The sequence below is a fragment of the Balearica regulorum genome, chromosome 5 (genome assembly GCF_011004875.1).
Source record: "Balearica regulorum gibbericeps isolate bBalReg1 chromosome 5, bBalReg1.pri, whole genome shotgun sequence".
Taxonomy (NCBI): Eukaryota; Metazoa; Chordata; class Aves; order Gruiformes; family Gruidae; genus Balearica; species Balearica regulorum.
In genome coordinates this window covers 67350421-67615670 of record NC_046188.1, presented here as the reverse complement: position 1 = coordinate 67615670, position 265250 = coordinate 67350421, and the positions used below count along the sequence as shown (strand labels likewise).

General features: G+C 40.3%; 2 long non-coding RNA genes across 16 annotated transcripts; one reads left to right on the top strand and one right to left on the bottom strand.

The window, feature by feature from the left end:
* Window positions 1-31794: 31794 nt before the first annotated feature.
* LOC142602129 (uncharacterized) lies at window positions 31795-40909 on the top strand. 3 transcript variants are annotated; one of them, XR_012835837.1, is made up of 4 exons: window positions 31795-31962; window positions 32967-33080; window positions 33304-35454; window positions 38414-40909. It is a non-coding gene; the product is annotated as an uncharacterized LOC142602129 (long non-coding RNA). The 3 variants fall into 3 exon arrangements; XR_012835838.1 differs by lacking the exon at window positions 32967-33080 and having other exon boundaries at window positions 35048-35454; XR_012835836.1 differs by having other exon boundaries at window positions 32967-35454.
* A 16964-nt stretch (window positions 40910-57873) lies between these two features.
* LOC142602131 (uncharacterized) lies at window positions 57874-252248 on the bottom strand. 13 transcript variants are annotated; one of them, XR_012835844.1, is made up of 11 exons: window positions 252176-252240; window positions 155944-155999; window positions 98481-98622; window positions 95798-96118; window positions 93146-93254; window positions 83007-83197; window positions 71590-71700; window positions 71017-71199; window positions 64154-64288; window positions 61985-62091; window positions 57874-59239 (listed from the first exon to the last, which is right to left on the bottom strand). It is a non-coding gene; the product is annotated as an uncharacterized LOC142602131 (long non-coding RNA). The 13 variants fall into 13 exon arrangements; XR_012835846.1 differs by lacking the exon at window positions 93146-93254 and having other exon boundaries at window positions 95798-95910; window positions 96036-96118; window positions 252176-252235; XR_012835841.1 differs by lacking the exon at window positions 93146-93254 and having other exon boundaries at window positions 252176-252238.
* Between the last annotated feature and the right edge of the window lie 13002 nt (window positions 252249-265250).

The following is a 265250-nucleotide window of genomic DNA, read 5'->3' as shown; positions in this document are numbered from 1 at the left end:
TACAATCAAATAAACTTACATTGCTTGGGTTTGCTACCACCTTTTGCCTTGTGGGTGCGCACTTTTATGGGTGTGCCAAATGAGTGGATCCAGAGTGCTACCGTTTCGAATCCGGGGCACTTATACGAGATTGGTAAAAATATAATGATGCAGGGTGACAGGCCTTGGGGAATCTGGGCTACTTGTTTCCATAAATCAGTAAAGGAAGTGAAGAACTGAAAACCTTGAAAGATGAGATTGTAGTCTTAGTGAAGTCTTCAGAAATACTTACACTTAATTTGATCTGCTTGTGGCAACTGTTGGTTGTTTTTTGGTTTTTTTACTTACTTGCGGTGCAGCTCAATTTGGTTAAAAATGAGTACAGAATAGCATATCTCTGTGGAAACACATAATCCTCGAGTTACATCTTTGTATACTACTTATTTTATATTTATTGTTTCCTTTTGCTGTGTTTGGAATAGTGCACGTCAGCAGTAGCTGGTTTGTCCCCTCTGCTTAGTTCTTACCTGTCTCGCTCTCCGCAGAGGGACAGCTAGTGACAGAAGAGAATGTAAGGTATGATAATAGCCTTCTATTTAACTCAGTTGAATTTCTTTTGTTGGCTAATTTTCATTTGTGTTTACATAGTTTTCTAAATTGCTCAGATTTACAACCTTAAACTGTGGATACTTCTTGGGGGAAAAAAAAAAAAAAGAGGAATCATCTTTCTGAATGCAAATTACATTTCAGAGGGATTAAAGTATAAAAGTCAAAATAAAACGTGAATGTCAGTTTTGATTAACAGCTACATCAGAGATGCTTTGTTTCCAAAGTATGAAATTTTTTATGGTCTTAACATTACCTTGGCCCAGGAAGAGCCTAGAGTTTGTAGCAGCATCAGTGTCCACTTTTAAAGTAAAGAATTAAAAATGTGATGTCACGCCATTTTAAATTCCCTTTATCTTTTACATTTTCTTGATTCCCAGCTTGGGATGTAAGTGGCTTTATGGAAGTGCTTAACCTGCTGCTGCCTGTCGAGAGGATCCGCAGCCATTCAGAAAACACCGAGGCTCAGTCAGCACGTGTAAAACCTCCATTTGCTTGATCATGGCAAGGAGGTCTTTTTCATGCAGCTAAAAAATTCAGAGGATGCTGTCATGGGATTCCCAAGTCATGATTACATCGGGCTACGAAGACATCTGGATGGACGCAGCGACGTTAGGTGAGGTCATCTGACAGAGACTGTCAACTGGAAAATGGTACGGCACGCAGATCCAAGACTTCGAACACCTGAAGAAAAACCAAGATAGACCTTAATATTTATTTCCAACCCAAAATATGCACAGAGGTCTCTGCCAGGCACAAGCTTGTGTCGCGTGTATGGGTATCATGGCATGAGTGCTAATTGTGCCGTGTCTTGAAACGCGCAGGTGATTTCCCAGAATATTGTGCTGGGAAAGGGAGGATCTGGAAAAGGGGAATGGCTACATCTTTGCTGGAAACACATGATAAAGCTATGCCCTCGCCTTATCTCTGCTCTTTAAAACCTGTGTGTAGTTGGAGCATATTTTGTCCACAACCAAAGTATTTCATCAAATCCCAGCGTTGGCTTTGAATTGAGGCTGGGGCTGGAACTGGTTAAAGAAGCTGAATCTCAACAAAATGTTAGTATAAAAACAGGAAAACTTTCTCAAGAAATACCGAGAATATTTTTTCCTACTTCTGGAGTAATCAAATTATGTAGCACAATGATTCGCATTGATGGAAACGAGGCCAGATTGTGAATGATTTGGAAGCTAATTCAGGACAAGATTTAAACATGTGCCTAAATTTAAATAAGTACACCGGAATTACTCATATGCTTAAAAATTAAATATATGTTTAAATACATTGCTGAACTGGAGCCTAAGGGTACAGTTTTGATGTTAAAGCTAAACTAATCTAGACAGTGCCTGTTGCAGAGAGTGATTAGTCTTCTCCTGGGTTACTTCCCTGAAATGGCCCGCGCTGGACTAAAACAAATGCAGTTTATTGACGATAACTGCTGCTTCCTCAACAACTTTGAAAAGTATTCACTTCTCATAAAAATGTAAGTCAAAGTCCTAGTTAGTACTAAAATTCAATGGAGCTAGACTGAAGTCAGTTTTGGTACTAACGTGAAATCCCTGTTTGATTACGCAAGCTACAGCCTGGTGGAGAAAGAATTAAGGGGAGCGGTTCTCCCGCTGACCAGGATGCATTTATTTCTTTTCCTTATGGGCTCCTCAATCCTCCTCGTGATAACTAAAGGATAAGGGAACAGCAAAGCAAACATGTCACCAAAATCAAGCTGGCCGCAAAGCAAGCGAGAAGAGACAGGGTGTTTTGAGATGCTCGCCCTTCCCCATGGGATGCAGAGGGTGTTGTAGGTGCACCAGCATCGCTGGTGGCCTCTCGGCCTCGCTGAAACCAGCCGCAGAGAGGTTAGGGCTTCACCGCTTCTGTTTGGCCCTCGGTGAAGTTTTTTGCTACAAGCAGGAGGACCGCACTGTCTCCTGGCAAGCTGAGTGATATTTTTTCTGGAATAAAACCGCAGAGATTGAAGGCTGTGCAGAAGACCTGGCACAAAGGCAGGTGACCCCGTGGGAAGGTTAAGGCTTCCTGGACGTACACCAGGAAGTCATGGGCTTGGGGAGATGATGTTTGCAGAGCTGTCAGCATTTTTAAGGGTGGCGACAGGAGATCTCGGTCTCTCAGTGCAAACATTTAAGGGCAGCGGAGGTCTGAGGACCCCAGGTATGCTTCTGGCAAGCTTTCCCTGGTAGGAGGAAGACTGTGGCCCCTGTGGATTTCTGTCGTGGACATTTGTGCTGCAGCTAAGCACTTGGCTGCCTGCCTGTGACGGCTTTGTGATAAGACTCTGTGCAAAGATCTAGCATATTTTTAATCAAATGTTTCCATTAGCTTTAATATATCGTACCCATCAGATTACAGTCACTCAGCAAAAATCCAGCCTTCGACACACAGTCTCATTTATCCTTGTTCCTACCGTGCACCCAGCTCTGCTTTGCTGATGTGGGTTCTGGTTGTACAGTCCTGTTCTGGGGTTTGGGTTGGGGATTTTTTTTTGGTTGGGTTTTTTTTTTTCTTTTCTTTTTTGGAGGGGGGATGCAGTTAGTCTGATTTGAGCAACTAGGCCAAGGAACATCGAGCAGTAAAATAAAGTCTTGATGACATATTTGAACTCTTGTAGACCATGGGTTATCTGATCTGCAAGGTCACTGCTATTCTCTGGGAAAGTTTAAAAGAATCTGCTCCTTTTTCAAGCTTAAAGGGCCCTTCTTGACTATTTTAGGATGCAAATTCAGTTTAAGTATATGCAGTTCTGCGTAGGTGAGTGTTTCAGAGTATTTACTACCTGCATTTTATTTTTTTCTTGTCTTTGGATTTAATTGCTCATCAAAGGCAAACAGAGTAGAATTAGTTTTAATAAACAGAAGAAAAAAGTGAGTCCCATAAGGCTCCTTCTGCCACCAACACTGAATGAAATGCAGAAAGGAAAATAATAATAATGTGGAAATGAGAAACCTAAAAAGAACTTTAAAATTCCTTTTAATAATTTAAGCTGTCATCAGTAGCAGAAATAAGGAATTATATTTCAGACATGACTTACACCGGGCATGTCTTAAAAAGAAAAAGAGAAAGACAAATTGATAGTGCCTGAAGCCACTGTCCTTGGGAGTAAAAAAGTGCTGAATTAGGCCCTGGGAAGCCAAGTATCTTCTCCACCGTTCAGTCTGTAGAAAAAAGAAATGATGGCCCTTGATCGTTAGCAACTCCAACAGATGGGCTTGGGGAAGCAGTCGGAAAACAACATCATGAAAAGTTTTGTCTTTCTGTATTTATGAAAAGTCAAGTTGTGCCTTGCTCAAAACGTTTGAAGCTGTTCTATTGCAAAGATTTGGTATTAATATGATTAGCTTAGCAGTATTCTTCTGCAATACCCATCACAAAGTCCTGTCCGAATGAAATCGAATGCTAAAAACATCGCGTAATAACTTTCACAGACCATTGAGGTTTAAGGCTACAGCGTGGGAGTTTATTACAAAGAGACCCTGAAACGTTGTATGCTCTTACATCAACATATACTTTAAGTTAGAGGTTCCCCCCGCCCCAGACTTTGCTGCAAAGTATGATGCTCTGACTTTATGTTCATCTACAGGCTGGCTTGGCTTTGCGGTGGGGTTGTTGCAATAACGTAAGGAATGCTATAGGAAGGGCTCGAGGAGGCTGTTCTTTTCCTTTCACGGGAATCTGAATATGTAAACTCTTGGCCATTTTATCCCTGCTGACTGTGGCAAACTGTCACCCCTCTGTTTCCCTCCTGCTATAGTAACAGCATTATCTGGCAGGATGAGGTATGACTTTCCCTAGCCGGTGTCTTTCATGCCACTCCGTGTACCGTTGGAAACAAGGATAATTCACACCCTCGCCTCAGGGATTGTAAACGTAATGCCTTTAAGGAACATGTCGTTTATCTACAAAGCAATACACTGCTTGTGCCATAAAAATTTGCCGTCACCTACCAGGAATATGGATTCAGATCCGTTTATTTGACTCTGTAGGTATCGGAGTTTAAGGAAGGATCCTATTGCCTTGCGATTATCTCTTTGGGCTGATTATATCCTGGTATAATTCCCTGGGCTCCCATGAAGCTGTTTCTCACTCCTGTTGGGATAGTGGGGAAAGACTGAGTGCATGTGCTTGATGAAGTTAAAGTGATAGTAAAATGTGAGCTGGAGTCTTTGGCGGGAAAAATCTATCAATCTCCATTGATAAAAAGTTTATGATTAATCACCGGCTTGATTACATTGCCCTTTAATTAAGCTTGTAAGTGCCAAAGAATGGGGACTTTGGCGTGTTTTTTCTTTGTTATCTCCTGGCCATGTCTCTGCTGGTGTGATTTTATAAAAGGTCTTGCATCAATTTCCCGTTACTACAACTGTTCCCAACCCCAAAAGGGAATTAAGGTCATATTCTTCCTTGCTGATGCTTCCACGGTTCAACCATTTCAGTGGAGAGCAAAAATGTAGATGAAAATACGCGTTGGTTTCATTTATATCGCAGAGTTACCATCCTTTACCTCGGATTAACTTCTCAGCTTTCCTTTTTGGGAACGCACACACACATCCATGGGATTTTCCTCCCCCAGAAAACTGCTGATGCTAACCACGGATCTACAGTACAGGCAGCTGTTACCAGCGGCGTACAGTAACCTTCCTCGCACAGGATCCCGCTGCACTTCACAAGCTCGTCAGCTACAGCACCACTGACTGCGACGAGCACCAGGCAGAAAGTTTCAACCAAAGCCACAGGAGCCAATTCCATCTCTCCTGAGGAGTATCCTGGGATGATCAAGGGCCAGAATGAAAAAGGAGAATTTTAGTTCCGAACATAGTATCTGGGAGAAGAAAACATTACAAATCTCAGCGTGGCATCCCTGGAGAAATAAAGGGCGCTGATGCGCTGACGGGCTCGCTGAGGTCGTGGATCTCCTGACACTGAGCCTTTTTAACCCTTTTGCCTTTTTTTAGCATTTCTGAGGCTTTTCACTGGGTCGTGCCTGGGACTTTGGTATTAAGCAGCCCTTTTGATAACTGCGGTGTAGTACTGAAGATCTCCCCCATTCCCACAGCGCCACCAGCACAAGGAGAAACGACCTTGACAAAAACCCCAGCGGGACTCTGCGTGCACAGTTCCTGCGCTGAGAAGTGAAAATTCAAGTGCAATGTGTGGAATTTGCAAGTGCAGCTTCCCTCGTTCCTAGCCCACCCTCTGTGCTATAAAAATATTTTTTGACTAGCGGTTGTTATCCTTACAGCAGAAATGTAACAGCAACAAGGCATTATTTGAAATATCAACAACCAAGGGAAAGGCCAGGGCACGTTGCTTCGGGAGGGTTGTCTTGCAGATCTGCAAGAAACCTCAGCACCTTTTGTCCTGAGGAGGACTTGGTGGCTGGGATCAGATAGGGATGGACACGCAACCAGTGATGAAGGAGGGACCAGATCCTCTCAGGAGAGCGGCTGGCTGCTCTGGGTGCCATCTTCAGTGCCGGACTCCCCCCACGCCGTTTAGCCGATTTGCTTCAGGTTGTTGTCCCCCTCCAGGGACCACACAATGTAGGACTAGAAGTTGAGGCACCTGTTGTTCAAATATCTGAGTACTGTGTTGAATCCAGTCCTTAGTAACTTAGAAGCTACAGTAGTGAGCGCATGAGCGCCTAAACCCACCTAAAAATCCAAGCTTTAGCCAATTTCACAAGTCATTCACTGTCTAGTAAGAGTCAGTCCCAAACCAGAATAGACTGACAGCTTTGATGGTATCAGTCTGAAGATAAGGAGGAGACTTGCCAAGCCAGATGTTGGCTTTCCTTGCATGCCTAGCAGGCAGCCCGTAAGGCATCCATCCTTTCACAAGTCACCATCAGGAAAAGTCACTCTTAAGATTTACCTACTAGAAGGTGCAGGCAGGAGTTGGAAGAAGGTAAGGATCAGGCCACAGGTCTGTTACACCATTTCGAGCTGTTGAGTTCAGCATTTTGTTGCTGGCAGTGACCGCTGCCGGACTGTTTCAGACAGTGCGGTCACATTTTGCGACCTCAGTCCAGTAGACCTGGCTGGAGATGCCGGTCAGACACGGTTCACTTGTGCTCCGATGGGTCTTCTTACTGGGAAAGCCAGATCCTCGGCTCAGGCTGGATCTTCTTTCCTGCTCTTCTGACAAGGGAAGTTAACACAGTTAACATGCTCTTATTCACAAACCTACGTCTTCTTTAGGAACCCTCTGACGGAGCCCAAGCAGCTCGGGGCACTGGCTTCACTCGTGGCGTACTTATCTCATCCTTCTGGCTCAACTGATGAAGAGGGAGATGGAATTGCACACAGGTATGCAATTTTGGACTAGTTTAAATGATATCACATAATAACAGTAATGATAACGATGATAATATTTTATGCTATGGATGAGAAGAATAAACCATTGTCTCAAAATGTACCTGACAAGCAGTACAATGCAGCGTTATGTACTCAAGAGGGAGAACAGAAGTTACTTCACTCACTTTCATCCCATCCTCTGAGTCTTGTCTAGCCTACGGGTTAAATCTGGGAGACAGTATCATCTGCATGAGAAATGTGGTATGAACCATCAGCTCAGGCTGATAGGAACTACAGGCTCCCACACAGCCCATGCCAAAGGATAGTACTATCAGATGGAAAGAGGTTATACACATAGTGTAGTGTATCAGTCTCAGTTAAGTATCTTTGCAATGGTTTCCCACATCCCTTGTTTAAAGTATCATGATTAACCAATAGGCTCTGCGAGAATTTCTCACAATCAGTAGAAATACAAAAAAAACCCCTAAAGGACCACAGTAGAAGGGAAACCTAATGAGGGACACAGTAAGTGTGTGTTCACACCTCTCCTGAAAAATGTCCACAGCTATCCGGGTTCCAAAGTATGGTAAATTCATTGCTAATATTTTTGGTTTGGTCCTTTCCCCATAATATTGTAGTCAGGTTTAGGAAAAGCAGCAGCAATCTTGATTATTGAAGTTCTCTTATATGTATGATGGAACTTTGCAAAGCCACATTTTTTTTTCTCAGCCTGCACAAAATAATCAGTTATCTCCCTCTGATTCTCAGAAAAAGACTTGATCATGAAGTGATTGTAGCGAGATCTTTTACTTGAGTGTGTAAAGACTCATAAAATATGCCAGTTGATAAATGGCTTATCTGGTATGCCAACTTACTTGGTATTAAATTCAAATAGAGGAAGACAGCATGTTTTATGATGCTTTTCACCTCCTTTTTACCATGCATCTTTGCCTATTTACTGGTTTGCAAAGTTCAGCAATTGGTAATGGATTTGCCAACCATGCAAGTTAGAAAGTTTCTCTCTATATTATCAAGATCAATGGTTTCCTCTCCTTCTAATTGCAAAACTCTTTCTTTATTATGAAAATTTCAAATTTCCATAAATAGCTTTCCCAAAGGCTAAGTGAGTGCTAAACAAAACTAAAAACAAAGCGAGAGGAAGTACAATGCGAATAAATTACAAAAATGCAAAGCCTGAATTCTTTCAGGAGGAGAACTTATGAGGTGCTGAGCACCCCTGAGAGCTGCTTGCATTGACAAAGTGCAGCATGGAGGTGCAAAAGCATCCTGCAAGGCCTCTTAAAACAGCCCCTGGCAGCATTCCTTCTTAGGCCAAAGTCCAAAGCTGATTCAACGCAGTATCTTTAGTCATAGAGATGGAGGAAGGAGCAGCTGGCAGATGAAGATGATAGAGAGCAAAAACGTATCTTTGATGAGACCTCTAGTTACTTAAATGCTGTTAAATTAAATATTGTCTTTGCATAATTTATCTCCTGAAAATCCAAAATATTATTCTACGCGTTATGACACAGAGACCTGATGCACGGTACTTAAGCAGTGATGTAATGTTGACAGGCAAACACGGCTATTGTATTCATAAATGTTCGCTTTACAAAGCAAAGAGCATTGTAACAAAATATACTTAATGCTAGCATGATAGACTGCAATGTAATCAGTGTCTTGGATGAATTGAGAACACAAACAAAAATAGATTAGCTAACGACTAAATTGTATTTATCTGGCTTGACAGGACTAGTTTAATAATGAGTCATTTTCTGATCTAATATCGCTGCCTTCCCTACTATTGCGGGTAATTGTTACTGCTGAGAGAAAAAGTTCAAACAACCCAAAGGCTGAAGAGGCGAAGGAGCATTAGCATGTCTAACGCAGGAGCATCAGCATTTGTCTGATCCCCAGGAGATGCAATCCACCAATTAGTCGCATCCTTCCTTGAGCCGGGAACCCCGGGTCTCGGCCACCTGGGGTCATTACAGATCTCAGGGGGCTTTTGTGAAAGCAGAGTTATTTTTTCCAGGCAGGATGGTAGCCGAGGGCCTGACATTTCCTTCACGTAAGCCGTGCTGCCCACGCTCTGCTCACCGCCGCATCCCTCACCTCCAGCATCCCTCACCTCCAGCCACAAGAAGAGCGAAAACCTTGTTCTGCCGACCCCATCGGGCTATTCTGCGGGCGCTGAGAGCCCTGGGACGTAGCCAGAGGTTAGACTCGGCCACCTTTATGAACCCCGTCTTTATCTACCGTGTGCTGCCGGTGGCTCACGTAGCCATCTCCCCAGACCTGCCTCCCAACGAGCTAGCGCAAGTATCGATAGCAGCGTAGCTGGAGCAGCCCAACGCTCAGGACAGGCTAGTAGCCCAAGTATTTGCCCAGGGGCCTGGGTGGTTTTGCTGGCCAAGGTATGCTCCACGCCGCAGCCAGCAATATCCGAGCCGACAAGCTCAGGCACGTCCTCGTCCTCGGGAGCTGCGTTACTTCGGGGACTGTAGCACTGACGTATCTATCTGTTGGTAATCAATGGGGATGAGTAGGAAACTCCATCTCCGAGCATGCTTCTCTAAGGATTAAAAGCGTTCTGCATTTATAATGACAAGTAATTACCTTTTTTGAAAATAGTTGTGGACTTAATTTTAAATAATAAAACTTTGCGCTGAGGTCAGTCAGGTTCCAGGTGGGAACGTGCTGTGGAAGACAAATATTCAAAGCAAGAATGGGCATGAATGTGATTAGACTTGATTCTGATCAAGTTTACATTTGTTTAAAGGCCCAGCCCAAAGCCTGTGAAAGTCATTTGACTGACGGAATAAATCAGCTGAAGTCAATGAATGGGATTACCCTACTGTCAGCCCAGTATGGGTGAGATCAAAACCCAGATCATTATCTTTTTGTGGTTTTCCTTTTTGCATATTGAGAGGCAGTCAGTGTTAAGGGCCATTGATTGTTTTGTAAAACACCCTTTAAGTTCAGTGAGAGCCTGCCTACCTGCGGACTCTTGGCAGGATATGGCCCATAAAGCTACCGGGAGGTTGAAGATTCCTCCTACCCCTGGATGTGCACTGCATCTGCTTGGTTTTGCTGCCAGAGGTAATCGGGCGGTTAACAGCTTTTGCACAGAGAGCCAACTGATTGTGTGCGATGCGAGAGCCTAGCCAGGCATGAAAATATAAAATGAAAGAATAAGTTAAACCGCCACATTCTTTGGGGAGATGCTAATGGGTGACAGTTATCACTTACCACCTTGGTCTCATCAGAATCAATTACTTAATTTTTCTTTTTTCTTTTTTTTTTTTTTTTTGTGTGTGTGTGCGCATGATGCTGCTGCTTTCATGAAAAACAAGTCCGTGGAAATACTGAATACCAGTAAGTCAGAGGAAGCAAAGGATGCAAAACTGCACTTTTCCCATGGCCTGAAAATGACTCCCTCCCTGGCTTAGGGCAGCCACAGGTATGCTGTTAATTTTAAGTCCTCTTGCCAGAAGGCTATAAAATGTCTTTTCATCTTATGTTACATAAGTATCCAACAAATAAGACGACTGTTATTACAAAGGCAACCACACTGAAAAAAAGGTTTCATTTACTCTGAAAACCTGCATTAAAGACTTCTGATGTCTCTGTGTAACTTGTAGGTTGTTGAACACTGTTGGAGAGGAAAATGCATTGAATTCTTTTAAAAAAAGAAAAAGTAAGTTTGGTGCAACACCAGACTGGGATGCTACTAGCAACCACTTGATAAACCTTCAGTTAAACTTTAGGATAATTTACTCTCAAAGATGAGCTGCTATATTGTTTCAGCATACCAGACAGCATTCTGGAAAACAGTGCTAATATTTAGCACTCTCTAAATAAAAATTTTGGTGATCCTTCTGAACGAAACAGAAGAGATCCATATATGTCAGGAGTGGAAGCTGTGAGGTGCTACGTACATCTTAAGATATGAAAACACAACCAAGTCTGAGGATGCTCAGGACTTAAAGTGCTCAGCAGCCACAGGAAGGGTCTTCAAAATCCTTATGCCTCTTATCATCAAAGAAATAATCCTGCTTGGCTTCATTGGGTGCCGAATCGTTGCTTTGCACTTTGACACGATTTTCTCCAGGAAAATAAAATATGGTTTTGTTCCAGTAAGATAAAGACATTGTGACAATGAGATAAGGCTTAGGAGGATGCCTCTGTGAAGGTGATTCAGCATGAGTTCAACATACCTCTTAGCAATTAAGGCATTCTTCCTGAAGTTCTATTATGTACTTCTACATCTTCATCAGGTATATTTAAAATATGTTCTAAGTCAGTTAACTTCCAGGGAGTAAGGCATCCTCACCTGCTCATTTCACAGGGAAAAAAAACCCCAACAACCCAAACAATAGAAATCACCATGTGCCTGTTGACATCCTGCTTGTGAATCAATATTGTCACAAGCAAGAGGCTTAGAAAGAGCAGACCAATCAATGAATATGAACTGACTTACACTAAGCTAAAATTAGGTCCAATATCCTGATTGAAGTTATTGCAATTAACTAAATAAATACACATTCTCAGTTAATTATTTTTGTAATACCATTGTGCCCAGAGGCCAGATGTGAGGCTGAAAGCCACCCATACTAAGCACTGCAAATACATCCAGTTAAGATACAGCCCCGGTCTTGAACAGCTTGCTGTTCATATAGGCAAAAGAAACAAAGGACTAGAGACAGAAATCAGTCTTTTTTATCTCCGTGTCACAGAAACAGGCCCAGAGAAATTGAATTGTCTTGCCCAGCGCTGTATAAGAATTATTTGGCAGGAATGAGAAGCAAGCAGAGAACATCAGTATCTGCTTCATGAGTCTGCCTGCCCTTTCTCTAGCACAAACTCTTTTTTTTTAGCAGAAGACTTCTCATGCACAGGACAGCTCTGGCCTGTTTCTTTACATTACAGTCCTTTTTTGAAGGCAGTACAATACGTACTAGCCAGAGCTTTTGGTTTCTCGTGGCTGTTGATGAGCCTGTGTCCTGTACATCTCACCAGCGTGAAGCACACCGCTACTCTGTATTAACGAATGATGTTTCCCTAGCAGATAATTCAGGGTCTCAAACACACAAAGCCATGAGCATCCACATTTGCATTGACTGCTCTCACTTTGTTTCAGAGCTCATCTACATTCTTCCTCAAATCTAGAGCCAAGCTTTGCCTCCTTTGTGAACATTTGGAAATCAGCTTTGTAGAGAAAACTTTTAAAATCTCATTGCAAGGAGATAAATGTGTCTAGTAAATCCAGAAATAGCCCATTCTTTAAGGTCAAAGCAACCGGCAGTTATAGCCTCATCCCTTGGAAATAAAAAACTTACCTTGCAAATACTTTGGCTGCAATAGCTAAGTTACTGTCGGCACCATTAGCCTTTCCTGATTAGTTTCTTCTGCATTAGGTATTTGCACCTATAGAATATAAACTCATGGAAGCAGAAATTGTGCTGATTGCTGAATCTTTCTATCTGCTGAAAAAAAACCAAAAAACCAGAAGTAGAAATAGACCGTCCAGTGTGTGGTGACTCTACTCTGTTTTTAAAGAGACACCCTGCAGCGGCATCTTCAAACGTTATAGACCTAAACCCAAGATACTTGCTTTGGCCTTTCTCTCTCTATTTTCTGTCAACCTTGGTTCTTTCAAAACCAATGATAAAGTGGTGCTGGCTTTAACTTAATCTAGAATTTCATCTTCCATCTCCAGACAAGCAGCGCAGTGATGTAACTAGTGGATAGTTCTCAAAGTTTCTGTCTCCCTTTCTCTGCAGAAAACAAATCTCAGAAGAAAGCTGAAAATCATGAGGTTTCAAAAGTACCGTTCCTACGTCTTTACCAAACAACCTCAAATTTGTGTTCCAGGCTTTGATAGATTCATTTTGTAGTCAATCAGCTATACTTGCGGGTTTGAGGACGTTTGAAAAATTGGCTCAAAATAAATAGTCTGTTCTTCTTGTAATCTTAACTACGGAGTTACTTCTAATGATGCAGTAATGAAAATTGCTTTTTTCAGCGGTTTTGCTATAAAATATGACTTTATGTGAGTCCTTGAGTCCATCTGGAACTCCAACAAGTCAATGTCTGTGCCATCTTCCCGGTCATAAAATTATTTTCTGCCTCTTTGCCAGACTGAAAGTTCTAGGAAAGGCCTAATTGAGAAATTACAGAACAGTGTATCAAACAATAATTTTTCCCAGATAGCCACATGTCTGAAACAAAATCTTCCTTTAAATAGCATGGATGTATAATTTGAATACATGCTTATTTTTTAGTTCTGGAATATTTATTTACCTGAAACCCTGCAGCTTTAAGAAACATATCGTGAACTGAAGAAAAAGACTAGCAGCATAATAGATGGCCTAGACATCTCCCTTTTTGAAGTCTCCTGGCTGAGAAAGCGCAAAAAAAAAAAAAAAAGACTCCTCTGTGTTTGATGAATGCAAGAACCAGGTTTCCAAGCAGGGAAAGAGCCCTTAGAAACACAAGTGAGGTTTTGATCCCTGGCCCCAGTGTCATCCATCTTGGAAAGCTTTCTGTTTTTATTATTTTAAACAGGTCAGCAACAGTGAGATGGGAAACTGTAGATTTCAAAACACACGTCTCTACAGTGTTTCAGCAAAACATTGCATAATTTCAAATGGAATTTTAATATTGGTCCTGGATCCCTTGCAAATTACCTAGCCTTTTGCCAGTGGGAGCCCCAAGCCTCTGAATCAGCAGCACCTCCTGATTTACAGCAGTAAGCATGCAGCGCAGAGGAGACCAGAGCTCTGGTTCCCAGGAGATCTTTTCGTCTCTCAGACCTGGCTCCCGAGTGCAGGGTTGGGCTTAGGGGAATTCGCTTTGCTGCTCCTCTCTGCTCTTCCCCCAGGTCCCGCTGGAAGCTGGCTCCTGGGTCCCAACACCTCCGCCTCTCCCTGCTCCCTCAGGATATTTGAGGCTCAGACCTGGATCGTGCAGCTGCCCCATGGGTTGCACGTGGCCGCGACGTCCCTGAACCCGGATTGCCACTGTGGAGAAAAGTCCTCAGCAACGAATGAAAAATTTTTTCCATTTTCAGCTCCGTGTCAGATTAATGGAAATTTTGCAACTTGCTCAAACCGTTGCAGTTAGGATTGTGGATTTGCTGGTGTGAACAGGAACACGGTAGCTGTTTTTCTGTTTCCTGCATTAGAACACGGTGAAAATATGATCCGGGCCTTCTGTAATGCTATTTGCTGACACTCTTTCTTTAGGAAAGTAATTCGGGAAGAACAACAAAGAATTCTTCGGCGAACTTCCTTGCAGAAAAGGTTGTGGTTGTCTTGCCAGCTCTCAAAATTAAAACTATGTTCCAGTCAAAAATGCCTATTCAGACTGACATCAAAGAGAAAAATGCGAGCAGGTCAAGGAGTTTAATTTCCATGGCACTTGCATTTGTGATTCACATGTAGGGCGCAGTAATGACTTACATGCCCATTGGCAATAATGTAATAGAAGGCTAGTGTGAATAAAAAGAAAAATGAATCGGAGGTAACAGTAACGGGCCAAATTCTGTATTCGGTTGGATGCGCGGAGCTCATTGAAGTTGGGCAGTGTCACACAGAGCACGATCTGGCGGTCTTTCTCACAGCAGCGTGTCCGTGAATACGGCCCTTACGGAGTGCCCTCACTGGTAGCCTGGGCTGAGGTGTTCAGCAGTGAGCAGCGGTGCTGCTGTTTGGGGATATCGGTCCAAGGTGCTCCCGGGGGGGTGATGCCAGAGGGCTGCTTTTCACTGTCTAGAGATCAGGTCCCTTTAATATATCTCGGGCTGGACCTACACGAGGACTCCTGAAAATCTGGGTCTCAGGGCACATTTCCTGAATCGTTTGAGGTGTGTTCTCATACCAGCTTTTTAACTTCTCAAAACCTCTAGTTAAGGTGAAGGGCTATATCTTGAGGTATGAAAGCAGGAGGTATGTAAACGTTTTAACAGTGTCTGTATATTCTCCTACTACTCCTTATTTGCTTTTCTCATGGGACGATCCAACTAGGCATTACAGACTGTTGATAAATAGATTTTCAGCCCATTTCATTTAACCATTACTGCATTTCCATATCAAAGATTTTACACTTGGCATGCCCAAGCTTATTTTATTTGTAATCTTTTCTCAAATGAGAAGTTTGGAATGTTTTTTCATTATGTGTTTCATCTGCAATGTACTGCCTTCATGTTATTTTTTAAGATGAGATCTTATACGCTACCTCAAGTCATTCTACAACTCATTGGCTCTTATTTATTCTGGCCTCCTAATCTAACACAATTTCTATGTTGAAACTTGTTGCTATTTTTTTTCCAAGGATACACCATATGATGTTAAGCATGTGCTGTATATCAAAGTGCAAATATAAACTAGTTGATAGTCTCTAGTCACACCCTGGATAGGTGTGGCAGTTGGGAATTTTTCACTTTTTGGCTGGAGATCAGAATGTGCTTAACATGGCTCCACATACAGGATCTTGGTCAGGAGAGAACTGGTTGGGGTTTTTTTGGGTTTGGTTGGGGTTGGTTTTTTTTTTTTTTTCATGTATGTTGTTTGAAGGGTTGGGAGCTGAATAGTTGTACTGTTTCCAGAAACGGATTTTTACTTGTTTGGCTATATTTAGAGCTGCAATCAGGAGATTTGAGGGTATGATAATCCACTGCCTTACTGTCTTTCCCTCTTTCTCTCTTTCTCTCTGTCACTTTGTGGATAAGAGGATGGGCGAGCTTAACTCTAATGTCAGCCTAAGGCATGGTGCAGAGCTGCACTACTCCAAGAGAAACTCCAAGGAGGAAGTATGACTCAGAGAGCTACAATTCCTTCCACGGTTCCTCCTTGTTCCAGCCGAGGAAGTAAGTTACTTCGGTATTTGTGCTGCTAGACTAAAGCTTCCTTCTCCTCTTGTGCTTACAAGCCTCAGCTTGCAGAGTAGAAAGAAGAGGGATGAGGGTCTGTGCCAGAAGCAAGGTGTCACTAACCTGGGAAGGGTGTTTTACCGCCTTTGACATCTCGGGTGCCCAAGTGAGACAGGGACCACTCTGTCCCCGTGTGGGTTTTCCGTGTAAACACTCACCTCATAGCCAGCCGCCTACGCTGGCTTGCCAGTCATTTCGCAGAGGTATACACGGCTGCCTATCTCGTCAGGCATCTTTTACGTTCATACCAAGAGCAGCGCGCAAACTATCGGGCAGCTTTATACTGTTTTTTTCTACAGATTGTTACATCATGCTGATTTTCTTGCTTGATTTTCACAGTCTTTCATTCAATAAGATGTAGTCGCTATCAGGTTAATGTACAGCTCACCAGTCGCTTCTGAATTACCTCTCAGACAATCAATTTCCCTCTGACTTTTATTTTCCATAGGAATAATTTGTTATTATACTTCAGAGACTGGCAAAGGATTTTCAGGCAATAATTCTCTTGCCAAAACAATAACACTCATCAGGCTATTCATAGCGAAATGTTCAAGATCAGTATTTCTTCACTGGTAGCGCAACTCCAAGGCCTGAGAACACCAACTGACGTATGATCTATTTGCAAATGATGCACATAACTGTTCACCTGCCTGACATTCTGCTCAGCAGCAACACGCTTTGGGAAAAAAATAGAAAATTCACAGCCTTTTTTTTTTTAAATATGCTTAACAGACAGCAGAGCAGAAATACTGTACTACAATACAGAGGGACCTGCAATTGAGCACTATTTTAAAAGAATTTGCAATATGACAGTAAAATGTTATGTTAACTGAGACAGTGTCAAATGAGAGCACATACTAAATATTTATGTGATGCACTGGCCTGAAAGATAAATGGGTCAGGAAAACAAGAGAGGAATTCATCCATATGCACATCAGCTGGATGATCCAGGTACGAATAAAACCTTGTTGCTATACCCTCTAGGATTACCAGGGAGAGATTTTCAGGAAGTATCTTGCAGTAGAAAAACCAAACCAAACCAAAACCAGGAGTAAGAGTCTCCTTCAGAAAATAGATCTGGCCCTCATATGGCGTTCAGCAGCACAGCTATACACACACATACATGCACTCGCACTTCCTGCCTGAGTTATAGCAGTTTCAAAAATAGCCTGTGAAACAAGATTCAGGCTATTGGACCAACTTCTGCTTTCAGTAAAGTGGACTGAACGTAGAGCTGAACTTATACCTCCATGTGTGATTTTGTGTACCAACACGTATAAGGCTCATCCTTATACCGTGAGCTTTGAACGGCATCAGTACTGATTCATCCGAGTACCTGACAGAGATCTACAGAGAGATATAGAAAGAGAAATGCTATTCATTTCAGCTGATCTTTATTCTTGCACTGGAAATAAGTGATGTAAAGGAAGCATGCAGTTCAAAGATGCAAAAGTTGCTTTTATTTTGCATTGGTTTATTCAGGTATTTTAAATAGGCTTAGTTAAAATAATCAGTTGAGCCTTTTTGACAATTTTGTGAGAAAGCCTTATGTGGATAATTCTTAAATATCATCAGACAGCAGGCTAATTGTGTCTTAAGTGCACATTGTTGCCCCAGGTAGCAGATAACTTCCTGTGTTGAAACCGTGACTTGAGAGCGATATACTTGTAGACAAGGAAATATCATCTTCCAGCCCTCCTGTGCTTTAAAGTAATCTATGAGAACTCTCTTTAGCTGAACGCCTGTGCTTAGCCAAGGTATCAGACACATTCAGGATGTATTAAACTCATACACCTTCTAAATTACTTGATGGTTTTGTGTTCAGATGATAGCTAGCTAATTTAGTTAGATTTCTACGGCTAACAAGAACCGAATATGCTGAACTGCCAGGAACGTTATTTGTATAGGTATGTAATAAATGTGCTTAGCTGTGTTTAATTATACAGATGTGCAACGGACTCAACCACTTTCTGTAGTTACTATCCTGTTCTCAATGCTTAGTAATACAGAACACCGCTTTTGAAATGGGCTAAGACTTTGGAATAGCAAACATTCACGTTTCATGCTTCGGCAGTTCTGAACACATGATGAAAAATATGGCAAAAGAGCCTTTAGCGGATCAAATTATGTACCCTTTCGATTAGAAGTAAGTTCAAAATAATTCCATGCTGTCAAGTCAGAGGGGAACTTACTCTCCCCAGTAAATACTACTTTAACAAAATTGGCTGGATGATTTGCTGTGAACAGTTCAGTGAAAATGTTATCTGTGTTTTGTATACCCTTCCTTTTTCTTTTCTCCAAATTCCTCTTTCTCTTCCTCATCCTCTTTTTAACCTTTCCACCTTCCAATGCTATGCATAGAAAACCTAGGAACCTGAATGAACGCATACATAAGAAACCGATGACAGTTAGCGGTTTGGGCAGGATAAAAACAAGCCGTTGCTGGAAGTGCAGAAGATGGTAAAATACCAATAATCCATATTGATATCTGACGTTACTAGCAGAGGAAGGGTTCGTTCCTTGTATTGTTTCAGTTCCTGAGAGTGGCCCTTGTCTCCTATGTTGTATAATATAGCCTGAATAAAATGCGGCTACGAAAGGCAAAAGGTAACACTGATCCTACTCTAAATAATACTGTGCTCATCACTGCCGTGTCTGAGGGCAAGATATACTATTGCTGCTGCAGTACAAAGTTCATGGAATATCAAGTGTTGATAATCGGTGCTCAGAGTCTGGAAATGTATGTACAAATGGATCAGATCCACAGCTGGCATCTGTCTGGCTCCAGATCTGGTCCAGTAAGTTTCTAAAGAGTAGTTCACGACAGACCATTCTTCCAAAGAAAGTCCCAGGGCACATGACAGAAATGGCCAAGTGGGACAGCACAGTAGAAGAAAGAAATCCTGTGGGTTCATTTCTTTAAAGCATAGAAGTCATTAATCATTTCTATTCCTTTCCATTTGAAACAGCTGCCTGCCTGCATTTGCTAAGTAACTGCTTTCCTAACCACACAGAAACTGAGCTGTGGGCCCCAAAATGCTCGTGCTTCCAGATATTAATAAACAATTTCCCTCTTTCACTCTGTCAATGAGAGCACGTTAACATTCTTAGCATCTGGTTTTGGTAGTGAAACAAAACGCTAACGTTTCCACACTTTATGAATTCCTTCCAAAAATCTTTCTTATCACTTATCTTCTCAACTGAGGTTTCAGAAGTTCAAAAGCTCGACTAGAAAATCTTAGCAGCCTTCTACCTGTCATCTGCGATGCGGGATGTTGCTCTTTATCAAGCTAGAAAATAATCTCCCCCGTCGTGCTTATTTGCTCATCTTCTTGTGAAACTGAGTTACGTTTTCCACGTAAGCTCGTTACTTCAAAAAAGTCCGCTGTCATCTCTACGGGCTATTGCAATTAGTGAAATGCCAGCCAGCAGGTGGAGACGCATGAAAGCAATCTCAATTCATAGACGGGCTGCTTTGACATTTCATTCCCATAGCCCTGGCCAAGCATTCAAGCGGGCCAGAGCCAGAAAATATAGCTATTGGTTTCATGGAAAAGTTCAGAATTAAAATCTTGGATTGCTGACAAACATGTGACGGAGCAGCTTCTACTGTACGGCTGCTCTGCACAAAGCCGCACTAAAGAGCCATCCACTCGGGACCTTTCATGTCTCAGTGAATCGCGAAGGGAGGGAAGCTTGCTGCTGACTCTGGCCTGACCTTGATTCATTCAGTTTGTTCAACAGTTTAGAGCTGCCTGTCAGCGTCAGCTGTGCTGAATGATGCAAGGAGCCACACACGCTCCCGTTGATGCATATTCGGTTTTGGCCTTGCGCTGTGCAAGGATGGGGCTCCGATGGCTCAGCAGCATTCTTCACCCAGATGCATTTCCACCTATTTGCTGTAAAAGTGCAGCCTGAGATGGTCTGAGAACAGCTTTGCTTCCTCTGTTCCTTTCATAACTCCTCCCACCCAGCGTTTCCTCTTTCAGAGTGGAAACATCATTGTAAGAGCTATTTCTGAACTATCCCTGCCAAGATCAGGAAGTGCAGAGGAATACATAAGTCTAAGGAGGGGGAAAGGTAGTTTGTGAGTTATTTTGGGAGTGGGGAAGTTGTTTACATGAGTTTGGGAGAAGACCTGAGGATAAGTCCGTGTTGTCTTCAAACCAGTCGATAAGTTTTTAGCTCTAGTCTCTCTGCTCCCTAGAAACTGCAAGACACTGCGGTACTGGCTCTGCAGAGTAGCTAACGGGCATCGATTGTCTTCAATGGAAATAGGCACGCGATGGGAGCCAGGCCTAAATGCCATGCTGAAATACGGTACGCTCGCAAACTCGTCCCTTATACCAAAAATCATTGCCGAGACTGCGAAAGACAAATTTTAACGGACCACAGTGACAGCATGCATCGGCATGCACATGGAGATATGGAAAGAGGGAAGGAGATGGTGTAATATTAGTAGAGCTTTGAAAATCTACAAAAATCATCTGCAAACATTTTGAGAGATTTCAGTGTTTGAATAGACAATGTGCTGGCTAATTAGATTCATTGTGGAGATACTGGAAAACATGGTGTCTTGTTTCGCAGCTCCAGACCCCTCAACATTTAATAATTTGTGGTGAGTTTGGATGAATTATCGGAGTTTCTTATTCTTTCTTTAAATGAGAAAGGTTCTTAAAACCTTGCAAATTCAATTTCAGTGCTTCTAAAGAAACGTATTTTGCAACTTTTCCATCCTTTTGGATCCTTCTCCTCCCCCTCCACTACCTCACCTCTTGCACTCTTCCCTTTGGAGAGCAGAGTTTAACATGCCATTGAGGAGATAGCCTGCATGCAAAGTCCCTCAAACATAAACACACTTAAAGAACAGATTCATCACAGTGTGTTTCCAAATGTGGAAACCGCATTCCATCTGCACCCTTATCCAGTGGTCATTAGCTTAGATGTTGAATAGACATTCCTTAAAGTGAAGATTATGAAAACATACATACTGCTCAACAGTGATTCATCAGCTTCCAAGCTCTTTCTGCTCAAGAGCAGTTGAGCTCAAAGTGACTCAGTCTGGGGACTTTGAGAATGCTGTGCAGGAATTTGCTACATTGAGCCTGCAAAGCTGTCTTCAGATGACTTCTCTGGTGATTAGGAAGGCCGGTGTTCATTTGACTCAGGTATTTGTGGTCCTTTTAAAAGTTTGTTATATCTTAACTTATAAGTTATGCATAATTCGAAGAGTTTTTTAGACTCTGCCCCTTTTTTCCCACTCAGGATACAGCACTGTAGCATCAATGACTTCTGCACTGTCACCCCAACAGAAGAATCAGAGCCCATGTGAGTGTGCTTGTCAGTGGTTTACAGATGACAACGGTCACACACACTGCTTGACGATAAGCCAAGTTATCACCATTATTCCTTGACCTATTTTTTAGCTCGTAAATGACTGGGTCTAAATTCCCAGCCACAAACGGAAGATATTGTTTATTGATCTATTGTATAGGATTGCCTTGAAGGAGTTAGCTTTTCTCTTAGATGACTCATAGATTATTCTGATGATGGATGTGTCCTCTAGTTTGTTCTGTGAATGTGTGTATCTGTCTCGCTCTCTATGTGCATATGTTTTGTGTGTGCAGATAGAAAGATAGATAAAATGGTTTGCTTTCATGACATACCCTTTAGAGTCTTTATTTTTTTGGAGGATTGTGTTTTAAAGAATGACTATCAGTCAAGCGAAAGTTTCTGAGACAGAGAGAAAAAACCCCTTGGATTACATAGAGACCTACCAAAGATATTTGAAATAAAGAGCAGCTTACTTAGGGCGATGCAGTAAGGCTGCAAAAGGAGAATTGAATTCAAGTGCTGCATTATGTGGACATACTTAGTATGTTCTTGGTGAGATGCTTAATCTACACGGTGATTCAGTTCCCTGATTATACTATAGACACAACACTTGACAGCCTTGTTAGTAAAAAAAAAATAATCTATGAATGAATATGGACTGTGGACTTGATGGTGATGACAGCTTACTCAGAACTTACACAGTTTATCCCTCGCGGCCAGACCTTGCTGTTGGATGTAAGTTTGGATCCTGCCCTAAACAATACTCTGTTGCAGATCTCTTAAAATGTTGGTCTCTCTGATACCTGTTCAAGCTGGAATTAGGTCCTCATTGGGTTGTGACAAAAGACAATGAAATTATACTAAGGACATAATCCCAGTGTACAATTTTAGGGCAAAACACCAAAATAGTTGTCGCAGGACAAAGTAGGTCTCTAATATATGTCTCTAACAGCTATATTTGCACCAAACATGTTAATGAAGTAATAAAATGTTTTTGAAGTATCACTTTGAAAGTTATTTTGGAAGCACCTAACTTGGCTGTACAGGTGCTGTTCAACTGCAGGCTGTGGATCTTTGACATCTACTTCCGCAGAGTATCAAGTAGGTGCTATTTAATGCAAAATAAAGGTTGCTACAAATTTCTTTCAATCTGAAGTGCAGTTTCATGTATTTTCAGATCCCTCTATTCCATCGTTAGTTTTATGGGTCACATGGATGCATCTTGTACCTGTATATTAATGACAACATTTGGTTTATGTTATAAACTTCTCTTCCCACAAGTACGCGGTGGTGTTGTATTGAATGCACATTCCCATAATCATTTCATATGTTTTCAGTCTTAAAAATAAAGTTTATATAATGAAAATACAATATAATTATACACATGGGAGTTCTGGTTTGGAAGAGGTTCAGCTGAATTCTTTGATAAAACAAGCCCCCAACCACAAAAGCTACATACAGTGATTTGACAGTCAAACATATATAATCACTTATGCTAAATTAAAGGCAGTATCATCACGTTAAAAGCAGCACATTGAAATCCCTTATGTCGCTTCTGGCCAACAAGTGACAAATACTGTAAATGTAACCAAATGCATCCTTGAATAAACTTTGAGCAACTTTTTAAAAAGGTGCTTGGGGTGGTGAGTTATATCAGGAAATGGGAGTGTGAAAAATACATTTATATAGGGTTAGTTTATGATGCTAATTGAGCTCTCATTCAGTCAGCAGCTCAGTCCTTTTTTGCTCTGCACCAATATCTAGTACCAAGAAATGGACAATATGAGGGTTGTCAGAGCAAAAAAAAAAAAAAAAAAAAAAATCATCCAGAATTATCTCACTAGGCAGAACTGAGATGTTAATATCTGTGAAGTTAAACACCTCATTCTTTAGGTGGGATTTTCCATGTGCTGTTCCTGCTAACATCTCTTCCCAAAACACATGAACCCTTTTTCACTCCAGCAAAACTGCCTCTTTGTGTAGAAAGTTCATGGGCAAGATCCTCCATGGATACAAAATTTTGTAGCTCCACTGAGAGCAGCAGGATGATGCTGATTTACACCAGATACGGATCTGGTTCACAGCATGTTTCAGGCTGAATTCACAAAGCATGGAGTAATGTGAAACAAGGAAGTGACTTTTGTAAAAAGCATTTTGGAAAGGAAAACCAAAAATGATGGATGTACCACTGGGGCAGAGGGAGTGGAGCCCGCCTCAAAGAAGACCTTGTAGAGCTGCCAACCTTCCCACAAAATGTGCTGCTGCTCTCAGAGGGGAGGGGGAGGTTTCCCCAGGACAAATGCAGCCACACCAAGCACCCTAATAACTGCTTTGTAGATATTTTTATGTACCGTCACATCAAAACCAGACAGAACTTCCAAAACATTTGAATTCGACCCATCACTGATTAATGGAAGGAGGAGAAGGAGAATGGGTGGGAAGAATAGTCATTGTGAACTGCCATAACACTGGGCAGTAAGCCATGCTATTCAACAAATGAGACAATACATTAAAAAATAAAACTTTTCAGGGGCCTTCTATATATATCAAGAGCTTGATTCACAGACCACTAAAGTTAATGGGAATCTTTCCTTTGACTTTAACCAGCTACTGGTCCAGCTATTACAAAAGAAGAGTTAATACAGCTTTGCGCATATTCGGTGTCTCAAGATTAGAAAATTACAAGGTTGAATACAACATCAAGAGTTAGTTACTAGCTGCAACTAATTACTCAGAATACACAGTCCTTTTGCCCACCTGTGTGTACTGCATTTTACTATGGAAACTATTAGCATGAACCAATGGGTGGAGAAAAGATTTAACAAAAGACAGAAAATGTACATGCTTACAAGAAAGAATAGTTAATAATAATTTATGTTCCACCTGACATTTAAAGCTCTGCAAACAGTATTATTTGGGGCAACCCCCCCCCTGATTTTCAAATATTGCATACCTTTTTATAGCTTCTTTCGATTTCTTTCCCTCTGGAAGCAATTAGCTCAATCATACTATAATTCTTACATATTCAGCTATGCAAGTGACCGTATTACCATTCCAGTTAAATATGCAGCAGAGCCACTAGTCCTTTGTGAGGGACGGGATTGTTCATTTCAATAGGAGTTTGGGGTGGGGATAGTAAATCATCCTCTTCCTGATCCAGATGTGCTAATGGAAGAGGTGACCCTCCTCCTTTTACCATTACTTTGTTGGAGGTCCTGCCTCCACCAATCTGCTGACAGACAGAGGAGGCACTATGGGAATTTCCAAATTACATGGGATAAATTAGCTATGCTCAGTTAAATTCTCAATCAGGGAAATGAATTTCTCCTGAGGCCCATAATAAATTTTACCACAGTTAGCTCATCAGGAAAGACTGAACTGTGAGGATATCTAGGACAACTTGCTGCTTTCACAGGTAAAGAAGTGTGGCAGCTCACCTGAGCTGTGCCCTGAAACTCATAAAATAGTAAGCAATGTGGGATCTCTCAAAAAAAAAAATGCAGGAAATGTGACACACATGGGACCATGAGAAATGTAGACATAATTTACCTAGGCTCTGCCATTTAATGCAGGCTAGGATTGAAATAGTCTATCTGGTTTTGCCCACAGCACATTAGGAAGCCCTCACATACAATGCTCTGTCAACAGGTCCGCTGAAGGAGTTGCATTAGAGACGGTTGGCAAACAACCTAGAGGGATCCAGAAGGAAACCTCTATCAATAGCCTTAATGTTAGTCACCAAAGAAATGTAAAACAACTCCTCATTCTCTCTTAAAGGTATTTCCTCCGGGATGTTTTTTTGACCTAACTTTTTGAGCCGTGCAAGACGCGCCACAGTTACTCTGGATCAGATTCCTCCCTTATAACCATCAGAAAGAGTTAGAGGGAAAGTAACTTCTATCGTACAATACCAGGTGAAAGCTGGTGGCATTGCTACATACTCAGAATCTGGGGTGGTTACATCCTCAGACGTATTCAGCAAAGCTCTATCAAGCTTAAAGGGTACATAAAACCCAACAGTTTTCCAAATAAGCTTAACCACGTAGACTGCGCTTCCGTTACACAAAGAGCTTCCCTGATACGGCTGAAATATATCCCACAGGATTTGTTCTCTGCTTTGGGAATTCGAAACTGCATGTATACACCATGTTCTACCAGGTGTGCAGATATACTTGTGTTTTCATTCACTGATCGCTTTTTTCTCCTCATACGTTTGGGACTCATTAATAGAAAATTGATATTTAGTGTCATTAAGGATCAGGACTAAAGACTCTTCTGGAGCAGAACTTTGTCAATGAGACAGTCACGATTCAACTGAAACATATTCAGGTGCTTCTACAGTACAGGAAATGCTTGGATCACTTTTTCCCTTCCTCTTATATGTAAATGCAAGCATATTTAATATCCTGGACACTTCTACTTGGTCATGTTGACAGAAAGGGACAGTGCTGACACTAAGTGATCGCTTGACACTGGGAAGTCAAATGGCAGGAGCAAATTAAGATGGCACAAAAGTTACTGTAGATATTTTTGTTCCTTCAGTGACAACATATGCTGGTAAAGAAAAAAATAATTCTCCTCGTCACGCTTAATGTAAATATCACAAGGATTATGTCTGTTTTCCAACCAAGAAATGTCAGGTTCAACAATTTCACTGCTGAAAACAGAAACAGTTCACCTCTCATTCAATTCTCAACTTACCTTTACCTGAAACATCAGAGATGTGCATGGTGTCACTTTTTACTCTTCATGGCTGGAAAGCCTTTTAATCTGAGTTTTCTAGTTTTTTACAAGGCTTTTTTTCTCACTTTCTTATTGGAGAAGAAATGTTTAATCTGAAAGTTTGGCCTTGTTTGAAGCCAGCGGTAGCTTCTCATCCAAAAGCCAGTGCATAGACGCTCACTGTGTCCAGCTGGCTCTTTTTTCTTTGACTCGGGTAAATATCTCAGCATGTACTGAAGTTTAAATGCAAACTTTTGCCTAACTTGGAGTACTTTCCAAAGCAGAATACTTAATTATTTATGTTAAAAGTATAAAAAAATTAAGGAAAAGCACAGACAATACCTAGGAAAAGTAGATTGCTGGAGAAAGGCAAAACAGCCTGACTTCCTCTTGACTTTTTCTAGGTCAAAAGGAGAAGTTGAGGCACTGGCTTCTGCTTACTTCTTTTTTCTTTCATCTTATTGATAACAGGAATATGAGTCCAGCTCTCCAAGACTTTCTGTCCAAGTTCCTCCCTCTGCTTGCCTCCCTTCCCAAGACCAGTCCCTTTCCTCTCTTTTATCCTTACACAGCAATATTCAGCTTTGCATTTTGAAAAGGCTTGAGCTGACTCTGTGCAGAGGTAATGGCTAGTTGAAGGAAGAGTGAAATGTTCGTTTTTAAAAAGCATTTTGGCATACCAGTAGGTAAAAGGGTTCTAGATAGATTGCAGGAAAAAAAAGGCATTTTCATTCTTCCTGGTTTTTTTGTTAAGTCCCTGAACTAATCGCTTTGAAATTTGTGCACCTGAAGAGTCACCTACATCTCTATTTCAAGGAATTGCCTGAATGGGAATGGTTAACTTCCTTGGGAATATAGTCAACTGAAGTTTCGTGATTGTCTTATATAAGGCCTTATAATTGTAAGTAATGGTCAGGGTTTCCACACAGGAAGAAATCTTCAAGGCATTAGCGAGAATGTGGCTGGATGCCTAGTGACAAAATTAGGACCTTCAAAATCAACACAGTCCCACTGCGGTGGTCCAGCAAGATCTCTGTAACAATCCATGGTCCTCGGAAATACATGGGGCCGTTGTATGTATAATCACTCGTAAAGGTGAGGCGAGCTACTAATTCTGAGTAACCACGCACATGTCCATTGCGTACTCAGCCAAACTGAACTTCCAGTCTTCAGCCTTCTCCATCTGCTCTGTCGATTTCTTTTGACTTATGTTTTTTTTTAAAGGCACCAATTATGCGCAAATCAAATGAGTCTGTTTCTTTAGGTCCATTAATTATTACATTCCATTTACATTTTCTGTTTACTTTTTCCCTTCTCTATGGAAGCTATTGAAGGTCTGATGATTCAGAATGCTCTGGGAACACTATGTGGCTTTCCTTCTTGTTTGCCCATTGTAACGGAGCTCATTTTTCAGTGGAGGTTTCCCATTATTTCCAGGAAAAATGTGGTCAAACCCATGTACTCCCAAACCTTTTGATCTCCTGAATCCTCTTCATATCCCAGATAAAAAAGTCAGTGATTAAGACAGAGTTCCTAAAAGGACACATAGTCAGGCTTCCCTTTGACCAAAATGGTTTCCCAGTGAATCAAACCTTTCTCAGCTCAGGGGGGGCTCAACAATAGACCCTGAAAAGATGGATAGAGCAATTGTCCTGCTTAGTGATCCAAGAAAGGAAAGGGGTCCTTAGTGAAGGGAGACCTACACTAAGTCTGACCTGACACTGCAGGAGTAAGACAATAAAAGGTCAAGGAGACTAACGAGAGGAAAAATGCAGACAATAGGTGCCACAGCTAGCACACAGCTCCTGCCACGCAGACTATGGGGCAGCAACGTTAACTGCCTCAGACATGTGAAGGGGAAGTGAAGCGGAAAGAACTTGAAGTTTCCTTCTTAAGAATTGTGGCCCAGCATCTTCAGGATTTACCCAGGCCTCACAGAGAGGTCAAAGTGATGCAGCTAGACCTGAGGTGAATGAAAAATAAAAATAAAGATTGGGGAGGAGAAAAATACAGATGTGTTTTAGACCGAACAAAAAAGGCAACAACTTGACGGTTGGGACCTGCAGCAAGTTCCCAAGGCATTTTGTGGGAGGAAGCAGAGAAAGCTTGTGCCTAATTCTGTTTAAAAAACCCCAACAACTTGATATGGATGTACATCAAGTCTTGCAATGGGTATATTTTTCTTCTCTATGAACAAAAAAAGATTCTTAGTTTACACTATCTGGGACTCAACTGAATTTCCTTCAAGCTCCCAGCAGTTGTTTCTTTCTGTGTGTGGAAGAACCCTGGTCCTTGTGATCCAGCCGGAGACAAAAGGAGGAATCTCTGTGGCTTCTGCATGCATCGCTGTAGTCAATGGCATCCCCATTATCACTTCTTGGTAGCTGGGCATTGCCCTTGTTAAACGGAACAGCCCCTTCCTACTGAGGTCAGCTAGTACTCTGAGTGCTACTTTTTGCCTGTGTACACCAACGGGCCATTTTTTATGGCAACTACTAAGAGTTAAAAAGCCTCCTCAGAGGACTCAGGAAGAAAATGTCCCGTGGATGTATTTGTCATATTAATAGCCTAACTTTTTTTTTTTCCATTTTAAACCACGTTTTTCATCTTTTCAGTGACCAGATCTTTTGACAGCAGACATCATGAGCACTGAGATTTATGAGTCTCATTTCTGTGATAGGAACTGACAGATGGAATAAGCATTTTCTCATCTGTAAAAGCAAAATAATAGAGCATTTTAAAATTCAGTGGGTTCAGGTAAGACAACGTGCTTTGCTTTGGAACCTTGCACAAAAATAGCATTTTCCTGACACTTCTAGAAATCAGATATAGCTGTAGAGAGAAGGAACTGAGATGGTAGTATTGGTTAGAGGACCGCATGTGGAAAGTAAACAGCGCACCTGGATTTTATTCCCAGGTCAATTGCTGGCTTGCTTTGTGATCCCAGGGAAAGCCCTAGAGCTCCCTCTGCCTCAGCTTCCCTGTCTGGAAATTAAATCCAGCTTTTTAAGGAACTTTTTGGACCTTGGGTTAGAAGTACAGCAGATTATTATTTTCACCTATTTATTTTATTAGATGTATATCAAAGGGTGAGAAAATTTAAGGAGCATGTTAGTTGAGGAACAGCATGAATTTCAGCTGGCATTAGACTACTAATGAAAATTACCATTTAAGAGTAAAGTACTTTTCCTTATTCTGAGATGATGACTGAATCGAAACCAAATTCTTTTAAAAGCCATCTCAATTGGAAACTATTAGGTAATTTCTTTGGAGAGCGAAGGGGGTAGACAATATTCCTCCTACAATTACTGAGTCTTCTACAAATGAAATGATCTCTTTGCATTCCAGTGATGACCCCAGACATTGATGAAAGCTGTCTTTCTCATCTGACCCTTTGTTTTAAGTTTCCACCTGTGTAACTCTGCATTATTACTATTATTATTAACTCTATGGAGCCTGTAGATGAGCACAACCCTTACAGAAAAAATGAAAGATGGACCTCTGTCCTGGTTTCAGCTGGGACAGAGTTAATTTTCTTCCTAGCAGCTGGTATAGTGCTGTGTTTTGGATTTAGTATGGAAATAATGTTGATAACACACTGATGTTTAGTTGTTGCTAAGCAGTGTTTACAATTAAGTCACGGACTTTTCAGCTTCCCAGGCCCTGCCAGCGAGGGGGCGTGAGCCTTCCGCTGGGGTGCACGAGGAGCTGGGAGAGCATAGCCAGGACAGCTGACCCAACCTGGCCAGAGGGATATTCCATCCCATATGACGTCATGCTCAGCATATAAACTGGGGGGGGAATTGGCTGGGGAGGACTGCAGCTTGGGAACTAGCTGGGCATCCATCAGCAGGTGGTGAGCAATTGTGCAGTGCATCACTTTGTATATTCTATTGTTATCATTTTCCTTTTCTGTCCTATTGAACCGTTTTTATCTCAACCCACAAGTTTGGGGGTTTTTTTTCTGCTTCTTTCTCCCATCCCACTGTGGCGGGGAGAGTGAGCAAATGGCTGTGTGGTTGTTTTAGCTGCCTGCTGGATTAAACCACAACAACCTCTCCTTTAAGGAACTAGCAGTTTAAGGAACTTTATTCCCAGAGTTACCTCCATTAGTGCTGGAAGAAATTCTACTGAAGATCAAACAGTAAAGTGACAAATGCTTTTAAAGCCTGTGGAGTTACAAAAGCCCAGCCGGAGAGGGAAATAGGTATTTCTGCTGTGCTGTAGCAGACAATTTGTGGGGAAAAGGAGAAAGGACTGCAGTGCCGAGATTTGCTGAGCATCTGGTTTCGACAAAGCCAATCTGATCTGTAAGCTTCATCAGGGATTCAGGTAAGAGTGAAACACAAACAATTAAGCGCTTGCTCAGAAGGCAGTATCTAAACCATCGTTTGAGACCCAGGCAGACACCTCCCTAGCAGACACCGGGTGTTAGGATTGCTCCCTAGGCACTTTTGTCCAAAGCTGCGTAGTTCTGAACTTACCAGCTATATTTGACAGGAGTCAGCAACCCACATCCCAAGATAGAAGAAGCAGCAGACAACGTGCTTCGGCTCTGGGAACGTATGACTGAATGTCTCTAGCAGCTTATGGACTCGGACGGAGAAGATAATGACCACTAATAGAGATCTAGCCTCAAGCGTTGAGCACAGATCCACATACCTTGTTGTCATGAAGAAAAAAAACCACTTGGGATGTCGCTGCACTAACACTGTAGCGCAGACCTGGAGTTTGTTTCTGAAGTGAATCGCCCTGTTGTTCCCCTTGCTGTGCTCTGCTTCACATCTCAGAGCTCGTTGACTCGATTCCTTTCAGATTCGTCCAAACCATCAGGTCCATTCCAGCTCCAGGAGTGAACCTAGCTTAGATGCAGCCAGTGGGACTCGACTACATCTGGCCCTGAGTAAAATCCCTAAAGCACCGGAAGCATGGATTTTGGGATCTCGGCTCCAACAGTTTTGCTGGACAAATCTGCTCCTTTCCGTGGTGACACGGCTTTAGGACATTTCTCTACAGCTGGTGATTGCAGGGGAACACCACGGATCTGAGCTGAAGATTGACTCTCTCCACCCTGTTGTCTTGCAGATCATTTTCCATCAGGTAGAACTGTTTCATCTGGCATTTCTCAGAATTAGGGCCACAGCCCAAATTTTCTTAACTGCCGCAAATACTACAAATGTGATTCATGCATCTGAACGTAAGGTAGGTGTATGCCTAAGACCAAATGAATCATGTTGTAGAAGTGCCTGGTTTTTTCCACTGACTGTAGCTCAGATGTAATGAAGACCAGCTAAAATGTGGTGGAACTACTCCCATGGCACGTGCCTGTTATCTCAATTTTTCAGGTTATGTCGAATAGGTTTAATAAACACTTCACAAGACCTGGAAGGCAATAGTTATTCTTCTAATCATTCTGCTGGCCAGATTTTTACAATCAGTGTGTTTTTCTATTGCTGTTGGTGATTAAAAAAAATTTAATGTCACACAGGTGCAATTCACATCTAAAAAGAGTAAATCTGGGTTCCTTCTCTGTAGCTGATAAGTACGACTACAAAGCTCCCATCTGATCACTGTAGATTTTTAATTGAGTTTAATTAGGCATTGAAATAATTTCCCAAAGTTTATAGTGTGTTTTTCCTCACTGGAACATTTTAAATCAAGATGATATCTTTTTTTTTTTTTTTTTTTTTCCAAAAGATATGCTCCAATTCCAACAGGGATCGAATTCCAGGGAACTCAGGAGGCCAATGCGCTGCAGCAGCTCACAGCTTTTTCCATCTGGGGACACCCAAACATTTTACATTGGAAGTACAAAGCTCTCCGTAGCAAATTCAACTGTACTATTGGTAGGCTTGCTTCCTCTGCTGCAGTGTGAGTACAGACTCACAGGATGACAACCTACAACATTTAGAGGTATGTGTCAAGGCATATTTTCAAACATTTGCCTGAAGCTCAGCAAAACTTAAACTTAATGCACCAGAGTTTTCTTCGTTCTATGTTCGTTTTTAATTCTGATTTCCAAATCCTCCCAAGGAATATCACATGTGAGATAAAGACCCATCAAATTATTTTGCAGAGGTAAAGAGATACAATCTTTAAAATATTTTCAAAAGCTCCGTTTCATTTCTCATGAGGAAAGATTTTGTTAATCAAAATCGAAATTTGCTACATGGGGCCCAAGATGTAACATTTTATCCCAGCTAGATTTGAGGACAGTGAACATTTTGCTGTATTAAGTCATAAATTTGGGGCAGATACCACAATCAGTCTACTCTAGATCCGTAATGATGTCAGTGTGAGTGCCATATATAGGTCAGCTACAAAAATTAGGTAATTTTTAAAAGGAGGTGTATTCTCTCAGAATATGTAATGATTTCTATGACCCCCACAAGGCCATACCCCAAACATTTAGTGAAGCGATGTGCAAATCTAACTGCATTTTACCCAAAAAGAAGAAAGCAGCCACATCACCAGAATTGACTTTGCAGTTCTGTTCTGGTGTATAAGGAAACAAAGCCGGCATGATTTCCAGTCCCTGAAGGCAGCTATATTAATTGCTTCAATAACTCAATGTTCTCCGCCAGCTTTTGGCCAATATTTGGCATGAATATCACTCTCAGAATTACCCTGATTAATGAAGAATAATTCACGCCGATCAGACAGACCACGAGGTGGTCAGTGCCATGTTAACCAGCTCAGCTCTTCCAACACTGTGGCCCTTTGTAAAAGGACAAGACCGAGCAGGACAGTAAAAATTGCAGTGTAAAGGTTAATTACTCACATGCCTGCTCATGCTCACCGTTACTCTTTGGTTCTCATTCATCTCCCTGCTTGAATTTGTTTGCCGTTGTCTTTGCTCAGTTCTCAATGGCCGCGTTTGCCCCTTTACTCGCTGTTTTATGATTGAGTACGGATCATCTATCATGTTTGTCCCTGTGACTATATATAAATACCATTACCCATAGCTTATACTTCTGTAGCGCCTTCCACTTACTTGTTTCAATGTTTTTCATGTGCACTAACCAACGAGACGTCTCAATAAACCCTCGCAGTAAGGATGGCTCTGTCTGCTTTGCACATAGGTCAGCTACACCGAGATAGGTTACAGTTCATGACTTGCCCAAGGTTACACAGGAAATGTGTGGCAGAGCTCAGAATGGAAACCAGATTTCGCGCTCTCCTGCCTTAACAACAAGGTTATCCTTTCTCTTTGTGATGCTTTTGGGCGGTTCATATGGATCTACGCATATGTTTCAAATGAGCTAAATTTCCATGAACTTACTGTTTTGAACAAAAGTGGATGTACGAATGACAAAGGGCTGAAATATTGAAAAATGGCAAAAGCTGCTTGGAGATTTGCATACCTGGTCACAGTAGTTGTATACATAAATAACTAATTGTTTACATGCATAATCGTAGGAACTGTGCGTGCAATTTTCTGAACATTTAGACCAAAATGCACAGAAGGGTAACTGGAGAAAAGGAGAAGGAAAAAGTTTAATGTAATGCACATGCACAGTGAGCATGGGCTTAAGCCACAAAGGATGCTGTACCTGGGCCTACTTCTGGTGTGTGCAGTTCACAGAACTTGCTGTGCACACAGTCACGCTGACACACTACCCTAAAATGCATTTTCCTTCATTGGCTAAACAGTGATTTTCCTCTCGCGTCACTTCAGAGAATAAGTCGGTATGTTCGTCGCTCTCTTTTGTGTAATTTGTTCATCTTTTCTTTCTAAACCAAACACAATTAGAAAGTCTTGGGATTTTTAAAGACTGTTTTCTTGTAAATTGAACCCCATGACGACTGGCATTTTATTAAATAACAGTGCTAATATACACTGGGCACATTGACACAGGGAAGCACAAAGAAACATCCTCAATGCGAGCATCCCCCGAAGCACTCGGTACAGACCTCAATACGCTGCTCGGCAAAATAAAAAGATATGGAAAACTTGCATTTAGAAATACATAGTCACAGAAAATCAGGACGTCTTGCATCCCAAACCAGAGCTATGGTGCTTTACACTGAGACGATGTGGCCCGTAGCTTTCGAGGTGGGAAAAGACAATGTTTTCATTTGAAACGTGTCTGGAGCAGATAGAAAGACCCTTAAGCCTGAAGGTCCTCAGTGCCGGGTTTATGGGTTTTTGCTTCGTTGAGTCCATTCCTCACTGATTTGATAATGAGAGAAAAGTGTGCTGTTAGCAGCTCCTGAGCACCGCACTGCAAATTTATGAAAATGAAAAATCTTTAACAAGAATTGAAAGGAAATCATTGATTTGTGGCAGGAACTTCAGCTAACCGTAGATTAATTAAAAAACAATACAAAGATGAACATGGGTCGAGAGATGAGAAAAGACTGAATTTTGCCAGGAGCAGGACCGTTACTGGACTCAGGCATGTGGGTGGTGATAATAACACCTGGCCATCTGCATACAGCGCAAAAAAATCTTGTTGGCGAATGCTGAAATGTTACAAGTAAAACAGAACTGGCAAAGTATCAGCTGCCGTTCTGGAGATGCTGTTCAGAATAAAACATAGATGGGTAATTCTATTACATCATCTATATAGGTGTGGTTTTGTCCTATTTATAGAGGTGTGAAGGTAATCAGGCAACGCTGCACCGCCAGCATATTTTAGGAGTTAGATATCTCTTGGCAGAAGGTAAGAAAACAGAGAGGCAAGGCTTTATCTTCAGCCACGGTGGCAGGAGCGACGATGCTGCTCGGAGGAAAGGGCAGCTAACGGTGATCCTCAGCCACCCAGACCACTGCCGACCAGGGCACATCCGTGAGCCAAAATCTGGGACGGTCTGGGCAGAAAAGAAGGGAGGCTGACAATGGAAAGACGATGGAAGGTTTGGAAGAGTGAAAATGAAAAGGAATGCGCTCTCTCCCCCTCCCTTGCCCCTGTTTTTGTCTAGGAGAGCCTTTAATGTGCACACGTGGGCTGCGTCGGCCCTGCCGCAGGGATGGTGAGCGCGGCTGACGCCCCACGGATGTACAGACACTCACGTGCATCCCCCTGCAACAACGGGGAGCAGGCGCAGCACGCGCTATGAGCTGTATCACTTTATTCCTGCTCTCTGCCTCCTTTCTCTAGGGGTATGGATGACCTTCGCGGGGTCAGGTCTGTAATTCCGGTTATCTCCCCTCTGTCAGACCTGCAGGGACAAGCACAGCTGCCACTCCATCGAGGCCCGCTCCCCTCCCTGCGGCAGCAGGAGATGCTCTAGCGAAGAACGGCTGCGAGCTGCCACTGCCATCTCAGCCCCTCTCTGTACCAAACCCTGCCAGGCAGGTCCTCGTGCAAGACCTGCACGCCTGTGCGCCATGGCTTGGTTTGTTCTTTTTTCCACCAAGACTTCTACACCTTACCTGTAATTTGCTATTTATTGTCAGCAATGAAGTGTCTTGCAGACAGGTAGGAAGCCAAAGTCCCAGCCCTGAAGATTTTTCTAACCAAGACCTGAAGTTGTTGGCAGAGCATCTGAGGCTGTTAGGGAGAGCAAAGCAGCTGCCCAGCTTCTGCGTCCCCAACGCGCACGACTTCAAATGGATGCAAGGAGGTACGGATCCTGTGCGCCAGGCAGTGGAAATGCTACCATTTTTTAAACTGTGGGTTCGTTCTCATGCTATAGTGATGGTGGTTTCACTTTGTGGACTAAACATAGGCTTTCTTAATTATCCAATTCGTTTAATTTGTGGAGCGGAGGATTTTATGAAGCTGGATATTGCGGCTGTGTTGGTGAGGCAGTAATAATTCAGAGCCACAGTTATGAAGTGCTATTTAGTACTGGTGGGTTTATACTACTGGTTATTGCGTGCATTTATGTTTTTTATGGTTTTGTAATTATTTATATTGGTAACAGGAAGTTTATGAACACAACTTCATTGTTGTCTTCATATTAAAGAACAATATAGTTTGCAGAACAATTATAGGAGATGTTTTTCTCTATAGGCTACCTTATCATTCAAACATAAACACGTAGGCTGGTTGCAATAGGAAAACAGGGAAATACACTTATTAGCTTAGGTCAAGAGATTTTACCGAGCGGAAATAGAGATGGTGTGTTCGCCTGGCCTTTCGTGCACTTTAACAGTGACTCTACCAGCTAACTTATGTTAGGAGAAAGATGAATTAGCATGGGAGCCCAAAGAGACTATTTTATATTGGACAAGTGGTGGCAGAGCTACTGGAATGTCTCCTTTTTGCTTCACTTCTATTCAGTCCTGTCATGCTCATCGCTCTGGTACCCGAGTACCTCATCTGTCACTACCTGAGCATATAGGGACTTGATTTTTAGATCTGGAACTACCAGTGGCACGTCCTGTCATTCCAGAGAACCCAGTTGATGTCTCTTATCCCATCCCATGAATCTATTTGCTTGTTGGTTTTTTTTTTTTTTTTAATAAATAGTCCAACTTTGGTATTTCTTACAGACTGACAGAAAGGATGAGGCTGGAAGGGACCTCTGGAGGTCTTTTTGTCCAACCTCCCTGCCGAAGCAGGGTCACCTAGAGCAGGTTGCCCAGGTTATGTCCAGACAGGTTGTGAGTATCTCCAAGGATGGAGACTCCACAACCTCTCTGGGCAATCTGTGCCAGTGCTCTGTCATTATCGCTTCTCAAGTAGAAACATGTAATCCTAAATCCCTCTGCAGGTCCAGCAAAAAAATAATTTTTGTTTTTTTCAAATCTTTGCACCCTGTTAACTTATTCCCATGCCAGTTCCAAGGAGTTCCTGGTAGCTACTGGAGAAATACAGACTCTACAGAGAAATGCCAGGATAAACAACTAGAGGCAAAAATCTCCTAAAAGGTGTAGAAGCACAAGTCCTGGTGAAAATTACTGTGATTCATTAACTGCCGTGGAGCGGCACCACACTGGATCCCAAAAGCAGAACATCTTTATCCAGGCAGCACACTGCTGGACCTGAACAGTCCTGCCCTGTGGCTCCACTGCTCCAGTGAGAGGGAACTCATTTCCAGATAGCTCAGGTTTCCCTGCGCCATACCCTGCTGCAGGCATTTCTTTGGTGTCCTTAAATATATTTCCCTTTAGTCATTAGCAATGAGTCTTTTGGAATGCTAAGGAATTGCAGTAACACTTAAATCAGCGTCAGCCTTCAGTGCTCTCCCCACAAGCCCCTGCCCCATTGTATTCTAAAGAGCTAGAACTAGAGTTTGCAGAGAAAAACTTTGGGTTTTTTTGGAGAGTAACATAATGGCAGGGAAATGAGGAAAAAAAAAAAGAAAGGGGAACTTTGTGTGATCAGTTTAACTTAGCTAGCAAAAAAAAATTACTCACTGAAATTTTCTCATCTTGAAATTTTTCTCCTTGAGTGGAGGATCCCAGCAGTGGAAAAAAGGCACTTTTGGAAACAGTGGAGGAAGTTTACACAGATGGTATGAGAGAGCTGGCATTGTGCTTGGAGATGTGGTGGGGCAGAGAAAGAGCTGCCCTAAATAGAAGGGACAAGATGCTGGGTTTAATTTAGAAATGCTATTGACATTTTTGTTACTGGAATGAAGGGACTCACGAATCTGCAAACGAAACAACCCAAACCCTTCACCACAATCATGGAGTGTAGCAAAAGTGCAATGGGTTGGCATTTCCAGGCTTTGATTTTTTTTCTTTGTCTTGCCAGACTCTGGAGTGCTTTGTCACCTCTTTGGTTGCTTAAAGATAGCTTTTAAAGTACAAAATGTCAGCCTGAACTGAGTATTAAAGCTGTAAAGATTTTCAGAAAATTCCAGCCATTCCTTTGGTTTAGCAACCGTAAAGCTCTTGCAACTGTTATCATTTGTGGTGGTCACAAGGAAGTGACATTGTCCAATAAAAAAAACCAAATCACAAGTCAAGTGACTTAGCAAGGACATCATTTAGACGTTGGTTTGACAGCTTTTTTCCTACTCCAGATGAATTGACCAAGTTCAGTTGTTTGTTAGATATGTTTGTGAGGTGTTTGGGTTTTTTTACAGTACAAGAGAAAGTGGTCGCTGATATACCATCCTTCTCCTTCCTTATGGAAATGCGCTCTCTCATAAAACTACTGGAAGAACAGAGAAATATGGTTAGTAACTCCTTGATAAAGCTGGATTAAGATTTTGCTTTATTTATGTTAGCAATAATCATTGTGGTTTAGTGGCATTTGAAACAGCTGGAACCTTCTGTTTCAGCTGATGTTTTGATATGTCATTTTTTCTTCCACTTTGGTCCTGATTTTCTGGTCTATGTGAAACAGGCAAACCATTTATGTATCTCAGAGGAATGCTTTTAATTTAGGAATTTAGAGAATTATCAAAGGTGGTTATTTTAATCTCTGCCACTCATTCAGATGGCTTAGTCACTAAGGGCTAGGTTAGAAAATAGATTTGGGAATCTAAATTAGTACAGAAGTCAAATTCAAGTACTATTTCTTCAAACTAAAACTAAACCCTGAAAACCCTTGCTCAACTAACGCCTAGCTCCAAAGGTACTTCTTATACATCATACGACTTTCTTTTTTTTTTTTTTTCCCCCCAGCTTTAAAGTATCCAAGTTTTGAAATCCTGCACATGCTCAAAGGCACCTGAGGCTTGATAAAGCAGATACCACGTGCGTGACCAAATCACTGCAAGAGCTGTACACCAGGAGTTCCCTTGCTGGAGGAATCCTGTTGGGGAAGGAATCCTCTACACCACTGTCATCTGAATTTACTGCCCAGGGCTGAGTGAATGTCTGCACGTGCAAAACGGAAAAACATGTAGATGGAGCATCTTTAGTTACTGTGAATTTGGGCTGTCTAGAATACCACTGAAAAGCATTGGGAGGGATGCACGGGGTGCAATGGTTGATTAGTTTAACTCTACTGGGTGTGTAACAAACCTGAGCGGTAGATTAGATGTCAAGTTTATTGTACAATGAGATAAGTTCCCAAACTTTTCACACTGCTGCTTATCTCCTGAGAGCACTTGCCCCACTGGGCAGGGCTTCCAGGATAATTTGAGTGTGAAACGGCATAAGCTGTGGCATTGCAAGAACTAGCAACTGTTCATGAGTCAGTCACACTACTTAACTAATCCTCATGCTTTGCTTCCAGGTTGCAGAGCCTGGAAAAGTTGCAGATTTTATAACGGAGGGTCAAATTGTTGAGGTTAAAACCTCTGGAGGTCGCAGGGCAAAATTATTTTTTAATAGGGGCAATCTGAATATACAGAGGAGCTGAGAAACTCTAAAATAGGAATTAAGAGAAAAACATTTATGACCTTAGGTAGTGCTGTGTAAAAAAAACATTGGTCATAGCCTGTGATTTCAAAGTTAAATTATTTGGGAAAAGGGACTTGCAAGTACTAGTAGGAGATGCTATGCATGTTCTATCATCATAAACTTGGAGTCAGGAACAGCTATTTGTACTCACTGTGGATGTCTGCATGTAGCTGTTCACCAGCCTTATTCTGGATGGGTGAACTGCCGTGCAGCTGTCTTTGGAGACTACCGGTTCATTCCTTGTATGACCTACTTCCAGCCTGGTAGAACTTTGCTTTTGTTTGAATTAGGCAAAAAAATATCTGAATGCGAATCCAATTCTGTCTCTTCACAACCGCATCTCTCTGCGTTGCTGCTGCAGTTGGTACGCGGCGTACTGAATAGCGTGCAGTTTTCTAACCTCGGGACCTTGCATAAAGAAGAGAATTTTATGACAAGTACTTTCATGCCACGTCAGAGCATGGGATGAGTTTCACCAACTGGAGCAAGTGGCAACTGTGACATCAAGCTGACTTTCCTTTAGTATCTATCATATTTTGCTTTCATTTTGTTCTGCTTGTCTGTAATACGGTCTTCCCCATGCTTTTGTGGATAAGGTCTGACTCAGATGTACTGTCTGGGAAAAAAAGAGACTGAAATTTCATTGCTATTGCATGTGAAGGATGTGGGACTCTGTGAATCTTACTCCTACAAAAGAAGCAGGAAGCAGGTTGGGATTCAAGAATGTGAAGAGAGGTTTCCATTGAGAAGCTTGGGTTGAAACATGGCTATGGGGTGAGACTACCTCTGTTCCAAAAAAAAAAAAAAAAAAAGAAAAAAGAAATAGGAAGGCCCTAGAAGAAGTAGAAATAAATTACGCTTTACTTGCTTTATCTGTTGTCTGATTATTACATAGGATTTGCATGAAATATTGACGGCACATTTTCAACCTGTACTTGGGATAAATGCCACTGCTAGGTAGTGCCTCTGTTCCTTTCTGTCTGAGAGATCCGAGGGTCAAATGGTGAACATCTTCTCTAAGGACTGAGTCCTTTATGGTACTGTCTTCTGTCAGACCTCCTACTGAATATGCTCAGGAATCCCTGGGAGATTAGAGAGTGGGTGTAAGGAACCACCCTGCCCCTGTCTTCTGTGCCGAATTGCTGGAGGGTGCTTTACAGGAACCTTGCTGAGACGAGATCTTGAGTGAGGGCTAGCTGGAGAGGTTCAGACCTGACCAGGCAGAGATAATATTGGCGTGAAAGGGAAGCAATCAAAAGGAAGTGCAGATAATATCTATCACCACTGATGCCTGTGTCTGTGCAAATAGTTAATAGAGAAGGTTTCAGGAGGTAAGTTCTCTAAGACCAATAAAATTCCTTCTTTTTGTGCACTGCAAATGGTTTCCTTTGTTCAGTTCTTTACATCAGCTCTTGACAGCATCAGTCCTCCACGGGGTGTGTGCATCAGCCCCTTGTTATGCAGGTTTGCATGTCTGGGCTGCCTGAGAGGCTCAGATCTCTCTCTTGACCTGCAGCCCATAGCCCTTAACATCTGGGTTTGGTTCTTCAAGGTGTCACTTTTCTTTTGGATGCAAAGTTTGTAATTACTACCCAAGACTTTGTCACCTTGAGATTTGGCTGCAGTGATGTCCTCTAAGACAGGGCAGAGCTGAACCTTCTGTGGAAGGCATTGGCCAATGCAGATGGAATAATAGATACCTGACAGTCTGCCAGTTCTGGGAGTCGTAGGTCTGATGGTAGTTTATGCCTCTCCAGCCCCAAATGTAGATAATCGCCAGTAGGCTGGATTAAAACTCTAGGAAAAGCCATACCCCACTGTCATTTCATAATGGACATGAGGTTTGACCATACTACAATGTGGGATGTGTGGCAACTTTTGTGCAGAACTAGCTTGGAGGGATTTTTTTGGATTAGACATTGAACATTTTCAGAAAGTGAAGCTAATGAAGAAATGGTCTAACCGAAGCTCACTGAGATCCAGATTTTTCATTCTCAGGGAATGTCTTATGGTTGAGTTTTATTTCCACCCCTAATGAAAGCAATAAAATAATACAGCAAACTATTACAAAGCATGATTATGAATAAAATAATTGTTGGTCAGTCAAGTGATTTGTTTGAATAAAAGCAAAATATTTCATTTAGGTCTCAACTTGAAATAGTATGGAGAATAGGAAAAAAAAATTTGCAATGCAATACTGAAAATGTCATTCTGAAAATGTAGCATTTAATTTTCAGCAAGCTGATTCTTTTAAAAATTCTTCTAAAAAAACATTAGTCAAGATCATCACTCTTACACAGATGTTTTGGCTTCATGAATTGGCAGTTTCTGAGAGTCTAAATGTAACTGAATTGTAAGTAAAATACCCAACAATATGTTAAAATGGTGATCTAATCTCAATGAGTTTCAAGTGTTGCTAAGATCCTATAGTATCCAAAAATATCTGAAACAGTCCTATAGATAAAGGTTTGGTTTGGTTTTTTTTCTTGGTCAGCCCCAGTATTTGTATGGACAAAATTATAATAAGAAAAAGAAAAAAAATCAGAAAAGTTGCACTGATTTTTCTCTTGGTCTAGAACTTCTCTTTACCAGGTGACATTTTTAACTCAAATGGAACAAGCCAGAATACCGGGTTACTTTCAATCATCTGTTGTAGCTCGCTTTTCTTTTCACATGCAAAGTCCAAGGAAACCCCTAAAATATTTTCTGGCCAACTGAAATGGTATCCTAGAAGATCACGCATTTGTCAGTGAGGTAACTACTGTTCTTTGGTCAACTCCAGCTGCAGCTGTTTGCATTTTTAGCCATTGATTTGCATCACAATCTCTGTGTAGCACTGCTCCCTCCTGCTTGACAGTAAGAGAGAAATCAGTGCCTGTCCATTGGTATTAACGGAGACCCAATGACTCCTATGGTAAACTGCTTTTCTTATGGCGGCAATTAAGCTCAACAGTAGCTTTTTGGAATCAATGGAAATTAAATGCAGATAACAGGCATTAATTGAACATTTATTGGAAATAATTTAAATTATGTATAGTTGTGATTTAGTTAATGGAAATTAATGACTACCATTTGGGTATAAGCAGAACTGCTGGAATGTAACGAAAGTCAATACAAGCAGTTACAAATGGTTGAGATAAGGAAGTACTTATTGATATTAGTGATCTTCAATATTTTCCATTGGAACTATAATCTAATACAGACCATATTGCTGTGGACTTCATCCAGAGTACAGGGATAAGAAATTATTAATTGTTAGTAATATTATGGATGTAAAGTGTCACTAATCTGGTACCTTGCTGCACTGGGTATTGAAATAATTAATGCAGTAGATCATTCTTAATTATAGTCTTGTATTTACAGACAAACTGAAACAAGGCTGTTATTGATTAAAAGAGGTGCCATATTGCAGACTTTTCTAACCCTGTAACTATATTGTTCTTGAATTTCCTATAGTGTAGCTTAGAATTTTACATCTGACTTGAATTACTTGAATGTCTTAAAGATCTGTGTTCCAACCAGATGTGAGAAATGGCTTTGGTTTGGAAAGTTTCAAGGAAAGACCACCAAATAATGAGGAAAAAAACAACGCTATTATTTTTTCCCCTACACCTTTGGTGGAAAAAAAAATAAATTAAAAAAAAGTATCCCTATTTATTGGGATCCTGTCAGGAAAATATTCTCTACCTGCAAAGTATCATTACCATTTTCCAGCCCAAGGCTATATACTGGACTTGATAAATCTCTGTAACTGAAAGAATTAAATATTTCTGTACATAGGATTACTATTCACTGTGCTTTATGGATGTTCTGTCACAAAGCCAACACTTTAACTATGCAGAATTTCTGCTAGTTAAGCACCACTGGCTGTACTAACTACAATAATTGGCTTTACTGATGGAATACATATATTCTAGTTAACCATACTAAACCCACAACTTATTTTCCTCTTTTTTTGTCATTAAACTTTTGAATTTTTATTTAACTTTTAGTTATTTTAAAACATATTTATAAATTTAATTCAAGTATTCAGTTTAATGTGAAGATGTTACCTCTTTAAGAGGAAGATTAGATCATGTGCTACTTTTATACCACTTTTTGTTGTCTTTACTTGATGGTAGTACTTTATCTCTCAGAATCGGCTTTGTGTTGCAAAGCTATGTGATAAAGATTAAAGACGTTCTGGTTTTTGAAATATTCTGTGACATGTAAAGAAAATGCTCTATTCCTGTGAAATTCTCATGGGTGAACTGGGGATGACTGCTAGAAATTGACCACAAAAAGAGCATGAAAAAAGCAAAGTGAATTTATCTACAAAGGGTACATAAAGGTTGGAAATTTCTTTGGAAATACTTCTGAAGCTCTGTGGAACATACCACTGAAAAACTGAAAGAATTACCTAGTTTGTTATGCCATATACAATGTTTAATACTGGTATGTATTTCAGGCTAGTGGTAAAAACAAAGGGGCTATAATAAACAGGTTACTATTAGCTCACAAAGATACCATCTGTACTTATCTGTGAGAAGTCCAAGGAGTACAGAGACCATGTTTCAAGTACTGAAAACGACTGGAAAATATAATTGGCATTATTCCTTTTAATTATACTTGGTGATTTGTTCCGGGATTTATAATCCTGACCTTGATATGCTATAAACAGAACCTTAATTTAAAAGGGATTAACGTTGGTTATGTTTGATAACCCACCTTAACATAAAGTGTCTATAAGAAGATGCCAAGTTATGGACCGCCTCTTACCCATTCCCTTTCCCTGCCAATGGCCACTACGCTGCTTCGGAGAACTCCTCCTGCCGCCAAGTGACAACTGAACGTCCTACAGACGAGCTTTCTCAGGGTATAAACGCTGTTTTATTAAGACCATCAAGACTAGCATTATTTGGGATTGACAGATGTGACACACACTAGTTCAATAAGCAATGCTTTATGCATCACTGAGTTTTTTAAGGCAAAGTATCGGTAGAAACCCCCCCTCACCATAGGTGATTCACCCATTCTGAATCCCGTGGTCTCAGGAAAGCAAAGGCTTGCTCACACAGGTTGGCTGGTGAGCTTGAACAAGGGCAGACCACCCAAGGCTCCTCTGCACCCGCTGAGCAGCTCCGGTGGAGGCTGGTTCCAGCCCAGAAGACCTGTTGAGTGGCCAAACTTCAGGCCCAGTGTGGCCTCCCTGGCTCCCAAGCTGGTGCTCAGATCAAGTCAGCTCAGAACAAAAAATCTGGGGTTGCCTGTACATCTGTCTAGTCCCCTGATGTCTGAGGTAGAAACCGTAAGCATCTCCAGTCCCGATAGAAACAAAATGCTCACAATTAAACATTTTTCCTACACACAGCTCTCAAATAACTGAAATGCTCAAGTCCTGGTCCTGTTTGTGGCTCCTGTCTGGCTGGAAATTTGGGGAAAGATGGCCATTTCTTCTGCAAATTCCTTTCCACACACGCACACACACAGGGTTGTGAGGTGCTTACATATTTACGGAGGGGTTTGTTATAGGTTGGGTTAAGCCTTGTTGAAAATGGTAGGTTTAACCACCGCCCTTCTCTTCGGAGCTTCAGGAGACAGTTCAGCACATGTTTCTGCCCAAAACAAAGGCAACCATAAGGTTGCCCAGGAATTTAAAAGATCTGGGTGGGGAGCCTTGTTGCGTTTTGGGCATGGATGTGTGTGGAAAAGAGAGCAGATCGAGCAGCAGAGACGGAGCGCAGAAGCAGACTGGGAGGAGAGGTGGGCAGTCTGCAGGAGCCGTGCTGCACAGCTTTGGGAGGAGCCTGGAGAGAGGGATGTCAGTCCCGAGGTTTGCTGGCAAGACCTTGGGAACACGAACAAGGAATCTTCCTCCCATTACAAGAGTCGGGGTACATGATTCAGTACAGGTTCAAAAGCGGGCAACCGTATGTTCAGTGCCATTCAAAGTTGTACGCAATTGTAGTCATCCCAAGTAACAAAAAAATGTGAATAAAACATACAGGACAGAAGGAGGAATAAAGAAATTTGCTTACCTGTATTCTTGAAATGCGTGACCAAAATACCTTGCCACTACCTTTAACCATTAGAGAATTTTCAAAGACTGGTTATTTACTAGGCCAAAACAGAGTCAACTTAAGGAAGTCTGTACAGGTCTATTTTTATATTTATTGAAAATGAGTCTGAACAAAATTATTTGAAAATTCCCAGGTAATTCAGTCTCTACTTGTAGATTATGAACAGTGAATTTGGTAAATTCCGTATACGGCTGAAACACAGAGTCTGAGACCTTCTTTAGTTAAAAATGGAAGCGAAATGTTTGAACAATCTGATAACAAACACTGAAACAGGCCCTTGACTGCTTGTTTAAGCCACAGTTGTATCAAGACCCTTGGAAGATTTACCTGTGGTAGGACTGCAGATGTGGTTTCTCAGAGATTTTTGGTAGGACTTAAAAAGTCATATAACTGTACTTTATTTCTATATATTTCAACTGGGGCCAGGGTCCTTATCATTGCTGAAACAGGGATTTATAGCACTTTATTCCCTTTAGCATTCATGTAGAAGGTCACGGAGCCCTCGCTCCTAGACTTGCTGATATAAAGATAATCATCTTTAAAGTGAACTTCCGAGGAACCAAGTCCTCCTCCAGCTGGAGGCAATGGAAATGCTATTGCTGACTTCAGTGGTAGTAAATTTCAGTTCTAACATTTTGTATGACACCTCTGTTTGGAACAGATACATTTACTTGAGCATTCTTTACTAATTGCCTGCATATTTCTTTTTTTTTTTTTTTTTGGTGTTCACATTATTGTTAAATGAGACTCATACTGTATTTCTCATTTTTTAACAAAAAACCCCCAACTTGTGGAAAGAAAGGACTCTATGTTGAGAAAAATCTTTTAAATATTGAACTTACTTATCTCCTTTGTCTTCCTTTTTATTATCCATTCATTTAAAAGGAAGGTGTTTATGATGTGAGGCTTGGCAAATAGTTCATAAAATGTAAATTCTATTTTTTTTGTGACGCAGAGAGATGGGGAGAGACAAATCCCATCATTTCAGCAACTATTTTTTTAAATTTTTTTTCACACTAAGTTACAGCTCAGCATGACTTGAAATGACAGAGATACCAACCCCAAGAATCAAGTTTATACTTGAAACGTCAATTAACTCCTCAGAACAACACCGTTAGTGGCACCACTCTTTACTGTTATTGAAATGAATTCAAAGGGGCTGGTTTTTTTCCTCTCAAACCATTCATTATGTTATCACTTTTCCAGTCTCACATCATTTGTTTAAAAGCAATTGTTTCCTTGATTCACAGCTATCCACACATATGTGATATGAAATATTACGTGCCATATTTTATCTCTCCCTGGGTATAAGTCTACAATGTGTTGATGTTGATGTGAGATGAGGATGCTCAGCACTTCACAGAGCCGGGCCCTAAGCGAAAGGCGCGTGTAATGTTTCGACAAGCGAGAGTAACAAATGGACACGGTGAAGGTGGTGATTAAAGTGTTATAAATACACTTTGGGGTTCCGATGTTGCAATCCTAGCCTGCTTCTGGTTTATTTTTGTGACCCATTTCTTCACAGAGTACCTCTGATAGCCTTGCCGTTTATTGTTAATGTTTCCGTACCAATCCTTTACATACTGTTTTTAGGTAATGATTCTTGGCCAAGGGAAGAATTCTGCTTTTAGCTGTGCAGGATAGAGCACTGACCTCAACAGCACTGCGTGTTTGTCCTGACTCCCTTCCTCCTCCCCCAAATTTCAAACTGCGGAGGGCACTCAGCAGACCCCAGGAATGGAGCTCACCTCACTAAACGTGGAGGTAGACAAGCATTTAGCTACACATCAGCTGGTCACTCATGTTCCCCTCATAGCTGATGGGAAGAAACAGACACCTGTAGGCTGTGATTCATCCTACCTATCTTCAACATTTAGGAAAACGTGAATTGAGACCCAGCAGTGCCTCACGTGTGATGACTAGTTCAGATACCGTTGCTTAGGCTGTGCCTATCTACCTTTGCTCAGCTAAATCCCATGCCTTGACACTTCTCTTAAAACAACCTTAAGTCCAAGACAACTCCACCTCAAGCCATTTTTGGGATTTATACAAACCTTTCAAGCCTTTTCCCCGCTTATCTTGAAAGCACTTTGATAAATTGGCACATGACAGGATTTCAAGGACATAACTGAAGTCACCTGATGACAAAGCAATATTGACCACACAGTAAAAACTGTCCCTCTGGCTTTCACTTCCATCAATGTTGTGGTATCAACAGAAAGCTGTGTTCTGCAATTGGGATCTGGTGAGGTGTTTACAATCTTCTGCTTGGACTCATTCATGACAAAAAAGAAAAAACAAAGATTGTTTTGCAGATAAAAAAGTTGTCGTGCTACAAACTGAAACCAAGGAAGTTCTTTTGTTATGCGTTAAGATGTTAAGTGACGTGTTCGGTACTTCTGCATTAAATAGTCTGGGCTTCCTTTAAAAATTAAAATGCAAAATTAGTTTCTCCGCTACTGTCTGACTAAGAGGGCATAGAGCCTCTTACATTGAATCCTGTCCTTTGAATCGCTCTTTTTAAAAACTTGTTTATCCATCATTTTGGTCAGTGTTTTTAGAGGAAATTGCCTCCGAGTTCTGAAAACTGGCTGAGCAAGATGGCACTCAGTAGGGCTGGTGTAATCTAGTCTGCGCTTAATAATACGCTGCTTAGTTTTGTTAACCAGGCTGGCCAAAATCTCAGTGAGGATCCAAATCCAAATTTTGCAAACTCAAACTTTTATCACCAGTGAAATAAATCTCTCATTTTTGGCTACAGAAAAACTAGCTTTGAATCTGAATTTTGTAGTCTGGGTTTCCCTCTACTTCCTGCCTGAGAGCATCGTTACGGCAACTACTTGCACAGAGTTCCTATCTAATTGAAATGCTAGTGGCATGCATATGTGCTAAATGAAGGAATGTAATAAAAAATTTATGAGTTTGTTACACTTTGAAGCAATAAAGTGTTAAAGAGTTAGAGAGAGCTCTTTTTTTTTTTTTCTTCTTTTTTTTTTCTTCCCCACAGGTCCTTCAGGCCAGGAACTGTTTGCAATGCACGGAGCACATTTGGGATCTGACTGCTATTATTATTCCCTTTTGCAGTGTACTATATACATATCTTTTTTGATTTCCATGAATATGACAGAGATCTATGCAGTGAAGCGTGATGCAGTGACATGAAACTCTCTCAGCGATTTTCAAAATATGCAACCCATAAATCATTCACCTCAACCGGGGTCCAAATTTGCATGGAACTGGGGGTCGATAGTCTCAAAAGCTAATTTACCAAAAGTCCAACCAATCCCAGCTGTGTGCGAAGCACAGAACAAAGTTCTCAAGGTAGGTTTCAGATGGCTTCAGGGTTTATAATGGCTGCTTTGCACAGCTGTAATGATGAGTGGGTGAGGAGAGTTAAGAAGGAACAAAGTGTGGGTGGTGGAAATATTCTCTGGGCATGCCATGGCCCGGGGAGGAAGCACAGGGGCCTCCCGGCCTCCGTGATGGGAAAGACGTCAAGGCTCCCTGGACATGGGTCCTAGTTATTTATTTATTTCAGCCCTGACACATTCTCATTAGGAAAGCAAAAAATGTGAAATGGATACCATTCCTTTTTGAAAGCAGGGAGCTGATTGTGGCTGAGAAGCAGAGCTGTCTTATAATCTGCTTCCAAACGTGTGGGTGCCTCTTGGGTTTCCTCAGCTATTTTATGGCCCATTTTCAAAGATTTCTGTAAAATCAGGCCAACAATGTCTGCATCCCCTACCACATCAGTGAAAAATTGGACCGTGTTTCAGAGTCATGTAAATTCCTTCTATAAGAAACATTTATATTTTACAAAGTGTAAATTTAGCAGACCACCTCATGGGGTGAATTCGTCCCTGGTTCGTCTCCCTGGTTACATTACAGTTACCACGAGGATGGGTTTACTAATAGCTTACCATTAGCAAACAGAAAAATGAGCAGCACATATAGCTGAACATTACAAAGGTTTCTTCCAGGATTGCCAGGACGTGTTCAGATAAGTTGATAATTCATTCTTACTCTTCCCGTATTTTCGTGAGAACCTACCTATAGGTAAACCAACCCCGAAGCCTGGTTTATGTTTCTTTATTGTATTATTATATGGCACAATAAATGTAATAAAGCAATCTTCTGACTTCTTGACTTTTCAACTATTCATTATTCCTAGACATGTAAAATATAAACAACGACTTTCATGTCTAAGGTCCTAGTAGTTTAAACACAGTCCATTTCTTTATTGGCAACATGTTTTTGCAGTTAGGACTTGATTGGGCTCAGAAATATTAGAAATGTGTTGACTAACATGCTATTAAAAATATAAGATGCGTCATGTTTAAGTAATGATAGATATTCATGGTCCAGGTTGAATGGTCGTTCATGGTCCACAGCTGCAACCACAGCGGATGCAGCGGTTACAAAGATGCTGTTCTCCAAAGCTACCAATATTGCTTAACAGCTAAGTTGCTCAAAATGATGGGGTAAAACGATGGCTTCACTGAAATCTGTGGCAAACTTCATCAATTTTGTAGGAGCGGAACATTACTTTTCGTACAGAAGAATGTAGTCGTTCAATCTGAGAGAGAAGTAGGTTTTTCAAAGTGTTTTTTGTAGCCAAGTAAAAGTGTCTTAAAGGACAAAAAATGTCTTTAAACGAGGGCAAGAATTAGTGACATCGATAACTGTCATGTTTGAGGTTTTAAGGAAAGCAATGAAAATTCGAAGCCTGCCAGTATTTCATTCTTTTACACTAAAAGCCTCACGCAGCAAGAATCTGTAAGTGACACTCAACCAAGAAAGAGCTTTCTGAACAGCTGATGTGAAGCTTGAAAAGAGGCAACGTAACAAATGTAATGCGGGGGGAAGTGCTTTCATTCCCGTTCAGGAACATCTGGTTTATTGCAACAATAACTACTGTAATTATATCACTGCTGGAAAAGCTGCTCTAGGTTAGGTTAAGTTTGTGGGTTTCTATAATAAACGCTGCTTTGGAGGAGTGGGGGTTTCAGTATTTCAGCCCTGTCAGATCACGCTGAACTGAACTGTGATTTGAGGCAAAAATAACAAAATATGGAAAACATAAAAGCATTGTTTCTAACCATATATTTCTTGAGATATACTCTTGGTTTATTCCTCATTATAGGGAGTGGAGGGCATGCCAAAAAAGCAAATTGTTGGATGACTGACCATATTTCACTGATAAAAACTAAAGAAGTAATTTTTTTTGTCAATTGGAAAAAAGGCCTATTAATACTTCTAGTAATACATATTGCTTTAATAAAGAAACAAGCATCCCGCAAAGGACAGTATTCTCGCTTTACGGACAGGGAAAACTAAGGAACCTACCTTAGGTCAGATAACAGCTTAGTGGTGGAGGGTCTCCTAGTAAGAAATATAGCGGATTTTTCCAGATCAGTGCCTGTGTGATGGGGCTTACTACCCAGGCACTGTATTATTTCACTAGTCATTAAAAATGAAGTGTTTCAACTACAGTACAATGCTTTTCTATCTAATGGAAAGTCTGACTCTACACCAGTCTTTTACTACAGCAGAACCAACTGAATTCTCTCAGTTGCCAAGTGTATTTCCTGAATATTATCCAGCAGCAAGAAACAATTGTCTGTTTTCTTGGCAACAGATACATTTACGGACCATAGCGCCAGCAGTAGTGCTCACAGCAGTGTCACGGCTGCACTTGGATCCGCAATGGATCAATCACAATCCACAAGTTTCTCCTAAACTGCAAAATATAAATGAACCAGTTTGTATTCTACTGTTAGGGCATGCTTAGTCTAGATTCTATGATAAATATTCTGTAAGTCTACACATTTTTAGTGTATTAATAATGTATTAAAAAGAATGGGTAAACATCTTCCTGATAAGGGGAAATAGGAATGACAATCCATGTATATGAGTTCCCATTAAAATGCTTTGTTACTCTAGAAAGGTGTGCAACAGGTCCATCCAAAACTGCTTCAGACCTTTAGGAATTTAAAAATGATTAAGAAAGAGATATTTTATTATTGTAGTTTGCTTCTCTACCTCCATCTCATCATCTGAAGTTGTTTGCCGCTGTGTGTTCAGATTCAAACATTTGTACACAATAGATCAAATAGAATTTGCAATTTATGTGTACGTACCATTTTACCAACTGACCCAGTATTCTTGCATGCTTACACTGGCAAAATATTACCTGAGCAAGAATCAACTTATATTATACATGCAAATGTGGGTTTGTGTGTGCAGAAGACTTCTGTTTTATAAATGTAGGTTTAACACTATTTTTAATTTTATCTCCTGCAGCTAAAATAATTTCTACCAGCTCAGTGCTTGGAATTGAAATGATTCCTTTGCTTCACTACAGATAGAATAAAATAATGCCACAATATCACACTCTATTTTTCCAGGTGTTATTCTATCAGAAAAGGTCAAATTAATGGAATGTTAAACATATCACTTAAATGGCAACTAAACCCCGTTGAAGGCAGACCAGTAAAAATATAATTTTCAAAGCAACATACTAGAGAAAATAACAAAGTTGTTTTAAAATTCCAACAAAAAATAGATTTCTTGTTATTTAGGACTAGCTCTATCTGAATTCTCCAAGACATTATGGGGTTTAGTGCTAATGATCATTAGATTCATTGGTCAGACATACCATTTTTCTTCCATAACATTCTTTCTTTATAGCTTTTATTTTTACATATACACACACACCACTTCTATATATGTATATGCATATATTCATCTATGTCTTTTTTGGGGGGGTGAATCAAGAGTGACCCAATTTCTCCATTTTCATAGAAATCTTTTTTCAAATAAAATCACATGAACCATAAACAGAAAAATATCTCTGACTTAAAAGTTTCATATTTCTCACCTGTCTGTCATCTCAGCACCAGTTTTAGAATTCTGGCAAGTGGACTGCTGAAATTTTTATAAATACATACATATACATGATCATGTAATGGATACTTTTATTTTACATACGCTCCTAGTTTTATTTCATAGTCTTTGACTACACTCATTGCCACAAATGGCTTAATTCTCTTGCGATTTTGTTACAAAAAGGTTAAATCTCAGAATTACAAATGGAAGAACAGATCATCAGCTGATGTCAGTCATCACTCACCCATATCAAGAGGACTACGGAGCAATTTACATGAGCTGATGTATGGAAGAGTTTGTTTTGAAGAGATGTAGAAAATACGAATTTGTTTCTGACGAAACAAATGAGGCGTAACCTTGAAGCTTGCTCTACACTCATGCTAATTGCCAACTCCAACTCTGATCTGGTCCTTCAGACAGGAAAAGTCAAAAGTAAACGGTTTGCGAGCTGCTGGCAACAGAACTGGGCATGCCTTAACCGTGCTAGCTTTAACATACCACCTAGAACTGGGATGAACACTTCACCTTTCTTTTTTTGGATGCTAAAAAAAAAAATCTACATCTCTGCTCTTGCCTGCCGAGGCACTGAATCTTGGAAGACGTTGAACATTGCCTGGATAATGCTAGGTGTCCTCAGATGCCTTTCTTGTCAATGGCTCTAGATACCTTCCAGCACCAGGCACTCATTCAAAGTGAGAAGTTAAGTTATAGCAGACTTCTCTTCAGTTTACGTGATTCCAGGCAGTCTGGCAGTACTAGGATTCAGTCCTGTAAAATGTTGAGCTTTCTCTCCTTTTACTCCAAACTGGGGCTACGCTATTCTGTATAATTCATACCTTGCATGATTCAATATATAGAGTAAAAGAAAAAGGAACTTTAAAAACAAAACAAAACAAAACAAACCCCCAAATCCCCCCAAAATAGTGGACCGAAACATGATTTAAACCCCCCCCCCCCAAAACCAAAACAAAAACCAAGATATAATTTCTAATTCTCTGGCTTTTTCTGGTTTTGCAGTGTTTCTCTAGTACATCTAGACAGCAGAAAAATTTGCTTGTGGCGGGCTGACTTCCTCCCATGGTGCTCATAAGTCATCACCCATTGGTCCAAGCGCCCTTCTCCTCTGCTAAGCTCGTATCAGAATTACTTGCACCAAGGATGGCGCAAGCTCATTTCCAGTCTTGGGCCCCATGCTGGGTTGCAGTGAGAGATATTTACTGGCACTGACTGCTCGTGCCTGCAGCAGAACTAGGCATGGGAAAGGTGGGGCAGCACCTGGAACCCTGTGAGATTCCCGTTTCCTCTGCAGATAGTACTGGAGATGTTCCCCTTGAGCTCTGAGGGCTTATTCAGTTCGGGACTTTTTTAGAATGCTAATATCAAATGGAAAGATCTCTTCTCTGAGAAAAAACAAACAAACAAAAAAATTTTAAGTGAGGCAATGAGGTCTAGCAGACGGAGCAGAGATCTGGGATATTTGCAGTGATATTATGAAGCTTAACAGTTAACAGTTTTCCACCACACATCAGAGAAATATGAATGAGAATTAAAATACACACACACGGAGTAAAAACAGAAAGATAATCCTACTTCCACTTCTACAAAGATCTGAGCACTCTCATATCAAGTCTTTGACCCCTCATTTATCTTTCTGACTTGCTTTGTTGTGATTACAAGAGCTGGTTGTACTTTGGAGACTACATCATTCACAGAAGTGCTGAAGCTATTTTTTGCGTGGATACAGAATATCTTCATATTAAAGAAACCTATGTTTTGTAGGCACTTTCAGAGATACCTATTCTGATATTCAGACTTCATTCATTGGTGATAGTGCAGAAATTCTACCAGAAGCCAGGGAGACAAAGAGACTTGCAACACAATCATGAGAAAAAGTATGTCCTGAAAGTAAATTCTGTAGACATCATTGCATGTGCTCATGAGGAGTGGTTTTTTTCTGACTTTGTTATGCAACTTCAAAATGAAACATCTTCATGAAAGCAACTTTGACAGTGCAATATGTTTTGCATTCAGCACCACTTTCATGCAGTAGTCTGGTCTTCTCACTACCGGTTAGAAATCCGAGATAAACTCAGATCATAAAATTCAGACCATGAAATATGAAACAGTCCAAAACTCCAAGTCAGATAAGGAGTCTGACCATGCAGAGTTAAATGCTGCAAAACACCGTGAGAATTTGTAAAGCATTGATACAAAGGCAGGGGCTGTACATACATTTCACGTCTATGTAAGGAAAGTGGTTTGTAAGGAAAACTCATCTGAAGTTCAGACTGTTCAGATTCATGTTTGTTAAAAATAGGAAGTATTGGGGACTATTAAACATTTAATTTTTACAGATGATCAGCAGAGGGTCACTGAGAACAGATGTTTCTGTAATAATCACACAGTGGAAGAATTCTCAGTGTTCAACGTCCTTCAACTCCACATGTCCTGCGTGGCAAGATCTACACTGGGCATCTAGAATTGCTAAGTAGGCTACAGTGCAGAACATTTAGGAACGCATCTCAGAGCCTGATAGAAAGTTGCTTTCACAGGTAGACATTTAAACTTTCTTCTGTCATAAATGGAGTTACCAGAAAGACAAAAAAATGTTACAAACCCAAATAATCACTTCACAACCCCATTTTCAGACCAATGAATACGTTCTAGGTGCAAGACTTATCCAAAGCTAAGAAGGGAATCTGTCCCCCATCCGTAAGCAGAAATGAAGAATACTTTGCTGATTTCTACTCAGACCATTAGATGAGACCTCCCAGGCCATGGTTACGCAGATGCTCCACTCCAGCAGAAGTCCACAATGCCAACAAAATGTATAGCCCTGTCACCCCTCCCTGCTTCCCCACAAACTCCCTCCACCTGCCTAGTTGCTCATTCTCGTGTTAATTACCATGTGGTGAGAGCAGATCACTGCTTTCCCTGAAAATTATACCGGCAGCAGAGCGATTCGTGTCCATCGCTGGATCAGTGTCCCATCAGGCTCCCTGCAGGACTGTCCGAGAGAGCAGCAGGAATGAGCTCCCGGCGGCCCCTGCATTCAGCAACAGCTTAGCCTGACATCATACCACCCAAGTGCGTGCTTAATTGTGCCCTCATTCATTAGGTGTTTGTTTCACTGTGTTGGGCACATTAAATTTTGCTGTCCAAGATCAACTGATGTTTCAGTGGATTTTTCCCAGCACCTTCTGTTTCATAGCGGTACCCAGCATGACTATCATGATGTGCTAAATTAAAGTTACATCTTTTAGCTGACTATTTTGTTCATGTTTTTCTTCCTTTTTCTTCCACTCCTAGAATTCAGAAATCTCACTCTCGTAGCCTCCAGAGAAAAACCCACAGGGGAGAGCTCATTCTCCCTTCGTCAGAAAACTTAAATGTCCTTTCAGTGCTCTCCCATGGTGCATCGGCCTTTACTCTCTGGCCTGAGCTCTTGAAAGGATGCCGTTCGCCCTGGAAGAGCTTTCCCACATGCTGTATTGTCAGGGGACTGCCTGACCGTGGTCAGTGGTTTCTGTGTGCGGACACGTAGGCGGAAAGGGGCAGAGGGGCCACACTCGAGGAGAGCAGAACAACTGCAGGAGGGAGACCTGGACCAGAACTGGGATTTGTGGGTGAGGAGCTGCTGACCTGCCACTATGTGGGGTCTATGCAGACAAGTATCAATAAAGGCATTAAAAATAGAGAAAGTAGCAGCTTCTCAAATTGCAGCCCTTGGTTTGCAGAAAGAGGTATTCTCTGTCCCAGAGCCATGCATGCAAAGTTTGTCATCTGTCCACATCTGCTGCAGTTGCTTGGCAAGTACGTCGTGACAGGATACCTGACCTGGGAAATGATCTGTGCAAAAACTTCAGCTATTTCTCACCTGCACCATGTTACTAGCACTGCCTTTGTACGCAAGCTGCTGTTGCGGTTTTGAGTCCGTCCCCCTCGCATTGTTTCTCACAAATAAATCTGGGCTGCAGAGATGTTACGGAAAATAATGAGCAGTGCTAAACCTGAAATTCAGACATAGCCTTCCCCATAGGTGAGGTGAGCTTGAATCTATGGTTGGGATCCACCTCTCGTGGGAAGCTGTGAAATTCTGTGCTCCTGCTCCTGACAGTCTGCCCCCCCCAGCAGTCGCACCCAGGGCAGAAAACAATCTCACAGCATCACCCCGCTTGGTAACTGGGATTAGGTTTTTTTTGGAAAGGTTAGCCAGTTAATCTTGCACCCGGCCATCCGTACATTACCTGAACGAGACACCAGACACCACACAAGGCTGCAAGAGTCAAATTTCCATGATCCTTAACTAATTGAAAAATAAAGCAGGCTTGCCGTTTGGGATTTTTTTTTGTTTTGTTCTCTGTGTGTGTGCGCGTGTGTTTGTGTGTTTATGCCAGCTGTATCCAAACGATGGCTGGCAATACTTCCTGATTTTGTAATTGAGATGTATAAATACAGCAAGACTGAGATAATATCTAGTAATGTAATACCTTTCCATCCCTAGGCATTGATGGGAGTTGGTTCTTAACTACCGTACAAGTTCAGACCTAAACAAGAACCCCCGGAGTGCAGTCACGCCGTACCTGCAGCACTAGGTGCTCTGATGGAGCCTGATCTTTCAAGTTGCAGAAGAGCAACCCTTAGGGCTCATCTCCCACCAAGGTCAACAGAGACTAGGAACATGCCGCATCATTTAGAGGTACAAAGCATCTCAGAAGATCCAGTCCCCATGTTGATTCAGGTTCAAATCAAGGCTATTGATATTGTCTTTAAGTCAATACCTTAGACCCTCGGTCAGAAGAGGTTAGATAAGATTAAAGAACTAAGTTTTTTTAATCTACTGAATATAGAAAATGGCCACTTCTGGCTTTTCATTCACACCATCTGTTGCTAGCAGGTTGTATCGGCAGTTTCAGGACAGATTAATAATTGTTCCTGATTTTGGCACACCGAGAGGTTAAAAATAAATCTTTAGCCACAGAGAAGAGTCCCCAGCCATTGATTTCTCTAAGATATTTTGGCAACTTGAAAAGAAAATATATGGTATGAGCCTTCCTAGAATTATTTCTCCCAGCCACATGTGATATAAATAAAACAAACCTCAAGAATCTGGCTTAGAATATGGAATAACATTATGCTACAGTCATTTCTGCTGTGTTTACCACAGCAAATGTTGAATTACAGGCGTCACCATACATAATATTTAAATATTTCAATGATACCCAGAGCTCTCAACACTCTTGTTTCTTTCCCATGTTCACGACAATTTGCCAGCAACATTTTAGAACAGAGCAGTCGTTTTATAGCAACCTCTTTGTGTCAAGAAATGTGTACACACTACACAGCTGTATCTAAGATGTAGCATAACCACCCGCTAGAGCATCCTCATCGTGTTCTGGGGTGCCAAAGGATTAATGTAGTCCCGGGGTGTATGTCTGAAGGCTTCCCTGACCTAGGGGATCTGTGGTTAGGGGAAGTGCTGTCAGGTCCTGTGAGGCTGAATCACTGTCTCAATTCCCAGCGACCGCAACTGTCCGTAGGGGTGTTCCTCCCAGTGAGCCTTGGTGCAGCCCTGCCCAAGCGATGCAGGCTGAGGAAGTAGAAATTTAACAGCTAATACGGCTGTTAAGTTTCTGCTTTGACAATAACCTGTCTACACAAAAGTCCAACCCAAGAAGAGAATGAAAATTGAGGGAGAATCCAGAAGGGAGCCTGCAGAAACATTAAATTATCTGAAGGATAAGAATGAAGATAACCACGAAACTGCTAGATGAAACCAGTGCAAGGATCAAAGATGACCTCTTCAAATGCAGGTACCATGTTTTAATGTACAAATAGCAAACAAAGGACAGACTACAATAAAGAAAAATAGCTATGTAAAATTTATATGAATGTTAAAGAAAAGGTTTCATTACGCATCAGTGACTTTTTCACAGGATCTTGAAGTACACCTAGGAACTGGACCTTTGGACAGGATGTTGATTTTTTTGAACAAGTTCTTTCTACAGTTATTGATTCCTTTCATAAAGTTTTGTCTTTCTGGCTACTATAACCAAACTTTTCCAGAGAGTATCTATCTCGCAAATAAATGTAAAGTGCTGAACACAACTAAAAATCTGGTCATTATAAGGTGCCCAACTGGAAGTTGAGATCTTCTGGTCAGTGAGTTTCTTACAAACTGCAGTTCCCTAGGGGACAGCGGGTAATAATTCTGTATTTTAGAGCATCCACGGGAAGGTGCTGTGGCAGGGAGGAGGGAGAGAGTTTAGTCACAGGACATTGAGACCGATTTAGAGGTGGGGGAAACTCTGACCCAGCCCGAACCCTGGGTGTTCCTGGTCTTGCTGGAGCCTCCCAGCAGTTCTAGCCTTTCCCCAGTGCGGAAAAGTAACTGGGGGAGCTGGACCGTAACAGCAGCTGAGGCCAGCAGAGGAAAGGACTGGGAGTATTGCTGGCAGCGCATTTGGGAGTATTAAATTTCCAGTCGGTGTTGACTGGAAATACATTTTGTAGGGTTTAATGAAGAGCGAGGGAGGAACAAGGCATGAGGGTGGGTGCTAGCAGGGATTAAGCAGCTAGATGAAAGGTCCTTATTTGATGGAAGGGAGGGAGCAGGAATGGGAAGACAGAGTATCTTCTTCTGAGCAAAAAGAGGATTTTTCATGTAGATGTTTCTTGGTCTTTATTTCTTGAGGAGTTTATATAATGCTTCTGAATCTATGGGTTGGTGGGCCCAGATTCCTACAGAAAATCAGATGTGTGCTCAGTCCTGCATCTACATTGAGCTGTTATTTTTGATTTGTGGTCGTTTGACAGTTTCATCTGAGGGTCAAAGAGCCTCCTAAATCCACAGAAATTACTTTCATAATGTTTTGGAGATGTAGGTATTATCACTTACATTTTAATTAACGGCTACCTAACTCGTCCAGAATCACAGCCCAACTCAGGATCAGGGCAAGGAAAGAGTCCAGGAATCCCAACTCGCCATCACCTTGCCGCCACACGACCTTGCGGCTGGGACGGAGTGGACGACGGATGTTTTTTCTCCCTGGAAGCCAGTCAGTAGCAATGTCCACTGACAGCATGCATGATCAGATCGCTCTGTGGTCAAAATAGGAAACATTATTCATTCTTCTTTTGGGACTGCGGCAAATCCCTGCGCAAAAAATACTGTCAGCTAGAAAAAAAAGTATGCTTCAAATAAAGCTAAATGATTTAATTAAATATTTGATTAACCCTCTCCAAAGCCGCTAGCAAAACCATCACAAGCATATGCAAAAGACGGATGTTTGTGGATGGACCTACACAACCTTTTTCACATCCTTTTATATAACATTAGTACAGGCTTAGACAAAAAGTAGTCTTGTTCTTTTCAAGCCAGCATGAAGTACAGCCAGGAAGTATTAGTCATCAGAGATTTTTGGTAGTTGTAGTTTGGAACCCCAACTGGAGTGTTTGCTTTGCATCGTGCTAATAAAAGTTAAAAAAATCTAAATCAAGTATTGGCCACTATCTCAGTCAAATCATATTTCTTTTTAAAGAGGTTTTGACTAAACTATCGCTATTAGAAGAAATTTTCCTTTTTATGCCCTTACAACACAAGACAAATGCAAAACAAACAACCCTTCCCTCTTCCCCAAGGAACTGTAACAACATTTTTTCAGAAACATTTTGCAGGATTTTGTATTAAAATATATTCTGAATTGTGTTTTAATGGGGAAAAAATAAATTATGATTTTTTCTAACCAAAATAGAACAGATGTAAAATCTTTCTCAGAAGGTTTTTACCCTCTAGAATGAAACTGAATATTTTTCATGGGTTAGTCTGAAAAAACATTTTAAAATTTTGTGAAACAATACATGGCTTTCTTCAGTTATTGGCCTTTCACAATGGCACATCCATCCTGTATATTTCTATGTTCTGGTCATTTTGGCAATTGCCAGTTTTGGCCAAATAAACCGTATTTTTACACACAAATAAGATTTGCTCCTACAATCAAGATGATTTCCTGCAAAGCATTTAAGCAGTAAGTACAAATGGTTATGTGTACTTTGAATTCCTGAAATGAATCATGGAAAAACTCTAACATAATAATGTGCTGTTATTAAGTGCTATACAGCTACAGTTGCTATAAAAACGAAGAAGAAATCTGAGGTAGTGAAATAAATCTTCAGCTGGTACAAATTAGCACAGTCCTATTGAACTGAAGAGAGCTACACTGATTTAAATGAACTGAGATGTTGATATGGCCTATAGTTTACACGCTACACTGAATAAACTGTGTCATAGGCTGATGAAGTAACACGATTTGCCCTGAAATCTACGCTCTTAGGGCTCTCTTCAAGAAGGCCTTCTGAAGCATGAGGTACAGTGTGGAAAACAGCATAGAAGGTATGGTGGCTAAAGGGTCCAACAGAGGAGACAGATGTGAATCAGCCACCATGTGCTACAGCAGGTACCGAGGCTCCCAGCTAGATTTTGACTTGAGATGGGGCCGAAGCTGAGCAAGCTGTCCTGCTCTATCCTAGGTCCTCGCTGCTCATTGCCTCCTCCTGGCCATTCTGCCTTCTCTCTCGTTAATATAACTGTTTGCGCAGCTAGATGGTCATCTGGCACCAAAAACCCTGCATAGGGTTAAAACTAATTTGGTAGAAGATCAGGTGGTTTTAACACAGGTCAGCGTCCTGACTCAGTCTGTACCTCTGCTGGAAAACGGTTAGGGGTGGTGTGGTGGCACCTAGGACAGCTTCTCTTGGTGGGAACACCAGGAATACTGACTTAAAGATTTTCCAAAAGTTATACCTGAGGAAGAGGAAATCCCATGTCCTCTGGTCAAATCCTCTTGTTTGTCAATACTCAGGACAAAATGGAATGGAGTGTGCTAGGAGCCTAAGGAAGCATGACTTAAGAGGTATTTATTACTAGCTTTCCCACTCTACTCCTTGCTCCCTAGATTAGCCACTTACCACGTCAGGAAGAAGTGTTTGTGAGGTACAGCCATCCCATCTGGGCCTTGGTACACAGGAATAATAATGTGGCCAGTGCCCAGCAAAACTGTGATTAAAGTTAACTTTTGGACAACAGTGGTGCAGGACTGGGTCCCCTGTACTGCTCAGGACCTCCTGCTCATTCACCTGGCAGCTCTCACCTCTGAGTGCCACATCCGCACGGGTGTTCCAAGCAGCTCACAGGATTTGCTCTTCCTGGCCCTAAATGACTCCGCTGAAACAGATCCCTGATGATTGCTACGCAGCACATGGTGTTGGCTAACAAAATACTGGCTCAACTTCTCCCAGCGGGGTGGATTTTTTCAGTGTGGGATCTCCTCCCATTACTGGCAAGCAAACCAGTGATGTGTTACCTCAAAGGCGAATCTGCCTTAACCATCACAAAGTAACACCAACCCATGAGAAGCGAGACTTCAGAGGAGGTCAATTTAATTCAGGTCATAACAGGTATACTATTCCCAGCTCTGCAAGCTTCTGTTTCAAGTGTTAATTTGCTTAAAGGGTAAAATTTTTTTAATCATAAATGCACCCTTTTCAGGCACGTTGCCTCTATTTTGTTCAGGATTTTGAGGAATTTCACAAAAGTGCTTTTACATCATTGCACCCGGACACAATGTTAACCATTGTGAGTTAAAGCATGTTCTTTACATTTGCGTAAGTGTGTATCTTTCCTTTCTATTAGCCAATGTTTTCCTTTTTTCAATTATGAATATTTCAAATCATGCACATTCTTCTGGGGAATGATAAAGCCATCTGTATTTTGGGAAAAACAATGCTGCTTCTAAGTGATACCAGAGCAGGGTGGTTGTGTGTTACCTATTCATAAATTATGATCAAGACTATGTCAGAAAGTGGTACAAAGCAGAGGACACATGAGAGGTATGACACTTACAACACTGTTTCTGACTTCATGTTAGGTCAGCTCCCCTGCATGTGGTATCTGGACAGCTTCGGTTAGACACCAGTATGTTCCAGGAAATTGATAACTATCCTTATGGACTTCAATTGAGGAAGTGTGATAGCAATGATCAAGATTAAAAAAAATAATGAGATAATAGTTATTTATATGATTGACATTCTGCTTCAGTGTTTTCACACAAAGACCTCTCTCTCTGCCTGACACGCAGGCGCTGCATTCCCAACGCATTCTTGCAGCCTACACCACATCGCCGAACAATAGCCAGCCTTCTTTCATTTTCCTGCCTAGTTTCTGTGAACAGCACTCTGTTGACAACCGAGTCTGTTCTCACTCCTGAAGAATTCAAAAAATTGAACGATATAAGGCCAGCCTGTGACTTTCAGGAGGCATCCTAAAGCATCCTATTTTTAAAATTGTGGTTTGGTGCTTCTTTTCCTGTTTTGTTTCTGTTTCAAAGGAAACCTACAAAAATGCAGTTACCCTGCAAACCCGTCCTCAGAGCAGAGAGCTGCTCTGAATGCGGCACCACTAGTAGCACTAAAATGCAAATACGTGGATGACTTTCTCTCTTTGACCATTCCAGAACAGCCTTTCCCCTCTGAACTTTAATGTTAACGGCGAGTGCCAAACTGACAATCCCTGTGCAATTGAAATCTTTTGCACTAGAAAAATAGGTGTGTGGACATTGGTTAGCTTTCCCTGCCAACCAGTCCCAAGCCTAAAATGGGCAGGCCACATGTAGGATTAAGAAAGTCCAGCCTTCTTAACACTCATCCCAACTCCCTCGCTTGTTCCCAAAGAATAAGGAGTTTTGATCAGATGACTTCATAAATATGAGCAATGTGCATAAAAGACCCAGATCTCTCGCTCCTCTGTCACACATGAGCAAAGCACTCTCACCAAGAGAGCATAGTGCTTAGTCTTGTGGCTGGCAGCGAACCAAACCAAAAGAGAAGAGACAGGAAATCACTGTGATGAACCTGCTAGCACGATATGGCTGTCTTTGCTCGATAATACGCGTCTTTATAAACCATAAAAGGAGAAGAGAGGAGAGAAGAACTTGCTGTATGACACCGTGCCACCTTTTTGTGGTACTATGTTTCCTTTGCACTACCAGGCTAACATAAGAGACTAGAAAACGAGCAAAATCTCTCCCTATCTATTCAACTGTGATAGTTTTCCAGTTTGGGAAACAATATGGACACATTTGAGTGTATTTTCACAGTAATATTTCTGTTGTCGGTATCCTTGATTTTGAGCATGTGTGCGTGTGCACACATGCTATTTCCACCTATTCAAGAAGTCTGATGAACTTGAAGCACCCTGTCTCAACATCACTTAGACAAAATTTCAGCATTGTCTGCATCTTACTTCAGGATCTTACGTATAAGGATGCCTCAAGCAAAGCCCACTCTTAATTTAGGCCAAATTTGTTCTTGGCTTCTGACTTCTCTGGGTGGATCTGGCACAGTCAAGGCCAAAATGGAACATCAATGAACGAGTGTGCTGGCGTCACTGAAAAATGAAAACAATTGGAAAATGACAATCAAAGGAAGGTGAAAGATCTAGTCCCAGGGCTTCCTGTTTCAGCTGAGAGTTTATTCAGATGGCCTCCAGATAATCTAAGCCAGATAGAGGGCACACTGACTTATTATGATGTTTATTTTCTAGGCTTTGTTAGCTGTCAAATGCAAGAGCAGTCTATCCTAGATACATTTATGCCCTACCATTTCCACATGTCTTCAGATTTAGGCTTTGATTTATGGTGCTGCCATGAAAGCAATATGGAATTGAGAAAGGGTCTAAGAAGTATAAATGAATGAGAAAAAGCAAGAAATTTCTGTTCTCTGACATCTTTCATGATGTAATTACATAGGGTATTATTTCTATAGCGATTAAATATACTTAGTATAAATATTTCCTGTACAGTACTGTAAAGGAACCATAGTGTGCAGAAAAATCAGTCCCAAACCATGCTAAGTCTTTCCTGCAAGAAATGGTTAGCTAGTTCAGGTACTAGCTACTTAGAAATAGGTAATTCGGCTGTGAAAACAATACTTAATACTTAACACAAGGACAAGGACAAACTAGCGTAAATGGGAACCACAAGTCAAAGTCAAGTCATTTAACCAAGTTAAATACCTGGTTAGCTTATCTTCACTGCCAGTGAGCCTATGGTATCTTCACAATGCGAGTCAAAATCTGTTATCACCACTGGAGGAAAATACAGGCTCCAGCATTGGAATTCAAGGTGGTATCAAGAGGACCGATACTAGCCTAGGCAAAGAAAGAAAGAGGACAAGGCTTAGACCAATAGCAGCATTGATTAACAGGAAATGCACATTGGAGAGTCGACAGAATGTTTTGCCTGGTTTATTCCACTGTATGGAAAATCGTGTTCGTGGTTTTCCAGGCAGAAATTGTTTGCATTTATCTCTGCTGTAGCCCTGCTGAAACCAGGGACTTGCACTAAGAATTTCTAGCTCTAAACCCAAGTTTCTTAAGCTGCACACAGGAAAAGTTTGTTAAGTGTAGCACTCATGGAACTACTAAGGCAAATGCATCTCTTTTGCATCCTCAAAGAAGTTAATGAATTTGGTAAGTGCTAAAATTTGAACTAGTCAGCAAATACTAGTATATGCTTGAAGTCTGTTTCTATCTTATCCACACACACCATATGCCAAGGAAGATCATATGCCAACATGTAAGAGTATTTTCAAAATATACTTATTAAAACATTATTTTGAAATTTATCTTTTCTGTTCATTGTTGTTGCACTGACTTAGGTGTTTTACCCTAGGTTTTACATTTAGTGCTTCTAAACGTGTCAAGTACTATAGCAATCATATTTGTCAAGTGCTACATCCACTTCCCTTCTTTTATGATACAGTTTATATTCTGCAAGCTTGTAAGCCACAGAACCCTGAAATTCACCTTGCATAATACAAACTCACTAAAAGTCACTAAAATAATTTCCTCAAGGCTAGTTATGAATAGCAATTTTAATAATGTTTGTTCATGTATTTAACTTTAAATGGTGCTTAAGATCAGAACCTGAACTGTACATTTAACTGAACTGAGAGCAAGAATGATGCACCAGCCCGATCAGAGACCGAACAGCATCAAAGCTGTTACACATACCCAAAATGTTGCGTAACATTGCTATACATGTTGTGTGGCTGTACATGAAGAATGTAAATTAACAGAAGCACTAAGCTCTCCTGGTGTTTTTGTTTTGGTTTATTTTTTTGTAATTGCTGGCTAACTTCAAATCATATGTGATCTACTGTCTAATTCCTGTCTTTCTCAAAGCATGCAACATAGAAAATAGCCAAGGAAAGTTCTTAATGACCTATCAGACACAAAATGTATCTACTATGCAATATTGATCAAAATTAATTCTGTGTGGATCTACTTTCTAGGCACAAGTGATTCTGAGAGCCCCAACGGTGTGTTGGGCACCCCAAAGCAAAGCACACAGGTACGGGGGGATGGCGAAGAACCGGCACCTGAAGGCAGTGAGTGACCCCCTGCAGAAGGCATGGACAGCTGGGCACAGAGGGGTCCTGGCTGGGCAATCCTTCAGGCTGGGACCAGAGATTGGCGTCCCCATGGGAAACACTCCTCCCTACCTGTTGGCAGGGCAGTCGTTTGTGGGCTGTGCTTGGTGGCCATCATCTGTGCTTAAATGTCTTGGCCAAAACTGAAGTCTACTCATCTGGCGTAGGCCGTCAGAAACCACAGTGAGTATACAACACATTACACTTCCTTAGAATGAGAATATATACCAAAAAGGTGAAGAGAAACTTGTGACATTGCGATGTAGGACAGCTGTCCTCCTCTCCTGAATTGAAAGCCTGATGATAAACGCGGCGAGGGGCTCTGGCCCCTCAGGATGGTGCTACCACCGCCTGAGCTGCAGAGGTGTTCCTCCACACCCTGAGCCTAGTAGCTGGCAAATGAAAAGCATTTGAGCAAGCTTAATCTGCAATAATTATATATTACAAATGTATTTATTCTGTTTAGGAAGAAACTCCTTTAAGGCTCCAGATGAGACATTTCTCACATATATTGTTGAGCTTTTCCTGAGGCCTTAATGAATTGCTGTAAATTACAGACTTAGATATTGATTAGCCTCATTCAGTTGAAATCTAGGCTTAGCAATCTATACTTGTCTATAGTTTATTTGTGATACTATTCCTAATAAAGAGCTGCAATTAATCCACATCAAGAAAAATCAATTAATACAGATTTGTATCACAAAGAAAGAAATCCTCCTCATATCTGCCCACTAATCCTGAAGCTTAGGTCCTTCTTTGCTACCAAGGCGAACAGATAAAAAATATTGATTTCACCCTATTTTTACAACTTATAGTGATACCATAATAGCACATAGAACAGACGGGGCTTATCAATTAAAACTATTTTTATCTATAATGATAGATGAGGTCACACAACGCCTTTGTTCTCTGCTTTATTAATAATTATTAATATGATGGACTAGTAGTTCTGTAATAAGACTAATCACTCCATGCACACCGCTCAAGGAGTCTGACTTCACTTCTGGCACGATTACGAATGTTGCACCCTATGAATTACAGTACAGTAATGGTTCTAGAAGCAAAATTGCAGTTAGTTGCAGCTGCACAGGAAAGGAGGACTATCCTGTATAATTTTAGTCTAATGGCATAACGTGAAGAAATACAAGATGTTATCCAAGCTAACATCTTTCTAATTTTATCCAGTTCTATCTTCCATTTTAACCAAGCTAATATCTAACCTAATTTATTAGAAATAAATTCTATTCTCGTCTTATCAGACTCTTCTTGCAGGAAGCATCACATAAACACCATGAATTAGATTTTGCAATTTTAGGAGCCAAACTTTATCCTTGCTACACAAAGAAGACGACAATGTGTCATTGTCCTTTCACAATTCCTACTGTAAACAGTTTATGTGATTTATTCTTTTGCATGCTAGATAATTACATATTTTATACCAGTGTATCATCAGTATGTTGTTATGCTGACTGCCCCATAATAGAAATTGTGTATTTTCCCACTGCAGTGAAATGCTATTCTTAACATACATTGGCCTCAACCAGCTAAAAATATCAGAGTTCTGTTGCCTGTGGGAAAGTTTTGCTGAAGTTATTTCTATTAAAAGTTTAATATTGGTCTCTTCCATTTTTCATACTGTATGTGCCATTCACATTTAACGCTGACTTCTCTGATACGCAATTACTTCCAAGTACTTAAGTGTCACATATGGCACATATTAGGCAAATAATGCCCTAATTCACTCTAATGCTAACAGCAATATGAATGATTAGGAATGAGATTAGTACTAAAGAATACCATTTTAAAATAAATTGTGATGACATAGCAACAGCTATACGACGGATTAAAGAGTATGGATTATTGCAGGTTATGGTTCAAGATATCAAATGATACGGCTCTGTGTTTGTTCTTGCCAAGGACACTAGGCAATTAGAGGCCCAAACAGCCAACCGTAATTCTTATACTGAATCCTGGGGTTTGTTGTGGGTTGTTTTAACTCCTAGGGGTTTTTGACAGACAGTAGGTTCTGAAAATTATTAAGGATCAACTTGCAGTGAGCTGCCTACATCCACAGGAAGTTTTTTGACAGCTATTTAATTTACCTGGCAACCTAATGCCAATCTGATAGTGCAGATAAAAAGGAAAAGCTCTAATTTTATAAACATTCTGTTCTGAACCCAAATTCATGTAATCAGTGAAGACGCCACAAAATTAATGATAATATTTATTTTCTCTCCTGTTGCTCCTATAAATTTATCTCCCTGTAATAGTATTTTTTGCTTTTCTTTCTCTTTTCTCCAGAAGATAACAGAAGCCTTTTTAGAAACCTAAATTCATGCAATTAAAACAAAAAAACATCCATGTTATATAGGTCTCTACCTGCAGTCTGATCCCTATTTTTCTGACGTCTCTGTAAAATACTTTTATATTTCAGCAGCTTATAAATCAATACTGTTTCATTCAAGGAAGTGAGCAAGGAGTTGAGAAACATTAATTATTCCCTGTTTAGATTATCAGATTTTGGGAAGGACCAAAGAATAAAGATACCATCAGCTTTTGGCTCACTTATCTCCCTTTTAACACAAAGGAGAAAAATATTTTAGCTCCTGAAGGTCTGACCAAGTGTTAATACCTTCAGCTTCACTGAAGTTTGCAATGCAGGAATATCAGTGATCTACATATCGTGATTGTTAGCATGAATAAGTCATGGTGCAGTTGAGAAAAAATAAAAGAGCAATTACAGGGTTTTCTCTTGGTAGCTGCCTGCACTGGTACATAAAGACCAGTCCCAGTATCAGTCTCAGCTTCGATATTCCACACAAGCTCAAGCATGGCATCCTCTGGATGCAACAGCCTTTCGATTCTTCATTACAAATGGTGATCTCTGGGGCTCAAGGAGGTTTTGCTAATTATCTCCAGTAAGAAACTTGCTATCAGGATCCCTCATCTACTGTATCAAAACCTCTCACGTGCTGTTGCCAGAATAAGGACAGTTACTTAAAAATTAGAAGCTATTGAGATAATAACGTAATATGGCGTGTCCATGTAAAAAATACTGCTTGCTAATCAGTTCTCTACGAGCCATCAAGTGCTTCACAGACAATTAGTTTTCGCAGTACCTGGGTTTTTAATCAAATAATAGATACGTTAGTGTTGCATCAAAACCCGGAACAAAAGAAATGAGCACCCAGCATCTGTTCCACCATGATACAGATTGCCACATTGGTTCTCATTACTGAGCTTGTAGTGGTTTAGGTCAAAGATGTTATGTTTAATTTTTTAGGCTCACGCAGGAGATATTGCATTTGGCTCATCCACGACAAAATTTACAAAGGAGACTTCAGCTCAAGTTACAGCCTGTCATGGGGTGTGCAGTGGAGGCGCGGCGAAAGCCCTCAGTTAGGATCTTGGCTTCGCGGTGCAAGGCATAAAGAAATACGTGTTTAATGTACATATTTAACAATACATGTTAGGACATATGAAGTTCAGCATACTGAGTACAAAGCCACTTCATGTAGTCAGGTTTCGAGCACAGAAAGTTAGACATAAAGGCGTATACATTTATCCCATAGTTCTACTCCCAATATAACATAAAGACTCTTACTCATACTAGAGTGTATATTTTAGAACATCTGTACTTTGATTTCAAAATTTGCAGCTATATAGAACCCACCTTGATCTTCACTATGTTTTTCTAGAGAAATGCAGAAGCAATACACCTTTTACGTCCCTGTTTGACAGCTTCCTTTTCAGAGATGGTATCTGCTGCTTAGTGTTTCTGGAAGCTCACGCTCAGCTGCTATCTATGGCATCCACGAGCACTCCAGAAAACCACTGAGCCCCTTTAAAATTCCTGGGTACAGATATACGGATATTTTGATCTTAACTCTGATTTCAGTAGTTTGTATTTAATAAGGTCCTGTTGGAACTTATTAAAGTTACTGTTGGAAAGGAAAATATTTAATGATCCCTATACTCATTACATGATACGGATTTTTCCAAAATAAAGCCAGTTCTATCCCTTTTACCTTTTTGTTCTAGTATCTTAAGATAGTCAAAAAAGTTTGTATTGTTCAGATTTTCTTCTTAATATATTAAAAAACGGAGCCTGGTGGATACAGATCTGCCTGCTCTCCTTATGTTTCCCTTCTTCTTCTTCTGCAATTTTAAGCTTCTCAGTCACATGTATTGCTAGAAGCTTCCTCTTCTTCACATATTAAATATATATAAATGTAATAGTTCTTTTCCCCTCTCCACTAACCAAGAACCTGTTGATATTTTTAACTGCAGTGAATGTCTGTATTAATTGCGGCTTTTCTGAATACTCAGTAAAACAACTTCACTGGGGTTACTTCCATGCTTAAAGTTAGCATTAAGACGTCTCCTTGAATTGGGGTGTATCTGTTTTCAATGAAAGAGAAAAAAAAGAAGTAACAAAATTGGTTTTCTTAATCTGGAAATCTGAATTAACTAATATGGAATAAAGCCAGCTTTTAGCACAACTTCCTCGCAGTTTGTTCCCTCTTTTCTCTTCTGTTTCTGTTTGATCTTTGGATTTATTTTCACCTCTTACTCCGTTATTTTAAATCTATCATGCATGTATGTCATCCATGTCCTTGTGACGGCCCTCTCCCAGATAATACGCTATGTGGTGTTTAATATACATGTGCACATACACACATACATATACATGCTTGTTTCTTCACTTGTGTATAATGAATGCTTATAATATTTTTCCAGCTGTTTCTGTGAGTTCAATATGCTTAAATGTAATGAATATCCTATTCATTAAACAACAATCATAACGGAACATGAGCACATTTAATACATGTGCATTAAAAAAATATTTTCCTTTAAAGGTGAACTGCAAAGGGAATTGAGGCAGGGAAATAAATCCTTCCCCATTTTTTATTTAGCACATGCAAGTATTGCCTGTAAAATTCCACTCTCTCCCCCTTCCCTCATCTCTATCTTCCTGACATTTTGAAAGCCTGTCTGCCAGCAAAAAGCTTTGCCGGTTTGGACATTTCTTACGGACAGAAACTAGAGCTATTGCAAATGACTGCACCAACCCACGTGTGTCCCCCAGATGCTGATGAGGGTCTGGGTGCCTGTAGGAGACGGATTGTACATTGACGTATCAAAATCAATCTAAACTAATTCAGTTGTGCTGGCAAGAATTTTGTGTATACAAAAAGCTGGAGATACAGAACAACAACGCGTATATTAAAAAAAAAAAATCAAGCTGTGAACTCTTTCAGGCTTTCACTGTAAATCACCAAGAAGCGATGAAAAGCATAAATGCAATAAAAATAATCATTTGCAGGTCACCGCTAAACGATGTGACAAATGCACACAGTGACATCGTAACACTGCGAACCAGAGAAGACTCCCATTCTCCCTCATCAGTCATTTCCTTTCTCTTTTTGTTCCCATGCACTGTACCTCTTTTACACTTTTCCTTCTTCCTATTAACTTTTCCATCTTGTCTGCTTCCTTCACCTCTCAGCCTTCTCCAGGAGCATGCTGCTATCTTTATAATCCCGCCAGGCCTCCTCGGGGAGTAAAAGCACAACAAACTTTCCCTAATAAGATTCTGGCACTTCCTCTTGAAGCTTCTTACGGAACCTGGATGTGAACAAGCATGTGAAAATGAGGAATAATGGGAATAAACCGCAACTCACATCTCTGGAACTTCAGAGGGACCTTGGACTGAGTGCTGAGGGCAAAGCAGGATCCTAGCCAGGTCTGATCACAGCACGAGCAGAGTAAATTCAGTGTCAGGACTCTGAAATCCAGCAGAGCAGGAGGAGTTTCTGAAGGCTGCCATCGAGTGCTGGGAGCCGTGCAGGACTGAGCATCAGAGCAATCCGTGATAGCGTTCATTCAGACAAATTCTGCTGCCGATACATGATTCATCACATTGCAATGCACGAAGCCAGTGAGAATCGAAAGGTATTAGAGAGGACAGCAAAATTCATTTCCAGCTAAACCACTCGGCTGCTTTGTAGTGCTTACATCTTTCTTCCTCTTTACCTTCTCTCTGAAGCTTTTGCATCAAAGCAGAAACCATTTGACGCCTGCTTAACACAATCTGATCCCCGTTTTGGCTAGGTTCTGTAGGCACTTCTGTAGTACAAATAAATCACCAACAATGACATCTCACTGGTGAACTCCAAAACATCTTCGAGAACATTCTACAAACACGCTGGCATTTCATATACGTTGCAGGCAAACATACATACGTATATATATGGAACACGCACATGTGTATCTATATATTTACGCACACACGCACATATATATATAAATCTGTGCCTGTGTGTGTGTGCACATGTATGTGTACATTTCTGGGTCTACACAGGAAGTATACCAAAATTCGAGCAAAAAATTAATAAAGTTTTAATTATGCTATTTTTTTAGTAACTGGGTATGATTCTTCACTTATGTTAAAAATGTCTTTTGTCTCAAAAATTTCGATGGTAATTCAGAAGGGTGCTAATGGATGGAGCTGTACACCACTCTATTATAAAAGACTTGAGTTAAAGGTGTTACTGACAGTTAAACTAAATCTAAAATGCTGCTGTTTAGCCAAGTTCAGACAACAGGCTACAAGCCCACGTAAGCAATGAACGTGCACAATCTGCAAGTCTGTGCATCCCGCCTGCTGGCTACGGTGCATGCCGTATCCATCAAAACTAACGCAGACAAACCGAAGTCTAAGGGGCCAATCTGCTTTTTGTTACGTTAGTGAGAACTTCAGTGATGTGCCGTGAGTGTTGGGAAAGGATGCCCTTCTGTACGTACCAGAAGGGCTGCAAAAAGGTGGGGTCATGGAGCAGAAACTTGCTATCTCAAATCTGGAAATCCCGCCAACCCAACATGGCAAGCCAGCTATGACAGAACTGTGTTCCTGGTGGGGTCAGGGGGACATGGGCCATATGTTTGAGTGCATAAAACTGTAATTCAGCAATGGAAATCACATATTTCAGTGCGAGCAGGTATTTTCTCCTCTCGTCAATGTAAATGGAATCAGGTCCTGAAAGAATGTGAACTTGGCTCTATAGCCTGGAAAAGGGTAATTTCTCAGATTTGTTTTTGCTTATTTTCTAATCTCTGATCCGCTTTGCTTCTATCACACACATTTTCTACAGTGAGAATCAGTCATTCTGTCTTCACGCTGTCTCCACCACAGCTTCAGGACATGCCTGTTGCTCCTACTTTCTTCTCTCGTGGCCTTTGCCCCTTTCAGCTCACAGTTCCCATACTCCCATCCAAAAACAGGGACTGCCTGGCTCTGGGGAACACCATGTCCCTCTGTTTCCTGACTGCACACCTGTCCTGTATGGTTAGATGTGAGATCCACCCCACAGCACTTGTCTGCTTCCACTACCATAAGAAGCGTAGTTATTAATCACATTATTACATGCACTTCTACAAAAATGATGGAAAAATGGTCACCGCAACAGAAGAGCTTGATGGCAAGCCTGCTACTAGAGTAGGCACCTACAGTGTCCACTAAGATTGAGTTTAAGCCAGATTCAGAAGAAAGCATGCCACTTATTCACCAACAGTGCCTCCCATACACACTATAAAAGCCCTCTGTGAAGTACTCAGCACATGACATCTGATGAGATCACAGCATGGGGCATGCTTGGCTGTAGGCATTGCAAAGGCTTCGGCATCCCTCTGTCAACAGTTTGGCTTGCTATTTTTGGTAAAAGAGACCTTGTGAACTAAATCCTGACTGACATTGCTGGCCCTGTTCAAGGCCAGCCAGGATAACCACCGCAGTGCACGGCCATACGTGCTGAAGACACGCTTGCTGGTGTGGTCCTGGCATTAGGTCAGACAGGAGGACAAATAACCTTCTTGTCATAGGGACCATGATGAATGGCAGATTTAGTACCGCAAAAAGGCTCAGAAGTATCAGCCTCTTGTCACCTGCCTTTGCCAAACTGATTGTAGGAGACAGGAGGTCTTTGCTTTCTTCCGTACCTAATTTCCAGGATTTAGTGGAAGAATGGAAGTCTTTGCATCATACCGCTTAGGGGCAAACTCGCAAATGAATGCTTTCCAGCCGTAATGCATGGGGCCGCGTGGGTACCTGTAGGAGGCAGAGGGGGTTTTGCACACTTACCGTGTAATGGTACGCGGAGTCATTTAGGCAATTTATGGCATCGCACCTTAGCAACCTCAGCTGATGCCACACCGGTAACATGCATGCCAATATATACTAATATTTGTCACTTGATTGGTATGGAGCTGTTGAGTAATTCACGGTGGATAATTTACTCACAGGAATTTAGCTTCATTTGCTGCTCTCAGACATCGCACACACCCCTTGACAACACAAACGAGCAAGGAACATTTCACCGCCGGAATTTTCAGATAAACTGATACAACAGACACAACAGACCTCTTTCCTAACTCCGCGTAACAGACACCAACTTTTTTGTATTTTGTTTTGGCTTCAATACTTATGAAACATTACTGTTGCATCCAGGGAATAGACTTAACCCAGGTAAGAGAAGAGAGAAGTTCTTGGCACAGATCAATAGCTACTGTACTTGGCACTGATTAGATTAACACCAGGACCCACTTTGGAGAGGGCAGTGTAATCTTTATGGCCGTCAATTACCGCTGACAAAGCTCATATCTTCCAGTTAACGGCAGCTGTGCTGGTGATTTCTTTTATCCATGACACTATGCATTTAAAGGAATAGACTAAATGGCCTTTTGCCTTTTCTTTAAGACATCTAGTCCCTACTAGCAATGGGTAACGTTTTCAAAAGAGCCTAGAGCCCATTTTCCAGAATGATTTAGTCCCAGACTTCCACATAAGCTTATTCATCCTGCCCCTCGCGTTGTGGTTACACACACGTTTCTCCAGGACACAGAGTCAGCGTCAGCAGGCAGTGCCCACTCCGGCTCGCTGCTGCCTGCTCCCATGTTCCTGCCACCCCTCTGTGCAGAACAGAGGGCAGGGTAGGGACTGCCGCAAACGGCCCAGCATGACCTACTGGAGCCCAAATTGCCACAGAAAAAAATGTTTGTGGAACCACAGCCTCAAGCACTTCTCAGCTGGGTAAATTAATGTTTGTGGTGCTCCAACCTACCACAGCTAGACTGCTACCAATACCGGAGCTCTAGAGATAACCCAGGTAGCTTCCCACCTCACCCTGACAGGTGTCCAGGAGCTTCAGATGCTTCTGATAAGTTTTACGCTATAGCTGCTGGTTTCAGTTTGCCTCATCCAATGGTAAAAATAGCGCTGTTTACTCTTCAAGAAGCTAAGTCCCACCGATTGTTATGTTTCAATGAAGCAAGCAACCATGAAAGCACCTGGAGAAGAACAGCCTTGGGCTAACAAATCCTGATCCCTCAAGGCCTACTGCTTTGCCGACTGCAAACACACTATCTGACGACTATAAATCACAAACTTCTTATGTAATGGCCATGCCATTTCATGGACAAAGATGCATTTCACAGAGTATGGTTTTAATAAACAGGCAGCCTTTCAGTGGCTAGACTGGAATAAGCCAGTGATCTCAGTCCAGTTCCTGCTGGAAAGGTAGTCACAGCACAAAAACCACCGGCACAAACGGGCAGATCATTACCGGGCTGCAGTAGGAAGCCGAATGGCTTTCTCGCCCTGGCAATTTACGGCAAGAGTGGCATTGCCTCCAGCGGGCTGGGGCGAGCCAGGCGCTGCAAGGGACTCTGCACTGACCAGGCAGAACCTGGCCCGTGACTGCGCCGAGAACTCAGCTACGAGGGGCTGCCTTGCTGGAACCCTCACTCTGAATACGTGCACGATTAACTGTGGACCTTTAATTAATTCATCTAAATGCTACCATGCAGTAAACAGAGGGATACATAGGGCTGACTGAGGTATGACCCAAACTCACATGTGCAAAGCATGCACTTCTGAAATGCAATGGGAAATATTCATTATTCTTGGATAGAGCTCCCTTTTAGTTCAGCAGTTACAGCAGCTGTTGTCATTTACTGCATTAGCAAGCACTATTTCTGTGAATTTATATCATCGTGTCCTGGAGTTCTTTGCCAGCAATATGCTTAACCCTCTGCTGCAAAATAATCCCATATATATTGGCCACATATTTGAGATATTATGATTAGACTTTTTTAGAGGGTGTTAGGAATTATTTTTATAAATGTAGCATGTGTGTATGCACAAGGTTTTTTTACAATCAACCTTAAAAAGGAAAGAAATATATTTTCATTTTTTTAATTTATATTTTGACATGGTTCCCCCTGGTGTCTAATGGGCATCAAGCTAATACAGCCACGCTGGTTCTGTGAAATATTTAGGAAATAAACAAATACAAAGAAATAATGTAATTTAGTGTATTTTTCTGAATTATGGTTTTACGTATTTCCCACAGCCTACCAATTCTGTCATTATAATGGAATAGGTGTACCAACGCTGAGGATGTCTGATGATATCTGCACTGACGGGTCTATGCCTTGAAGCAGCAGAGGCATTAGCAAGCAATCTTACTGCACTGTGCACTTCCAAGCCATGCAATAACCTTGTCTTTCCTATAACATCACCTCCAACACATATTAGAAAATACATCGAGGAAATCCCAGATCAAAACATCTTCAAATTTTAGTTGTCATGATGATACAAAAGGTTGACTTTTCTTTTTTTCTACACCTTTCAGACCCCAAAGGCTTCAGTCTGCAGAGAAAACGTCGTATAGTCCAGCAGAAACACATCTGCAGATTCATGCACAGACAAATCTGTTCTGGAAAATTAATTCTAAAAATCCATTTCATGGAGAAGTATGAATCTTACCAATAATAATCACAAAATTGTAGAATCTAGTGCAGTGAAATAAAATGGTATGTGTGACTGCAGTTTGAATGGGGAAAAAATAAATTTGGGAACAGCGTGTTTCTAAATATTTTTGATATCTTTTGCTGATATGCAACTCGTGTACAGGATACATTAGACATTCCCTTGTGGATCCCATTCACTGAGGATATAAATCTGCCACCGTAGACCAGCTCCAGAGTTTGTCCCTTAAGTCAAGCTGTAGAGGCTGGTGTACGCTGCTAGAAATCGATGTGTTTTAGCCAAAAACTCTCAAAAATACCTGTGTCATGAGAGTATTGTTACTATTCCTAACAAAGCTCTTGCCATATTTGCAGAAGATACAGTGGACTACGTTAGACTACATTAGACCAGCTTTCACCATAGAGGGTTTGAAAACTTACATTTCCCCTACCACCGAAATCCAAAGACCTCTGGGATGGGGTTACTACAGCTCCACACTCCAGCGTTTGAACGTGAAGATGCGGGTAGGTGCTTTACCCAGTGAGCAGATTGTACCTTCCTTCCAGTTTTTTTAATCTTTCTGTTATGGGACAGTATTCTGGCTTGTTTCTTCCTGCTCCTTCTCTCCCTCATACCTTTTTAAAGAGCCATTTATTTGTCAAATGAAAAGGAAGAGCTCAAAGGACAACGACATCTGCTCAGATTTCCTGTGCGCCAACACTGATTCAACACCAATACACTTTCCCAAAGGGCTGGCAGAGAGTCTTACCCCAGCAAGGGAAATTCAGCAGCTGCAGGGATCTCTATTTCTGATCAGCCTGCATTTTCTTTTTCCAGATCTGCATAGCTGAACCCGGATAAAGATGTGAATGTTCCTCAGAACTCAGTCTCCACTCAAATCAGCAATTCAGGACTGGCGTAGTGTCTCAGCAAACTCGAGTTGATTTGTTGATTCTCCTGTGCTCAGAAGACTGCTGTCTGGCACCACCAGTGAGACTGAGATTTCTGACTACAATAACTAGCAGAACCTTTCCATACCTCGGTGTGCCAGGAAAACAGGGATACTCCTTGCAACAGTTGCTCCCTGAGGGTGGAGGAAATGAGGAAGAAGGAGACGCGGAGGGAATTACAGCTACCTTGCGCTACTGAATTGACGCATGGGCTGGTGTCATCATCTGGCAGAGCCTTGCTCTAGAAGAATGCTGCAGCCACATCTCTTGCAGCTCAGTGGCAGGGCTGTAAAGGATACAGCAACGCACAGAGGGAGGAACGAGTGGAGTAGCACTAACTGAGGGGCCAGACTCTGCAAAGACATGCTGTACTTACACTGACTTCTTTACAGGACACGTAGGTCCCTGCCAGACAGGAGCTCCCAGTCAGAGCAAATTGTAATAAATTCTAGACAGTGATACGGAAGTCTGATCCTGCGGGACATCAAATTCAGGGAAAGCCGTGGGTGCTGCGATTAGACTTCTAGATAAACAAATTCTAAGGGATGTTCCTGCCCAGCACTTAACTTTTTCAGTGAGTTACAGCATTGAGTCTTTTGGAAAAGGGTCTTAATTCATTCTTATTTGGCATGGCAAGAGCCTCTGTCTACAAACTGCCTTGATATTTTTACATTATCTGCTATTAAAATCAAAGCAGTGTGTTGCGTCACACTTAAGTGCTACCTGCAAGGAATAATCTGTCACTAAGGCAAAAAGATAGTAATCGCTAAATGAATTAATTGGGGTTACAGATACTCTCCAGTCCCTTCATTATTTAAGTAGAAAAAGGTGTTTTGAAAATACAGCAGAGTTTCAGCAGAGTCTTGGCAATAACTGATGGTTTTCAGTGCAAGCCGTGTGATACGCCTCAGCAGCGTCTGACCTGAATGCTGCTTTACTGCATATTCCCCTTCCTGGAGTCATTTCTGCTTATTTAAAGGCCCCCACCATTCCCTTTACTTACATTGCATTTGTGAGCATGGGGGAGCACAAACTGTTTTCGTTTGCTTATCTAAAAGCACCATCAATTTATGTAAAGGCCACACCTTCAACACCGTGAATCTACCCGCCATCTATACATTCTATCCCAAATTGAAAGTTATGCATATTCTTGCTAACCTAGTTTTGTGTGTGTGTGTGTGTGGTGGTGTTTTTTTTTTTTTAACAATAGGCCTAAATCCATATTAATGATCCAAAAAGTGACCAGGCCTCAGCACCTTTTGTCCTCTATACATTAACTATCCAATAATCAACAGTAGCTGTCCTGTACTCTGGTGTCTTTGGCCTAATTCAGAAGGACAGATATTTATCATCACCCTTGAATTGGGTGACCCATTCTGACAGGTCGACATCCTTATTTATGTAACAATGTCATAGACAGTAAGTGCTAATGAGTGGAGTGACACAGAGGTCTGTTAGATGGAAAGGCAGAGGAAAGCTGAAAAGGGCATGAGGGGTTAATGGGACTTTTCTGTTCCAGCCTCCTGGGATGTGTAATTATGTTCTAATAAGAAATGAATGTATTGATTAGTGTGCAATTGTGTCCGTGTGCACACGTATAGTGCCGCATGCATATAGGCAGTAATTGTGTGCGCCTCTGTTTTCTTCAGTATGTGTTTTTAACGTGAAGTATCTTTGTTCTTTGGCCAAAAACAAGCAGCACGCTCCCACAGTCCTCTTCTTGTCCTCACTGTAGCAAACTCCTTGTGAATTCAACTGGAGTTTATCTGAGTAAAGGCTGAATTTAACTTCAGTAAACACCAAATAAGGGCTTCAGGATTAGGCCCTCACAAACAAATGACTTCCTATTTGCATTGTTTGGCATAAACACCCACCATCACTTAAAAGAGCAGTAAAAGCAGCCAATACATTGCAAGCAGTAAGTGTCATCTGCTTCGGAGACCTTCTGCCAGCCAAAGTAGGCCATGTTCATCCCTAACGTAAGTCTGCTTCTAGCAGTCTGCTTACAGTAGGGAGGAATTTGGCCCAGCATTCTTTCTCATCAAGTAAAATATGTTCTCTGACAGGTCAAGGAAAGCATCCTTCACATGCTCACAAAGGGCCGATTCTCTACCGCATCTCCTAAGTGTGTGTGATCTGAACTTGAGGGTGAATTCCCTTGATGGGAAAGACATAACAACAGAGAAAAGCAGAGGGGGGAAAGGAAAACATGTCTGAAAATTAGAGCTGCCCATGGGTCAGGAGAGGAAGGAATGCAGCTGATAGCAGTACTCTCGCCTGTAGCTTCTTACTGGTGCCTATATGGGAAAGCAACAGAACTGTGGCTTTTCATACCTTATACACATTGTACAAATTCCAGTTATAAGCATAGCCTTGAATGTCCTGTGGACTTGTATGTGATGTTTCAGTAAGGAAGGAATAAACAGAGCTAGCCTGGCAGTAGGAATAGGCTTTTGGGGCCATAAACTCCGTCCCTTGTTCCTGGGATAACGAAGGCCATAGCACCAGTGTGCACAAGCCTTTGACAAATGAGTACCTGCAGTTGCACGCTGAAGAAATAAATTACTTTGTAGTGACTCCCTCTGGAAAGAAGCAGCATTATTAGGCTCTAATGGGATTTCCTTCTATCCCACTCTTGACTAGAACCTTTGTGAGGCAAAGAAGGGGAGGGGGGAAGGAAAACCAAAGGATTCTTAAGTCTGAGGAGGGCCCACTTTACCCAACCGTAACTTTTGTGAATCGTGGCCAGGATCCCAGACGTGATACTCAGGAAAGGCTGTATTACAGAGATGTAAAAAGGACTTACTAGGCAAGATTTCCAAACACTTCAGAAATGTTTAAGCTATCTAATATAAGAACACACTGTAGGATCAGTGTCACAAAAGAAGAATCTCTTGAAAATGGATTCTCATTAATCTGGGTTTTTTTCTAAAAAATGGAAGACAGCCGGTATTAAAAAAGAGCACTTGTAACATGGAGATCAATGGAGTCCTGAAGTCTGACCATTAGTGAGGGAAAATGATTAAAACCATTTCTTTGCCATTGCCGTTCTACTGCAAATTTTTCTGAGGAGCACCGAGGAGGTATTTTTAAGTGTTTCAATGTATAACATATCTTAGGGAACATATTTATAAAAGAGAATGTATTTATATTCCCTAAAAAAGAGGCTTAAAATCCAAGTTAGATCTAATTCTTAAGGTGCACCTTCTAAAAATTTGGTGAAGGAACAGCCTAACAAAATCATGGCATTTTCTTCCAAATAATGGATGATGCCAAAGCAAGTTCAGTATCCAGCCTGAATAACAGAAATACCCTCTGAAGGAAGAAGCGTTCCTAGTACCGTAGTTCAAATCCAGGTCTGAACGGCGGATGCAGGGGAGTTAATTTTTCAGCGACTGCTGGCCCTTTGACTCCTAACAGTTCACATTTGAACTGTTCACAGTTCAATGAAATGGGTTCACATTTGAACACTCACACAAAACTGATTTCCCTATTATATTGATGGGAACTTTGTAACGCAATGAATCATCTTCAGCTGGCTGATTTATTTCACAGGGCAACTTGAGGCAGCAAACTTGGAGCAAGGTAGCCCAATCTAAGCAGAAATATCCTTCCCTGTCCCATTTATTAGTGTCAGCATCAGCATAAGCTTTTCTCCTTAATGGACCGATCTTTCATTCAGGCCATAGAGGATCCTGAGAAAGTTTTCCTCGTTTCTTTATATTTTGCCAAACTTCTAAGTGAGCTCCTAAAAACTTATTGAAAGAGCATTACTCAGTCTGACACATTCCATTTATTTCAATATGGTGACAAAGAGGGAAGATCTAGTTAAAAATATTGCAATAGCCTTATGGGATACTTATGGGTTTTTTAAATGTAATACATCACAATAGAATACTTTGTTTTTGTAGAAGGGCATTCTGTATTCGCCAAAAAAGCTGCTGACTTAATCATTAGTTATGATGAGAAGAGATTTAGTGCTCTCTTTCTTTACACTGTCACTGAGAACAATGTCTATGAAAAAGCCTATGCTTCCCATTATAAATCACTATAAGCTCCATGAAAATTTCTCCTCTACCCTGGGGTTTAAGTGAGCAGATACTCGGTGAGGCAGGCTCCCAATAGTAGCACTTTATGCCTAGCTCTACAAGTTTATGAAATGCTATGGTTCACTCTGAGTCCAGGCGCTACCACTGCATGCAGTTTCCATTGTTCAGCAATTTATGAGTGGCTAGTCTTTGATAAAAAATGAAATACCTATCGGTTTCCCCCTCTTCCTTTGCAGACTGTATATACTTTTAAAATGCTTTAAAATTGTAACATAATATCACTTTTAGCATTAAAACTATATATCGCTGTTTATCATTAGACTGCCTTTTAGAAACACAGGGTACTCTCTACTCCTTCATCCTCTACTGTTCACGAGAAACCATTTCAGATCCTGTTTAGGGTAAACAAGGATTCAGAAATAAAGCCACTCAAAAAAGAAAAGGTTTCTAGATGCTTCCCTTCACTGAATAAAGAACATTCAAACACATCATCTTAAGACAAATTCAATCTTAAATGATTTGGGGAGGAGTTCTGAGATGTATAAGCACCTCTCAAAATAATTTGTATAAGAAATACAGATTTAGAGACCTAGAATTAAGCATCCAGGTTTGAAAGTCTTTAACCTTCTTCCCCACCTTCCCTCCTCCTCCATATCATAGTCACATACACTGGCTGGATTTTATTGTATAATTTTGTAAAGAAAAAAAAAAGACCGAGCATTCCACTCATCTGCCAGCATTTTTTTTTTGTTTGTTGGCCCAAGCTGACAGCTTTTTTTGTGTTTCCTAGTTTATCAGAAGTCTATTAAAATGTTTTGAAGAAACATTTTTTCCTAGATTTTAGTGCCCTCTAATATTTAAATTCATTCTTCTGAGTTTGTTTGGTTTTTATTGCTTTTTCCATTTCTTGACAATAATATTCTCATTCCAAGAGGCGGAGAAGTTGCTTGTTTCATCACAAACTGTCTCAATTTCCTCTTTTACTGGGTTTAAGTCTGTGAGCCCTGTACAAAATTCATATCACTGGGTTCAATTTTGAAAGGGAGGACTTTGATTCAAAGTTCTCAGCCACCCACACTGGACCTGAAAGGCCACTAGAAATAGCCCTTGTCTGCTTTGTTTCTCAGGAACCAGAATAGACACATTCCCTCTGGTCTGCCCTGAGATATGGATTTGGCTCAATAAGCAAATGTCAGCTGCAGAAGCAGCTGGCTGCAGAGCAGTTTTCATGAAAACTGGGAGCCTATGTCCTCTGAAAAGATACAACATTATTTCATTAATTTATTGTTATAATTTTTAATTTGTTCTGAATGAGCTTTCTGATGGCTAAAAATGACAGTCTAAGGTCAGATTCTCACTGGTCTTTGATTTCACTTTGATTATTGACATTATTACTGTGAATAAAATTAATTATAAATTTGTACCGAAACATCATATCTATGTAAGCTAGATAGCTGCTAGACCTTTGTACTAAAAAGTAACAGATAAAAGCACATACGTTATTGGTCCTTGGCTATAATCACAGCTCCCAAAGCCACGTGCTGGCATCAGGAGTTTGATTTTCACATAAAAGCGAGACATGCCTTTGCTCGCTCTCACAGGTAAATAATGCCTGAAGATGTCACCTACCTTAATGGTTTTATGAACGTCTGAGTTTTCAACCTGGGTCAGTCCTCTTAATAGGCTGAAATCCTGCCGGGGAAGAGAGGCAGTGTGGTGGTTCCCGAAGTCAGCGTTCCCAGGAGGGGTCCCCGCAGGAGTCACCAGCATGGCCTCCCTCCCACTGCTGTGGGGCTGATCTCTCCCAGACAGACCTCACCCTGCCCAACGATATAGAGCAGCTGATTGAAACACAATGTTTTCCAAAGAGAGGTCAACACAGAAGATATAGCTTTTGTGTGGATAACTTCAGCATTTACATATAAAGCAGAGGTGAGGCCCAAGTGCAACTCCATCACCAGTTGCCAAAGCCTCAGACTATCTCAAGCCATTTAGACTCTAAAGAGCCTGGACCAAAACCAAAACTCTTTACACTTCTTGAAACTACCAAATCCTCCACTAATCAAAATAATTAGCATCCACAATCTCCATCCTCACCAATCCTGCAGTGCCCACACACAACTTACTCAGCCATGAATCTACTTCCCGGGCCTTTGTAGATCTGTGTTCCCGATTCCCCCTTCCCTTGCTATGTCAAATTTTTGCTTTCTGATATTCCATTGAGATTAAAAAACCTGTGGTGAAATCAAAGCTAAAATTACAAGTAATAAAACACATGAAAATGTAACAATTGTTGCAGTCATCCCCTCGACTGATCTATCTGGTGTCACTGGCTTCCTGTGGGTATCTGGTGGTTTCTGCCATCCAGTCTTACGCTAATCCAGTCCTCTCCAAAAACACCTTGTGCGTTGGCTTTGAGTCCCTCAGCTTCTTAAGACAATACGAGGCCAGTCTATTCCCCCTTCGACTCAGTCGCTATCCAGGGGTCTACCCAAACTGACCACCCTGGCTTTGCGCTAATCCTTCCTGGGGGAGGCAGAGTCAGAAGAACAGATGGCTCTCTCAAAGGATCCTTGTCCTTTCTGCAGGTTTCCTTACTCTAAACTAGAGATGAAAAAGCGAAGCAAATGTGACCCTTGCAATTGAGATCCTTTACTTGTACAAGCAGTCTTATTAAAGTTGAACGGGAACATACATCACAATAATTAAAGTGGGCATGAGTTGGCTTTGAATTGCAGGAACTCTGGGTGACCACATTTCACTTTCCCTGTCATTGACTAAGATAGAATTTCCTCCTTCTCATCAAATGGCAACTCTTATATTTATGGATTACATCTATGCCTTGGAAGGAGGTAGAGTTACTGATAAAGTTTTCCTGAAAAAAAAACATGCTGCATTTTGTTACAGCTTCACAGATGACTGCAGTTGATCACATCTGTTTTCCAGCAGACATCAGTGTATCCAATTAGAAAGATCACAGAATATTTTAGAGGTCTTGAGATCATTTGGTCAGCCAAAAGATTTGGGCTTTGAAAAAGAACAAGAAGACAAATATGGTATGTGCTATTTTTCATGACAGCCATGGTAAAATATTCTCTTAAAACTAGTTACACAAATGTAATCCTTAGCATTAAATATATATACATGTAAAAAATAAGAGTTTGGGTTTTTTTACTATTATCTTAAAAATTGTAGTGACTGAATGAGTTACAGTTCTGGCTATATCCACTGAAATACTAGGCAAGGTTGGGCTGTTCGTGGTCACAAAATATTTCAAAGACAAAACATAATTAAACTCTGCTTTTCCTTGAAAGAATGCATGAAATCTTTAGTAAACAACATCCATTACTTAAAAGGATGGACATGTTATCGAAATGTAACTCTTAGTTTTGATAAGTCTTTTTAATTTTCACCTTCATCTCTGATACAGCAAATGCATCACATCATAGAAGAATCTTCAAAATAAAATTTGTTTTTTGATCTTTGCATTTCCAAAATAAAAATCCATTTTAATGCTTTCATTCTAGAATGTTAATGACAGCAAGGAAAACAGAATTCCTAGAAAAATACAGAGGACACGATATCGAATAAGTTATCAGTTCCTAGTTTCCAAGTCTGAAAATGTCTTTGAAGTATCTCTTGCATTAATTTCTTGGTTTTCCACTAACGCTTATGTTTATGATGTCCTCCTGGTACTCTGTAATTACCTTCACAGGATCTGATAGTTGAAACTATGGGGCCTCCAAGCCATACATATAGACTGGTTGGTTGAGTAGATTTAGTTGTTATTGGTTTTTTGTGGTTTGGGGAAAAAAGCAAAAAAAAAGCAAGAGAAAACAATTGAGAATTAAGGACAAAAAAAGCTGAACAGAAAGCCAGAAGAAACAACAGAAAAAAAATATCTTGAGAAAAGCAAAGTGAATGACCTGTTGAGCGAAGTGCTACCTGTGAGAAAGCCTTTGAACTACAAGCCAAAATATTCTCCCTTGTTGCTTGATGCCTTCAAGAAAATAAAACTTTGCATATCTAAGTAAACAAACAGGACTACAGGAAAAATTGCATTTGCCTCTTCATTGAAAAAATGGCAAAACCTGTAATTCTATGGCTAATCAAATTTAAAAGTGAGAGTTAGTCAATCTTGCATGTCTTTCAGATGAACCTTGAACACTGAGAACTTCTTTCTTCTCAGTGCCACATTAGCAACAGTAGAGACATTCAACATTACAGACTCCACGCAAATGTTTCTGAAAAGCTAGCATCCTCTCCTGAGCTTTAAAACTTTCTGGACTTTAAGACTTCCCTCATGGCTAAGATTCATCCTCCAGTAAGCATTTCAGCTTAGAGTGAGACCCCTTCAACTGATCACTTGACTAGCCATTATCTGAGAAAACAGTTCCTGTTGCAAAATGCTGGCATTCTAGGACAGGTGATAACTGGAGAGGATCACAGATACCTTTAAATGACTTAAGCACTGCGATGGAGCATCCCTCTTGCAGGAGTTGAACCCCCACTTCGGTTCTGCCAACCCAATGCCCTAACAAACAAACGAGTTACATTAGCTGTGAGTTGTGCTGCAGCTTTCCTTCTAAAGGGCTTCACCTTCCACTAGTGGTGTTGGGACAGAGCTGTTAAGCCCCTCAGGACGAAAGGAGTTCTGCAAGACCTTGTTATATGTTAAACATAAATAGGTATATTGTAGCCTTGCCTGCAGTCTATTTTACTTGTGCAAGTATGTTTTTTGTTAAACACATAAAACACAGAGTGGGTTTTAATGGTTGATCAGATCCTGTTAAAGCAAATTGCATGCTTAAATACAAAGGATGAAAGGATCTCTATTATTCTACAAATTTCTAGCAGCACTGCACCTTAAAAGGAATTTTATAGCAAATTTGTAGCTTTGCAACCAGCTCATGAACCAGGGGCATAAAAAGGACATGTGTTCCAAGAGCAAATGCATTCCATATTTCAGAACTAATAAGTTCTTGCTTGAACCCCGATCCCATCATTGCAGAGAAAGGATTTTGCATCCATGGGAAGAAGGACTTTGCCGTCTTCAGCAGAATATCATTTCATTAAGGTTGCTAACCTGGTCTATGTTACAGCCAATAAAATAATATCTGAAAGCCCCAATGCCCTCCTTGACTTACACTTTAATTGCAATCCACACAAACATTCAAGAATAAAGATCTACGTAAATGGATCAGGCTCATCAGAGGTGAAAAGATTAAAATACCCTAAGAGCAAAGGCTAGCAATAAGGTTTACAAAGGAAGTACCATATAGCTGCAGGCGATGGTGCCTTTCAGTACACATTCTGTTTATGCAAGGGAATCTTGCCATAAGACTGTGAATGAGCCACAGAACATCCTCTGCAAATTCGGTAAGGCAGTAAGTGTTGTAGAGCGGTGTCATGGGTCGTCTGCGCCATCTGAGCACATAGTAAACCTCTAAGTCTTTAACTCTTCTCTGTTCTCATTTATGTAAATCCTTACATAAACTCATCTCTGAGGTATTTGAGCTCTTTCAGTCGTGTACCAAGCAGTGATGCACTGAGACCTGCTACAGCTCTTCCTCTGCAGCACATGAAATGTGAAAGGATGGGCCTTGACAGTCAAGCAGAGTGTGGCGAACCCTGTGAGCGCTCCCCAGAGAATTTCATGTCTGAGTCATGCCCTCAAAAATGTTGTCATAGATCTGCTATAAAGTATAGATCTGCTTTATCTATCTAGGAAAATCCTGTTGTGCCAGAAGAGTAAAGCTATTGAGGGGTTTTTTTGTGACAGGGCATTGGCCTGGCTTTGCTAAGTGCTGAGGGAATGGCATGAAGGTTCATTTTTCTTCATCTACAGGCAGCAACCCATAAAGCTTTACGTTCATATGTAGCTGGTACATTTCAACTGGCATAGAAAAATCAAATTGTGGAAGAAAAATATTCCAAAATACATCACAATCCCAAATGACTTGAATGAAATAAACCAGAACTTTGACCACAAACTTCATATGAAGTAAAAATGAATCCTGCACGATTAGCCAAAAATTATAGAAAACATTCTAGTTCATTCTTTCCCACTTTTCCACTGCATCCAAATTTCAGTTAGTGTAAAAAGAAGGCAATTTCTATTTGCAAGCTATAGAGATTTCCTGGGCTCAAAACCAGAGTGTGTCTTTAAGCACTTTATCCAATTCATGCCTCCAAAATCCCATCACAAGTGGCAACCTACATTATTCCTTTATTTTCAGCATAGCGGATGTGTAAATAAAGTCTGGCTTGATTTTCTTACTCACGTGTCCAAATGCTTCTGTTGTAGAAAACTCCAGGTTTTCAGTGGCGTAAAATCTTATTGTGAGAAGAGAATTGTCTCACATTTGGAAGCTAGGGGGCTTGCTGCTTTTTCTATTCCTTCCTGCCATCTGCAAGATCTCATATGGGGTAAAAATGGGAAATTACTTGAGCAAATCTCCAGCTTTCCTCAGTTTTCTTTAAATAACGTCCTCAGCTTTCTGCCTCATGATTTACATAATAAGGAGACTGTGTTGTGTTATTACATCAGTTTCATTTCTTCAGGGAAAAAGGCTCCAGATGTATTTGACTAAGTCATTAGTGCAAACATCCCATTTTTGTAACATCCCTAGATCAACTGTAAAGACACACTGTTGATTTTGGCTACAGGCTTAGGAGTGGACAGACACTGCCACTTGATCTAAGCAGCTGCCTCTTCATTACTCTCTCCAACTTCATTGTCATGGAGAGAAGTACAAACCCCTAATGGATCCATAACATGAGCGCCAATTCATAAAACCTGGCAGATGACTCATCTGATAAAAATCACCATTGTAAAGCTATTCAAGGAGTAGGGGAAAAAAAAAAAAAAAGATTTAGCTTTCCTTAGAGAGATTACTTTCTTTTGTTAGGGTGTTTTTCTTCAGTCGTATGGGAATGAAATTATAAACAGAGTGCTGGATTCTGACACCTCAACTCCGGTGGGACAGTACTCTCAGTAGGTCTATTGGAAGCTCTGGCAATGCTTGTAGAGTAAGGTACTACTCAAGGTGGGGAAGGTTACAAAAGCCCTTCCTGTCCAAGTCAAAAGCATCAGTGAAGTGTAAAAATGAATATATGGATGCCTAGTTTTAGAAGTCAAAATGTTCTTAATTTTACTACAGTGTTTGCTGTTTGATCCAACTCATAGCAAAAACTTGACTACACTAAATTATCACCTACTACTACACCCAGCAGAAGGAAGCTTTTTTCATTGCAGATAAAGCATCATTGTTCATTTGCTTCTGTACCCTCGTACTGATCATTAGAAATGGAAGAAGTTAATTAAAATATGTAGTTTTAAATTGTTAGCAAATTGTTTCAAATGGCACAATAATGCATGTGGCAAAAATGTGTAAATGAGTTCTCTGAAATACTTGAACTGCCACAAAGCTGTTGCAAAGTAGAAGAATATACACGGTTAAGTAGATGAACAGCTTCTAAAAGGAAATAACCTAAATGTCTCACTTATGAATAGATGGCTTAAGAATGGGTGAGTAATTCTTGCAGATGCTGACGTGTTTGTTGTTACATTTGTGCCACAGCCTCTATCTATGACTGGAGTTATAAATTGGATACAGACTGTCATGTTCCCATACAATAAATGCTCTATTTTTCATTTAGAAACTCAGCAAAGACACCTAGTATGATACAGAGATATGCAATTATTACAATGTACAAGTATGGTAATGGGCAAGCAAAAGATATATTATTTTAATATTTGACACGTGCTCTCCTGCAGAATTAGACCTTGTTAAACAGTAAAAAATTGCACTTACTGCTGTCTACTGGATTGTCATAACTGTTCAGATCCCTGTTGCTGTGCAGGAGATGTGGTATTTGCACTTAATTGCATCATTTGAAAGCCTTAGAAGAGGGTATTCTAATGATTAAATCAATGTAAACCAGGTTTCAGAGCCAAAATAATCAAAAGTCTGACCAAGGCAAATGTTCTCAATAAACTGAGCTTGCCAAACACAAGTGCTAATTAACACCTGATTCTAATTTGGTGATTGTGAAAGTGTGGCAATGGAGCCCTATGATTTTGCAAGTGGAAATAACATTGCTTCTCTTCATTGGTAGATCTCATGAATTGCCCTCGTGGCCAAAATTCCTCCTTTTGATCTGCTCTGGGGACAATCCATCAATGTGGTGGCAGCTATACTCAGGTTGTACAATACTTCTCTGTCTAAGGATATTTACTGTTCCTTGGTGTTTTCCCAGCTGTAATGATTCTGAATGAAATTTTCTCTTCCTTGATGTTGGTGTTAATTGAAAATTTTCAAAATATTAAAGTTTAAGATATCACACTGACTACAAATGGCAAACCCAAGTGGTCACGTTCGCCGTTTGTATTTCCTGTTATGATTGTTTCAGATTTTAGAGGGACAAAGAAGACTACTGTCTCTCTCAGACAGTTTTTATACATGCGCCTGAAAGCTCAGGACCTCCTATGTACCATATCGAGTCTTTCATTCAGCAAGGTGCTTATAACAAAAGCAGACATATTTGCACGTGATTAATTCTTGCAGTCATTGGGTGTTTGATCAGTCACCTGAATAATTACGGTTTTTGCCTTGTGTTGCAAAGGAGAAGTTCTTTACCCTCTTCATAGTGGGTGAGGGCACACAACAGACCCAGCCAAAAAATGACACTAGATGGTATCTTTGTTGACAGACCCAATAGCCAACGAAATGACCAAGACTGACTTTGCAAACAGAAAAGGACTGGAAGGACTACTCTCTTTGCTGAGGTAAGCAATGAGTGTTTCCAGCACACGCAGTGAGTCTCTCCTGTGGACAACTTCAGACCTTGGGACCGTTAATCTAGTGTCATCTCTCAAAATAATCTTTTTTTTTTTTTTTTTAAAGTGCGCATTCATTGATACTCTCACATTTCTTTGCACAAAGGATTGATTCAGCGGCACCTTTCCACCTCGAAACAAAAGTGGCACAGTACAAAGTAAAGTTGCTGCTACCTTAGACCTAAAAGCTGTAACACGTCTCACTTATGACATGCCTAAAATAACATGCACTTGATCGTCACGTGCAACATACAGAAGTAATTACCAAGGCTTATGATATATGAAAGCATCTTCAAAAACAAAGCTACATAAATTTAACTTCTGGCTGGCTGTTGGAGAATTTGGTTATAAAATCAACACCTTGTGTATGTGATCTACACAACAGTTACATTATACCATCTACTGATTTTTTTTTAACAGTTTACTTAGTCTCTCACTTAAAAAAAAAAAAAAGCCAAATTTCTAAGTGCAGGGTCTGCGGAAATATTTGCAAAGACTCGTAAGTATTTTATTACCTCTTGCAGTGTAAATGTAGTTGACTGTGTGTTTAAAGCAACTGCAGTTTGTTCTTAATAAGAGTGAATTTGCACTATAAATGGCATCCCCTCTTTAGAAACAATACTTCCTTTATCTACTTGTCTTCAAAAGCGCCTAACAGGGAAACCTAACTTATCTGTTTCATCTTAAAACTGGAGCTGCCTGTCAAGCTTTGACAATCTTCAGATTCTTTTGGAAATAGGAAGCAACCCATTGTGTTCAAATTTGCTCTTAGTGACAGCTGATCCCACAGGAGCATCTAGTTAGAAAATAATTGATAGCACTTGAAACAGAAAAGATTGCAAATCAGGTATGACAAGTTTGCGTTCGATGGCAGTCCTAAAACTAATTGTCCAGTTAAGAAATCAGCTTCAAAAGAGGAAAAAAACTTAAGGGGAAGGAAATGAGAAGTTTGTTTATTGCACATACACTTTCATTCTGACAATATTTTTCTTTTAAAAGGCAGGTCTGGAATAAGCAGTACATTAAAGGGATGGGCCCAAAGCAAAACCTCTAAACCGAATACTCCGAACTTTATGACTCAAGCCCATCTGTAGTTTGTTATAAACAAGTCATAAGGCATAAATGAAAAAATCTGGATGCGGAAGGACAGAGGCTCGATCCTGCTACTATTGAAGTTAACAGAAAATCTCTTGCTGACTACAGAGGACTTTGGATCAGGCATTAAAATTCCAAAGTAATACTGGCAAAGCTTCAATCATGCGAGTGTGTGTGTGCGCGCGCTTGTGCATATATACACACACACACACACAAAAACCCCAATAGTAGGAATTTTTAACCCTGATTCTTATATCAGACTATACCACCGGATGTCAAAAATGAAGATAACATGGGAGGAAGTTTATTTTGATGAGGAAATCCCTAAATGCTGTTGAAAATATGCTTGGAATGGTTAATTAGTATGTAGGAGCTTTGGAGGAAATGATATCTTGCAGCTTGACCATCATCTTTTTGCCAGGTTTCCCTTCGATTTATCTCTTATCTGCAGGAAACTGTCTCACAGCTTCTGAATCTGCTGTTGGCTAAAAAGAGAAAAAGGACAATGACTCATTGTTGGGCAACAGGACAAGTTCTGTTTGGATTCTAAATTTCCACATTAATGCTAGTTAATGTCATATCTAATGTACTTCAGCCTGTCCAGGAGATATCCAGGGTGGGCTCTGGAACTAACCAAAAGTGAAAGTTCCTTCACCAAAATAACAAACAGTAAATTAAAAGAAGATATAATACCCGAGAGATGAAAACACTGAGTAATGCAAAAAGTATCTGCTGTATTTTCTATGACTAAGGCATCAAAAAGGCCTTATTAATAAGTGAAAGTATCGTAAACGGGTAAGGAACTGGCGACGGGATGCTGCAACCGAACCCACCGAAGTTATTGCTGGCCGGAGAACATTAAGCACGTCGATTGCTGTGGCATGTCGGAGGGACTGTTTTCACACACAATCAAGCGCTGCAGGATTCCTTACTCTGCAGCTTGTGTTGAGGGCTGGCAAGGAAGATCTGGTTAGCTACACGCGGTGGGAGAGGTCGCTGTATCTAGCAACCGCAAACAGGAGCAGGGTCTGGGGACACACGCGGGCGTAACTTTTGAGCGTCCCGGCCGCTGCGCTGGAAGTTAGGCACGTATGTAAACGCCGAGCTTAAGGAAGTGCTGGGGGAGGGATGAGATGCATCAGACGATCGCTGTGCCAACACTAATGAGTACATCAATGGAAGGATTAAGAAAGGATGGGGACATGTTGCTCCCATTCCCTCTCCTACGACGATTGCTCCAGTGCTCAGAGGTGTGGCTTGATTTGGGTAAGAACTGAAAATTCAGCGGCTTCTCCAAATATTACATAAAAGGAAAGAATGACACAAAAACACGATCTAACCGTGTAAATATTTTTTCCAGTCTCACAGACCAAATCCCAAGCATGTCATGCGTCTTACATTTTTTTATTCCCCAGCTCTCTTTCCCCAATGCTGAGCTAACATCTGAAATAAGAGTACACAATCAGTATGTTAATAATCAAGGAGTCTGCTCGCTGCATTATACAGACATCAGAGGAATTTCTTCCACTGTCTGATGAATATTATAAACAGGCCCGTTTGTATTAACAGAGCCTTATGTAGCAAATCCAAAAGTGACAAACCAAACAGTTTTAAGCGGTTACATTCCATCTCCAAATGTCCCGAGTATCAAACATTACTAGAAACCTGCATCCTGGCTGCATGTGAGGGAAACAAAGAGGCCCACAGTCGGTTGGACTAGACGCTTGGTGTTGAAGCAGATGACTATGACAAGGGTTTTTAACTGCCAAAGTGACACTGCAAACGCAATCTGGTATTGCAGCTGGAGAGCCAGAAATATTGTATCAGTTACCGAGAGGGAAGGCATTTGTTCTTGAGAGCGACACTTCAGGAAGGGTTTACATCTGAGTCATCATCTTTGACAGCGTGTGTGTCCATCGGCAAGCTGAACAGCAGAGCTTCTGCAAAACATTTCAGGGAGGTTTTAGGATCTGCAGATCACTGTGGACCTGATTCGCCACCCTGTGAAGCCGAAGGAAAGGTCCCTTTCTGTGGGCTGAGGTCTGATCCCTAGGTGGTAATTCTCGTACTTAGAAACGGTATTAAAAATTCCAAGCACGTGGCCAAACTGACTGAATTATCACCCGAAACCTAACATTTTAGGCAAACTGAATGACTAGGCACAGCTCCCTCCCCATCCTGCTTACAGTTCATAGTACACAAAAGCAGCAAGGGGCGGGGGGAATAGCAGGTAAGGAAAGACGAGAATCGTATGATCGCTCCTAAGACTAATGGGTTTTTATTGTGTACGTTGCGATGGTTTCTGTGAGCTGCTCCTGCATCAGCTGGCTGCGAGACTGCCAGTTTTAACTTTTTTTTTTTTTTTTTTTCTGAGCTCTTTTCCCTTTCCACCACCTCAGTCCCTTGGGAGACTGGGAGTCCTCCTGGAGCACAGGCACGCAGGCTGAAGTGAGAGGGGGACAGCCTCCTGGCTCCACCTGTACGCGTGCAGGTCGTGAGGCTGCAATCCTGAAGCACGGTGGGCTCTCAGGTCAGACTGGTGCATTTTAGAAGAGAGACGGCTACATGCTGGCAGCTTGCTTAATTTCGTGTTGGATAACTGGATGGAAATGCAGGTTCAGACTATTTTGAGCCGACCGTGAAGGACCGTCTTCTCTGTGACCGCCATCTGCCACGAGGCTTGTGCACCTTGGGAGTAGGGAGGGCTGAACCAGAAATGCTGGGAGACGAGTTTTATTCACCAAAGGTCGCTGATGCTTATTTGCTGTTTATTTCAACCAAGTCACTTGGGTTTCCAAAGTGGGCCTGGAAACTGCGAAGGAACAGTGTTTCTCATGAGATTTCCTGTTGGTGCTGCATCCAGTAGCACCGGAAATATCACAAGAATAGCTTTTCTTGTGGTATTTTATTACTTCTGCTTCTGCTCCTGGCCGGAACTGGGAAGTACAGGGGTGCATGGAAATGAAATATAGTGGTCAGAGGAGAGTCTGCCAAACATTTGGAAACGACAACAGCAAGAAAGGTCATTGACTTAAGTCTCAGGAACTGCTTCCGATCTGCTCTTATTTTATTCAGACACATTTACGTGATGCTGCTTTTAGAAGTCATTCACTCAAGGCAGGCATCGGTATGCATTCAAACAGCGAGCGTCTGTGGTTTAGCTGGGAGTACTGCTGGTAAGTTCCTATAGAGAAGTGACTTCTGTTTCCTAAAATGTTTAACTGACATAATCCATCATCAGAATAGGCCCAAGCAAAAATCCCCACCCTGCTACATCTCACAGTTGCACTGCCTTTATTTAATATTACAGCAGCATGATTAGCCATATCAGACAATATACAAATCTGCACGTACACTTTCCTTGGTCAAAACCCATCCACACACCACAAAGAGCATCTATTTCTCTGAATTTATTTCCTGCTCAGAGTTGTTTGACAAATGCTTTGTGCAGACAAATTCTGTCTAGCAATTGTTGGTAAATACACATTGCAAATACTTCTTCAGCTGTCTCAGATGGGTTTTGGTGGCAGTAATGATCAAGCAGCGTAAGCAGCTGCTAGCAATTCTCCCCCAGCCATGTCTGCCCTGGAGGCACGGTAATGCAGCTCAGGGGCTTGATCCAGATGGAAGGGGACTGGCTCAGGCAGCAGCGGACACCTAGGAGCAGTTAGGAGGAAGGGGACAGCCAAGGACAGCTCAAGCCAGCAAAAGCTGTTCAGCAATTCACACCCTTGGCATTGCAATCAAAACTACCTAAACCACATGGGACTGTTTCCATTTCCTGTTTGGTTGATGTAATCTTTAGAAGTTACTCCTGTTTCTTTCTGAAGTGAATTCTCCTTCACTGCAAAACTAATTTTGTTCCATTATTAAATGAGTATTGGCTGCTAATCAACACTTTGCCTTCCTGAACAAGCTCAGTTTGCAAACAAACCAAATTAAAAGCAGAATGAACACAGATGAAGAGAAATTCAACTTAAAAGCCAGGACAAGATTCCCTGAGTTTGTTTCCCTTGTTATCTGACTGTCATCCTCAGAGCACTTTGCTCAGTTTAGATTAGAAATGTGATATTTTCCTACAGATTTGCCAATGTCATAAGGAATAATCATGGGTACTTTCAATTCCTTTTGTTGCAAGAGACAGAGGACGCTTGCCTCACTTGTGCGTAATTGCATTGAAGTTGAGGGGACTATTTCATAATGATAAAGACAAGATAGATTTGGCCCAAGAAGGCTGCTTTTCTTCTTCTGGTGTTTTGGAGAGCTAAAGGCACATACTGATAGAAGAAAAAAAACTGTAACAGTTGGTTCCATATACTCTGTAATAAAATGGGACCAAATTCTGCATTGACAACCTGTACAAGCATGAGAGCAAAAATTTCTTTTCCAGTTACAAAATCAGTTTCGTTCCTCACTCCCTCACAACTACACAGATATTCTGAACCATGGTTCACAGTTCAAAGTAATTATTGTTGTAACATACCTTGGTTATCATCAAGGACTTTGTTGTTGCGCTCTTCAGATGGTGTGGCTCCACTCCCACATGTCTGCTCTTGTGCTCTCACCGGAGTCGCCCAGCACGGGTTTCGCTCCCTGCTTCGTGCCACGAAAGGAGACAGTTTGAAGCCACCTTCAGTGGTTTCCCTTCCCACCTCCCCAGGCCGTGTGGTATTGCACAGGCAGTCAGGTCACCAGTCTACTCCTCTCTTGCTTCTTCCTACCTGCAAGTTGATCCTGGCACGGCGTCCCACAGTTTTGCTGTTGAGCTCAGCCGGGGAGACACATCAAATCTAATCACCTCCTGCTACAGGGAAAGGGGGGAAATGAGAGGCAAATTCAGGTAGATCCTGGCATCGCAGAAAGGTGAGCAAAAGGAACTGCCAGAAGCCAGGCAGGAGTAGAACTTGTGACAAAAGCTTTACGTTCTCTGTTTTCTTACAAAAAAGAAAAAGGAAAAAAAAATACAAAGAAAGAGCATCCTTCATCACTCAGAGAGGTCAAATCCCTTTTGTTTCACATTCTGTACTGTTTGGAGTTGACACTATTGGGTGATATTTGGGTCATATCCAGTGGCTACCCATGCATTTATTGCATACCTATACTTATCACTGTATTGAAAGCTGGGACTATAATTCTGTGGTAAAAGAGAATTGCATGGTATGCTCTGTTGTTGTAGAGTTGCATAATATATACATAATTTGTATGAGCATACAATAAAACTTAGGGATCCTTTAGAAGTAAACTGAAAGAGATTCTTAAACATCAGCAAATGAAATCTGGTGAAGGTCTAAAGGATTATTATAGACTGACACAAACAAGTCTTCTCTTTTCGGTGTACTTTCACATACATTTTAACTTGATATTGACCTAAAAATGTTATAAAGATGCACATCTAAATCTTCAACATCAGTAGCAACCTTCATCTGGGGCACAGGAATGACTCCCCATCATTATCCCAGAACATCTTGATGGCCTTGCCTTTACTCTTTGTGCTTCTTTCTTGTTCAAGTAAAACTCTAAGGGTCTGCAAGGAGAATTTTGAAGTCAGTGGCAGTTTTGACTGAAAAAAGACAAAAATCCCCTTTACCTGGCATTTTCCACAACAGAGTGAAAGTCTGAAAATTCATAACTGGGTTACATGCATGCAGTGCACTTTTATTTCACAACACTACATAAAATGACAATACTGGCTAAGGAATGGGTGGACCAGATGAATATAGCCATCCCTTTCCACGATATTCCTGAAAAAGCCTGAAACAGCGACTGTTTTTCACGTTGCTTCACAACCCTGAAGTGTTAATAGTACACTCACAACAGCAAGTTTTCAATGTGCCTTAGTAACTATTGTGGCCGGAGAGTAAAAAGTTTGAACAGCTGCAGATTCCATGTCCAATCTCTAGCTACGTTTTTGACAGACCTCTTAGGCTTGCATAATAAATACAGAAAAGCTTAAGCAAAGACACTGAATATCATTATCAACATTATTACGCGAGCAGATTGCAAACCACTCAGCATCCTAAAAAGTGTCATTCGACTAAGACATTTTCCTGCCATTTTTTTCTTGTTCTTGTTCTTTAGAGAGCACCAGCAATCCTGAGGGTACGTACAGGCCTGAAAACCGTGGTTGTAGTCAGATCTCGAATTGTGCAAAAGTGACATGGAACAGCTCTAAATTCATCCGCTACCGGCACTTAAATAAAGCTTTTGCTTTATTGAGAGTCTTTTGCTGACTTGGCTCCATTTAGAAATCAAAGGGTGATTTCTTCCAAGTGGCAGTCCTAGAAATGTTAGTATAATTGAATTAAAAATTAAAAATAGGTGCAAGCTGCAAAGCTCAGATTTGTCAACAGATTGAAAACTTCAGTGAAATCAAAGATGTTGACCGAAAGGTTCGGATGCAGCCAGAAATGGGGGCGAGGGGGGGACTGGTTTGCCCAATTCACGAAAAGAGGTAAATCATAATGTGTGAGTCTGGATTCACTTATGTATTTCCCTGGCATTTGGGAATGTTTGGGTCTGAGGTTCTGTGTTGAAATTTCAGCTACCTATTATTATAATTTTAGTATCTTTGTTTTAATTCTTTCCTAACACTTCAGTGGAACACAGGCTTTCCAATAACTCAGTGCTCTCTACTTGACTTTTCAAAGTAGCAACCGTAAATTAGAAGATAAAGAACTAGAAACGGTGTGAGGGTCAGCCCATGATAAACATTTTGCAGTCAGTCCGAGCTGGTTGAGGTCCTCGCCCTCTGAGCTGTGGTCGTCACAGCTAAAGCACAGCACAGAATTTGGATTTGATTCCTGATAGCCTCGTAAAAGTCTTTCGTATCAATTACATTTTATATGAGTGAAAGATGAAAAATAACACCCTTATTTCCCAGGAGAGTTTCAAAGATAAATTAATCAATGTTTACAAATCATTTGGATTTTAGATTGGATGGAAGGGGGGAGAAAATGGAAGAAACGCTCAGATGGGCCAGGAAAAACAGCCAATTCTCATCATTCCCAGTTCAGCGAACTACATAAGCACGTGCGTAACTTTGAGAATGGGCTTAAATCTACCCCAGTAAACAAAAGCAGTAGCCCACAGAGTTAATGATGTGCTTTGGTGCTTTTCTAAATAGGGAAAATTAACAGGTACAACTGAAAAATGCAGAGTATACGTACAGACTTAGCACGGCAAACAGTCTGCAGCTTCAGTGCTCCATCAGTCTCCAAGCCTGGCAGAGCCTTGTCTTTACTGCGTTGAGTCACTTTTCAAATACTGGCTATACACAGAGGACGGTCACAGGCAGCAACATTCAGGTACCTGAAAGCAGAAGAATTTGTCTCATTATGTTTGAAAGGCAACTTTTAAAAGTCCTCAGGGGCAGATCAAGAGAGTGGTGGAAAAAGCCGTATCATTAGGGAGCCCGAGTCATAACCCTGGATACAGGACTGGGGGGCAGGGGGATTTGGACTCTAGCTGAACTTTGCAACTCCTGCTTAGCCATATGAAATGAAATTGAACTGGAACATGTCCTCAATCAGTAGTTATTTTATCAGCACATCAAATGGGCACAGGCTCGATGCTGTCCCAGCTCCGTTCTGCAAGAGCTCTTGCAGTTTTTTAAGGAGCATTCTTTTAATATACTTAAAAGAAAGCAACCCATAGCCTGCACCATTATCGGTACCGTGCATCTCAGGATCTAACACCTTTTGGAGTTGGTTATCAGCTGCAGTGAAAGCAACATTTTATAAGCTTCTATTCTTGTGCCATATTTGTAAAAGCTGAAATGCTATCACCAGAACAAATGCTTCTTTCATTGGCTTTCTGGAAATGTAAAGTTCATTCAAAGCCTAGAAAATTAAATTGCGTTCATCTGGGAGACGGCATGTAGACAAAATCTGCTTCAAAAGTCAGAAGGCCCCTGAGTCAGAGGAAACTTCAATTAATTTGTCAGAGAACTGAAAACAGATGATTTCAATCAGCACCAAAAAATGACTTCATGGCAGGCGCGCGCTGGAAAAGGCAAGAGTTTGATTTCCAGCACACAAACAAGCGGCTCCGCAGGATTACTCTGCTCCGTAGCAGTGGTTCCGCGGCATCATACGGAGAGAGTCTCTCCGGTGCCGGCCGCCACGGTGATGGGCGCAGGGAGGCCTCGGCCTCAGCCTCAGCCTCAGCCTCAGCCTCAGCCTCAGCCTCAGCCTCAGCCTCAGCCTCAGCCCAACCGCCGGCGGTCCCCGCGCGCTCCCTTGCTGCCTCTCATGAATGGCCGGGCTGCCGCCGCGCCGCCCCATTGGCTGCGCCGCCCGCGGGACCCGCCAATCAGCGGCGCGGGCGCTCCGGGGGCGGTGCCGCCGTGCCGGCGCGGTGCGGTGAGGTGAGGTGAGGTGAGGTGCGGGGGCTGTCCCGTCCCGTCCCGTCCCGTCCCCTTCCCCGTCCCCGTCCCGTCCTTCCCTGCAGCTCGTCCCTCGCGGCTTTCCGCACCCCAGGCGGTGCGAGTGCGGCTCTGCGATGCGGGGAGGAGGGCTGCCCTGGCTGCTGCTCGGCTGCTGGAGGGGGGACGGCGGGGACGGGGCGGCACATGCCGGGGGAAAGTGCGGTTGTCGGGAAATAAAAGACCATGGCTGTCGCCGAACCCTTGTTTTATGCACCCCGCAGCCACGAATACCTCCCCCGGGAGCCCTGCCCGCAGGTCGCTGCTGAGCGGGAGCTGCAGCGATCCCCCCTCCCTCCCTCCATCTTGTTCGCGGTACGGAAATACACGTGTCGTGATTGAAAACGCCGGGTCAGACCCTCCCAGTTTATTTGTGTCTGTCCTTCAGGTAAAAAATAAACCAAATCCTTGCCCGCGGTCTTCAGAGACCTTACGGATGTTTTGCTATTAGGCGGGATGTAGTTTCTGTTATTCTAGACAAATTCAAACTCAACTAATCTCATTTTCTTGCCTAAACTCCCCTGCATTTGCAGCTGGGTATCCTGATTTCTCATTTGCCTTACGTTGTCGTGTGATTTATAGCGTGTCGATATTTAGCAAGCTCATCCATTTCTGAGAGCGCTGCGTCGCGACTGTGGAGAAAGAAATACTTAAAACTCACCCTTGCTTTTTTATTGCGGAGCTGTATTTGAAAAACAAAAGGAGATCTTATATAAATAATAACCACGTTTTACTGTGGTGGTTGTTTTCCTATTTTATCTGAATCCTTAATTTCAAAATTATTTAAAAACCCTAATTAATTGTGTTTATTATTGCCACTTGGTCATGCAAAAAAAGTGGCAGAATAGAAGTCAGCAAGGAATACATATTTTTAATGGTAAGATATTTAATATGGGTTTATAACCCCACACAAGAGCCACATTAAAACAAGAAGAAAACAGACATTTAAGTTTCTCAGATTTTTTTCTCAAACTGCATTAGCTCCCCAGCACTTCCCCACCAGTTATTAATGTTTCTCCAGTGTCGACGCTGAGAAGTCAGAGTGGTGGTACGCTACGCCGGGGAGAGAGGGGCTTCCTCAGTAATACACCCTCCTTCCGCAGACAGGGCGAGATTTGTCCCGGTGTTACCGTACAAACCACACAGACACACTGGTGGCAAAAAAAACCCCCAAACCCACACGTGGGTAAAGCCAAAAAGCCAGTGGCTCCATCACTGCAGGATTTGGATTGTAAGGACTTGGAATACGAAGTCCTTTTTTGATGTTTGTCCTGAGATGACCACTCTTATGAATAGAAATAAGGGACAACCACATGAAAAAGAGGGAATAGCACTTTAAGGGATTCCAGGAAAACACCTGTTGCCTTATCATGTGTTTTTCTCACAAATATACTTTGTTACTTCCCTCAAACAGATAATTAAATGAAGATGAACTTAATTATTTAAAGTGATAGTTACTATAATTTGAAATAACTGAAATACATTTTTGTTTTCTAAATCAATTCATAAAGCTTTCCCCAGGTTCTACTGAAATTCTCAGATTTTGAAACAGCCTGAACAGAATCAATATTTAGCAGGTTTCTGCAACATATCCAAGTCTGTTTATAGAAGAAAAGGATTTCTCTGCTTTACTTATTACTTGAATGGGCATAACATTCCCCACAAGTTTTACTCACAAAAAAGGACTTAACGTAAAACATTAGAACATTTCCTAGTACAGGGCTGCTGAAGTGTATACTCACATACACCTACACCTCCTCCCTGAGGATACAGTAGTTCTCATACAAATAATCCATACCCAACTTTTTATTAGGTTCAGCTTTTCAATATTGATTACCATTTCCTGAAATGCAAACCTTTTTTTTTTTCTACCCTAGAAAAAGTGGGTGATTCAGATTAAATAATTTGATGCAGTTATACTGAGTAAAACTAACCACACAGTGGTACGCAAAACAATTTTCAATTGTTTATAATAAACTCTTAGAAATCATTTACTATTTCCAGAATTAAAGGTATAATTAACAAGAGAGCAATTTGCCATTTCAACTTAGTCCTTAAGTGTTTTCTCAACCGCAAGAGGAGCTAATATACCACTTTGTCTTTCAAAGGTGTGTGTCACTTTAGCTCTGGCAGTATCTCAGAGAAGAATCTGATGTCATAATAGGTGCTCTATCTGATGAATAATATTAGGGCACACTTTTGTTACGCCGCAAAGTATTTTCTGTATTTTTCCATTTTTTTCACAAGAAAAAAACCAAAAAGCATTGTTTTTAGACTCTATGCTAGCATTATATCTTCACATATTGTCTTTGTGGGCTCTCTTACATGTGACAATCCGCTACAAGCAATGGAGAAACTTTCTCTGCACGGAGTATAGCAAGCTGTATGACAAGCATTGTTGGCTTTTCTGGTCCCTGTTCGTTATCTGGTGCTCACTGGACCTTGCCGATATCACACTGATAACCAAACGCAGTTGCGCAAGGGGTAGCCCAGACAAAACCCACCCAGGTCAATGAAGCACCGGTGGCTTCTTGCTGGTGGCAAGTGGTTGAAGACCAGGTATCCAGTTGAGAGACTGAAAATAGGATATGAAAATACGTCAGCTCTCAGGTAAGGTGGGAAAACCTTTTCCACAGAGAGGACCGAAGCTGTATAATGTGCACATCTGCAGTTCTTACATGTAATAGTCAGATACCCAGTCAAAAATAAACCTGCAATGAGTCCTTAGCCCGATAAGCTGCTTGGGGCAATGGCTATTGCTCAGGCAGAGGCAGCCCACTGCCAGCAGCACTTTCCCCAGCATTTTGCTCTGCAGGACCAAACCCAACTCCCCCGGTTTCTCATACCGGCTCTCTGCTTCAGCTCGGTCCACCTGTGGTCCAGTGTCTCCACTAAAATTTGATTTGCCTTTGATACTGAGGAATCTTGAACCAGCTTACAAATGGATGACATCAGTTCCAGCCCTTGTACACAAAACCGACCTGTCCCCCAGCATCTGGACTGGTGCTCTAATCACTAAGTCTCTGAAAAAACAGAGTTTCTCATACACAGCAATTTTTATCCTCATCTATTTAACTTCAATTTAGCACTAACTAAGCGTCGACAGAAGACAGATAAAATAGATGTTATAAACTGCCAGAAAAACTCTATCCAACTCCTACTGAAGCGAACAGAAAAGTGATTGATGACTTCAGAGGATAATGAACAAGCCGTAAGTATGGAAGCTGGCCAAGTGAGCTACGCATACTTCATCCTAACATAAAATAAAAAGTACGTTCACAATGGACAAGCTGCTCCATACCTAGCCGCTGTCCTCCTTCTCCACAAGCTACCATCTTGGAGTCAACGCCTGCCCAGTGAGTGGCCGGACCATTGCTCTAATTCTTTTTGGTTGCTGAAACGTGCAGGCGCTCCACAGGCTCAGGAGGCACTGGGATTTCCAGGATTCCCCAAAGGGAATGAAAGATCTGCTGCTCCTTCTGCTGTGACTGGCTCCCATTTATTCCTTCAGGAAGGTCTGGCAGCTCTGTGGCATCTGCTCCCTCTTTGGGCACCCAGTGTTTACTGTCTCCATCTGATCAGGATGTGCTTATGCAATCACACAGGACACAATCTGATGTAAAATTAATTTCTCTGGTTTCTCATTACCTGAAAAGACCTAACCTAGTACAAGTACTTACAAAGGGGTGAACACAAACAATATTATGAAATAATCTCTCAAGAAGTAGAGAAAAATGCAACAAAAGCAGAAAAAAAGAAAGCGCCTTTAAAAAGTATATAAAAGAGGGCACTGTCACTCTTTTCTCAAAGGGAGCGACAATGTTCTCACTGGTTTCAGTGGAAGCAGGATGATCTCTGCTCTTGAAAAGTTTTGTTTGCTGCCAGAGTATGTCAGCATGTTCATGAATAAGGAAGCACCCTGTTGCACATGGTTTTGCTGTAAAAGCAAGACTTGATTTATACTCGATAATAATTTCCAAGTTCACACTCTAATGGCAGAATTTAAACTATACAACTGTCTGAATCCGAGCAGATAATCCCACTATTCAAGTCTTAGTTATTTCTATAAAATTATATTTGTACTATTTATGGAATGTGCAGATACAGGGGAAATGTATTTATAGCTGTTTTGACTAGTCCTACTGTACGCTTAGAGAAGAAACCGTGGAATTTGGGGTTTGGCATTTTTGACACCAGGCAAATTAGAGGGGCCCTAATTATCTCGACTGCCATTTGCTACTCTGTGGTTATCAGGTCAGTCAGGCATCTTTGGTTGGAAGTGGCAGACGATGCTCAGCGTCATGTCCTCTTCAGCTAATTATCTGTAAAGTGCTGTGGCCAGCTTCTCTCCCTTGACTGCAGGAAATAGTGACTCCAGTCACACGTTGGAAAAGCTGTCTGACATCTTTCATTTAGAAGAAACTTTGTATTGAATTTACTACTTCTGTTTAAGTCAAATCTTTCCCCTACACTTGGCGTGAGAAAAGATTTGTAGCTTTTGTCATGAAGAAATAAGATAGCTAAATTCTTTCACTCTGCCTATAAATTAAACTTCTGCTTTTCCATCACCTTGGAAATTAGCTTCTCTAAGTATTTTGGTATTAAGTAATTATATCAGCCATACATTCTCCAGTTTCTTTTTATTTTATTCAGTAAGACATAGAGTATTTAGTATTTGTTAAAGTTCCAAGAACACAGCGTAGCCCGTGGGTTTGATGAAGATGGTTTACAAGTGTGGAGTCCTGGATCCTCCAGTGGGCACGAGGAAGCTATTTCCTTCTTTAACCACCCTTTCTCTGTGAAAAAGATGCAGTCGGCTCCCGCTACGCAGGGTTTTGAGACCTGAACGACGTACCCGGGCTGTGGCTTGACATTACAGTAAATCTGGGGTTAGAGGTGCTACTACCAGATCAAAAATGCTACAGATCATTCTCATGGTCTCGGTTGTTCAAGAATCTGTCGAGAGGTTAATTTTTCACTGGCAGGATTCCCACTAGATCAGGTACTGTCCATCCGTACCATTTAACTTAGTCCTCCATCAAGTATTGCCTGGCATAATGTTAGCATAAACTGCATAGCGTGGTGTCTAGCAAAGTTAATAGAAATGTAATTCAGTGCTCAGGCCTGATACAAATCAAATTTATACAGCTGGGTGATTTGATAGCTCACGCATCCACTATTTATGATAATGTGATCATGCCTTACAATTATAATTAGTACATTTTATCTGTAATTACACATCCTGCACTAATAATTTATTACACTAGTTTCTTTCCCTGGCCACTGAATATTCTTGAGAATATTGGATCTTCCTCAAATTTACTCACTGGACAAAATTATGGAACAAAATATTTAACCATTACATTTTATCTGTGGACCAAATAATAGAATTCTCTACTTGTTGGAAGAGATGTGAATTGGCAGGTAAGTCACAGGGTACTTTTAATGTTCTGCAGTCTGGCCGTTTGAATGGAGAACTTTAAAATGCATTTTCTGCTGCCGCTTATGTCCATGTGCTGAAATCATATACAGGTACGTCAAAAAAGGGCTATGAGCACGGTCCGTGAAAAAAACTGACCCAATAGTCGTGGGGTTTATTTCGCTTTAAGAATTAGCGTCATTCAGCAAAGCACGTTGGCGCATGGGAACGTCTCAAACATTCCTGACTGCGGAGATGCTGTACCGCAATCTTCAGATAGCCTTTCCCTTCACCACCCCACCCCGGTGATGAGTGGAGTCAGAGGAGGCTGCTGGACCACTCCGGGTGCCCGCTCCTGCTGAAAGGGCGCGGGTTGTCCCCCCACCCCAGCAGCTGCATGGACAGATCTGCATGCCCCCGTCGCTGACGTTAGTGCTCATCTGATTCCTCTGGGAGCTGATTCAGCTCATTCAGACAATCCAGGAAAAAAAGAAAAAGAAGTTTAGGGTTTTGCTGGCATAGGGAGCTGAATCAGGTTGCTAAGGGGTCCCATAGCATCAGCCCCAGCGTAAGGCAGCGTTCTGCTCGGGAAGGGGAGGGTATGGATTTGCCTCATTTGCTGACACCAAACTGTTCAATTGCTTCAGCCATGTTACATGACTCAGTCCAAAGATCAGGCACTGACACAAAAAAAAGGACCATTTTTAAAATAAATGTATAGTTACGCTCATTTTCTCAGCATATCCTTCCCAACATTTGTAACACTACTGCAGTATTGTGGAGCCTATGTCCTTTATTGGAGGGAAGACAGAATATTTTCTCCAGTAATTCAGAATGCTTCAGTTCTGAGCAGGAAGAAAAAATATCATCATAAACCAACACTGTACTCAGTAATTAACCACTCTTGTTTTATCATCGTTATTTATTTGTGTATACTGGTAGCACTTAAGAGAATCCAATCAAGAATCAGACCTCCATTGTGCAACACATTAAACGAACGCATAATAAACAGCCAGTCCCCTCCATCAGTGACTTTATACACTTGGGGTTTTAGAAAACCTTCAAATTGGAATATTTTTGATGAATCTAGACATTCCAAAATGAAGCATCTAAAGTAATAAGTAAAGGAGGTTGTATTGGAAAATGTCATGATTGCATTTAAATAAATTGGCCTAGTTAGATTAAATGAATAGCTTTTAAAGAAGTAATTCTTTCTTCATTCTGTGCAGAGGTTCCATCACAGACCACCAGTATTCAAAGTAAAGAGCTTGTGAGAAACAGCTGGATTGAGTGAAAAATCGAGAAACAGTCTGATATGCAGTCAAGCCCATTTAATTACGCCTGCTAATTATATTTCCCATGATAATTATATACAGTATTTAAATGCAGCATGCTATTTCCTGTTCAGAGTGATTAAAAACACCCCCGTGATTGGTGAAAAGATCTGGGTAAAGCATACGACATTTCAGATGTTGGTGATAAGCCGGGCTCCCTTGCAGACAGGAAAGGAACCTCAGCTAGAGCAGCCCGGGATCTGAGAGGCAGCCGTGGGCAGATTAACCGCATGACACCTTCAGGGTACAGCAGTGCCTGCTCCTCACCTGAGAAAAGACTCCCAGATAAATCCCTTAAACTATCTGCTATATCTGCGCTTGTGGGTCAAATTATTTAAATCTGGGTTCTTCAAGTTCAGCATCTCGCTCCTTATTAGCACATCTAAAGAAGACTTGCAGAACACCCAAGACTCCAAAGGAACAGAAGCCAGAAATCCCGATCCTTCGCCCTTTCATTACTGTGCTGGTGATTATTATTTACAATTACGACAGTGCCCGGATCCTCGCAGGTATTATGCTCTGTACCTACATCAGAGAAGAAGGAAGCTGAAGAGGAAAAGGAAAAGCAGGCAGCAGGGGAATACAGTTTGGGGAAAGCCATGCTGCTCTGGGAATAGATCATGCCCCACAAGAGCGATCTGCAGAGACACGAGGCCTCTCTGCGACCTGCTCTCGCTCCGTGTCTTACTCCTTAGGTGCATCCAGGAGTTTGCAGGACTAACGTGCCTGGCCTCAGGGCAAGCTGCCTGATAGAGTGGGAAGGGAATCCCTGCATTTCATCATGTGGATGCTGCTTACAGGAGAGAATAGGACTGCCCAAGTCCCAGCCCTCCCCCAGGACAGGCAGTGCCGCAAAAAGTCCTTTGAATGAATTTCTCCCTTTTGGTTTGCCCAATTCACACACTCTGGTTTTTTTACTAGACATGAAATATTTGTCATTGTTAAAAAGGCATGGCATTTAGTTTATAAGCATGTTCTCCTGGACAATCCCAAAAGGGAAGTATTGCTTCTTGAAATGTTGCAAAGGAAAATGCTTCCAGGAGTTGGCCTTTGAACTAAGTTTCTGCTTCATTTAACCGCTGAATTTGACAGCAGTAGAGCTCCTAATTTCTTTATGGAATGAAACGCTTTCACTTCTGATCAACACAGGCTAAATGTATTTGCAACACTGCAGGGTACTGCATGGAAGAGTTATTAATATTACATTAGATCTAAATAAGCTGAATACAATATGGATTTCTGGGGATAACTACGGATCATGTTCTAATTAGGCAGAATACAATGGGAATATTGAACAACTGTTGTTACTGTGGATGCAGCTATAGCCTCAACAATCAGAATAGAAATATCAACCCCTCAAGAATGTTTCTTACTGGAATCTGCATCTAAAATTAGTGAGGACAATCTCAAGTCAGACTTTGAGCCATCTCAGTCGATTGGGCGTTTTAAACAGGAATAATCAGGTAGCGGTAGTATTTCGATTATCCAAAACTCAGCTTATTGCTGGTAGAGATGGAATCTGAACACGTATTAATGGCTTCATTTTGTCAATAATAGAAAACAGAGTCTATAAGATAAGACAGCACAGGAAGATGGGAACTTCTGTATGTGGAAGCAATACAGTAATTTATCAGCGCAAGATATTTAGCAAACATTGACTGAAAGTGAATGGGGAGTAATTTTTGACAATTTCTCTGACTATTTTGGCCATTCCTGCAATTTTAAGTACTCTTGATAAGCCAGCACAATAAGAGGCAGCTAATTTGTTATGCCATCATAACTCCTGTATGAAGGCAGTGTTTACTAATCCTGAATAATTCCAGATTTACACCACTCTGACTGAGACCGGTGTCTGGCCCAGAAACATTATACAAGGCAAGTATTTACGTCTGGGAGCACATAAGTACCAGAAACACCAGAACCTTTGATTTTTTTTTTAAAAAACCTATCATTCAAACTGATTAAGACATGTGTCTTAATTTACTGGTTTGAGGTTTTCCAGTTGCATTCCCTAACTCTCTCTCTCTTATGTATTACTCCTTCCTGCCTCCCTCACTCCTCCTGAGTGAGAAAATATGCCTTTTAGGCCTTTCAAAACAGTTTAAACTCAGAACTAAAGCTCCATTCCCATCTCAATCCCATGAACCAAGCTGCTTGCACTGTTTCAGCAGTTAATTAACAATGAATGCCTGCCTTTGGAGACTGGGTGAAACAGGGTGGGGATAAAAGATGAAGAAGGCTGAGGACAGACATAACAAGAATGGGGAGGGAGCAAAGTGGGTGGCTTATCAAATTCCACAAATACCAGAGGTGGAGAGGTGTTGATTTGTTGCTGGGAAAACCCTGTTTGTTTATGGAGTTTAATCACCTGTTTTATGTTTGTTGTTCGAAACATATGGGAGACAATGGGATTGTTTGCCTGCAGTGTACTGAAATACAGTACAGTGAGAGTTGTACACACAGGAATTTTAAGTCACTGGTATGTGTAAATTGGAATAGCTCAGATCATTAACAGCTAGCCTTCTGGTCAGGCTGTGTGAAGGAGGCAATGAAGAATGAGGCCAAGGTTGACAGGCAAAAGAAATTCGTTTGTGACCCACAAAATAAATATAATTCTCTGAGGTGAGGTGAAGAATTTTGAAAACAATGTGTCCCACATTGCCCTAATATCTGTCAGCAAGGCACTGGCTGTCACATAGTTTGGGCTTCTTTTTGTACTATGTCTCTTTTTTTCTGGATTTTAAAGAGGCAGCTGGACTGGGTGGGCAGGAGCATCACTATACAAGAAACACCGATTCAAAACCTTCAAAGTTTCTGAACAACTCCGCTGCGGGGGCTGCTCGTAGCAGATGACATTTTTGCATCCTTTACGCCCTCCCCAGAGAGCACGATTCACATGTCCCATATATGAGCTGTGCTGCTGCAAAAGGACTCTCCTACCTTTCATCTTTTATCACTCTGGTCCTAGCCTCCTGTTTGTCCTTTTGGTTCACCTCACTGCTATCTGATTTTTTAACTTGGTGACATTTTCTCTTCTAGCACTGGAATTCACACCTCCATGCCCCTTCTGGTTTCTGTACTCTCTTCTCTCTCCTTGAAATTGCTTATCTTAAGGACTCCTATCTGAATACAGAGATTCTGTGAAAAAGCCTCTCCCAGACAAAAGTTATAGCACGCTTCCATGGCTTACCTCGTGAATAATCTAGCTATACATGTAAACTCATCATCTAGCTATAAATGTAAGCTCAACAAGTTTAAGCAGTGTTGCGTGCTTTCTCTTGCAGCCCCATTCCTTTTTCTCACCAGTATGCCACCCATCACAGAGATCTGAAAATTCAGCAGTATCTTCAAGCATCTCTCAAATCTTATAATACCTTATCCCTCCACCCTCCATCCCTATGAGCTCTGTCAAGATGTCAGCTTCTTCTACTAGTTGTTCAGGGATGTTCATCCCTCACCAATGAGCCAAACTTCCAAACAAGCTCTTTCGTCTTTATGTTTTCTGCATAAATATCCCTAAAGCCACTCAGTTCTCTTTCCTCCACCCTTTCTAAGAAACAGTGCTCACAAATAACCTCGCAAAAAAGAAACTGTAACTTTACCACATGCTGATTCCTTGAAACAGCTTTTTTGTTTATATATAAACACTTCTCAGCTTGAGCTTAGCTTGTAACCTCTTTGGGACAGGGATCATCTATATGTACAGCTGCTAACACAGATAATTCCTGTTCCATGTGTAGATGGAAACATGTCAATATAAAACCCAGCAAATATATAAAAATTACAAGATTTTTCTAAGAATCTCATTCACAGTGGAAAGGGAACTATTGACCCTCGGCATTGCCATTAAAAAACATACCATGCTGGTCCACATTCACTGAAAGGTTCTTAAATGAAGGGAAACCCAGCATCCATTCATTTTTTAAAATATTAATTTTGTAAGCCAATCCCCTTATTCTACACAGTCTGATTCATGAGTTTTGAAAGTTTGGGATTGGCCGTACTGTATCAATTCAAATGAAAACAGAGCACTTCCCTTCTATGGGACAAGGTCTTAAAAAGTTCACACCATTCAAAGTTTGTTTCCAATTCCTATTGCAAATAAATGTTTATTATTTTGTTAGAAGAGGAGGAAAACAACATCAGCATCACTTAAATGATGTGGCTCAAATTGTTGACACGTTTTGGTAATAGCAATAGTTTTTGTAAAGTTGGAGTGATTAATGATGGAGGCTAAAGGCAGGCCACTGAATTCTCTGTGTGTGTGTGTGTGTGTCCTTGTTGGCAGGGTCAGAAGCATGATACATAATAGTGGTTTTTATGAACCTAGATTTTAAACTCGAGCCTTGGATTTAAGCACAGTAAATTTGTGAGCGTTTTTTTTTTTTTTTGAAACTGGAATCCAGATCAGGATTCAAACTTTGCAAATTTCCTATCTTTTTTTATGCATGACATTAAAATCAGAGCCTTGAACACCTACTTGACTTTGTGGCATGCGGCATAAAACTAATGTGAGGGGTTTCTGGCCTATGTACGTGGCAGAAATAGGGTTCTTCACCAGACAAAAGGTTCCACATGAAATGGAGATTGTGATCTTGCACAGTCTCTGACCCAGGCAGCAGGGCAAAGTCACCACTCCTTGAAGACGGCTGTCTGTCTGTATTCTGGCTGCATGCGGATGATAAAGTTGGTGGTTAGTGTTCGTATAACATCTTCTCGATTTAAAACCAGTGTGATGCTCAGGGTCATGGACTTCTCAACTCTGGTCTATAAACAGGCTCCTGGTAAATTTTCAAAGGCATATAAATGATGTAGGAACCTAAATTCTATTTTCCAAAGGGATTTATACATATATTAGGAATGTATGAACTTAGCACACTTAGGCAATAAATCCAATTGATTTCAGGAAAGTTCCTAGGTAGCTTTGATATTTTGAAAATGCAGCCCTTTGTCTTATGGGCTGAACTTTTTCTCATTTCCCTCACTATTACAAAGAAATGAATCTTGATTATCTGCCATGATCTAAAACATGTGCTAGAATTCAAACAGCAAAAATAGAACAGTGACAGTCACAGCTGACGTATAACTTGCTTTTTCCCCTCACTGAAACGGTATTTCTGTATTTTTTTCCGTGAGTACAAAAGAAGCCGAGTACACCTAGAGAATTAATTTGTCTGCTGAAGTTTCCTATGGGGCAGGCATGATGCAAGTTGAGCTGGGACCATGTCATCTTTGCTTTCATGTGTCGCTGCTTCTCTGACACTGACACCTAAAGCGCTGCAAGAGAAGACCATGCTCTAGGTTCTCCAACCCTATGCTGTTTTCACTGAGTCCCTCCATGAAGCTCAGCCACTGTGTTGTAACAACGTCTTGAAGTTATTTATACCACTTCTTGGCAATTCAGTTCAACCCTTTTTTTGCTGAAACTGTTAAGACCAGCATCAGCTGGCTCTGAATGTGAAGTGGCTTCCCTGAATCAAAGTTTCACTTTATGTACACCAACATAAAGTTGTTGGAGTCATTGGTGACACAAGAGCATGACCGTCCTCCACAGGAGAAACAATCTCCTCCTGACAGCAGTAAACTTCTGCTTCAGATACTGCTCACCATCAGACTGAGCTGGATTTGTCATAGGCACCCCGAGATAAAAATCCCGGTGGGATTCCAAGGCCAGTGTTTCCAAACATTTGGAAAAGGTGGCCCCTTTTTGAAACATCTGTTTTCATGCAGCCCCCTGAGTCAGCGTTCGTGGCCCACAGAGGAGGAGGAGAGTGAGACTCAGCTGTAATTTTGGCTTTAGAGATAAATGCTCGCTCCCCTTCTCTGGAGGAACTGAGCTGCTGCCAGCAATTAAGGCACTGAAAAGCAATCCGTCGTTCCCTAGAGAGCGTAACCTCTTGCCACCAGTAATTAAAGCTCCTCTCGTGGCTGCGGTTTTGCTGGTACAGCCCTCCAGCCGCACTGCCAGAATGGCGTGTTCCCGCTCCCCATCCCTTGCGCCGATGTTGCAACACACCGCTCCCCCTGCTACACCAGTACGGCTATGGATGCATCTGTGCAATGAACTGGAGCAGGGAATAAGTCCAGCTTAAAAATAGCCTGGCAGAGAAACACTTAGTTTTTTGTGTGTCTTTCTCCAAATTGGATCAAATTCCTGATCCGTTTCACAGCAGAGCCGCAAACCAATACGCCAGGAGAACTGAGGGGCCCGTGCACTGCAGGAGGGAAGATGAAACAAGCGGTAGGGAAAGGCTGGAAAGGGAATACCAGAAGCCAGAAATGGTGCTGAAGTCTTAATCTCGTGAAACCACAGCCTCACTCTTCCAGCCAGGAAAAAGTCAGCAGCTGCTGACCAGCACTGTTTTTTCTAACACTTCAGAGCCCCCTTTGAACTCTTTTGTGGCCCTGGGGGGATTGTAGCCCACAGTTAGGGAAACTCTGCCCTAGGCTGGCCATTCGGTCTTAATGCACTGGGACCAATTTTCTGAGGAACAGAAATTTCCCTAACTGTTGGCACACAGAAGCTATCTGCTGGGGAACATGCCTCTTTCCACCTGGCATGGTGAGAAATCCCGAGAATTCTGGTGGAGAAAATTTTAAGAGGTCAAATATAGCTCTGGTTAGAAAATCATCTTCCCCCACAACATGTGTTGACAACAAGAGCTCAAAAATATTTTCTTTGAAAGATATATAGCAAAAATTGCTTTTCAAACACATTGTAATGGTAAAATATTGCACTGATAACAATAAATTATTTCTTAAGAGAACTTTCAATTTTAAAAGTGTTGCCCAGCCATATTTAAAACGCCACTGAAAATGAGAGGTCTTGTTTTGAATTGTTTGCCTGTACTGTACAAAAACCTTCCTGAGATTCATAGGGAAATGGAATGATTTGTGAGTCATAAGGAAAACATGAGTTACTTCTTTTTATTTTAGAGTATAAATGCAAAGATCTGTGTATGAACAAGGAGCTAAACAAATGTTTGGGTTGTTAGTAGCATATATTTCATTCACTTTGAAACCTGAATACTGCTTTTCTGAAGGAAAACAGACTGCTGCAGGACGGAGTCTCAGATTATCGATAGGAATATTCATACACATCTAGTTGCTGGAGCAAAGAGGCAGGCAAAAATGAATGCCAGATTCTTGGAAAGACTTGCATATTTTACAGAAGAAATTAAAGCCATGCTGTTTAAAAAACATTGTTTAATAATATTCTTTCTTTCAGCCACCCTATGTTCTTTTAGTTCTTTTGTTATTCAGTGTTCGTATTCAGGACAGATATTTAAGTGTGTGCATAATACTAAGCAAATGTTTCAGTGCCATTGGCTTTAAAGTTTAAAGTTCTAAAGTTAAGAGCATATTTTAGTGGTTTCCTGAACAGGATTTAAATTTTTTTTTTTTTTTTATTTTTTTTTCCTTGAGCCATGACCTTTAGCTAGAAGCTTTTTGAGACTTTGTGTTATGATAGCACTGATCTTGATTTAGACCTATACTCTGTAAAACAAAGAGTGGGTTCATATTATTCAAATGTTGTCCCCTCCAGTACATGTCATTCCTCCGTACAAGTCGATGAAAAAAAGTCAACTTTTCTAAATTAATTTCACATATTTTCTAAAGCAACATCATTAGCAATTTGTTCTCATAGCTTTTCTGCTTCTCTGGGCATTCAATTTCTTAAAATGAGTTTTTTATTTCATTTCTCCCCATTAACATTTAAGAATATATTTAAACTCCGATTGGATGGCATTGCATCCCATTTAAAGTGACCAGAATTCATCTGGGCTGTACTCAGTGTTAAAATAACAAGGCTTCCACCCCAAAAGAGAAACTCAGGTTTGGCCAGTTCTACCATACATTATTTTAGGCAATGTCTAAAACGTACTAGTTTATAAAGAAAAGGCCCAGCATCTCTCCAAGGACTCCAGCAGGCACTCCAGTCTTCCAGTGGTCCGTGAACCACAGCCTGGAAAACAGAGCCAAGGGACAGGAGAGTGGTATGGTTTATCTGACTCCGTTGATCTGCTCCAATTGAGGGGGGAAATGTACCATTAGTTAGATTAGATTAATGTGGCTCTTATAGTTAAATTACTAAGCAAATTTCCTTTTATGTCTGCTTTCTTTTCCCTTTTGTCATTTCCTTTTTTTTCCTTTCCTTCTCCTTTCAAGCTCTCTTTCTGTGAGAAAAGATGTGAGATCTCCTAGCAAGAAGAGAGAACACATTAAATACCTCATTATCTCCGAGGTCTCTGTTGATTTAGACTTCTAGCAAGAGAAATGGAGTTCAGTTCATCTCTGACTGAACTGACACTGCAGATAACCCCAGCACATCCATCTCAAATTGTCAGCTCAAGACAAATTACCTTCTCTCCAGGATACTCTCTTTCACTGATTACCTACTACTCAAATTAAATGCCATCTGACTTCTGAGAGTCTTTTGTTTGTCAGATTCCACTGGATTATGCAAAAATGAGGGGGGGAGAATCTGGTGTGTTTGAAGTCTTGAGAACAGAGTGCACAGGCCCTGCTTCCTCATCCAGCTTTGGTGGAAGAGCTCGGGCTTTTCCTAATCTGTTTGCCACCCCACAGTATAGTAAACTTTACTGTCAATAAGAAAGATAAAACCTAAAAGCCTTCTGAATAATGCCCTAAAGCAAGAAGATACTGTGAAATCCTGGTGTTTGGTGACAAATATTTCACACATCTAAATCTAAGACCAAGTTTGGAATAAAAGCCCTGGGTTTAGTTCATTTAAATCTTTCTCTTAATTCCTTTAGTTTAATGTGTGAGAGAGAAAAAAACTGTCAGGAAATACTTCAAAGGTGGAACTAGTAATTGAAATCATGTTTACCTAAAATTTTCTCTCCAAGACTTTTGGACTTTTTACTTCATTAAACTGTAATTGTTTGGCCCAAAATTTTCTGTGTTTTCACCTCAGGCTGTTTTATGTGTTTTTTTTGTTGAAACTTTCCCATTTTCCAAAACAAGATAAGAGGGAAAAAAAAAACCCATTTAGATGTTTTGCAAAGAAGCACTTTCAAGAAACCCATACTTGAGAGAAAGGATTTAAATTATAGTAGATCAAGGGCTGCCTTTTGCCTTACTGTTGAGAGTTTGCCCAGAATTGGCTGACTTACAAACTGTTGAGAGGTTAGAGTCTGCCCCGTGCTCTGACAACGCAACAAGAAATACGTGGGTGAAAGCTTTGGATATTCAGCAGGTCCTGAGCATTTCACGTGCACTGTCCTGCCACAGGTTGTAGGGCCTCCAGAGCCTCCGACCTGACACGTAGGGAATAAAAAGCCTTTGGCCTGATCCAGGGGTTGCTCAGGAGCTTCCATGCAGTTGTTGCTGATGGCAGCTGGGGGCTGCTGTGGTGTTGGGCACTGGGAACAGGAGCAGAGAAATGACACGGTCTGCATTTGCTCGGCAGCCCCCCGGGCAGAGGACTGCCAGGTGGATGGGTGAGCTCTCCTGAGCAAAGCACCTCAGAGCTCCGTCCTCAATGTGCAGAGAGATACTGGATGACTTTACATTAAAGCTGTATTACGAAGCCGAGCAGTTCGGAAGTGTAGAACCTCTCAAGCGAGGCACGCACAGTTAGCAGGCAACCTTGGAAGTAATTAAGTCTCATGGTGAGGCAGCACCACAACTAAAAGTGCCATCCCAAGTGTGTTTATTTCCATCTGCAGGAAGAGAAGACCACTATATGAAACTGGTATTGCAAGGTGTGGTGGTTTATATTACAAAAGCCTGGAGACACACAGGCGTTTGGGGAAATACTATGCCTGAGTGATACAATAGATGTAATGGGCTGAACTGAGGCTGCAACACTTCCTTGATTCTGAGATTGTGCGACATTTGTGCATTAGTCTGTACAGGCAAGCTCTTCTATGGTATTTTTGTGTTCACTATATGTTCAGAGGATTTCTGTTACAGCCTGCATAGTTTAGCAACAATGACAGTGCAGGTTTACGCTCATTTTCATATACATGTATATAAAGATGAAATTCATATCCATGTTTGAAAATATGTTAGAGCTGAGATCATTCTTTGCACATATCAGGATGAACTTCAATACCAATGCAATACTTTGCCGCGATTTCCTAGTTGCAGCAAGGGTCTACCCTGCTCTCAGCAGAAACTTTGGCTTTTACAGATATACCAACTTTAGTGCTGGGCAGGTCAGCAAGGGTATAGATTGCAAGGGTATGGGTGGGTCAGATTGCGTCCTACAATGTCTACCTGAATTCACAGCTAAATATCCACTCAATCAACTGCGGCTGAAATGTTGCAACTATTTTAAAGCTACAGTAATGTCTTAGACTACCAACATTTAGATTCCATGAAATATTATTTACTAACACTGTTTTATGGGTAGCCTACTGATATCAATATCCAACCAGGCTATTCCAGTGAAGCCAGTGTGAGTTTTACCAAATTAAGGAGTTAAATTTACGTCCTGTGATCTAAATTCTTTATTTTTGGGAAAGAACAGGTTTTGAAATTATGTTAAATTGCATATGCCATTTCTATATGAAGAAGCTCATCATAAGACAATCCCCAGTTTAGCAAATACTATCTGCTTGTAGAGATAACTTAAAGTTCTTAACTTTGATTGACTGAAGGTGAAAATTAACCTTTTTCATTCTGAAATTACTACAGAAAAGCAGAGATACGCTAATCTGTACTAATTGCTAATAAACTGCCTATAGAAGCACCACATTCATGCAGTTAACCCCCCCCCCTTTTTTTTTTTGTATGCGTAAATGTTTTCCTTAAATGTTGCTTTGAAGATTTCCACTTTGTTAGAGAATGAAAGCTCCTGGTGGTAACATCTCTGGAGATGGGACAGTGATTAATAGTCACACCTTGTCCATGCCAAACTGATAGAGCTTCAGACAAGTGGGGAGAAGAAGAATGGCTCTGCAGAGGGCACGGAGGATTTTATTTCACATAAATACAGCAGCAACACTGACAAGCACACCCATCATCCTACTCTAACTTCAGCGTGTTTCTCCCATACTCCCGCAGCATACCCCAACACACTTGTATTCTTCCTCTGGTTTCATGAATTCCTTTCTGCTTAGTGGCACAGCTTGGACAGGATGGACAGAGAGCATCCTCACCCAAAACAGCGTATTGCTCATTGGCCAGAGAGCTCTCCTGGGAGGTAGGACATGAGCCTTGAGTCCCCTGAGGCAGAGGAAGAAACTGAACCCTGACCTTCTCTATACAGAGATCAATGGTCATGGGCCCCCTGGATGTCCCATGTCATGGATTTCCCAGGGCTGTTGTGGCTCTGGTTGTCCAGCCTGCTGCTAACCCAGTCCTCCCAAACAGTCCCTTTGCCTTCGCATTCAGTCTCACACTCCTGGTTCCCTTCTGGCCAGTGAGAGCTGACATTCCTTGTGTCCCTTCTGACTTTCTGCATGCTAGAGAATAAAACGCAGTAACAAGCCTCCTTGGTGTCCTGCTTGTGTACTCGTACCGGCGGGAAAAGGAGGGAGGAAACAGGCATTTTTCTTAAAATTGCCTTGCTTTAAGTGCTTTGTCCTTCCAGAGACCAAATCACCTCCTTCCCATCTTGGTCATCTTTGCTGTTGGAAATGTCATTTTCACGTCAAAGAGAGGATCACCTTCATTGAATGTTTCTCCTGTGAGCAGTGGTACACTGAAATGGAAAACCACCAGAAGCTGGCATCCTATGCTGATAATGTTGTTCACCATTTAACGAGTGCATGGGTCATGGCCCATCATTAACTTAAAATGGTTTCCCAGTCCATAGTTTAGTGTCTCCGTTGCTTATAAGTAGAGTTTGGGGCTCCCACTGCAACTCCCTCCTGAAACCCCCTGAAGCACTGCCTGTGGTATAGCAGGGAGGCTCCTCTGTGGCTGAATTTTTAAAGGTAGCAATGGCCACCACTCCTTCTTTAGGGACTTTGACATGTTGGGTGTTACAATGCACGTGAGATATTGCTGCTGCTGGGACCAAAGGTGGGCAAACTCCTCTTTTCTGAGTTTTTGTGACACACGAGCTCTTTCTAGCTTTGAGTTGCTCAGTACTGCTAGGAGTGATGTAGTTGTGCTGTGAGAAGGAGAATTTTAGGTCAGTGGGGATTTTTAAATAAAAACTGGTAGTGTCCATAGAACATGGGCTCTTTTGTGGTTAGGGTGGGCTAAGCTGGGATCCTTATGATCATAGTAGGTGCCCAAATTTCACTCTGGGGCTCCCAAAACCTTTTCTGGATCTCACCCACAATCTCCTACATCTCCCAATACAGAAAATAATGCCTCTTTTCCTTCATTTCTTGCCTGCCTGATTTATTTAGTTTGCAGGATCTTTGGGGCAGAGATTAACTCAGGGGGGTATTAATGTATACAGTGTACAGGTCTGCAAACCATAGAGATATTTTTGTTTCCTTGGGTTTTCTAAATGTGAGTAATTCATAGAGTAACTCATGTGATAGAACTCTTCCAGACTCAGTGAGGTGATTTCGGCAAAGACTTCTTGTGGACCCAGACGAGTTTGTTCAGGAGGCAGAGTTTGTAGCTGCTACAAGGAAGGGATTGCCATGACAAAGGAAGTGATAAGAGGAAAGAAAAAGCATAAAGGGCTTTCTAAGCCAGACGCCGTTGGAAAGAATTTTCTGAGAATCCAGATATATAATTGGGAAGAATTTGGGAAGAATTTAGTGAGAATAACCACCCAAAGACATTCCATTGCATGGACCTTTCAGAACTAGATAGCGATCAAGCATTCTGCAGAGAACAATCCTGCACTGGCATGAATATGCCTAGATGACCTCAGAAGCCTTTTGCTTCTTTAATTGCAATGACTCTGTAACAATAAAAAAGACAACAATGTTGTGCATGATAAAAGGAGCATTTGCAACTAAAAAGAGTATTTCCACATTAAGAAACTGGTTGGTTATCCAGCCACAGTAAATATTTAAAACTGCACCACGGTGAGAAAGAGCAGTAACAAAAAAAAAAGAAGGAAAGAGAATTGTAAGTAAGGTTTCTAAGGCAAAATTTTCAACTGTGTGTAAGCTTGCTAGTATGAAAAGACAAGGATAGAATCATTATGTCCATTAACATTACCAGGCACTAATGAACTGTTTTGCAAACTTGGTACTGAAATTCATGCCTAGTCATCAGAATGAGAGAAAATGCTTGAAATTATTTTAATTGCCTTTAAATCCAGTGGCTTTTAGTTCGGTGAGTCTCTGATAGGCTCTATTTACTAGAAGTGTTTAGAACCTTGGGCCCAAGTTCTAAACACCAGCCAGGTATTTCCATTTCTAGCAGGAAAAAAAAGTTAGTATTATTGAGCAGCCCTGAACTGTACAGTGAAAGCACTTTTTTTTCCCCCCCAAAAAAAAGTTTTACTGTATTTACATAAAATAAAAAATTATGAATCTAAGTGTGAGCAAGATGTATGCTAAGCAGCTCCCAGCACTGCAGGAAATGCAGATTTATTCTGTACTCTACTGTAGTTAGCCCACTGATCTGTATTTCCACATGTAGTGAATGTTGCAGAGTAAGTTCCCATGCAGATTTTCCTCATATGGCTTCAGGAGTTCTTCAGTTCATTACTATTCACTGTGCAATTGTAACTGCAAAATCAGTTTGCGTTTTCTGTAAAAAAATGTGCCTGCGTAAACCAAAGGAGACCCTTGTGTTTCCCCTAAATCTGCCTATTGCATTTAGCATCTAATTTCAAAAGCTGTGGAGATACACTCCTGACTTTTTAAAAATGCCACAGGAAAGGGTTTTTCTCCTCCTTTCTGAATCTTTCTGAAAACTCTGTGTTTGCTCTGTGCATGTGTCTGGTCATTTCTTTGACATATGAAGACCAGGTCTATGAACTTAAGCAGCTTATGCAGCTGCTTGAAGTTAAGCATAAGGCTATGAATATTTATGCTGAAATACTATTTCACATTATAATCTAATCAAAGTCCCCCAAACTCAGTAGCAGGCAACTGCTTGTATTCCAGTTCTGCTGAAAATATTAGCAGGTTGTGATTTGGGAGAAAACAAAGTTTTGAAAAAGCACATTTTCTTTCAGCCGCCTTTGTTAGATGAAACAGTTTTCATAGAATCCTAGAATGGTTTGGTTTGGAAGGGACTTCACAGCCCATCTAGTTCCAACTGTCCATGGGCAGGGACACCCTCCACTAGCCCAGGTTGCCCAAAGCCCCATCCAACCTGGCCTTGAACACTGCCAGGGAGCCAAGGGCATCCACAGCTTCTCTGGGCAACCTGTGCCAGGGCCTCACCACCCTCACAGGGAAAAATTTCTTTCTAATATCTAATCTAAATCTACCCTCCTTCAGCTTAATATCCAGCCATATCTCATAAAGACAGACAAATTCCTAAGTTCAGGATTTCTTTAGCTCCAAATATATAATTTGGAGCAGCATAGTGAGGGAAAGCCTCAACAGCGCCTATGGCAGAGTTTGTTCCTGTCCTGAGTGAAGATAAAGTCAGTAAGGATGAACATCGCTTATTCATACACTTCCATAACATTCCTTGCTTCTTTTCAGTTTGCTGAGCACTTTGTAGAAGAATAATCACCCAGATCCCACCCTTTCTTTCCTCTGCACTCACAGATATCACACCCATTTTCGTATTATTGCTCTCTTTATACTTCTCTAGTTGTGTAGATGGTTCAGCAATGCTTTTAGATTTACCTGAAGACTGCTCACCTGCTGCCAAGCAGAAGGCATTATTTTGGCAGTTTGTGTGATATCTCACTTTTCCTCGATTTAGTGTTCTACAAAGGGCCAATGTGGGGAATCCAGCAAACATTTCTTAAGTGAAAAATATTCAGCCACCATGTTTGCCACCTTAAGTAGCCACCAGATAAATGGTGTCATCATATTCTAATAAGATACCACAACATTTCTACATAACACAGCAGTTATAAAGTTATTAAATAATGCCTCACATTAGCAGCTACCAGGACAAATCCTAGTTTTCTGTTTGTAACCAGTGCACACAATAAATTTAAATAATAACTCTGATTTTGATTTGGTCATGGATGCCACACAAGTAGAGAATAGCCTTTTCCCTAGCTATTTATCTGAAAGTATTTTTGCAACAAAGAAGTATCTTATCTAAGATTATGCACAAGGTGTAAGAAAAAATGAGGCAGCAGCAGCCTCTGGTCCTGCACTCCTTGTCTGTCTGTTATTCTCACTGAAATCCATTGGAAAGACCTGGCAATCTGACAAAGGTCAGAAAGGTAATCATTTGTCTAACATTTGGGGGAGAGTTTGTTTGTTTGCTTTTGTAACTATAACTGGCCTCAGGAATGTTCTCTCTTGAAAATATTCTGGGTTTTGGTTTGTTTACGTCCTTGAAAAGTTGGCCCAAAACATTTTATTTCAATGAGAAATACCAGGTTTGCAGACGTTTAGTAATCCAAGATTTAGAAAAAATTAATTATGGTTATGTCAGGCAAGAAGGCAATAATGGCAGAGGTGTGGCAGAGGTGGGTTGGTCACCTATTCAAAAATCTGGGATATCAAAGTACTCCAGGAAAAAAATCCATGCTGCAAATAAGCTCAGGGAACACTTTGCCCATGGTCAGCAGATGAAGTAAAGGGACTGCTTGAAGCTGAACTTAGAATGTCCACTAACATGACAATGTGGTAGCTGTCACTTGACAGTGACAGAAGATCATCTCTGATTGCCTCACTTCGTTTGAAACAAGTCACATTCAAGGAAAAAAAACCCCAAAAACAAACCTCAAAGGAAACGTAAGATAGAACAACCTCCTTTAGGTCAGTCTGACATTGCTGTCCTACTTGCAAGAAAACATTCCCAGCGAGGAATGGACTTTCTAGTCATATGAGGGTTCATAGTCAAAATAAACACGGAGAAGAAACCGAGGATAATGGACAACCGTGAGTACTCTTGTCTGTTCTACAGAAAGTTTTTCATTTTTGTCCAATCATTTTGTACACAAAAAGATGTATAAAAAAGACTCTTGGCATTACCTTTGCTAATGCATCCAGGATCTTTGACAGAACACAAACACAAATTTAGAAGGCAGTTTTATTAGCTGTCTTCAAAGGTTAGCATTATCCTTAGCCAGATGTGAAAGGTTTGAGGAGATTGTTCTCAAGACCACAGAATGATTTATCACAGTAAGAGGGAAAAGATTTTAGTTAACATCATATTTTAAAACAGTACTTTGCTTTTATCAGCACTCACATACTGTAAAATGTAAAAGGAACCCGGCATCTCAGGGGCTAGAATGACTTAAAAGCAGGTGCTGGCCTCGGCTAACAATATAAGTGGAAATTAGACTGGGGGAGTACATGTGAAAGGGACAAACACTCCATCCCTTAATACTGTAGCCTGGAAGAAAAGAAGTCATTGACATTCCAGAGAAGGCCGAGTTAATCAGTAACACACCTGATTAGTGTCTCACAACTTCACTCCACAACAAAGCTCCTTTCTCCCACTATTCACATCCCTCAGCCCGTGCGGTCAGATGGAGAGGTGCTGCCTGTTGGCCCTCGGCATTCCTCTACAGCGCAGGGGACCATCGCTGCAAAAATGCGGATGGCAAAACCTGAAGTTCCGGGACTGAGATTTAATACGGAAATTGCTGATCCTGGTACAGCAGCTTGTTGTGTCTACATGGATACATCTCATTATCAGAGATGAAGGGTCATTGAAATCACCTTCTTTTTATGCAAATTAAATGTTGCCTCCGGCTCCCTTGCAAATTGTGAGTATGTTCCCCCCGTTTGGCAAAGTTCAAATAGTTGCTCCCGTGTGTCACCTGAGTCCACCTCAGCCTCAGCAAGTCAGTCAAGTCAGAAGACTTTCTTGTGGCTCAAGAAAATGGCAATTTACCCTTCTCTCCGGAAAAGGTTCTAATTGTTATTTCCCCCCACACGCAGTTTTTCTCTACCACCCCCTACCTCACAAACTCTCACCGAAAACTGCATGAAAGTGTTAACAAAACTATTGAAATACGTTATGACTTCAGATCGCTCAGCAGGAACAACCCATAGATCTGAAAGGAATTTCCTTTTTCCTGAGGGCTCCTGGAGCTTATATATGCCTGTGAGAAGAGGAATGAAAACTTTTCTCTCCCACATCCCAAGCGATGATGAATGTTTTATTTGTGCACAAAGAGGGCTGCTTCGAAGAAACAAATGTATGAAGCAATTCTGAAATTACCTCATAGCACCAACGTTCCCTGAAAAGAGGTGAAAACGGAGCTACAATTTCAGTGCTTGCTTCCAGTTTGCGAAAGAGCGGACCAGATACGTGCAATTGTTGCAAAGTGCTTGCAGATCCAAAGATGACAGACCTTCAGTTTTAGCTATTTTTGGCCGGCTCCGTAACCTTTTTGCCTTTCCCAGGTACTTCCCAGCACCTTGTAGGTATTAGGCTAGGAAAGCAAAAAAGAGTTTAAAGGACAACAATTTAATCCTTTCCAGCGCATGTATCTGACTCATTAAAGCATTCTCCTGGAGCGGTGTAATGATACATCAAATGGAATCCATTTCAAGGTAAAATGAGTGCTGCTGATGGCTAACACACTGCTCCCAAGGCCTGGCTTAGGCCCCAGTCCTAGTGCAGCCTAGCACTGAAGTAGATTAAATATCAACTCGGGTCACGTTCTCATGGCCCAGGCACAAGTGCCAACATTCTTCCAATTATTCAAGGCCAAAGAAAGAGCAACCTGCCTGACAGAGCTGTGACACAGCTTGATTAGATTTAGCTTAGAAGCCTGCCGAAAAGGATACTGTGGTATTTAACTCAGATGGAGAAAGGAATGGCATCTCTGTTTAAATGAACCGAGGAGGGGGAGAGGGGGGAAAAAAAAAAAGAAAAAAAAAGGCAGAATACATTTCTGTAATGAGGGAGAGCATGTTTTAAATTTAAAATGATTGTTTCTCCGTAATGCAGCCAGCGTGTTCCACATGTATAAACCGGTTTAATTCAAAAAGGTGGCTTCAGACATCCTTTATTTAAATAATAAAGACTTTTTCAGTCTGCGCAGAATCTTTCAGACCAAATAATTTTATCTTCCAGTTAGATTAAATCACCTTGGGTAAAAAAGGCAGAAGCTGGCAAACAAGACAGAAAAGCACGGACAGAAACAGGCTGAGTAAACACTGGCATTTCAAACAGAAATTGTAAGAGGACTTTGGGTGGGAGAACACACAACTCCAAAGATCAAATTATCAAAGTGATTTGGCTGTGACTTTAAAGTCTAGGGAAAAAGGCAACACGTGTTCTGTGATTCAGCCCTGAGTTTCGCATCTAATCTGACTGACAGCAATGCCAGGAGCGTAGTAAGTCAGCCCTCGTACTGTGCTGCTGATTTCGCACTGACCGGCAGCCAGAAGAATGCTGCTGCTCCATCTCCTGACATTCCTCAGGGGCCTGCTGCCCAAGCATTAGGCAAAGCTCAAAAGACTCTTTATTAGGGCAAATTCACACATTTTTGCATTGAAAATTAACCTTCTAATTTTTTAAAAAAGTGGACGGAAAATGGACATAAAAATCACACAAGCCAATTTCTTTTTAAATGAAAAGATACCTTTCATTTTTTAGCAAGACATTACGTTTGCCCACCACACTCCTCTGTGTCTGTCGGGGAGAATTTGGGAAACATTTTTCACCCTGGTTATTTTGTGAGGCATTACTGGATTCCAGTATAGGATTACTGTGTTCATTCTTGAGATTTGTGCAGGGTATGACTATTTTTAGGTGCCTATTGCTGTTGGAGAAGCAGAGTGTAGACAATTCAATAAAAATATCAAGGGACTGCTCATAATCACTTGCACATATTCTTTTTCAGAGGTACCGGCTGAGAAGGCAATAACTCATACACTCAGTAGACTACATGAAGTTTTACATGACTTCAGTATTTAGGACTCTCTACCCACCTAATTTGCACCATCAGATATGTTGGTATAGTTGGCTTATGCCATACAGGAAGAGAATAGATAAAATATATTCCTGTAAGACTGTAATTTAATAGCAATCATACAAATATCATTACTCTGGTTAAATAAAAAAAGGAAAAAAAAAATTGGATCCTATTGAGATCCAAAATTATTACACCAAGGTATAAACTACATGGACACCAGATGGAAAAGGAAATATAGTAATGTGTATATACATGTAGTGACCTAAACCCCAGTCTCTAGATTCTGACATCTACATTCCAGAACGCTGCTCAGTCAATTAAATGATGGCATGAGAAAAGTGTATGTGCAAAAAAAAATTAATGACATTTTCAGTCAAATACTTTTTTAATCATATATGAATCTTCACAGCCAAAAGGATTAAATTTTTATGTTGAATATTCTTTCAAATATCGGGTTTTGTTTGAAAATTTAAATTATTTATCTCACAGTTTTTCAAGACAAAACACTTCATATTTTCATTTTGTATGAAAGTTTCACTTGGATCTGCAGTTATATTTAATTTTAAAAAAGGCAAATGAAATCTCCCAAATGAGATGTCTCATTCAGGGTGAAATGCATTTCCTCTCCTGTTTCTTGCTTGTAAGCTGGTTTCACTGCCCCTCACCCCCATTCCTTCCTCTCCCTCTTTCCTCACTTTTGCTTCTTAGAGAAAATATATTTACACAGCTGTACTCATAAAGCATATATAATTAGATTTTACTAGCATTATCCTGGCACAAAAATTCTATTAAAAGTAACTTTTTAGTTATTGGGTTTTTCTAAACAGGTTTTTAACCACCAGCAAAGGGGCAGAAATCATACCACGTCCCTGTGTAATAAATGTCAACGTACTCTCTTCCTAAGTTCCTAAACAGTTTTATCTATTCGGGTACATAGTTTATCACCCTGTAACAACCCTATCCCCACATCAGATTATGGTGTGGGCTGTTTGATAGTGCATTGGACTATATCTTTCTATGCCTAAAGGCTCCTATGTGCTTTCCAAAAATATTCTGAATTTCTTTGCTTACTACTCTATCTCTTTTTGTCATCACACTATTCCCCTCCACCCAGGTTTTACCTGGCTCAGTTGGTTTTCATCATTTCATTTTTGTGCTGAAAGCTAATAAAGGTTTTCCTTTTGACATAACATGATCAAGACAGTTCAAAATAGATGGCCTTGGACCTGGAATCAGAGCCACTGCAAATAATCCATTTAAAACCAAATCCTAGAGCGACCTTTTTTCTTCTTTTGTCTGGAAATGGGAAAGTTCATTCTCAGCATTCAGTATCAGTCACTTCATTTTGAGAGGGTTACTGTGACCCACATAGTTTTTAATCTCCTCTTTGCCTTTTCAGGCTTTTAAGCAGAAGCTAATTTTGGCCTTCTGACTACAGGATTTTTTTTACGTGAGAGCTATGTGGATGGGGACACTAACTAAGCGTCCACTTGGGAGAAGTAAACACCTTGCACTTCAAGTGCAGCTCTTTGCACTGTCGGCCACAGAAAGCAGATGGGCACCCATTTGTAAAAGCAAAGTTTGTTTTCATGGTGGAGGGTCTCTGTGTCCTATGAAGCTGGCTGTGAAGGGAGCAGCCCCACTGATACAATCCATTTTCTCAACTTCACTCAAGCAGAAGAGCCCATAAGTCTTGACATTCTGCCCCTGGCAAAATAAAATGCCCTCCCTGCCCTTGCCTTGTCCCAAGGCCACTGGACTAATTTTTAACAAAAGAAACGTTTCTAAAATGAATGGGTCAAAGAAAGAGCATCCTATTCCTCCCATCTCCTAGTACTGCTAGCACATGGCACCCAAAGGAAATAAATCCAAATAAAACTTTATGCCATGTGATGAAGTTGCAATAATTATCAATTGCCTTAAAAATACCAATTCATCTCCACAAGTAGAGTTTTATCTATTTATGTAAAAATGAGTTAGTGTAAAAATGAACTACAACGCCTGCAAACACAAATGATCCACTTTTTGACCAAATGGAATCATTCATCTGAAAATGGGTTACATAATCAAGGCCCTCATTTTCCATGTGGTATAATAATACATATTTTTCAACTTGTCAAACAAACTGGAAAAACCACAGTGAAATCTTGGCCATCCTAGGTGTAGTATCAGGTCTACAATCAATCAGATACTGTGTGTAGTCCTGAAATAAAAGTGCTGTTATTTCTTGTCCACTCCTGCTCCTGGCAATGGCAGTTGTATAAACAATTATTTCAGATAGATTTATTTTAATTTACTATGTTGTAACACTTAGACTGCTAAGCTATAGAGCAGTGTAATAACTCTGCCCTTAGATATGGAAGTAAGTTCCGTAATGTTTTCCTTACGCAATGATCACACAGATCACAAAGTCCATTAGAAGCCATTTTGGACCAGGCAGTTCCCAATTCTGAGTACTACTTATTATATCAAATACGGATGTGCTTTTTAAAGTGCCTACGTGATTTAGAAGCCTGAAACTCACTAATCTGCAGTTAAGCTTTTGTTTCCAAGTTATTTAGGCATTTTGAAAATTTCCTCTTGTTAATAGAAGACATGACAGGTGGCAAAACATTGCCGAGGTGGAGATACTGAATTTCCACTGGCATAAGTTGCTGCTCTCTTCAGTGTAGCCACACTGATATACTCATAACTATATCTATATAAAATTCAGCTGAGCAGCTACACAAAATAATCAAAGCCGTTTAAACAGTCTGAAGATGGCAAAGAAGAGTTTTGCTTTCAGTTTTGAGAATCTGGATTCACTGTTGTAAATCTTGAGCACAGATATGTAACAGTTTCAAAGCATCCAGGTCTGACAGAAGTCTTGGCATCTAAACCCTCAGGTTTCTTCCCAGTCCCTGAAGGTCTACCCAATTGCATAGGAAAGATGAGGCACTTCAGACGGAATTGGTTAGGATGGATATAAACCTACATCTCACTGATGTACAGTGTAACTCAGGCTTCAGAGAATCTATTCATAGTCTTCAGAAGGAAAAAAATGGACTTGAAGTTCTGATTTGGGTGCAATTTTAGCAGAAACCTTCATATCTAATTGTAAACCCAAACTTTCCCAAACGTCATGATTACAGACTATTACTGGTTTGGACCCTTTCCTAGTTCTGCTAATTTATTGAGGTGCCTAGGGAAACAAGAATCAGCAAAAAGGAAGATTAGACAAGGCAATTGACACACCTACTGGCAAGTAGTTGAAATACTTGTAAAATAATAACAGAAATGTCAGAAATCAAAACCGCCTGCAGCAGAACCTCAGCTGATAGAAACTGTAAGAGTTCTGCCAGTATGAGCTGTGACCAGTTTGGGATCCAGCCTCCTAGCTCCCATTTGACCCCAAACTGATCATTACCCTAGAGGAATGGCCACAACTAAGTCTGGAGCTTTTTGTTTACCCACGGCATGTCCATTTCATTCCCATCTATTAGAAGCCCAAGACGAGTCTCTTCAAGCTGGCTTTAAACTGAAAAAACTTTGGGGAACAAAATCCAGGAGAAGGAAGAATACTGAGCTATTGAAACTCTAGGGGTGGAAGCTTGCCAACGTGAATGCAGTATAGCGACAGTCTTAGGAAAGATATTGTGGCATGGTTTGTTTCTGGGAAGGGGCAGTGGTCACTATGTCAGCCGATGACAGTCCTTTGAATTCTGACATTTGCCACAATACAGAAGAAAACAGAGTGGAATGTTTACAATAGAGAAAACGTTTAAAAGAAACCTCAGACCAAGATGCCGACTGGTTTAATAGCTTTGCTGCAGATACGCAGGCAAATGACTTGAAGAGCATATATGCTCCGCTGCTGTGTTTCTCCTGCTTACAATTACTGGGAGCTGTCCCAGTGATTGTGGGCTGGGTTTTAGAATTTTAACTTTAGAAAAATCTGTGCCATAAAATTCACAGGGAGATGGCTGTGATGGAGTTGAAAGTAACAGAGCTAATTTAACACTATTTGCTTTGGAGTCACACCACTCTTCCAAAATCAAGGTCTTAAAATGAAGCGTGTGCATGAGTGGTGTCTTGAAGTAGGCTAACTTAACTGCAAAAGTGCTTTCTTCAGGTCTACTTCTTATCTAATCATACACAGAATTAAAATAACGATACAAATTAGTCTTTGACTTTACAACAGGAAGACAGTATATAAGTAATAATAAACAAATAAGGTCCAGATCATGAGGATCTTACCTTTCTGATGAAAATTCATCATCAGATCTATAAAGTCAACACAACTACAGCTGCTCATAGCCACTCTCCAAGGGACAAGAAGTTGGCAGTCTGGCCTGACACTATCCTAGTGACAGAATTAGTGTTATATAAACATAGGCCATACTGTCATACCCTCGCTTATCATTTGGTAATGTTTTAACCTGTGAGGGTCCTAATAACTTCAATGCTATGGAATAAAGTCCTACTGAGTGAATATAAGGGGATCTGAATCTAATCCAGTGCTGAGAATTTCATGAAAAAGTGGCTTTGTTGACAGGAATTTCCCCACTCGCACCCCCTCCTCTCATTTTTCAACCAATTGCTTGCTGTGGTTCAGGGAAGCGTATCCAGGAAAGATTATATTGTGCACTTAGGAACTGAGGTCAGTGGGAGCTAGCACCTGAGCTAGGGCTCTCCTCCATCGGGACCTTGTCCACATTTCTGTTTCTCAGTGCAGAATTTTAGGTCATGGTGTGCCACAGGAGTAGCTCCATGCTACCCACGCTGCCTTCACAGTCCTCCATGGTTTCAAAAGCACATTGCTTTGGAAACTGCAGGCCTCCTTGCTATCAGAAACACGATGCTTAGCGTGTGATCCCACATAACTATGCTGCCACAGCAAAGCAGGTCCCCGCAGCCATGACACCTCAGTGGCCCTCAGATACGTCAGTACCTCGCTGAAGTTATGTCCTTACTGAAGACCCTGCTGTAAACAGCATCACTGAAATGGTCTGAGTTAAGCACGTTCCTTTCCTCTTTTCTTCCAGGTTCTTTTTATTGTTGATCAAGCCATATTATTGTATCAAGAAACACTTTAGGTCAATGTGGCCCAGCATTGCCACCTGAAAGAAGCCCTTCTGTTCTTCCCCACCTGCTCATTCCTACTCCTGAGCAGCATTTCTTCATTGTGGCACAAGCAAGTTCACAGCCTCAAGGTACAACAGATTAGGAAAATGATCTGGCTGAAAACAAACCTGGCAGGAATTAAAAAAAAAAAAAAAAAAGTAAAAATTTGTCCATTTTCAGCCAAATTGGTTCTCCAGATTAGTTCACTGTGTAGCAAATGAACCAGTCATGCTCAGCCAGCATAAGAGACAAAGTGCTACAGGGTGGGAACAGTGGACCTGGCCCAGGGGACAGGAAAGGACGGCTCCTTCGGTAGCAGCTGCCCTGGCATGTACTTGTGTTTGCTGAACTGGAGCCTCTGTGATCCAGCCTACAACGTGTCCTCACAACCAGGGAGGTGAGAGGGCTTTGGAGTCAGGGCTAGGGCTTCTTTAGATAGCTCCACAGTCAAGAGTAAAATTTGTGAAACGGCTTTCAAAACCATACAAGCTCTCTCCGAAGTAACATCTTTTTGATGAGATGAAAATCAAAATTCTTATTGTTTGTTGGTTGTAGTAATGAAAACTTTTTCTCCTTCTGCAGAGCTACTAGCTGTACCCCCAGGGCATTGCCTATGTTCCAAGGACCGAGATTCCCCAGTACACAATACAAGTAATCTCTGCTGGTGATGATGATGGAAGAAGAGAGTATAAATCAGATGAGTAAACTCTGCCAACCTAAACCAGCTTTGTAGTTTTCAGATACAACATTCTTTGGCATAAATTGTGTTTAGCCACACTTCTCTTCTTTAAAAACAACTGCCGCCTTCTCCAGAGTTGCCTGCATTTCTCTGTGGCTGGTGGAGTGTCAAAGTTCCCTTCCAATCTTTACAGTTCACTCTCTTTCCCTTTGCAATCTCTCACTAACCATTTCTTGTACCTACACTCCAACATTGCAGTGTATTTGCTGCCTGGCTTTCTCATACATATTTCAGAGCTGGTAAGCAACAGTGGAATTCCCTAGGAGGGGGTTGATCTGGAGAAATGCCGAGAGCCATAGCAATAAAATAAAAATAACAACAAAACCCAACAGGGTATTATAGATGTTCAACACTATTCAGAATCAGATACGTAACCTATGAATTGTGGCAAGTTTTGCAGTCGCCTGTGCACTCTAAAGCAACCCTGCAAAAACTCTATGTAATGCAATAAAACGGTTATTCTTATTAGCTGATGTAACAGCGTAGGGATCTCTGCCAAGAACTATGGACCTTACATGTGGTCCTTTGATAAATATCTTTGTGTGTGCTTGGTTTTAACAAAAGCATTACCATCTGTTTACCTTGCACTAATACACATCACATTTTTGCACAAATCCTAGCTTGTATTGCATAAGCCTAAGCTAGGCACTGTATCCATCAGAATGGGTGACAAAGGTTTAAATCAAGCAGGCCGTGTTTCAGCACGTTATTCATAAAACTAGGTCATGGGATAAATGTACTGTTGGAACACAGCTTTATACTAATTTTCCCAGTAAGATGCATCATAAATATTAACTGTCTTGAACACATATACACAGGCTCATGGCCTTGGCTCCAGGCCCTTCACATGGAAGCTGGAGAATGAGCCCTGACTTAAGGTAGTGAGAATGTGAGGAACTCTGAATTATCATCAATAACAGATTCTTTGCTGCCTCAAGTTTTTTCAGCCAAACAGTAACACAGCACTGCACGTGGGAGCCTAGCACCACGGAGCCTGGTCCTGCAACGCCTCACTGATAGGAGCAGTGTTTAATAAGGCTGTGGGGGACTAAGGGTTGTTTGCCTGCCTGTGCTGCCCCTTCGGAAACTGTGATCAGAGTGCTCTTTTCAAGCAAGCTTTTAAACTCATACAAACTTGTGCATCTTTAGTATCTTCAGTGCAGCTCTACTAATAACGTGGGCTCGGGAACACGCAGCCTCCCCTCCTCCCCCAAACACTCACTCACACACACACTCACACACTCTTCATTGTAGTATTATCTTCCAACGCAGTTTTCAGCTCGGTCGTGATATCTGAAGCAGGTATGTCTGCACACAGTACATCTCATACGCTGCAGGAACTTCCAGAAACAATAGTGTAGTAATATCTAATTATTTACAGCGTCAAGCACAAAGGAGATTAAGATTATTTGTGATCACGGGTATGCATCCTTCTTTCCATTCTCATGGTATTTCCTGCCTGAGTGAAAGGAGGAAGAACCAGAAATCCACTGAGAATGTCTGTCTCTAAATTTTTTCAGTCTCAAGAAGTATAGCCAATAATAACAGTATTCAGAGTGCTTTTCCCCGATAATTTTCAATGTGCCTCACAAAGAGGGATAAGAATAATGATCCTTATTTTATAGACTATAACACAACCAACAAAAGAGCCAAGAATGGAACCCAGATAGCTTGCCCTTTCCTCTGGGCTTTGCTATTGTTTAAGGATTAGGACCCACATTCAGGATAACACCTCAACCACATGCCTGACTTCAAGCATTTGCTTAAGTCTCATTGATTTAAGCACATGCTTAAAATTAGGCATATTCTTAAATATGTTCCCTAACCCGGGCTTAAATAACCATCCAGTCTTGTGGGTGCATATTCAGATAAGACCAGATTTTCTTTAAACTCAGGAAGAGGAGGAAGAACAGACTGGGTGCAGCTGTTTTGCCCTTAAGTCATCCTGGTAGAGGTTCCCATATTGCAATTAAAAACTACATAGTGTTCATAGTTATTGCCAACAAAGTAAGTAAAGTTAATGGAATCTCACCAGAAGGAAAAAATGATGATGCCAAATGTCACCCAAATTGACTGAACTTTCAAAATCACCAGCATTTCCCAATGTTGCTTTCCCAGATTTCCCTGTGAGAATTACGAAACCTTGCAGCCGAAACTAGAGCGGCAGCAAAAGAAATCTCAGCACACAGACAACTCCCACCTGCTAATGCTTCTGTGAATCAGAGAAACCTCTTGCTTACTTGAACAATGATTTATTGCTATTATCCTCACAGTAACAATGTTTACCTGCTCTTAAGGATATTAACAAATTCTTTACCTACACTTAAAAATGCTCCTCTTCTTTTGCCTGATTTTGCTCTGAACTTTTCTTACTTTTTATTGATCTAACAGCCAGACACGTCTACATCTATCTTGATGAAGTACTTAGAGACCGTTATTGATGGGTGAAACTCATGAAATTTGATGTCTGAATTTGAAACTTTCAAACTATTTAACAAAGAAAAATCTCTCCCTCCATTTAGTGCCCTGGAATTTTTAGTCTGGGGCATCCTACTTTTAGAAAGCGATAACTCCAATCAAGCCAATGCTTTATACGCTGCTCAGCTGGAAGGAAAAGAATACTTTGCAATGAACACATTTCAAATGTGTGCACAAGCCTTTGTTGGGGGACATATTCCAAATTCCCATTGAGATTACAGAGTGAAACTTGGGGCAAGGTAATTTGCCATCACACTGACTTCCTTACTGTTAGCCACCTTATTCTGTTTATTTGTTTCCACTTGCCATGGAGAAAGAAAGGAATATAGGGATCTATTTTCTCAGCTTAGTAGCCCAAATCTACTGGAGTCGCAATTTAATACATCCAAAATGAGACAAATTTGGGGCCAAATTAATGAAATACAGCCCTCTGAGTAAGCTGATGATATCTGATGGCATTGTGCAGATATTGCATACAATCTATGTCTATACATGATATGATATATAACTATTAATATCTAGTCAGAGACAGTAATAATCAACAAACATAAGAAAACAGTCAAACCTAAATTAGACAAAGACCCTATCACGTTGGGACCATATAAGCAAAAATTAGGAGACCCTCCATCCTCAGGAAACTTCTGACTCTCCTCTACCAATTCCATTCCATTTTCTGACTTACGTGCGAGGTTATTGTGGTCTTTTAGCACTTTCTCTGGGCTTTTTATATTCCACATACTGAGCTCTCTAAAGATCACCACTGAGGTTCAAACACTGTTACTGGAGAAAAAAACATTTGCAACAATGAGACCAAGCCAAGCTTATTTTGAAAAGTTCACTTGGCTCTTAACTGACCACAAAAGTAATCAAGGGCTAAATCATCTGTCTCATTTGGGAGACCTACACATGGTGTAAAGGGAAAGAAATTTAATTCAGCAGCTGTAGAACAACTAGTAAGTTAGCGTGCTGCATTAAAGCGAGATGAAGTATTTCAAACCTGATTCTTTTGCTTGGTGAAATCATCCCTTTTAGCTAATATGTATGAACTGATTATGATGACAATTTTTACAGATATTGCCACTGTGAATAAAGAAAATATCTGCTCAAAACCACCTTTATTGCAAGAACGCAATCAACAAGTTTGATGTAATGTGACAATTTTATAGTAATGCCTGTGATGTTTTGGCTCCATAAGATGAAGCTGATCCTTTTTTTCCACTCTTGTTTGCACATGGACACACATAGTGTGAAGTGAGATACAATGAAAGACTATAGAGGGCACCTGAAGGAGCACCAAGTCATTTCCTTCTACTGTTAGGTGAGAAAAATTCTAATTCTCAAGACCTTTTTGCAGAGACTTCCGATCAGCCAGTACATATCCCTGTGCCTCTTTTTAAGCTCTTGAATAGTGCAGCTGAAACCAAAGGAAATCTTTATGATTTGGAAGTTAGATGTACATTTAAGACTTTTGCTGCCTTTGCAAAGAAGTGCTATTGAAAAATGTTTTGTCAATAGTAAACTCAGAACAGGATAGTCCTACTGAGGAAGTGGGCAGGAATATATTAGCGCATGGTGAGAACTGACAGAAAGTTTTTAGCCATACCTACAGCTTGAGAAATTCCCATCCCCGTAATAGAGCCATGCTGACTTCTACCAATTAAAGATCTGGCCCTTTATTTTCTTTTTGATATATTTTCCCCTAACACATATACAATACTTTCCCAAAGGTAAAAGCAGCTTCAAAGCATTTTTAGAGGAACATTAAAGAAAAGGAAGTTGTAACACTGACTGCCATTATTTTATCTTGGACTTTACTGCAATTAAAAAGAATATAAAATGTTGTTGCTACCCTGGACACATACTTTTAGATTTTTAGCCCTGGAAAAACACAGACTCTGACTCCTTGTGTCAGAGTAAGGGCCTCCGCACATTGTCCCTGCATTACGCTTTTTGATCCTGTTAAAAAATGTTACCCTGTGCAGCTCCATGCATCAAAGGAACGCTTGTACACACTGGGATCTGTTTCAGCCCTTAGGCAATGAGACCAAAAGACCCTTCTCATAAATTCTAATTCAAAAGTTTTTAGTTATCAAGAGGAAGTTTCCAATTGCTCTCTCACATGTGGGAAAATATGTAAGCTACTGAGAGGACCTTTTGTCTGCGACTTTAATGGGGGCAATTTGCAAGGGGGAGTGCAAAGGTTCTAATATGCAGTGTGCACAGACAGTAAGCAGGCACATACTTGGTATTTAATGAAGTTCCATGAATCATTAGCCATACAATAACCATAGGGTTCTATAAATCACCTGCAAAAGATTTTTAGGCCAATAAGTTGAGCAGCACAGTGGCAGAGCGGAGCACCTCAAGGAGACCGGGAAGCAGGAGGAGGAAGGAAAAGAAAAAGATAAAAAGGGGGCACACGAGGTAGTATCTCTTAGCTGGCCTGCCAATCCAAAATTAAATCCTGTTGTTTTAACTTGTTGGCTTTACAGGAAAACAAGGCAATAAAATGAAACTTGTCCTAATAAAAACCACTAGGATTTGCAAGAGGCAAATGTAGCTGGAAGATCACATGTATTTTAGACATCTGAAATGGAAAGTATGTGTGAGGGAACACTCAATTTTCTTTCTTTTCTTTCTTTTTTAATTTTTTTTTTTTCTTTTACTTTGTTAATTCACCCTGCTGACAAAATGGCCCTTCTGGAATTCCTTTCCTTTAAAAACATTAAACCATATCTGTACACCTAAGCAGAAGCTTGATTCTTTGCAATTAGCAAAAATGCAAATGTTATTTGCAAGACAGACTCTCATGAGAGGTTTTTTTATGCTGCAGTACATTCTAGTAAAATATAGCCCTGTACCTAACCTGAAAACACTGAATTTTTGCTGTAAATATGCAGGAAACAAACTTCCTACTGTGTTTTTAAAAGGCAGAATTGCCACGATCCTCTGCTGAAACCAAGATTCATTTTAGCTGGTGAGGAGGCCAGAGAGCAGATTCTCTCGGTTGCTGAAGTCCCTGCTGAAACATGCTAAAGCAGAGCAGTGGCATCTCACTCCTCCTCTCATACTCACGTACATGTGCCATGCATTCAGACAAGCAAGAAAAAAAATAGCATATTTGGGGCTGGTACTGTCTCTTGTTCACTTCCCAAATCCCCTCGCCCAGTTAACAGGCAAAATTAAAAATGAGAGACAACGCTCAACTCCCACATTTTGTCTGTGCTTTCCCTCTCACTCCTATTTGGAGATTGTTTGTAAAATGCAAACGGCAGCAACCAGTTCCCAAGGTGGCATCCTGCCTGACTTGCCTGCAGCGTGCTGGTGGGTGAGATAAAAGGAGGTGGCAGCGCACCGTTAATGCCTTTACCTTTAAATACCACCACTGCAAGCTAGTTTATTCGATAGTTTCCAGCTAGTCCTCATGATCATTTGTCCACATCACAATAAAACCACCACACAGCATGCTTGCCTGTCTCTGCCCAAGAGAGGCCCCGGTACTAAAACAGCAGGGAGGTTGCAGGTAAAGAATCCAAATAAATTAGCGGAGCAGTATGTCTCGAGCGCTTGCCTGCCTGCGCTGTGCCAGGATCTAGACTTTGATTTAGTTTTCCATCCAATCCATCATGTCAGGTACTGGGCTAGGGGTAGAGGGGAGAAAGATGGGCAGGGAACTTGGAAAGGAAACTGCGTGTAGGAAAGCTAAAAGAGAGATGCTGCCATAACCATCGCAAGACATACTACAAGACATAAAAGAGCCTTTTATTGTGACTGTTCTCCATCCTGAAAGTGATACGGCTAACAATAAAACAACAAACTCACCGGTGTGATTCCTAAGCTGAAAGCAATTTAAGAAGCTTGGTTTGAAAGAATAATTACTGAATTTTAAGTCACACGAGATATTCCAAGTTACAATGTAAAAATAGCATAACAACTCCCACAACACTTTTTTATGATACAGCTGCAAAGAACTGATGGCTAAGCAACTCAAAGCTTTTACAAATTTGATAAAATTTTAAATAGTTCATCAACACAATTGCTACATTTCCCTTTTTAAAGTTTATTGGCTGAAAATGATGCCCATTGAGTAAAGAAAGCTCTCTTCTCGGGCAGCTTTTAAAGTTGATATTCAAAGCTGAACTTTAACCTGAGGGAAATAACTATTTCATTGACTCTGGGCCAGTGGGGAGGGAAGGAAGGAGTGAAAGGAGGGGGAATATTTGAGAGAAATAACATCATGCAAACTCAAACTTCAGTATTTTCACATGAATTTAGATGGAAAATATTCAGCAGTTTTACCCAGTCCTAGTTCTGCCCATAATTCAATCAGTCTTGTCTTGTGATAATCCCTTCTCCTTTCACTGAAAGAAGAGACACTTAATCACTTAGTGCAGATAGATTGCTAGGAGGTTTAATTAAAGCAACTTATTTTAAGTGATCTTAAACAAGAGGTAAATGTATTTATTGTTCTAACATTTGGAGTGGTACAGGATAGAGTGGAGGAATAACAATCTCTCTTGGTACTTGGTATCGGATTGCTGCTTTTATGAGCCATACGGTAGTGATTAGGAAGCTTAGTACCTAAAAGTTTGCATACAGCACTGAAGTACACGGTTAGGATTTTTTTTTTCCATGTTTCTAAGATTCTGCTCCCCACCATCAATGCAGAAGACAGCTGTTAAGTTGCGTGTGATAATGTTTACGACCAAAGTCATTAGTACTGCAATGTCACTTCTTTGGAGGAAGCTTCCACTTCCTACTCTTGTAGAGGAAGGTGTGTGCACGTCTGTGTGTGGGCAAGCCGATGCATGTGTGCTCATCAATGTCTTTCTAGACTGATGGCCCAAAATAATACCCACACATCCAAACACTTCCTGTTGCCAAGGGAATTCTGATCCATCTCCAAATGTTGCAACTGATCTGAATTTGAAATTCAATAACAAGCTAAGATAAATGTCTAGATCAGAACCCGCTCGCTGTTCCACATTTGCAAACATTTGCATTCAGATCTAGACCTGAACATGTAAACCCTGCCCAATCCTGATTTCAGCCTTTGGCATTTCTTGCACTGAATTATGCAAACACATGCACAAAACCAACCTGGATTTTCAGTTGTTATTCACGAGTTCATTCACAAGAAAGTATAGAATAAAACAGGTCATTCTTCTGTTAAACCACAGAAAGGCAGAACTCACAAGTCCAACTAGCAGCGGTGTCAAGAAATAAGATGATCCCCATTACACTCAAAGTTACTTATATATAAGAGGATTTTTTTCCAGATGAGATTTCCAGGCTAAGAAATCATGCTTACTTAACTTAAGTCCATTTATTGCAAGTATTTCAGTACAATGCCTTGGATGTTTAAGGGGTTTATTTGTGTTGGGGAATGAAGGAAGGAATATATACAGCTTTCTCCTTGGGAGAACTTCAGCTGAGATGGTTGGATGAGATCTAGGTCTCAAAACAGCCCCTTGAAGAATTCCCCCTGATTTCACCAGGACTAGGATTTCACCTTGTTCACTCATCTGGATGCCTCAGTTATTGCCAGTTTTGCTGTGATAATCCTTGCAGATGAATGGAGGAACTCCAATTTGTAGCATGTAATAATACAGCAACACAGTGGCTGAAACTAGATTCAGTGTCTGAGTCAGTTAAGCCTGAATTTAAACACTTAAAGACTGTGTATTTTGAGTGTGGGCCAAGTCTTGTTCATGCTGAAATTACATGACACAAGCCGTGCTAAGATGCCAGCTGCAGCTACGCGCTAGAATGCCGTGTAGCGTGAAGAAAGCCCGGACTTGTACTAGTCCTTAGCCCAAGCTCAGTCCCACGCCTGCTTGGGGACATCAGTCCTCGTGGCAGTATCCTGCGGTCAGCACTGGGCAACCGAGTCAGCAACGCGGCCGTGATGCCACGCGGGGCAGGGTCAGTCGGACATGTAAGGCCATGCTGATCCCACTGCCAGGGTGTCTGCAGGCGCTTGAGTGAGGAGCCCCAGCCCCGCTCACCAGGATGCCTGTCTCCAGGCCTTTCTCTGACCAACTACCTTTTCTTTCAGAGCTGCATCACAGCTACGTGTGGGATCTGCAAGCCAGCAGCATGTCAGCCTCTGTATTCACAAACGGCCATGGAAGGAAATGCAGCCCACCCTTTCAACAGCAGCGGGAGCCTGCGGCACATACCTCTGCCCAGATGGCAATCTTGTGCCATCCCAAGGAGGCCTGAGTGGGAACACCGACTTTAAACAATCTCCTGAAACAGTTATTGCCATTTTTGCATTATTCTGAGATAAAAGGGGCACTTTGGACCTGGAAAGTTAAAGGTTTGTATTAAAAATGGACTGTCTGCCTTGAAAATTATGGAGCTTGACAGATGGAGGATGAAAGACTGCAACAGAAGAAAAACATAGGCCACCACCCTTGACACTGCTGACCACCCCGTTGCTGACAGCTTCTTCCCACAGCCTCGCTCTCTAAAGCGCTTCCCACTTTAAGGAAATGTATCAGAACACAGGAGTTTATCTGCCCTGACCTCTACCCCCAAACTGAACCCTCTTTCATGTTAATTCTCTTCACAAAACCCACCACATGTAAGGTCCCTGCAGTGCTTTGGCTTACTTGGTTCTCATTATTTGGTGGTGGTGGTGGCAGCGGTTGTTGCTGTTATATTATAACAGATGAAGTACCGATCAAGAAATTCTTGAAGCACATTAAATATGAGGATCAGTTCGCTGCTTTCGATGGGTTTAATGTGGAGAGCAGGCCACATGCTGGTATTAGAGAAGTTTTTGAGAAATAAGAACAGATGAGAATTTTATTTCTAAATGTTTCAAATCACAAAAGAACAAACTTCTGTGATAGGAAGACTGACAGGATTCCTCTGCTAGGACCATATTCTTGGGTCACCCATTTAGGAGGTACCTTTCCACACTTACAGCTTAACAGTTCAGAAGCGACATATTTCAGGGCCCAATCTGGCACAAATAGTGCAAATCAGAATCTGTCTATTTATAATTCAGCTTAGGTTCCCCAAAACAAGGCAGGCATTAGGGAAATGAGCTAAAGTGAGGGAAATACTATATTCACACAGACAGTAATATCTGGAGTCATTTTTTCCAGCAGACCACAAGGGCTCTAATGCTGAACTATTTTAGCCTGTTTCCATTCTTTTGTTGAGCAAAATAATGTTCCGAACAACACCCCAAAACTTTACAAGGGAACTTAAGAAGGTCACTGCAGTGTAATTTTAAATTCATCTAGCAGTTCTCCTGACAATATAAGTGAAGTCGCAGCACAGCTGAAGAAAATTCATCCTTAAATATGAATGAATGCTTACAAGACTTTGTTTTTTTTCTTTTTCCCCAGAGTTGAATGCCTACAGATGATTCTCCTCTGTTGCTGACGATTAGAAGATACACACAAATCTGCAAGTGGGGGGAGGGACCCTCACACTGAACAGGAAGAACTGAAATAATAATTAAGATACCAGATTGTAACACAGGAAAGGAGAATGTAATTCCCTGCTTTGCCCTAGTTTTCTGTGTGACCTAGAGCTACTCCTCAAAGGGACCGGGAGCAGTAGCTGGCACCGTGGGAAGAAGCCACAAGCAGGGCAACCTGCACAGCGCCTGGGCTGAATTAAGCATCTCAGTGTTGTTGAAATAGCTGGGAGGCCACTGGCTAATGTGATGTGCTGGACAGGGAAGCATTTTAAATTCAACTTTTTGGTAGGGAGGGGTCTAGAAATCCCAATCCAAGCTGCACTGAACAGATGTCAGATCAGGATGTTTGCCCAAAACCCTCTCCCAAATATATACAGCTACGTTTCTTCCTATCAAAAACCAAAACAAACAAAGCATAAAGCAAGCAATAACAGAAAACAGAGCAGAGTTTACTCTCACAGTCCAGATAGATGATATGGCTGAGCTAATCTAAAGCATCCCCGCTGCCAAAAGGGGACAATTATTCTCCCTTTTCTCCTTCCTCCTTGCTTCAGTCCCTCCCCTCTGCTGCTTGTGTCAGCTCTAGAGCTCATCTGACTGGACAGTGAGAGACTCAATTCACTAACCCAGTGAAAACCTGACCCATCAAAATACAGTTTTCCGCAAGATTAGTGAGTTAAATTGCCTCAGCATGTGGTCAGATGAAAGCAGAACCTCCATGAGACAGGGGCTAGGATCAGGGCTGGAGAAGGAGGGATCAGGGTTGGAGAGGGTAGTCTGTGCCTCCGATACAGATTTTACTCCCACCTTTAACTCGAGTTTGTTCAAACCCAGGCATATGTATCGGATATACTGAAGTAAGGCTCCTAACCTTCTATTTTTACTGCCTTTTGCTTGATCTCCAGTGCAAACACATCACTGTCACTCTCCAACTACCCCATCCCTACCAAGGGAGAAGTTGCCACGTTGCACATGGGAACATTAGTGATTACAGCTGCAGCAGACAGTAAAAAATGGGCATGAGTGGAAGAGTTAGCGACCACTGACACTGTGAGCTCAGAGCCCATTCCCATCTCCTGACGCAATGTGGTGATATATATTTTCGCAGGACCTGATGGAGAGGCCGAGAGCTCGCCATTCCCATCACAGATATGTCCAAGCTGATGTTCAAAATCACATCTTCTCCCCTTCTAAATAAATGCCATCACCACAAGGCTACATACGCACAACTGTTATTTGAAATACATCTCCTGCTTCCCAGGTTAAAAATCAACTCAATGGGCTGTGGGCTGAAGGCAGAGGTTTATTCATAGAAATGTAGGCCTCTAGGGAGCTTAAGTCAGGCTGCAGCTGAATAGGGATTTTGAGAATCTACATTTCCAGCTTGCGTTTAGACACCTGGGCCGCCCGCCCTGTCAAACTACCACTTTGTTATACCACATAACGGAAATCTGACTCCTTCTGTTTCTCAAAGTAATTATTGTCATTGTGATTTTACACTGTAAAAGAACACAGCGCTTAAGGAATGGTGGTCTACACATGCAAAAGGGTGTTTTTTCTTTAAAGAAGCTGTATAAAAATTTATCGCTGTTCAGCACAACATGTCATTTGGACACAGGACCACCAGGGTGATGGGGCTGTTTTTCTTCTCCATTCATCCATTTTTAAATCCATCACTTACTATAAAATGAACAGATGCTATTAACACTTCAGTGGATTTGTGCGGAAACTGTGATTCATTCTTAGCAGCAAGTTAATATAAACACATGAAATTGCCTTCAACCTGCTTTCCAAGCCCTAAGAGGACTCACAGAGTAAAAAAGATATTTTTGCAGAAGATTCTTCTGGTTGCATACCCATAATAATTGTCTAATTTAAACATGGATGCCAGTTGCTTGTAACTGAATACCTGATGTGCCTTTTGCTATGGGATAAGGGACTATAAACATTGGACTGAGTCATGATGGTATTTACAGTGGTATAGATGTGAAGTAATTACACCGGGTAGGAATGAAGATGGAATCCTTCATTAACTGAAGCCTGGAGGAGGTAGGTATTTTTGTACCTATATGCAGAGAAATAAACTGAAGCATAAGCTTAGCCTAAGTTAGTGAAAGAGTGACAAAAATGACAAGAAAACTTTTGAATCGCAAAGAAAAGACAATTTTACAGCCAGCAATTTGTAAACTTTAAATACCATAGGAAACAAAAAAAACCCCAAAGTAGAAGCCAGTATTCAGATAGGCACTGGAAGAAGCTCATCTTTTTCTAAACCATTTCAACTTTTGTAATCATTCTAATGTCTAATTTATGCTCTCTAAGGTGTACTTAGAGGAGACAGGTGGCTTTGCTTTTGGTCAAAGTCTGGGACACCCTGCCAAGCTTGTTTAATCCCAGCTCTGCAAAGTTTTCTGTATGGCCTTTGTCAAGTTGTGTTATCAGTCAGATCCCTACTGGTGAAAACGAGCCTAATAACATCATTTACTCTCTCTGTTGCACCGTTTAGATTATTCATGTATTTTCAGGGTAAGAAAACATCTACCACATGGCAGTAAGCACCAAAGAGCCCTCCCTTTACCTGTGGGCTCTAGGCTTTTCTACAATATAGATAACTGTGACTTAGAATAATTGTTTTGGGGAGATTCTAACCGTTCTGCCACAGCATCTGATCAGAAGTAGAGACAACTGGTAATTACTGTGTCAAAAATGCAGATGAATGAAAAGCCATTTTATTGGTGTATATATTCAACAAGATATTGTTTGAAGATGTCTGTCTTAGAGCTCTGCTGTAGGCTGTGGCCAAAACCAAAAGAAAAAGATTCTAAAATAGCTGATAGCCTGGTGGCTGAGGCATTCAGCTGTAATGCTGGAAAACAACAAGGGAAGATTTGAGTCTGGATCACCCATCCCCTAAGTAGCTGGTCCATCCAGCACCAGATCATTTTTCAGCATTTTGTTGCCTTTTGCAACAAAACATATTGGTTTTGTCCTGCTAAAGAACTGAATACTTTTTGAAGCTTTAAACTTTGGCAGGATCGAAAAAACACCTCCTCTCATCTCTTAATTACAACTACAACTCCCTAATGCAGTCCAAGTCTAAAATCCCTTGTGTTTGTGCCTGGCCACTGGAGATATCACAGGTATGAAAAAATTTCATGCAATTATGCTATTCAGGGCACTTCCCAGACTTTTGCTCTTTTCTCTTAATTGTCAGGTTCTGTTCAAATACATGAAGTCTGTAGCTCTTTCCTTTGTGTGAATAGCTTTCTCAATCCCCATACAACTTAATATTCTGTTGCCCTATTAAGCTAGCCATGCAGAAAACGGTTTCTAGCCAAATAATAGGAATAGCAAACGTATGAACTCTATACCTCAATGAGGTGTTAACTTCAAAGCCTTGTTATTTGGGAGTTGGGGCCATTTAAATGCTGACATTATTAGACAAGGAAGTCTAAGAAACAAGCACTCAGTGGGAGTCAAAGATCTTTTTAAAAAGCATTTTCTTTATGCTCATCACACCCCAATTCATTTAGGATGGGCTCCTGTTCTATGCCTACACGTTTCCTAATTAAGACTTCTTTCCTTGCCACAATGTTTAGGTTAGAAGGAATCTGAGGCTCTCCATGTACCCCCTTCATGATTGGCATATTTTTTTCTTTCCCCTCTCCCATCTCCTTGGTTGTAATTACATTATGGTGGCTTATCTCTCCATCAAAGGATGGGTAAGTGGTCCCTTTTTAAAACTGCTCTGAGCAGCTGTTGGACAGTCAGGGAACACTGAGGCCTGACCAGAGCTACACTCTCCCCAAAGGGCTTATCTATATTGTGCCGCATTGAATGCAATGTGAATCGGTGTAGACAAGAACAAATAGCATTCAGCACATGTCAGCTAAGTGCAGTTTTAGCCTGGCCTCATCAGTGTTTAATCATGATTAGCTGACATGCACAGTTTATTGCGGTCTTCACCAGCCAACATATTGTGACCAGTATTACGTCAATTACTTAGTTACCCAAAATTGCATTCAGACATGATTAAATCCTGCCATTTGTATAACTTTGTAGAGACCCAGCAGCACAAATTTGCCTCTTTGCGACCTAGGCAGCAAAGGGTCACATCTAGATTTGAACTTGATTCTTGTCACAGAATGATGCAAAGTCTCCAGACTATCTACTCACACGGCGACAGCAAGGCACGACTGTTACACGTGTAGGTATCTCAGACTAGCTGTAAACTAGGTTTGAGTGCTGAAAGCAATGAGGTCAGAGTACCACAGGCTTCAGCTGTCAAATAGGCAAATATTTGCTCATGGTTTCAGGTAGGTAATATCATTTGTAGCTTACCCAAAGCCCAAGGTGTTGCAGCTTTCCTGCTACCAAAAGCCGTGTTAGCTAAAGCAGTGCATATTGCAATGACACATCTGACTGCAGCTTAGGTACAGCCTAGGAAAGAAGGTGCTAATTGAGGCACTGCTGTGAACTGTCTCAGACCTGCTGGGAGAAAAAGTGGTATTTATATTCTAAGTAGTATGAAATAATACTCTTTTATTCCTTAAATTCTTGCATCACAAACATTTAAATAAGGTCCGCACAGATGCACAGAATGAGCCCTATATTCGCAGCAGTAGTTCCACCCAGACTCTTTAACAGGTCTCGTTGGAGCTGCCCATTCATGTGTATGAGCTCGGCTTCGTATTTTCCCCATTCAAGTACAATTCCAGCTTCAGTTCCAAAAGTAATATACTCTTGGCTAAACACTCTGCTGATACTAATGTACTCAAAACCTTTCTGTGTACTCAGCATCTTTCTATAACTGAATATCCACATCCAACTCATCAATGGTACCCTTTTTCTTTTACTTCTTTTAATTCTTTCTAGAAATCATGTGTATATATGGCGCCAGGTGAATGACAGAAATCATAAGACATGTATCTATCTGGCCCAAATCACTTGCAGGGATTTCACAGAGGCAACCGCGGTAAGCAGTTGCTAGCTTTTCAGCTGGAATCAGAAACCCCATTCTATTTCTGCACTCTATAACAACATAGCTAATGTATGTATTATGAATTTGAGAAAGAAAATGTCCTATGGGCCCTTCTGTATCTGCTGAGCTTGCATGTTATGGGGTCGATGGAAGATCACCTCTTCTAATCGTGCCCGCTCCTCCTAATGCAAAGACATGTGGTTTGGGAACAAAAGGCATTATTCAGCGCCTGGAAGCAGAACACTAGCATCTATGTTTTATAGACTATTTGAAGCTTGAGATTTTTAGGGGTCAGCAGCCTCCCCAACCTTTGTGTTCACTTTGCCGGCACCCCTTGGGCAGGACAGCTACAACAGGAACGGTCTTTTTGAAACCTGGGGATCCTTGGGCTCCCAGAACTGGCAGTTACTGTGTGCAGGAAAATTCTAAGTCATGTACATTTGAGACCACATCTGGTGTGAAATATATTTACTGTAAGCACCCCAGCCACACTGAGGCAATGTTTAAAAGCTACAATATTTTCAACCAAAACACCATGAATCAGTCATCTGCTCTTTACATTTTTTCCTTCCTAACACAGCAGATTGCTAAAATATTAATGCATACATTTTCTTTCATAATCTTCCTCCTGAATCTGAGGAGCAGGAAAGCGTAATATGCAAACCCAGAAATATTTGTTGTATTTGGATGTCTGACTATACCTCCCAGTTGTGGTATCACTGGATGATTCCAGGCAAAGAGAAGCAAGCTTCTCACCAAAGTTAAAATCTGGCACCAATTCTCCTTTTGCTTATTTTGGTATAAAGCAGGAATTTCTCCTCTCTAGTCAGTGGAGTTGTACCACAGCGGTAAATTAGAGGAGAGGCAACTCTTCTGTGTGTAATAAACAGCACTGAGAAAAGAGAACCCTGCAGGAGGTGAATATGAATTGGGTAATTTGAGAAAAATAAAATAGCCTACAGGAATAAATTGAAGCTGTTTTGTTAAAAATAAATAAGACCAAACTGTCCTTATTTGGTCTAGGACTTTCAGGTCTAAAGCCTGCTGAATTCAACAAAGAAACTCCTACCAAACTTTTGAATTGCTGGGTAAGAAGCCTAAAGAGCCTTTCCCGCTAATGTGCCGAGCAACTTCATCCTCCTCTGTCGTTGCCTTTCCCCTGCCCAGCACTGGGCAGGATCCCCACAACCTGTGTCTGGATAAGGTGCCACTTGCATCAATCGTTTTGAAAAGTAGACATTAGGAAAAGAGCCACAAGACAAACTGAAAAATACAAAATCACAAAACAGCGTTATCATCTTAAGAAAAAGAAGGTTAGGGGAGAACGAATATGGGAAACAGAAAATGCTCTAGGCAGGTCATCAACACAGTAGTCATAGGGATACCTGGAATTTGAAGTGAAACAACTCTAGACTGAAGAGGCGAGCCTGCATTTCCATTGTTAATTATTAGGCCCTGTCTCCTCCTCACATCAGTATCGACTGCTGCCATATTATATTATAAGGGGTCTCAGCCTGTCGCCTTTAGATCAGGGTGATGCTCATGTTACTATTGTAGATATAGGTCAATGTATCAAGTGTTTTAGCAGAAATGTTAAAATCAGGATAGTATATTTTTCCTAAATATCTACATTATTTCTGACCGGAGTTAATCCAAGGAAGTTCTGTAGCCTGCACTATATAGTGGATAACGAAGATGATCATGAAATATCATCACATGAAAGATTTCTGAATTTATAAATGCTGATTTGATTATTCCCATATTACAGACGGGTCACAAAGGGAGTGCTTTTGTTCCATTGACGGCCATAAATGGAGCCTCCAAGAAAGCAATATTTAAGCACACTGCTCTTGAAACACCGCTAATGCTTTATCATTAGCTCATACTTCCTCCCAAAAGATGTGGTTATTTAAATAGTCAGTTAGGGTTTGTCTGCATTCATTTTAGCTCTGCTTTTAAATACGTCTGCCTCTGCGGTCAGAGCGTACAACCCCTCCAGTACCATGATGAACACATCTACACCAATATACTGGTTATTTACCGAAGAACTTATTTTAATAAGAGGTACATTTTCAGTGTTACAGTTGCTTCCAAACTAAGAACCATACTAGCCCGCTCTCTGATTGCAGAGCTAACTGGAAGAGTCAAATCGGTACAAACAATTAACGACAGCCTGAGCCTTATTTCTACAAGACTGTCTCATCCTGGTTTTAACTGATTTTTCCTCTTGCTGAGTCCTATCCCCAACAGTGCCTCCTGTCGTTAAGGGTTGCACTGAACTGCACTATCAGCAAATTTCCAAGGCTTACAAAGAAAAAGAGAACATGAATTAGCTGAAATAAAAGACCTTGGCCAGATTGCTTTGTTGGATAAAGCACCTTTGTTGTAAGTATGTGGGAAAGGAGAGTCCAACCACAGCTCATCCAGATTCCTTAGACACACACGCCCAGTGATATGTATTTTGTGAATATTTTCCACATTTATATCTGCTAACCAAAGTAACCAGTTTTTACTTGTTTAATTACTGCTGAAGAAAGAGGAACTGTCAGTGCTTTAAGAGTTATGCCAAAGCACAGGGTGGGTTCTCTCTGATTCATATGCTGCATGGCTACAGAAACCAAGACCCAGCATCAGGAATGCCAAGCAGTTAAAAAAGAAGCAAAAGCAGCAGTCCAGCTCTACAACATATTTTTAATCTCTCTTGTTAAATTAATGTTATTCCTAACTTTCCCAGCAATTTAGCAGTGTATCAGCCATTTTATCAAAACACAAGAAAACAGGAAGACCTTTGGGGGGGGATAAAAGTATGGGACCTAACAGACCGTGTTATGTTGATGAAGTTTTATTCCTCTTATTTTCTAAATACAGTAAATGAATGAAAGTGAACCCAGCACTGAGTGTCTCTCTTTAGCTTCATTGATACACGACCACAGGAAGTAGATTAAATAAATACATATGATTGTTTTCAAAATGGAAAAAAAAAATCAAATCCCTTGTACTTTGCACACGGAAAGGCATGAAGATGACCCATAAGCCTTTCTTAAAATCACCACCACCCCTGAAAAAAAAAAATCCCTAAACCCTCACAGTCCAGAAATTTATTAAGAATCTTGGCAGAATCTGGTCCTTCCATTCCCACTGAAACAAGCTGATGGAAGAGTAAGGTGAGGGTGCCAGCTGCATCCTCTATATGTCCAGAAACTGATCCTAAATCTCGCAGGAAGAGTGGGAGATGACATACAATAAGAAAGAAAACTTGGGGTGTTATTCCATGGATATTTGAGTGGATTAGTACCAGAGAGGAAAATATGCTCTAATAAAGCTCTATAACGTTATTACCATAATGACATCTGCACCTGGCTCTGTACATACATCTCATTATAAGGAGATACACAGAAAAGCAGACACTTCTAGATGCACGTGAATGCAGCGTTTAGCCTTTAGCTGAATTTGCACGGTGATCCTGAACTCTTCCAGAGGCCTGAAATTTCTGCCCATATGTATTGTTCCTATGCTTGTTATCTCTGTCTATTATTAGACTATGCCATTTAATCTCTTTGCTCAGTTTTTCCATCTGCAAAATGGAGAGAGTAACATTTACCTTTCTTGCAGAAAAGTTTTGGGACCAGAGAGGTGAGAGTGTTGCCTCTCACCATGGTCTGGGTGGGAAAAATACTAGGCAAATACATAAAAAAAGGTCAAGATTTCGATGTAGGATGATCACTACTTCATGCGCTCTGGAATGAAGGACTGACTGGTGGACAGGAAAAGATAGACACTTCTCCTGGGACCTATAAAAAGTACCTGTCTAAACCGAGAGATTTCACATCTAGAACCACACATTTGATACCCCTTTATAAGCTCTCCAGCAATTTACTTGTCACAGTATTCAAGACAAGCAAATTAACATAATTACAACCATCTCACACTTGGGAAAACTGGGACACAGCAAAGAAGCGGCTCATTGTCACCACTAGCCTTACAGTTCAGACCTTTCTAATTGGTAAATCACTCGTCAGAAAACACTGACTCAAGCTATAGTTTCTTAGCATAGGATTCAACCCAGCACTCTGAGATTAGCCAAGGGTCCCTGCGGTTATTCTGAGGTAAATCAGGAATGGTTTAATTTGAGTGAAATTACGCTGCTGAAATGGTGTTAAAGAGAGAAGGGTTTAGTTCTACAAATCTTGTACCCTGCAAGCTCAAGTAGACAGTCTAGACAGTGTATTTTATGCTGTGCTGACATGTATATAGAGTAATAGTTGAAGCAAGAAGCTTCATATCCATGGTTTGAGGAGGAACAAGAAGGATAGTGTTCAGGTATGTTTGTTATGTCCTCAGACCGTATTGGTGGTGCCAGTACGAGTTTTCCGGGGCCAGGTTCTAAACGCAGTTGCGCCCTTGTGAATTCGAAGTGACTCCCCTGAAGTCAATTATCCCAGGCTTTGCCTTTACCCGTACAATTAGAGCCGAAATGATGTTGCCACAGTTATGTTCACAGCTAGTAAGTGCGTTCAGCACAATATGATTATTACTATTTCTATGGTAATTGTGGCTTTTGGGGGCTGCATTACTTACCGTTCAGAAAACAAGTAATGCGTATTGATAAACTCACAGTCGAGGAGCTGGGGAACACACAGCAACAAGTGAAGGCACAGAGAAGCCTGTATTAGACAAGCAGAACAAGTTTTGAAAGTGACTTTTGCTTAATAACAGCTCCTACCCGGTAGAAAAACTGCACTGTCAGTGGGGAGGAAAGATTAGGTAACTTTCATCACCAGAAAGGTCATCTGAGAGAAAATTGCTGTCTAGGGGACTGCTGAAGAGAATCCAGTTCTTTTTCTGCCCTGAGCGTATCAGGTTTTGAAGGTTTTGTGCAAGGCTTGAAACAATTTCCACTGCTAAATGTAAACAAGGCTTTCAGATAGTCCTGTGATGTCGGGATGTAAAGACCAAATGAGATCCGTTTACACAAGCAAAATGAATATTTAAATAAAAAGCAGCCACCATCAAAAATGTTTTAAAAATGCTGTTTTGGTTAATGCAACATACTGTATTTCTGCCAACAAAGGCAGTTTCTGATCAGGACATGCCGTGTTTTCCTCTGGAGATTTTGCAGGCATGGTGGTCTTCCATGAGGGACGGGAAAGGGCTTAGTTAACATTACACATCGTTCATATATGCAGGCTGGTAAATGTAAGGCATTACAGCTGTGCAGTTTGTCACCAAAAACTAAGCTGAAAGGAGTCTAAATACAGGAGACTGACAAGAATATGACCTAGTCACTCTCAACACCTTTTATTCTCCCCCTTCATAATAAAGCAACTTCACTTGTATTTATGCAGCCAGAACTACTCGGCCTTTAGAGATGGTGGTCAGACGGTAAAGACAAGGAAAAAGGCACAGTACAAAAACCACCAAAGTAAGAGATTTATCATTTTCCCATAGACTACAAAAGCAGACTGCAGCCCCATTATGCAACATCGTGTTTATTTTGATAGGAAAAAGCTTTGGCAATGGAAAGACAGTACTTTGTACCACAAAGAACAAAATCCATTTTGGAGGCAGGAGTTGCTCTGTAGACCTCAGCTTCCCCTTTCTTTACAGATGCCTGTTGAAATCACCTATATGTAAAGGAGGGGAGTAGTTGGCAAATCAAGTTGACTTCGGTGGGACAACATATTGCTTCTATTTAAGAAAGCATCCTCGATTAGTGCATGTTTAAATCCAGTGAGACCTGAGCACATGCTTAAAGTTAAACATATGCTGAAATCTTTTCCTGAAACAGATACACGTGAGGAAGCACTTATCACTTGGAATATGGTATTCATTCTCTGGTTCATCCCCTCTTTTCCTCCTAGAATTTCTGGAGTTTGAAATGCAAAGAATCCATCTAAGTTAATAGGAAGGTGTTTATGTAATTATATGTATATAACAGCTACAAAGAACCCATTTTCATTCATAAACACAATATACACCTTCTAGGTTAAACAATTTACTAAGACCACTTGTTTTTATATGGACTGATCTTTAAAAAAATCTACAAGTTGGAAATGGTGTGCCTCTCTTTGAGAGGTGAAGCAAAGTGAGCCATAATATCTCACAGATACTAATTCCAAGAAAATAGCTATTACATCTGTAATCCATATTATTAACATTATTATTAATAGCAGTGTTTTCCATCCTGTGTAAAGCAAGCATTTGGAACAGGGCATGGATATGAGACTATAATACCATTAGGATCACTCCCCTTTACTTCTGTGATTAAGGCTAAAAGGACTCAGGAAACCTGTTTATCAGATTTCTTAAATTCTAAAGGTTTTAGCTGTAAAAATTCAGCTCATGCAAGAAGGAATCATTTCGGAAAAGATGCCATCATTTTTATTCATCTCAGCCAGAGCTTATTCTGAAAGAAACTCCACTGAAATAAATGGGATTGTTCGCAATGTCAAGTCTATTCAGTATACATGCAAGTGGAAGAATGTTGCACACAATTTTGAAGCATTTTCCTACTCACTTATTCCCAGGTCACAATATAGTCAATATGGCCACTTCAATTTTCAAGCGGTGGCAGGATCACAAGTTGCAGTGCTGCTTCAAAAGCACATGCCTTTACAACTCCAGCTAAGACGGGATCTCTAGCAAGTGAGATCAGCGTATGACTGAGCACCTCTAAGAGCACGGTTGGACACACTGTTCAGACCGGGGCTAATTCCAGTTAACAGTTTGTGACCCTTCACATTCTTTCAGCGATTGTGTCACAATCCCTCTTCCCTTCCAGTTCCTCAGATTTGCCACATCTTTTGGCAGAATTTCCTTCCAGCTGGGGGGGTTAAGGGAATGAATGAAAAGAAGTGGCTGGGGAGAGGAACAGTAATCTGAATCAGCAGCAGCTGAGGCAGCACGTCTGACCACACACTGAACCTGAGCAGCAGTGCTGAGGTCAGACATCAGCTGGTAAGCTTGTGTAACTACCTGTCTGTGATCCAGCTGAGGGCATTCTCAAACAAAGCTACTTTTCCCATCCGTTACTGTGGTCAGTGTCAATGAGGCATAGGAATATGCAGCCCCATCACAAACTAGGATGATTCCATTTAAGGCTGAGGCACCCCTGCAATGTATAGTCACAAATATAGAGAGAGAATAATGATTTATAGTTTGTATGCAAACCCTAGGATCATCAATAGGGTTATAAAAACAAATATTCAGCAATTATTTTCCTCACTGTGAACCCTAATTCAGTCCCTTTGTGACAGCCTTTGAGACAGGATCAAATCTCATTATTTTCTAGCCCCAGCCCCATTCGCCCCATCTCCATGAAGCTACGTACCAGCCTTGTGTCACAACGACATCCATAACCCACGCTTAGCCCTTTGCACCTCAGGCCTGCTCTTTCTAATAAGTGACCTCATTACTCCGCCAGGCATATATGCTGCATGTGGGACAGAAAAGCCCAAAATCTTGTCACTGCACAAGAGTAATCTGCTTTTAGAACTTGACTTTATTAGGCATATATTTGTACCAGATAGCCTACTTGACACCACTAATCAAGAAAATCTTTCTTGAATTTCTTTCATTTAAAATACCAGAATTGCTAGGGATTGTACGAAGTAATTAATCCCCAAAGTATAAAAATTCAACAAATCAAAAGTCTATGATACAAAAACCTTTGCTGATACTAGCTTTGGAAGATTAGAGAACCACAGCTACAACTGCTCACCTATAACACAAAGACACTCAAAAAGAACATGTTCATTAAAATTTCCTGGAGGAAACTTCCTAAACTGCTACAGAAAATGCCAAGATTTTGGGATACTCACCCAAAACATAAGATAGAGAATATGAAGAGTGATTGCAGTATGGAATTGCTCTATATCACTTTCAAACAGCAGGGGAGTGCAGTACTTTCTCTCAGACTCAACAGATGTAAACACAGCCTTTAAAGACATCACAGAAATTTAATTTGCTGGTGTAGTAAAGGTTGTAGTCTCCTTGCAGTCCCCATCTTTCTTTTCTTCTCATTCAGACACTTCAAACTCAGGGTAAAAGACAGGGTAAACTCAAAGTATAAAAAGGTATCAAAGTGTTAGGCAGTAAAAAACACTTGTGGGAAAAAATTATGGTTGGAAAATATTGGAATTCTACAAGCCTAACTAACCAGCTGTTTGTGGTAACTGAGGAGGCACTCACAGGAACTGGAAAGTCACGCTTAACAAAAGGTACTACAAAAAGGCTGAGAGATGCATAGAAAACTAAAATTTCCGTCCTGTTTTTGAGAACTGCAGAATTTGACTTTGAGAATGAAAATGCAGGGACTGCCCTAAGCACCTTCATGCGGAATCAGGAGGCCCTGATTCTGCAAAGACTGATGCACATGCTTAACATGAAGCATTGAATAGCCCATTGATTTCAAATTCCTTGCAGGAATAAAACTAAGGATACAACATCATTTATCTCAGGAGTGAGCAAAGCCAACAAAAAATGCATTGCAATTTTCTTCCTACTTATGTCCTTATTTTTATCATGATACTTAATAAACCATTAGCTTTTGAGGTATATGCATCTCATTTCCATATTTCATAAGCCATAGATATTTATCATACAGTATTTAGCTGATTTTTCCATAGTGCTATTTCAGAAACCTAAACTTGAAACATAGTTGCTGCAATAAAATTTTCCCCTCTGGACAGCATATTTAAAAGAACAAAAGAATAAAGAAGTCTGATTCTCAAATTTGCTGAGACTGCTGTCATTACTAAATGAATCAACTAATTGCATGCTGAAAAACATTCTTATAAGGAAGATACCCAAATGCTAACAGCTCCCTGCTCTTTAACTGGAATGGGTAACGTTAACTTTCTGCTACACTAACTGATCTGAAATAGCAATGTAAATTGATAATACCAATCCAAAGTGATCTGATTTTGTTCCCTATTTTTTTTTTTCCTAAAGGGTGAATTTTTTTTCCTGTTTTTTTCCTGACTCATGAAAGACACCAGACAGTGATGTGGATGATGTGGTGAAAGCTCTGAAAGAAAAAAAAATCTACTTAAGTCAAGGAGTAGGGGAAGTGGTCACTCCGCGAGGTCATTTTCCTGTGAGACTCTGTGACAGCTGGAGAAAATTAACCAAAATATCTGCATTCCAGAGAGGTATAAAAAGAAGAAAGAAAGGGAGGGGTCAAATGTCTTGTGGAAACCTGTAGGAACGGCAATGGCATTTTCTATATGGGCTCACTCAATCTGGTTTCCTGACAAAATTCTACAAAAATAGGAGGAGATTTTTAAAGTCTCAGAGGGTTGGGCAGGCAGCCAGGTCCCTTAAAAGTCAGCAGGACATTCATTAAATTTGAACAGATTAGCTGTATTGGATCTTTTCTCTGATGCTGGCACAGGGACCACACAGAAATCCTATTCCTATTATTACCATTTAAAGCTTTAGAGATCAATCACACTTCCAGAGTGGAAGAACTAGGAAGACAGCAATAATACCAAGGTAATCAGATGGATTCTTTGGTTTTCGTGTTTATGATTTTCAAAAAAAATGGCCAGTGAAAAACACATTTGCTTCTACATTAGTTCTGAATCCCTGACATTGTTTTTGTTTTGCAATAAAATAAAACCAAAATTTTTCAAACATTTTCAAAATTACTTTGTATTCTGTTTAAAAACCCCACAGGTTTTCATGTCAGGTGACTCTGGTCGGAACCAAACCTGAACTTTAAATCCAAATCCATCAAAATTAGTGTATTTTTGTGAAATATTTTGACTCTGCTAAAGCTGAACATTAATTGAAACCATACCTTTGTGCTTCAGAACGTTTCCATCCCTGTGGATCTTCTGGTCATTTCAGACTACTCTGCAGAAGAAAAACCAGAAAACAAAGTCTCTTTGAGATGAAGCAGCTTGCTGTTGTAATTTCAAGCAATGGCAGGAGAAATCAATTCATGCATAAGGGATTCTGAGTAACAAAACTCTGCCCATGTCTATCTGCAGATCCATGCTCATGAACTCCTTCTGTGTGAATAAGACAGACAGAAGGATGCAGGCAGAACTTGGTAGATGACTCCTATAAGTAGAAGCAGGGATGCACATTAAAAGGAGTCAAAAGAAGCATTAAGATTTTTTTTTCAGACTCCCAGCCGTGACAGTTGAGATAAAGATTTTTAAAAGCATAGCTGTCATTTGGGCAACTAAATGAGAGCCAGATTTTACAGACCAGTCTATATCCATGACCTCCCAGTGGAAGATACAGTCAGATTTCCCTTTGAAAATCCATCTACCTCTTTAGCTTTATTGGGAAGCTGAGCCTTTTCAGAAGTCGTGTGCTAAAATGATGAGCCTTTCTAAAAATGCCGAAAAAAACACAGAAAGACAGACAAATGCTACAAGCAATTTAAGACATCGCAATCCTGTGCCAGACTATCTACAAGTGGAGAAGCAACTATTTCATATCTGCAACAAGGCTATGTATTGTGCTATAATCTGGACATTCCCTGTTCACAAGATATTTCACGTTCATTACATTAAGGATGAAGTAGCATAGCTTTAAATTAGCAAAAGCAGCATCCTTGGAGAATGTAGCATAAGGATTTCATGTGGTCTTCAAAACCTAACTCAACAACACTATATCCTTTCCATTGCAAAGTACCACAGTGTCTTTTCCTCATAGCTTGACCATTTTGTCTAAAGTCTTTGTCCACAGTTATCACAATGTCACTACTCTTCATTTAACCTAATTTTCTCAGGCAGTTTATCTATTTTGTGGAGCGAAAAGAAAACAGTATCTAATTAAGGAAGACAGTTGTTTTTTTTTTTCCTAAAAATTTATTTTGACTTGCCCATTCTCTCCTTTCCTTTTTCCTTCAGATGATAAATAACTGTAAAGGAAGGAAGAGACCTCCAAACAGATTAAAAATAAAAGGATGTGGAAATTTTCATTGCTACCTCATTTGATGCTAACCCCATGCTGTATTGCTTTGGAATCTGATATAGATATTAACCAGGTAGCTCAAGAAAACTTCAACTATTTAGAGAACAGATGATGGTTTAAAATAAGCATAACATGGTCCACCTGAACCCAAAGTTAACCAGTTCAAAACTCAGTTGACTATAGAGCATATTGCATTAACTTCCTTTTTAAAGGAATTATTTCATTCTTACACTTCTTTTTTAATTTCTAAATGGACCAGAAGCAGAAGTTTGAAATGTCATGTGAAGCCTTGTTCTCATAAGATTGCTGCTTGAGTTTTACCTCAGTGAGATTCAGAGAACCTCAGATAATCTATTTAGCTTGTTATCAGAACCAAAATGCTGAACTTCTTTTGAGAATTACTCATACTCCTATCTTTACCAGACACCTTTTTTTTTATTGATTAGTGCCTCTAGGCCATTATAAAACCTCTCCCCACAATGGGCATTTTTCAACCTGGTCATGACTGTTCCTGCCAGGAGAGTGCCAAGTTTGCCAGAGCAGCTTTCCTGGGTACTCTAACCACTTGTTGCTCTTCATAAGGAAGGAAAAGAAAAACAATTCATGAGAAGCTTACTAGTACTTGCCATATTTCTCTCTCAGTATTTTTACTGTGGTTAATTTGATTAATTTTTAAAAGGCAAATATTGAAATATGTCTATTGACATCCTATTATCTGTGGTTGTTTATATATGGAGGACAAATCCTCTCCTCCACCCAAAGCCAAAACAAACAGGTCTTGTACAGGCAAGTCCCAAATTGGTCGAGAGAGTTGGATTTCTCGCCACAGACTGCAGAGCCACTTGATGCCTATTACTGCACTCGAGGTATGCTCTTTTGTAAAGATGCTATGTTCCATATAAAATCTTCAGATGCAGTCAGTAGCTTTCAGCCTTGATTGAAGCAGTGTCAGCTTAACAACATTTTAATTTTACAATCTTTATTAATAAGAGGAGAAAGACATGACAATGTTATAGGAAGATATTTATTTGGCCTGTTTATCTACCTTGACTTTGAGACTGCTAATCATGAAAGCACTCTGACTTCTTAAATATAATTCAAGGAGCTATTTTCAAATTAACCAATTTTAATTAGTGTAATGTATGCAAAAATCCTTCATACCTTTTTAGTAAGGTGTGCAGTATCTTCACATCAAATATTTGCAAGTACAAAATTATGTGAGATTATTAAAAAAAAATAAATCACAGAACAATTCATTAACCAATCTCCTTATTCTTCACTGAATTTCACACTGTTTGAAAATATACTAAGTCTTTCTTAAACAAAAATAATTTGTAGAGAATCAGCTTTCAATATATATACCAAAAATGGTAATACAGTGTTCTGCTCAGGAAAAAAAAAAAAAAAAAAAGGCCTTTATGATTCAAATGTGTACGTTAATAACCAAATATATTAGTCTGAGAACATGTATTTGATAGAAGCATGGAGACTAATGTTGAACCTGTATGAATCAGTGAACTATACTGTCTGCAGCATAGTTGAAAACTGAAACAAACATTTAATTAAAAGCTACCAGTGTTTATCATACTGGGTGATGTTCTGGTATTTGCTTTCAGGTAAGAGCTTTCGTCATTATAAACTTGTTTCTTCTGCATTATCATTTAAAGAAGGGATAAAAATCCTTTGAATTATTTTCTGCTACTAGGAAGGTAAGTAGGTTGTAACTATTTTTGTTCCATGGATCAATCTCCGTTGCTTTGCGTACAAAGTAGACTTAAAATGTTACCATTAGCAATTTACACCCACTTGCTGGCCGTAAATGACTTTCAAGGTTCAAGGCAGTGGATTGTAAAACTGCTGACTTCACTGCTGGAGCACTAAAGAAGAGAAGAAACTGGATGAGACAGAGCAAGTCCTAAATGCCTTCCATAATTAACAAACATGGCAAGACAAGTTATGAAAAACAAAGGAAGACTGGACAGATTTATGCTTGAAGTCTGGTACTTTTGAAAGTCTGTCCAACTACAAAAGTTTCTTTTGATCTACATTAATTGAAAGCACTTAAAATTCAATCACACATTTATGGCCACATGTTTAAAACTGACTCCTAATCTTGCATCTGTAGCCCACTGGTCAGACTGGAATGCCTTCCTTCTGCATCCAGCTTGCAAAGGATACAAGTCTAACGACAGTCATCTTTAGTTCCAGCTGTAGAGTTTTATATTTGTGGTATCAGAAGTCCCTAAATTCAATCCTAAGTAGTATCCACAATGATAGTCGTCACGTGTCTCTGGCAGTTCATGACAACAACCACTTGTGGAAATGGTAAGCCATCTGCAGATAAAGACACTTGTCCTGGTTTGGTTTCTTAGGGCAATAAGAGAACAGAATTCAACTCAGTGTGACACATTGCTTTGTGAGCTGATCTGAGATGGAGAGAGCAGCATCTCTGCCTTTTAGCGAGGAGGTAGGAGAGTAATGGAAAGGAGTATCGCAGTTCGAAGTGGCAATTGGTCAGCAAAGTCAAACCACCATGCATGTGGCTGCAAAGGGATACAGTAAGCCTCTGTTTTGTCCAGGTGTGGGAAAGAAGAAGAAGGAGGAAATCAAGGAGCCACATTTAGACCCAAGGTTGCTCTTAGATTAAAACCTGCAATGTAAACCTTATATACTACTGGACAACAGGACACAGGAGCTAGCGAGTCAGAGAACTGCTTGCCTAGATCCATTAATCTGCACCAACAGTGATCACAGGAGCAACATTCAAGCTCAGCTTTGAATCTTTTTCCAACTCAAGCCACTTGTGTATATTATATTCAAGATTCATGGACCCCCTACTCTTTTAGTTCCACCCCCTCAAACACCCAAAGGTAAAAAAATTCTGCTGGAATATTTCATTACATTATGTATGGTGAAGAGCTCTGTTAAAGGGCCTGCGTTATTGTACTGTCTTGACTAATAGTTTATGTAACATGCATAAGGAAGACCAGATATTTGCGCCCATTATATTTAAGAATTTTTTTTGCCCAAGGACAACTTGTAAAACCCATTAACATGAATTGTGTCTGAGCTGATGAGGAAAAAAAGAAAACACTGAATCCAGACCTTCAATATTTTATTGGTGTTTCTGAATTTTTACTAGCTGTACTTGCTTCCATAAAATCAATTTAATAAGGGGAGCAATGTTTTGGTAATGCATCAAAAGCAGTTCTTCTCTTCAAAGGGCATCTTTTTCACTCAATCTCTTCTCTAAAGACAGTGACATTAGTTTTGTAAATTAATAAACAGGCCAGCATCTGAGGACTGCATGAAGCCTCCATCACCCCTTATTGTGCTTTCTCTTCTGACCCCACTTTCCAGTGCAGGGCCCTCATCTCGACAACAATGCCCTGAAAGCCTGTGTGGCACTCTGGGATCACACTTGAAAAGGCCTTTGGCTGAGGCTGGCTTTCAAGAAGGGGGGACAATTGGCAAGAGGCCTGTGGCTATTCATGCAGAACAGGCAGTGAAAAATGCCTGAAGTCAGTTTCAGGGGTGGGCAATGCCCAAAAAAGAAAGCCCACATAACATGAATGGCTGCTGCTAGGAGACTAAAACCAAAGGCATGCTACTAGCAGGCCTCCATGTGCCGACATCAATGGGTTCATCCTATCCCTATTAGGGGCCTAAAATGATGGAGAAACATGAGAAGGGACTATAAGCAGGAAAGGAAAATAATACCAAAGTACACAACGGTCAATGCTTATATTGTTATACTAAACACTCAGGAGAAGGAAATAATATTTTCTATGTTTAGTACCTTTTCTGTTAACAATAGTTGCATTGGTTACAAATTCTAATAAGCAAAGTAATTATGGTACATTTTCTTGGGGGAGGAAAGCTATGCATTTTGATAATTAGTTATTTCTCATGCACATAATTAAGCATGATTATAAAAACATATTGGAAAAGCCAAGCCTGAGTTAGAATTGCTCTAGACCTAGTAGTGCTGGATCAGCTCCAGTCCCCTGGATATGCATGCACAAGTCCAGTTCGGTTCCAAATCCAGCAGTACTGGTCAGAGGGAAACAGGAGGTCTACGTGTTTTTTAAAGGAAACCACTATAGCATTTCAGCGGCATACAAATGACCCAAACCTCAGCTGCTCAGGGTTAGTAAGCCTGAGGGGTGCTGTCTGCAGTGTAGATCCTCTGCGGTAAAAGGCCTCCAGGTCCAAAAATTTAACTGCGAAGAATTTACCTCACTTTAAAGTCACCAGATAGCCCTGTTTTTTTTCTTTCTTTTATAAAATACAGCTAAAGAAATCATATCATCCTACTAATATTTCACATTGGAAAGTCCTAGCATGGACTCATGGGCTCTTTTGAAAGAAAGAAGAGTGTCGTTACCCTCATACCTAATTTCAGTAACATTCTGAAAATGACACACCAGTTTTTTAGAAACAACCCATCTTCTTTAAAATCCTTTCCACTTTAGGACAGATGTTGGCTCTTGACTAGCAAAAACCTTGAAAAATACGAATTACAATGTCTAGTCATGTTTGGACTTATTTCTAGGCATGATCTCAGCTCTTAAAAAATGATCATATTATTTATTTTATGAGTAATAATGTCTGACTAAAAAAGGTATAAAATACAATATGATACTATAATCAAGTGATTTATTTCAAGCAGTGATGTTTATTATTCAGTGTGGAAGTTCAAGAAATCTCCCCTTCTTGCCTTTTCAGCTATCTAGTCCCAAAGTCTGAATTTCCAATAATTTCTGAGTTTGGTAACAACTTTTTTCCTTTCTGCACTCAGAGCTAACTTGGTACCTCTACTGAAAGGAAAGAAAGACCCTCATTACTTCTGTACTCAGCTCTACACAAGGTGTAGGAAGAGAGTAGCAGCTACTTGCCAAAAGTGGCCAGAGAGGGGAGAGCAGTGGGAGGCACTCTCAGATCTCCCTCTCATTTAGTTGCTGGTTAGGGAACGTAACTGGGTAAGTGGTGAATCTGATGCTCCGCTGAAGACAATGAAGTAATTTGCTGTCCTCCAGTGGGAGTCAGGAAAGGAACTGTGAATGCTGCAGAAACCAAGCTGCTAGGATCTACTGATACCTCAGGGAAGACTTTAAAGTAACAATTCAATGCTATGTTTGTCCATTTCCATTAAAAATTTGTAAATATATGATGGAGTAAAGCTTACCCCCATGTGTGATCTTAACACCTGCATGTGTTTCTCTTGTATCTAAAATTGCTCCTGTAAATGACTAGTTCTAGCAGAAAATCTGTACTTGTTCTGTATCTCCTAGTTTATTGATGAGTAAGAATTGCAAACACGAAAGCAGTTAGGCAAAGTCTCAAGAACACTGAAATATTTTTGGTTTTATAAATTAAATAAGCAGATAGGGGTAAGGCTAAATGCAGCTAGATTACTGCTCTGCCGAAGAAACTGTATGTCTTGTGTGGTGGTGATTCCTGTAGCCTCTCAATGTTGAATATTTGGGACTTGATACTTAATTCATTCAGAGGAAGGGAAGCAAGTAGAGATTTTTATGGTATGTGGGCATGTCTGACCCTCCAAATCAAGAAATTGAAAACCCTGTCATAGGTTTCCCACATCTTGTCTCAAGGCCATTGCTTCTCTTCCTCTCCACGGCTAAACAAATAATTTCCCCTCCATCAAAATGATGCATCCTTGCGGCAGCCAGAACAGTTGTAAAGCATAGAGTTGTATTTGAGAAATTTAAGTTTTCTTTTGAATGTGAAGCATCATGTGAAGTAAAAGAAGAGTCAAAACCTATGATATGCAGCCTTGCCTCCATGACTGAACAGTAAATTATCTAAATTTCTAAACATCAAAATTAACAACAGAAAACATATTTGAATGTTTCAGGATTTTTCAATGGATTTTTAACATAATCTCTGTCAATCAAAGGAGGACCTTTCTGGCTTTGGGAGTTGTGAAAACAGCCTTCCAAAACCTGAAGAAATATATCTTGTTTAAATCTGTGAGATCTGAAAGGAGAGGGGTGGGTGGTCTTAGCCCTTCAGAAGGTCTCTGATCCTCTGACCTATTAGACCATTAGTTCACCTAACCCAGCCAATAGCTATTCAAGTCTAAGAGTCCAAAGAAAGGTGGTAATAAAAATAAATTACTAAACAAAAGGAATAGAATGAAGCAGTTCAAGGTTTTTCTCCTCCTGTGAAATCCAAAAAGTGTATAGGCTATTCCATTCTGTCTATTCAGCCAAGATACCTACTTGATCTTGCCAAGAAAAAGTAAGATTAAACTGCCATGGGTACCGAATAGATACCCAACTACAGGAACATGGTATGTTACTGACGTTTAAAGTATGTGCTGTGTGTACACTCTTAACCCAGCTGCTCATTTGTTTGACGTTTAGCCACTGTTTTCTGCTTAGGCCAAGGGATTTTGCATACTGAAGCCGCAATTCCTAACTAATAATCATTTAACTGCAAATACCAAGTTGGGAGGGAGTGGAAGTCACACATGGATCCCCTGGCTGGTCTACAGGGGCTGCTCTTGTACGCGTCTCCCAGCTTCAACTTCCCGCAGAACAAATTGTAGCTCTCAGACTTTTGGCCAAGGGTCCGTAAGGCAGAGTCTCATATAACTTGCTGTTTCCTTGCCATTGAAAACATTGAAGAAAAGCAATACATCGCACTGGGTCTAACTTATCATCAAGTTTGGCCCCCTCTGATTTTTTCTTTTTTTTATTCAAAAAAGCGTTCTCTAAACATCTCATAACAGCAACCAGAGCCAGACAGCATGTGGAAAATGAGATTATCCTCCTAATACACAAACCATTAGACAGCACTTGCCCTCTATTTGAAAACCAGAAATAAGATGATTTTTCAGTCAAATAGCAAACATCCACAGTGAAATCTTTACTGGGGTTTTGAGGCTAGGGAAGACTCCCAAGTCTGATTAGAAAACATAGCTACTAAGGAAGAAATATCATGGCTGAGGCATTGGACTGGAGGCTCTGCCCATGTTTTTCAGACCCCCTTCCTGCTCTTGGGTAGTTCACTTAATCTCTCTGCTAATCCCCCAGGTTGCTCTGTGCAGAATGGATGTAATAATTTTCTTGTCTGTCTGTCTTTGCCTTTTAAGCACTCAGTGGGGGAGTATGTCTTAATATGTGTTTGTAAAGCACATTGCACAAAAAGACTTTCAGAAACTACTAAAATGCAAAGCCTAAGTATTGCATATTCTCACAAACATTCCTTTTCCTCCCTTTCAACCCCACTCATTTCCTTATTTTGAACAGTTTGTTTGCATTTTGCCAATTACCAGATAAAAGTCGAATCTCTCTGGTGGTTGGTGTGAGCAATTGAGTTTATGCTAGTGGTGTCCACTGAATAAGCAGCCTTCTGCAGTAGCTCCACACAGGTTGCACAACAGATGTGGACGTGTATATGCCACCAGTTCAACCACAGAAAAGATGCCGTAGAAATACCTAGCTATAGTGTTGGCCCTAGTGATGCTAGCAATGGACTGTGTTTCACCTAACATGTCATTAAGAACCCATCTAAATTGCCTGCATCTTTATTTTATAACCACAGCTGCACAGTAGCTTTAGTTAGAAGATGGATACCTGAAATGCCAACCTCTAGCTATTTTCTACTCCCCTTTGGATTCAAACACCACAGCATGTTTCTCTGAGTGTAACCACAGTACTCGCCACATTTCCTCGGTTGTTTGTTCATTTCTTGGAGAGTCTCATTGCTATCTTTCTTTCTTTCTTTCTTTCTTTCTTTTTTTTTTTAAAAAAAAACAAAAACCACAACTTCTGGCTACGGGCCTGGGAAAAAAAACACTGAGCTAAGCTTCATGCCAAGACAAAATATTACAAAAAAGAAGCTGAGAGTTGTCTGCCCACTGAATCTATTCCAGTGGTCCTTTTCAAAATTAAATGTGCTGAATTGATGTCAGTGGAAGTGTTACCTCAGAAATGAAGGTAGGACTGGGCTTACCTCGTCAATAATCTTACTCTTGGCTGAATAAAATCGGTGCTGTGAAGACTGAGAATTGAAATTAGTGGAAGAAATGTTATCGCCTTGGTAAGAAATAGTGATAAGAGTGTACACAAAACCAGGTATATTTGAAAAGGGATTTGATAGATGGCCATATAGAAAGGTTCTGAATACAGTGGCAGCACAGTTTAGTAGTGGTTTAAACCAGAATTGAGGTACAGCATTATTGCTAAGCACCAGTATCAGTGTTTCCCAAACTAGATATTCTTAACTGTTCCCTTGTCCAGGGCTGATTCTCTTCACTGATGTCTGAAGATAACTAAGCACATCCCTAAATTTAGGCATATAAGTGGAGCAAAAATATCAATTGGACTGTTCACAAGAAAATATTCTTAAATAACATCCTGCATCCTGAGTTTTGGAGAGGAGAAGTAGGTCCTAAGCCCGAAGATGAGGTTAGTCCTTTCTCTTTACCTCCCAACATACAAGAAGGGATTCCCTGCCCACCCTTCCCCTGGACAAGTGCCACTCACTACGCTGGCAAGAAGAGACACAAACACCTGTGTGCCAGATCCATCCAGCTCTGCTCCAACCTCTTCCCGGTTTGATTTCATATAACTGCTCGTGACAGCAGTGGAAAAGTACACAGGGGATTCCACAAGAGAAGAAAGCTTCTGGAAAAAAAAATCATACTGTTTGTCTTGTTTGCTGCTGTTCATTTTTTTCCCACTTCCCCTTGTGTAATTTTAAGGGCTGATAAAACTGCTGGTTTTCTATCTGCAGAAAGTAGCTGTGATATCACAGTAACAGGTTTTTATTAGCTGAGCTGAAATTTGGTAAGGAGGAATTCATATCTCCTTTCTCTAAAGAGAAAACTCTCATTCACCTACTTTTATAGGACTTTCATTGTGTCTTATAAAAAATCTACTTAAGATCTACCCTGTAACAGGAAAAACTGTTACCCCAATGTAACACATTCAAAATCTAAAATCAGCTTTTTTTTCCCTCTGGATGTAATAGTGTCTGCCTTATTTTCTGTCTTTTTCCAGACTCAAGCCATCTAAAGCTGATCACCAAACCTTGCTAGAGATCAGCTTAGTGAGTGTTTCAGATCTATGAACCATTACTTGTATTTTTAACATTTTAATATATCAAAATATTTCAAATTTTATATAACCCATATATTACTCACAATTCCTTTCATTTATGGCCATTTTTTCTTTTATCCCTGAAGAGTAAAAACATCAACTACTCAAAATCAAAAAAATCCAAATGTTAAGGTCATAACACAATAATTTGCCCTGGCTGTATTTGAGATTTTCATTGTCCTGTCATGGAAAGCTCAAGTGGGGAAGGTGGGAGGTTGGAGGGTGATACTGGTACTTGTCCCACAGGTATATGCAACCAACTTAGTACCCAACCTTTACTTTTTAAAATGGTGTTGTGTTATTTTTTGTAGAAAGCAGATAACACACTAGAAATAATTGCCTTACATGAACGCCTATGTCTCTCTCCAGCTTCCAAAGCAACTTAACTGAAGCAACTTGTTCTAGACAGCACCCTCAAAGGACATTTGCATTTGTATCAAAACACTTCTCTCTAGAAGACATGGAGATGTGATCACTGAGGCAACACATCAGTTAAGATGCAGAAAACCAGATTTAGTTGAAAAGAAAAAAGACAAGTGGAAATAAGAGATTTAGAAAAGGAGGTTAATAATCTTGGAAAGGTAAGAAAGCATCTGCATTTCCAGTTAACATCATTCTTAGGAAGTAAGAATTACAGGACATGGTTAATTTTTTTCCTTTTCTACTTTAATTGAAGGTAGGATAAGCTGAACATGTCCGCGTTTGGCCAGGAACTTGGTAGGCACTCCCCCTCTGACCTCGCCATAAACTTCATTTGCCTGTACCACAGCTGGGGCAAACGTTGCACTGATGTAATACTTCATGTCAGTCAATTTATATTAGTGGCTTTACAGAGGACATTCCTCATCATTGCCTGTAATCATTGATTTCTATTGGAAAAAATAACAATGCGTTGAAATGTATTTCTACAAGTCTGCAAAGGTACAATGCATTTTTGTAGGATTTCCATGCTGGTATTTAGGAAACAGCAAATAGGTTACCGTGATCTTGACAATCCACCCAGAATTTAGTCCATCTCAGTTGATCTCAGCTTTCCCCTTACTGTAAACTGGCTGAATCCAGAAGCAGGGCACAGGGCAAGGCAAGGCAGATGCTGACAAGCGAGCAAAGGCCAAGCTAGCACAGGAGTACACCCAGGCTAACCACAATATAGACAGAGACGCTCTGCTGGGCAGTGGCAAGCCATATACAGCCACATTCTCAGGCTCTGGAAAGCAAAACAAACGTAGTCCAAATGCTGTGGAACAAACTTGGGCCCATAAAGTCCAGACTGAATGAAACAGAGCTCAGTGCAAACATAGTCCAATGGCAGTGGAAAGCAAACCCGGGCAAATAAACTCCAGTCTCTGTGAAACAGAGCACAGATAGACACACTCCAAGCACAAGTAGAAAAGCAAACAGAGACAAATATAGTCTAAACTTAATGAAGCAGATAAATGAAACAGTATCTGTCTCACTCTCCAAGCAAAATCTTAGCAACTTAGTCCAAAACCACCAAGCTGGAGCAACCATGGTTCTCTGACAGGCAAGCTACAGTGTTACCTTCCCTTCTCATATCCTTCACATCGTCCACTCACATTCAGGGCGGTTGACTTACTCTTCACTCTTCAATGATCCACAGTAACTGCTCTGGATCAAAATCTTTCATCTTTTGCATTCCTTCAGCAAAATGTAAAGACTTTGGGTGTTTCAAGGCAACATTAAAACTGACCAAGGAGACCTTAAATATATATAGACACAGTTTCTTTTTGCAGATGTGTAATGTTGCTTCAGAGGGAAAGAAGTAGAGACAACAGAGAGTAGATAACAATCGACATACATATAAAAAGCAACAAAGAGCGGAGAAAAAGAGAACTTAAAAGTATCAGAGACATTTCTATACCTGAGAGGTGTGTAACTAATATGAAGATAATTTCTGAAGTATTTAAGAATCTGAGAAAGCCTCCAATGGTTAAAGCTTTTTGAAGATGACACTGTTAGTGATGAAGAAGATAATACTGTTAGTCAAGCAGGTGAGATAAACATTCAGTAAATATTCCTATCCCATATTGGAATAAACAAGGATAAAGTACTTTTTTCACTTGAGGATGATAAAGTACTTCTCAGTCTGTTAGTAACTGTAGAGGATGGTAAAGATCATCAAGTGCTGGTAAGTACTTTAAACCTGGCAGTAGATAGATTTGGCCCCAAATAGGCCTAAAGACCTGTCTGAAGAGAATCTCTGGCACATTTTTAATGTATCTTGGAAGAGCAGGAAGATTCCCAGGAAATACAAGAGTGCTATATTCAAAACACCAGGCAGGATGACACAGGCAGCACCAGGTCAGTAAGGATGACTTCAGTCTTGGGTAAAATAATGAATCAACTGATGCAGGAGTCAACTAAGAATGAAATAAAGAGAGGAAAAAGAATTCATGCCATTCAATGTATTTAACAGGAAGTAGGTCGTATCAGACAAACCTGATTTCATTGTCAATGGAGTTTACTAGTAATTCTGGAGATGTAATATACAGTACAACACCGTGTTTAAAAGCAGTGTTACACAGTGTCAGTAAAGCACATGTTAAAGGCATTAAGAATGGGCTGAGTACTACTTTTTTTTAATCCATCAATGGGGAATCACAATTGACCTCATGGCATTTTAGGGGTTCCCCCATGGCCAAAACTTTTCAGTGTTTTTATCAATGTGTTGAAATAATTTTTAACATTTGTTAAAACCAAAACAATACAAATCAAACCTAGCCACCTTGTATCTCCAACAAAGGCTAGCAGAATAAGTGAAGGTAAGAACAGAACATTTGGACTGAAAAATCTGGAGCAGGGGTAAGTGTGGCCCATTTGACCAAATAAAATGTTACATCTTTATGAAAAAATAATAGACAGAGGTAAAAACTGGTGACCTATAACGTGGAGAGCAGTGCCGCTGAGAAGGAGTTAGAACTTCAAGGTGCAGGTAACTCCACCGGCAAGACTGAAATGCTGAGGCAGAAAGGATTAATGTACTCTCAGAGTACATTAAAAGGAAAAGTTGAATGGCTGTAATCCTTGGTAGATGATGGGAAACACTGCAAAGACAGCGTCATTAACTTGCTGAGGGGACAACTCAGCTGTCCATAGAAGGTCCCTGAACTCTTACTGGTTACACCTGGCATGAGCATCCACAGCATACAGTGGGCTGCTACCTGCTGTCACTCAACTGCTGCCTCCCAAAGCAGGCTGGGAGGGAAACCCTGGGAAGGGAAAGAGGATAAGTGGCTGGGGACCTGAGCCCCTACTTGTGTCCCTCTCCGAGCCAGCCCTCCTTATGAATCAGAGCCATTTGTATAACATCTAGATAGGTCTTGTATGCTACCTTGCTCTGTAGCCCTTGCATGATGGATAGAAGTACATCGTGCCAGTAAAAACATCAATCATTTTACATGAAACTCAATTACCAGCTTCATCTACCAGGTTATTATGTTTTCAGGAGTTTCCTCCAATGCTCACTTTGCCAGTTTCCACCAGATTCAGAATAACTTAGTTGCTCTAAAATAGCAGAGTAAATGCAATCTATCCTAAGGGATCTATTCTACCTTTCACCTACTAGAGAAAAAGAAATGCAAAGCCAAAGTAACTAAAAACTGTCAATGTTCTCCAAAATAATAATAATTTAAAAAAACAACAGTTTTTAATGCTTTTCTATTCTTTTCTATGTTAGCTAGATATAGTTTTCCTTATTCCAGAAGGTGTTTGTATAGAAACTTAAAAGTAAATATATTTTGTATTTGTGCTTTACTTTACAACATAAGTTTTATTACTTGCAGTCCCTGAGTGCGGTTCCCTGCCACCCCTTTCATTTTCTTTGCAAGTACCATGTGCTCTGTAGCAGAGCGAGGTTCATGTTTTGTACTCACATTGCATGGCAAACTGAAAAAAAAATTGCTGTTGTCTCTACTGACTTAAAGTTGTAATTATAATGCAAGTCAGACATTGCTTGATAATGTATGATAAACCAGGTCCTCAGCTGATAGAAATTAGGACAGCTCCACTGTTGAGCTATACCAATTATATGCATTGAAGGATGAACTCATCAATGGAAATTAAAAGGCAGTGGTGCTTGTTTTAATACTAATATTAATATTAGTAATCAACTAGCTTTGATTTTCTCTTAAAATAATCATTAGCTAGCATATTATTTTGTTTCATCTAATTGAGAAAATACAGTAGAAAAAAGAATCTGGTAGCTAGTAGCAGACTTACTAACACAGGTATAAAACACAAGGGTTTTTTGACTGGGTATCTTTACATTCACTGAGCTAATCTTCCCCTTTCATTTCCCCACATAGATGCAGGCTGGTTGAATGGTCTAGATAATGGGAAATACATTTCATAATCACTCATAACAACTAGGAAAAATACATTTCTTTTTTGTATAATCTGAAAGCCTGAATTTTATTGAAAATAGGGAAAAATTACTACCTTCCTCCTGATGGCAAAGGGGTATCTTAGACACTAATCTTTATAGTAATAGATACATCCGTGCAATGATGCATCAGTGAATTTGCTAGGTATGTTCCTGCCTATGCATTCAAGTATCACATACAAACAATAATTAACTGATACCCTTCCCTGACTACTGAGGCATATATTGCTCCCAGCCTTATATTCTCAGAAAATAAAATGAAAGAAAAAAAATAATCTTGTGGCTTATCTATGCTCACTTGTCTCACAACCTTTTGTGTTTGATCTTTGGTTTATATTTATGAACAATAATTATTTTACGGAAATGCTTGGAGTTTCATCAGAAACTTAGAGGAGAACAACTGGAGGGGTTATGTGGTACAGTAATACAGACAGTTCCCAAACTTGCCACCCCAGCAACAACTAAACCACCATAAGATGGGCATAGGCATAATTCCTAGAGAAGCCCATTCAGCAAAGCCTCTAAGCAATCTCAGTGCTCCAACGTCCAGCAGGTGTGGAAATGAAGGGTGGCTGCATGCTGTCCGAGGTGCTTTGCCCTTACAACCCAGTGAATAGTGACACAGAAAGCAAAAGGAAAACATGTTCACTGCCCCCCCCCCCCATCCAAGGTTGCCTTTTTTTATAGAAACAGATCTCAGGGCTCAAACTTACCAAGTATGAGGTCAGAAATTCACAAAAGCGGGTAAAAGATGAGCTCTTTCACAACATTTTCTACCATGGGAGCTACCTACCAAGCTTTGTATGTCAGGAAGAAAGGGATAAGCTCTTGACTTTCCTATTGAGACTATTTCATGAGGCCAAAAAATGGAGACAGACTCTCCTGTCCAGGAATAGGACATTGTCTAAGAGAAGAGAGGCCTATCGTCTGCTTATGTTCAGTGACTTCTCATCCAACAACTGTTCATTATAAACTGTGGGAACAGTCACCAGCGCAGGAATGCAGGAACTAGAACCCTGGTCCTCTCCACAGCTGCCAATCGAGGACTCCAATTAGTCGTTAGTACGCTTTCGCTCAGCCTCCCTAGTCCAGCAAATTCATAAGGCTTTTCTACAAAGTAGAATGGCTTCAACAGGAGGGATAAAACCTGTTCCCTGCTCCAAGTATGGTTTAGTGGTTAGGGGATCCTCAGGGCACTTGGGCCATATGGGCCTGAAACCTAGCCAAGAGAACAGGGAATGGGCTATTCGTATTCTGGGGTTGTGAATACTGCATAAAAGGGTTTGGCAGTACTTTCTTGGCTATACTTTAAAAGAAAGGAATGATCTCCATGATAGTTTCCAAGAAAATGACATAAGTACCTTATTCCAGGAAAGGTTTCAGGGAAATACCTCGCTGCAGCTCACAGGCACTTAAGCCCAGGAGAAGGAGCTATAGAATTGAAATAATTTCCTACTGACCAGCAAAGGAGTCTCTCTGCTCAGGGCATGCACTACCACGAGGCCCAGTCTGAGGCACTTCATTTTCCTCATTAATTTTATAAGCAGCAGAGATGCCTAATTCAGGGTTCTGGATTACACACTTAAAACCAGATTCATAAAAGCTGCAATAGAATAAAATAAACCAGCAAGTGCCAAAATCTGAAAGACCTGGCTCTGGGGAGGAAGACATCCAGTCATAAAAGGACCAAACAGTGGACTATATTCAGTGGCACATTGCCCACAAGAAATAACACCAGCACAAATGTAATTGAACGCACAACCTGAGATGAGCAAAGGATGCTGGATTGTTGGAGAGCTCAGAAACGCGATGCACGTATGTGCGTACACACAGGCAGAAGTGTCAAAGCAAGTCTGTGCTCTGTTCCCATGGGGCATATTATCACCATATGGGAGATGATTGATATTTATTTGTCTAGCTTATGCACACACACCAGTGTTGCATTTTAGATGAAGTCTCTCAAGTTAAATAGTAAAAGGAACAATAAGACAACCTGCTGACAACTTCAGCTCAGACTAAAAGAAACAGCCAGGAATCTCACAGCTTAGAAGTAACTCAAACCAGTTATTCACCCATACATTTTCACTTCAGTGATAAAATGACGTGTTTCTCTGTTTATATGCTACTAAAGTTCATAGAGATGTGGACCATATTTTCATTATGTAGATTTAAAATACATCAGGCAAATAGAAAACTCCCATACATTATCTGGAAAAAAGAAGGGTCAAACTGGGCCCCTATTTTGACCCTCATGGTTTTTGTTCCACTTAAACCAAATGAGTTTGGCCCACAAAATTTTGCAGCAGCTGTGAGGTTCTGCAGTTAGTTTATATAAGCTTTACTGAGTTTATGCTTGGAGAGTGCTGAGTGGTTAGGGGGATAGTACACACTAAACCCTTGCCTCTTTTGGGAAAAAGTGTATTAAGCTGTCATTTTTGTGTGCATAAATAGGAAATGTTGAATCAACTTCTGACTTTCTAGACATCTCATTTGTTTTTCAGCTGCATTTTTTTTTTTTTTTTTTTTTTTGAGGTTTGATAATTTACTCAGTAACTTTGAACATTTGCAGGAAGAAAGCCACTGAAATGCCATTCTGCCCATTTACTTGGGAGCACTGTTGATGGAAGGTACAGATGGCATGCATATGTAAGGAAACTGGGAGATACAAAGTTTTGCAGGAACCTACTCCTCTGCTTACTGAAAGCAAGTAAAATGTTACTCATCAGAACTTGGACTGGAATTATTATATAAAATGATGTCTCCTGCCTATTAACTTCTACTTCCAAAAATCACAAAGCAAGATATGTTAATATTGTGTTTTCTAATGTCCTGCTAATATTTATTTTCACAGCTGTCCTAAAACCCATCTCAATCCCAAATTCCAAATGTTGACCAGGAAGGTTCACATACTGGAAAGTACCTTGACTACACTAAGAAATCCTAGTCCATCACCATTAGTAAATACCACTCTTAGACAACAAATTACACTCGGTCAGCTAATGGTGGGATAGCGTCTCTGTTGCCTACCACACCGTGTAGTCTTTTAATGTACCACAAATATCTACTGAAATCCCACAATCAAAATCAGACACATAATTCTGTGCATCTTCCTTGTGTGGTGCAGATGACTAAGCGGGACATGAGGCAATACAGAGCTGCATTGGTGGGCAAAATGCTCAATTTTGCACTGGTGTAACTCCAGCTTTTTCCACAGAGTTGCACTTGAATAATATAGTCATGAAACAGATCTGATATATCTACCATACTTTGGATCTATGATTACAGCTTCAAGTAAAGAGATGTTTCAATTATGTATGTCAGCATATGAAACCACTTTTTTTTTTTTCTCATGGGTGGCAATGATTTCATTCTTGAAGGTTACTCTGCTATGCACCTATCAAAATGAATATATTACATTTAAATATTAGCAGTGACTCATGGACCACTAACAACTACAGAATCCCAGATGATGAAAAGTTGGAAATAGGTATTTTTACAGATCCTTTTTGTGGTTGGTATCTTTAATAATGCCAAATGATTTACCAGCGTCTCTTAAGAGTAAAGCAGTAAAGATTCCCATCTGTTAGAGGGCTGATCCAGCTTGTTCTCAACTTTTTTGAGTCAGTTTATTATCATATGTGAGCAGTTCTCAGTTTGGTTGTTATTTTTTTTTTCCTCTCCCTTTCTGTTTTGGGGAGATAGCATAAAAAGAATAAGTCATGAACTGGAATGGTAACTAAGGGCTTGTTGGGTTTTTTTTACGTAGGAATAGATCTTTCAAAAATGGTTAGGATTTGCACAAAGCAAAGTCTAGAGACATTTTCTTCTTTTTCTAGTTTAGAATTTTTTTCCTAAAATTTTAACAGCCTGGAAAAACTGGGAAAATATGAAAGTTCTATGTAGAAGATTTAATCTGAATCAGAATCTAGCCTTTATTGTCCGGTCACCCACCTTCCACATTTGTTTTCACGAGACCATACAATTTTAGTTTTCCAGCAAATACAAGCAGTGACTGTATCAAAACACAACCAGATGGCTCTTTTTGTGGCACGACTGATCCCAAACAGGGCTTCGTTGGAGCCTTGGATGAGAGGACGCATAAGGAGATTCCAGTTTCTGCCCCCCTGACAGCATCTCCCAGGCACTGCATTGGCCTGGGCATGCTTCCCACCACCATCACCAGGTTACTGCTTCCTGAGACAATCTGCACCAGCAGTTTAACCCAACGTTACCAGTCTGCAAAGCTGGCAAATGTTTTTACAGGAGCGGATTCAGGGCAGAAAGCAGGTAAAGGAGTATGAAGAGGTGAGAGAGTTAGGTAGGGAAGGCAGATGGGAGGATATGGAAGAATTTTACGTGGTTCATACAGGGTTACAGGGTTCCCAGCAGTGAGAAGAAATGGGAGATGAGACTGGGCAATGGATTTTTGCACCAAGAAAATAATCTACACACAGCAAGTTTATTACATTCTTCCGTAACAGTTTGGAACAATACATCTGAGGAATATCTGAATAACCACATAAGCTTTTCTTAAAACCCTTCAACCTGTTCATTCCTCCATTCCTTGTCTCTCTGAAGTTTTCATTAGCTGCATCTTTTCTTTCTTATTTGCCATTTCCAAGTTATATTAAAATACATTCAAACTAATGTCCCGGTCTGTTCAGCGGGTGACTATTCAACTGCAGCAAGCAAAGATTTCTCTCCTTAAGACCAAACACTTAAAAACAAGGCAGGTACATGGATCTCTCAGTCCTGGCTTTGGTTCACACCACAGCAGCCAGCTGTTTCAACTGACAGAGAATCAAGCCATCATCTCCCAAACCACAAACATACTACATCTTATTCAGAGTGAAATAAGAGACGTGTTTCCTTTTGACAGTTTGGGGAACAGGTGGGGAAAATTATAGGGTCATTCTGAGCATTTTCTTTTGGGCTAATTATTACACAGTGTCTATGCTCTTGCAGCTTTTGTGAACATTATCAACAGACCTAACACTTTCTTTTATTAACCACGAAGAACAGAGGCTTTATGTGGAAAACAGAAGCCTTGAATTTCATTGCATGGAGGAGTGTGCTATTTTAGTATTAATTTCACATTTTACCCACTTTCCATTTACGTTGGTCCTGGGGAACTTTGGAGATGAAAGCCTGAAAAGCACTGCAGAATCTATGCATTGGAGAATGTCATGGCCTGGTCTTAATGCATGTAGGCAGCAAACTGCACCCTGCTGACACAAGAATCTCCACATGTAAGTGGCATGAATATCTGTCTTGTGTCTGAGTTTTGCTTTCTTTTTGTAAAAAAAAAAAAAATAAATACAAATTCAAAAACCTACAGCTAGAATAAAACACCAGAAACCACTAATCTTCCTCGATACAGGCCAGTTGATACAGGGTGAGAATCTAGCCAACAGAATTATTCACTTCATCTAGTATTTGTTCGTTATTAAAATGATGCTCTCTGTCTTACTGCTGCTACTCTGGTTTTTGTTCATTCTATTCTCATCAAAATCTCATTATGTATTTCCATGAGAAAATACAACACGTGCGAGTATGCAGATGCGCCCAAGTGTAAAACACCACTTCTGCACTCAAAACAACCTTAATTTCAAAATTTGAAATTCTTTCTATGGCCCTGATTTTGCTCATCTTCCTGATATGCAGTCCATGTTCTTTTTCCTGTCTGGTCCAAATCTCAGTCCTCATCCTTAACTGCTCGGTGTATTTCTAACTCCAAACTTGCAAGCTGATGAGCAGAAAAACCCACTCAGTGCCTTACAGAAGGTGTGCTTGGTAGGCTGCCAGGTCGGTTCTTTACGCTGTAAAGACCTTGGGGTTGGGGCCATATCTCCGTTTATGTTTGCGAATAATCAAACACATGTACAGCACTCTGGGTCTGATCCTGTATATCATAACGTCAGTGATGTGGGACCAGATGCTATATGAACAAATGGGAATCTGTTGCATTCATATAGTGCCTTTTTTCCAAGGAACTCAAAGCACTTTACAATCTTTAAGCCTCACCACATGCCTGTGGGGTACAGCAGGGTAAGTAGGCCTGTAGCATTCTTTATAGAGCCAAGTACATTTATTCAAATGTAGCTGAATAATAATAATGCAACCATGACCTTCCATGACACTTACGTTCCTCAGGAACAATGAAACTGTCAGCCACAAGGGTGAGACTCATGAGTCTGGGTGACAAAACTTTTTCGGCAGCTGGCCCACGACTGTAGAACTCACTTCCGTAATAGATTAGGATGACCACGAACTTCACCGCCTCCAATGCAAAATGCAAAACTTACTTCTTCAATTTAGTTTTCCCACCCTATCAACAAATAAGCAAAACAACCTTGATGGAAAACAAGAACCCTTCTATAGGGTTTTGTGAGTCATGCTACAGATTCTAACAGACAATTACTGCTCCGCTACAGGATCTGTTTAGCATGCTTCAAAAAAACCTTGTTTCAAGGATTTCATTCTTAAATAGCTTCTGGAGATTTTTAATTAATTTAAATGGAGCGTGATTGTATTCTTAAATTTGCTTTTACAGAATTACTTTTGCAGGGTGAAGTGGTGGTGAAGAAAGGAATTAACCTCAATTTCTTCAAAATATGTTTTTCTATACCTTTATGAACCCATGTATACTGAAAAGTAATATACTTGTTTCCAATCCAATAATGAAAGTGGAGGAGACATTTAACAAAGACCACTCCCTTCAGGAGCATGAAAACAAATTAAAACCAACCTGCAGGAAATATTTGGAAGCTAAGACACCAGACTCCTTCTCTGGGAGTGGTATGAAATTTGGAAATTGGGGGGTCAGAGGAACAATTAACTACGAAAAAAATCTGTGCAATATTGATTAACATTGGCACTTCAGATAATGGTCTCATAACATATATTGGAATGGCATGTCACCACATGAGTGCTTCAAACCAGCCATTTCTCAGAGGCGGATGCTAAAATAAAAATTGCATTTAGTGTACCAATCACTGTGTAATGCGTAACGCTGCCTTGCTTTCCAACTGGTTTACTGTCTTCCAGAGACAACTTAGAGTATTAAACTGAGCAGAAACAACTACTATTCCTCACACAAATCTCTTTGTCATCCACTCTGGTTTTGCTAAGATGCCATTTTCCCCCCTTGTTTCCCAGTCTCCTTACTCTTTAGCAAGCACTCCTCCATCCCCTTACGTTCCCCCTGTGCATATAGTAAGGCTGGAGTTGCCACAGTCTCCTTAATGTCTAATCCTTTAACACTGGGAGAGCATTGTATTGCAGCCCTAATGCAAGGATGAATTCTGGAATGTGGAGCCTGGAGAGAGGCTTATAGAATAAGAAAGAAAGAAAAAGGGAAGAGGAAAAAGGAATTGAGAAGAGAAAGAAGTCAAAACCACACATGGGACAGAAGGAAAAAAAGGGGATTAGGTGACAATATCCGACTGCACTGAAGGGTCAGGAGAATTAAGCTTCAGAGCAGCTTGCTCAATGTGTGCTGGGATAAAAAGACTCTGATATGAATGGAGGTGGTTCAAGTGCAGGCACATTGTGGAATGCAATAGGAGTCTGCTAGGGAACATTTAAGAGAGTTGTGCACCACTTTCATGTAGCAAATAATATATATTGTTTGCTGGGCAAAGATCTGAGCCTCCCTGTCACTTTTACAAGGTTGTTACAGAGGAACTAGAAATACAAGAATGGAATGAAATGGAATAGCATTACACTAAATGAAATAATAAATCAAATAAACAATCTGAGCATGTGCTTCTAAGATTTATTATTGCATATGATGTTTATATTGAATATAAACTTAAAGCAACAGATCCCTATCCAAAGAAAATCAGCATACTTGACATCAATGGAGTTAGATCCGTTTTTAACAAATACTTCAGAGCCTGATTTTTAATACCTAGTTGCACTGCATGTGCAACTGAGTGCTTAATCTTTTCATCGGGCCAGCTTTATGCACAGTTATTGATCTTTCTAAGCCATGTAGGTGCTGTATCTTGAAGGACACTGAGTCATTATGATTTTCATATATAATGAGAGTACTTCTACACAACTGAATTGTTTAACTGAAAAATTACAGATACTTTAACTTCCCATGTAGTTTATTTTCAATTTCCTATTTATTTATTCCCTTATTGCAGATAAAAAACTTAGAGGCAGCCTAAAAATGACAGCATGGTTACTTTATAAACAACAGGTCTCTGCATCTTCTTGCATCACAGGCACTGGAAGTTAAAATAGCTGGAATCTGAGAAAATGCCCTCTGTCCATCTGACACGCTTTTTGCCCCAACATGGCTTCCTAATGTAAGATGAAATAACAGCCTCATCTCAATCTGGCATGACTATCCATCTATGAAGCAGAGAGAAAACTGAGAAACATGAGAGATGGAAGAAACAAGTCATGAATAATAAAAGAAAGTGATTCTTAACTATGTAAAGAGAATTCATTCAAGTCAACCATCTGGCACAGGGCACATCCTGCAGAGAGAGCAGCCATGGAAAAATGACAAAGTCAGTTCAGTTAATATTTCCCAAGAAGACACCACAGGAGACAAAGCCAGAGTAGAGCGCCTCAACCAAGTGACTGATACTAAAAACAATTTGATATTAGTGTGAAACACACCAGTCCCTACCACCTGCTTCAGACAGATGCAAAGAACTCAGGTACTTCAGAGAGAACAAAAATGCTTTCTGCTCACTTGTAATACTCTTGCTTTTCTTTCGCTGCAGAGAGGATTGGGGAATCTCGCACAAGTAAATCTGAAGGTGGCTGTGTATGTGACTTCTATGTGTTTTGTTTTGTTTCTAAAATAGAAGGGAGAACATAACTCATACCAAAACAAAACAAAACCTAACCCAAAACCACACCACCCCTACAGAAAAAAAACCGAAAAAGTTGCTTGGATTGGAGTGAGTAGGACACGTTTCCTTCCTCCTCCCCAGTGGTAACACCTATGACCTGACCCAAGACTTGACCTGGAAGCTGAGAAAAGAAGGAAAAAGACAAGTTTTTCAGGGTTCATGACAGCATCTTTAGAAAGATGTATGCCTGTGCGTAGGCATTATGGAAGTACAGTGTCATTTCTTCCCTCGAGACACAGATGTGAAAGTGTTGTCGATGTATATTTTCAACTATTACATTCCTCTGACACAGAACAGAAAAAATATTTCCAGTGAATTCAATGGCAACAATTTTATTGACTTCAGTGGAACTGGAATTTTACTCCAAGGTTCTAAATACATCACAAGAGTTCACAGTCATATCAGCAATTCCTCCCCCATCATCCATATCCTTAAAAATACATGTATTTCCTTTATTTCCTGCATCCTCTTTGAGTTAGCTGTGTTTGCTGTTTGTCCCATTATAGTACAAGCCAGCTGACAGCTAGGCTCCAGAGCCTTGAAATCAAAACAACAGCAACACATTATGTAGTCTGCTGTCTGCAGGGTACGTCTGACTAAGCTGAGAGTGATGTAGGAGCTGAAGAATCCGCTGCCTCGTGCAAGTGGGCAGCGTGGCTGGGCATGGTCCCTGCCCTGCTACGTAATGTGCTCTCCCGATCTCTCTCTGTGTATGTACACAGACACAAACTATCCTGCCCAAACAGAGCCAAAACATTCATCTCACATAATACAAAAATCTGCAAGAAAAACAAAGGTATCATTTTGCTTTTTTTTTCTTCCTTCAAAAACCTCTCCCAAACAGAGCTAGCTTAGAGCTAGCTTTTTGCATCACACACGCTCCTGCCCACATCCCTTATCCCACCTTCTTTTCCTCCTCAAACACACATACTCTATTAATAATAAAAAGTAGAGGGGGGGGAGGAAGAAAAAGATCTTCTTTTAAAAAAAAACGCTAAAAATAAAGGGCAGGATTGATCATCCTCATTCAGAGTCACACTATAGGTAGAAGAAGGTGGGAGGGAAGAACAGAAATGGCTTTCTTTTCTGCCCTGACACCTTTGGGCTTCCTGTATTAGAGTAGCACAAAACTGTAGTCTTTACAGCTCAGACGATAGAGGAACTGTTCCACCAAACCTCCTGAATGCTACTTCCTCAGAAGAGCCAAGCTGGTCAGGAGGGTTGAACCAAGACACGAGGAGACCACGAAGAGATGTAAGCAGTGAAAAGCAGTCTCTACAAATGCAGGACCTCTAAGCAGCAGTGTCTCTTCTCACCGGTCACCTGCTAACATGGTGCAGCCTTTTTCCATCCCTTATTTCTGGTCTGTGTCTAGAACAAACAATCAAAACTTAAATAACATTTGTCTGACTTGCTTTTGAGCTTAACCCTAATGAAACCTGTAAGAGTTCAAATAAAGTTTGGGTAGAATTTTGCTCTCATTTTCAGTAAATCACAATGCCAGCTGGAGCCAAATGTAGCAAAATACATGAGGAGAAGACTAATTTTATGTTGCTGTTACTTGAAGGAAGATACTCTTGGAATCTCAACAAGAAGCTCATTATTAGCTACCTGAGCCCATTCTGCAAGTGAGAGACTGCCTGGTAGTCCAAGAAGATTTGACAATATTTAGACTGTTGTGTTCATGTCTAAGCCATGGTAAATCATGTAGTCTAGTCAGAGCACTTTTAAAAACCCTTTCACTGTAAAAGTTTTCCCTCCGTAAATAAGACATAATGTAAATTGCAATCATTTTAAACTCTTTTGAGAGTGGGTTTGCATGATTTTGCCCCACATAAATCACAACCCATGCCTAGGAACCAAGCTCATGTTTCTTATAAAAAAACCCATGGGAAAAAAGAAGGGAACAGCTGATCAAAAATTTTGCCTTCTGTCAGGCAGAGGTAGGCAGTAATTATTTTTGGTGAAGAACCATTGGTTGCTTTTGGCTACAGTGCTCAGTGGATGCTTGCCCTCACATTTTTCAGAAGCGGTTATCTTTAATTCAGGCCTCTTAAACATAGCTAGCAAGAGAGAAAGCAATGCGGTGCTCAGTCGGTTTGTGGTGCAACTACCGGCAAGTTGATTACGCTTATTTCCTTTTCAGTGGTACGTATCTCTTCCTGTGAAAAGTCTTTTTTTTTTTTCCATATTGCCCTTGAGCACATGAAAGCAACGTGCACATTCAGTACCCCCAGATCAAATGAAGACTATTACTTAAGAGAAAGTATCATGCTGAGTGTTAAGCCTTACTTTGAAAATGAGTGCTTGGTCCAGAGGTCCAAAAAAAATATTATCTATTTTCTAAAAAACTCAGAGGTTGAAATATAGGGCAGAGCCCTGCATACTATTTTCTCTGTTCCTGTGTATCCCACAGGTAATGCAGCCACTGGCAATGGTACCTGTGAGAATCGCAGGCCGGTGCTCACTCCTCAAACAGCCCTTGCTCAAGTGAATGCCTGGAATCAGACCAACTATTGTTTCCTTCACATTCAGCACCACTGCTGAAGCATGAAGGAAACTCCCACCCTCGTCCTCCCCTCCTCACCCTCCTTCCCCTCCCCCTCCACCCACACACAGAGATGTGAGAAAGGAAGCAGATCAAATGAAAGCAGTGAGAAATTATGTTTCTTCATTTCGCTTTGCACTGCCATCTATCTCCCACCGCAGCACCGGCAAAGAACAAGGCAAGGGCTTCCTGGTTTATAACTGATGGTCATCTGCCACAGGCTTGTATCTCTACAGATTTTTCCACCTTTGAGCATCCAACAGTTACAGAAAAGAAAGATGAAAGTCCCGGTTCGTACATAATCTTGTGAATACCCCCCATCAAGGGCAGGATTGTGCCCTACCTCCTTCAGTGTACAGCACATTTTCAAAAGGCATTGCTGGACTTAATCTTCCAAAACTCTGATCACAAATGAATCTCAAGGTCAAGAGTGCTTTGGTAGCCACAAAGTCTACCAAATGTGGAGTGTGGAGGGAAGAGTAGTATTCACAATTAATTGATATCAAATTCCCAAAGTGCCTAGTATCTTAAGGATATGTAACATCTAAAACAATACTGTTTTTTGGGAAATGCTAGTCCAATAAGTAGTTTCTTAGAATAACATCGGTTTGCAAAGCATCCATCACTTAATTGTAGTGTATCGCTCACGTGACAATTGTGCTTCTATTTGAACAATTAAAATAAGAGTGATTTAGAAGTAGAATCCTAATCAATGTGCTCCATAGTGTCATGCAGCCAGCTTTGGAAGATAGCATATATCATTCATTTCTCAGGCCTAGTTTTTTCATAAGCTTCATAATTCCCTCACCAAAACTGCTTTGTAGTAGAGGTATAAATAAGACAACGCAGAAAGTTGTGTTATATGGCAGAAACTGGAAAAGTCAATGTCTTTTAAACAAAAGGACCAATCAACAAGTGTTTTGGCTCCAAATGAAACTCAGTAAAAGATTGGTGTTCTCTACGGAACCTAATGGGAGGCTGTAAGTGAAGACAGAGTCAGGCTCTCCTCAGAGGTGCCCATGGTTCAGATGAGAGGCAGTGGGCGCAAGCTGCAACATGAGAATTTCAGACAAGATAAAAGAAAACAACTTTTTACCAGAAGAGTGGTCAGACACTGGAGCAGGAGCCCAGAGAAGCAGCAACTCTCCACCTTTGGAGAGATTAAAAACTCAAGAAGCCTCTGAGCGTCTTGCTCTTATTGGACTTGCTCTGAGCAGGAGGTGGGATTAGATGACCAGAGGTGCCTTCCCGCTGACATCCTCTGCATTCTCAGATTCTGTTACTGAAGGCTTACACTGGGCATTGGTTGATTGACTGCACATGAAATTTTGAAAATAGTGAAGAAAAGTTAATGAATTAATAATAAATCTAGTTTGTTATATACAATAAATAATAATGAATGTGTAATAAAATACTGTGGAATTTGCAAATTACTAGTTTGCTTTTAACTGCTGAACATAATCGTATTACTGATAGGCTTATTACCCCTGCTACTCAGGTTTTGCATGTTCCTAGCATCTACTGAGATACCTATTCATAAAGTTCACTGTGAAGGTTTTAGTCATTTTTATCTTTGTAACAGAACAAAGTTTGTTTGAGGTTTGTTGATTTTTTTTTTCCTACAGCATAACCCAAAATGAACCTTAGATCAAAGTCACTCTATTCTACTCTGAATACTATGCTCTTCACTACAGTGTCTGAGATCCTTCCAGTAATACATTACACAATGTGATTAACAACTGTCACGTGTTGTTTGTTTCTCATCGTCTCCCCAGGGATAAACTCAGTCTAAGTGTTTCACTGGTGGGAGTTTTTGTTTGGTTTTGTTTTGAAATATGTGAGAATGATCTGGCAAATGAATATTGCCAGGTCATTTTCATTAAGTACAAAATCAATCCTGAACACTCTTCCATGTTACTGTTTCACAGGAAGATACAAAGATAAGATACATGCTATTTTAATACAAAATTTAAGGAAAAATTGACACGACGAGGTTTATCTAGCAGCTCACAAAGAAATTAAATCTATGATCCAATATGCCCAGAGGTATCGATACCACGATGTGCTGAGGATCTTTTGACCGGTACTACGTATCCTCACCTCTCATTGGCACAGGAGGTATCAAGGCCTTTGCAAAGCAAAACAGTAATTCAGAGGATTTGGCTTACAGAGAGAACAGGTAATATACTAGGGTGAAGTCAACAGATGGACTTGGTTGGAAGATCTCCCCATGAATAGAAGATCTGCCTTCATTCCCAAAGAAAAGGTAACCACCAGAAAACTTCATCATGAGCAAAACCTGCTAAATGTGCTCACTTTCCCAAAGAGCACCATCCCATAATGACAAGGAACACTTATTTTCTCTGTACGAGAGATATGTGACAGATGTGGTAAAAATAACGCGATGGCTTCTGCTCACGGACAATTAAAGTCGGTACGAGTCAGATATGCTCATTAAATCAGGAAGGAATCTTGGCAGAATAAACAAAACCACCAATACAGGCATTTTTTTGCACAGTGTTAATGTATATTTTTCTCAATCTTGGCATATACCCCTTGTCGTCTCTCCACCATCTTCTCTGTGTAGCCCCAAGGGCCATTAATCCAGCTTTGAAAACAATGTTTTCTTTCACAACCCAAACAACCGCCTCAACATGTCTAAATAAGTAGTGCTTTTATTTTTTAAAAAAAGAAAAATATAATATTCCACACTAGTCTAAATCATTCATTCACACTAAGTTAATTATTTACATGGAGTTTATCATGTATAAATCCCCAAAATCCAGAACTACAAGAGAGTGGGAGCTCTCCTTATTGCACAGATGAGAGAAACAGGAGCTAATGTTAAAGGATTTTGCTTCAAATCAGTTAGTGCAACAAGTCCTAATAGAAAGTATCTGGGGCTTGCATATCTGAATGAATGTCTCGGGTACCTCTCTGATGTGACCGAAAGGAAAACTGCACACTATAGTGTGACACAGAAATACCAGAAGTAGCCCAGCCAATTCCAGTAAAAGGTAGGAAGAAAACTAATCACAGTAATCTGAAGAGGTGCTCTGCTCCAGCAACACAAATTTGACTCGTGAAATTTGTGGTGCATTTATAGATTTGTGCAGAGCAACTGAGCTTTGAGACTCCGGCCTGGTACTGCAAGGCAGAAAAAGTAAGTCAGGGCAGAGACAGTGTTAGGCTCAAGATCTGAGTTATGTCCAACTTTTTGAGTCATATTGCCTAATGCAAATCTGTGAAATAAAATTAATAGGCCTGGTTGAAGCTTTATGTCTTTGGATGAAACCCAGTTTCAAATGTAGACAATAAGATTTTAAATTCATATTTAACAAAATTGTCGACTTACATTTCTTATGGTTTTTACAACAACTAAAATGCTGACAAACTCTGGGTTTGGAAAGTAAATGTACCTCATTTTTACCCCATACTATCATCTCAGCATTAAAGACATACATCCTCCTCTCTTCACCTCACCTGACTCCCACAGTGCTTGGAAATGACAGAAAAAGATTCTGAAGTACGAAAACTGACTCCCTGATGTACAGCTTCAGATGAGAACTAAATTATGCAAATTGCTGATAGAAAGATAAAGAACCTACCACCACAACGTAAACTCATCCTGTCATCCATACAAAGATAAATTTAGAAATACCTAAAGTCCCATGAGTAGCTGCCCCAATGAGCCTGTATTTGTCGTAACAAGATGAAAACAGTTTGAAATAAACTCAGATTTTGTTTTTAGAATTGTATCAAAACTATTTTTTGCAAGATGAGTAAGAAACCAGGTAATGATTTCATTCATTATTTGTGCTTCATACTACAAACTTAGCTCAAACTTAAGTAGATCTGGTTCCAAGTAATTTTTTTCCAGTTTTCAATTTTTTTTAAAAAATGTTGTTTACATAACTGAATTCTTAATTTTTCTACAGTTCTCTGCATAGATGACAATTTGTGTTTATACCCTAACAAAAATATTTGATGCTCTATTTGATGCTCTGTCAAAGTAGATCAATCTTCACTCTCTCTTTAGATATTAATGATGCCATCAATAAAAGATCTCATCATAAACATATGTTCTGCACAAAATGGTATGCACAATGGTATGACCCTTAAGGATGCAGGGCATGTCATTTTGAATTTATTTAATCTCTGGGAGCCCGCTAAAGAGCTAATTTTTGTGTCTTGGGAGTCTCAAGCAAAACAAAATCATGGTGCCCCATACAGAGCCAGAAACAGAAGAGCTTGCACCTGCAAGAGCCCCTTCTTTACATTGTTGTTTGATGGGGCTGCTGGTTTCAGCATTTCCTCCCCACTACACTGGCCCTGAAGTGACAATTCTCTCTTTGGGACACAAGCCGAGGAAGAGCTCGGTCAGTCTCTTGTGCTGCTGACAGCTTCAAGGTTGCATTCTCCCTTCGTGCTCCCAAGCCTGAGAGACTGTTCCATATACACCACTTGCTGAACTTGGTAGCAGAGATTGTATTTAATAAATCACTTAAAACTCACCAGACTGTTGCAAAAGCATTTTTCAATGCTGATCACAGGGAACAGAAGAGTTTAGTTTTCTATAGATTCTTTTATACTTAAAGGAACCCTGAAGTGCTTTAGCATGCACTGATTCATATCCTGGAATGAGCAGTGACTGAGAAGGTAAGCTGACCGGTCAGCAGAAATGCAGCAGTGGTCAAGGACTTTCTTTTGACATGAGCTGCCTACATGTGGAAGTGTTGGCAAAAGATGTCCCAAAGAGGTAAAAATCTAAGCAGAAATGCAGACAGAAAAAAACGTTTCCATGAAAACAAAGAGAAGAAATGCCAGTTTGGACAAGAAACAAACGCCCCCAGCCTCAAGGATTTGTTTGTTTGTTTGTTTATTTTTCATTTTGGTCTAGAAAAATTCATTCTTTGGTTTCTAAGTTTTCAAGATGAAGCTGTGTAGATTTCACAGCATTTTCTACGACAAATGTCAGTTAGTCAAAAACCCCTATTCTCTACTCAGAATCAATTCTGACCACCCTTTGTGTGATATTATGAAATAGAAAGGAAGATCGGGGCTCCTGGTGGATATTTGCATTCCAGGTGAAGCAGTATGAAAATACAAAAGGTAATGAGTGGGAAGAATCACTTTTATGATAAGCCAAGAGGGAAGAGTAACTCTAAGTCATGCAGGGCCTCAAAAGTAAAAGACTAGGTTGAAGGTAGAGCCTCTGAAGGGGCTCAGAGACAGAGGCTGTGGGCAGACTGGTGAGTTAAGCATGTGATATTAGAGTAAGAATTATGCATACTATTAAGGGAACTAAGAAATTCAGTACTCAAAGGCTAAAAAGAGAGTGCAGTAGTCAGAACATGAGCAGATAATAGTTTTCCTTTCAAAAGAGCTCTGTACAGAGAGGAAAGAAGCAGTATTTTAGGCATATTGTTTAATATCATCCTTAAATTCACTTTTTCCATAATCAAAAGCAGGAAAACAGAAGCATTTTATTGAGGGAGAACAGGAATCACACTTGAAAATGCAAGAGGTATTGAATGTTGAATGTACTGATGAGAGCATAATCAGAGCATTCTTTTGCAATTAATTTCTGATGAGAGACCAGCGTATGAAAAATATATCTGATATGTATCCCCAAAGGAGACCGACAAAATGATTCCTCGAGGCTCTTCCTTTCTATAGAAACCCAGTGTGAAACTATAAGGACTTTTAAGCATGCATTTTAAAAGAAATTTCCCATAGTTTCAGTAGCTTAGTAGTAACTGCGGTAAACTGAGGTTCAGAAGTGTGGTGCACCTTTCTAATCTTCACCCAGCACACCAGCAGGGAGGTGGACTAGACCACAGGCACTCTGACTCCCAGCTGTGATCACTAGTTATCAGCAATTTACAGACCAAACCTATTCACCTTGACGAGGGCTTTCCATACCACAAGATCTGGTTTTTAGGATCTGGCTCACAGAGTCCAGCTAGAGGGGGCTTAATTGCATAAGCATTTGCAAACACTGCTATTACGCAGTGAAACATCATGACAGCTATAAATAGTACGGAGAGAAATGCAAGATACAGAAGCTGAAAACTGTTGTCTCACAGGCTTCCACATACCTTCTCCTGGATATAGAATTTAAGAACCAAAACAGTTCAGGGTCAAATGTTTCAGGTTGACCTCTATAGCAGTGCCCCTTTTGAACACTTTTCCTTCTGCCTGCTACAAAGGTTAAAGAGTAGGAAATGCCCATTATTGTTTGACCTTGTGTCACAGAGACATTTTAAGGCCCAAATGTGTAGTTATTTTTAGTTCATGCTATTATTTTGAAGCCAGGCACAAGCGAACAAAATCAGCAAACTTCACAAAGAGAGACAATGTAAAATGGTGTCCAGCATTATCTTCCCTTTCAGCTTGACAGGAGTATTTGTCTTGATACTAAGAGTTAGTCCTGTGCTTCCTCAAGGAATGTTGAATAACTTCCGCTCACGTTACACAAGCGCCTGTCCGTATATCACTTTCCTGTGTGGCCACTTGGCTGCAATGCATACAAAGGCTTTGTAATCCTCAGTTCTATTATTGTTTCCTAAGGATGCATCCTGCTTGAAAAACAGCAAAGGAAGGGAAACAGTATCTAGCATTATTTCCTAATTAAACTGTTTGCATCATTCAAAGTCTATGATGAGTTCCTTCCTTTTCTCTCCTTCCCTTCTTGTTTACTAAAACTGGGAGATACAAAAAGATAGCAGGAGAGAGACACAGTGAACCAGATCCTAATCTCTAGCACAAAAGGTAGTGGAGCTTTTCCAGATTTTTACCAGCATCCTGAGGATCAAATTCTCGTCAACTTGTTACTGTAACCTTGCTGAGGACAATATTCTGTGCAGACATGTAAGCTTCACTAAAATAATTTAACTTCTGGAGTTTTATAACTGGAGATATGGGAAACCTATTTATAGCGGTTGGGACAGTTTGGAACAAGGCTCAGCTCTGGATCCAAGCTTTCCTATACTCAAAATTGTTTGTTTGCATTCATGTCTGGTGTTTACAGAGATGGGACTGAGCCATGAGGCTCACATCCAGATCCCAATTCAGAACTGACCTTCCCCAGAGTCTGGGTACGTTTGATCCAATGTCTAGATGTGGGCCCACCTCCAATAAATAGGTCAGCCTTGATGAACAATGGTCCCTCTTGGCTTTATAATCTCTGCATCTGAGCATATGGGATTTCATATCTGCCAAACACTCAACGAACATTAACTGCTGAATACTGACACCAACCTTGAATGGTCAGTTTTAAATGTAAGGACTACCACTCCCCACTTCAAAAATAGCAGCACCGAGAAGCAGAGACATGAGACAATACTCTGAGGTTGCGGACCAAACTCAGCAGCACTAGAAGGAAGCCTGGGACTCCTGGCTTTGCATCCTGGGCTCTGACCGCTGGACTAGGCTACCTCTCCAAAGAGAAACTAATGCAAAACCAAGTAACTATGCAAAATAAAACCCTTCCAGATGACTTCAGGTAAGTCTTCTTGAGAGTTAAAACTGGAACGAATTTGGTATATCAACTATTTACAAAGGCAATTCTCCAAAAACTCAAGCCTTTGACCTAGACTACTGCCAGGAATTAGGCCTTGCTTACAAGTTATGTTGATGCATATTTTATTTATCAATATTATTTGCTCAGTGAATGTATTAAGGTAAAGCCAGAGAGAATTATTCCAAGTAAATACAAAAAAGTAAGTTTGGGAGATACAGGGCAGGAAGACTGCTTCCACAGGCAGAAGTGCCCCAACAGGAGCTCTGTTAATAACATACCAGCATGCAACAGTGAAATTCTCTGTACAGTCAGTTCAGATACCAAAAGCTGCCTAGGCGTTGCACTGGAGCTGACATTCCTCCCTGCAAACATGATGTCACTAATGCAAGTAGCCTTTCAAACCAGAAACGTGCTACAGGTTGGAGGTGTTCAAATCTAGCCAGACTGACCGTAGCTTGGAGGACTTGCAGCCACCTCTCCAGGGGCCTCTGTCTCCCTTCAGCCAGAACAGTTGTCTTGGCTTTGGTGGAGTTGCTCCTGATTCACATTCACCCAACTGAGTGCAGGATCAGGCTTTTGTATTTGCAAGCATCGTTCATAACCCACAGCTAAAAGGTGATTGCCTGAAGCATGGGCCAGAATACTGAGTGTGTCTCTATGGAGAGAGAGGATTTTTCCTGAAATACTTCAATCTTACTCCTACAGTTAGCCAGACTTCCAGCTGCAAATTTTCCTTTTCATGTGTACCTGCTGACTTACAGTTTTTACAACAATGAAATGAAGATCTCTTTTGGAGAAATTTACCATTCTATGAAGCACAAGTAGTTCATCCTTGTATTTTTACATTCATAAGCACTGCTGACTGGGGAAAATTTGTCACTCTTTCAACAGAGCCAAAACCACATATTGTGCAATTGCTAGTTTTATTAAGCTATGCTTCAGACACCTACCAATGTGTAGGTTGGGACAGAACCTGGAATTTCTGTAGCCTCAGTGTACACAAGTTGTTATCTGGGGGGTAGAAGCTTTCTGGGATGAAACATGCCATCATATGACATCATAAACTGTAAAATATAATGGGCTGTGTTGCAAAGATGAACAATGATGACCTGATTCCATGATTCTCACAATGGAGAATCACTGGAGCATGGAAAAATATGTATGTTTTTCCATGTTTTAAGGATTCCCTGACAGCCTAGGAGTTTACAGCTGTCGCTAAGGCTACTGTGCAAAAGCTGTGAACAAGTCAGAAACCATGGCAAGAATTACTTTCATTCTTCAACAAAAATGTCAGTTGTTTTGAAAGTGACAATCAGCCTAAGCTGATGAGTAACTGGTACTCCAAACCTTGCAACAGTTCTCAGCAAGAAGCAGCTTAGAGCTCACAACACCCTGCACAGTGTGTAAAGTCAATACTCAAAAGAGATTAGTTTTTCCATGATCCCAAGGCCTGTGGAAGGCAGCAAACCAGCTCTAACTCCGTTACCAAACATATAGAAGTTAGGAAGAGCACTTCAGCATGAAAGTAAGAACTCTCTCCAAATGGTATTAAAATCACTGGAAAGGGCACCACTGATTTCTGTGGGTTTTTTGGGTGACATCTCAAGATAATTCAGGCTGCCGTGTAATGACTGGAAGAGTTTGAGATACCTACATTCCTTCTAATAAGCATTCCTCTAGCTGTGATCTAGGAGCATGGGTGCACTAGAAGACATTGAAAGCCAGCTTACAAAATTACTATCTGTATACGTATATAGCTAGAGAGATACACATACATACACGATCCCACTAGATGGCTAATATAAGAAGTTACAAAGGGATATCCAAGGCTTTTTTTTTAAATTTTGTTGCAGAAGCAAACTATTATGTTAACGCTGTATATGGAAATAAATTTCGCCCCCCCCCCCCCCCCCGAAAAGTTTAGGTGGCTCTTCAGTTTAAAAAAAGGTCAAGTTGCTCTGCTGCAATATATACAAGTGAGAGGCAAACATTAGCATTGTTCCTGCATTCATCCGAATGAACATTTCAAAGGATCACCTATAAACCATTCCTTCTGCTCCACTGAATGTTGTTGAAAAAAACACGTGCAGAGGTTGTGTCCATAAAGGAAGCTAAAATGGATATAAAAGAAAGAAATTAGATATGGAAAGAAGTCATTTAAGGAAGATGAGCCCAACCAGCGTGCCAATGGAAAGACATAGATGAACAAGTAGAAATGAATAATCACAAACTCTCTTCCATTATGAAAAAATATTTGATTACTGTTGTTTCTGTGGGGAAGAGTTTCCAGCAGACAGAAGTATAAATCTGCTTTCCCTGCCATCTGAGACAGTAAAGCAGGGAAAGGGCAGTACTGGAGCATGAGCAATAACTGCTGCAGCTGCAAGAAGTTATAAAATAATCTCCCCATCTAATAGTCCCAATCCTAGCAACAATTTCCTCCTTTTTTTTTTCTTTTCTAGTTGTCTTTACCACTTGCTGATTGTTGGCAAAGTTAGTAGACATTTACAAAAAATGAAGAAAAAAACCCCACACAACAAAAACCAAAAACACACTCATTCCAAAGTCTTCAGACTAATTTAGAGCCTGATCTAAAGCCCACTGAAGTCAATGGAAGGACTCCCTGGAGAGAGGATGAGAGAGAGAACAAACCACACGTGACAGATGTTAGTCATGTTGCTTAACTCACTACTGGGAAGCACTCCGATACTCCAGCAGAAAAGAGGGTATGAGAAGTGATCTGCACTAGGAAGCAGTACAACAGAAAAGGTTCTCATCTCCCAAAGCTTTGATGGGAGGCTAAAGGGAGAGTAGACAAAAAAACAAACAAAAAAAACCCCACCAGTGGTGGACTCTTGTAAAAAATGAGATACTGATTATTTCACAGCTGAAGAATTGATCAGTGTGAAAATATGCAAGCTGGCTCAATCTAAAAACTGTGTTGGAGGTTTTTGAAAAAAGTAAGTCTGTTTATTGTAGTTAGTAGCAGTAAGCTTTCCACAGACTTGGTAAAAGGCCAGTGGTGTGGAAGATCTGTCATTCAGGAGCAATGTATCAATGAGATGCAAAACAAAGATCATGCTGAAGGTCCAGAGCTATTTTTGGCAAAGAAAAACTTGTTAAGAGCAAAATAATAATTCACCTAATTACATTCTGCATTTTAAGCGTCACATGCCAACTAAGGCCACTATATTACCACAGAGACAAATGCATTTCAGCAGTAGTTCACTACGCTTGCTTGTCAGATCAGTGCTGAAAAATATTTGAAAAACATGAATGTCCGTGTTTCCCAAAGATTAAAACTGAATTGTCTATTTCATTGCTGAAAGAGTAGCACCACTACAATACTCCATTATCATTAAATTAGTACAAGATCAGAAAACTGATACAGCATTATGGACACTGAAAACAATGGGGGAAAAGTAAATAGTCTGAGCAACGCCACTTAAAATCTACAAAAGTATATCTAGAAAGCTATCTTAAGCAGTCTCTCCTCAAATGACATACATTGTGCTGCCATTGAAAAGTATCTAAAAATGAGCTGGCAACGAAAAGAAAACTTTGCTTACCTGAAGAAGAGGCGAGCCACGCGGATTAACAGAGAGGAAACACAGGGATCAGCAAGAAATCCCAGGAAGAGCCCTGCCTGAGGTGAGCTGGTGTGTAGTGATAACCAGCTACTGGTTGCACAAATGACAACTGAAAAAACTCATCCTGACCTTGCAGACCACAAAGCAAAGCCCTCTCAGCCAGGTTAATCAGCTCAGTCCTTGCCCTATACTGGCATGGTCACACTGAGTCTGTCTAGCTCCACTCTGCCCTAGCTCAGGCATTGCTGAACAACTTCACGCTGTTCAGTGAGTAAAGGTGTCCTTACTGACACAGAAGTGCACAGCCAGACATCTAGGTTAAAGCCTCAGGTGTCTCTTACTGTCTCCGTTACTTTATTCTGGTGCATTAAACAAAAACATCATGAGACGCCGAAACGGTGGTTATAGCTGTTTCAGACATGCACTTTACCTGCACTTGAGAGCATACTCAGGTCAGATCCTATACTCAGCATCCTACGGATCTAATGTACGAGTGCTCTAGTGCATTATTTTCTAGTTGGATTAATTCTCTGTGACAAGGATTTATTAACTTAGTGTGCTGAGGATTTACTAACTCGGTTTGAAGGAATGCCTCTGGCATCGGCAGAGGTAAGGACACCACAGCTCCCGGCTTCATGCCCACACGTAAGGAACCTTCATCTCCAGCCCACCCTACCTATGGCATTCACCCACCTAACTGGCCGATCCTCACCAGCTACGAGGTGGTCACAGCTTGTGCAGAGACACCTACTCACTGCTCAGCTCAGTGCCTCCACACTGCCAGTTACTGGAGTTATCTGCTACAGGCAGGAACCGATTTGTGCCACAGGGTGTCTGCACAAAGGCACAGAATGACTTCCAGTAACTGTGTGGAAATACTTACCCCGTAGCTTTATAAGCAACTTCACATAGGAATGGAGAGGCTGCCTTCATCTACCATCTGGAAACGGTTTGTGTACCACCAATGGTATGCATATCACAGTTTGGGAACCCCTGTTTTATACCAAGAGTCTTACTAAGGGTTTCTCTGGCTGTCATACAGCTGCTGTAAAGGCTCTTCACCCTGCTTTGTACCAAGAGATGATGAAGACCCTTCAGAGCAGCTGTATAACTGTCTGCAAAACTTCGTATCTCATGAGTAACAATTTAAACCTGCCTTAAACTCCATTGGCTTGAAGGCTGATCTAGCTGATTTATATCTGAGTAAGAGAAAAGACAAACAGATTCCCAGCCTTGCTGAGTCTCTTCTCATCTCACTAAAGCAAGGAAAATAATTTCCACCGAGGCATACTGGAGAAGAAATCCCTTAGCAGTTACAAAGGAGAGCTGACTGTTGTCGTTACACCCCAACACCTGTAACAATCTTTAATTCTACTCCTGTTACTTTAAGACAAAAACATGGGGTTTTTTTAACCACAATTATAGTGCATAAAATTTAAAACTAATAAACCAAGTGCATTTAATTTTTAATAACATTAACAAAACAGGCCATTTATATCAGTTTCTCCGTAGTGTGTCCGTTTATAGCCCACTCTCAAATATTACATAAAGCAAATGTTGAGCCTATAATTTATAGCAAATTAATTCCTTTTGATGTTACCTTTTGAATTACTAGGACGGGTAAGAGGTACTTGAGGACCAGTATTTAAACTGAAAGGAGAGCTACAGGAAACAGTTGATTCATACAGGAAACCGTATGTCAAGCGAGCCGTGAGGCACAGCAGGGTACATACGCGTTGTTGTCACGACTGCATGCCCTGGGTGCAGCGTGAAACACCCGGCTCAGGGCAGAGTGTCCTCAGCCACCCAAAGGCTGTCATCATGGAGTTAACAGTGCTTGGCCTGGAGTGGTCCCTCTGACAAATATTTGTTTGCAAGTGGGCATTTGGAAGGAAAAACACAATAAAAACAAAAAGTCCTTATTCTTGCATTCAATTTTTATTTAATATTTCCTCTCATTTGGGATTTAGGATTTATTTGCCCCTACTAAATTATTTTAATGGGGTTTATTTCATATGTAAGTATTTCTAGCTATTTTAGAGGAAGCTAAAAAAGGGATGGATTAAGGGAGAGCACTGGGGCCTCCCAAGGTATGCAAAGTCATAAAATAAAATAAAGGTGATTAACAAACTTACATTTGAAGAATGTGCAGGGTGGGTTTCTTAGAAAAAAGTAACCAATATGCACTTTGCTACGTAGGAAATGGATGGGCATTTTCATTCGGTGGACCTGAGCTTTCAGACCTTGCTCATATGCACCATCCCTGCTAAACTGCTCCAGGAATGGGGCAATTAAACTCGTGATCCCTCATTCTGACTTCCCACCACTGCCTTCAGCTTCACCTATCCGACCATCCTCTTTCTTATTCACTAGTGTCAAAGAATCACACGCAAAGGTGTGAAGAACAGGAGGAAAAAAACCCTCTTGTCAATCAGACAAAAAGATGTAGTCGTTTACTACCTTTCATCTTGGTGATAAGGAAAAACATACATACATACATACATAGGTGTAGCTGTCTTTCAGAAGCAAAGGAAGGAGCCTTACAGTTCATTAATTATGGATCTACAGCTATAAGGATCTTAGCAGAAGGATATCACTTAGGTTATATTAAAATGAGCTGGAGATCAGCCTCAGCCACAGAAGCTTTAGAAAGATTTTTTTAAAAAAATCTATATATTTAGCGAAGTGTCAGGAAAGAAACCACGTGGCTTGTGAATAGAAATGCAGGGCTCATGACTGTAAATATAAACACTATTTTTGAACATCTGCATTTATTATTAGACAGTCTGCTTGTTTACATGTATCAGGTGGAGAAACTAAAGAGTGTATTTTTAGTGTTATCAGGTTTTAAACTTGAGTACTTTGGGATTTAGGAGATTTTTATTAATCTGTTTAGCTACTGGTTTTTGCTAGTGTGCGTGAGGGTGTCGCACACAATTTTTAAACAAATTCAGACTAGCTAAGGTAATCATATTTTTAATGTATTATACTTACTATTTTGCAACTATTTATGATGTACATCATCCCAGTTTTCAGCTGAAGATTTAAATTCCTTGTTTGCCTGTATTTCAAAACTATGAAGTTATGTTTCACAGGACAAAAGTCATCCATGGTATTCAGTTTTATATGAAGGCTAATGAAGTTAAAAAAAAAATAAATCTATTCCTTTCAATGGATTTCTCATCCTGTTTTTTAAATCTGACAGAAGATTTTTGGAGTCCTTGATTTTCTGTTCCTTTATCTCCCTCTTTTGCAGTCTTCAGAAGGTCACTTTAATGTTCGTTGCCATTAATCTGTCTCAGGCAGATGTACAAGGACTGCCTGTTTTAAAGGGTTTTACTCACTGGTAAAAAGGTACTCAATGACGGATTTAAGTACAAAAAGTGACAGTGTAAATGTAACACTAAGAAAAGCAAAAGAGTTGCTAACATTAAGTGTTTGATGTGCCAGAACATTACCTTTTCAAGGCAACTTGAATTTTATCAAGTCCATACAGTTATAACTTTATGTATTCACATATATACTTTCATAAAAGTTAATGGTGAGTGAACTGGCATGAATAAAGTATGTAACAACCCAAGAAAAGTCCACCAAATCCAACCACAAGCAAAGGCTTTTTTTTTTTTTTTTTTTTTTTTAAAAAGTTCATGAAAGTTTGGTATTTTTCATTGTATCCTGTTTGTTCTGGGTTCCCTCTAGAAGGAGCAGTGCCAAGATACTATGAGAAAGGCTGTTCTTGTTCTATTTGCAGCCCAGCTAGAAGCAGGAAGTACTATAAATCTCGCAAGAAAGTCTGTTCTGCCAGCAGGGCTGATTCTGAAGTTAACCCAAGTTGTGTCATAGCCTTCAACAAGGATCCAGTCAGGCTGAATCATCGCATTTATAGAAACCAAAGAGCTTCAGAACGGTTTGAATAAGGATCAGGAAAGTATCTGAGCACTGATCATAGGTCCCCAAATCAGATTCAGCAAGCAGCGTGCAGAACAGGGACGTGTTCAGTACTAGCGACACTGAAATCCAGTTCCTGAGCAGTCTGAAGGAAGGAGTCAGAGGCAAAGCACTAGGGACTTCAGAGGGTAATCACAGAAGTTGAGTACAACTTCTCAGGTCCGAGTCCTGTTTAGTGGAAAATGTATTTAGGATAGAATTTTGGATAGGTTTTGTTTCTTTGCTAGATTTAAAAAAAAAAAAAAATCTGTCCTGCTGTAGAGATCAATTATACTATATGCAAGATTGCTAATCTGCATTAATCCAAGATTTGAAATTTGGAGAGTTATATAGATTGTTCCACACTATGTAGCTCATTTCCTACGTGTTTGCCCACCAAGGATTAAATTAAAAAGCAATCAGGCCCTTAGTGACAGAAGAAAGTTTTGTTTCCAGAAACGTATGCTCATTTTTGACAATCAAGCCTGCTTCTCATGAATCTGTTCTTATTACACATACTAACTGTGGTCTATTTGACTTCCTATGTGAATGCATATGCTTGGAAGTATATTCTCAGTCAATGCAATGAAAATTTGCAATATGTTAACACAGGAGGAACAGTTCAAGTATCATTTACACACTTTTGAATTCAGATTAAGTGAAAGAAAATCAATGCAGAAAATCAATGCAGCTTTTGGCTGAAAATGAACATGAGGTCACACTGGCAGGGCCTCAGGGTAGAAAAAAGATGTAAATTGTTTCTCTGCCCTTGAAAGCATCATCAAAACCCTATTAAGGAAAAACTCCAGTAATCTCTCAACGATTACACACACACACCCCCCTGAAACAGAAAATTATCATCCCTGCCACCTCTACCAACAAATAACAACAGAAAAAGAGAAAAATAATCGTATAGCAAATGAGTCCCTGGTTGGATGTCATCCTAAATTGTAAGAGATTCAGGTTCAAGTAGCTACTATACCATTTTCTTCTTGACCCTCCCTCCCTCCCTGAAATATAAAACTCAGTAGTATTCTGGAAAAAGGAAAGCCTTTCTTTATTCACCTATCAGAAATTGCATTCTTATGTTGCAAAATTTCTCCTGAATAAGCGTTGGAATTGGTACATTCCCACAGCTCTACTGAAGAGTACTGGGTTTAGCTTCATTGCATCACAGGATTTCTAGTCAGCTCTAATCACAAGGAATTTTGATGTATATAATCTAGACCCTTCTAAACTACCCAGAGGTAAAACAATGAAACATCTCAGACCATAAAGATTTCCCTATATTCACTGTGGCAAATACTTTTCTAGAAAGCTGAGCACCATACACACCTCTCAGGCTATGTGTATTGATAAACTAAATAGGACCAGAGCACAGGAGCAAGCCTGGTCCTGTGGTTGGCCACACCATTGTTAGCCTACACGCAAACATGGTTTTGGCTCTTGCCAACTTCTGTTCTCCCAGATTTGCTCAAGCACGATCCGAGAGATAGCAAAGGTCACCAATTGTTTCCACCAGGCAGTGTGGCCAAGGTATCTCAGATTTTTGGGAGGGGAGAAGGGTGAGTTTAGCTATACAGATGAGTCATGCCATGTTCTTTATCTCCAGGCTAAAGAATCATGCATGGCTCATTTTGTAAGATTACAGACATAATCATGACAGTTTGAATTGAGAAGAAAACTGCATGCTTTCACTATGTCTCCATGATTCTCCTGTGTCTTCTTTTGAACGTGTTCGTGGGACTTCTGGGATGACTCTGGCAGATCCCACTTTAAAGAGCACTAGAAGTAGCCCATTTGCTTATGGAAAAAATGAATCACCAAGAGTTCTAATGTAAATCTAGTTCAGGCAGTGAGACAAGGGGATATTTCCAGAATTTTGACCTTCACTTTTGGATGCAGAAGCAATACATTGTATTGCCCTAACATTTTATATCCAAGACTCCAAAGGACTTTTAAACACTGGAGCCAGAGAACACCTCTGTAACATGGTTTGGCCCATGTCATTATTCCCATTCTACAGAGAGGAAAATTGGGTCACGACTGGTGAAAAACTTTTCCAAGGCTTTTCAGCACGTAAGTGGCATTGCTGAAAACAGGATGAATGAGTCACAAATCTTAGACTCCTGTTAAACCATGTAATAAAAAGATTTGGATTTTTGGACTTGAATTTTGTACTACGGTAGGTTGATGCCACAGACATGCTAAATTTACCTGAGCTAGGGGTGGCTGGGACTGGCACGTCCACATAACACCCCGTAGTACTGGACCGGAGAACTAACTCTGCTCTGATGACAATACAGCTGCAACAGCACACCTGGGTCATAAACTCTACCTCTCAACGCTGGACAGCAGGGGGCTGAAAAGTTAGATACTTCAGCACACAAGGTCACCAGGCCAAAGTCTTTTTATGGATTTAGCCCTCAAAACAGGATTTAATAGCATGCAGTAAATAAGGCCTTGGGCCACACATGGAACAATGAAGATAAAACAAACTACTGAATAGCTGCTCATTAAGAGTGCTCTGAACATCCTGTGCACAGAGGTAGAGAGCTCTACGGAAAAAATAGTATGTGATCAGATAATTAAAAAATGAATCATAATGAATTACACAGGCAACCTTAATTAGGGCATTTCCTAACTTTTCCATGCCTTTCTCTGTGACTTCAAAATGTTCTTTCAATGTCATTTTTGTGTGCATGATATAGAGCTCTGCTCAGTTACGCACTAAAGGCCATAACAATATTTGTGTTGCAAAGTCACATTAGGTTTCCCTTAAAGGTCTTTTCTCTACAAGTCATTTGGTTCTTTTCTCATCTACACCAGCTTTCTATGGATAAGACCCTACAATCTTTAAAAAGAATTGCTTTGATCACTCAAGAGCAAGAACAGATTCAAGCCCTGCGTCTTTAAGAACTGTCAGAAGGAAAAGACCGAACAGCAGAAATACTAGTTGTACAACTCAGCTCTTACAGCTACATCAGCTTATAACCATACCGGATTCCAGCGCATCCGTGGGAAAGTATTTATTTTACCTGTAGGTATAATTGTAAGCAATAAAAACAGTTCAAACCTTGCCAGAAAGGGTGTGAATTTCTAAAAAGAAGGAAAAACTCTGAATTCCAATACCTGAGCAAACAAGTTAGTATAAAAGAAAAAAAAGCAAATGAAACAGCGTTGCCAAAACAATGAGGTTATGATTTGCCAACAGCTGGATTGCACTTTCACTTATAAATGCTGCAAAAAAGACTCTGACTTCTGAGCACGTTTTCTTTTGAATCCAATAATTTTTTTTGTTGCTGTTGAGTGCAAAGGATATGCAGAGCAGGGGAAAAAAAGTAGTAGCGGAAGCTTTAAAAACCAAAATAACCCCCCCCCCCATCTCTTTTCTCTTCGAAGCCATTTCACCAGTTTGGCAATAAAGAAAAAGCATGTCTTGCCAGCTTAAAATATATTTTCTTCCTGAAACCAGCTGCAGAGAAGAGGTAGGAAAAGAGAATGAAGCTCCCCAAAAAACACACACGCACAGCTGAAAACATACTCTACCATCTTTTGGTTTATCTTGCCAACTAAAAGCTACAGTTTGTTGTCTGAGACCAGGGACACAAGTGTTGGAAGTGATGCTTGTCCTACAGCCAGCTTGTGACAATTGAGTTTGATTGCAATCTTATTCTGTATCATCCCTAGGTTGTCATGTCATGTAAAGCTTCACTGGTGCATCACAAGATGAATAAGGAATTTGACTTATTTGGCTCATCACTTGAATTTGTATGAATACATTTTTAACAAAATCTAGCCAGACAAAGGTTTCCATTGGCAAGCTCTTGCATTTCCTCGTGCACCACAAAACTAGCCTTCCTGACAACTCTCATTTCCAGCCCCGAGTGAAACCAGAACATGTATGAAAAGCACACTAGGTGGGGGAACAAAGTTAATCAACTTCAGAAGCCCTTCCAGAAGCCTGTTTTATAGGATGGCTTAGGACAGGTGTTATTTCAACTAAGCCCCAGCATCATGGCTTGATAGGGAATTAGAATACCTAAAAAGGCTACTAATTTCCACCTGCCAAATGTTCAGCCTTCAACCTTGCACTGATACGTTGTTGATCACCTCTGTACTCACCTCTGCCTTCCTTTAGCTTCTCAGCTGTGCTGAAGTTTTCACATGGAGTTGGCTTCTGCTTCTTAATCTGCTAAATCTCTTCTATCCTTCGATAGTTTGCAGCTATTTCTCAGCTCTACTTGGAGGGCTTTTTAGACAATCTTGGAAATCCTAGAGATACTGGCTCTCTCCTATTGAGTCTCTGTATTGTTGTATATGCACCTGCTTCTTTCTGCTGTGCACCTAGACAAATGCAAGGTTTCTCTTTTATGCCAGTTAGCCCCTTAAATATGAAGGCAGAAAATTGTGCCATTTTAGCCCAGAAGGTCTGGCAATGGTGGAACTCATAATGGCAGCAACAATAATGTCTGGCCAAAACGCTCCTTTCATTAGATTTGGCAGAGCTGGCCATATTTGAAAGGTATCATACAGCAGCCTCTCTATAAAATTCATCATATAAGAAAAAAACAGCTGAACTTTAAAAATGAGATGCATTTGTACTTGGCAACACTGGTTTGGTGATTGTTTTCTGATGGCAAAGACTAAACAATATGGCTGCAGCAGTGCAAAGGAGACAACTGAAACTGAAGGCCAAAACAAAAAACCTATAGACAACTCCACAATAAAGACAATTTCCATGCAAACCGCAACCGTTGAATTTCAGGCCTTTCAGCTGTCTATCTGCGTAAAAGCTTTTTATTCAGCAAACAATTTACTTTGTAACAAACCTAGGCCTGGAAAATTTCTGCCCAAAACATGCTTCTTTCACAGAATCAGAAATTAGCTGATGACTTAATAGCAACACTTACTATTAAGCATTAGAATAAGGAAGTATTTTATGTACTTGCCTTGCACTCTACCAAAGACAGGGATGTGAGACTTGCACTGTTCTTGTATCACACATATCATGGATCAAAAGTTTGCCCGTAAGATTCCCAAATGGTGGTGTTCTCTGGCCTTTATGAAAGGCTAAAAAGCTCCAGAAGAACTAACAACCAAACTAGTGGTTAGTATTTGTGGTAAAAATAACTAAATGAAATTTAGCTTGGAAGCCGAGGCTTATACATTCAGAGAAAGATAGTTTAAGAGAGATGTTTAGGGATGAGTAGCAAAGCAATGTATGAATAACAGCCAATACAGAAAGTCCACAGTTCTTTTCAGCATATTTGGGAACTTAGTGCCACAGAAATAACAGATGGAAACAAAGGAAGGTGCAGTCATTTTCACGATAATACTTTGAGGGGTGCAAAAAAGACTGATGCCCTCTGAAGTTTTGTTTCAAAAGTCCTGTTCCAATAACTCCAAAACCCACTGTATTAATTCTCCAGATACCACTAGCAAGGTGACGTGGAAGAAATCTGGAAATATCAGCACTAAATTTGGGACCTGGAAGACTGACCAAGTAAGAAAAAAACATCAAGGTCTCAGATACCGAGGGTTAAAATATCTTGGCAAAACCTTAACTATAGCAGATAGGTACATAAGAGCCGCAGAATGGCCATCTGGTTCAGCATCCTGTCTTCAACAATGGCCATAAGCAGACCTCATGTGTAAGTTAAGAACAAGGGCAAACATATACATTACTTTGACTACTTTCCCAGTCTGTAATTATTTTAAGCTCAAATATTTCCTGAGGTTGGTGTGGCCATTTAGTAACCTTCAACAGAGCTGTCCCTTCCAGGTATTTGCCCTGTCTCTCCTTAAAACCGTGCAGACATTTTTTTGCATCCAAAGAATCTGTAGGCAGGAAGTCTACTTTTCTTTGTTTTGAACATGAGTCCTGCTAACTTCATTTGACAGCCCCATAGTTCTTGTACTGTAAGAGATGGCAATCAGTATCTACCTGCCCATGCCACTCTTAATTTGTAATCTTCTATCAGATCCCACCTTGCTCATTTATTTTCTGAACTGAAGAATACCAGACAGTTCAGTCGCTACTTGCTCAGACCTTTGGTCATTCTTGCTGCCCTTTTCTAGGTCTTTTGTGGTATTTGGTTTTGTTTCTTTTTGGTTCAAGTCAGTTTTTGTGTTTCTGCCTAGTCTTACCACCACAACAGACAAAAACACCTAAAGTTTGAAATTTCCACTTACCTTCCTCACCCCTTGACTACAATTTTACTTTTTGCTTGGCAGTTCTTCAATTCAGGTGTTATGGTCTGATGAATTTACCAACTGCAAGCACAAAGAACAACTCAGTAACCAGAGTTAAGTCTGTGAAAGACTTTTTATGCACTTGAAAGTGTCTCCCTAAAGAGCCCATATTCTTATAAGTTTTCTGCAGAATGGTTGCCTATAGTTATTTTTCTGATCTTTACGTACATTTACATTACAGTGCAGCAACAATTGGCACATATGAACAGCAGATTGTCTGTGGTTTTGATTAGTGTGGCAGCAACATATCCTTTGTTTTTCAATCCTGGGCTAAATGAAACATCTTCCACAGAGACAAATCTCCACAATGATTAATCATGAAGCTTCCCATATGGATACTGATATCCCACATGCTTTAAATGAGGCTGGGTGGGAAAATCTCTGCTTCACTCATCTCTCAACCCAGCAAACTGCTGGAAGGTACCCACAGGTTCATTCCCCTACAGCTAGAACCTCACTGCAGAATTGTTTGAGACCAGTTTAACCACAGAAACCTTTGCTGGTATAGTACTGGTGTCATACCAATACTGGTATAGTTTAGCGGTGTCATTGTTTAATTTAGTTTTTCCATATGGACAAAAGCCCTAAATGCTGTTATACTCAGAGAGAACTATTTTTACTGAAGTAGCTTATTTCGCTGATGGATCTGATGTAAGTCGTACCATTTAAAAGTGTTTTTCAATATATTCTGGTATTGGCTGAGATGATAGAGTTAATTTTCTTTCTAGTAGCTGGTATAGTGCTATGGTTTGGATTCAGTATGAGAATAATGCTGATAACACACTGTTGTTGCTAGGTGGTTGAAGTGTCTACACTAAGTCAAGGACTTTTCAGCTTCTCACGCCCTGCCAGGTGCACAAGAAGCTGGGAGAGCACAGCCTGGACAGCTGACCCAGACACAGTACTATACCAGCTACTAGAAAGAAAGTTAACTCTATCTCAGCCAAAACCAGGACACAATAGTATAAACCGCACTTTCATTCTAAGAGCTCAGTGTGTGACAGCAAGCTTCGGCTGTGCTGCACACAAACCCTTTTAGCATTCTGTGGAGTACTGCCGTGGGGAACCTTCCTGTGATACAACTGAACCAGACTTGGGTTGATACTTTGCATGAATAGTTTCACCACATACTCCAGAGGAGTAATCTGAAGCACCGTCAAACTGTTCCATCATGCAATATATTGAGCACAATACACTGGCCAAAATCAGCTCTAAAATAAATAGCCACAACTTGATTGACGTAATAGAGGTCTATTTGTTTATACTGTTACTGGCTTGGCCCTCTCCACTTATTTAACTTCAACTCAGAAAAAGTGCATTAAGAGTCCAATGCCCGTTTTCCAAATGGAAATAGAGCAACTTCTTCCTATCTACACACATGATTAAAACACCAGAAGTGTAGCACAGTATTTCTCTGTTTATAACTGAACATCAGTCCAAGATATAGATTTAGATATTTTAGATTTTTTTTAATAGTTTTGACTTAATTTTTCCTTCTCCCACACATTTTTACTCTCCCGCTTGATCAAAATCAATTATTGATGAGATGATTGCTTAATCAGTCAGTGACTCTCACAACATTTCTCTCATTTTCTGACCTGCAATGGTTTTAATGTTGTTCCACAGCTGGGCCTCTGCTGTCACAGCATATGATAAACCCACGAGGCTTTTGAGCTTCAGCAGGCAGAGGAATATGAGCTAGATTCCTAGATACTTTGTACGCCTTACTGAAGTCCCTTGGAATAAAGTTGGCTCCTGAATGGCTGCTTATGCTATTCATATTGCTCATTTGGGAAGAGTGTCAATGAAGCAAGGTCTAACTATCTGTTGGACAACTAGATGCAAATATTGGTAAAAAGGAATCCATATCTTAATCTCCCTCCAGGGTTAGGGATAATTAGCTTATATAATTATGGTGTTGACCCTTGCTGGGATATTTCAGTTGTGACTCCCTTAACCCAAAAATTTCATCACCTTCTGGTGATTCAGTACTTACAAGGTGCCAAAAACACTAACAAACAAGAAACCTAAGAGATAATCTTTTCCTTTTTCTGTAGGTTTCCTGTCACAGTGTGCTCATCATACAAAGAGCTCAAAGGGCTAGCTAGAAAAATACATAAGGCTGTTTCAATAAGGAACTTTGAAGGATCAGCTCTTGCAGTGATTCATCTATGAAGATGACAAAAGGCTCCTAGCAGCACAAAACAGCATCACTGGAGAACACTGGGGGGGGCACATTAAGACTAGCTGTAACGAACTTCTCAGTATTGATCACCTGCACCTGGATAACTGGGATCAAACTTCTTAAGGTGAGTGTTCAGATGAACACCAACGCTTTTTGAGTGAAGGTTTTTGCAAACAGAAACAGATAAGGAAGAAGGGGACAAATTTTTTAGCAGGGCCTGTTGCAATAGGACAAAGGTTAATGATTTTAAGCTAAAAAAGGGTGGATTTAGACAAGATACAAGGAAGAAGTTTTTTACAATGAGGGTGTGGAAACACTGGAAAAGATTGCCCAGAGAAGTTGTGAATGCCCCATCCCTGGAAACATTCAAGGTCAGGTTGGACGGGGCTATGAGCAACCTGATCTAGTTTAAGATGTCCCTGCTCATTGCAGGGGGTTGGACTAGATGATCTTTAAAAGTCCCTTCCAACCCAAACCATTCTATTATTCTATGATTTTTATTGTGATTTCTGTATATTGAATTTTCATTTGCAAATAAAAATACAGCAAGTATAAAACTGCCATCTTAAATTTTGTGGCATTGATGAAGACATTCAATTTGCACTTTACTAGCACTTGTAAACATTAGATTCTTCTACTTATTTTTTTAAGGGTAACAAGGTTCCTACCTAGTTTGTGGGCTAGATATTAAATTACATGAGTATAATTCAAGAGTCACTCAACTGACCTCACTGGAATGTTTCTCAATTCGTTATGTTAACTGAGAGGATGAGCGAAACATAATATACGTTATTCAGAGGTTTCACAAGGTTCCTGAACCAAAGAATCAGGCAAATCTTCACCAGGTTAGGTCTAAGGAGAGCCAAGTAGATTGCATTTCTTTATACAGTTTTCTTCACACCATTCCATGTATTGGTCTTGAACTAATGGTACTTTACTATGAATAAATATGCAAAGCAGGACCAATTGAATTAAATCCAAAACCCTAAGACACAAAGCTATTTTGCTGTAAGCCAGTACATTACAGCTGCTGAGGCCTGAGCTAGAAGACAGCTATACTTGCCTGGTTCACTAGAAGACCCTGGCGTGGGCTCCATTATAAACCAATATAAGATTAAAGAAAAAGGAAAACAAGCCTTAACATGAATCCATCTGAAAGCAAACTTATCAGTGCTGTGGAGACAGTGATTTACGCTAACATTCAATTTTAGGGACTAAAATATCCCATCTGAGCAACAAACAAAAAATTAATCTATTGTTAACAATTTTCTCCATTATTTAAAACAGAAGCATTCACATAATTCAAAAGCATATCAAACATGCTATTTTTTTTAATCACTGCAAACAGCAAAAACAGGACTTTAAACCATACTTAAACCACAGCGGGGGTTTTACCACTGCTCATTGAAAACAACAGCCCAACCCACATAGTAAAATTCTAACATATCTGTGATTTGTTTTGCATTTAACTGAAGCTTCAAGCAGAAATGGCTCGGAAAAATGATGCCAGCAAATAACATTTAAATCTTCTGTCTTACACAACATGGAAGTCTGCCCGCATCAGTGACTTGACTTTAGATTAATCACTTTCCTTTGGTCCACGTTTGAACTCCCCTCTCATCTCACCCCCATAGTGGATTTCAGCTCTGCCCAGCAATTTCTCTCTAGCTGTGGCAAGGAGCAGCTTCTGGCAGAGAAAGGTCCAGCTAAGACATGACACAAAGTCACCACGAAGTATTTCAAAGTGAACACTGCTTTCATCTGAAAAGGAAACCACGCCTTCTATCTTAATTATTTTGCCATGGTTCTTGCTACTGCTTAAAGACTGCCAGAAAAAATAAGAAGTCTTATAAATTATTAAGCAAACAGATTTTCTGTATTACTACATTCATTGAGTTGTCTGAAGAGTCTCAAGAAAGGCTACCTTCTCATTTCTGGACTTTCTGGAGTAAGAGTGGAAAGCATATTTTGCCAGAGGAGTTAACATCTTGAAACTGAAACTTAATAAGCACTGAAGGAAAATTCCTAGCACAGTAATCAATTAGAACCTCAGCTGCAATTGGTATCAGATTGTCTGGCACTGAATTTTTTGCCAGGGCATTGGAAAAAAAAATTGTCAACTATGGCATTACTACTGCTCCTTTTGCTACGCAAATCCTGATTCACATGTATTGTGAAAGTATGAGCTACCTAACCAGAGTTAGGGTAAAGTACTGAAAGACACTCACAGATCAGAAGAGAGCACTGCGATCCTTCATCCTGATGTCCTATATAAGGAAAGCTATAGAGTTTAACACACTAATTTTTGCAGTGGAAAGAATTGTTTTTCCCTCCTATCTGGGCAAATATTATGAGGCCTTGTGTTGATAATAACAATAATCATATTATTATTTATTAATGCTACTGATTATCTAATTGAAGGCAGCTTTGTATGTCTGCACCAACCAAAAAACCAGTAAGTTTTATTTTCTTTCAAAACAACAACTTAACCCTCATGTCACTGGAGTATTGGGGCCTTAGGACAGATATGTAATTACTGGTTGCACCACACCGAGATCAGGGCAGTGAATTTGGCAGCCATTGAGGAGCTATCAGTTTCCATGCCACCAGCACAGACAAGACCACCAAGGAAGTGTAGATAAACATGGTAGGAGGCTGAGAACTGTGCTGAAAACTAGGACCGAGCTTTGCATCTAACTGTTCCAAATAAGATGTTGTTTAGGTATAACAAGACAGAGTTATACACAGAAAATACACATTGCAATGGTTGCAGACAGCATCTGAACACCTTCTTCTACTGGAAGATACCAATATTCATTAAATGCAAAGAGATATTCCATAGATTATAACAAATAAACCATGATACAAATTTAGACATAACACTAACTTCAGACCTCACTGTGGGGTATATGGCTTTACGTAACCTTGTACTTTCAGTTGCTTACTTTTTGGTTTCCTCTTTTGTTAGAACCATCATTGTCTGCAACGTGTACTATAAAATATGGTCCAGCCAAATTTTGGGTGGGAGAAGAGTTCTTTTCCATTTCCTGTCCTTCCTTCCAAGTTTCTCTCTGCCATCCCTGTGTTTACCCTGATGTCCTCTGTGTTTCTTCCTGACTGGTTAGCCTCCGTTATGGATAGAATGTTATGATAACCTTTTGTATTTAATACAATCAAAAATGGACTTAGCCAAAAATCCCACCAATATTTGTAATGATATTAAATATACTCCAAGTCTCAACAGCACAAATTGAAAAGGATGGACAGATAGTGCAGGCAAGCAACTGAGAAAACCACATGCCTTGTCAAACAAGCTCAGTCTATCTGGTAGAATGACACTAGCCTGCTAACAATTAGCCTAAATACACAGCTTAATCTACTGCAAGTCTTGTGACAGAAAAAAAAAAAAAAAAGGCCTGACCTTTGAGCTTTGTAGCAGTCACAAATAATAAGGATGAGCTACAGAATAACTTCATTTTGTCCGGATAATTACATACGGTCCTCTTCACAGCAAGTCCTACCTTATTCTAGAAAGGAAAATTGAAGTCTGGTAGCTGTAATGTAAAGGAAAACTGAACGCCACTCACCAGCAGTGTCAGACACCACTTTGCTGGAAAAACAAAACCAGTATCCATCACATCATTCTGAATGCCACTGGCTCTTCCCTTCAGTATACTGCTAATATCAGAGGAAAGAGAGACCAAAGAAAGCAAAGCTGTTAATGTCTTGGAGATAATTTCTAAAGTGTTTATAAGTTTTTAATTATCTGAATCTAAGGTCTTGTCTTGCCAAGAGGTGATTCCAAGAAGAGAGGGTTTATTATAGAAGAAGGATGTCCACACATGGAATTTTCTTTCTGTTGTTTAAACTCACTCTACTAAAAGTAATTTGCAAGAATAGCAAGGTCCCTTAACACACAGTATTTTCCTAAACAAAAAATAATCACCCATAACCACTGGCTTTGCTTCTGAATTCCTGGAAGATATTTTCTTGTTGCCCCCCAGCAACTAAAACTAGACTTCCCACCTAGTGCCACCTTTTGTACACTGGCAAAAGGTAATGTTGAGAGGAATACTGAAGGCTAATGGCCCACACATGACTGAAATCAGGGAAATCACGTATCACTTAAGAGGTTGTATCTTTGGTGGAAATCTCTAAAGGTGGCAACGTCTTTGTGAGACCACTCTTACAGCATGTAGTCTCTGTAGAGTCTTCACTACTTTGGTCTTCAGAGTCTATAGATTAACAAATTGCTCAGATGGGCAGCACAAATTAAACACTGTTAAAAACATGTATGGTATGGGAGAAGGACAAATAGAAGAGACCACTATCCCAGGGAGTCGCTGGTTGAGAGAAAACAAAGAGCAGTGCTAAGAACTAGAACCACTAAATTAACGTGACAATTCAGTTAAACCTAAGAAATATGAATATGTCATCCTGGGAAAGATATAATGCACAAACAGGAGGCCATCGGCCTCAGGGAACCTGACAATTCCCACCACTCGAACATTTGCTATTAGCAAAGCCTCTGGAAGTAGTTGGACAGAGAATGCTACCTATCCCGTGGCAAGGAGCTAGCCCACCACTGTCTCTCATTGTCACTGATGTGTTCAAAGGCAAATGGACATACTCTTCCACCAAATCTTGGTTCTCACACACCATACTTTTATTTTTCCATTAGAATTGTCTTTAAAAATAATAACAGGAATAGTGGGAACAAACACCAACAAATGTAAGGTAGGGAAAGGATTTACTGCTCGTGGCATTCATTCTTTCACTAATAAACCATAACTGCAACTTCAGTTACTCTTAATAGCAAAATTAGGTTCTTACCTGTTACTTTTTGCCATTCACATGACCTTTAGTCATTGGAACTGGAATTGACTTGTGTGGGTGTAGTTTGGTATGAGAATTGAAGGCGCTCATAATTCTCAAACACACCTACATTGATGTAAGAGCTGCTTAGTGTTTCAATGGAAAAAAGAAAAGATAAGTAAATCTTGATAATGTAAATAGCATTCAAGCTTTAGAGATCATTTCCTGAATAAGCAGAGTAAACTAGGTCGGGGGAGTGGGAGAGAAGACTTAAAACAGATTTGCTATCAGGATTTCAGAAAGCAATTGAAAAATATGCACACATTGACAAAATTTGTTATTTAATATGAACTGGGGATGCTGTCATGATAGACATATAGATCAACTCATCTGTCCTGTCGTGACCTGTGACAGTGCTTGGAGCTGATCATGGAAACTGTCAAATTCTTGTTTTTTGTTTCAATACCTGATGTAACCTGGATTATGGTATGATATTCTTTTTCTGAACATTCTCACAAGCCTCACTATCTCTGCTCACCCTCAAAACTACAAGGTTTTGCATTCATCATCAGATAGTGGTGCAATTTTTTTAAGCTTTCCTTGTGAGGCTTGTTCATTATCGCAAGCTGAGAGCACGCACTTAGACTCCTGATGAGGAACTAGCCTCCCAGGCAAATTTGAGTTAGCACACAAGCTCTGGAGCATTTCTTCATCCATATAATTTCCCCATTATGAGGAACAGTTTAATATGTGCCTTTAAACTAGGTTCAGAACAGCTTTTTTTTCTGGTGTATGTGTGTGTACATTTGTTAAATCTAAAGTCACAAAGATAATGCTATGGCAGGGGGCTCCCCTGATGCCTGTTGCGATGAAAGGAATCCTACTAGGTTTTCCACATGTAACACTGGGAAAAACTTTTCCATGTAAGATTTGTCTCTGCAGTGAAATCTGAAGGATGTGAAAAGGGGGAAAAAAAGGAAAAAAGGAAAAAAAAAAAGGGAAGGGTCAGTCCAAAATCAGCTTGATCAAAATTACTTTTTCTTCCCGTTCCTGCTATTGAATTGAATTCCCACCCTACCCACATACAAACTTAAAACTGTTTAAAACCAAAAATAACACTTTTTTACTCTTTCCTCAAGTGCCTGTGTGTGATAAAAGATTTTGGAGATGAGAGACGATCACATGGATCCTCAGATGAACTGTTATTCATTCAGCAGTTGGGAGACACAGATTCAGGTCCCTCCTTGGTGTGAGGGTTTGAACCCACACTTCCCACCTGAATGCCCTGAGTTACGTGAGCTACTTTCACATATCTAGGACAGAGTAAACCACAATACCACTGAGACGTTCAAACTCCTGATCTGAATTTGGGAAAATACACCATCCTCTCACTAACCATTCCCTCTCTCTCGGCACTTCTACAGTCCGTCCATCCTGGAATAAGAGGTGAGTAACTTTCCTAACCAGAAGCAATCAAACAGGCAGGCATCTGAATTAACTCTTTCTTCTACGTGTTTTCTGCTGAGCGCTTTACTAATGAACGTGTGCAGGAGCCAAATGCTCCAGTAACTGGCACCAGGCAAGTCAATCCAATGTTGTTAGCAAAGGATCAGAGCAGGAATCAAATTATGATTCAGAATACGGGCATATGAGTAAATTCACCTGAGGGTGTGAATCTATTTATGTGTTGGCTTCTCCGTAGCAAATTAATGGTGTGTCTGGACCCACAGAGTCGCGGTTGTGGATGTCCTTCCACATCACTGTGGTGCCTGGGAGTAGTGCCCATTTGGCCTCTTCATTGCTTCAGTCAACCCAAGCGCTGGCTCAGAGGCAAGACTCACAGGGAGAGATTAGAGAATCACAGCCTCCTCCTTAATGAGATTTCAATTCCCCACTGCAATGACTTCTTTTAATCCTGCTAGTCCTCCAACCTTTCAGAGTCCCCAGAACAAAACAGGCCAGGTCAGTCTAAAGAAAACAAATAATAACTTAGACATCCAAACAACTTGGGCATCTAAATTTCATTTTCAAAATCCACTTGGACTGCAACTGAAGTGAACAGTCTGAAAAAAGAACTTTTCAGTTTGAAAAGGCAACTGTTTTTGCCAGCAGGGAGGAGCATACAATTTACCTAATACTACCTCACGTTGATGCTGATCTTCCTGTATTTCCTTTACAGTCAATGGAGAGAGGCAGCCTTTTCCCAAGATCAATTCAGAGCACCTTGGTGAAGTGGTTGAAAGACAACTTCTCATCCATAGTTTTGAAAACTACTACTATTTTAAAACCCAAACCTCAAAAATGCTCACTAAATCATCCCAACTTCCCTCATGCATGAGCAAAATACCCCTTTTTAGTTACACTTTACTTATCTTCTTTAATCCTTGCTCATCGTCTTTAAGACTTTGACATCCAGTAACAAACGTGTGAAGCAAAACATTTAAGGCTTTGTATTTGGCCTATATAAAGAGTTCAATTTTCCTCAACTTTAAGGAGGAATCTGTCATAGTAATGCATATAAGAGAAAAATACTATTTATCAGCAACAATTAGATATTTCTGGAATGTAGTCATATTTTTCCATATTAGTGTTCATTCCAAGGTGCAATATATTTTCTATAGAGAGGATGAGACCCTATATAATCTTTTTGAGTTGAGAAATGCGTTTACAAATCAGTATGTTGGCTACGCTTCCTACTACTGACATGAGATTTGGAAAAAGTAATCTTAGTAGCAGAATAAATGCACAGCAGTTTATTCCCAGAGATGTGGGTTTAAATTCTCACTCAATAACAAGGGAAAATACATGCGATAGCCTCCACCCTAGTCAGCACAAGTTATTTATCATCACCAACTGATCAAAAATTTAGTGCAGCAGCCAGCACTCATCTGGCAGGAAAAGCCTAAGTCTAGAGTAACTGGAGACTCTTCTGTCAGCAAGAGAAGCACGTACATTGCCTGCCTGTTATACTAGTATGGTTTATTTTTCCGAGCATCAATATCATTGATGATATTGACAAAACTAAACATATAAATGAAATTGTTAAAAGTTGAAATTATTAAAATAGAGCTGCCTGGAAACTAGGAAGGTGGAGTTTGTTATTTTTCCACTACAGAAAACGATAACACATTTTTCCTCAGAAAGAAAAGTTGACATTTCAGACGCTGTGGAGATATTCCTGCTGTGCATTACGCTGTCTCCCTTGGACAGGGCTCTGGGACAGGACTTCATCCTCCTTCACACATTACCATCTCCATGCCTGACGAGGGGAGATGCTGCAGGAATCCAAGGACCACTGTGTGTCTTTAGAAATGACACCTCCTGGGGAGTCTCACCCATAAGGGAGTAATGAGACAAGACACAGCAGGACTTTAAACTCTTTTATAGCACTACAGTGGTTAAATGCATGATGTCCAATACTTGAATTTTTAGAATTCTGTTTTTCAACAAAATTATAAATGCATTTCCGTTTGAAAGAATTCCTTTTTCCAAAGCCTGACAAAAGAAACAGGTCCAACAAAAAAAAAATTAAAAAAAATTCAATTTGATTTAATTGTTTACACTTCCCGCATCATCTCACAGAACTGAAAAGTACCCGCAACTCTCCTTGTCAGTTCCATTTCAACCCTGTCACTGATGCTGCAAAATCAGATCCTAAGAAGAAATACTTTTAAAAATCAATGACTAAATGCTTTCATGAGATTTTTCCCCAGTCTTATCTTAAAAGGGTAATGTGTGACTGGCAATGCTACGAAAAGAATTCTTGTTATTGTCCTCAGGCTAGGCACTCTTCTGGCAGCTACTAAATAAATTTAGCCAAACCATCAGCTTCAGTAACTATAAGCAAATAGGCATCATCTTTACTGAAAAAATAGTGTTGCTCTGCAAGTTTATCAATGAGCAGACATTTTCAGTCGACTTACTATTTCTGACTGTCCAGGCTTCAGAGAAGTGAAAGGGAGTTTATAGGCACACAAAGCAGGAAAAAAAAACAAACAATCCAACTTCATCTGCTGCTGACTGTTTTCTTGTCAAATGTATATAGCCAAAGAGCTTTAGAAAAGCTGGAAATTACTGTTTTCACCTTCTTTGCTTGGATAGCTATCAAACATTTTTTATTTTTAGCATCAAAGTAGCTGAAAGGGCATTGTTAGAAAGAATGGGCTCTCTCTCCTGGCTCATGCAATAAACTTTAGGGAGGGGGCTTAACTTCAGAGACTGTTCTGAAAAAATGTTTTTTCATTCCAAATCCAGCAAACTTAAAGTGTTTATTCTGTTCCTCAAAGCTTGTGGTCTTATTTAATTGTACAATATGTTTTTTATATATATGATTCACTTCCTGTGGATGTAATCAGAGGAGGATAGTGATAGTATCTTCTAAGAACATAACGATCACTCTGGGTCAGACCAAAGCTATAAGTAGCCCCATATCCTGTCCCCAGAAGCTGTCACTGGACGATGCTTAGCCAAAGAGTATAAAAACCAGGGCATGTAGAAAGTGATGTTTTTGCCCCCTGTTTTCCTCTCAGTTTCTGGAAATTGAGGACTTCCTGAATCAGATGCTACGCTGGATTACTGTGCTCAATAGCTATCTTATGCCATTGTATTGCTGATAAGCAAGGCTGTGATTGCTGCTTACTTGGTGTTCTGTGAGGCTTCTTTGGTCCTGCCCTCCTTACCACCTCTCTAGCTTGTTACTTGAATCATGCATTGACATCTGATGCAATAAAAATCATATTTCAGAGATATTGATCTTCGAAAAGCAGATCAACAGCGTGATTGTTATACATTTATTTGCAGAAACCCATTACAAGTGATTTATTCTCTTAAGCACTAGCTAGAAATTACATACGCACACACTTCTCGAGGCACTGAATCAGGAAACAAGTGATCTTGTCTAAGACCTCAAAATTAGGAACAAACCCCTCACTCTTCAGTCTCTACATGTGTGCTTTACAGACCCTGCAGAATTTTGTGCCCAAATAAAATTTTTGCACCTGGCACCAAGGAAGTATGATGACTCAGGCTACTGTACCCTGAAGTCACTGAGTAAGGCAACCATCTATTTCTCATAGCCCCAGCACAGCCAGCGCCTCTGGACATAGCCTCATTTGTAACCCGTTGGGAAAGTCCTCTGCCTTCTTTTACAACTGGACTTTGCTGAAGCATCCCCCATGATCAGCTTTTGTGCTTCTGTAAAAGCATCAACTGGAAGTTCCTACTGTCACACACACGTGTTTTACACTTCTCTGCCTTCTCACAACCAGCCTCATAAAATAGAGAATAATCCAGCTTTGGGCTAGTTTTGCAAACTTCAAACAAAAGACAATCTTGGAAGCAGAAGTCTCAATAACACTTAACATTTATATTATTAATCTTCAGATGGTACAAACATTAATTAATCTCAGTGGGTGAAATTCAGCCCCAATAAATCTCCGATGACTTTTGTGGATATTTGCCAGAGAGAAATTTAGCCTATGATTTATTTTTTTTTTTCTCCTCTCTCCCTTTGGCAATCCTGCTCACTCCTACGCTTGGAGCATTTTGTATTTCCCACTCTGTCAGTGGCATACCTTTTGGCAGAAGCAAATTTCTTGATGTGCCTGATGGCTGTATTGAGCCAAATGCTGCCCTCCGTAGCAGCCATGTAGCCCCAGTGATTTCCTGAGTATAACCACTGGCACATATTTGGCCCACTGTGAACCAAAGGGAAGAATGAACCTACTGGGAAAACAAGAATAAACCTCTTCCAGCTTGCTCAGGTCTACCTTAAAGTTTAGAAACTTCTGCAATTCCTAATCTACATTTCTCTGGAAGTGAAATACAAACAACAATTTTGCCTCATTTCTTCCATTTCAGCAACTCACTCTTTTTAAATGTCACAGACAGAATCAATGTCACTCATATAAGAAATTTTAAAGTAAAACTTAGAAAATGCTTTCTTTTAATGCTCAAATCTGCAGCAAATATAAACCATTGTAAATGAAACCTAATTTGCTAACATGCAGTGCTAATTTGATTACTCTAGATAAAGGTCTTAGTGGGACCAATTGGCACTTGCTGCAGTGTGAAACTAGAAGGATAATTTGCTAAGAGAAAAGTGCGAGGTCTCTTTGGCACCCTGAAATGTGTTCAGTTGGTTTTGTGCTTTTGCATTTGAGTGAGTACTCCAGCACAAATTGGGCACAATTAGCAGCACATTTAAAAAAATACAGCTCAGTTCTGGTGCTAATTTGTCCTTGCAATAACACCAATTTCCCCTGTATTTACACTCAGTAAGCGTACAGAGGCTAACACAGAGGAAAGCTTTGGACAATTCTCATTTGTATAGCACAGAGCAAATAATTCTTTGTGCCCCATGTGAAATGAGTCGAATATCTCAGCCCACTTTCCAGAGAACATGTGTCTACATCACAAAATCTGCCACCACAAGTTGGCACTAATTGGCAGTCTCAGCAAAGTGGCAAAGGAATGAATGGCCCCTGGATACCGAACTAACATTTTTCCCCTACAGGTGGTCTTTTCAAGTCGGAATTGAGACGTACATTGTTTAGGCAAGGTGAAGTTTGTACTGCTGGTACATGTTTTGTTGATTCATAGAGGATTTCAGTGTACAGCGAGCGTTTTCATGAGCATTACATTCACACTATTAAAAAAATAAACAAAACCCTTAAATTGTATTAAAAAACAACAAAACAAATTCCAGCTGTCCCTATTTTTCCCCCACTTTGCTTCCTCAAAATCTTTATTATGTTCAAAGGCACAACCAAATCTTTTCAGTTCTCTTCAGCATATATTGATGAAACAGCTCCCTTAGATCTGATACCAAACCAAAAGATTAGGATGCCAGCTGCTTTTATCAGGGACCTGACTCTACAGACTTTATTCACATATAGCCCCGTTTGTGCCGTTTTCTAGGCCTTGTTCAAAAAAACAGTGATATCAGTGGGAAGTCCCCAAAACTCCAGTGAGCTTTAGAGAGACTCCTTTAGGGTGTGTGTGTGGGGGGGTGGGGGTTAAGGAGTTCAATCTGCATAGTACTGTCACAGGAAAAAAAAAAAAATATCACAGATGCTTTGATTATGGAGTATAATTACATTTAGTATCCAATTTCTTTTCCCTGTAAAGACACTCTTCAGAATGACTGAAAATTAAATCCGGATAAAGCAAAAATAAGTTATATATGTTTTTCCTTTTTTAACAATGGCAATCACCTAAGGAAACAAGCTTCCAAAGGAAATACAGAAATCTCCGTATATTGACATCTTCAGCTCAAGATAAGATGCTTGTGCAGAAGATGTGATTCAGTTATCCTCAAGGACTGGCTAAAATGTTATGGTATTTGTTATATGAGCTCAAACTACATGATCTAGTTTAATTATCTATCCTATAATTACGTTACGCATTTTTAAAGATGTTGTCAAAAATTACCACATTGTGTACTGTAAGATGAGTTGATCGATTTTTTTTGTCATATCCCTTTCTGAAACTTCCAACTACTGCTTGCTTGATTGTATTTTCTGGCAGGAACTTCTCCCCCTTTTCAGAGGTTTGTAAATGTGAAAAAATACTGAACAGCGGAGTGGTATGCATAGTAAATTCTAGAATGGAAGCAGCACTTACTCTTCAAGGGAAGAGAGGATTCATTCTCTTCTGATTCAGCCACTGGCCCTCTTGACATGACAGGTAACAAGCACAAATCAGTGAGTGTGGGTTTCAGCTAGTGCAAATGTGTTTGTCAGGAACTGGACTGAAATCACATCTCTCATTTCACACAGGCTGGCACACAGCAGATGGACACAGTTTTTCAGTGCTAACAACTCAGCCATCGGTAGGTATAAGCCCAAACTCTTATCTTGCACTGATGGAAAAGAGAAACAGAATGTTTCTTCTGTTCCTATGGGAAGGGATCTTTTCCACTAGTCATAAGCACATAAAGCCCCCTGAGTTCTGCCAGTCCTCCCCCATTCATTCAAACTGAGGAGTCAGGATTAACGATCTCTAAATTATAGCAGATAAAATCCTGCACCGTGCTGGCTCTGAAGCAAGCCACCTTCTGAACTATGACTCTCAAGTGTCACATCTTGATCTCTGCTTGCAGTGTATCCACTCAAAGAGTTGAATATACCAGCCTGTTTGCTGATATATCCTTCAGACTAGCTTAAAACCAGATACCAAAGAAGTTGTTATCATGCTTTCATGAATAATCACCATCTAATGAACAACAAGATATTTCTGGTCTTCTCTTGAAGAATAGCTTTTCAGATTATCCAAAAAGAATTCTAAGCTGCCTGGCCTTTTTGTAGGATGTAAAAGGGAACTTCTTTATACAGTTCTTGTATTTTCCATTTATCTTAGAGGGATGCAATTTGACATCATCACAAATTGTCCCAGAAAAACTTTGACCTGTAATTCTCTCATATAGTTTCACTCAAGTTTTGTCTCCAAGCTAGGTAGAGAGATTGGAAGAAAACAATACTTGGCTGCTAGCAAGTACAACACATACCGTAAGAAACCTGCTTTGTGGCCCTGACAATCTTTGTTCTGCGCACGCCAGGTCAGCTTGTTAAACCAAGTCACTATTGCACCATCCAGAGCTTGATGGCACGGTCCCCCTGAGATCTGCTGTTAATGGTTAAAGTCCTGTACCATCAGTCACTGAGCCTCATCTTGTGGGTATGAGCACAACTGAAGGAAAACTGATACCAGTAGGACAGGTGAAGAGATCCAGCAAGATCAGGATTGATCTTGCTGTAAGGACTATGGCCAGACCATCAGTAACTATGGCTTTCACTGTGAACGGAGTTTAAAGCCAAAATATCATTCTCTCACCTATTAATGAACCAAAACAATACTCTGTCCTTTGACGTGTCCCACAATGTACATGACAGATTCCCTGTTCCCAGAACTTTACTCCTTTTTCTTCCACTTTGTCTCTATCCCCTAGGTACAGAAATGGACGAATCTCCTCCAGAAAGAGCGTAGTTATCCTGATGAAACAACACAACATTTGGCACACTCACCTTTTGCACCATGCTTTGAAGAAGTACAGTGACAGACTGCAAGTGCTAAGTGTTTCTGTTATTATTGCTCTTGGGCCAAATTCCCAAGGCCTCCTGTTTGGCAATTAATTTAGCTATTGAGACTCTAACCCCTGGTTGTCCTCAGGCTGCTATCAAAGGAACATTAAAAGGAGAAACCAAAACAAATACCACCTTGGAGGGAGAACAGACTCTAAGAATGGAGTGGGAGATTCAACTAACTGAAGCTGAGGAGGTCCGGCTTTGTGGCATTGCAGGGCTGTTTCAGCTGCTACCATGCACTGACTTCTCCTACCTGTCAAATTAATTTCCCTCCTTTTTGATGTTTAATTCCAAAGAGCTACGCAGAACAGCCACTGAATGAATGTTATGTTTTGTAACAAGTCAGTCCGGTCTGTGCTCTTCCCCTAGGCCCTACCTGTCTTTTAAACAAGCCAGATATTAGACATGGTAGCAGGCTCTGTTGACTGATGCGAATGTTGAAATTAGAGCTTTGCTTACTGCTACCACTTATATTTGTTTTACACTATTTGGAAAAGATTCACTAAATACATTTGAATAGCAGGTCAGGCTAGTTGGCAGTATTTCTGTCCTGCGGAAAGGTCTGGCTAAATAAGAAACTCACAGTAGGGATAGAGTTGGCTGGCGTGGGCAACTGAGTTGCTTTTGCTGCTTCCACTTATTTTATCCCAAACTATCTAGAAACAAGTTCAGCCTCTGGAGTTTTATTTTTTACAGCATGCCAGGAAGGTTGTTTACAGTTTGCTGATAATCATAGAAATTTCTTATTTAAAACAAAATTAAAATAAACCAGCACAAAGCTAAAGTAAAATGCTGGATTTTAAGATGACAGATGATACCTGCTATCATAGATGTGACTGACTTCCATTAGAAAGAAAAAAAAATGTCAGTAAGAGCTGAAAAACAAGACTGCAGAATCCTGCCTCATTTCACGTCAAATCCCTAGGTGTTGGGTATAGTGAAGATATATTACCATAAATCAAAGCTAATACCACTAGCCAGATGGTTCAAATTTGTATACTAAGTGTTAGGCACTAACAGAACACAACAGTCTGTTGTCTTTTCACAGGAGGTTTCTCAGTTTTGAGCAGCTAATTAGTCTAAAACTAATGAGGCCCAACCTGAACATTTTTCCACACAAAAATGTATGTATGCAGAAACAGGCCAAAATCCCTCTCTGACTTAGAGCGGCGATGGCACTGAAAACAGGTAGGAGGAAATTGTATGAGGGAACGGTACGGACAAGAGCACACACAGACAACTAACACAGGCAGGTGAAGAGAAAAAAGAAAAAAAGAAAAAAGAAAAAAGAAAAAAAAACAAAAAAAAAGAAAAAAGAAAAAACAAAAAAAAGAAAAAAGAAAAAAGAAAAAAGAAAAAAGAAAAAAGAAAAAAGAAAAAAGAAAAAAGAAGAAAAAAGAAAAAAGAAAAAAGAAAAAAGAAAAAAAGAAAAAAAAGAAAAAAAGAAAAAAAGAAAAAAGAAAAAAGAAAACAAAAGAAACCCAAATCTTTGGAGAAGAGAAACTGTCTATCTTCAAAGTTTACTTGGGAAGCTGCTGCACGGAGGGTCAGCTTGTCACAAACTTAGTCCAGATAGTTGGCATAAATATTTTCCAGGTGGCATACTTTACATGATGGTTACAGTTAACTGAGTCTCCTGTTATGGCAGTCCTTCAGAAACTTAGAGACAGGGACACCTAATTTGTGGATCCCAAACGAGCTTAAATAGCAAATCACTCTGCCCTGCTAAGGAGCTGACAATTTTGCTCGGGAGCAGCATTCTCTGGGAACTTTGCTGGGAAAAACGCTGACACCCAACCCATTAGGCAGCAGACTTTCTGGACCGTGCTGATGACTGATACTAAATTCCACTTCCTTCAGGCACCCAAGACTTTTTTTTGCAGATTGGGGCCTCAGCTTTTTAATGGGCCACAAGCCAAAAAGGTTCTGTAAAATGCAGAATTATTTTTTGGTTCCTTTTTCCTCCAGAGAGCAAGCTGCATACACTCAGACATGCTAGGCACTTTGGCAATGCTGAGATCCGGGGCACTGCAATAGTGTTTAATCCCATTACTAATGCTTATTTTAGAATCTGCTTGTCCTTAAAGACATGATAGTGATCTTAATTATTGTCTCCAACATGTATTTGCCTGAAATAATTATTATACTTCATTCCTATAGAGACAATGAGATAAAACTCTAATTTTGTTTTATTGGCCCTTCTATCCATCAAGAAATGAGTTTCTTGTGAGAGCTTTGAAGTAGTCCCCTTCACGGATTAAACCCCTTGAAAGTACAAGAGCAGAAGGGCGGGGTGTGGGGGAATTGAAATAATTTACATCCCAGCAGACATGTAATGGGAATCAACAATGCAACTAGACCTACACGATGGTTGAGAGGAAAACGTTGAGACATGCTATTCAGCATGAAAAAACTCTGTTTAGCTGCAGCTTTTAGCTCAGGAGACAGCCAAGGGCTGCACTAAGTCAGAGGAAATAAGTAGCAAAAAGGAGCTTCCCTAATCATATTTAAAAAAAAAAAAAAAAAAAAAAAAAAGCACTTTACTGGGTAAAAGAACATCAGATGCTTAACTGTCATTTGGCTGGCTGCCAGGTCAGCTCAGGCTCACAGCATCAGTGTCAATATTATAGAATGTGGAGGAATAGATAGCACAAACTCCATCTAAGCAGCAGCTAGAGTTGATGTTAGATTTATGCAAGACATTCCCTCCAAATGTCCCCAAAATATGAAAAGCATTATGCTCTGAATTTTATTACAAACAAAATATCAGCCACTCTTCCTCAAGACAGAGCTGTAAACTTGACCACTGAGGCTAGTTTACGCATTTACCTCCAAATGAATACAGGTAGTTTTTTAAATTTCAAACAAGATAGAAAAGAAAACCTATCTATTAAAGGGAAAACTTTGAGCACAAGAATCATACAAGCTGAAATCACAATAGCAAGGCTCAGTATATAGTTGTATGCAAGGATGTATCCCACGCAATCCTTGGAGCTGTCTCCCGGGATGGAAGGAACAGTTTGGGCTAGTCTTGTAACATCTTCTAGAAAGCTAGTGCTTTCCCATGGAAAGCAATGGTATCTCAAGTTTTTAGGAACTTGATTGTAACGGGTGCTCAGCATCCTGCCCTGGAGCCGACAGAACAATTACACATGCTCTGAACTTTATGAGCAATTCAATTGATCTAAAATTTAATCATGTCAAACTCTTGCGTCTGGCTGGAACCAAGAGTGCTGAGGCCCCTGTGAATTGGAAGCTATATGGTTAGGATACTTTTAAATATAGATTAACACATCTTCAAAAAAAGGAAGATAAGAAAAGCACATAAAAAACCTGCCCAAAACTTAAGAACGTTCAGAACACAGGTTTTCCAGTGCTGGGTCATCTGTAGCACATGTGGCATAGAAAGCAACCCTTTCTATCCACCTGCCCATCCTGTATGTAGCTATAAAACACTTATTTTCTTTTCTGTATGCTGCATGTTTAAATTTCTGAGTGTCTAATATCCACACAAACAGCTGTCATTTTTTTTTTCTGGGCACAGAGGTAGAGACACAAAGACTGTGCATTACCTCTGCCCCCCCACACACATAGACTTTTGCTCTTTCTGCCTTCTGGCCTTAATGATTCTAAAATAAAGAGATCTCTGTCTGACAGCAAGTGGCTGCTCTTTTTAGTGAGCCTTCCCACTGTACTGCAGTCTCGATACTACTGACTGTGCTGTAAGAAAAGTATATTCACTTCTTCCAAATGCATCCTAGAAAGCCCAAACAGTGGGAAACCTCCTATTTGGTATCATGCCAAAGCAAGCTTGAAGAGAAAAATGGCAGAGTACACACAATGGTACAGATGGTGTTGGTCAGAAAAATACTATATATGATTAGATTATCATGAGAAATGCAATGCAAATGGTAATCACATGTATGTCACCAGTGCTAAATATAAATGTGTTGGAGGCCTCCCATATGGAGAAAATCCAGCTGATATTGATAAGGTTTTGTGCTTCAGTTGTTGATTGAAAGGTTTCGGTCCAGCTTAAAGGTATGTGCTGAGACTTTCACTGTATTTTTTGTAAGAAAATGCTCATATCCTCCATAAAAGTCATCTTAATCATGCAGACAGCAGAAAGCTCAGGGTTCTACACCCCACAATTTTTACAGCTACTCTTTCTATATGATGTCTCACTGGCTCCAGGAATGTTGTGCAGTAATTTTCTAAGCTTGCATTTTGCATATCCTAAACTTGCAAACACCAGCCTGGTGCAAGAGGAACATATGGTCCTATGAAACTAACCAGTTCTTAAAAAACAAAACCTATGCTGATAGTAACTTCCTCTTTGCTGATTAATATTCTTTAAAATTCTCAGCACTGTTTAATCATGTGATAAAAAGTACCATTTCTGTTGCTGTGTGAAGACTAAAAGGCAAACTTGGCTTACAGCTCTGCGGCATTGATGGGAGCCGATGGCTTTTATAATATCAATGCATAAGAAATCACATCATTCCATTTAGAAAAAAAGAATCAGCAACGTTGTTCAGGTGATACAATCCACAGGGGCCAGCCACACCAGCTGCCTGCCAGGGTTCTGCCAGGCAACCACCATGGGTTGTGACTTCCTATAGAAGCAATTGTGTCATTTTGTTAGGAAGGAACAAGGCATGCAAAATCACATGCTATATAACGTGGTTTCAGAAGAAGTGGCAGTATTGTAAAATTAATCAAACGATAGGAAGAAGAATTACGTCAGTCAAATTTCAAATCCCTCTGTGTTTACTGTTGGCAGGAGGCTTGCAAATACAAGACTTCTGCCCTTAGTAACACTCAGTGGCTTCAAATTTTACAAAAAAAGGGATCCTATCATTACATCAGAACCAGGGTATAAAACTTAGAAGCAGACATGGGGCCAGAGCTGGTATCTTCCCTCCCTCAAATGATTGTCCTCACCGTTAATTTATGAAGCAAGGGCTCTGACAGATGTCAGCTATAAAAATAAGCTTAGCTCCAGAGTTTGGAGACACTACTCCCCTCTACTGTTGGCTCTCCACCTGTGCCATGTTCCCACCCTCCAGGCAGAGCCAGGAGAACCTCCACTGGCACTTCAGCCGCTGCCGTTCATAGCTTTGTACCTTTGCCAAAACTGTTGCTAAAGGGGGCAGGTGCAGATGCACATCTGGTCTGCTGTCCTGGATAGGGAGAATGAACCTCTGCCATCATTTAGGTGTAATGGAAGGTGGGAAAAACCTTAAACATCCCAGTAGAATTAACACAGGACTTTCTTGGTACAGGCAATGGCTCTTTTGTGTGCTAATTTTCACACATCTCACAGGAGGTGAAACGACTTTCTTACAGCCAGACATTCAAATAACAAATGTAAAAGTTGGTCATCCCCCCATTCATTACCAGGAAAATATCTGTGCTGATATGAATAATGTCTGGTGTTGCAGTACTGGGTTTACAGTAGTTTAGGCCCAGCTAAGCAAATTTGAATAGAAACTGTTGCAATCTGCTCACATTATACTAAGTTTGAAACTTAGGAAACCCCCAGCTAAGTTAAAGGCATTGTCAATGATTTCCCTCATAGCCCATCTGGTACAGCCTGGGGAAATCCTATATCGTACCCATAGAAATAGTTAAGGAGTAAACAGAAATGTTTGAGTGCTTTCTTCCCTCCCCCATCCCACGGGAGCAGAAAAGGGAGTGGAAGTTCAGCGGACACTTTTATTTCTGTGCTGTTACATAATTGCATCGTGCCTTTGCAGAGTTCCTCCCGCTTTCAGCATGATCAAACCCATTTGTAGGCTGGGAAACTGAGACAGGGAGAAGGTATGTGACTTGCTCACGGCTACGCAGCAAACCAATGGTGGAGGTGGGAGGAGAACTTACAGGTCCCGACAGAGCCGCTGCTGAACCCCTACAAGGCTCCACATTCCTGCCATTCTTTGCACATACTTTTTAAAACCTGAAATGTTGCTGCATCACAGGCTGACCGTCCGACTCACTATACCACCTGCTTCCTAACGATCGCTTCGCCGTCCAGGGTGCACAAACAGACACTGTAGCTATTTCTTGCCTTTGTTTCAAGATGATTTAAGATTTCTGGAAACCATGCCCATCACGCCCAGCATATTCACTGACCAGTGATTTTTCTTTTTGGTCGTCTTCCCTAACCACAGGTCTCATTTAAGCGTCATCGACTGAGTCTCCTATTCTTTTAAAATTCTGCAGTAGATTCCATTTACTAATACTAACAGGAAATCCCATGAATCTGCCTCATGCCCTTTCACTGACTTCACAAATCCAATTGATACAGATAGAGCCAATTTCTGAAACTGCAGCTGTCCACACTTACAAAGCTCTGACTGTTAGATAAGAAAGTGCCAGCTGGAACAAGAAGTTTCTCCTACTACTAGATGCCACACTCTTAGCCAAGCGGGCAGCTGTCAGCTTGGGTGGCGGCAAAGCTGCATAAATGGGAAACCCTTAGATCCAGTCCCTTATGCTCACCCTGAAGCGATTGAAAAGTCCCAGAACAGGAAAAGTGAGCAAAGCCCAGTCCCAGAAGAATGCAATTGCACTTGCCTCTGAGTTTCCAACTCCCTTTCCATACCGTTGGGTCCCTTACAGATCACAGGAGATGGAGTGGGAGGAAGGCGCAGTACTTGGGCCAACCCGCTGTGCTGACCCCTCTCTTGATCAGAGAAGAGCCACGGTCTCAGCATTTCTGAAAGAGAAGCTAAAGGCCTTTTCCAGTCTGAGCAGTGTTTGGCACTTCACAAAGCTAACACATGGTTTTATGATGATTTTCACTGCTGGTTTTAAATCTTGCATGAGTTTTAATATGCATATGATTACAGATCCCAAGATGTTTCAATAGACAGATGCTAGGCACTAAGCTGGGAGAGGAGGGAATGGGCACAGTGGTTGACTCCACCACCCTGCACCCAGCTGCGTTGGGGGCATCCTCTCCCACTGCGTGGGGTTGGCAGAAAACAGCATGCCCAGGCCCAGCCTCCCCACATCAGGAGACAGTGAAGGAAAACCGAGCCAGAGTCTGGCTCTGCCTCCGCCTTCCTGAAGGGTCTCCTGAGCCAGGGCTATTGAGGCATCACCCCCGCCTTGAGGCTGCATATACTGTCAGAATATAACTGGATATGCAGTTGCACCTGATACTAATAGCACTGCGTGCTATACCTGGAAAGTGGATTTCAGAGAAGTGAAACAGGCATTCACTTTCAGCAGAGGTGAGCCTGATCCTCTGTCCTTCACAACTACTCCATGATGTGCCATCAAGACTTTCCACAGGCCATGGCTATTGGCCACCTGGCTGAGTATCGGTAAAACAATTTAACAATCCTTTGTGGATCCCTATTTCACCTAGCCTTGGTCCAGCACGTGAATAAGCATAGTAAGTATGGAAAAAACCCCATGTCATTGATGATACTCAACAGATTCCATCACTGGCTTCCTAATGGATTCCTGTCTTAAAACCAATGGCACCACATGGCTCACTGCTCTTCGCTGGGGGAAAGAAGCAGGACCTGCCTGGTTTGAGGCACCACAGCGAGGTGAAGCACAGAGGTCCTATTTCCCTGGACTGCCAGTGCCACTCAGCTTTTTGGGAACCCCTTTGGCAAATAGGATAAACATGACAGTGAAAGAGGCTTTCCAGCTCTTTAAATGAGCTCTCTGTAAAGCCACTGAAAAAACTCCAGAAGTTAATTTCTGTGGAAGTCCCTCCTTCCATTTGAGATAGTTATTTATTGATTTATTTGTGAGGTTATTGAATCTCACTTGATTCAAAAGACATAAGAAATACTGACAAATATTTGACAAGACTGTACATCTTCAGTGAACCTTTAAAAGTTACAAACAACTTTTTATTTCTCCTCTAAAGTAAATTGCCTCCTGGAAAATGTTTATATGGCCATCCATTCAGTTTTGCAGTTTTCCTATTTCTGAATCCTTCGTCTACTTCTCTGGAGATCTCATTGCCAGTCTCTCTCCTCTCATTCCCACGTCGATCACAGAGAGATTTTTTAAAAGGGTTTGTAAGTTTTACCCTTTGCCTACAGACTTTGAGATTTTTAATCTTTTTAACCTTCCTCCTATAAAAGGGCTTTTTCAAAAGCATCTTTTCTACTTGGCAAATAGTATCAGTTGAATACTTTCACAAAAATTAACAGAAATTCTTCAGTGCCTTAGGATAAGTTGGGAAGAACATCAAACCTGTAGCCTTTAAAAACTTTGAATTATCCATGGGAAGCTCTGGTACCGGTATGAAAATAAGTGATTTGATCTAATACAATAGATAGACAGACAGATATCATTAGGTTTCAGAGATCTTAAGTCACTAAGAAGAATGGGCAGCCCATACATATCATTCTACAGCCAAGAATTCATAAAAGCACCAAAAAATCCAGAAATTAAAAAAGAAATAAAATATATGAATAGCTCTCCATTTAAGCAAAGAAAATTTACTTAAAAAAATATTAAATACTTCATAAACACATTTATGTAGATACTTTGGCACCCGTAATTGTATATTCCTTTTGCTCTTTATCCTCACACTCTCCTCTACTATGATTTCCTGAATGGGAAAAGGATCTTCAGAGAAAAGCCAACAGAAAAACAAACAAACAAACAAATAAATAAATAGAAATTTAAGTCCAGTAAATACAATACAGTGCTTTTTTTAATGGAAATTTTATATATGGATCCATGCAAGTTACGTGTATGGAAAGTAGACTGTGGCTTTGTGGGCTTCTTATTATAAATATCCCTGACATAAAAATTACTATTCTAGAAGGCTTTGTGGAAGGACTGGAAAAAAGCTCCTCATATGCAGACCTATGTAAACTGTTTAATAACTAGGGAGAGAGAATTTGGATAGAAGCTGTCTTCCCCACCCCCCTACCCTTTGCAGACTTCTGTCTCGTTTTGTAAAACTGATTTGCTATGTTGTTTCAGAGGGGGCAGCTGAGCAATCCGTTTCACTGCCTCTCTTTCCCATGGAACAAATCCCCCCATCCCTCCTGCTGCATCCTGACAGAGATTGCAGGCCTTTCTTCGCTGAATTCTTTCAATAATGCTGTAATTGCAACATTAGGAGAAACAATTAGGACTAAAGGGAGCTGCTTCTGTATGCCAGATCTGCTTAATAACTTAATTAAATAAACAGAAATAAAATTATAATGTAAATATTTCCTTTCTTTAATTCCTAGACATCCTGAGAGAGAGAATGTTGCTGAAATGATATAAAATTATTGAAAATCTTTTCGGTTCCTCCACACTTAAAAACCATTTCACTGTCTTCCCACGCCTACCCACTTGTAATATTCCACTTTTAAGATTTCAGAACCATCTATCAGACAGAGAAAAATGCATCCTTGGAAATGAATACCCCAGATAGTCAAAAGTGTTTATAATTGAAAAGGAACCATGAGGAGTAAATTGCTCTGTAATTTATAACTGTAGATTTCCTTCCTCAAATTATTTTCATTCAGCAGTTTTCTCTGAGAACTATTGCAGTTTCAAATGTTTTTGAAAAAATGCAAGAGATACTTAGATCATATTGTCTTTTGGCACGTACACAGCCACTCAGAGACGATGACCCTACCTTATGGCTTTACATTGAATATACTCTAATGGCTTCAACACATTTACTCATGATTTACATCAGTCCAGCTGAGACCAGGCTTCAACTTCTCATCAAAAGATTATTCCCCCTCTCTTTTCACTGGGGAATTGTCTTTGACTTCACCACAACAAAATTCTGAAAACAACCTGTTACTCCTAGTTATTCAGAAAGAATAATAAAAATCTAATCAGTGATAGTGATAGAATCCTGAAAACAACAGTGATACCAACTGAGGTCAAGCATTATGAAAAATCTCTCTAAACTGTTAGGAGTAACAATAAACAATTTCTTTCAAATTAGGAATAAAGCTCCTACTGCTAGCTGGATATGACTCCCAATAACAGCGATTTTAAGCTTTGTTCTTTATTTGTCAGAACTGCTAAAATTAAAAGCCAGAGCGTAAATGTACAAACTCACCTAATGCTGACTCCTGACTAACAGAAGCTTGAGTTCCTTGGGGACTCTTCATGCAGAAGCCTTCAAGAGCTCCTGAACCTAAGACACTCAAAAGTTTGCAAGCAACCAAAGAAACAACATGTTACAGTTGCAATAATTATGGCCAAAACAGATTTTCTGGCAATGTCTTCCTTCATTTCACAGTCTAGAGCCATGTTTTCCATTTGACAGTCTCTATCCCACTCTTTTTCAAACGTGCGTATGACTTAACTTTATATGCCACAAAATGTGCAGTAATTTTCTGTCTGGTGTGTCCTACCATTGGCCTAGATCCATATTTGGCCTAGTGACCTCCTACATCAACTCAACACGCACGCTATAATACGCGGTGCCAACAAACGGTTATATCATTAAATATGTTTCTCGGCTGCAGAATGCAAGACGCAGGTGCGTATTGTGTGCTTAGGAAGAAGCACAGAAGATGACTTCATGCCATGCTTTGGAAGGAGGATGTACAAGAGTTCAGGCAGCTAGCACTGAGAGAGGGAAGGATGAGCTATGCTCCGTGAAAGGAAGGAAGATCATAGGTTACTGCTGAAATGGCCTATTTGATAAAGCTGCAGCAACAACCTTCCTCTAGCAGCAGTTTGTACAAACAAGAAGGAAGGGAGAGAGCTCTCAGCTGGCAAACGCTCCAACGATAGCTCGCCCTCACTGCTTCCATAAGAAACTAAGCTTTGTCCCTTGGTCACACAACCTGTCAGCTTTCACAGAGCAAAACCCCTTTATTTTAGGATCAGTTCACAGAATGCCCTTGTTTATCTTTACTATTGTTGTTATCACATAGTGCCCAAACGTGCCATTCAGAGTCTCAACGCTCATATGCCGACGGCTGTACAAACACACGAGGAGTCATGACCTGTGCAGCAAGAAATTTGCCTTCTTCCTTCTACTGTGTTTCCATGCGGAGGCAGCTCAGGCCCAGCTGAAGTCCAGAGGGCTCTACACAGAGCTGAGCTGCAGGTTCGCGGGTTGATTAGAGATTACAGACACACCGAAAGGGGGTAAGGAAGAAAAGAAACAAACCTGATTAAACCCAGTGTTGATACAGATGAGTAGTATGCTTAACTTTATGGCTGCAAATTGGTTTAAGATCAAAAAAAAAAAAAAAAAAATCATAGAAAACATGCTTATTCACAATTCCCTGTTCCTTTAACATTCATCTCCTTGTCTTCAGAAAAAGGGACCCTGGGCTTACTGCCATTGTTGCTTGCATCTTTCCTCTCTTCAGACCTATTCTTGTTTCTACTTAATGCTCTTAATTCCTTAAAAATAAAAGTTTATATTTATCTATATAGTTATACACACATATTCCGCTCAATTTCCTCAGGATATGACTCTTCCATGCTGCATAAACTTCCTTCCCTGGACTTCTCTAGCTCTATCATTCTTTTTGCTACTGTCCAGGGTGCAGCTGTCAGGGGCAGGAAGCCCCAGACTCTCCTGCTCACACACAGATTGATCAAGGTCAGGAAAAGGGTAGCCAGTACCTGCTGCCTCCTACCCTCACAAACCTTTCACATCACAACAAATGAGTCCCCAAACAGCCTGGTGAGCTTTCAAATGCAGAAACCAATGACACAGTCAGTGTAGTAAGGTAAAACCCACCTCTGGCAAGGACATCAGGTTATGGCTCTCCCAGAGATGGCAGAAGGCTGAGTAATGGGCAGGGGAAACTCAGGTGACAACCCCTAACACATAAAAACCATGGTGGGTAATCATGGTGATGAGGTTTCTTATATAAGACGGTTTCAAGGGATAAAATAGATATGCCTGAATATTGCAGTTGCTATGTTATTTCAAATAATTAATTAAAAATGATATTAGATAAGAAGAATACTATAAATACAAGCTGTTCAGTAGTCCTAATTTCCAAATACTTGCAGATACATACTGAGATTAGAAACTGGATTATTTTTTTTTCCCTTAATCAATTTTGCTTTAACTTGGAATGGAAGACTAGAGAATGAATATAAAACATGCCATAGAAAACTTAAGGTGAAATTATGTGAGTTCTCACTCATTCTGTCAACATATTATGCAGAGGAAAAAAAAAATAATTTCATGGTTGTTGGTGTTTTTCTTCAAGTTTTTAAAGGTTCAGTTTTGGAGCCCTCTCAGAATAAGATTAGGAGAAACCGATGCTGAAATGCTAACTGAAAGAAGAAAATTTTATGAACAAATTTGGAGAAAAAGGATAACATAGCTATGACTGCAGAGAGACTGAGGCACGGAGAGCTGCATGAAATTCAAAAGAATCATCTTAAATCTAAGTGCTCATCAAAATGTCTCACATAAATGAATCATCATGGTTTCTGAAGTGTGAAAAATTGCCATTCACTAGAACTGAGTTTGAACTGTGAAAAGGTGAACTGGAACTGAAATGAACTTTCCCACGCTAAAGAAAATGCTTACATCCTGCCTGGCTAGTTTTAGAGAAAGAAATCAGATACAACGTTTGGATGTAGAACCAAAATTCATCAGAGTCAGGGGGTCTCTAATCCAAGGCCTTCGTTGAAACCTGTTTCTGTACATGCACATTTATACTCACATCAGAAAACAACATCAATAAGCATCACCAAAGACAGATTCTGCAAGGTGTTTTCAACACCCCATCAATTTCAGATGCAATCAATAGACATTAGAAACTTAGCACCTTGCAGGATTTGACCCACCTTGAGCAAACACCACTGAGAAAATAAAGAACCAAAGCTGTCATTTCTATCAAACTATAATTAGCTGTATTTCCTTTTGTAATCCCCAAACCCTAAGCAGCATGCAATCTTGTCATTGGAGCAATAGGATAATTATTATAGCACAAAACTGTTAAAAGTAAAAGTGTCCTCCATTTCCCTTTGATGTTGAAAGAATAATTAATTCAAAGACATGCAAAAATTAGTGGAATTTAAAATACCAAACAACTGTAGTCTAGTCTTGTCAGATACAGTGTCTCTTTTATAAGACGTTTCCTAGCTTGCCCAGCTTTTCAGATCTACTCTCCAGGGTAGTTAGATTATCCTTGTGTACAGCAGAATAATTAAACCACACCAATTAAAATGAATGTGACTTAAAGGGCTCTTTTCTGCAGCTTTGCTCTCTATCAAATGGCTCACTCCAAGACATGCAGAACATAAAAGCAACATTAAATTTAAAAAAAAAAAAAAAAAAAAAAAAGGAGGGAGAGGACTTCAAGATGAGAACATATCTTAAAGATCATTCCACTGCCAAAACCCTTCTGAATAGGACAAATATGTGTTTTTCCTTTGGACATAAGGTCAGACATACAATTATGAGACTGTTGCTCTATAATTAGCAGAAGTCTCCAGCAAACTAACCTACTCTTCAAGACTACCTCAGCCCACTGAACTAGTCCCTCTTCAGCAGTACCACAATTGGTCAACACTGGACATTTGATTGCCCAGTGGCTGCACCAGACTTTTGTGGATACCTAACTCACAAATGCTAGTGCAATTTTGAATTTGTAGCAAGTGTGTGATTGGCATTAGTAGAATGAAACCCCTTAAACACAACCCATTCTTTCCTAGCACATTCCACATTCACCAAGTAATAATATTGCAAATATTCTATTTCCATTGGGACATTTTTGTAATTTAAGTTACAACTCCAGTGCTTGTCTTCTGACAATAATTTAGTCCTGTTAATTATGCCTTGGATCCTAATTTGCTGTTATGATAAACTATTTCTTACCCTGTGTGTCTGTCTATAACTGCAACCTTTCAATGACAAGTGCTGAAAGGACAAGCAAGGTCTGGATGAGCTACCTCAGTCTCTGTTTAGCAGTGCGGCACGAAGCCCAGCTCAGGCTAACCCCTCCATATATTCCTACTTCTCAGGAAAGATTTTCAGCTTCTGTTGTGTTCCACATGCTCAGTAACTGTAGCTTGGACTTGCCTCCTTTATCTCCTTATGCACCTCTCATCAGTGTAACAGTTGCCTTGAGCTCACAGAAATTCCACAATTTAGCCTAGATTTGATCTCAGTTTCAGAAGGCAGGGTTGGAGAGCTTCAGTGAATTGTGGGTTTGGCACACAAAAACTGCTAGACAAGTATTTTTGACTCCTGTTACTCAAAGACCAAGTTGTTCTTTGATGCTGATGGCTTTCCTGGGCACTTTTTATTATTATGTACAAGGCTGATATTTTATTCCTTCTTTCTGTCTCTTTTTTTTTTTTTCTTATAAACCTACATTTCTTAAACATTAATAACATGCTAGTTTGTTTTCAAAACTGCATAGTCCTTGTTATAAATACCCCCAAATTCTCTATTACATTGGAATTTTGATGCAATTATTAGTGTATGAGTGCTTACATAATTGTCACTTTGTAGTATATAAGTCTTGTAATCGCTTACTGAACCTTATTTCTCCACCATTCCAAAAATATCTAATGTTGTCATCATTTACAACAGACTGCTCCAAAAGCCCTGAACTTTTATGTTAATGTTTTTTCTTTAATTCCCATTTGAAGTGCCATTCAACCTCTACCACATACCTTTAAAGATGCATCAGAGCTACAGATTCTGTTCTAGGATTACAAAAACTAAATCACCCTCTAATTCTGTGAGTTAAGAGTAATAAAGATATGAATTAGATCAGGATCTCTACCATTCATTTTTTGCCAGATACGTATTCACGTCTGATCCAGACAGCTTTCGATCTTACAAATTCATTATCTAAGCAAAACAGGTACGATTTATTTTCCTAAAATAAAGCATTGAATCACAGTCAGGCTTCAGAGTGCCACCTTTAGTTACGGAAGGTACTAGTGCACCCTCAGTATGACTGCAGAGTGCACGGACCACACGTACATTGTATAGAAGTTACGTCTGCCTGGCTCTGTCTTAATCCGTATCACATTAGGGCATTACATCCTCCTTTCCAGTACTCAGTGGAAACGCACAGCTTCCCTCATTCTTGTTAAGCTCTCATACATTATAGATTACCAAAGCATGGAATTTCCAAAGCGGCAATAGATTTTCAGTTTTGTTTTCCATTGATAAATCCCTGATCAACTGATCAGATAATTAGTTCTCTATGAAGGGATGACGTGCTTCATATGTATAGGACATTGGATAAAAATACCCCCTGCTCAGATGGCATACAAGGTCTCGGAACTGTTTAGTGCTTATTCAGGAAATTTGTCCCAACAAAACAGGCATTGGTTCTGGGATCATGCTTTTAGCTGGCCGTGTTATTTCTTCTCATAACATAGACACACTGCTATGTTTTATGCTCGGTTTTATGGGTTCTAGTCTGTCTTTCAAGCCAGAAGTATTTCTAGACTCTGTCAGAATTTTCTTATGTAATCTTGGGTAAATCTCTTGACATTTTCTCTGTCCAGGTGTACAGGTAAGTTAGCACTCAGCCAATTTGTCCACTCAGAGGTGAGGTGAAACTTAAAGAACTTCTATCTATTGAGTATTCTGAGGTCTGTTGACGGAGAGGATCATGCTTGGTATTGGAAACACTGTCATACTTGAACTACGGTAGATTTTAATTTTGGCAAATGCAGAATTAAAGGGTGGGGGCAGGGTTGGAGGAGAGGGGAAGCTGTCCCTTAACAGTTTCCTTTCTTTACAGTTTAGGCCTACAGGTGACATGGTTGCACTTAAAAATTTGCTTATTGACCAAAGTCATCCAAGAGCCATTACCTACAGTGGAGGCTTGTCATTTGAGACCAGCAGTTGCTATTGATTCTGAGGATCATCTGATTCCCTCTAAGAGGCTCCTCCACTATTTCATAATTAAATTTTCCAGGCCTCACTAAATTAGACAGCATGACTAGAATGAAGGTAATACACAGCATATGTATTGTGAAAGCATAAAACAACAGCAGAGTTCCCTTTAATAGATAGCCATGAATAAAGGACATTAATCATATTAAACATTAATTTGCTTTTACAACATTTTTGTTAGAGGAACTTTCATGTTCCTGTCTCTTTGGTTAACGCATATCTGACTACTTTATTCATCTGATATTCATTATGGTTAGCAATCATTCTTACTATATTTATGGTCACTCAGGCTTCATCTACAGTTGCACACTAAACAGTACCAGGACTCCTTCCCTGGCCTTTACGTCATCTAGCACAGTTTGGCCACTCCCAATGCCTGCAACGCGGACCGCTTGGCCCTCAGTACCAGCTGGTTTACTCTGTAGATCTGCTCCTGTCACGTTGCCCTACATGCTAACGTAGACATAGAGCCTTCATTTGCAGGTCTCTCGCCTTAAAGCCTGTGTACCGGTATCACCCCAGTGAGAGCACCACAGCTGCACGGATAAGCAGATCAGACAGAGCTGGAAGTCATTTAGTCATTTCAAGGAACCAAAGGACCACTCTGGATGAAGCCTGTAGTGCCCTCTAGTTTGGCTCACTCTTCAGAACAGACTAGGTTCAATTCCTCTGTCGCTACAACTGGTTCCACACTAGACTAAAATGTTAATGCTTCTCTTCAGTATAATTTCTGATTGTAAATGAATGAGTTCCACTGTTATCAGAGACAACAGTTGCCCCAGCAAAAAACTCTGCATTTGGCTGATTATAACTTCCTCCAGCATTTGGTCTTGCAAAGTAAAAAAGACAACTTGCAATCAGTCATTTATAAATAACCTCAGGACTGTAGCCTATCAATACACATAATCAATGCATATAGTGTTACCTATTATATTGTATATAATGGCCAGTCTTTTGCAGAGGGAGACGAGGGGGAGTTGCAAGTATGCTTGACACTTCCAAGTTTATATGTCTTAAATTGACTTTAGATTTCTTTGGTTTCTATAGTACATATTTTCAGAATTTTTGGATCTGATTCAGCTTGTTCTGCTGAACAAAACAGTTTCACTGCTCTAAGACCGGAGGAACACAGTGGTGAATCAGGCCCTTTATTTGACTCCAATGGCTTACTATCAGGCCTACTGCAAACTACCTATTGAAAGCATGACAGCAAGCACTATGCTCTATAGTAAGCATTTGGAGTATCATGCTCTAAGTATAGGCCATATGAAGAGGTCTTTTGTTCAGGAAAGCAAACTGTACACTGTTTAGTAAGCCACACTCCAAATATAGTATCGATAAAGCACGGCTAAAATCAACTATTGCCTCAACAGGCATTCACAGATGTTGTCTGAATTAAGCACGCTTCAATCTTTGGGCTACAATGCATCCACTCAGTTCTTTCACAGACAGTTCATGCAGAAATAGAGTAGGCTGGGACAGGGTATCGGGCAACGCACAACGCACAAGAACTTGAGGCTCCAAGTGGGGAAGAAAAAAAATTAGAAAAAACCAAAATAAAAATAAACCATATGGAATCCACACTCAGATGCCTTTAAAACAACCACAAACATTCTTGCTGCCTCAAGCTGCAAATGTCGTGAAACAATTACTGGGCTGGGGGACTTCAAAGGTTCACTGAGAGCAGCAGTTTTATTTTTCAATCAAACACAGGAATAGGGCTTTTTTTCCCTCCCTCTCTCGCTCTCTCCCTTTTTTTTCTGAATGAAACAGCACCCAGGCTTCCTGATTTCAAAAACCCTGTTCCGCTTCGCTTGACCACTCCATAACCTTAAGAGAAGCTCAAAAACTTTGAAATGAAACTGTGAGTCATACGGAACGAAAGAGACATTCTTATATTTCATTAAGGTTGAAAACTGCTGCATTCCTTGTTTGTAAAATTTACATGAATGAGCTTTAAGAGCTTGCAGCTGAATGCTGGGTAAAGCTTGAACTTCCATAAACTCTTATTTACTTAATCATTGATTCTAGAAGGTGACTGGCTGTTATTTGCAGGGGTTCACAGATTCATAACGCACCATGCACAGAAACAACTGGACTACATCTTGCCACTGGCTAGCCTATTTATATTTTCTTCCTTTTTTACTTGGTTTGTTGGTTGTTTGGGTTTTCTTTTTTTTTTTTACTTTTTGGGAGATCTGTGCACTTTTATTTCATGCTTTCATTTCAAAAAGGCAACGGTTTAACCTCAGCTTCCTTGCAAGAGCTTCTGGCAAAGGCTGCAGCGGCGCTCACCTAGAGTGTTGGCTCACTGGTGGAAGTAGCTGTGCTTAACACCATGTTTTCTGATGGCTGAAAACATGGGGCTTGTTTGGCAAAACAGACGTACGCTCAGCAGCCCAAATGCTGCAGTAGGGAGCACACCTCCCTGCAACCAGGAGAATCCAGGCTGCTCCAGCAAGCTGGATCCCAAAGGGTTAAGTTGGCACTGACCCCTTTGTACAGAGTCATGCACACAAAAATCATGCAGAAATAACATGCTGCCCCCTTTGAAGAGAACTGAGTCAGATTGTTAAAAATGAAACTGACTCATTGTAGAAACAGTGGTCACTGGAATGGCATCTCCACAACTGCTGCGGTAAGAGAGGAAGCTGCCTGACCGCAACTGCCTTTGTGCTTATTCTAGCTGTTTAAGTTCTAAAAACCACAAAACCCCATTTGAAATTCCACTGTATAGCAAGGTTTGTGTAATGAGGTTACAATTCATAATAGGATCATTGAAAACTGAAACAAGCAGCATTAATATGTGGACTGCCTGCAACGAGCTAGCAGCAGCGTGATGATGTCATTTTTAATTAAAAGTCTGTCCCTGTTTGATACACTAAAAAAGAGTGCAAATCAGGGAATATGCGCTGATCCCATCCATAGGGGAAGACTGTCAAGCAGCATAGTGGTATCACAGAGCACCCTGCGAGCCATATGGCATGGCTTTAATGGAACTAATTCCCACGTACTCTGCTTGTGTCACGCGTATCAGGATTCTGCTCCCACACTGAAAAGACATTAGTCAGAAACAGGGGGAGGGGAGGCTCAGTGACACCCAGCATCGTGTCCTTTATCATGTGGCATACCGTAAATGCGACTGCCGCAGTGCCGAGATCAAGCGGAAATAGGCTGCAGGTTCATGCAAGAGGACAGATCCTTCATTAGTGTAAGTCAGCGTAACTCCTTTGACTACACCAATTTACAGCAAAGCAAGTCTAAGCCTTTTAACAGATGTGACTAACCAGCCCTGTGAAATGTGAATTCAAAATGGCTGGTATTTTAGAGCTATTTACTCATCCAGTATTGCATTTTCACCCCAGACTGAGTGACATGGAAAACAAGATATCCTCATGCACAAAAAGGTTACCTTTTAAGATCAGATGCTGCCTAGTACTCAGCACTGTTGACTCCCTTTCAGCCTTGTGCTTTCCTTAAGGCAATTAAGACCGACTCTGGACTTCAGCGCAAAGAGGATACATTCTAGTGAGTGTCAGTAGCTGCTGAACACATTCTGCGCAAAGATTGGGCACCAAGGCCCCAGTCAGCTAGTCCTTAGCTCTCTGAAATGCCTTTTTGACTAGAGAGAGATTTGTCTTACTCAGCTAGAGAAGAGTTGTAACATGTTAGTAGTAACGAAGCATGTCACAACTTGGGTGAAACAGTAGAAGAAGAAATATGACCAGGAAAAAGTTTATGCTTTAATTAACTGCCATTTCCATGTCCTACAAGTGTTTCAGAGTTAACTTTGCCATTTATTAAGAATTTTATTTTTTGATTTTTCCATCTGCATTACTACTTTTGGGTCCAAGTCACGAAGACTATCACTTGAATAATCCTTATGCCAAGCTGGCCTGCAGACCTGCATTAAGCCAATAAGATTTATGTTTCCTTTACAGCGTTTCAGTGTAAAGTTTGATGTAAAGGTATATGTGGATCTTGGAAATCGTTAAGAGTTGATCATGATCAAAAAACAAACTTGGGAGTCATTAGCATAAGATTTTGACGTTAGGTCTTAGCTTTATAGAATCCTGCCATCGCTTAGGATATACATTGCCATTAATATCAGGGATATTTAGCTGGGAACTTCATTTGGAGTAGTAGTTTTATTTCACACAATACTTTAAGCCCCCCTGTGAGTTCTTCGCAAAATAAAAGAATGGAGAAGTCTATATGCCGTCCCAGGTATCTGCAGGCCTGCAAAAGTCTGCCTTGCTTCTGTTAAAATCTAGAAAGATTTGCAAAGGTTTCAGCTTTAGCCTAACCAGGAAATGTTCGGGTGTTTCAGTGCTAAGCACTTGGAACAATTCCACTCTCCAAGCACCATCCTACAGGATTCCTTCTTGCTAGACAGAAACAAACAGGATGCATCTCTCACCGAGGCAGCTACTCTTCTGAAATCCCGTGTGTGGGTGTATGTGGCTGCAAGCACACACACACACGTAGGAAAGGGAGAGTGCATGTATAACCAACTTTCAAAGTCAGTGGGAGGGAAGGATTACCATAGCATTGGACCCCACATGTTTAATTTTCACAGAGACTTAGAATGAAATGTGCTACATTAAACCTAAGATAGTAATGATCAAATTCTTATTGACCCCAATCACTTTAAGCCTATTGAATGCTGTACTCCATATATAGGGTTTAAATTACACTTAGGGAATGTTTCTTGATGATACTGAATGCAATGTGTTTTTTGAAGAAATAGTATTTCCTTCTTGGACGACAATGAGCAAGTCCAAGGTCAGACAACTCAAGCGTGGTAGAACAGGTTGCAGTGTAAAGGGCTCATAGGGTCACACAGAATTTTGCTATTCAACTCAAGAAACTTGGTTATTTGTCAGGGATTACAAAAAGACCCTATCTTCTTATGCTAGTATTTGACATAATTCCATATATACATTACCGTGAAGCCAAAATTTATCAGCTAAAAAACCCCAAAATTCTATCTAACCTATAAAAGACAGCTCATTAGTCCTACAAACTTCATCCACTGAATTACAGCCAGGTAAACAATAAAGAAAAGCTTTCTAATTTGTTCTCTTGTATGGAAAAATATTGGTTGGAAAATTAAATCTAAAGCTGTTTTTGGAGAATGTTAATCTATAACTAAAACACTGAAGATCCTAAACATCAGTATAAATTTTCCCACCCCTGTTCAATCTTGCCTTACCTTGGAGGCATATTAAGAAATGAAACTGCCAGGATGTTTCTGCACGATACCCTTTTTGTGTGTTTCACAGCTAGAAAGTGAAAGGCTCAGCAGGTTAAATACCAGCAGAGTAAAGTATTTTATTCAGATATCAGTTGCAAAGATCGGGGGAGGAGGGGGAACGCAGTGAGGCCTTTCAGCCTACAGTGCCATGGGAGAAGAAAAACGAGACAGCAGAAGTGTGTGGTAACACAAAAAGAATGTTATCTCAGCGGAGGGGAAAATACTTTCAAATGCATAATTGCAAACACATACCCTCAGCAGCTAACCCAGAGCCCTCTCAGACTGCAAAGCTAAGAGTTTGGAAAGTGGCCAAAGTATCAGTTTTATTTGAGAGATCAAAGTGATGGAAGAGAGAGAAAGAATAGCATCAAATATGATTGATAAAAAGTATTGCTTTCTTTGATTGGTTTCTGCTCCCCCTCCCTTTTCCACCTCATTCTTCTCCCAAGTTCACTAAGAAGAATGTCAGATCTGTGGTACATCTAGCAACACATGCTTGCATGTGAGATGTGCCTATAGGAAAACACCTGCTTACTACACATACCTGCTTAAACTCATTATGGACACAAGATTCCTACTCAGTGCAGGTAACTGCTGTTAGCTATAATCCAATTATTTGTAACACTTCACAGCTTGCACATACAGGTATTGTTTCACGTTATGACATTTGGTTGCCTTGCACAATCTTCTTCATGCTGCTGAGCATCTACATGATTACCCCTGTGGATTTACAGGGACTCTGACCCGTGCAAGTTGGTGCTTTCATTATTTCTGGTTCATAATTATCCTATAGACTCTTTATTGTGCACACCATCTTTCTACAAAGATACTGAGGAAGATAAAAGGTTTATGATGGTAACACAGTTGAGTTTATGGTTCCTTTCACACAGTTAAGAGTATGTTACCTTAAGCACAGACAACCAGGACGAAGACCTTAGAACTGAAGGGCACTTTCAAATATGATGAATTCAAACCATTGCTAAGTGCTCACAGAAATCATAGCTGATGGGCAGGCATAAGGCTATGCTTAGGCCCATGTACTTAACAATGTTATACAGGCCAGGACCTGCGAATGATGTACATAGTCACTCTGTGCGTGCATACGTGTTGCAAAATCAGTTCTTTGCATCAGGACTTTGCAGGCTGTGGAGATGACATTTACTAGAACCACTTACATGAGCAAGAGTTTATTACAGAATAAAAGACAGATCACGCCACAGGAATTTGCAGAAAGAAGCCTGTGGAGATTACTAGTAAAAGTAATAAAATGGGAGCAAAAAAAATTGAAAGCGGTATTGGTTCCAAGGCACTACTAAGAAAAAGAGAAATTTTACAGAGAAGGCACATGGCAGCTGCGAGCCATGACAGGCACTAGAAGGACAGTGCAAAAAGGAGAGGGAGACCACACCAAAAAGCAAAGCAAAGAAACAGGCCTGAGAAGATTTGAAAGGTAACTAGAAATGACCATAGATCTAGATATGGTAGGTCTTTCTGTGATAAAGATGGGAAAAAAAAAAAAAATAATCACAATAATTCAAGAGGGACACACAGACATGATGATGAAATTGGCCATTAAAGCAGACGAAGAAGATACAAGAGACGAGGTAAGATATGACCAGGTAATAAATATTTTAGCAACAGGGAGAGAGGGGTGGGTTTTTTTAAGGAAGGAAAAATGATCCACAATAATGGATTTGAGCAACTCCCTTATGGATTTGATAAACTCAGTCTTAACAAGATGTGGTTGTGAGCCTGGTTCATTAATCATTCAGCCATCTAGCTAATCCTGCATCCAATATCTCAAAGTCTGCAATAATCAGATGCTATTTTGGCAAGCGTGAACTGCTGGGCAAACAGCACATCAGGGGTGCATGATGAATACATCACGCTATATAACTCTGCAAGGAAAACAGGAGATGGAGGCTTAAGGACATGTAGGATGATTAGAGTCACAAGATTAACCTGTAATTTGGAACTGGAAAATGCTAGAAGGAGGATTAAGAATAGGACATGGACAAGAGGGTAGGGAAACTCTAAGGATGGGGTAATGTATGTGTGGTTAGAAAAGATGCAGAAGCCTGAGATAAAAGAGAAGGAGCAGGCAGATCATGAAGGAGAAGGACAAGAGAAAGTTTAAAAATAGCTCCAGTAAACAACTTGTGTCATTGTTGCAGCTTCTAATTTTTATTTTTTAAAAAAAACCCCTCATATTACCATGGCAGGGCCAAATCAGGTGTGCTGTGAAAGGAGGAGGATGTACAACAGTTCAGATCACACTGAGTATTACTAATTTGACAGATGACTAAACTCTTCCCTCCTCCTGCTGCCCACTTCACTAAACTCTCAACCAGTTCTCTCCCCCGCATCCATCCACCTGTATTGGTGGGTACACAAGTGTCTCCCAAGATGAAAGGACACAGAAAAACTTGTAGGTAAGTGTGATGGAGCCATCACTTTCGGGATGAATCCAGCCAACGTCACTGTTTTCTCTCTTGGTCCCTGTGGTGTTTAAACAGCATCTTTTCATTTCCAAGCACTAATTAGCCCCCACAACACTCCATGAGATAACTTAGCAATTAGTATTCTCTCCATTTAACATGGAAGAAGATTGAGACTAATAGATTGAACTATTTAACTACACTGCAGGGAGGGGTAATTCCCAAAGCAGGAATTTAGACAAGATGAGTTCTTAGCAGTGTTCTTTGATCATAGTAATCAATAGTATTGCTGTTCCTACCCAAGTACCTCAAGGCAAGACAAGTAACACTCATAACATTTTTGGGCTGCACCAGTTCTTAACCATAGGGTGTAAAATGAATGAATCTGAACAAATTATTGACACAACTGAAAACTGTAGAACTCTCAGGGCTTTTGTCAGTAGCCCATTACTGTCTTTTCTGAAAAGCAGGCTCAAACTGCAAAAACTATGAAGTTCATTTAAAATGAATAGAACAAAGAAATAAATAGGCAGTGGACAAGGAGGACAATAGCAGATATGAGGAAACAAGCAAGGAGCATACCGAAATCCAGCAAGCAAGACCAAGTTATTTCAGAAACTGACATTAAATGGACAAAAAGCATAGGGAACTAACGTGAGAGGAACCATGAAATGAAGAGCAAACCAAGGCTGTGAGCTGCGAGGAAATCCAAACTAATAAAGAACGGAGCACACGCACGCTTAACAGCTCCAAGGCCATGTGACAGCAGCACACCACATATGCTTAGCTCCCTTGAGCATTAGTTAACCCACTGGTTTCAAAGTCTAGCAACTGCAGTTACTGGGCAATAACACAGTAATGCCTGCAAAGCATGTGGTACTCGCCACCACATAGTTTCAGCCTAACAAGCAAGTGCTGTATCTGAGAAGGTATGTAGAGAAGTCAGAGCAGCAAGAAGTATATAACTACAGCTATACTACAACCACCTTCGGGATTTAACTGTCTGTGCTGTCCAACAGGTTTTGATCAAAGGAATGATGCCTAGCATCTCCACAGAGCTTTGCCTATAATCACTAACTGGTTTTCACATACCCTTCTTGCTCCGTAAGTATGGTGAAAGAGGCAAATTTCCCTGCAAATATGAAAGAAGGTTGCAATCAGAACCTGGAATATTATAGTCCCCTGTCCAAGTCAGCCTCGCTAACTTGTAAGCATTCATTTTTCACCTGTGCAGCCTGTGGCATTCTTTTAGCTTCCATGGCAAGAAATGAATTAACAGCATTTTAAATCCACCTTGCATTGCTCACATCAATAGCCTTCACATACACCTCCAAAATGGTAGCAAAGGTATAACAAAAAGCTTTTGGTTGAGAACAAGTATTTGGTAAATCTTCCACTTCTCCTGTCTGTGCAAGAAACCTAGGCAGCAGAACACGGAGTACTGTTTTGGCAGAAAGTGTTACCTTTTTTGGGTTCTCTTTGGGACTTGTTATAAAGAAACAGTGACTGGTGGGTAGCATGTTGCTGAAAACAGGTAAATCTTTATGTAGGACCTCAGAGGCCTGAGACCCAAATAAGAGATGTTATGGTTGAATTAAACATAAATTTTCAGTTTGCTTTTAAAAAAGGAATGACTCATTATTTTGCCTCGCAGTTACTCTAGTGGCAAAGCAATGGGCTCTCTAATATAAAAAAAAAAAAAAAAAAGGAATGGCACATGTAATATGATGATGATTCAGCAGAGGCTGGTGGTGTGGGCTGTCAGCTAAATATCCTGTGAGATACTTTGTTGACTAAACCTAAAATTATTATCGTAGGAAGATAAATGGTACTCATGCTGTTTCTGGGAGATTTTTTCTGTCTCTTATTTAGATGATATGCACATGATCACAGGTTGGTAACTGTCCGTGAAACACATGCTGGTGAACTCAGAGATTTATCATTTTCTCTGAGAGGAAAAAAAGTCACCCATTAGTTTTATAAATATAACCAGGAAGCAGCTTTGTGCACTTAAAAGTAATCAGCAACAGTCTCTGCACCTCAGAGATTAATTCTGGATGACGTTTCAGGCACATAAGGTCCCGTAAAGTTGATCCCATCCTAAAGAACACAAGATCATTTACTCCTTGAACAATAGGCAGGGAGATTGAAACACAAACCTTACTGCATTTTGAAAATGGCTTGAATGGCTGGGACTAAACAGCAGAGGCTGTAGCAGCCCTACAATTCAGGATGTGCACTGTCTAGGCTTCTTTTTTAGACCTGAAAATAAATTGTTATTAGAACTAGTTTTAGAAGCTTACTAAATAACTAATTATCCAAAGCACTCCCATTTTTTTCATCCTGTTCTAGCCCTTTTTTGACCCATTAATAACATCATTGCAATTTCTGAATTGCTGCAAAAAGAAAGTCCATTTCAGATGCATTGCAGACATTCATTTACTTAAGAAATGAACTCAACTGGGAACTGTCACAGTTCAACTAACTCAAAGTGGAAAAAGTGGAAGCAGCGTGTAAAGATGATGTCCTATCTGGGTAAATTAAAAAAAAAAAACAAAACAAAAAAACCAAACCAAAACTATGGGGCTTTAGTGACGGTTCTTGCAAAGGACCTTAATAAGGGCAGGGTTTAGCTTGCAAATAATTGCCCCCCCCCCCCCCCCGATAACCCCTTGAAAGTTTGTGGATAGAAGCCACAGATGCAAGTATTTATACAGACAACTACATCAACTTGTGGCAGCTAACGAATTAGTAGAAATTATCATCTAGTCAGAAAAAAAAGCATAGACAGAAAAAATTCTGAAATTAAGACAGAAAAAATTCTGAAATTAATTGTTTGCAACTTACAGTTCCTCTGTGACTGTGTAGCCACCCAGATACTTACCCATACTAGCCCTGCTAAGTGCCTAGAGAAAGTGCTCTAGACTGAGCATTCTGAAAGGTTTTCACTGGAAAACCAGCTTTGCAGGAAGTTTATTTTCACAAGAAATGTTAAGACAGTTTGGGCCAGCCCTTTTAAAAATGCTTAGGCACTCTAGAATTTACAAAAATTTCCACAACTTGTTCCCTCTGCGACAGCTCCAGCCTTTTGGATACATTAACATTTCAGATTACTCTCATTACTTTAAAATACCCTCCTGTGAATTAGCACACTGAGATGAGAATCACTTTACTGACATTTCACATGTGTTTTCCTAGCGTGGCCATATTCGCATTTCAAGACTTCAAGTCCTTGTTGGTTTGACAAGAACAAAAAATAATAATAAAAAAAAAATCTTGGCGTAGCTTCACACCACTCTCCTTTAGAAACACCCAAAGGTGTCTGAGACATCTTCCCAAGCAAAAAAAGAGTTCTTTGGAATAAACAATCTGTGAAGGGGAAAGAACAAGTGTCTTGGGCAGAAAGAGAACTACATTTAGCTGAGATGAAACAAATGTGTCCTGTGAAACAGGAAGAAAAGGGGAGGGGGGCAGTGGAGAGGGCAGCAGACAACGCTGACTTGCTCGCTCTTTCCAGGCTTTGTATTTATTTCTGTCATGGATCTGAAAAGGCAGGCAGCAGACTTTGTAGAAGCGCCTTATGAAATGGGGTAAATAATGGACCCCAGATGCCCTTGTTTCCTTCATTATTCAGTCTAGGCCTTCAAAGCTGTTTTGCAGTGTGAGGTATCAGAGGGAGGTAGAGTGTTCTGTTAACAAGATTTCAATGAGCTTTGGAAGCAGGTCCAGGGAAGCTGCTGGAAATGTTTCAGACATACAGCACTTTTGTGCTTTTCTGACCTGTATGTAGTGAGAAAACATGGGACAGAGGGTGCCTTGATTTTTAAGAAAACATCGTCTAAACAATATGTAAACAACAACAGCAACACTTTGTATGTATGTTATCCCATTAATCCAACATTCTCAAAGCATCTAAAATACATTAAATCGAAGCAGTGTTGTGGGGCTTAATGAACTGAAGCACGGGGAGTTTAGAAGATGTATCAAAAAAAAAAAAAGCACAGTGAGCAACTAGCCAGCCAGGGCATTTGGTCTCCCACTTCCTCTACTCCATCCCCTGCCATGAAGCAACACTGCCTGCCCTCTTAGCAGCAAAATATGGACGAAAGATATTTTGCTTTTGCTGTGAGACCCACCCTGACATTTCTCTGCATATTTCTAAGATTCCTCATGATTCATCATCAAACAAGAGCCACGTGAACCCAACTGACATATCCAAACACTTTACTTTTTGGATATGTTTAGCCTTGCCTGGCAGTTCAAATCCAGTCTCCACGGATCACAGCCGTTGTTAATAACTACATATCTTTCCCTCCGCTTTTTCACTTTTCCTTCCTCGCTGACAATAACATTTAAAAGCTGAACCATGTCTCAAAGCTTTTTCAAAAAAAGAGACTCCTGGCTATTTCAAGTTGCCATTCTTCTTTTGGCTTTTGGTTTCTTCATTGTTGACATCAGCCGCTCTATATTTACTCTAGCGACATTACATCCTGTATGTGGGGATGACTCTGTACACTCAGATGTTTCCGAGTCACTTTAGGGTATAAGGATGTATTGTGCACTGCATCCTTTCTGTTACTGTGTCTTACACTTTCTTGAGCATGCAATCTTATCTTAAAAAAACACAATGGCACCACCTAAAGGACATATTACGTATGTAGGAAGACTTACTAGGTGCATTTGCAGCACCTCTCTCTAGTCTACCGTGTACTTGTGTGCACATGTACACACATGTGCTCTTGACAACATTGAGCGCTATGGTGGCAATTTTCATTTTCTCAGGAATCAGCGCAGCACAAAGCTTATTCATGGTTACGAAATCGTGCATAAAGACATCCATATTTTTATAGCTCCTCTGATAAGACTGTAACAGAAAAGACAACTGTTAAAGCAGCTGCCCTTTTCTCCGCACTCAAAACGAAAGTAACAGGCATGCCTAATATAACAATATGAGCAGCTTTAAGGAAGATTAAATATAGGAAGAAACACTCTTGCCAACAGAATGGCAAGTCAATTTAATCCATATAAATCTCTCACAAAAAAAAAAAAGTGTGTTAAAATACAAGAAATTAAAAGAAAAAAAGGATAGGACATCCTTTCATTCCATTGTATCTAGGTAATACAGCAGCATATATACTACTATATATGTTACTATATGTCATGCAATGGTCCCGATTTCCCAGAAGAGTGGGGGAGTTTTTAAGAACAAGTTTAACTTGTTCGCCTTTCTCAGCATCAGTCATAGCTTTCATAGTTCATCATCATAGATCATTTTTGTGAAAGCATGAAGTGCTTTCACAACCGAGGACAGGCGTAACAAAGGCTCTTCCTAACAAATATTCGAGGGTTTGAGTACTCGGAATGTCCATTTTTGCAAAACAAAACAAATGCAAACAACTTCAAACCTAATAGAAGCAAGAGTCTAGTAGTGGTTACAGTTCCATGTTATATATTCATCTGACTTGCTTCATTTACAACAGCAAAACAGAGGAGAAAAAAAAAATCGGATCCTTTGAAACAGCATTTGTATATAAATTTACTACGGATAGACCAAGTTATGCATGGCAACTAATATTCAGATGCTTATGACAGTGGCCATACAACACTGTTCTGTGCTTTGGTTTTAAACAGGGAAGACTAAGACACAACCAATTGCCTTACAAAAAGGCTTTAAAGTTATTTTGAGGGGTATCGACTAGTTCAAAATGTTGTTAATGGGTTCTGGAGACTTTCACTTGACAATCTGAAGTCATCACCATACAATACATGTGCAAAGCCATTCCATTGCTTCAATTTGGTTACTAGTCGGCAATACTGCATGAGAAAAACTGCTTCTTGATAGCTCAGGAGAGAGGCCAAGGACTGACTGGGCGTAAAGAACAAACTACTTCCTACCCCCCGGGTCAGGATGCAGGCATATTGGTAGAACTGAGTGGGAAACTGCAGGCGGTAATGGCCTCTTCAGTTCATAAATAGGAGACTTTGGTCTCCCAGAGAGCAAAAAGAGAAGAAAATATATTTCAAGGCCTGTATTTTAAACATTACTTTTCAGAATAAAATGAAAGCAGAGCCTTTCAAAATATTTAATATGCCAGTTGTGTAAGAAGGATGTGCCAAACTTAAATATAGCCGTTAGGGGCCAGATATTCAGAAGAACTCAATTGCCCACGTGCATCTCCAAATCAGATGACTAGATTCCCTGGAGCACTAGGCCTCCAGCAGAAGTTTTTATTATTTTGGCATTTCCTTTAGGAGTTGAACTGGAAGTCGACAACAACCGCTGAGTGCTCAGCTCCTTGAAAAACCTGGCCTGGAGATTAATAGCTATGCAATGCTTAGCATACCGATTGCCTTTTACTCAGTGTCTCTCATAATTTACAGCATTAGCTGCCTAAGTCTAGCAACAGCTTTTGGGAAGCTGGCCACTAGTTTTCTCACTTTATAGATGGAAAAGCAAAGGCAAGAGTATCTGTTCTAACACTAAGTCTAGAGTAAAAACCATCACAGACCCAGATTTCCCCAGTCTCCTGTATTTCCATTAAAAAGTAGCAGTAGAAAGGCGAATATTTAGAAGATAGCAACAACCTCAAGGCCCCAGGCAAGACTGAAGACATACATAATTGAGGCACATACAAACAAGAGAGAAAGATCTGCCATTCCCTGTGTGAATTTGAAGCTCATTCTCAAGAGAGACTCTGTATTAATAACTTCTGCCTATGTAAGTACTCTGACCGATCAGTACATCCCGGTCTGAAGAGAAATTTGACGTTGTTAATGGAAAAAGCTGATGAAAATTTTGTGAAGAACGCAGTGGGTGGCAAACCTACCATATAGGTAGGAAAACAGGGGGCAGTTGTGGTGTGGTCTGCATCTTTTTGGAGAGCATTAAAAGGAAAATGTCAAATCTTCTAAACCTTCAGTCATTCACTGCCACAGCCCATAAAAAGAATTCCGGCTACATCCCCCAAACACAGTTTTCGTAATGCTAAAGGGCAGCCAATCAATTTACAAAAGCTTTTAAAGAAGTCCATAAAACCATTCCTTTCATTTCAATTAGAAATGAGGCAGACAGTTCATAAAAAAATTTGGTTACCTCAAAACACAGGGATACCTGCCAGCCTCCGGGTGGGATGGACGTTTTTGTGCCAGTGCCTTATGTATTCATTTCTGACTGAGCGGTTATAAAAGCCCATCAATTCAAATTGCCTTGTGAGGAATTTAGCTCTACATAGGTTAAGACTTATGCAACCGTCATCATCTTAGTGATAGGTTCTTTAACTCTTTCCATAATTGTCAACTCAGCTGCAGTGACAATGCTAAGCCTAGTAGTTTTTCTAAAGTCAATATCCTGTTAAAGTTCATAGGATTTCATCTGATTAAAGACCCCAGGATTTGGTTTTCAAGTTATGTCTTGGAGTGCAAGATGTGCAAAGCTGACACTGTGGCATTCAGTGGAAAAGTGGAGAGGACTGAAAAAAAAAAATAAAAGTGAACTGCTCAAGTCACTGAGATCAAATGTTCAGAGAAAAGCCTTGAAAATGTTTATTCTCTCAGATTAGATGGAATTCTAGGCAATGTTTATCGGAGAGAAGAGATGGAGTGTGCTATGTCTTATTCTTGCTTCCTGTATCCGCCTTTCTCTTAAAAGTGCTAAGTAGCAAGGCTGCAGGGATTATGGTGCCGAGGGAATTCTTGCCACTTTCCTTCTCTCTCTCTCTCTCTATTTAAACATGACAACTCTTGGCAGGCCTCGGTCACATTGTTTGTGTAGCCAGGACAAGAGGGTGGAATTCTGGAACACGTTCCAGCCCACATTCCGGATTTTCCTATAAACTAGCCCCTTATTTTAAACACACGCCTCTGTGAATTACCTTTGTGTTGCTATGCCATTTGAAAATCTGTTTCAAACACTCCTCATACATTAAAATCTGATTCAGCTTGAATTCCAATCAAGGTATTTCTTCATGGTAAATAATCTACTAAAAAGACAGTGTTTGATTTCGTAGAAAGAAAAATATTAAGGGGGGTGAGGTGGTAGAAGAAGGAGGGGAAAATGCCTCAGAGTCAGCCAGGGAGTATGGAATCTTTCCCTCTAAATTAACAATTTGAATAATCATGTTGATTGCATAACAATTTATACAACTGGACTTTATTGCTTATATTGTCAGAAGACTGGCCTTTCCTTTTGTGAGTGCAATTTGCATATCTACCTTTTTTGCACTGTCGAGTAAGTAACAGGCAAAATTTCAGCAGTCATTTGCCTAACAATTGGATGTTAGGCTGCCTAACAATTTGCAGCTAAAAAAAGTACAAAATGAAGGTCAAACTGAGACAGTCGAAAACTCAGCCCCTGCTTTCTCTTACTCAGCTGATTGTTGCACAAAGATCAACATTGCTCAATCTGGTGTGTGTACTTTCAGCTCAATAAGTGCTTTCATTCATCATTCACAACTTGCTTTATTATGAAAGTTGAACTATATCTTTAACACAAACCACACTTCCTTTGTCCTGAATGAAAGATCTGCCTGGGCACACTGGAGAACAGGCTCGTTGTTGATGCAATGTTATCACATGCACTGAGGCCAGTATCTTACATCTTAAAGCCCACAGCAAAAACTACCTATGTAGAACAAACTTCCTATGTAGAACAAACTACTGAAGTAGAACATTTTTAATTAAATGATGGAGGTAAAAGAGCTCTTTCTCCACCAGTAGCACCAGGTTTAACAATCCATTTGTCCCACAAATGTTTCTGCATCTTCTTTCATGAAGCTGCTGATGCATATTAGGACCTACACTCCCTGCAGGCACGGCCCTCCTGAATACCATCTGCATACCTTATTGGAAACTCATTAACTGGCACTGGCATAACTTCAGCTCTACACTCGTGTGCCTACCTAACACTTTTTTGTTAGTTTCCGTGTCACTTCAATTCAGTGTTCTGTTGACTGCTTTTCCGTCCTTAGATAGTATTTGGAAAGGGTGTTGTGTTCTGTGTCCAGATACTGCCTAACTCTCTAAGGGAAAAAGTCAGAAAAAACCAACAAAACAGGGATGCTCTAAGATACCACTTCATTTCCCTGTTAGCTTATAATCATTACAGGTACAGAAAGGCAACAAAAATCAGGCTGTCAGAAAGTAGGGTAGAACAGGAGAATAGGGAGGTTGAGAGGAAAGAAATAACAAAGTTAAAAAGTTGAAAGAAAAGGAAGAACCTACTTACATTTGTCACAGCAAGCACCTATTGCGACTCTGAAGGCTGCCTAATGAAGTTTGAATACGTTCAAGAAATGTCTGTACTGTCCATATGTAGAGCATGGATTTCATCTCACTGTATTTCACAAGCCACTTCTGACAACTGAGATAAGATATGTCAACACTCTTTGCTTGTTGAGTTTTTTCACTCTTTTAGCACATCAAATGCATTTTATATCTTAGCAAAATCTTTTCTTCCTACTCCTCTGCAAACATAGATATATATTTTTTATGAAGGTTAGCTGGAAGTAGTATTAAACACAGGACTGTATGATGAGAGAGAATGATGGGAGAGTCATGCTTTGAGGGTCCATTCTCACCATGAAGCCAAAGGAGCCTGTTCTGGATCATGAATCAAAAAAATGCAGGAGGCATTGAGGGATCCACTGCTTTCCAAGCTAGCGCTGCTTGGTTACTGTTTGTCCATCCAGAGAATCCTCCTGCACAGTATTGTAGCACAAGTGCTAAGCGATAGCCTGAGAAAACAAGTCACACGTGTACTGCCATACTGAATAATACCCATGCGCTCTCCTTATCTCTCCTCCTCCTTTTGTCTGCCGCTGAGAAACCATTAACACACTCAGAGCTCTTAGAGGAAGAACAACAGCCAAGGGGTAGATGGATTTCAGGTGATCTCCTGGACCTTCTCAGCTGATGATTAGCAGACACTACAGTATGCCTAGCTTGTTAGCCCAGAGCAGCTTCACAGCCACTGGCTGACCCGGCCTACACATATCCCACCCATTTCTCCAGAAGAGACTTTCTGTTCTTCACCTGGCTTGGTTAAGTCCAGTATTAGCAAAATTGTGAATGGAAGGCAGGCCCCGGGGCAAGCACGTACACTCATTTCCAAGCACAGAATGAGAATAAAGGAGTTTCTGAAAAGAGTGAAGAGGAATATAATTTTAGGAAAACAGAAAACACCGAGTAAAAGAAAATAAATGTATGAGAAGTGGGTACAGAAAATTTGGAAGCATCTTTAGCTAACTGTAGTAACCTACAAAAGAAAACCAACAAATATGCAAGTTCACAGGATAAAGTGGTTATTAGTTTTCCAGTTTTTGCAACCGAGAGCCAATAAGTATCTTTGTAAAATTTTAACAATATGTACGTGTCTTAGGTATTTGAGCACCTCCTTAGAGGTATCTTGGATAACATTAAGCCATAAATAAAGCCCTGAATTCTGCTTATCTTCCTAACCAAGTCTGAAAGTTTCATAGAACGTGGGTTTTCTTTAATTCTTCAGCATTAAAAAAAATCCCAGGAACTTCCCCTTTACAGGATGACTGATTTCTGATCTGCTACAATTTTAAAACACTTGCATTAATAAAATTTCAGCATCTTCAGATATTGACAGAATATCCTATTTACACCCAAGCCCCTCAACACCAGAAGTATCATATGCCGGTTGCAGAAGATTGACAGTCTACCCCACAGATCTTAAAATACTAAAACTGTTGTTTTATTTATGTCACCATAGCTATATTGCAAGTGCACTAGCAACAGTATATTTCTAATAACAAATTCCATCTAAATGGAGAACATACAAAGTACACACAAGCTAAGAATATCCCACCCTTGGTTTACAGGTATGCTAGTTTTCTCCATAAGACTAGAATTATAAAATTGGCAGTTCCTATAAACAAGCATTTATCTAATAGGAATCTGTTTGTGTTGAGTGGGTAAGAATTTGTATTTAAATTTTCTGAATGTATATTTGTGTTTCGTCATATGTTTGGCATCAATCTATAATTAAACTAATTTCTGTAATCAAATGGCAAGACCTATCATGTTTAAAAGGATAGCAAAAGCTGTGAAAGATTCATGATAGCAGAGTTCATTAAAAATGAATTTAAAGTCCTATGTAGAACCCCCTGCAAAGATTAACTTCAGTTTTATGCCCAAAGGTTACAGGCAATTTATGCCTTATTTAAGTCATATTCCACAGCACATTTACATCCAATCCTTTGCAGCCCTGGTTTAAAATTAAACCAGACATCCAAGGACTTCTCATTAACTTAAAGAGTTAATGTAATGTTTTGAAAAATAGTGGAATAACCATCACTGGAAGATTTTAAAAGCAAAGGAGACAAACATCTGCCAGGAATGATGGAGGTATAATTGATCCTGCCTTGGGGAAGAGGGATGGATTAGAAGATCTTTTGAGGTTTCTTCCAATCCTATTTTTCTTCAATTCCAGGGTGCGGACATGGGAAACAAAGAATCACAGAAAATGGCTGAACAACAGGAGGAAAAGTAATTGTGTAATTGAGACTTAACTGTTAACTGATTGCAACTTCCATGTTACATTTGGATTAGAATTGGATATATAATAGTACAGAATAACTGAGAAGAAAGGAAAAGAAAAATTATGAAAAAAAAAAAAGGAAGGGAAACTAGAATTCAGAAACCTGTTGTGGAATTGAAGGCAAACGTTTGTTTGCATACATGCCCTGCATGTCACCTCCCGCAAGCCTCTGCACGGCTCTGCTTTGTTTTGAAAATCAGCTTGGATTTTCTTGAGCATGTCCAGCCTCAGGAAAAGGAAAAACGAGTCAAGCATTTTATAGCTAAACCTTCAAAGTGGGCATAATCCCAGGCACAAATGATAGCTTATACTCAAGTACAGGCTCAGGTATAAAAGCCATGCCTGAAAACTGAGGCTATACCAATCAGCTCCTTTGGCAGCACCTTATGCTCCCATGTATTTTCTCAATCATAGAGGAAAGATATGAAGGCATCCTTTTGAAAATTAGATTCTTAAGCCTATTCAGTTCCAACACTATTGCTTTCCTGCAGAGTAAAAAGGACAAAGCCACCTTTCCGTCAGGAAGGGCAAGCATGAAGCACTTTGTGTGTCTAGAGCTAACTTCCCAGAAATTCTTTTTCGTTTATTTTCCTTTATTAAACTATTTGATAAGATCATTGTGCAATCAACCTTTATTTCCTGGGACTGGAAATTCTTTTCCTCTATCTCCATTTGCAGTCCCAATATATCTCACAAGTTTCCAAATCGTGAAATTGTGCTGCTTGTAATTCAAATCAGCCAAGCTCATGGGTTTTTTTTTTTACAAGTAAGAAATTCAACAGCCTGTCTTGCTTATGCTGAGATTACTGCACTCAGCTCCCATCAGAGTGCCACTTTTAAAATGAAAAGTTTCTTATTCTTATAATCAAGATCTCGCAGTTATTTGATGCCATTTTGAGAAGAGGGATGTAAGAACCAAGAAAAAAAATATATTAAAAAGGTAAACTCAGAAATGCAGCATATGGAGTCTTCCCTTAGAGCACTGAGGATACTAAGATGTTGTTTCCATCTATTCTGTACTATATGCAGAGTTTGTATCAAGGGGATGCAGAAGCTCAAGGGAATGCCCTTTAAGAATGAGAACGGGAGTTTAGAAGATAGATTCCATTCCTGACTTGGCTAACAGTTCCCCTGGGACAAATCATTTAACATTATGAAACATCAACATTTTGAAAACTGTTGTGCTTGGACTCCCTAAGAAGTATGACTAACCTGAAAGTGCAGAACAAAGAAGAAACATAGACTATACGATAACCAGTAGCTATAGATTTAGTGTGATGCAATTTTAGAAAACAACGGTTTTCTGCAGTCTTGTTGTGTGTCGTATTTAGAGATTATAAAAAACGTGTGCAATTAAGGAATGTGCAACAGAGGTTACAAAGACATGGCAACTACGCAGTGTGTTATACAAATGGAGCTACAGTGATGCTGACTGAAATACAGGTATGCACGACTGAGAAGGGCTCAAAGGTGGCTTTGAGATACCCTATTTAAAGATGCCCTATAGATCAACTTCATATTTCCCAAAAGACCATTAAAATAGTTTGGAATGGTAGTACAGTACATAGATTTCCCACCCAGATCCTTAATCCATTGCCCCGAAGGCTACACTGAAAGCGATGATGGCAGAAATTCCGAATCATCCAAAGTTTGCGTACCAAGAGCATCTTCTTATGGTTTAGAAGGACTTGCACAGATGCTGTGGAGAATCAGGAAATTGAAGCACAAATGTATTCTGCATGTGGTTTATCTATGCACTTTTCAACTATCCTTCACCATTATCGAGTCTCTCTGCAACAATAAGGAAATATAAACAGAAGTAAAACAATTCCCCAGCATTTTCCTTCTTTCGAAATAGCTACCACCATGATACCTCCATTACGATAGCAAAGCTATAGATTTTTCCTTACATTTTAACTCTATCAAGTGACATTAATCAATAAATACAGAAAGACCAAGAACAAAACATCCATACTGTACTGAATATCTCTCCTTGCTTTCCTATCTTCATTTATTTTAGCCTATTCCTGTTGTTTTTAAATGTACTCTGTTTGCATAGAAAACAGGCACTGGGATTTTGGAAGGAGAACGTCTAGGCCACGGAAACTTCATAATCTGACCAAAAAAGTGAAACTGGCAGTGTAACCACAGCTTCTCTCTTCACCTGCCCAATGCATAACATGAAAAATGTTGGGGGGAGGGGGGGCTTGTCGAGAGAGGACATCATATTAATAGATATGTTATTGTAGGAATCAAAGATTGTGGTTAAAATTGTCCAGCAAACAGAAGTCTCAACTGTAAACTGGTCAAGTAAGAGGGGCTAATAAACCTTTTCTGTTGGTTGTGAAGCGGAGACAAGTAGTTATTGGCTAGGTGCTCTGCACAGCTGTAAAGTGTGAGGGACTTGGAGGGCATTGTGACTTAGACACTAAGGGATTGAATGTGACTGCAGAGTAGTGAATACCTTGTTTGTCGTTCATGTGAATAAAATGTGGAAGTAGATCGATGCTTTTCTCCATAATATGGGTTCTCTACTAAGCACAGTAAATCTCCGTCTTACTACAATAGTGTGAGATCATTCATGCCATTAGTTTCAATGAGACTGACTCTATACTGCATGCAGTTTGCTGTTCTCTTTCCTCAATATAACAAAGCCTGAGAGTGCCAGCTGCCTCTTGAGTCTTAAAAAGAAAGAAAGAGAGAGAGACTTTTATTTACCATGATTTTGATTGGTTAATTTCACTCTATTATTTTGTTGCTTCCTCCCATATGAAAAAATGCATTGTCGTTCAAACTTACACACACAAGAAAGGCCGCTCAGTTAGCATGCAAAACATAAATTACCAGCTTGTAATGACACTTTGAACATGTAGCATAATAACACCGATCAGCCTCAGTTTTTACTCCAAATATCACAGGTTTTTTTTCCTTTTGCGTCTGGGGCTATAATCACAATCCCATCTGCTGAGCTTTAGTTGAGCCGTGCACGCACACAGCAATTGGGTTTTATGAGTGTAGTATTATAATTATTGTAGTATATGGTTGGCACATGAATGAAAGTCATAGTTCCGCCATCTATAGATAGGACTAAGTTATAAAGATAACTGTATAACAGAGGAATTTTCAACCATTTTAATGACCTTCTGGCTTTAGTGCTATGTAATTTAATATAGCCATGCTGTTGGCACTCCTATGGAAAAAGCGGCATCAGCACACTTACCGTGGACCCTCTTCCCCTCCCGCACTGCCATAGCTGCTGTTGCAGCTTGTCCATTAGAACATAGCTGCATGCCAGAACTTTGCAAGTAAGGTGCCACGTTAGGATGCCTTTTGCTGAAAAATTAGAGTAGGGGGATGGCCATTGAGATGGGAGTAAAAATCAAAGAGGAAAAAGATTATGGGGCCCACATTTGAATACATCTCAGTGAGTGTATCACCACAGATCTGGTCTTAAAACATAGACTGAAAATATTCAAATAAAGGACATCCAGATTCTGAGGGCATATTCAAACACATTGGTCTCTACACTTGTTGCATTTCAGGTGCTTTCAGAAAATTTTTTTTCTGAGATTCCCCTCAGTAACATGAACAGGTAGTTGTCTATTGTCTGATTGCATGCATGTTTAAAAATATGAAACACAATGCACAGAAAGTCCAGAAAGTTTTACTTTGAGAAAACAACGTGTTGCATCCCCACATCAGGACCAGTGGGTTAAACTTGGACAAGTCATTAAATCTCTCAGTACCACAGGTGACTCAGCTGTAAAATAAAGCTAAGAGTATAAAGCTACCTCAGATGCAGAGACGAAGTGGTTAATGTGCAGGAAACACACTGTTTGTATTATGTATGCTATGTATTTATATTGTTTCTGATCTCTCATAAGGACTTCAGCCACAGTGAGGAATTAACATGGGGACCTGGCACTAGTCTGACTACCCAAAGTGCTTGGGAGCGAACAACAACAATCCATCTGTTCAATTACCAGCAAAACAAAGACAGCATTACATAAGACTACAGTAATATATAGGCTTATTCCAGAGGTTGTTATATGCAACATTATGGTACTATATAAATGCATATTAATAACAGCATACAGTTGAGCAGTTTGGCACATGTGTTAGCTTTGAAAACACGTATATTTTTCCAATAAATGGTCATGGCAACTTTCGCAAAATTGATATAGCTTTCTCAGTTTGAAAAAATGAAAAATCAGCTGTTAAAAAAAGCCCCTAGATACACATTTGCCTAGTACACTGGAACAGCATCTCTTGGGTAAATAACTCATGGTTTTTGACATTAGTACGCATTCCAAAGTATGTATTTACCTGATGGACCATAACAGCCCTGAAGGAGCCTTTCTAGTCTACTGGGTAATATCTGATGGATATTTTTTAGAGTTAGTATGCATGCCACTAAGCATCCTAAATCATATAAATACTGTACCCTTAAAGAGCAAAAATATAAATTCAGACAATCCAAAACACACAATGATTTGGATCATAATGCAAGATAAATACTTCAGGATTTGTAAAGTAAAGGCAGGGACAGATACATATTCTATACTCAGTTCCACTGTAACACGAGCTGGCATTTTGAAGGAGAAAAAAAAAAAAAAAAAAAAAGCCAAGCTGAATTCTATACTGGTGCCGGAGACTTGGCTACCAAAACTATTTGACAGGGTTTTGCAATAACCTCAGGGTGACTACTCACTTCATCCAGTGGAAAGAGTGGAACTTAAAAGTAGTTTCAGAGAACTTCACCACTGTGGTCCCCTGTCTCTATATAGCATTGGTCTTATGTCATATGGGTCAACAATGTTCATAACTCTATACCACATGCTGAAGAGGTAAGGTATCTGAGGTGATTTCACCTTGATGCACATTAATAGCTCAAGACTTGCCATGTTTCTAAATCCTCTCAAAAAAAGGACCTTTCTTAAGTAACCCAGAGAGGCAGGGAAGGAAGAGGCCCTTCTAAGACACTCTAGCTTTCCTCTCTGTAGGAAGGATTTTAAAAGGAAGGGGACAACCATTACCATTTTTTACAATGCTTACATTTACTACAGAAAGAGTTTGCAGTTAAAAAAAAACACAACAAAACCATGACTTAAAAGGATGTAACCTTTTTCTTTAATTATTGGCTTATATCTTTGTGCTTTGCATAATCTTGTACAGTTGTCCAAAAAAAAAAAGTTGGCTAAATATAAATATATATAAATATAAGTTTGCAGTTAAAAAAAAACACAACAAAACCATGACTTAAAAGGATGTAACCTTTTTCTTTAATTGTTGGCTTATATCTTTGTGCTTTGCATAATCTTGTACAGTTGCCCAAAAAAAAAAAAAAAAAAAAAAAAGGCTGGCTAAATATAAATATATATACACCCCCATGACTTTCTGGTAAACATTCCTCAGTCACTGCTATTAGCAACACAAATTGTACTTGGAGTATAAAGTACTAGCAGTACTTGCATACAAGGTACTACTGTGTATGCAATTCATGACTATATCTATGCCAATCTATGGTCTACGCTCCATTTAAGTTCCACTTAAATCCTGATTGAGAACCCAGAACAGGCTTTATGCCTTCTTTAATATCTATTGAAGATGTGAACTTTATACAAGGAACAGAAATATACCACAGATTCAAACTTTTTACCATATCCCTAATAACCAGAAAGCTAAATGGGATTCATTGTGTATATAAGAAAATAAACAATCAGTGAATGGGAATGATGTTAACAGTGACAGGCTTTTTCCAATTTGTTTTCCTTAGGTAATGAGGACACTTTGCTACTGTGACTAAACCCCTGCTATGACTATGAAACACTTCCAGTGAAACGCAACTGCAGACAACCAGCCGCAAGAGATGCTTAACAGCACATCTACATGACTCTCCCCCAGGATTCCCAGGCCTGAAATGCTTTCTTTTTCAGAAAAAACTACTGGCTGCTTGAGTTACTAGAACAGCTGATAGTGAAGTCAAGACCTAGCACATCATATCACACAACTTCACAAGAAGCTCATTAATCTGAGGGAAAAAGAGGGATGTATATGAAAAGCTCATCTTAGAAAAAAACCTTTCAAAACACTGAATATATGAACATCTCCAAATTTGCACTGAAGAACCAACCAAGCATCTACATTTCCTTTAAAATAAACTGCCAATCACATAAGTTGTGTGTAATTTATCAGCAAAGAATGTAACTGGTGTGCTACTCATGCTTTACCACCTTGCAAGACAGATTTTCACTGTTCAAAACTGGACTGAATCCTTTCTGCTATGCTTTCTCATTCCTCTGGGTGCCTGAAGAACAGCAAGAATAAACTTCAGCTACTGTAACACAGAGTAGAAAAACTGGTTTGAATGTAAGGCTCTTTTATGACTGGAAACTGTCACCTCTAGGTTTCATTGAAACAGGTCCCTAAAGGTAAGCAAGAGGCCGTTGCCATATGTATGGACTTTGTTGGACAAAGGCTAACTGGACTCACCGTTTAGTGTGGCCAGCCACGTGTGACAAAGTACTTCCTTCTGGATACTGGGGAGAAGGGACATTTGCCAGTTTGCCATTGGCCTGTGTCAGGCTTATGAAGTGCAGTGATTTTGCTAGACATCCCTCCTCTCACCAACAGGCTTTTGTAAGCAGACACATTGTCAAGGTTTTCATGCTGCTAAATTAAAATAAACAGGACTACAAGCTTCAGCATAGGACAGCCCATGTGCAAGTCTGTGTTCATGAACACTACTGCTGCAGCCCTGCAATAGAAATGTTAGCCAGACAGGTGACAGGGAAATGACGTATCACATCAGTTTTAGTCACAGTGATGTACTAGTGAGATGGAAATAAGGACAAAAGCTCATGGCTCAGTTTATAATTGCAATCAGGTCTTGTGTCCAGAGATTTCATTAATACAACACTTGCTAAAATCAAACAGCAATTCTTTTCACAGTTACTACTTTTAGATCAGTAGGATTTTTTGGAGGAATGTTAGATTTGGTTGGATTTAGGTTATGGTATTTGACTCATCTACTTTCTTCCTTCACAGAAAGTTTCAGAATTCAAAGAACCCCATAAGTGAAGTGTGATAATCCTCTCAAGCTAAGAGCACATATCTTATTTGTCAATGAAAACTGTGTCACTCTCTCCAGCTCCACATGATCATAATTAGTCTGAGCAGCTTGATGCCATACAATTTTCACCCTGACAAAGACATTTTCGAAGGTAGTGCTCTGAAGCTGGGATACCAGTACAAGTATTTCTGCTATCAAGCAAAGCTACCAGAGTATTGCAATCCATTGCTATTCAATCCTGCAGGCAGGTTTACTCAAGGCAGTGTCAGTAAAATGTGTTGCAACATCATTATAGGTTTTCAGTCCTGTTTTCTTAATAAAGCATATTGTCATTGTTCGCTCTGAATTCAGAAAATTTGCCAGCAGCCTTAATCTGTAGCACATTATTATTATTTGCTTAGCTACTTATTTAAATATTTTTTTCATCATCTCAAATTCTCCATGTTAGTAAAGGAACTGCTGGGTAAGAGAAAATCTTACAGCTACTACACAAAACTGGGAGTCAGGGAGTGTTCCCAGTTTGTACCAGAGCTTTCCTGTGTCATCTTCAATAATTCACATAGCTTCCCTCCTACAGAACCCTTGTGAGAATTCACTAACATTTGAAAAAAACCTTTTGTCCTAAGTAGGAAGCTGCTATAAAACAGTTGACATTTTTATGTCAATTGGGTTTCTTAATGTTACGGTACATGAGATGCATCGTTTTCTTGCATTGGAAGAGAACACTGCAAGGTCTCAGATGTTATTTTAATGACAAATCCTACATCAATTCAAATTCTTACCTACATTAAATTCTTAATACAGACTAACTCAGCTACATATGGAAGAATGAAACAAAGGAATAACTTGAGGGTTTAAGGTAATATTATAAGAAAGTTAAATTCACCAATATACATGTGATGTTCATCCAGAGAAAAGGTGAAGACCATTAAAGAACACTCCAGGATAGTGTCTGAAATAGGCTGGCTATTTTTTACTTTTTTTTTTTTTTCTTTTCTAAAAGTTATTCCAAAGAAGTCTCCTCCCAAGTCACTGAAAGTAAGTTGAAAAGCATAAAAGTTCATGGAGATCTCTACTAATAAGATGGTCAAATGAGTGGAAAAAATATTATTCATTGTGGTGAGTACTTTTAATAACTAACTATTGTCTGCCTGATATCAAGATTCTCACCACTTACTTCGTGCTATGCTCTTTGCATATCTTTGTGCCATAGCAAAATATAACAGAGATAATGGGGGGAAAAAAAAGCAGAGAAGTTTTTGTGCATGATTTCCCCTCACCATCCTTCCTATCTTTCATTAATAGCCTCCATTGTTTATCTTAATCTACTCTAATACGTGAACTCATCTGAAAGACAGGTATGGAAGAAAGCAGCAATTTACTTGTAACTCAACCAGCTGCCTGCAGCAAAATCATATAACTACGTTTCAGAGAACAATCTGGTTTTATAGGAAGGAAGAGGGGGAGAGAGAGAGATGGCGATCAAGAGAGAGCGAGTGAGCAATTGTGTGCTAAGGTAACACTCTCTCCCCTCCTTGTGGTCTCAAAATGTTCTTGCTGTCTAAATGCATATATTTGAATCTCATGCAGTTCTTCATTTTAGGCTAAGTCTGCCCCCAAAGAGATGCAAATCTAATAGAGTTACTAATAGAATGCAATTACATAGTAGAATTGTTTCTGCAAGGCACATTTGTAAGTTCATATATGAAGAGCCGGGAAGCTGCTTGCAAGATACATTTCTTAAAGAACAACAAATAAGTACATCTCGTATAGTTTGCAAGAGCAATTGCCAGATATTATATCATTAAGAAATAATTTTTCACCATCAGATTTGCATGGACAATAGATCCTTTAATCTCAAAGCTGATGTCGAGATCGTGGTAGTTGGCATAGATATTCAATGAGTTATGTAAAGCAAGTCTGAGGGTTTAAGCCAGTTCCCATTGGCAATCATCCATATTAACAGTGAAAGCGGCTTTTGGTATCAACCTGAGTAAAAAGACCAAGGTGATAATGATTGATTGCTCTCCTACTCACAGCACACTGAACAACACTGGCAAGTTCAAAAACTAAATACCACTGCTGGCAAGTAAAGGGCATGGGACCTATACAGCATTCATGCCATCATTTTTAGTTACAAAACATTTATTTATTTAGTACCTTGTATGAGAATTACATTAAACCATCTTAATTATCCTTTTACTTTACATTTTATTTGATTATTTTGTGGCTGCAGGGCTAAAGAAGGAGGCAAGATCCCTGCTCTAGGGAACTTGCATGTATAGTATAGCCAGGAAAGGAATACAGGAAGCGAAAGATAAGAAAGCAGCGCAATGTTTGCTACATGACAAGTTAGTCTCACAGGTTTAGGCATTTGTTTTCACTGTAGTTAAATACCTCAGTACAAGAAACACCAAAGTTCACAATGGTACTAGTGCTTTTTCTTAGTAGCCTGGCCAAGCACATGTGTGTGGGTTATTAGCACAGGAAACTGAAGTAGGAAACAGTAATGTACAAGGTTACTCAGGGTAAACAGTAGGAAGAACCTATTGAATAACTCACCAAATGGTAGCAAATTCATTCCAGCACATCAGTCATAACGCAGGCACTAGAAGTCTACCAGTATAGTCAGAAAACAAACAGACAGCAGATACTAGGAAACAAACAACATTCCCCACTAAACAGTCCATGATGTGCCCACAGGTCAAATATGGCAATTTTGGTTTCCCCATCTTATAAAATGTAGAATGGAAAAAGCAAAGTAACAGTCATGATCAAGGGCACGGAACAGCTTCCACACAATGAATAACATAATAGTCTAGGAGCCCTCAGCCTGGAAAACAGGTAATTATGAGGGACATGTGGTTAAGATCTCTAAAACCATGACTGGCATGGAAAAGGTGAACAGCAATTACTCTCTGTAGCTGCCAATACAAGAACTAGGAACAGCAAATGAAACTTGCAGGTGACACATTTAAGGTGAACAAAAGGAGATATTTCTTCATACAGTATGCTTAAGCTGGAGAATTCTGAAGCTAAGGGTTTACACATGTTCAAAAAAATGAGTAGAAACATTTGTGAAAAAATTCAAATACTACTTGTTTCTCTGGCTCAGGAGAGGATTCTGAAAGAGTACCACTATTACATTTACTATGTTCTTTTTCTCTTCCCTAAGCATCCACTATCAGATTCAGTGTACCTCTGCTCCAGCTCTGCACATCCACTTGTAGAACTCTGAAATTTAGACATTTGAATTTCAACACTTTAAATACATGCTGGAGCATTTGAACAGATTACAACCAAAGCTTGGAGCTTCTTTAACTCCTATAAGTTGCAACTAACACATCATGGCCTTTCTAGGAGGTATTACGGGAATGTGTCTAATAAGCTTAAGTTTTACAGCACACTGATATAACAAGCGGCATGAAATGTTGGTATTTTGGTATGTTTGATGACCCAATAAACAAATAAAATCAGTTCCATTCAGAGAAAATTTCACATTTGTTACTTTCTTCTGGTAAAACAAAGACCAAAATGTTTGTGCTTCAAATGTCACATTCCACAAAAGATCTTATTTTCAGTCCATTGTAAAAAAAAAAAAAAAAAAAAAAAAAAAAAGGCAAAGAAAATTAAGGGTTTGACTGGCAAAGCTACTAAACAATG